Consider the following 288,358-nt stretch of genomic DNA (forward strand, 5'->3'; position numbering starts at 1 on the left):
TGACCTACCTACCTAATCCCATTTACCAGCACTTGGCCCATAACCTTGAATGTTATGATGTGCCAAGTGTTTATCCAGGTACTTTTTAAAGGATGTGAGGCAACCCAGCTCCACCACCCTCCCAGGAAGTGCATTCTAGACTGTCACCACCCTCTGGGTAAAAAAGTTTTTCCTCACATCCCCCCTAAACCTCCTGCCCCTCACCTTGAACTTATGCCCCCTTGTGACTGACCCTTCAACTAAGGGGAACAGCTGCTCCCTATCCACCCTGTCCATGCCCCTCATAATCTTGTACACCTCGATCAGGTTGCCCCTCAGTCTTCTCTGCTCCAATGAAAACAACCCAAGTCTATCCAACCTCTCTTCATAACTTAAATATTTCATCCCAGGCAACATCCTGGTGAATCTCCTCTGCACCCCCTCCAGTGCAATCACATCCTTCCTATAATGTGGCGACCAGAACTGCACACAGTACTCCAGCTGTGGCCTCACCAAGGTTCTATACAAGTCCAACATGACCTCCCTACTTTTGTAATCTATGCCTCGATTGATAAAGGCAAGTGTCCCATATGCCTTTTTCACCACCCCACTAACATGCCCCTCCGCCTTCAGAGATCTATGGACACACACACCAAGGTCCCTTTGTTCCTCAGAACTTCCTAGTGTCATGCCGTTCATTGAATACTTCCTTGTCAAATTACTCCTTCTAAAGTGTATCACCTCACACTTTTCAGGGTTAAATTCCATCTGCCACTTATCAGCCCATTTGACCATCCCGTCTATATCTTCCTGTAGCCTAAGACACTCAACCTCACTGTTAACCACCCGGCCAATATTTGTGTCGTCCGCAAACTTACTAATCCTACCCCCCACATAGTCATCTATGTTGTTTATATAAATGACAAATAATAGGGGACCCAGCACAGATCCCTGTGATACGCCACTGGACACTGGCTTCCAGTCACTTCCTGTCATCACCCTCTGCCTCCTACAACTAAGCCAATTTTGAATCCACCTTATCAAATTACCCTGTATCCCATGTGCCTTTACCTTCTTTATAAGTCTCCCATGTGGGACCTTGTCAAAGGATTTACTGAAATCCATATAAACTCCATCAACTGCACTACCCTCATCTACATACCTGGTCACCTCCTCAAAAAATATGTCTTAAATGTCTTAAATATGTACTTCACACAGCCATCAGGGCCAATAGGTTTACAATGAAATATAAATTTCCTTCAAAGTGAGGCACAAGCTGTTGAAAATGCCTTTTAATAAGGTATATGAGCCAGAAATGTCTCCTGTCACATCAGACATAGGGACATAATAAATAGGAAGTGCATTAGGCCATTTGGCTCTTTGAACCTGCTTCACCATTTTCCCGCTTTATCCCCATATCTCTTGATAACTTTAAGATCAATAGTTTTCTAGATATTAAAAGATATGGGGGATAATGCAGGAAAATGGCATTGAGATAGAAGATCAGCCATGATCTGGCTGAATGGTGGAGCAGGCTCGAGGGGCTGAAAGGTCTCCTCCCGCAGTCCAGACCTTGGCTGAAAATTCGTCCCCAGGTATATTTCATTAACCAAACTTAAACCCTCCAGGTGCCGTATTGGAATTTTAACTCGTGCTTTGCAGCAGTCCGGGTCTCCAGAACGCTAATCCCAGTGTAGCCTAATTGCAGGTTTGGTGGCGCAGTGGGTAGTGTCCCTGAGCTCGGAGCTCTGGGTTTGAATGCCACCCCAGGATTTGATAACCAGGGAAAGGGGCGACCATAGCCTGGCCAAACAGGTTGAGTATCAATCTGCAAATGCTTCCAACACATGCCAGCGGCAGGCGGTAAGAGTGGCTGGTCAGCCCATGTGATGGAAAGAACTTTGACGCCTCTGCCATCACTATCCCTAACTCCCCTTCAAAGCGCATGTGTGGCTGCAGCAGCTCCAACCCCCTTGACTGAGCTCAGCCAAAGGAGATGGCACTAAGTTAAAATGCCCCAGAGAGCCGGTGCGGACACGACGGGCCGAATGGCCTCCCTCTGCACTGTCACTATCCTGGGATGCTGGACCCTGGGTGCTCAGGGATGCGCAGCCGGCCCTCTGCGGGCGACGCCGGCCGGCCGGGTTGCTGTCGGCCTGTGGCGGCGAGGGACCGGAGGTGGCGCTGTGGACGGAGGTCTGCCGGTACTGCAGCTGCAGGGGGCTCTGCCTCGGGAGGTGCAGCAGCCCCCGAGCCGCGGGCGGCCATCCTGCCCCCGGCCTCGTATATCGTTGGCAGCGGAAGTGGAGGAAAGCGGAAGTGTATAAAGAGCCAGGAAGAGGGTGAGGGAGTTTGTGTGGGTGAGAATTTAAAAACAAATCATTATATAAATTGTTGCTTTTACCTGGGGGGGGGGGGGGGGGGGAGAGACACATTGATTAAATAAAATGTTATATTCATTTGTAATTTACAAAATAAAATCAATTCCTTTCCCTCCCCCTGAAGCCAGGCAGATGTTGTCATGATTTCTTCACAAAGCAACTATCGAAATGTTCGAAATCTGGAATTTTCCAAAATAATTCGCTTAACCTGAACCAGAGCCAAATTCAGCTTGTCCCAATCCCGGGGTTCGCTCAGAGGCTGAAACATTTGGGAGCTTCAGGAACCATTTTATTTAAATTCAGATTTCTGTTGTATTGTCATTTCCCCCTCCCCACCACTCCCCCCTTTGGAATTTCCTGCCAATCCCCAGCCGCCCTCCTTATTTTTTTAAAAAAAAGACATTTTTGCAAAAGCGACACGAGGAAAAACTTTTTCACACAGCGAGCGAGCGGTTAGGGTTTGGAATGCGCTGCCTGAGACCGTGGTCGAGGCAGGTTCAACCGGGGCGTTCAAGAGGGAATCGGCTGATAATTTGAAAAGAAACAACGTTCAGGGTTCACGGGGCGAATGGCACCAGGTGAAATGCTCATTCAGAGAGCCGGTGCAAACACATTGGGCCGAATGGCCTCATCCTGCACTGTAACAACTCTGTGATTTTCCTTTTAAAACGTTAAACTGAAAATGACGCATTATATGATTCTGTTTAGAGCTGCTGCCTGTTTAATGTTTTGATTTGGCTGCTTGGAAATTTGAGTTAAAAAGCAGGAACAAAAGCTGTTCTTCAACATTGAGGTTTATTTTTCTTCGCTTGACCTGAGGCAGTAAGATATAAATGTTGGGCTACCAGCATTACCAAGGTGCCAAATCATCAGGTCCTCTTTTTTTTAAACTGAGTGATCTCCAGTTGCGTTACAGTTCTCAAATCCGTCACTGAGTCTTTGTACTGAAAACCTCATGAACATTTCACCATAAGATCAACTCATATTACAGAGCGTGTGCCCACTATATTTCCACCTGAAAACAAAAGAGCTTCTTGCAGGAAAGCAAAATGTGTGACACTATATTCTCTGAGCCAGATTGCTTTGAGTTATGGGCATGAAGAGTAATGTACTCGAAGGATAGGGTGTTGACCTTGCATTGTGCTACAATTGCTGAGGTAATGTTCTCTGATTGTTGCACTACTGCAGTTTGTATTTAATTCTCTGTCCTCATCTTTTAGGAGGAGAGGTGATGGCTGCAGCAATGGAAACTGAGCAACCTAACATTGAGGTCTTTGAAACAGCCTCTGCAAGTGCTGCTGTGGACATTGAAGAGGCAGAAGAACTTGAGCCATACTATGTGGCGAGGTACTCCTGGAGTCGCTTACGGAAGTTAATCACTGACAGCAGGAAGCTGCATGGGCACATGATGGCAAAACCTCCTCATGATTTTTATTTTGTAAAGAAAAATGATCCTGAAGGGCCTCATTCAGATAGGATCTATTATCTAGGTGAGCAGCCTCTGTCTCCCAGCTGTAGCAGGCCTGTAGTTTCATCTGTTACAATTCACACCTTATTCTACACGACTGGTAGTCGCATTAGTATTATGCCGTCCATATCTGTGTTTTATGTCTGGATGTGCCTGCCTCTGTTTGCTTGTTCTTCCAGTGTTATGATTGATGTATGCAACAACCGTAACTTTTATTTTAAGAACAATCAGGTCATCATTATTTCTTTAGTTGTCAAAATGTGACTAATAGGGTATTTCTTTAACAAGCACATCATCCACCATTTTACACGGCTTATGACAATTCATTCTTGTCCAGTTTACATCACTAAACTACATACAGAAAATGCTTGTTCTTTATGAACACACAGGCATTCATTCTGGGGTAATCTATGCTCTATCTCCCACCACCAGTTTTGACCCTAGATAGCAAGTTTCTGACTATGAAGTATGTCACAGTGAGCTGATCTAGCTCCAGCTGCAGTGCAGACAAGTGTAATTCCAGGAAGGGTCACTAGACAGCCATCAGCAAAGGGGACGCTTACTCTCTCTAGCTTAAGACCGCTAAGGTTAATTATAACCCTTCTATCCTGGCTAAGATCACCCAACTCAGACCAAGGAATCAGTTGTTATTTCTCTTTTCTGCTACTCCAAACTGGCCCCTCTAGTATCCAGCATTGCTGCTCTGTAAGTAGTCACTTGGAGACAAGAGCAGATTAATTAATAACACATGTCCCAGACCCTATCCTCTCCCTGACCTGGAGGACGTTGCCTTACCCTCATGTGGTCAGAACTTCCTTTCTCCTAGTGGAGGAGGCTGGAAGAGGAGAATAATGTGTAAAATAACAATGGAACTGTTGCATACCATTAAGTGCCTTCCTTTGCAAAAGACTTGTGACAATGGCTGTTGGGTTACAAGCTTCAGTCTACAGCAAAAACAATGAGCATTTTATTTTAACTCTTCTGTATGTCAGAACTTTGTGAGATTCCACCTATTTGGGATGGATCAAATACATTGGCAAATTTCCTCCTAGTGCAGCCAGCAGTATCAGTATCTAGATTCATATGGTGTGCATACAGGTACTGCATACCTAAACAGTCACACAGGTGATATCTGTAGTGCACAAATATGGATATCATGCATATCATACAAGTTGTCCACACAAATATTCACTGTTAATGTACCTAGACATGTGTATTGTATGTGGACAGTACACTCATGAAAAAATAATGCACTTATGATAAATGCTGCACTCACACATGCACTGAGATGTTATATACATGGACAAAAACACTTCCTTCTTAGAGAGACCACCCTATAATCAGGCCGGCACCTTGCTCACTACAGGGTGTTACTGTTTGGTAAACTTCACAGCATGGGGAGACACTGGCGTCTCCTTAGTTAGCTGGCAGTGTGTTAATAAGACCCAGTATGGGTACAGCCTGAAGCATCAGATCCTGTTTGCCTCACTCCTTCCCTACACTCCTTTCCTTTCCTATCCGTCCCCTTCGCTTAAGTTCTCTTTCACATGCCCTGCCAATACGCTGGTCCCACTATCTTTCCAGCGTGGGAGTTTTTTTCTCAAGCTAACTTGTACATGTTTAATCACTGCTCTTGTGGAGCCTACTTTCTCCTCTGAACCCTTCCACCATGCTAACAAAAAAAGCAATGATGGCAGTGAAATATGTCAAATTAATGTTAAAGAGCAATCTGGGCAGCTTTAAGAAACTAAAACTGAAGTTGTAACAGAGGAAACAAATTCAAAAATTAGATAGAAAAGATTAGTAAGAGCTGAGTTGAGAAATGTGGTGAAACTTCCTTCAGTGTAATGTGCATCAAAATTGTAAACCTATTTATTAAGAACATTAACTATTTTAAAAAATTTGCTTGTGTGATACTGTTAAGTCTTTAAAAAGTAATGTTTCTGTGCGAAAGAAAGGTAACAATCAAAATAAAATTTAAGAAAGTGAAGAAATAAAAAGGATGGTGCATTTGTTTAAAATATAAAAATTATCCAAGAGATATTACTGACAAAAGAGACATGTCTAAACTTTTCATTTTGCACTCGCAAGAATACCAAAAAAAGGGGGAAAACAACAATTTATACTACATGTGAAGAGAGTGCTGATTATTCGGCAAGTGGCATTGCCATGGAGAATGCACCAGTGATGGTGACTGACACTTAAATAAGTGACAGCCATTCGCTGACTCATTCCTCAGGGCAGTGCCTTGACCAATCAGGGTCAAGCTGCCTGGTTTAAATTTGAAACAATGCTTGGCAGTTAACTGTCAGTCACCATCACTGGTGCATTCTCTATGGCAATGCCACTTGCCAACCAATCAGCACTCTCTTCTCATGGTATAAATTGTTGTTTTCCCCTTGTATTGGTATTCTTGCAAGTGCCCTGATGAGTGCAAGACGAAAAGCTTAGATGTCTCTCTTTTTCAGCAATATTCAAGTTCTGTACTATCAAACAACTATCCAAGAGATAATTAAAAAGGACATTAATTGACATATTTATCCACTGAAATTAACATAAATATACAAATAGTGTCTTACGCTTACCGACATATGGTACTCATTGATGCACAGAGGTTTAGCTTTTCTATATTTGTGGTTCTGTTAGCAAAGTAACAATTCAGAGAACATAAGTTCAAGTCCCACCATGTTAGTGTGAGAATTTGAATTCAGTTATAAACAAAATCTTGACATAACCTGGTATCAGTACAGACATGACCATAAAGCCAAAGGATTGTCTTCAAAAACCAACTGGTTCACTAATGTCTTTTAGGGAAGGAAATCTGCCATCCTTACCCATTCTGCCCTCCATGTGACTCCAGTTCGACATTGCTGGAGTTGAATATTAACTGTCCTCTGAAATAGCCTAGCAAGCCACTCAGTTCTGTCAAACTAAAGGCAACTGAGGATGGGCAATAAAATGCTCACCTTTCCAGTAATACCCACATCACGAGAATGAACTGAAAGAAAGGGAGAACATAATTTGTATATTAATTTATGCAGGAATCATGTAATTTAAATATTAATATTGGGAGTGTGTAATTTGTATATTAATGTAGGGAGTGTATTATCTATATTGGGGGGGGTGGTATGTAGTGGATTTATTAATTTGTGGAAGGAGTAATTGGTATATCAACATGTGTTGTGTATATTTTTACCAATCATATATAATCATAGCAGTGAAGGTGCAGAAGGTCACAATTTGATCTACTGTGCCTTTACTTGCACCAGCCTGGTTCCATGTTGAAGCTATCCACTCAGTGTTCTGCTCTTTCCCTAAATCTTTTCATGTTTTTGTTCAATTATTTATCTAATTCCCCCTTAAATCCTATGATTGACTCAGCACTGATAGTCACTCATGACAAACGCATTCCATATGCTGAAAACCCTTAGCATGTACAAACATTCTTCTGATGACCTCCTCTACATTTCTAGCACTAATCCCACATGTATGTCTCCTTGGTACCCATGGGAATATTCTTTCACTATTTACACTCTGAAGCTCTTAAAATTTGAATACTTTCAGAAGAATCCAGCTCCTCTGTTCCAGTGAATACCACCTTAGTTTTTCAATTCTCTCATCATAGCTATATCCTTTCATCCCTGACATTACCCTAGTCAATCTACACTGCACCTTTTCCATGACTTCACTATTTTTCCCAGTAATACAGCTGCAGTATAACTGATGTTTTGCTGTGCATGCTAATACATAATTGTATATATGCTAATGTAATGAGTGTTAAAGTGTTGTATATTTATTGGTAGAAGGTTCATAAATCTGTACATTTACTACTGAGGAGAATATATACAAGATTAGTACCATGGAGCAAGCTGAAAAGGCTGATAATCTCCAGTTTATTGTCCATTAAAGTGTTGATTTCAAGAGTACCGCTTGACAATGTTACTGTGAATTGATCTGGTCTGTAACTGATTTTAATATGTCATTCTGTTCCAGCTATGTCAAATGAAAACCGGGAAAATAGATTGTTCTACTCAGAAATTCCCCATAAGATAAACAAAGATGCTGTCCCGCTGCTCTCATGGAAACCTCTGTTGGACTATTTTCAGGTACAGGAAACTGTGAAACAGTTGTTATTTTACTGATCAATAAATGTGGACACCGAATGATGATTCATGTTTATGTCCCAGTCCGTTCCTGACTATGGAGTTTACTGTCGTGAAGAAGAGCTGTTGCGGGAAAGGAAAAGAATCGGAACGATTGGAATTGCGTCGTATGATTTCCACAAAGAAAGTGGAATGTTTCTGTTCCAGGCGAGCAACAACATCTACTTTACGGTGGACGGTGGTAACACGGGTTTCACTGTGAGTCCCATTGTTTATTTCCATCTCCACAAATTTGATTTACTTTTCTCATCTTTCACACCCCCATGCCAGTGCCGTTCTTTGGATAGGAGATCACAAAGGTTTGTGGACCTTTTTAGTGCCACTCTGAAGGCTGTAAAATAGCTGAAAGTTGATTCACTCTCTGGCGTTACCTTCCTGCAGGAAAGCATGTGATGCTGATAGTCCACCTCCATGGCTCAGAGCCAGAATCACATCGTCTGATAATCTGTGAGCTGTCCACCAAGGATCCATCCTTAACTTCCTCCTATTTCTCATCCACATGTTTCCCCTGGTGACATTCTCCAAAAACACGACGTCGCTTTCCATACGTGTGCTGTCGACCCCCAGCTTTACTTATCTTGACCTCTCCACTGTCTCTAAATTATCAGACTGCATGTCCGACATCCAGTCCTGGATGAGCAGAAATTTCCTCCAGTAAATTCTTAGGAAGACTGAAGCTGTTGTCTTTGGTCCCCACCACAAACTCTGCCCCCTCGTCACTGACTCCGTCCCTCTCCCGGACAACTGTCTGAGGCTGAACCAGGCTCTTTGCCACCTCAGGGTCATATTTGATCCCAAGATGAGCTTTCAACCACATATCAGCACCGCCACTAAGGCCACATATTTCCTACCTCAAATACTGGCTGACCCTTCACCCGTGTCTCAGCTCTTCTGCTGCTGAAATCCTCATCCATGTCTTTGTTACCTCCAGACTTGTCTATTCCACTGCACCCCAGGCCCGCCTCCCACAATCTATCCTCCATAAACTTGAGGTCACTCAAACCTCTGCTGTCTATGTCCTCACTCACACCAAATCCCATTTGTATATCACCCCTGTGCTTGCTGAAACACACTGATTCACAGAATCACGGAATCACACAGTGCAGAAGAGGCCCTTCGGCCCATCGAGTCTGCGCCGACACGTGAGAAACACCTGACCTACCTACCTAATCCCATTTACCAGCACTTGGCCCATAGCCTTGAATGTTATGATGTGCCATGTGTTCATCCAGGTACTTTTTAAAGGATGTGAGGCAACCCACCTCCACCACCCTCCCAGGCAGCGCATTCCAGACCGTCACCACCCTCTGGGTAAAAACGTTTTTTCTCACATCCCCCCTAAACCTCCTGCCCCTCACCTTGAACTTATGTCCCCTTGTGACTGACCCTTCAACTCAGGGGAACAGCTGCTCCCTATCCACCCTGCCCATGCCCCTCATAATCTTGTACACCTCGATCAGCTCACCCTCAGTCTTCTCTGCTCCAACGAAAACAACCCAAGTCAATCCAACCTCTCTTCATAAATTAAATGTTTCATCCCAGGCAACATCCTGGTGAATCTCCTCTGCACCCCCTCCAGTGCAATCACATCCTTCCTATAATGTGGCGACCAGAACTGCACACAGTACTCCAGCTGTAGCCTTATCAAGGTTCTATACAAGTCCAACATGATCTCCCTACTTTTGTAATCTATGCTCCAATTGATAAAGGCAAGTGTCCCATATGCTTTTTTAACCAACCCACTAACATGCCCCTCCGCCTTCAGAGATCTATGGACACACACGCCAAGGTCCCTTTGTTCCTCAGAACTTCCTAGTGTCATGCTGTTCATTGAATACCTTCCAAAGTGTATCACCTCATACTTTTCAGGGTTAAATTCCATCTGCCACTTATCTGCCCATTTAACCATTCCGTCTATATCTTCCTGTAGCCCAAGACACTCAACCTCACTTTTAACCACCTGGCCAATATTTGTGTCATCCGCAAACTTACTAATCGTACCCCCCACATAGTCATCTATGTCATTTATATAAATGACAAATAATAGGGGACCGAGCACAGATCCCTGTGGTACGCCACTGGACACTGGCTTCCAGACACTAAAGCATCCTTCTGTCATCACCCTCTGCCTCCTACAACTAAGCCAATTTTGAATCCACCTTATCAAATTACCCTGTATCCCATGTGCATTTGCCTTCTTTATAAGTCTCCCATGTGGGAGCTTGTCAAAGGCTTTGCTGAAATCCATATAAACTACATCAACTGCACTACCCTCATCTACACACCTGGTCACCTCCTCAAAAAATTCAATCAAATTTGTAAGGCATGACCTCCCTCTGACAAAGCCATGCTGACTATCCCTGATCAAACCTTGCCTCTCCAAGTGGAGATAGATTCTCTCCTTAAGAATTTTCTCCAATAGTTTCCCTACCACTGACGTGAAACTCATTGGCCTGTAGTTCCCTGGATTATCTCTACAACCCTCCTTAAATAGCGGAACCACATTAGCTGTTCCCCAGTCCTCTGGCACCTCCCCTGTGACCAGAGAGGAATTAAAAATTTGGGTCAGAGTCCCTGCGGTCTCCTCCCTTGCCTCCCTCAGCAGTTTGGGATACAAATCATCTGGACCTGGAGGTTTGTCCACTTTTAAGCCTGTGAACACCTCCAATACCTTGTCACTCCCTATATCAATTTGTTTAAGAGCCTCACAGTCTCTCTCCCCGAATTCGATACTTTCATCCTCATTCTCTTGGGTGAAGACGGATGTGAAGTATTCATTCAACACTCTAGCGATGTCCTCTGGCTCCACCCATAGATTGCCCCCTTGGTCCCTAATGGGCCCTACTCTTTCCTTGTTTATCCTCTTCCCATTGATATACTTGTAGAATATCTTGGGATTTTCCCTACTTTTACCAGCCAGGGCTTTCTCATATCCCCTCTTTGCTCTCCTAATTGCTTTCTTAAGCTCCAACCTGCACTTTCTGTACTCCACTAATGCCTCTGCTGATTTGCTTCCCTTGTACCTGCTAAAAGCCTCTCTTTTCCTTCTCATTGTAACCTGAATATCTCTGGTCATCCATGGTTCTCTGGGCTTGTTACTCCTTCCTATCACCCTAGAGGGAACATGTTGAGCCTGTACCCTCCCCATTTCCTTTTTGAAAGCCACCCACTGCTCCTCTGTAGATTTCACCACAAGTAACTGTTCCCACTCTACCTTGGCCAGATCCTGCCTTATTTTACTAAAATCCACTCTCCCCCAATCCAAAACAATTTTTTGCAACTTGTCGATTTCTTTGTCCATAACAAACTTAAACTGTACCATGTTGTGATCGCTATCACTAAAATGCTCCCCCACCACCACCTCAGCCACCTGTCCAGCTTCATTCCCCAGAATTAGGTCCAGCACTGCGCCGTCCCTTGTTGGACCCTCTACATATTGACCTAAAAAGTTCTCCTGTACACATTTCAAGAAATCCACTCCATCCAAGCCCTTAACACTATGTCTATCCCAATTAATGTTGGGAAAGTTGAAATCACCTAATATAATTACCCAGTTAAGCAACACCTCAGTTTTAAAACTCTCGTCCTTGTTTTCTAATTCCTCCACGGTCTGGCCCCTCACTTTATCTGGAATCTCCGCCAGCCCCACAAACGTCCGAGATATCTGTGCTCCTCCAATTCCAGCCTCTTGAGCATACCCAATTTTAATCGTTCCGCCATTGGTGGCTGTGCCTACAGCTGCCTGGGCCCTAAGCTATGGAATTGCCTCCCTAAACCTCTCTGCATCTCCACCTTGCTTCCCTCTTTAAGGTACTTAAACCTTTCTCTTTGCCCAAGTTTTTGGTTGACTGCCTTAATATCTCCTTGTGTGCCTCGGTGTCATATTTTGTTTTATAATGCCTCTGTGAAGCACCCTAAGACATTTTATTAAGTTAAAGGTGCTATATAAATACAAGTTGTTGTTGTGAGTAAATGTTGTGTTAACAAAGTGAGTTTGAGGAGTAGTTGAAGACCAGATCCAGTAGCTCAGCAACATTTATAATGGTGCTGAGACAAAGATATTGATGCCCAAAACCACATAATGGGAGGAAGAAACTTCAATACACTCAGTCTTGATCTGACCTGCCCTTAATGCAGGAATACCAGGTAAAGGATTTGGCATTTTCCATGAGCGGAAGTAAAAGCCAGACCAGGGTTGCTGGGCCAGTGCCTCCTAGCATCAGCCCATAGAGGATGTCAGTGAAGGTCTGCGAGCAAGCCAGCCATATTCTCATTAGCAGAGGTACAGGCCCACGTAATTTAAAGGCTGGGGCATAATAAATTTGATTTTTTTAAAAAGTGAACTTGGCAGCTAAAATTTGGATTGATTTTAAGGGATTCTTTGTGTGAGGAATTGACAGAAGAACAGCCCAAGTGAAATTTGTTACTGTTTAAAGGTTTTTTTATTCATTCTCGGTATAAGTGCCCCAGGCAAGGTCATCATTTTCTGCCCTTCCCTAGTTGCCCTTCAGAAGGTGGTGATGAACCGCCCTCTTGAACCACTGGAGTCCATGTGGTGCAGCTACACCCACAGTTCTTCCTTCTGTAGCTGTTTGACACAACAGACTGGCTTGCGACGCCACTTCAGAGGGCAGTTAATCAACCGCATTGTGTGGGTGAGGAGTCACAAGTAGGCCAGACCGAGTAAAGATGGCAGATTCCCTCCCCTGAAGGACATTAGTGAACTAGATGGGCTTTTATGACAACCCAGTAGTTTCCTGATCATTATTAGTGAAACTAGCACTATATTCCAGATTTATTAGTTGAACTCATCCCTCTGGAGTATCAGGCCAGGTCTCTGGATTACTAGCCCAGTACTACTGGACTAGTACACTTGTGTCCCCATTGAGGTTAGTTGAAAGTTAGATGAGGAACACCTTGCTGATGTCAAAGGAGAAGGTTTTCCATCAGGGAATGGACAAACCTATCCATTGCAGTAAGGAAGAAGGTTTCTATGTTCTACAAGTTGAACAGCCTATCCCACAATAAAGAAGCAAAATCATTGAAGTGGTTTGAGACGACACAACAGTAATGGATATACAGTAAATATCTTGGCTGTTTTATTTTCCAGAAAGAGCCATTAAACCCTTCACCAGTAAAAACCAGCTGTCCCAACATCAGGATGGATCCCAAAATTTGCCCTGCCGATTCATCTTGGATTTCATTCATCCACAGCAATGATTTGTGGATCTCTAACATTGAAACAGGCGAAGAAAAGCGACTAACTTTTGCGCATAAAGGTACTGATGAGTTCCACGAAAATGCTACATTAACCTAAACCTGCATCCACAGTCTTATAAGATCTGTTCCAACAACTCTCTACATACCAGTGATGTATGGGATCTGTTTTGATAGCACTCTATGCACAGAGATATATGGAATTTGGCCCAGTAAAAGAAAAATTTGTGCTTATATGGTGCCTGTCACGTCCCTAGGACATCCCAATGTGCTTTATAGCCAATGTAATCAGCCAATGATAGCCTTCTACCTTCAGTGATAAATGGAATGTGCACTAATGGTATGATGTCAAGAACAATAAAAGGTAAGTGCTCTGTGGGGCCAAACAAGAGGAAGTTTTCTATGATTTTGACTGCAATCCTGGACATCTACCAACAGCTATTATACACATCTACAGCCCTCTTTCCCTGTGAATGAGGTTTGTCAACAATTTACATTTACATCAATGGTTTTCAACATTTTTTGTTTGGAGAATTCCATCCATATACTGATATTTCCTAACTTCCTAACTAAAGAATTGATGCTATTATCTTTTTCTTAGTATCCATTTAATGAAATGATCTGGTACTAAATAAGAAAACAACTGTTGACAGACAGACAAATCTGATGACCTCAAAAGACATCAAGGGTCCAGGGACAGCAGTTTCTACATTCTGATATTTGCTTTCTCCAACTTTTATCATTAAGGTTTGCCCAACTTAGAAGATGACCCTAAATCTGCGGGAATCTCTAGCTTTGTACTCCAGGAAGAGTTTGACCGGTACACAGGGTATTGGTGGTGTCCTTTGGCTGAAGACAGTAAGTATATTCATTAAGTGAACGCATGGGATTGTATTGAATTAAATGATATTAAAGCCAGTAACTTTCCACTAGCCAGTGTGGTGCATAGCCACTCAAGACTAGAAAGATTTTGGGTTAAATTCGCAATCTGTGTTGTTAGCTGATCTCAAGTAGGAAACTGTGATCTAGGATCAATGATCCTGAGCAGGGAGGGGGCAAAGTTAGTCAGGGTTCCCATTTCCGGCTACAATCCAGTGACCCCACTTGAAAATGTGGGGATGTTAGACAAAAACAATGGGCAGAATTTTCTGTGCCCGCTGGCGTCGGGCGTCATGGTGGGCGTGAGTGGACAACATGGCGGGGAGGCCAAAAATCAGTTTCACAACGTTGTGAAACCAGATGCAATCGTCCGCTCTGCCCTTCAATAGCAAATCTCTGGGTTTGACCACATGTCATGATGTTGCGTTTTCAAAACATAAATCTTGTCTTTGGGCTGCTGATATTGAGCTGACGGTGAGCAGGTTTCTAGCTTCTTTGTGTAACAGCATGGCAAGATTCTCGAATTAGCCAGTGACATCCAAGTACCTGAATGAAAATTGAACGTGTGGATGATGATATGTAATTAGTTATGCCTTTGCAGAAGAGGCTGAGAATGGATAGATGTGTGCAGTTTCAAACTAAGAACCAGGATCCAGGCTCACTCTTTGAAATGCACTGTGCGCTATTGGGGTTTTGTGGAACTTAGTTAATCTATTTATGAAGTTGAATAGCCACAGGAAAAATACATCAAAGAAGTTAAAAGTTTAAGTTTTTCACCAAACATTCCTACTAATAATGAAGTACAGACTCTACTTAATCCTAATTAACATTAATGGTTGTTTCATTTGATGCTGATATTCAAATTCTTTCCCAGCTCCAGACGGAGGAAGGATTTTCAGGATACTTTATGAAGAGAATGATGAATCGAATGTTGAAATCATCCATGTGACTTCACCCATGCTTGAAACACGAAGGTGTGATTCATACAGGTACCCACGAACAGGTAAGGGATCTCTTTTGTTATGTATGGTTTACATTGGTTGGGCACTTTGTGATCTCTGTGATGATGTGTCCAAAACTAGGTGTGTGTGCCTGAATAAGTGATGCAGCATCGCAGTCACAATCTTGCAGTTATGCATCAGCCACAGTTAAGTAAAACATGGTCTCAGTAATGGAATGGTTGCACTGATGTAGGACAAAGAGCCATAAGGAGTCTGGGGCTGGTGGCCAAAAGCACTCCAGGTGACAATGAAAAGCACCTATGACAGGTTGGGAGTGTACCCTCTTAGAGAGAAATGACAGCAAGGCATGCCTGAGGAAAGGGTGACTTTCTAGTTGTGGAAACATTACAATTACAAAGGAAGGCATTTCCCAATAAAAAAGTGTTAAAAAAACCACTGTCCTAATGTAAATTGTGTGCTGGATACATTAACACTGGCACTTATCTCTCAGGTAACAATCAGTTATGGGTCCTGCAGTCAAGGCCCAGGTGAGTTCTCACTTGAATGGTGTGTAAAAGGGTTAAAAAAAAGGTTTCTTTGCCTTAAATTTTATAAATTATGTTTCTGTTACATAGACAGGGCACAGCTAGATCAGGGGAAATAATCTTCAACCTGATGAGATCCTATTTTGCACTTCGTGGCGTGTCCTCGTCCAGTTATGTTGGTCAGATGTATTGGTCTCTATATCTCCCACACACCAGCTTGCATTTATATAGCACTTCTAACATAGGAAAATGTCCCAAAGTGATTCACAGAAGCGCAATCAATGCTGAGTCAAAGAAGGAGGTCTTAGGAGTGGTGACCAATACTTGGCCAAAGAGGTGGGTTTTAAGGAGGATCATCAAGAAGGAAAAGGAAGTGGAAAGGCAGCAAGCTTTAGGGAGGCAGTGCTAGGGAATGGGGCCTACACGGCTGAAGACATGGCCGTACTGGTGTGATGAAGAGATTTTGGGATGAACAAGAAGCCAGAGTTGGAGGAATGCAGAGATCTCAAGCTTTAGGGATGGTGAAGATTATAGAGATGAAGAGGAAAAGGTCCATAAACCATGGACTGGTCAGGTGAGCAGAAAAGTGGTAAATGGATTTCAACCCAGAGACATGTGAGGTGACGCATTTGGGGAGGTCAAACAAGGCAAAGGATTACACAGTAGATGGCAGGATACTGAGAGGTGTAGAGGAAGCAAGTGACATTGGAGTGAATGTTTATGGGTCCCTGAAGGTAGTGGGACAGGTTGATAAGGTGGTTAAGAAGGCATATGGAATCTTTATTTATTAGCTGACGCATAGAATCTAAGAGCAGGGAGGTTATGCTGGAACTATATAAAACATTAGTTAGGCCACAACTTGAGTACTCTGTGCAGTTCTGTTCACCTCATTACAGAAAGGATGTAATTATATTAGCGAGGGTACAGAGGAGATTTGTGAGGATGTTGGCAGGACTGTAAAATTGCAGCCATGAGGAAGGATTGAATAAGCTGGGTTTGTTCTCCTTGGAACAGAGGAGCTGAGGGGAGATTTTATTAAGATGTACAAAATTGTGAAGGGCCTGGATAGAGTGGATGGGAAGGGCCTATTTACTTTAGCAGAGAGGTCAGTGACTAAGGGCATAGACTTAAAGCGATTGGTAGAAAGGTTAGAGGGGAGATGAGATCTGGAACTCACTGCATGAAAGGGTAGTAGAGACAGAAACCTCAACTAATTTAAAAGGTGCCTGGACATGCACCTCAAGTGCCATAACCTGCAGGGCTACAGATCAAATGCTGGAAAGTGGGAATAGGCTAGGTGGCTTGTTTTATGGCTGGTGCAGACACGATGGGCCAAGTGGCCTCTTCCTGTGCCATAAACTTTCTACGATTCTAAGATGAGAGTTTTAAGTTTGAGGCATTGGGGGACCAGGAGCCAATGTAGTTTAGTGAGCACAGGGCTCACTCATAGCTGAGTGGGACTTAGTACAAGATAGGATAGGGAAAGTTGAGCATTGGATGAGCTGAAATCTAGGTGGATAGATGGAAGAATGGCAATGTTCCCTCTAAGCTGTGCAGCAACCCTAAAGTTCCCACAGAGGCTGTGCACAAGTTACCGTGCCTGTGCAGCCGCACCAAAATAAATTAAAGGGCCCACACACTTAAACGAGCCGGCTGCACATGACAAAAAAAAAATTAGAGAGTAGGTTGGTGGATGGCCAGGAGAGCATTGTACTATTGAAACCTGGAGGTGACAAAGGGAGGGAGAAGGGTTTCAGCAGCAATTAACTAAGAGAGGGAGAAAGACGGCTGATGTAATGGACATGAAAGTAGGTGGTCTTTTTGATAGAAAAGATAAAGTAGTGGAAATTCCACTCAGAATCAAGTGTCTCAAGATTGTGAACAGTGTTAATATCCTCAATAAATTATTCACCCATATCCCTCCTGGTTTCAACGAATAATCTCCCTGCTATGGATCCTTCAGCTGAACCCTTTCTGCATTCCACCATGGTTGATCTCCCTCCCCATGGCCCCTGTTGATTCTTCAGCTGAATATTTTTCACTTTCCATGCTGGGTAGTGTGTTCTGACATCACATTGAGATGAAGATCAGTTTTCTGTCCTGCAGGAAAGTTCTGTAATGCAGTTGGACTGTACAATTTTGAGTTACAATTGTTCATCAATGTATGGGTCTCCACAGACTTTAAAAATGTGACTATCTCTAACATGAAAAAGGAACAGCACATGACATGTTCTGTTTTTTGGGGATTACCTCTTCTGGGTTTATGCACACTTTTGGCAGGTTGGCAGTGGTATTTGCTGTGGAATGTTCCTGTATTAACTCTGCAGCTATTCCTTTTAAAGTTAAAAGTTCTCTTTGGTTTGAACACTGCTCCACGTCAAAGGATTTGTGGTGGTTTGGTGTGTTTATATAATAGTGTAATATCTAGCTAACTGGGAATGTGGCATGTGTGATAATATCTAATATGCTTTATTAACCCCAGAATGGCCACCTTGGACTCTCTGATGCAAACAACACATAGTCATACATTGACAGGATCATTCAGTACTACTCAATATAGGAGTGGTGTATCCTTTATCAATTCCAGTTTACTCCTTTGCACATAGCGTTGTTTGAGGGCTAGTATTCATTTAAGTTCTTGTTATTCATGAGAGAAATAGGCTCAGACAAAAGCTACATCAGGCCCAGTTTTATCCATGCAAGAGGGTGGGTTTTGACTGAGTTAAAATTTCTCCCATAGTTTATGAAATGGGAATAACTAGAAGGGAAAAATGAGATCAGCCTTCTGTCTGGATTGAAGAGATCAGTGAAACAAGCTTCCCACGGTGAAGGATGGGAACAGTAAGATCAAACACTTTGGAACAGATCTATGAGCCAGCATCCCAAATGTGGGTTAAGTGATTGTGCAAAACAGATGGGGAATGCATGATTAGATTAGCTGCCCAGATGTGAGTAAATCTTGAAGTGTAAACCTTGTCAGCAGAATGCGCAGACACTGTCACTCCAGCTGTGTGGTCCATGACACCAGCATTGTGAATCAGCAAAGTTTGGTTTGGTGCCCAGAACAAAAAACTGTCTTTTAGTAAGAAATAGCCACACTGTCACCATTTCTTAATCTCTGTATCTGTGTGTAAACTCTTCAGCTCCAGGTTTACCCTGTTGAAAGTGCTGTAGGCTTTGGACCTGTTTACTCTTAAAATTTTCCTTATTACCTCCTAACTTGGTTAGTTTCCTTATCCATGTTTTCTTTTTATGGAAGAATGAATGGTCTAACTTGCAAACATCCCTACAGGCACAGTTCATGCTATTTCTTGGTTACTGTCCCAGAAGGTCCACGTCAGTTGTTCAATAAGACACTTTCTGGTCATCCCCAAATAGCCCAGCAAAGGTTTGCAAAATTTACCTTCTAGAGAAACTCAAGCGTAACTGCACTCTTAGCCCGGGTCTCCTAGTCAAAAGGTCAATGGTCTTTTGCTGCTACCCCAACCTTTCTCCAGCCTTGCTGTTTTTGTGCAAACTGGAACTCTTCACATCACAGTGGGCACACTAATCACTCCAGCCATGGCCCTGGTTTCAGTGACTCATGTTACTGCTGCCATAAACACAGACCCTTGCATTTCTCAGAGTGAGCAACTCAAATACAGATGAAGTACATATACAATTCATACTCTCTTTGTTGAAACTCAGAGGGTCAAACAGCAGGAATGCAACTATAAAATGTACTGTCCCATTGTGCTTTAACTTAACATATGCTTCTCATAGGCAGGTCACAGCAATACATTCACTAGCCTCTCTAGATGTGAGTTTCATGACTATTTATTTACAATACTAATATAGTGTAAACACATGCCATCTTGATCCCACTCTTAGTCAACTGCCAATGTTGTGAATATCAGACTTGGAGTAAGGGATACTGGTATTAATCCAAACACAAAATAGACTGAGATAGAGTAATTTCATTAAAGCATTTCCAATATAAATGTAATAAACAAAATTTATTTTGCTTTTTTCTCCCTTTGACAGAAATTGATAAATAAGGTGAAGAAGATGTACTTCTGTACTTTAATTATGATTGAATTCTGAATTTACCCAAACTGCTTATGTTTCATTAAGTTTTTCAATATTTCAGGGACTCTAAATCCAAAGATAACCTTCAAGATGTCCGAAGTAACAATAAATGCTAATGGAAGGGTGAGCACCTATAATAGTCACCAAATTTCAAAAATGCTAAGTTTCTAATGACAATAACAATGATACTGTATTTCTTCTCTCCAGATTGCGAGTGTCATTGACAAGGAGTTGGTCCAGCCATTTGAAGTTATTTTTAATGGAACAGAGTACATTGCACGGGTTGGATGGACCCGAGAAGGAAAATAGTGCGTATGTTACTGGTACCTGGCAGGATTTGTCTGCTTTTCAGTGCACAATTATAAGCACAATGAGAATATTAAGAAGCATAGCCCCATTCAAGCTCAGATTGTCTTAAATTCAATGATTGCAGCTCTGTAAAATCCATGCCCTCAGATATTAGCGGCTGAAATTTTACCCATTACTCATGTAGTACCTGGATATCAAAGTAGTCATTAACTGCAGTAGGCATTCAAGTAGATATGTTTTTGAACATCGTCTCCAGATACTAAGTATATCATTATTGGATGAATAACTTAGGGCAGTAGATCTATATCTGTAAGGCTTTATGTGCAGATAACTAAACCTTAAGGATAAAATTTCACCTGACAATAATTTTAGGTGTGTTAACTTTTTTGCAAGAATTCTGGAATTACAAAAAATTCACCTGAGGTCTCTCCTATTCAGCTTAACATTTTTTTTGCATATCTTACACTTGTATAAATCCCTGTTTTAAAAAAAAGCAAAATAAATATTGCCAACATACCTGAATCTATAAAATATTGATCTTCTCATAGTGCATGGGCCATCCTGTTGGATCGACCCCAGACAAGGCTCCAGATCGTTCTGATTCCTCCTGCTTTGTTTATCCCAGTGGTGGATGATCCAGTGGAACACCAGAAACTCGTGGAATCTGTGCCTGATAGTGTAACACCATTGATCATATATGAGGAAACAACAGACATTTGGATAAATGTATGTAGCATCCACCTCCTTAAGTATATAAACTAGCTGCTATCCTAAGTAGTGTTCTGAGTAATAGATTAATTGTAAGGTTAACTTTCTCACATTGTAGATGCTTAAAAAGTACTTCATTGGCTGTAAAGCGCTTTGAGACATTCAGTGGTCGTGAAAAGCGCTGAATAAATGCAAGTTTTTTTTCTTTTGCAGGTGCATGATATACTTCACATATTTCCTCAGCTGAAGGCGGATGAGATTCAGTTTATTTTTGCCTCTGAATGTAAGACTGGTTTTCGACACCTTTACAAAATTACAACAGTCTTGGAGGAGTGCAAATATAAACGGTCCAGTGGGGGCTACCCCTCTCCAGGTAAAAACATTTAGGAAACATAAGCCTTTCTTAAAGTTGATTGAGTTTCAGTTAAAGAAAATGCAAAAGAATCAGTAAACTGGCAACCGTTAAGGCCTGCGTTGTTATTTGTTTCACCAAAGGTAAAGTACCTGATCAGTTAACATTTCTCTTATTCAGACAAGATTGTAAGTAAGAAAAGCTCTATTTGTAAGTACTCCTGTTTTTTTTTATCACATTCAGGAGTGGAGATTTAGAAAATATATTTCAAATTCAAGAGGGAACTGGATAAATATTTGGTATGTCCAGAGTCGATGTTGAGGACTCCCAGGACAACTCCCTACCGACTGTATACCACTGTGCTGCCACCTCTGCTGAGTCTGTCCTGTCAGTGGGACAGGACATACCCAGGAATGGTGATGGTGGAGTCTGGGAAATTATCTGTAAGGTATGATTCTGTGAGGATGACCCTGTCAGGCTGTAGCGATTGCCATTGTCGTTTCTGGGTCGATGCCCTAGTGGTCCGTCCGGTTTCATTCCTTTTTTGTGACTTTGTAGTAGTTTGTTACAACTGAGTGTTTTGCTAGGCCACCTCAGAGGGCATTTAAGAGTCAACCACATTGCTGTGGGTCTAGAGTCACATGTAGGCCAGGACGACAGATTTCCTTCCCTAAAGGGCATTAGTGAACCAGATGGGTTTTTACAACAATGATAATGGTCATCATTAGACTTTTAATTCCAGATTTTTATTGAATTCAAATTCCATCATCTGCCTTAGTAGGATTTGAACCCAGGTCCCCAGAGCATTACCCTGGGTCTCTGGATTACTAGTCCAGCGACAATACCACTACGCCATCGCCTCCTCAACACTGAAGAAGCTGGACACCATCCAGGACATTGGCACCACATCCACAAACATTCATTCCCTCCACCCCTGACGCACAGTAGCAGCAGTGTGTGCCATCTACAAGATGCACTGCAGGAATTCACAAAGGCTCCTTAGACAGCACCTTCCAAACCCACGACCACTACCAGCTAGAAGAACAAGGGCAGCAGATAGATGGGAACACCACCACCTGGAAGTTCCCTTCCAAGTAACTCACCATCGTGATTTGGAAATATATCGCTGTTCCTTCACTGTTGCTGGGTCAAAATCCTGGAACTCCCTCCCTAACAGCACTGTGGGTGTACCTATATCACATGGACTGCAGTAGTTCAAGAAGGAAGCTCACCACCACCTTCTCAAGGACAATTAGGGATGGGCAATAAACGCTGGCCCAGCCAGCGAAGCCCACATCCCATGAATGAATTAAAAGAAAGAAAGAGATCGAACTATGTGAGAGGCAGAGAGGTTTACGTCATTTTTCAAATTTCGGGATTGGTCAGATGGACTTCAATAGTTTTGACTGGTCTTGTACGTTATTATATTGTTTAACCTGTTGGATAGAAGCTGTTCTTTAAAATGAGTTAATCCTGGACATCCCAGTGAGTTGTTTGATGCCTTCTACATTAAAGTTGCGATATGAATGCTGACAGATTAAACTCTCTCTGGAGGATTGCTATTCCCTCCAGCCATTGTGATCGTGGCACACCCTCCCTCTGTTGATGCTCTCATGTTATTGCATCAACAACAACAACTTAAATTTGTATAGTGCCTTTAACATAGTAAAACATCCCAAGGCACTTTAAAGGAGCATTATCAAAAAAATTAGACAGTGAGCCACCAAGGAAATATTAGGACAGGTGACCAAACCCTTGGTCAAAGAGATATGTTGTAAGGAGTGTCTTAAAGGAGGAGGGGGAAGTAGCAAAGTGGAAATGTTTAGCGAACAAATTCTAGAATTTAGGGCCCAAGCAGCTGAAGGTATGGCATTTTTCTATTCTTCGATGGATGTGGCATCACTGGCAAGACCAGTATTTGCTGCCCATCCCTAATTGCCCTTGAGAAGGTCATGGTGAACTGCCTCCTTGAATGGCTGCAGCCCCTGATGCAGGTACACCTACAGCTGTTAGGATCGGCTGCCATTGGTGGAATGATTAAAATCAGACGTGCAAGAGGCTTGAATTGGCGTATTCTGCACTATCTTGCCGCTAGTATCCTCCCTCCTTGTAGTAGTGTTGTATTCTCTCAGTACTCCTTTGCAGATGATTAGACATCATATTTAATCTCTCAGTAAAGTTGATGCTTAAAATTTACAGCCAAATAGATAATTTCCAGATAATTTTGCCAGATTTAACTCTTCCCACAGGTGATAACTGACTGCCTTGTGATAATTATATAAGAGCTCATTTGTACAATGCACGTAGCCAGTGGATGTCAATAGTCCATGTGAACAAAATAACCTCAGTTGTAACCAAGATGAATTGTGCCTTGTCATGTGGGGTAGACCTTAGCTCCAGTCTTTTTCTTAACTGCCTGATCTACCTTAATCTCTTTTCCCTTTGATTTTGGGATGTGTGTGAGGCTGGAAAGGCCTCATTTCTTGCCCAGCTATGTTTCCATGAGAAGGTGGTGGCCCTGGTGATGGTGTCCCCACAATGGTATTAAGTAGAGAATTTCAGGACTTTGATGATGGAGGAAAATTTTAAAACAAATGTCCAAATCAGGGTGGTATGTTACTTAGAGGCAATAGTGTTTCCCTGGTTTATAAAATAAACTCTTGACCAACTCGAGTAACTGTGCTTTTTCTGCAAGGCATGGTACTTCCTTCAGATAATAGTAACAAAACCAGATCGTAATGTAATTTAAGTTATTGCTCAAACGTTCTGACGTATACTAAGATAACTCAACAGCCATGTCAGGCATGGCTCAGTTGGTAGCACTCTTGCCTCTGAGTCACAAGGTTCTGGGTTCAAGCCCCATTGATCATGGCTGATTTTCTGTCTCAACTCCACTTTTCTGCTTGCTCCCCATTGAATCCCTGAGGGACCAGAAACCGATCTGTTTCAGCCTTATGTTATGCTGAACCTTATAAAACCCAGGTTAGGCCCCAACTAGAGAATTGTGTCCCGTTCTGGTCACTGTACTTTAGGAAAGATGTGAAGGACCTTGAGAGGGAGCAGAGGAGGTTGACCAGAATGATTACAGGGATGGGGAGATTTTACCTACAAGGTTAGGTTGGAGAAGCTGGGATTGTTTCCCTTGGAGCAAAGGAGACTGAGAGGAGTTTTGATGGGGGCGTACAAGATTATAACAGGGTTGGATAAGGTAGACAAGGCAAAACTGTTACCATTAGCTGATGGTACAAGGACTAGTGGACACAGATTTAAGGTTTTGGGCTGGAAATGCACGGGGAATGTGAAGAAGAACTTCTTTACATAGTGAATGGTAATGACCTGAAACTCGCTGCCCACAAGGGTGGTGGTCACGGAAAGAATCAATGTTTCAAAAGGAATTGGATGCGCACTTGAAGGAAATAAACTTGCAGGGCCATGGGGATTGAACGGGGGAGTTGGAGTTACTGGATTTCTCTGCGGGGAGCTGACAGGGACTGGATGGGCTGAATGACTTCTGTGCTGTAAATGACTCTATGACTCCAGGGCTTGAGCACAAAAATCGAGGCTGACACTCCAGTGCACTGTCCTGTCTTTCAGATGAGACATTAAACTGAGAGCTCATCTGCTTACCCCGTGGATATAAAAGATCCCACGACACTATTTCAAAGAAAAATAGGGCAAGTGATCCCCGTTGTCCTGCCCTAACCAACATCAGTAAAACAGATTTTCTAGTTAGTGTTGTAATAGTGTTTGTGGGAGTTTGCTGTGTGCAAATTTGCTGCCAAGTTTCCTGCATTGCAACAGTGATGACACTTGGCTGTAAAGTGCTTTGAGAATTTCGGTGGTCATGAAGAATACTATGTAAATGCAATTCTTTCATTTTTTCCTTTCTGATTAATTCACATGCCATTTTACCAGATGACTTTAAATGCCCAATTAAAGAAGAATTGCCTTTGACCAGTGGAGACTGGGAAGTGCTCGGGAGACATGGTTCTACGGTATGTACAGCTTGTGCCGCAGGAAAATGCAGTCAGTTTGACCGTAGAGAATGGAATGCACTTTCAATCTTGGCAATTTTGATATCACTTTGTGTTTTATCAGCAACAACATCATCTCTCACTGAACTGACTGTGATAAGTGTTATGCATTGGGTAACAATCAACTTTTAACGCTGCTGTGTGGCCAGTTTTGTAGGATGCCACTGAGCAAGCTCTCAATCTCTTAAACATCAGTTTGAGGCAAAAGGCTGCAAAATGATTAGGTGTTTTAGTGTCTCTTAATGGCTGTGAGAAAAGGCTGGGAGTCAGTCCCTGCCTCTCTTTTTGACCAAGGAATAGTGTGAGACACTTGAAGATATAATTGAAACACAAGGGGAGGTAGGGGGAAGTAAGCATAAAGATAAGTGTCATTGCCAGTTGTTTACTGAATATCTTGAGTTTATCTGCACCAGTGCATCAGATGGATAAAAGAGCTACTGATGTCAAACAGTGCTGTCTTTCAGTTAGATTTCAGGCAGGCTGGCAATAAAGCTGGTACACTTAATGTCTTGGGCAAGAGATGGGGAAATTTCAGGGTTTGTGCATTTGATCGTTAGCCAGTGAAAAGTGTGTACCGGGTAAGAAGGAGATCAGCATTCCTCTTATGGCCACCACAATTGAACAACCCACCAACACTTATTGTTTTAACTCACAAATGAAGAACAGGTTAGTGGATGATTGGGCAGCACAGAACCATGTGTTGTAGTAGAGTGAAGCAGACTTCTCTATCGGAATGGATGTCTAATCATTGGCTCTTGCCCACTACTCTTGTTATTTAAACGTCAGGTTGGCGCTGGTAACAAAAAGGTTCCATTTTATATAGGAGCTATGCTAATAATTGTACAACACAATTTATATGGCCTGGATGTCATTTTCTCAAACTGTGCATTTTTGACAGATATGGGTCAATGAAGCCACTCACCTAGTGTATTTTCAAGGTACTAAAGACACACCTTTGGAGCACCACCTCTATGTAGTGAGCTACGAAAGTCCCATGGAGATTGTACGACTGACGCAGTTAGGCTACTCTCATAACTGTTTTGTTAGTCAGGTAAGACTTCCGCTTGTCTGTGGATCTACTTCAGAAAATTAATACTGTAGATCTAACTCCAGAACATTTATTATTGTATCCCTTCTCATTGAGATCTGCTTTTGGAAGATGTTAAATAAAGTCTGACAACATAGTGACTGTTTTAACATATATAGTTTTACACATACTGACGTGAGTCTTGTTTGTTGGTGCAGGGAGATTGCACGTAGGCACATACAAATTAGGAACAGGAGTAGACCATTTGGCCCCTTGAGCCTGCTCCACTATTTGATAAGATCATGGCTGACCTGATTGTGGCCTCAACTCCACTTTCCTGCCTGCTCCCTATACTCTCTGACTCCCTTGTTAGTCAAGAATCTATCTACCTCTGCCTTAAAAATATTCAGTGACCCTGCCTCTATCACTCTCTGCGGAAGAGAATTCCACATAAGCTGCTACACTAATTTAATATACTTGTTAAGAATTTACAGTGGAACAGAGTTACAATTTACATCTCCTGTTTGCTTGTAGAACTTCGATATGTTTGTCAGCAAGTACAGCAACCAGGACCATCCACACTGTGTACACATCTTCCGACTGACTGGATCAGAAGAAGCCCCTCTTCACAAGCAGAGAGAATCCTGGGCCACAATGTTAGAGTCTCCAGGTATTATCACTGTTATTATTTAAAAACTCGTGGGGTAATCCTCCGCTGTGCCATTGCTTCCAGAAAGCTGCCTGTTCTCCCAGAGGCATTCTGAGCCAGAGGCTCTTGGTGATTAATGCCCAGATGCTTAAAGAAAGGCAGAGACGGGAGGAATCCCAGAGATAAATGGCATGCTGATAGGTACTGAGGTGTGCCAAAAGTGATCAGCATACATAAGGCACACTCTCAGGTCTCACTGTTACTTGGAGCTAACTCACCTGATTGTTCTCTAGTCATACAAAATAAGTAGCTCATAGCCTGGCTGTTGAAATGGGTACCATTACGAGCTTATGCAAGCATTTCTTTACCTGAAATGCTACTGGTTATATTGCAGGTTGCCCTCCAGATTACACTCCTCCAGAGATGTTCAGTTTTCACAGCAAGTCTGGCTATATGTTGTATGGAATGATGTTCAAACCACATAATCTACAGCCTAGAAAAAAATACCCCACTCTGCTTTACACGTATGGTGGCCCTCAGGTAGGATTATTTTCCATTTCCCGTAAACTCCATTTTGTGTTTCTTTTTCTCCACTCTTTTAGTGTCTCTTGTACCACACCCACAACATCTGAACCGACAGGCAGGCAGGTGGTCTGCTGCTCTGTCTCTGCTGGGGCAGAACGTGTGTTCAAGGGTAATTCACTGGTTTGTTTCCCTGTTGTTAGATGTCAATGGGATATTCCCTCGCTCTGCTGGGATTATTGGGCTCGGCTGCTGTCTGCTGGGATTGTAAAGCAGTTTCTTCTGAATTCCCTATTTGATTTCTTGGTAATCATTTGTATTGAAACCTAATTTTGCTCTTCTCCACAAGTGTGTCCACTCTTATCCAATTTCAGAATTTTTAAGTTATCTATTAAGTCACCTCTCAGCCTCCTCTTTTCAAGAGGAAAGAGACCCAGTCAGTTTATTCTTTTTTGATAGGCATGAGCTTGCATTTCTGGTACCATTCTTGTAAATCTTTTTTGCACCCTCTCCAGTGCCTCTAGATCCTTTTTATACTTAGGACGGCCAGAATTGTACACAGTGCTCGAAGTGTGGTCTAACCATAGATCGATACAAGTAGCATAACTTCTCTAATGTTCAATTTTATCTGTTAAGCCCTAGTGCTTGGTGTCCTTTTTTTATGGCCTTATTAACTTTCTTCACTACATTAGTGATTTATGTGTTTGTTGCACCACCATGTTCCCTTTTGATTCTTGTTTTCCAAATAATATGTGACCCCTTTATTTTTCTTACCAAAATGTAATTTCCCAGTTCTTATTGAGTTCCCTGCCCAAAGGTAGGTCCTTGCCAACTATCCACCAAACCACAGCAAAGTGCTGTGATTTCTTTTTACTGGGGATGAGGAGGCAGGCACTGAATCTACCTCAGCTGGAACGGGGATTGAACCCTTGCTGTTGACCTTATCTGATCCACATGCCAGTCACCTAGCCAACTGAGTTAATCGGCCCCCCCACTTCACCCTTACCTGTTTTGGAATTCATTTGACAATCCATTAGCTTAGTGCTCCTACCTTTGGATGCTGATAAAGTTAATGAGCTAATCCATTCCCTGTTGAGATTAGCGGGATGGTCCCCTCCCTCATGTGCTACATCTTTCTTTCTTCTCAATTTTTCACTCATTGATTAGTTATCTCCTCTAATGTTGTAAACCTTCATTCCTGTGATTCTTTTCACTAATTTGTAACTAAGTTTTTTTGCCGCTTGCTGTCTCTTTTAATTAATCTAAGTGCAATAGTGCAGTTTTTTATTTTGAGATGAATTAGGAATAAAACATTTTTAAAAGATTTCAGGTGGATATATCTTAGAGATAAAATGTCACTGTTTTAAGTATTTCTGTATCTTCTCTCTTTAATGGCTTTTAATGGTGCCCCCCTTCCCCCACCTCATGCAGCATCCACAACAAGGAGCGTGCACAGATGGACCATCTGCTTCTAGGCCTCAGCTGCACAGCAATTGGCTGCAGGGGCGGAGAGGAGATCAGGAGAAGCCATGAGTGATTCTTTGCTAATTTTTCGCTGTGGGAAAATGATGGTTCCTGCTCAGAACTATGATGATGTTGAGATCATCAGTGCAGTGAATGGAAGATCAGGTGCAAAAGGCATTTAATTACAGCCCTCTAATAATAGTTTCTTTCACAGAACCACAGAATGGTTACAGCACAGAAGGAGGCCATTCAGCCTGTCATGTCTGTGCTGGCTCTCCGAAGAAGCAATTCAACTAGTGCCAATACCACACTTTCTCCCTGCAGCCCAGCACATTCTATCTTTTCAGATAATGACTCAATTCCCTCTTGAATGCCTGATTGAACCTGCCTCCACCACACTCTTAGGCAGTGCATTCACTGCGTGAAAAAGTTTATCCTTATGTCGCCAGTGCTTCTTTTGCCAATGACCTTAAATCTGTGCCCTCTGGTTCTCAATCCTTCCACCAGTGGGAGCAGCTTTTTCCTAACAACTCTGTCCAGACCCCTCATGATTTTGAATATATCTATCAAATCTCCTCTCAACCTTTTCTGCAAGGAAAACAGTCTTAACTTCTCCAAACTTTCCAGTAACTGAAATTCCTCATCCCTGGAACCATCCATCTGAATCTTTTCTGCACTCTCTAATGCCATAACATTGAAGAGAAATATGATTTTGTCTCATTATTTACTCCACAATAAAAGTAATTTGGACTACAAGTTGTTAAACATACAATGCAATAGACAAAACTCCTATTTTTACCCCATAGGTGCAGTTAGTAAACAATCGCTTTAAGGGAGTTAAATACCTGCGCTTGAACACACTGGCAGAGCTTGGTTATGTTGTGGTTGTCATAGATTCCAGGGGATCCTGCCACAGAGGCCTTAAATTTGAAGGTGCCTTGAAATACAAGATGGTAGGTGGAATGCTTTATCCTTTGGGTTCAATCAATGCAATTCTTTTAGAGTGAGACTAGAAGAGCACAGCTTAATAAACAATTCAACGGGTAATACAGGGGCATAACATTTGGGTTGCTAAGAAACGGGTTCAGTTGCCCCTCTCTGCTAAGTTCCTGATCTCAGGTATGGAGCTGTGAGGAGAGGCTGAGCTCCTTTCCACACAGTGGGGTAAAATCAAAGGGAGACCATTAATAGGAAGGTCTTGCACACCTCCTGTTGGCAAGCACAAGTTCAGCATTAACAGAGGCCTAAAACCAGGGGCGCCATTTGCATTGTGAGAGCCATGTGCAATGGTTCGGTTTGGGTCCTAACATTTTAACAGACAATGATACTAAGTAATTAATCGGTGTCGAATTACCTGTACGGTCATAAAGATGCGCATCTGCAATAGGAAATGTAAAAATAATTGGAAATTGGTGAGCAATTGAGAACACAAAAGTAACAGCAACAAAAGATTATAAACATCTAGAAATACCAATCTTATTTCCATTCATGAACCATACACCATTTCAGAAATTAGCTTTGCGTGCTTTATTTGAAGTGAGGTATGCTACAATATTTGAGTAGTCAAGTGGTGCAGTTTGTAAGGGCTGCATTTCATCTTCTCTTACCTGAACCATAACAAGGGGATGATGGGGCAGCTAGGCCGAAGCTGCATCACTGACTGACTCTCCCGGGCACACTCACTGATGCACACTCATTCTAGCACTGTTATTCACTTTAACGATCTCTTACTCAGTCACTCATATATTAACTCCCTCAGTAATTCAACTCCCTCACACTCACTCTTTCACTCTCATACACCTTTTCACTGAATCTCTTATTCAGTTATTCATGCTTACTGATTCACAAGTTCCTTATCTCACACTCAGTAACTCATCTCTTTCATTTGCTCTCTTACACTTATTCACTCTCATTCAATCTCATACTCACTCACACTCAAGCTCACCCACTCACTCATTGTCTTGCACTTTTGTCACTCACTCAGTAACTCACTTCCTTTATCCAAAATTCCCAGTGCCTCTAAAAAAGGTGTTCTCTACACATATACATCAGTTTTCAATCCAAATAAAATTTGGGCTTCCCAAAGTTGTAATTGGAATTCTTAAGTCTGGGGTAACCTGGTGCTTGAAGACTGAAAATCTTTTTGACAAACTGTACCTGTGCTCAGTTTGCTTGGTGTCATTTTATATTAAACATGCGATGCTTTTAATATTCTAATCAGTAGATTTCTCATGCAGGGTCAGGTAGAAATTGAAGACCAGGTGGAAGGGCTACAGTATTTGGCTGCCAAGTACAGCTTTGTTGACATGGAGCGTGTTGCAATTCACGGCTGGTCATACGGAGGTTATCTGTCCCTCATGGGTCTAGTGAGGAGACCGGAAATATTTAAGGTTTGTATGTTAACCCATTCTCATCCGCCCAGTTCAATCATTCGGAATATTAGCAAAGTGGATATGTCCATTAATGATAAGGATGTCCACAGATCAGCTGAGGTAGTAATATGTGAATAGAGTGCCTGTATCTAAATAAGATACAAAAAGTAAAAAAAGATTGTCCTTTTCTCCATTTTGTGTAAGCTCATTGGTGTGTGACATTAACTATTAAATCTGAACCCACTGCTCATGGTTACATTCCTCTGATTGGCTGCCACATGGACCAATCATATGTGACCTATCTGTTGGTTGCTCATTCACCATCAATTTCAAGAAATTCACAGCACAAAAAGAAGACATTCAGCCCATCAAGTCTGTGCCAGCTTTTTGCCAAACTATTCTGTTGTGATCCCCAGCTGAGGTTACCACTGGGAAAGCCTGATCCAAGGTTGGAACCTGGCTTGATAGATCCCAACTTTTAATTTTTTGTTTAGATACGTGGAGAGGGGCTACTAAACAGAGTCACTGGAGCCAGCTAATGCACTTTTAATAAAAGCACAAAACATTTATTAAACAAGAAAAGATGTACTATATTACAATACTCTTTCTCCCATGACTGTACCTTTACAGATATATACAGATTTATAAGGATAACACAAATTACAAAAGCTATCTTATACTCTAATGTTCACAGTAAGTACACAGTCCATGTAAACCAATAGGCACCCTGTGATCAGACACACCACACTCTGAAACCAAGTGACAGATACCACCCCAGACAGATGCTATGGATCTCTCATCAACTCCCCCAGACAGTTGTCACATTGTGAGTCAACCGGTCTCACTGAACTCTATCTTTCACACGAGGGCTTCCAATCTCCACTCACCAAGAATTCACTTTGGAACCTTCTCCCAAACTGACGCTTTCTCAGACTTCTTCTGCAAAAGTTCACCTCCAGGGTTTCAAACTCTCCTTCCGATGTTCCTTTCCCCTAGATCACCACATTCATTCAAGCTGTCTTCTATGCACTCTATCTCACTGACTCAGCCATCAACAGTACACCGCTGCTTCACATGCCCATAACAAAGAGTTACAGACCTTCAGCCGTCTCTTTGGACCTTCTTGCCTCTTGCAAGCTGTTCTCACTTTAAATCTGATTTTTCCAGCTCTTGTCTCTTTTAACCTGAAGCCTAGAGCCTTTCTCTCTGCCCCTCACTCTTAACTTCATCAACAGGACCTTTTCCAGGTTTCTGCCCTTACTTTGACTAGAAGGTCTGCTTGGGACTTTCTCCTATTTCCTTTCTCTTACTCTTTTGGCCTTGGGACTTTTGGTTCCTTTGGGAAATCTGCTCTCACTCTGCAGTTCCGTCTCCCAGTGTCCAGTCTCTCTGGAGTCCTGGCTTCAAACTGAACTCAGTTTCCAAAACAAAACTGATGTTTCTTGTTTTTCCTGTGTGTGTGTGTGTGGGAGGGGCCTGCCTCTCTTGACCCCTGTTGTTAGGCAACAGCCCAGTTTCTCTACTTTTGTTTGTTTAACTTAGCTGCAACAGTCGTAAAACTCTCATTAGAAATGCAGGCACCTCTTAAACTGAAACTAAAACTCAATTTAACCTTTTCTTAACACACAGATACAGAAATACAAATCAAACTTAAACATTAAAGCTAAAACTCATTCCTAACACCCACAAATACAAATATAACTTACTTACTTAAACTGTCTCTATTTCCTAACAATTCCAAAACAAATCCTACTGTCTATTCTCTATTATCATTGCCCTATAACTCCCTCTGCTTCAAAGATTTATCCAATTTTCCTTTAAAAGATGTCATGATCTCAGCCTCAACTATTCGCCGTGGCAAAGCCCGGACAGCTCACCGGATAAAAACATTTCTCCAAACCTCTCTCCTCACTCACAACAAATTAAATTGATCACCCTCATCTCTGCCTATTCTTCCCCTATTCACTTGATCAAAACTCTTCATAATCTGAAGGTAATTTATTCACTTCATGGTGGCATAATAAAAAAGGACACTGATCCAGAGGAGGAGAGATAGGAAGGGTGACCAAAAGCTTGGTCAATGAGGTAGATTTTAAGAACGATTTTAAAGGTGGAGAGGATGGTAGAGAGATAGAGGGGTTTAGCAAGGGAACTGAAGAACCTGGGGCCCAGGCAGCTGAAGGCATGGTCTTCGGACAAGGGCAAACGGAGGAGGGGATGCACAAGACCCCTGAGTTGGAGCTGAGTTCGGAGGTAGAATGGACTTAAAAGCTTTGAGGAGGTTACAGAGATGGGAACGTTGAGGCCATGAAGGGGTTGAATATAAAGGCATGAATTTTAAATTTAACTCTTTGGGCACTGGGAGCCAGCATAGGTCAGCGAAGACATGGGTGAGTCAGTCTTACTGCGGATTTGAATACAGGAAGCAGAGTTGTTGTTGAGCTAACGTTTATGATGGGTAGAAAATTTTAAGTCCAACCAGTCAGAATAGTCAAGTTTGGGGGTGACATTAAAGACATAGATGAAGATTTCAATGGAAGTTGGGCTAAGGTGAGTGCAGAGGAGGGCAATTAGGTAAAAGTAGATTATCTTTGTATTGGAGCTGGAAGCTAAACTTGGGGTCAAATGGGTTGTTGAGATTGCTGAAAAAAGAGAAATACTATTGAAGCTTTTTGTCTTGCACTCATCAGAACAGCTTGCAAGATAAATCAACTAAACAAAAGCTTGGGGGACAGCCATTCCGTGGTTCATTCCCCATGGCACTGCCCTGACCAATCAAAGTCGACCTGCCTGGTTTGAATTTGAAACAAAGGCCTGTCAGTTAACTGTTCTCTGCTGCATTCTCCACAGCAGCTCCTCTATCAATCAGACTCCACTTACCAATCAATCAGCACTCTCTTCTCATGCAGTATAAATTGTTGTTCCCTTTACTGTTGGTCTATCTTGCGAGGTGTCCTGATGAGTGCAAGACAAAAAGCTTCAATAGCATGTCTCATTTTTCAGCAATATTCAAGTTCTGTACTACCAAAAGACTAATTGTTGAGATTACAAAAATAATCTGGTTCAGTCTGAGACAGGGTTGGAATTGGTGACAAGCGTACTGAGGCTGTGGTAAGGACCAAAGATGATGGCATCAGTCTTCTCTATGTTTTTCTGGAGGAATACTAGATATCGGATGAAACATTTTGATTCTTTTTTATGTGCTCTGGGCCTTTGTGACTTTCTTGCCAAGTGTGGGCATTGATGCCTATAAATTGTAACCTTGTTTTGTGCAGGTAGCAATAGCCGGAGCCCCTGTAACACTGTGGATCTTCTATGATACCGGGTACACGGAACGCTACATGGGTCTCCCAGATAAAAATGAGAGTGGCTATGATATTGGATCAGCAGCAATGCAAGTTGACCGATTTCCTCTTGAGTAAGTTCCACCTCTTTGCTATCTCTGTCATGTTTAATGGTTTCCCAGCCTCAATCCAACCCAAAGTCCATTCAAAACTCAAAACATGTTCAATTTGTTTATCTAACGTAAGTGTTAGGCAATCGAATCTTATCTGTGGACACTTGGCATTCAGAGCCTTAAAAATCTTTTGATAACCTTAAACCTTAAAGTTTATAAATTGCATTTTGTGGAAAGAAGTGTCTTATTGTCTTGGCATAAACGTTTAGCTAGAGTTGAGTGGGGTAGTTTCAAGTGAGTTTAGTAACTTTAGGCTAATAAAATTCTGTGATCTGATAACCAGTGAAGTCTGTATGTTAGTCTTTCTCTTCCACATCCTAAAAAACTAATAGTTTTCAGTACTACTGTTACTTGGGTCAGAGAGACAGTGCACTAAATAAAGGTCTAACTTATCAACCAGAATTTTTGATGTTTAATTTGAACAAGATGATTCGAACAGGATGATTAATGTGCTCAACTAAACTTAACCAATTCTGATGAATTGGTGAGCTGTATCTGAAGTATTCCTGTCTGTATCCATGCCTGTACAATATTTCAACTACAATTTAAATTCGACTTCGACATTTTGGTTTATTAAGTCAACAATTAAAAATAACATGCTCATTAATAGAGTTGGTAATTGCCTGCGGACTCGTGTCGCAGGCAGGTTAAAGGAACATTGTTGGCCTTTGCATTAGGAACCATTCCGTGAAGAACATTCTCAAGGACAGTCAGTGAGGACTATCATCAACTGTGGATTGTTGCTATACCTAATGTGAATTTTTTAAAAATTCATTCATGGGATGTGGGTGTCAGTGGCTAAGCCAGCATTTATTACCCATCCCTAATTTTTCCAGATAATAAACTGTGATCACATTTCCTTTTTTTCCCACCTGTAGTCCCAACCGTCTGCTGCTCTTACATGGGTTCCTTGATGAAAATGTTCACTTTTCTCATACTACTGTACTGCTTAGCTTCCTCGTCCGATCAGGGAGGCCGTACGACTTGCAGGTAATCTGTTACACTGCAAATGAATAAATTGCTATGTCAGTTAGGTCTTGTGTTTTCGAAGAACAACAGATTGATCCAACACACACTCATACATGTAGGACCAGTTAGAATATACTCCTTTGCTTGAAGTATCTGAGATTTGACACAGCAATCCCCCAGGATAAGGGATCGATTGTTTAGGACTGAGATGAGGAGAAATATTTTCACTCAGAGGGTTGTGAATCTTTGGAGAAATATTTTCACACAGAGGTTTGTGGGTGCTCCAGCATTGGGTATCTTTGAGGCTGAGATAGGCAGCTTTTTGGTTTCTCAGAGAATGAAGGGATATGAGGAGCAGGCGGGAAAGTGGAATTGAAGATCAGCCATGATTGTATTGAATGGTGGAGCAGGATAAAGGGGGCATCTGATCTATTCCTGCTTCTACTTCTTATGTTCTTAGCTACTTCACTTATTGACTAATAGACCCAATCACTATGGTAAACAGTTTAGTTCCAAGCTGCTGACTTTACTGTTGAAACAACTGCTGACTTTAATATTATAGAAACGTTATGAGTTAAGAAATCTAGTTTAGGCAAAACATGGAAAAACCCAAATTGTTAAACTGGAAAAAAACGTACTCTGGACAAAAACACACATTTAGAATAGAAAAGCATACTGATAGTTGTCTGTGCAATTGTAACATAAGGATACATGTATTTTTTTTAGCTTATAAATTAATGTTTTTCAACTGTTCAAGGTGTATCCCCAGGAGCGTCACAGTATTCGTGTTCCGGAGTCTGGTGAACATTATGAACTGTATCTACTGTACTATCTTCAGGAGAACCTGGCTTCCCAGATTGCTGCCATGAAGTAGAAGATATTGTGTTATTTTAAAGACTTCCCATCTCAGCCAACAAATCAGCGTGATAGATGGCAGATGAGACACACTGCTGCCATACCCTACTAATAGTGACCTGCTCTTCCTCCATAAGTCACTACTAGTAATTATCTTTTCTTCATTAGTAATAACCTCTCTGTTCTTTATCATACAAATAGCAGTGACAGCTCTGACTCAATTTCAGTAATAGCAACAATTGCCCTCATCTTTCTCCATTGCTCACCACCAATACATCTGTATCTCACGGCCAGTACTCCTCAGCACCATTCCCCCAGTGGCAACACACATCTCTTTCCCAACCCGCACCCCCCCAAATTATAATGCACCACCCATAATCTCACTAATAGTGCCTGACAATCATTTTCTGCTGTTTGTACTGAGAATGTAAAATAAGACCCATGATCACGGAAGCTTCACTTTCCAAGAGCATGTTACGGGCATCAAGGATGATTTTTTCTGAAGAATGTGTGTATGTCAGTAAATCTTGAAAAATGTAGCAATTTTCCTCCAATTCTATGTTGCTCGCTCTTTGATTCACCGCAGCTACCGAGAACTCAACATCTTACTGAATCTTTCCCTATGAGTTGATCAGATTAGTGAGATTTACCCATTTGCTTTTGGCTGCCAGCCTTACAGTTCTGCTTTCCATCACCACAGCATCTGCTCCCAGCCTTGCCAGTGCTGTTGTTCATTTGCTTAATTACCATAAAATGGCAATTACTATATTTGCACGGATTGTAGAGTAAGTGGAGATGATTGTGAAACATTTTTGAGCACTTTATGTAACAGTAATGTTTTGATTAATGTCTTAAACGGTATCATTTTTATTACTTAAAAAAACTGCACCTGGTCATGGATTATTTATTTTCATTCAGATACAGATGAAAGGGTTTTACCACTGGCAAGCTTGTTTAGATTAGATTTTTGGACACAATATCTGCAGAGAATTGTATGTATTCTGTGAAGTGAGAATATTGTATAGAAGCGGGGGTGGGTTATATGTTCATGGATTCAACAAAGACATGAAGCAAGGTGGGAGGAGGCCCACGTTTTTGTCCCAAAGTATTTTTGCCTACTTGTTTCCTGACTTGGTACAGGAATCCTGTGCCTCTTTTCTGCTGGTAACTGAGGTATTGCACTGCGGTTGGGGATGGGGGGAGGTGGTGGTTTTAATAGTTTTTGAGAAAGGTTTCTTCATCTCCTCCCCAAAGGGTCTTTTGCTGATGAGTTAAACCTTATTTTCTTGGATTCAGAGATTCAGGCTCTTTCAGCCAGTTAGTGACCTCCCAGGTAAGTTTAAATGTTTCTCCCATGAACATGAGAAAGAATTCAATCTTTAAAAAGACATGTGATTATTCTAGTCAACACACTTAAATCAGTTTGTTAAATGAATAGGGACATTTACAGATAACCACATTTTTATGTTAAAAATGGACTTTAACCTACAAATTCTGCTGATGGCTTTGTCCATTATGAAAATCACAGTTGCATAAATATTGATGTGGCTATACATTCATGGTAAATTAGTTTGAGAAACCATATGTCGCTTTGTCTGGACTGCATTCTTTGGTCCAGAAATGGTTTCACTTTATGTTTAAGTTGACCTTCTACAGCTATCCCAGACTTTGTTTAATCTGTTGGAAGATCTAGCTTTCCCATATATCCTCTGAAGGTGCTGTCGTGCTAGTAAGTTGGCATGATTGGATACATTGCTAGTGTGAGTAGGTGTTACATTCATACTGGAAGATAGGGAGTAAGCATGAATTTGTATTGTCTGAAATGGTTCAGCATGAGGGCATAATCCTGTACTTGCGCAGATTTACCGGCACATAGCATTTACAACACTGAAGCAGGCTGTTCAGCCCAACAGGTTCATGCCAGAGTTTATGCTTCCCATGAGCCTCCTCCCACCTTACCTCATCCAACTTCATCCACATATTATTCTATTCCTTTCTCCCTCATGTGTTTTATCTAGCTTCCCTTAAATGCATCTATGCTAGTCACCTTAACTATTCCTTGCGGTAGTGATTTCCACATTCTCACATTTTCAAGGGAGGATAGGGGTTCAAACTAAGCTGGTGAGATTCAATGTAGACTGAGTGTGAAGTACTATAAACAGGACAGGAGCTCAATCAAAACACTTTGCTTCCATGCTCAATTTTTGTGCATTTAGACTCATGAGTCTAAAGAAATAAATCACTCCCCCATAGAAATTGGGAAAAAAAGCAAAGGGAAATATAAATCAGAATTTATTGGTAGCATGGAGAGTTATTGCTGAAGACATTGAATCCCCTCTGTTAGCGGTCAGTAAATGGTCAGTAGGCAGTCACTGTCTGTACAAATTCAGCGCATTTGTTAAACCAATCTGCATGAAGCTTTCCAACACTGCCACCAACAGCAAGGAGCTCTCTCAACTTTCATCACATTCCTCCAACTTTGTTCCTTTCAAGTTTTTGACTGAGAAATCATTTTGGGACCAAGGACTGATTTGGATGTGCAAAGTCAGAACCCATCCTAGAGTTCCAAAACTACAATCCAGTTAGACATGAATTGTATTCTGCAGATTTATGCAATCAGTCTAAGTGTTATCAATAAACATATATGGCAAATTGATTAAAAATATGCAGTTGCTGAAAATATAACGTGCTATTAAAGGCTTGCACTGAGCTCAGTGATGTTCAGCCGTGTTTAAGCATGATGGGGAAGAGGGTGAATCATTTCACCAGTTTGGCCATTTTCTGACGGAGGCCGCACATTTCTGCTTTCATTGAAAAGGTAGAGATATCTTGCCTGGGGCAAGATGTGTTGCTTCTCTCCTGGTATTGAACAGACACAGTTGTAATGGTAATTCATCATTTTTGTATGAGAATCAAACCAAACTTGAGTAGGGCCTGAGAGGACCAGGGCCTCTGGTGGCCCTTGTCTATATTGCGCTGTTTATAACAATTTCAGGTAACTTGCACCATAAATAAAAGAACTGGTCAGAAAACTCGCCTCTGATAGATCACACTAAGTAAATGATTGTCTTTATTGTGGTACTTCAGTGAGTTGTTGTATATTTAATGTAAAAAGTGTATTTCTGTTCTGGTTGAAGAGTCTAGTGGAGAGGGGGCAGTGAGCAGCAGCTCATGTGACATCACATCAACAACAGTTAATGCTTGACAACTATGTTTTTTTGGAAGTTAGATGAATTGCATCCAGTAGTCATTTGTGCAAAAGGGTGTGTGTATGGAACTGTCACCCTACAAAAGTACTGGCAGTTCTGAGCATGTAAAAGAGACCCACAGGCACAAGTCTCATCACTATACACTATTAATCATCAGGAATGTTTACCGGAATGAAACTAGAATTTGAATGCCGAATTTATATCTTTTAAGTGGTACAATTCATATCAAATGAATACAAGCAGGTATTTTGTGAGTGATGAATATTCTTAAAAGAGGTCAGTTAAAGCTTAATCATAAAACATTGCATCATTCTGACAATTCCTCAAGTAAAAAATGGCAACCTTCATCAATTTTGGTGAAGAAATGCTCCCTATGCTTCTTTTGTCATTAAATACAAAATGACACAACTAATGTGGATGGGGCCCTGCAGCGGAATATGATCATGTGTTGAATCCTTTGTTGGAAAATGGAAAAACTAGTTTGAGATTAGCACTGGTTTGGGAAGTTGGAGGATCAAAATTGACAGAAGACGTCATTCAGAAATGTGAAAGAAATTTGCACCTTAATTGTCACTCGTGTTAACCATATAATTACTCTTAATTTATCAAACTAAACATTTATAATTTAACATTTAGAATATAATAGTTGGAGCCTGTGAAGTGTGTAAAATCACATGACCTTTTTGTCAACAGGAAAGCTTAACCCTCTGATTGCACTACAGGTGAAAATCCCAGTCAAATTGCTTGAAACATTCTCCAGTCAGGGACAGGCCTCAGCATTGGTGAAAGCGAGTGATACTGGATGGAGCTGTTGAAGGTTTGAGGGTTCAAGATTGCATATGTTAACAGAAGAGTTTGCTCTCGCAGCTTCTCAGTGTTCACACAGCATAAAATACAACAATCAACACACAGCAACACATTTGTTTCGTTCACAAGGAACATAAATACTGCAACATCAAAATCTTAATATTTTGTCCAATTCAATGCTTAAGGCAGTATCCATCATTTGGCAGGAAATATAGGCACTTCCATCAAATACATCATCACATTTACCATCATTGGCAGATTAAAATGTACAAGTGTGCACTTGTAAAGTCTACTCATTTGGGAAGAAAAATAAATGTCTTTGGAAAACTACCTGCCCAAACACAAAAGTCCTGAAGGGAAGAGAGAGATAATTACAAAGGTGCCAATAAAGGAGAGTTAACACCAAATTCTTATCGGCCTTCTATGCTATAATCTCCAGCAGGTGAATATTTCTGCTGCCTTAGACCAAGTCCTTCTGTCCCATCTTAACCATTGCTAAAGCATTTCCATTCGAATGGAAGGATTCTACCAGTTGGTACAGCTGAGCATCAGGTAAATGTCCCAGGAAATGGATTGTAATCCAACTACACAGTGATGAGGTTTTCAGAACCTCTCATGAGACTGAATGGCCTCTTGTCCTTGATGCTACAGTTCAAATCCAGTTTACCATGAAGAGAAAATGCCCAGATAATTCACTATATATCAGAAGGTAAATTTTAATGCTTTTCTTCTTAGAGATTGCACCAAGATCTTTCTTTGTTCGCTATTGCAGGTTTTGAATTAAATTGCAACAATGCATTGATGATATTTTGAATATTTGCATTCTGTAAGACAAACCATAAAGAAGGGTTTAGGGCAATTGGTTTAAGCGAAACGTTTCTCTGAAAGACTTTAGCTTCATGTTTTTTAATCAAATTGTGGACTATGTATTGAATTAAAAAGGTAATATTACATTGATGCTCCTTTTTCTTCATAAACTATTGTTTTTCGTACTAAGACAACAATATTGTACTTGAACACTCAATGGAACTGCACTGCTGTGACTCACTCAACCAGGCTGCAGTAAATAAATCACTCAATGAATCCTCATCACACCTCCTTCAGTTCCAATGAGGCTGCAGGGTTCTCTATTCATAAGGTGGTGCTTTAGGAATAAATCATGGAACAAGTAAAGAACATTTAGTTCATGATGCCTCCTGCTTCTTCCACACACCATTAAAGCCTGTCATGGACAGAATGTATGTGCTTTCTTACTGCCCATAATCAGTATGTTTTGTACGGAAAGAGGTGTGCCTTTTCTTACCCTTGGATTTTATATTTCAATTAATTCAGCAGCAAGCTTTTGTGGGTTTAAAAATAAAGAAGGTTATTCTCACACACACCCCTAGTAATGCAATGTCACACACACTGTCTCATGCAGGCACATACACAAAGATTGGATATACAGATTACAGTTAATTCAGCTTCTGATTTATGGTTTTAAGTCTCGCATACGGGAGGCCTGTAGTTTCTTGATTGGATTTCATGATTTCAAGTTGAAGTGAGGGTCTTGTAAAGTGAAGGCTTCACAGCAGGTTGTGAGGTTTCTTGCAGTCAAATATCTAGGAGGTTGGCTTTCAGGTGAACTTTGAAACTGGACTTTAGCTGCTTGATGACTTGCAGCTAGTTTTAGAGTCTGGTTCTCAGACTGGCTGACAACTGATGGATCTACTGGATCCTGGGGTATTGAGGGTACGGTCCTTGAAACCAGCTTTGACCACATGATAACTGGGGTCTAGTTTAGATGGAGAAGGCCATTGTGATACAATGGGAAGTTGACAGCAGTCATTGAGTTTCAATCTTCCCTTTTGTCCAGTATGAAACGAGACAGGCAACCTGGAAAATCCATAGTCCGGAAATTTCTGTCCCCATCGCGGGCGGGAGCCACCATGGGTGAGGCGGCGCCCCAGCCAGAAGTCCATTGACTTGCGGCAGGACCAGAAGATCCTGGAGGTGGATGGGTGCGGAAAATCTCCCCCATAGTCTTTAGGTGTTGGCCCGTCCTTAAACAATGGGATATGTGAATTCCACAGATAGCTGTGAGGTACCCCAGTTACCCAATGTTACATATGTTTCTGAGCATCCTCATTAAAAATGTGTTAATTTATTGAATAGCCAGGGTTGCAAGGCCAATTTCTAGATGACACCCCAGGTTACAGCTGCCCAACTGAAATTAATATAATTTATAACTGCCCTCTGTTACCTTCTAGCTAGCTAATTAATAATCCAATTTAGAATGTCATCTTGGATCCCATGAGCTTTCACTTTAACTGCTGTGTTCAAATAGTAAATTGCAGATAAACGATTTAATCAGCTCACAATCAGTTCCTGCAAAACAGTCCAAAGAAAGCTCCAAAATAATCAAATAAGCATAATGTGGTTGTAAATATAAACAAGTATATTAGTAGAAAGTTCCAGTGCAATTTTGTATGAGGGAAAATGCCTTAAATAAAACACAAATCACTTGAACAGTGATAACTAGTTATCCATTAAATGCTGATTTATTGCTCAATTAAACTTGGTGCTTTATAAGGTTTCTTGCAACACTACTTGTGATCAAATCCTTATTTCAGTTTACTTGTCACTTTTACAGCCACCCATTAGTGCCTTTTAGGACTATTCTTCACTGAGGGAAAACGAACATCATTTTAAGCACTCAAGAGTTGAAGTGTGGTAATTACACATCCTTTAATAATGCTGTTAAGTGTGTGTTTGTCAGCTGCAGTTTGGTATTCTATCATCAAACAAAACCCTTTTGGTCTAAACAGTGAATTAATCCAATGTCACCCTCGCTACAATAACATGACAAATGAAACTTAATGCAGACAAGCTTTTAGCAGCGAATTGCTTAATAAGGAAATAAATAGATAGTTACCTGAGCAGACATTCCTCAAATTATTTATAACAGAGGTGGGCAGAGTGTCTTTACACAAAGGGCCTGATTAAGAACAACATTGCTTTTAGTGAAATTTAAAATTATAATTTTACTTGCTGCGTATTTTCTGGAGAAGTGCCTAACTTTCGTCTAAATTAAAACTGTAATTAATTGGTTATTTTAGCACACGTATCTAATTATTTAAAAACATTCACAGGAGTGCCAATTTGTAGCAATTCTTTACTGTATACCAAAAGGAAAAAGGTTCTAAAACATTCATATAATCTGTAAATTTAGCTTTGCAGGATTTGTCCATTTGCACTTCATATGATCAAAAAACTTAAGGAGATTGGGTGGGGCAGAGTGAACAAGTGCTCTCGCTGCATCTTCAGGATTCAAATGTAACCCCCGAGATGAGATCTTTTTCGTCCAGTGTACTGAGTGGGCAGAATTTTGCTAATCTGAATTGAGAGCATTGTAGACAAGCACTTTGCAAAAGTTGCACTAATTGAGAATAATGTGTTGCTCAGATCATTGGAATGTGCATTGTAAACAAATCAAAATCCTTTGTTGAAGCAGTCAAACATTGTTCTGAGGTTGGTGCTCAGTAGCATTGATGGAAAATGTGGAGGATATTTTTACTTTCCAAACAGTGCCACACCCAACTTGAAAGAAATTGAAGGATATTCTTCCAGGATGCATTTTGAAATAGTTATTTTCCTCAGCACTTACTGTTATTAGTCACGCACATTGCGATCATAAATATGGCTAGGAAGTGCGTGAAGTACTTTTGGGTTGATTAATTTCAGTAAAAATGTGTTCGAGATAATATAACTTTATAAAAGCAAAATAAGAGTCATACAGACTCGAAACGCTAAGTCTGTCTTTCTCTCCACAGATGCTGTTAGACCTGCTGAGTTTTTTCAGCATTTTCTGTTTTTATTATATTAAACCTGTGCCAGTGTTGTTCTCTACATGAGCCACCCAGCCTAATCCTGCTCACTCACTGTACACTTTAGTGTTCCTGTTTTTCAAGCAGCTAATTCCATTTTAGGACAATGTATGGGACTCTATTTCAACAACTAATTGTGGCAGAAAAGAAATCTTTAAAATTATGAAGGACTTTTTTAATTCATGGGATGTGGGAATCACTGGCAAGGCCAGAATTTATTGCTCACCCATTAAATTTCCCATCAGAAGTTGGTGGTGCCTTCTCCAGCCACTGCAGTCCATCTGGTGAATGTACTCCAACACTGCTGTTAGGGAGCCCTAGGATTTTGGCCCAGTGACAATGAAGAAACAGCGATACCTTTCCAAGTTACGATGTATGACTTGGAGGGGAACTTGGAGGTGGCAGTGCTCCTATGCACCTACTGCCCTCCCTTCTGGGTTGTAGAGTCACGGGTTTGGAACCTCTAAACCAGAGCTCCATCAACGGAGCCTTGGCAAGTTGCTGTGCTGCATCTTGCAGATGGTAGACACTGTGCACTAGTGGTGGGGGGAGTGAATGTTTATAGTAATTGCTAGGGTCCTGAGCAAGCGGGCTGCTTTGTCCTGGATGGTGCAGAGCTACCTGAGTGTTGGAGCTGCACTCATCCAGGCAAGTGGAGAGTATTCCATCACACTCCTGACTTGTGCCTTACAGAAAGTGGGCAGGTTTTGGGAAGTTAGGAGGTGAGTTACTCACTGCAGAATTCCCAACCTCTGACCTGCTCTTGTAGTCACAGTATTTAGGTGACTGGTCCAGTTAATGTTTTGGTCAATGGTGACCCCCTGATGGGAGATTAGATGATGGTAATGCCATTGAATGTTAAGGGCAAATAATTAGGCCAGCGCTTCCCAATTTTTTTCCTGGCGTTGCCCCATTCTAATGCCTCAGACTCCAACGGACTCCAAACTAAAATTTGGAGGTTACAAGAGTTCTTGAGTGGGCATGGAGGTCTTCAGCCATCGGGGGCAGAGGGGGTTATTAATAAATTATTAATATATTTAGACTCTCATTAATAATGTAATAGCATCCTGATTATTTATCCTGTAGAATCATGATTATTGCTGCAATTGGTAAATTACTTTAATGTATTAACTTTCTGATTATTGATGCGATAATGTCCTGACTATTGAAGAAATAGGAAGATGAATATTAATGCAATTGTAACTGTGTAATTAATGTAATTAGATCCTGATTATTAATGTAATAGGACACTGATTATTTACACAATAGGATCCTGATTGTTGGTGAAATATGCACCAGACTATCAATGTAATGGTACCATGAATGTTAAAGTAATAGGAACCTGATTATTAATGCACTAGGATTCTGAGCATTGATGTAAGAGGATCCTCATAGGATTCTGATTATTAATGTAATAGAATCATGATTATTAATGCACTATGATCTCAATTATTGATGCAATATGATCTGAATTATTGAAGAAATAGGCCTTCTACAAAAATAATAAACACCTACCTTTTTACAGGCCTTTTTTTGCAGCAGCAATTGGGCCCCAGAGAGCAGTCCATTCGGCCACGCCCACCAACAAAGAAATGTGAGGATTTAAAGGGGACTTGCAGCTGTCAGAAATGAGTCCGAGCTCCATGGCAGCCATTGCTGCCTCAGAGCTCACGACCCCAGAAGTTTGTCTTGTGACCCCACTGGGGGTCGCGACCCACAGCTTGGGATGCCCTGGATAAGGCTCTCTCTTGTTGGTGGAGACAGTCATTATCTGTTACTCGTGAGGTTGAACATTACTTACCACTTATTAGCCCAAACTGAGTGTTGTCCAGGTCTTACTGCTTGTAGGCTCGGACTGCAACCATGAGTGAATATCCTCACATCCAACCTCAAATTATGATAGGGTATGGAGGAGACTAAAAGTAGGGGACATAAATATAAGATTGTCACCGATAAATCTAATAGAAAATTCAGTAGATACTTTACTGAGAGTGGTTAGAATGTGGAATCTGCTACCACAAGGAATAATTGATGTGAATAGCTTAGAGGCATTTAAGGGGAGGCAAGATAAGCACATTAGGGAGAAATGAATAGGATATGCTGATAGGCCAAATGGTCTGATTCTGTGTTGTAATCCTATGCAATATGTAAGCATTCACTGTTTCAAGATAATCTTCTAATCTCCTCTTTTATTCTTTACACTGACTCAGGAAATTGACAGTTTCCACCTCGCTGTTCTATGAGGACAAATCCCTATTGCAAGAATTGTGGAGAAGCACTCCAACTAATATAGACGGTTGTGATTGAAAAAGGCAACTGTGGCCACAGGAGGGCACCACATTACTGAAAATTGTCAAAATAAATGTGAGCTATTGGCTGAATGATTTGAGCCAAGATCGAGAGATTCTTCTATGTGGGTGGAGTTAATACCCCAGTTCGTACTCAGATTGTCTCTTGAGAATCTATTCTTAAGAAAACCCCTTGAACAGGAGTCATTACACCCAGTTTCTTGCAGGATCAGAAAACAATGTGTCCAATAATGTGAAGTGACATTCGGGAAGAGTGTCGATATAACTCCAGTATGTATTTGGGTTTTGCGATGAAAGAGTCGTTTATGGTGTAGAGTTAAAAGAAAACCAATTTCTGCCTTCTTCATAGTTTCCTTGCCAACTGGTATATCTTCTAATTTAAAATGTCATTCTGAGTCAGAGGTTTGTGGGTTCAAACCTCATTGTAAGACTTGAGCACATAATCTGAATTGACAATCCAGCAGGAGTACTGAAGAAGTGCATTTAACAAAGGACTGTCTTTAGAATTAGATGTTAAGTAAAGGTCCTGACTGTTTATTTAGGTGGACATAAAAGATTTCATGGCAACATTTCGAAGAAGAGCAATTGCTACACATGGAAGCTTGCTGTGTGCAAATTGGCTTCTTCATTTTGTCTGCCTAACATTGGCCACACTACCAAAGTAACTTGTGAAGCACATTGTGACATGAAAGTTACTACATAAATGCACATTTTTCTTTCTGTTAGGGGGTGGAGGGCTGATCAGTCTTCACCAGCTTATCAGTCCTTGGCAGATAAATATACATTCCCAAATTGATCCTGAACGTTCTTAACTACTGGGAGTTTAAATGCCTCTGTGTGCTATTTTAACATATTAGATAGCGAGTTTTAAAACAACCAGTTAACCACTGTTAGACAAGCAGCACAGATTGAAATTTCTGTAAGCATATTAATATCAAATTAAACGTTAATGTTTGCACCTAGTAGTTATGATGCTGAGTAAAGCGTCTGATTGAATAGTTTGGGAATATCAGACTTATGCATTGGGGTAATACTAGTTTGATCGCAAAACAATGTAGATATAAGTATGTCTCTGTGACCCTGTTCATTGCCTTGTTGGACCAATTGCTGAGATAGGGGATGGAATTTAGCGACCTTGTATGGTCCCTTCTTTCTGTTAGGAAACAAACTTTTAGTTTAGATGGTGTAAGAGACTTCAGCAATGCAAGGGAGGAAAGAGTTGGGCCTGTGTATCTACGCTTTCAGAATGGAAACATTACTTTCCTTGAACCAGTCCCTCAGGCTTCTGAATCTTATATTGTGGGGCAGGGGGTGCTGTGGGGCAGGGGCTGTTGTGGGGCAGGGGCTGTTGTGGGGCAGGGGGTGCTGTGGGGCAGGGGGTGTTGTGGGGCAGGGGGTGTTGTGGGGCAGGGGGTGTTGTGGGGCAGGGGGTGTTGTGGGGCAGGGGGTGTTGTGGGGCAGGGGGTGCTGTGGGGCAGGGGGTGTTGTGGGGCAGGGGGTGCTGTGGGGCAGGGGGTGCTGTGGGGCAGGGGGTGTTGTGGGGCAGGGGGTGCTGTGGGGCAGGGGCTGTTGTGGGGCAGGGGCTGTTGTGGGGCAGGGGGTGTTATGGGGCAGGGGGTGTTGTGGGGCAGGGGGTGTTGTGGGGCAGGGGGTAGTGGTGTAATTCGACCCAGCTCTTTAAAAATGGAACATCTTATTTCTCTCCTTGACATAAAGATGGCCACATTTTTGTTAAAAGCTTTGAGAGAAAATCTGAAGCTACTGCAAAAATCAGGGTACTGGCACTCTTACCAAATTTCAAAGTTAGAATCCAGTATCCCCATTTCCTGTGTTGTGTAACCCTAATCATGGCCTTAGGACTCATTCTTTACTAACTCTTGCTGTCTAAAACTCAATATCTTCTGGCAGACGGAGTCCTTGGTGGAGAGTGAGGCTTTTCTGAAGACTGCAAGCATCTAGTCAATAATAACATAAGAAATAGAAACAGGAGGAGGCCATTCAGCCCTTTGAACCTGCTCATGGCTGGACATTTACAACTCCACCTTCCTGCACTATTCCCTTATCCCTTAATTTCTCTTAGTACCCAAAATCTAGTGATCACTGTCTTGAATATATCCTTGGGCATCCACAGCCCTCTGGGTTAGAGAATTCTTAAGATTGAGTGAAAAGATTCCTCCTCACCTCAGACTTAAGTGGCCCAAGTAGGAAGTAGATCTTATGGGATTGGAAAAAGTAGTAGCATTTCAGTTCTCTGCTGTGGGATTGGCAAAATTGCCCTGTTGCGTTGAGAAGCAGTTTGCTGAAAAATGAGCAGTTCACCTCCCTACTCTCTGACACTTTAATCAGTTGTGCAGTCTCTCTGTTCAATCTGATGCTCAAAGTGAAAACATTCTTAGCAATATACCATTCTTTTTTCTTCCTTCTTTCAATCCCAGACTGTCTGTGTGAGTGGAACACATGTGCTAGTAAATGCTGAATAACACTGGTCAGCAGTACAAGACACACGCCTGCAATCATCCACAGGTTATAAGAATAATTTGGGTTACTTGTCAAATGGATCATTATAACCAGAATCTATTGTGCCTCTGGATTTGCCTTGTTTCCATTCCTCAACTTTTCAACCTCCAGTCTCTTCTTCTGTTGATGCCCAATGATTTTTTAAAAAGTTGTCAACTGTTCTGTGTTCTCAGGCAACGACTCTAGTCCAGCATCTGACTGTCCGCATCTAAAAATCATCCTTTGCCACCACCAGTAGTGCCAAAGCAGAACAAAATTCCATTTGGAGAAGGAACCATCTAACTGAAGGACCCCTTATATTAAGGAGAATCAAAGTGGAACTTTTCCCAGGAACATCTCATCCTGATGTGTCTCCTCATCTTTAACTACTGAGAGCCTTATCAGTTATTTAATAGACTAACATTTTGATAACCATGTGTTTCAGTTTCATTTTAAAAGAAAGGACTTGCATTTATATAGTGCATTTCACAACCAGCAGAAATCTCAAAGCACTTTACAGTCAATGAAATTCTTTTGAAGTGTAGTCACTGTTGTAATGTAGGAAACGCTGCAGCCAATTTGAACACAGCAAGTTCCCACAAACTGCAATGTCATAATGACCAGATAATCAGTTTTTTTTGTGATGTTGATTGAGGGATAGTTATTGGCCAGGACATCAGTGTTAACTGCCCTGCTCTTCTTCAAAATAGTGCAGTTGAATCTTTCACATCCATCCGGGAAGGCAGATGGGGCCTCGGTTTAATGTCTCATCCGAAATATGACTCCTATGACATTGCAGCACTCACTCCCTCAATGCTGTACTGGAGTCTTAGCCTTGATTTTTGTGCTTGAGCCCTGGAGTGGGACTTTAACCTGGAACTTTGTGACTCAGAGACAAAAGTTCTACTAACTGAGTCATGGCTGATACTCATTGTGCATATTGGAGGAATGTAAATGATTCTCATTATCTAATCTGAATGAACAGTTGGCAACACATGACTATTAGTATTTATGTGCTATTGTTTTTCATTTAACTTGGCTGGGAACATTGCTATTGATGCCTGGATACTGGACTAATGATATTAAGTTGATTGAATTTATTTATCTACTGTATAAATCCCATCTGTAAACCCAGGCCACAGCCTTTCTAGTCTAATGGCCTGAGTGTGGTCTATATTTAATGAAACCATATAAAAAGCTAGTTCCAAAAATTCAATAAATCCTTCATTTTTTTTTATGTGAGACTGAGCAAGGCACTTTCAAAGTGAACTCGCCCTTGGATGTGGAGCTGGTTTTAGCAGTGATGCCATCTGTCTGTCTTTGAAATGTTTATTAAAAGTATGGTTAGTCATATTTTCCAAGGATTCTCGGTACAGCAGCCTTGCTCACTGTTCCAACCGCATAAGTTTATCATCTAGTTTTTTGTGGTGAGGCTAGTTTACTTTATAAATCATCTACATCATTTTTGATTGAGCCATCCTTACAACAAATCGAATATTGCGTCTTTCCAATAGCAGGTCTATCCAATTGAGACTTTTATTTAGTGTCTCTTTTGCTAAGGGCACAGGGGGAAAGTTAAAAGAGCAAAATTAGCCATTTCTGAATCATAGACAGTTATATTCTATTCCATCTATGTGAGGGAGGGTATTGATTGACTTTTTGCTTTGTCTGTAACTTGAGTAATTACTCAAAACACTTTTAGTCAACGTGTGATAGATGTGACTGCTCATAATGTGCCACATTGACCAGTGGATCATATGGACAGAGAGGAGTCAGGAATTAGAGCTGAGCTGCTCTCTCTGTCTCTTTCCAATGGTGTCAATTTAAGATTGAACTGGAGCAATCCTCTGGTTTTGACTGGCCTCTGGATGCTGAGTGTCATGCAAACCTACATATGTTGCTCTGCACAAAAATGCATCCCTCACAGGAGAAGGCAGCATGTGCTTGGAGCAGGATTATGGGCAGGGAGATAGTACTGAAATTTGTCGAGACCGCATGAGTTAACAAGGTGCATCAGTTCACTTTTCTTTAAGATGGGAATAGGCAAACTTGTAACAAAAAAGGAAACTGCTGTTGACTTAGACTCATTACTGCTAAGGAAAGCTTGATGGTTATTAATAACCATGGCACTGATTGTGTTGGCTTTCAAACATATGTCAAATCTCACTTGGTGCTGACTTTAATGATCTCACCAGGGTTTGTAATGTTTGTGCTGCAATTTACTACTGGCCTTAGAACCCTTGGGTGAGGGAGGGGAAGATCAAGCAGGATTTCCAACCCAACTGGTGGCCTCAGAAGTGTGTGCGAGTGGACATGGGGGAAACACAAGTTTCAACTTTAACTATCTAGACTCACGTACACAGAATGGCATCTTGAGAAAAGCAATGGAGGACAGACCTCTGCCCATGACACAGTGCCCCATATGTGACAATTCCATCAGGAGAAACTTGGAAAAGTATATTGTATCTCCTTTTTTACCTTTCAGTCAGAAAAAACTAATCGGGAAAAACAGATTTAAATATTAATCCTGAGAGTACGCTATCTCTCTAAAGCTCATAAATGAATCAGCATATTCTGTATTTAAATTAATTGAGTTCTGGAGAACAGTCATATTGGATTCAACGTTAATTCTGTTTCTCTCTCCACAGATGCCGCCAGACCTGCTGAGTTTTTCCAGCACTTTTTTTTTAGATTTCCCGCATCTGCACTATTTTGTTATTTGAATTAATTTTGTCTGTTTCTCAACTTCTGAACCAAATATTATCTTGCCAGAATTATCTTATTTTAAATATGATCTTAAGAGGAAATGGAAACAAAATCCTTTCTTCCCATACACTCAATTCTGTCAGTTTGAGATATAAAGCAGCATGAAAATGACATAATGTGCTCTTAGGAATAAATAAGATGGGGCAAAGGCAGGTACATGGAGTTGGTCAACCATGATTTAATTGAATGGTGGAACAATTTCAAGGGGGTAAATAGCCTACTCCTGTTCCTTTGTTACTAATATTTGCACATCTAACTGGGTTGTATGAGACATCAGTTGTGAACCATTCTCCGTGGCTTTCAACCCAAGCACTGTGATGAATGTGAATGGTTATCCGTGTGGAATTGCCACCACTGGCTTATAATTGAGTTCCCTTCAGGGGTGGGTAAACACATGGAATATATGGAGGATGATGAGCCTGATATTCTGAGAAGTCTTACACCAGGATTGCATCAAGAATTACTACCTGAATGCTCAAAGTTGATTGAAAACCACAGTACAAATCTGAATGGGGCCAAAGCAGAAAATAAGTCTGAATATTTGACTGCTTTGGAGTATCTAAATCCAAGTCATTTATGAGAATGAGAAACAGCATTGAGCCTGAGTGTACCTCACTCAGAACTTCCCCTCCATCTCGACAATTCCTCTGACAGCACTCATTATTTTCTATCCTTTAGCCAACTTTTTACCTCTGAATTCATGGAATTTTAACGTGAACTAATATTCTTTCATTTCTGCTGTGGTTCAATGGCAGCAGTGAGAAGATTGTAGATTCAAGTCCCACTCCAGAGTCTGAGAACTAAAATCTAAGCTGACACTCCATTGCAGTACTGAGGGAGTGCTGCACAGTTGGAGGTGTTGGGTGGAATTTTATGGCCCCGTTGTGGCTGGGTGGGGCGGGGCTGTAAAATGTAATGTAATAAACTTAGAAGTGCAGGACGGGTTTGTAAGAAACAGTAAACTTTTATTTACAGACTCCAGATGAGGCTACATACATGTTCCAAGACCAAGGCTGAAAAGCTCCACTCTTAAGATTCCCCGTGCTTAAGACTGATTCGTCTATACAGTCACAATTCCCATAACAGTAAGACTGACTTCGATTTCAGGTGGATAAACTGGTTGTTGGAGGGTTTCTCGACTTCTCAGATGATCCATGTGTTTCCTAACAATCCTATTTTCCACTTTGACTTGATAAGACAAAGGTCCTGTTTCAGAGACACTTGTACCAGGGACCCACCTTGGTCCAGTTGCAAAATTTCGTACAAAAACTGTCTCTCCCACACTAAACTCTTGACCTTTACTGTGAACGCCACGATTCACTTTCTGACTTCCCTGGTTCCTCTCCACCTTCCCCTCTAAATTAGGGAATGCTAGACTCAGGGTGGAATTTTCTGAGCCTGCTGATGAAATGATAAGAAATGGTTTAACTTACAATCATTACATTTTCCACCCTTTAGTTTTGGTTTCCCCTCTTATTTACAAAAACATCTTAACCCATATTATATACAATTATACAGTTCATGCCATTAGAAATGTAGTCTTTGAGGAGGTTTTCGGATTTGGGTAGAGCGACGCAACTCTACAACTGGAGGTTCTTCCATTGGATCGACTTGCACAGGAACTGCAGCTTCAGGGACATCCCTAGACAATGGTAGTTCAGAACAATTCCTTTGAACAGAGACATCCAGTATGTCTATTCTTTGTCGATCTGGCACCTCAAGGGTCGAAGTTTTGACTTCGATTTCAGGTGGATAAACTGGTTGTTGGAGGGTTTCTCGACTTCTCAGATGATCCATGTGTTTCCTAACAATCCTATTTTCCACTTTGACTTGATAAGACAAAGGTCCTGTTTCAGAGACACTTGTACCAGGGACCCACCTTGGTCCAGTTGCAAAATTTCGTACAAAAACTGTCTCTCCCACACTAAACTCTTGACCTTTACTGTGAACGCCACGATTCACTTTCTGACTTCCCTGGTTCCTCTCCACCTTCCCCTCTAAATTAGGGAATGCTAGACTCAGGGTGGAATTTTCTGAGCCTGCTGATGACAGGCATGATAGGTGGTGTGCACGGAAAATATGGTGGGAACCACTTCAAGATGGCGTGAAGGCAGGTCGAAATCTTCCGCTCAGCCCGCCAATGGCAGGCCACCTTTCCCACCATCAGTCAGCGGGGAGCTAATTGTAATATATTACCATTTAATTAAAAGGCCATCCCGCCAGGCTCTTGGAACCCCGCCGTATCGTCTGTCCACGTCGGTGGGAAAGCACGTCGACGTGTTTCACAACAGCACTCAGGTGGCGTGCACTTGGCGGCTTCACTTTGGGGGAACTGAGATGAGTGAGCAGCAGCGTTCTCCACAGCTCACCCGCTGTTTACAGGCCTCAGGGCGCCGGGGGGTGGGGGAAGCTGATGTCTGGCCCAGCAGGCGACTGCTGAGGGGTGGGTGTTTGGGGGCAAGTGCTGGCCAGCCTCAGAGGCAACTGCTAAGCAAGGGGGGTGGGGTCAAATGCTGCCCTGGCGCTGCATCCTGTGCACAGGTGGGGGGGGCAAGGTAAGCGAGGGAAGCAGCCATGCATTAGGGCCACCTGTATAACCTGACCATGCCTCTGCAACTAAGACAGATCAGGCGCAGCCACAGTGAAATGATTGAAGTCAGGTTCCTAGCCTGCTCACCCATGCAAGTAATGCAGAGGCACCAAAGGGCCACCAAGTGCTCCATACCTTGCCCACCCCCCCCCCCCACCCCCGCCCCCACCCCACCAGCACAGACTTTGAGTCTGCCACCACCTTATTGGACCGCGGACCAGTTGGACTGCACACGTTGTACAATCTCCTTGCCAATGCTGGCCATGTAGCAGTCACTGCTGAAGGCACTCACAGCCCCTTGTAATCTCAGCATCCTGGTTTGGACCAGTGTCCCCCATGTCGCAGGTTGACAGGGCAGTCATGCAGCGCACTCATCTCTGGCCATCCGAGGGGTGACCAGCTCTCTCCGGGAAGCATTAAGGGGCGGTCACACAGGGCCAGGATAGGTGCTAAGTACAGCCATGATAACCATGTCTCTCTCTCTCTTTCATGCTGCAGGAGGACCAGGGCAGGATAATGGATCCTGGTGGCCTAGCTGTATGCCTGATGGCTTACAGAGACCGGACAAGATGGAGGAGAGAATGACTGAGGCACCTGGCAGCACAAAGGCAGGAGCAGCAACCTCATGAAGAAGGGGCAGCAGGGGCTCCAGCACACACTGCCCAGGAGCGACAGTGAGCTGTGGCTGGTCTGAGCCTAGCGACACCCAGGGTCTATAGACACCACCTGCCATTCCTGCAGATGACTAAGAACCAGTGTTGCCGACAACTGCGCATGTCTAGGGACCTGGTGGCTTACATCTGCCACTTACTGCAGGACTTGGTGCATTTCATTTAACTTGACCTACTGTCTGAATGGCTGTCTTGATCTAGTTTTGCACTGTTTAATAACATGCCCTTTTTTGTGGCAGTAGTGGCATTCTGCCTCGTTAAATCTACAGACCACTGGTGCATGATTCCCCCCACAACGGTAACACTTTAACTTCTGGGTTACTGGTGAGCTGCTTCCAGTATTCTATCTCGTCTTTCTAGTGGTAGGGACCGTGCCCAGCTTCGCGGTAGCCTCCCTGACCTTCGCGCCACACCCGGCAGCTGGTTCCTGCCCTAGCTGCAGAATGGCGCCATGTTGTACACTCCGCAAAGCCTGCAAATCCCTCTCAGCATTCTCCATTACTGGCGCTATCGCCATGGCGCGCATCAGCTCTATCTCAACTTCTGCAAGCAAACGGCCCTGAATGACATCGTCGTTTATGCCACAAACCAAAGGATCTCGCAATATGATGTTTAAAGTATCACCGCAGTCACAGTGCTCCTTTAGCTGTTTTAACTTTGCAATGTACGTTGTGATCGACTCACCAGGGGGCTGTTATTCGAGGGTTAAACTTGAATCTTGCATGACCACCGAGGGTTTAGGCTGAAAATGTCCTTTCACGAGGTCTGCTAGCTCAGTGAAGAATCTGGAATTTGACAGTTCGGAGCTGTCAAGCTACAGATTAGGTTATACGTTTTGCTCCTGTTGACACTTAAAAGAATTGCCTTCTGTTTCTCCTCTGCCCTTTATTTCGTTAGCTACAAAGTAGAACCCTTATCGCTCAATGTATTGACTCTAGTCGTCGATGGATGAGTTGTACGGGTCAATTCTACCAAAGAGAGGCATTGCTGGTGAGCATACTTCTTTTTTTTTCTTTCTTCCCTTAAAATTTTGGAGTACTTACAGTCGCAAGGTGAGGCGCTGCATCGGTGCCATTTATCCTCGTTGCCACTTGCAATAAACTTAGGCGTGCAGGACGAGTTCCTTGTAAGAAACAGTAAACTTTATTTACAAACTCCAGATGAGGCTACATGCTTGTTCCAAGACCAAGGCTAATAAGGCCCTACGATTCCCCGTGCTTAGTGCTGATTCATCTATACAGTCACATGATCCCCATAACAGTGAGAAATGGTTTAACTTACAATTATTACATGCGGCGAGCCGTTCAAAAGCCCATTGGCTTCGGCGGGACCAGAAGATTCCGCCTGCGAGAGGGACCGTAAAATTCCACCCTCAGTCTTTCAAATGAGATATTAAACTGAGGCCATGTCGAACCTTTCAGGTGGACATAAAAGATTCCATGACACTATTTGAAGAAAAACAAGGAAGTTCTCCCTGGTGTCTTGGCCAATATTAATCCCTTAAAGAGCATCACATTGCTGTTTGTGGGATCTTCCTGAGGGCACATTGGCTGCTGCATTTGCTACATTACAACACTCGAAAAAGTGCTTGTTTGGCTGTAAATCGCTTTGGTATACCCTAAGCTTGCACAATATAAATGCAAGTCAGCTGTGCAAAGGCTTGAGCAGGGGGATGGAGACTGGGCCTGGGAGGCAAGTTAAGGGGGAAAGGGAGGGATGTTGTCCAGGTAGCCTTTAAATATGATGCCCGAACCTTTGAGCCCATGAGGTACGATCAGGGAGGGCAGCATCCTAATAAAAAAGGGTGAAAGGTTATCGGGGGTAGACAGGAATGTAGGGTTGAGGTTACAATCAGATTAGCCATGATCTTATTGAATGGCGGAGCAGGCTCAAGGGGCTGAGTGGCCTACTCCTGCTCCTAATTTGTATGTTCGTGTGTAGTCAGTCCTTCCTTTTTCTCTTTGGAGGAGTAGGTGAGTGGGGTGAATTGAATATCTCTACCAAAGAGTTGGCACATGCAAGATGAGATGAAATGCCTCCCTCTGTGCATATTATATATAAACCTTTGTTATATTAATTTACAGAATGTGGGCATTGCTGGCTGGACCAGCATTTATTGCCCATCCCTAATGGCTCTTAAGAGAGTGGTGGTGAGCTGGCTTCTTGAACCATTGCAGGCCATGTGGTGTAGGTACACCCACAGTGCTGTTAGGGAGGGAGTTCCAGGATTTTGACCCAGTGACTGTGAAGGAACGGCGATATATTTCCAAGTCAGGATGGGGAATGGCTTGGAGGGGAACTTCCAGGTGGTGGTGTTCCCACGTATCCATTGTCCTTCTAGATGGTAGCAGTCGTGGGTTTGGAAGGTACTGTCTAAGGAGCCTTGGTGAGTTTCTGCGGCACATCTTGTAGATGGCACACACACTGCTGCCACTGTTTGTTGGTGGTGGATGGAGTGAATGTTTGTGGAAGAGGTGCCAATCAAGCGGGTTGCTTTGTCCTGGATGGTATCCAGCTTCCTGAGTGTTGTTGGAACTGCACTCATCCAGGCAAGAGGAGAGTATTCCATCACACTCCTGACTTGGGCATTGGAGATAGTGGACAGGCTTTGGGGAGTCAGGAGGTGAGTTACTCGCCACAGGATTCCTAGTCTCTGACCTGCTCTTGTAACCACAGTATTTATATGTCTAGTCCAGTTCAGTTTCTGGTCAATAGTAATCCCCAGGATGTTGATAGTGGGTGATTCAGTGATGGTAATGCCATTGAATGTCAAGGGGCGATAGATTTTCTCTTGGTTGGAGATGGTCATTGCCTGGCACTGGCACAAATGTTACTTGCCACTTGTCAGCCCAAGCCTGGATATTGTCCAGGACTTGCTGCATTTGGACTTGGACTGCTTCAGTATCTGAGAAATCGTGAATGGTGCTGAACATTGTGCAATCATCAGCAAACATCCCCACTTCTGACCTTATGATGGAAAGAAGGTCATTCATGAAGCAGCTGAAGATGGTTGGGCTGGAGACACTACTCTGAGGAACTCCTGCAGTGATGTTCTGGAACTGAGATGAGTGGCCTCCAACAACCACAACCATTTTCCTTTTTTCTAGGTATGACTCCAACCAGCGGAGAGCTTTCCCCCTGATTTCCATTGACTGCAGTTTTGCTCGGTCTCCTTGCTGCCACACTCGGTCAAATACTGCCTTGATGTCAAGGACTGTCACTCTCACCTCACCTCTGGAGTTCAGCTCTTTTGTCCATGTTTGAACCAAGGCTGTAATGAGGTCAGAAGCTGAGTGACCCTGGTGGAAACCAAACTGAGCGTCAGTGAGCGGGTTATGCTAAGCAAATGCCGCTTGATAGCACTGTTGATGACCCGTTCCATCTGATGATGGAGAGTAGACCGATGGGTGGTAATTGGTCAGGTTGGATTTGTCCTGCTTTTTATATTAAAGACATACCTGGGCAATTTTCCACATTGCTGGGTAGATGCCAGTGTTATAGTGCACTGGAACAGCTTGGCTAGGAGCACGGCAAGTTCAGCACTATTGCCAAATATTGTCAGGGCCCATAGCCTTTGCAGTATCCAGTGTCTTCAGCTGTTTCTTGATATCACATGGAGTGAATCGAATTGTCTGAATACTGTCATCTGTGATGCTGGGGACCTCTGGGAAAGGCCAAGATGAATCATCCACTCAGCACTTCCGGCTGAAGATTGTTGCGAATGTTTCAGCCAAATATTTTATCTTTGACAGACAATGCACTTTTTGCTTGTGTAAAGCCGCTTATATTTTTTAATTGCTAATTTTTTACCTATCTCTCCAGTTATGATTTGCTGATACCAGTCATTATATAGTGCCCAAGTGGCCATCATTTGTGTATGGACCTTGACATTGAATCCTAGGCAGGGTACTTGACCACAGGGACATCAAAGGCCAAATTCAATTCTGTCCTCAGATACACCGCCTCCTAGATAGTGATCAAGCTAACCCTGCAATCACCGAGGACTGAACTTGACACCTCCCACTGAGCACTTTCACATTGGGGCTGATGATGATGTAGTCCTTGGGGCTTTGACTGCAGTATTAATAAGCCAGGCTCTAAATGTAAGCTCTAGAAAATCCCATTCATTTTGGATTGTTCTCATCACCTTGATCCATACAGTTAGCAAACCATATGGAAGTGATGTTGGCGGGGTGTGGGGGGGGTGGTTAGTGGCGGTGTAGTTGGTCAGGTGGGGTGGCTGGAGGAAGTTTCTGTACAAGTGTTTTACACTGATATTAATCTGACAACCCTAGATTTCTGCAGAGTTCATTCAATGCAACCAACTACCTTTACGCCTACTGAAAGCTGTTTGGATACTGATGGAGGCTCTGACACTAATAAGGTCAAGCACATTCATATAGATAAAAGACCCATCCGCTACTTAATCATATGCCCTAACTTCTGAAATCACTCAGCAAATTAATAGGCTATACAGAACCGTAGGTCCAAGCTGTAGTGCCATTCTAGCTTTTATGTCAGCTCTTGAATGACTGCAGCTGTGAAACAACATTTCGCATCTATGGTGCTTTCTTTTTACACAAAACCTCCTGTCATCGTCAAATGAACTTTCAGAAATGGCATTTGCAGTTGGAATTCAGGGTTAAATTCCCAGCCAAAGAGCTGAGTGTATATTTTCTAGCCAGGATCAGTCCCACGTGTGCAGAATGCACAAATAAGGACCAGGACATTGGACGGAGACACCTTTCATTGGATTGCTGCCCAGTTGCACCATGTACAATCTGCTGCAAAGCATTTCGGGCATCTCATTGGGTGAACATTTCATTTTAATATTGAAATTGAGTTAAATTTATGAAAATATTAGTTAGCACGATTTGGCATCCACTTGGGATGATACTACATGGAGTGCTCTGTTCCTTCTTTTGAAAAGGTGCAAGGTAAATCTCACTGAGATTGTGCTCTTAAAAGGACAGGTACTTTTTTGTGCATTTTTTATCCATGTTTTTCTGATACCTCTTCAAGACCTATTTATTTTTTTCACCTCAAAAATGATTTTGTTCCTTTTTACTATCAGAATACACAGCAAATCTTTACGTTGATACAAGATGTTAAATATTATCTGCAAATTCCATAAATATGACAATAATTGTGGAATTTAGAAATCCCCAGCAGAACAGCAATAGCTTAAAATAGGAAGAGACTTGCAAAGGGCATCTTATGGCAAGTTAGAGTCCCATATAATGTTTGGCAATACAAGTTAAATGAATGACGTGGATTGGTTTTTACTCCAAATACTACACTAAACTTCATGGTTGAAGTAATGCAAAATGTTACAACAAGGAACATCAGAGCTACCTGCACTCATCATTATGCCACTGGCCCAGCACTGCTCTCTGGTAATAACTGAGTGGTGCCAGCTCCACAATCTTCAGGTCAACATGAAGCAGTTGCACAACAGCGCCATCCAATGCCAGGAACAACTTTAAGTGATAAAAACAAAAAGCTAAAAGCTACTGCGGATGCTGGAAATCCAAAACAAAAACAGAATTACCTGGAAAAACTCAGCAGGTCTGGCAGCATCGGTGGAGAAGAAATCAGTCAACGTTTCGAGTCTTCATGACCCTTCGGCAGAACTGAAGCATAGTTAGGAGAAAGATGAAATATAAGCTGGTTTAAGGTGGGGGGGCGGGGGGAGAGAGAGAAGTTGAGGGTGTGGTGATTGTGGAGATAAGCAAGCAGTGATAGGAGCAGATAATCAAAAGATGTTACAGACAAAAGGATCAAAGAGGTGTTGAAGGTGGTGATATTGTCTAAGAAAGGTGCTAATTAAGAATGGAAGGCAGGATACTCAAGGTACAGCTCTAGTGGGGGTGGGGTGGAAAGACTAACAAAGTTTTAGTTTTAGATTTAAAAATAATGGAAATAGGTGGGAAAAGAAGAATCTATATAAATTATTGGAAAAAAAAAGGGAGGGGGGAGAAACGGGGTGGGGATGGGGGGAGGGGGGGGGGGAGTTTCCTGCACCACATGGATGGCAGTGACAATGGTAGTTAAGGTCTCTTTCACTCTCTCTTTTTCTGGCTCTGTCACCTTCCATATTATCATGGGAATCATCTGCAGTGGCAGCTGCACAGGTATCAAGTATAAGCATGGCCAGCACAATTATTTCCTTTCTCACTGAATATTTATGGCATATTGGCAGAACTTGCTAATGTCACTGTACTGTGGCATTCTCCAAATTATAGGCGGTAGCCATCTGGCCATCAAGTTCCTGCGCCTCCTCTGTCACTACCACTTGCTCCTCCTTGTTACAATTTCAGTTTCTCCAGGTATTTTTGTCATGTTCTACAAAACCAACTCCTACAATCAAAGCCTACACGCCCTATGAACTGACAGGGTAGAATTTTTGCAGTGATTGTCACAATTATCTGGCGCAACTTTGACCAAAGATCTGTGGACGTTTATGCCATTTCACTAAGGGTTTTCAGTGATCTGGCAGGTATGGAAAATCTTCATGAAAATACCCCCCCCCCCCCCCCCCCCACCCACCCCCATAGTAATCTGAATAGTGTGCTGTGGTAAACAATAGACCTTTTATCCTGTTTGTGGGTTACATGTATAATTTTCACCGTGTGCCCATGCCCACATCCAAAGATGATTAACATCAATAACTAAACACATTTTTGTCAGACTAAAGTATAAAGAGGGTTGTTAACAGGTAGAATAATTTACAGAAACAGAGTGAGTTACTGAAGTCAGTTCAAATAACACTGTAGTTTTGAACTAGTTTGTCAAAAAGTTAAACAGGCAAACCCATCATCCAAGTGTCTTTGATTGACACTTTGTTCTGGAGGTCTTTCTTACAATACAGCCAAATACCATTTCAGAAGGTTTGCCTTTTTTAAGCTGGTTGTAGCCTTTGTCAGAACTACACAGTCATCCTATCTTCAGAGCCACGCCTCCTCTCCAGCTAGGTTATTTTCACAGAACAGCTGCCCCCATACTCCCTGCTGTTATTAAATATTGTGACTGCACTGGATTACTTTCCAACCCAGACGTTGTATCCCAATAGACAGTGCAAATAGCACTGAGGACTCACCCACAAAGAAAGTTGGGCAGGATCGCAGGTGGGTTACTAGGTCCAACAGAAGCTATTTTGACATTTAACCCGATTCTGAGGAAAATCTAAGCCTTTATTGGTTAAATTCTAAAATGAAAATATGAAAGATCCATCTTTAGGATCCCTGTTAAGCTCTAGGATTTCATAGGAAACCTGCAGGGATGCTGAAAGTCTAAAGTTATTAGTGGAAACAATATTTGCATCCCTTGGGTTTGCATGAGGCTCCTTGAAAATGTAGACAGTTTTTTAGGTGTGCCTTCTGATTATTATTCCCCTCTCCTTTCTCTTGAGCAGTTCTTAGAAGAAGCTTTGCTATACTTGTGCTGAAAGGATCGCACCATATTTCCGATCTCTATTGAAGCCATATGCACAGCCACTGTGATAATTAAAAATCCACAACACCATTTGTAATCTACTCCAATCTCTGTGGCAGAGAAGAGGCTCATTCATCAGTGAAAGACTGAGGCTGGATGTATTGTTCCATTGTATTCGAGTGAGTAGTCAAGCCTGAACAATGGCAATATAGCTGTCAGCTGACACTTTGCATTCTGAGTTTCCGCTGGCCTAGTGTTCCGGGGTCTCGAACATTTCAGAGATTCCTTTATGTATCAAAGTGGAAGAAAAATACCAAACTATTTGGTGTCATCTGTAAAGATGCTTTTAAGTGTTGGAAGTGATACTGATTTTAATACTTGTGTTTTTTAAATAAAACACTAGACCACAGGGAGAAATGATTTGTTCAATGTGAACTGCGCAGTTATTAAAGGGATAGTGTTGTCATTCAAGGTACCTCATAAACCTTTTCTCTCAATGTAAAACTGTGATAATGCACTTAGGGAGAAAAAATGGTTCTTTTGCAAAATCATAAGTGTTACTGGCACATATTTCTATCATGACCTTCCTAATGGCAAGATATCTCTTTCAATGTGGCTGTGTTTGAAAAAGATTGTGTTTGGGATGGAGGGAATTGGGCAAAATAAGTGTGGGAGAGATATATGGTTATGTTTGCTGTGGTTAGGGGGGTGATGTGTGACTGGGTACATTTATAGTGGTGAGCAATGGGATGTATGAATGGGTATGCTTGGAGTAGTAGGCAAAGGATGTTTGTAGGCATGTTTGAGGTGGTGAGGGTGGGGATGGATGAGCAGGTGAGACTGGAGTGGTAATAGACTGGAGTGATAATGGAGGGAGAGCTGTTTCTTACAAAGAACATAGACATTTTTGGCAATGGCTCAGTAAGTAAATCATTTGTGTAACTGAACCATATAGATCAGAAAGGTCCCAGGTTTGAACCCCAGTGAGTGCTGGCTTCACTGATCTCAATCATGGTGATGACAGTGTAATCAAAATTCTTAAGGAATTTTGGATCTCAATAATATCTTTAAGATTTCTACAAATTCTACAGTCAAGCCTAGAAGAGGGAAAGTGCACAGACATTTTAGGTTTATTTCTTTACATAAAGCTGATGAATGTGTGTAACAGAGTGCACAGAGAGGCAGTGGAGACTGGTACTTCACAATGGATTCAACACTTATCCATCCAACCAGGAATGTCACTTCGTGAAAAGGGCAAGTGCTTTCTAACATGGCTGATGACTCCATTTAGCCCACCTAAACTCTGGGGCGGGATCAGCAGCATGGTGGGATAGATAGTGAGTTAGAAAACCTGCACCTGGTGAAACACACAACACCATCAACACCCTGAGGATTACCACTGCCCAGAAACTGGGACCAGTCATATAAATACTGTGGCCAGAAGAGCAAGTCAGAGGCTGGACCTCTGTGGCAAGTAACTCACCTCTTGACTCCCCGAAGCCTGTCCACCATCTACAAGCACAAGTTAGGAGTGTGATGAAATACTCTCTACTTATTTGGATGAGTGTAGCGCCAACAGCACTTAAGAAGCTCGACACTATCCAGGACAAAGCAGCCAGCTGATGGACACCCCATCCGCCATATTAAACATTCACTCTCCACCACCTGAGCACAGTGGCAGCAGTGGGTACCATCTACAAGATGCATTGTAGCAACTTGCCAAGGCTTCTTTTGACATCACCTTCCAAACCCATGACCTCTACCACCTAGAAGAACAGGGCAGCAGATGCATGGGAACAGCACCACCTGCAAGTTCACCTCTAAGTCACACCACCCTGACTTGGAACTATATTGCTGGGTCAAAATCCTGGAATTGCCCTCCCAGCAGTACTGTGGGTATACATACACCAAATGGACTGCAGCGGTTCAAAAAGGTGGCTTACCATCACCTTCTAAAGGATAATTACAGATGGGTGATAAATGCTGGTCTTGCCAGTGACCCCACATCCCATGTACAAATAAAAAAGTCATCAGGAGCACTTGGTGCTGGCAGGAACAACGAAGAGGTAACTTGCAGATAACTGTGTCCTCTTCTAGCTCTGCTGAACAGGTTGATTTCCAGGGCACAGCCATGAAATGAAAAATGTTTGCAGAAAACCAGCAGTGAGATATTGGAAGGCCTACCAAATATTTTGAGCATAATGTCTGAAAGTATACAGAAGTCTACTTCCAACAAGAGTGGAGAACTCTCGCACCCATAATACGATTAAATTGCTTATCCAGCATGAATAAGGAAAATAAATATCAGAAACAAGCACTATCCAATATCAGGAATCAGTATAACTTCAAAAACCTCAATAGAATACACAGCTCAGTTGTCTGAGTGCATGCAGGGGAATATCTCTTCAAATAATGCATTCTGCTGCTTGTGGAACTAATGCTGCTGGGCTTTACGTAGTGGGTTGGAAGATGGGTGGGGCATCTGTTTTTGTTTTATGTTAATATTGCAGTTGGGTCCTAATTGCAATCCATGGCCTTGATTAGAATTTCATTCAAGAATCTCCTGTCTGCTTCTGCCTGTGCTTTTTGTGTGGTGGGTAGGATGTATGTGTATGGTTGGTGGTGTGTCTGTGGCAATTGTGTCACTACTGATGGTAGTGTATGTGGTAAGTGTTTGCCAAGTATTATTGTTTCAGTATTGAAAAACTGGATAGCTTGACTATGGAATTTGCAGTTTGGTCATTTTGCATACCCTGGGGAATTCTTTGCAGAACAGCCAAGTATTGACACAATTCACAAATTGGGCAATTCCCATGAAGTCAGCCACATGCTGACATGGAAACAATATAAACAGAACTGGTCCAACTACTTATTTACTGATCATCGGTCATGCTCTCCATCACTAGAACTGCTCAATATTTAAAGATCATTTAGGAGGGCAAAGATAACACCAAGCTTCTCTTTACCAAAACTATCTTCTTAACCACCCTAACCTGCCCCCTCCACCCTCACGTCCAGTAAGGAGCCCGAGCAGCTCATGAATATTTTTTGTTACAAAGCTCTGGACCATCCATTCAGTGCCTTGGTGCCTCCCTTTCTTCTCCTAGTCCACCGGTCCTAACTTCATTTGTTGTCCCCCGCCCCCGCCCTCCCCACCCCCACCCGCCTTAACTCTGAATTTGCATTTTTCTCTAGTTTCTCTTCTATCTCCCCATGTGGCCTCTCCAAGCTCATCTTGTTGCTGAGACCTATCTCTAGACCTTATTCCAACTTACTGCTGACCATCTAACTTGCCTTCCTGTTCCTAATACTAATGATTCTCTCTTATCAGGTACTGTCCTCCATTCCTTCAAATCTGCACTGCTCTCCTCAAAAAAAAATCCTTGAATCTTTGTCCTTGCAAACTACCACCTCGTCAAAACTCCCAAATCTGAGCCCAGCTCTCTTAGAGCGTCATGTTTGAATCCCTCCAATCAGGTTTCTGCTCATCATTGAATCAAAATGGCTCTTACAAAGACACAAATTACATCCTAGTTGAGAATGACAAAGGCAAACTATCCCTGTGCAATTTGTCTGCAGTCTTTGGTATGGCTGGACATAAAACTTTGCTCTAATGTCTCTCCACTGTCACCCAGCCGGTGCTTTCCTTCTTATCTATTCAATTGCAGCCAGACAATCAGCAATGACTTCTCTTCTTGCTCTTGCACCATCACCTCTGGAGTCCCTCAAGGCTCTACCTCGTTTTTTTGCCTACACTATGCAATTAAATATTTCCTATTTATGCTGAAAGCTGGAAAATGGACTTGAATAATGATGCCAACAGTACTGGATGATGCTGCACAGTCATGGTGATGAATCGTGCATGTGAAGACAAGAACGAATTCTGAGATGTAGATGAGCTGATGAGTATTACTCTCTTACCTTCAATTTTATAAGTTGTGTCCTGATTTTGGAGGTTTTCCTCATCATTAAGCCCCAGCCTCACTTATCCTTACTTAAAGGCTGGGAATCATAATAAACTCCATTGAGGAACTAAAAGGACAACACAAAAGTTGACCATAGATAGCAACAGGAGGGATCAAATATAAAATATATCAAATATAGGTAAATAGTAGTTTCCACCTTAAAGATGACAAAAGCCCCCTTTAATTGGCGAATTGAGTAGAAAAACGATACAGGATTAGCAAAAACAAATAGTTAAATACGACAAATTCTAGATTAAGACAAATCGTTTCAGAAATTTCTAGCAAGCGGAGAGGTCAATGAAGGATAGTGTTATGCAAAAAGTTCAAAAATGTGTGCAAGGCCTTGAAATTTTCATGAAACAGATTTGCCTATTTCTAATTTTGCGTTTGATTCGAATTTTGTACCACTTCAGTTGCATATCATTTGGCTAAAATGTAGATTTTGTACTGATAGCTACTAACAAGCAAGGTTCAATTGAATAACTTTAAAAATAGGTTGGCACCATGAGCTCTGAAGTAAAATATTGCACCTGCTTCATGCAAACACTTAGACGGTTGATTTTACATAACGTTGAAGTGAAATTCATAGCAAAAATCGATGAGGTAACTGGACCTTTCGGCTTGGCCAAGTTCCCCCATGAGGTGGCCTTCAGCTGCCGCCGGGCTGGGCAAAACCAAACCAGGTGGGCGAGGTTTTAACTCGCTCAAAACCCACTCAGTCTCGGAGTTAAAAATCGGGTCCATGTAAACTAACCCCTCCGTGCCCGCTGCCGCCCGAGCCCAACCCTGCCGCCCGCGGGCCAGCGAATGCCCCTCAGCCGCATCGATTTCATTAAAAGTCGCAGCATTTGGGGAGGGGGTAAAATAAAATCGCAGAGGGCTGCACTTCTCGGACTCATATATGCATTTGAAGCCGGCTGCATTGAAGCTTTTGCAATAGAAGGCGTGCGTCGCACCTTTCGTGGGGCTGCAAAAAGAGAGGCGATGTTGGGGATGGGATGGGATTGGGGGGGGGGGGGGTCCATGCGCGCGGGCACACAGGTACCACACGCCCCTAACGGTCCGGGGATGGCGGGGATCGCACTGCGCACGCGTTTCCCAGGGACACGGGGTTCAGCTCTGACCCTGAGCGAGAACCAGCTGCAGCGGTCGGTCGGTTGGTTGGGTGGGTGGGGGCGGGGATAGGGGGCGCGAGGCTCGGTCGCGTGCGCGCGCGCGAGACTCGGGCAGGCGGGCGTGTGCGCGCGGCGCGGCGGGCAAGAGGGGTGGGTAGGGGGGCGCGAGGCCCCGTGCACGCGCAGTGGGCTCCCCCTTGCCCGTGGCGCCGCGCGCGCGCGCGCGCACACACACACAAACACACAAGATGGCGATGGATGATAGAGGGAGGGAGGTCTGGTAGCCCCAGCGGTTTGATTTGAAGGTTTTAAAAAAAGAAATCTCTCGCTCTCTCCAACCTTTCTTCCTCCGTGACCACGACGTGTTTACATGGCGCTCGGACAGCTCTGTTGGCACTGCCTCCTGACTTGGATTCTGACCGTGATACTTTCGGAAGGTGAGAATGAGAGACCCCCCCCCGCCCCAGGGTAGCGGCTTCTCCCCCCCGCCCGGCCGCCCGGGAGTTAGTTGCGGCTGTTGGTGTTGTTTATTTGCGGGTTGTCGGCTCGGTGACCGCAGATGGAGGAGAAGGTGGTAAAGGCTCCATCCCTCAGCTCCAGGCAGAGACCCCCCCACTCCCCCAGTTACTGGAGGCTCTCCCGCCCCATGTGCTAGTGTTTAGGTTCAGGAGGATGGGCTGGGTGTGTTTCTGCTGTTGTGGAAACTGATGATTGTGGGGGGAGAGAAGGGGGGGAGGGAGAGGGTGAGGGGTGGACATTGACAGGGGGAGTGGGGTGTGGGGGGGGAGGGAGTGGGGTGAGGGGTGGACATTGACAGGGGGAGGGAGTGGGGTGTGGGGGGGGAGTGGGGTGGGGTGTGGGGGGGGAGGGAGTGGGGTGGGGGGGGGACATTGACAGGGGGAGTGGGGTGTGGGGGGCGGGGAGGGAGTGGGGTGGGGTTTGGGGGGTGGACATTGACAGGAGGAGGATGATAGCTTAGAGGGGATTTAAATTTTTTTAAAAAAAGACCCGTCCCAACAGCTGAAGTGAGGATAGCTCCCCCATGGGCAGTGGATTTTGATGTGTGCTGAGAAATAAACACATCTCCCATGTGCTTCAGTAGATCTGCACTCGCCCCGATCTCGCGTTTCCTTTCAATATCCTTTATCTAAGTCAAGGAGGCGGACTGTGTGGGGCTGTTTGATGCTGGTAAGAGGAGCAAAATTCAGGGAAGCATTGCGGGACAGACAGACCCGGGCCAGGATGAGGAAAATATGCGAGGAAGGAGAATTGGAGAAAGATTTAGTTGCTGGGAGCGAGGACTAAATGGAGAAAAGGAGTGGGTGGGTGGGTGGGGGGAAGAAGAACTAAGGGGAAAATGTATCGGCAGAAAAAAATACTATTGTTGAGAGTTGGTGTTTGCATTTGTCGTCTTGCAGGAATGTGAGGTTTAATCTGGATTGTAGCACCAGGGTTAATGTAACAAACTTGTGACAAAAAGTTGAGAACAGCCTGTCGAATAATTTCCTTAATATGTTGCACAAATAGTTTAGTTCTTAAATGAGTTGTAAAGGAGGGTATGTGTGTTGGTTTGTGTGGTGGAGGAGAAGGTGGAGCCTATGCATGTATTTTTGTTTATAAGCAGATGGCTACATTAAGGGGGGGAGGGTGGTGTTGGTGGCTTATTTGCATTTTACTGTTGCATTCCTGTGATTTATAACAAACGTGATATTAATATGCTGGGTCAATCATGAACATAAACCTGAGTCCATACCTAGAATCCACAATAGAATGAATCGTAGAATGCTTATAGAACAGAAGGCGGTGGCCATTCGGCCCTTTGAGTCTGTGCTGGCCCCCTGAAGGAGAAATTCACCTTGTGCCGCTCCCCTGTCTTTTTCTTGTACCTCTGCAAAAATTTTCATTTTGAGAGAATGAGCCAATTCCCTTTTGAAAGCCTCAATTGACCCTGTCTCCGTCACACTGCTTGGTAATGCATTTCAGATCCTAACTGCTCACTGCATAAAAAGGTTTTTCCTCAGTCGCTATTGCTTCTTTTTGCCAGTTACTTTAAAATCTGTGGCCTCTGGTTCGCAATCCTTCCACCAGTGGGAACGGTTTCTCCCTTCGTATTCTGTCCAGACCCCTCATAATTTTGAATACCTCTGTAAAATCTCTCCAAGTCCCAACTTCTCCAATCTTTCAAAGTAACTGAAGTTCCTCATCCCTGGAACCTTTCTCATGAATCTTTTCTGCACCCTCTTTAAAACTTCACATCCTTCCTAAAGTGTGGTGCCCAGTACTGGTGCAATGCTGGGTGAGGCTGAACCAGTGGTTTAACAGGCTTAACATAATTTCCTTGTTATTGTACTCAATGCCCCTATTGATAAAGCCCAGGATGACATATGCTTTATTAAACACTCGCTCAACCTGTCCTGCCACCTTTGACATATACACCTAGGTTCCTCTGTTCCTGCACTCCCATTAGAATTGTACCTTTTATATTGTCTGTGTTCTTCCTACCAAAATAAATCACTTCACATTTCTCTGCATTAAATTTCACCTGCCACTTGTCCGCCCATTCCAACAATCAGTCTATGTCCTTTTGGAATTCTATGCTATCCTCCTCATGGTTCAAATACTTCCAAGTTTCGTATCATTTGCAAATTTTGAAATTGTGCCCTATTCACCAATGCCTGGTCATTAATATATATCAGGAAGAGCAAGGGTTCCAACACCGACTCCTGGGAAATTACGCTACAAACTTTCCTCCAGTCTGAAAAACACCCATTAACCACTACATTGACGTCAGCCAATTTAATATCTGTTGCCGCAATCCCTTTTATTCCATAAGCTATAACTTTGTCCACAAGTCTGTTGTATAGCATTTTATCAAATGCCTTAGGGAAGTCCATGTACACCACATCAACAGCATTACTCTCATCAACCTTCTCTATTGTCTCATCAAAAAAAGCACCAGCAAGTTGGTTAAGCATGACTTGCCTTTAGCAAATCCACACTGGCTTTCCTGAAATTTTACAGTGATCCTGCATTTGCCCAAGTGACTATTAATTTTGTCTCAAATTATTGTTTCTAGAAGCTGCCATCACCGACATTAAACTGATCAGCCTGTATTGCTGGGCTTATCTTTACATCCTTTTTTGAAAAAGTGTGTATAATTTGCAATTCTCCAGTCGTGAATCTAAGGAAGATGGAAAATTATGGTCAGTGCCTCTGCAATTTCCATTCACACTTGCTTCAGTATCCTTGGATGCATCTCATCCAGTCCTGGTGCTTTGTCAACCTTCAATTCAGAGCTTATCTAATACTACCTCCTTATCAATTTTAAACCCTTTTAAGTGTCTGAACTACCTCCTCTTTCATCGTGACCTGGGCAACATCTTCCTTGTTAGATTATTTCATATTTTGAGAGGGGAATTTGTGGGTGAGGAAAACAGGCACCAAGGTGGACACAATTCTGGCTTGTGCCCTGTTTCAGATATATTGTATTGCTTTCTTGTTTTTGTACTATATTGTTTTTCTGCTTGAAAAACTAGTTATTTTTTCTTAACTGTTCAATCCCACGCCCAATGTAATAAGCTCCTTAATTGAAAAGACATATTTGGGATAAAAGATCCAATTGTTAATCGACTAAATCCTCAGTCTGTTAAAAATCTGTTTTGATGCTGCTCGATTAGATTGTAGAAAGGGAGTGGTAGCTGACATCTTATGGGGCTCCAAGAGGGGAAACAATTATGAATTCTGAAATAGAATCACTTACTTTGTAGATCAGAATAGGTAACTTCTAATGTATTTTACTTGAAGATTGGATTGGGTGGCCATATGTCAATGAGGTCATTGATATTTTCTTCCTTTGTCTTTCTAGGATAAAGTTCTCACTGTTGTTGTGGATTATAACTTGTACCTATTCCCTTGGGCTTTGTCTGTTGACTGCAGCGTTGCAGTTTGTGACACCCACTGTTCTTGGTTTGTTGTGACATGCCTTAAACCTTTTCCTGTTACTATTTAGTGATAAATATTATGTTGATCTTTCTTGTAGATTCTGAGAGAACAGTGCTGTCAGATATATCTACTCATAAAGTAAAATGCTATGCATACCCCTATGAGACTATGCTGTCCATTGCTCTAAAACTTGCACAAACACACAGAATGGGAAATATGGTGTATTGTAAACAGTGTGAAAAAGTCAGTAAAAAGTGTGATTATTTACATGTACAAAGTCATTCCAGCCAAGAGCAGTATTTGGAGCATGTATGTGCAGGTCTTTTTATTTCAAGATTTTTCAAAACAAATGTCAAGATCGTATCATGCTTTAGATGTATCAGTCTGAAAGGCAAGGAGGATGAATGCAAAATTTTAAAAAAATTGTTGTGGTGGATAAACCTCAATTTATACTGATAGGAACAGATACAAAGCTAACGGTTCCTTAATAAAGGAAAATGTAACTATTATAAAACAAAAGGAGGAGGAGATAAAACAAGAAATTGGTCCATCTATGAATAAACTAACTCAAGCAACTTGGATTTTAGTTTTAAGCAAAAAGCATAATAAAATACAAAGGGGACTTAGCTGAAAGTTAGCACAGTCACAAAAGAAAACGTATGTAGACTAATACTGCAGATGGTGAACTGCATTAACACATGCCAAAAATGAAAAGGTGGGGTTGGGATGAGGGATAGTTGCATCTCGGTCAAAACAGGTTATCGACCCCACATAGTCCTCTTGGTTACAGATTGCATTATAGCTTTGGTCCAAACTTGAATTAAAAGTGATGAATTTCAGAGGTACAGTGAATGTGACTGCTTTTGGGACATCAAGACAGCATTTGGCTGAGTGTGGCATCAAGGAGCCCGAGCAAAACTGAAGTTGGAGAGGGAAACACTCCAGTGGCTTGAGTCATATATGGCTGAAGTGGAAGCTAATTGTGGTTGTTGAAGGCCAATTACCCCATCCCCAGGACATTGCTGTAGGAGTTTCTTAGGGCAGCATCCATGGCCCAACTATCTTTAGATACTGTATCCAATGATCTTGCCTTCATGAAGTCAGATATGCGACTACTTGCTGGTTGCAATGTTCAGCTCCCTTTCCAATTCCTCAGATAATAAAACAGTCCATATACACGTACAGAAAAACCTGGAAAACATTCAGGCTTGGGTTGATCAGTGGCAAGTAACTTTATGCTGCACGAGTCCCAGGCAGTGACCATCCCCAGTAAGCAAAAGCCTGATCATTGCCTATTGATCACCAATGGCGTTGGCATGATTGAGCCCCTCAAAATTTGCCTCCTAGGGATCACCATTGGGAAGAAACTTAACTTTACCAGCCATATAAATGCTAAGACAATTAGAGCAATTCTAGGGCTTGATATCCTGTAATAAGTGCTCACCTCCTGACTCCCCAAACCATCTCTACCACCTACCAGGTGCATCTGGCATGTGATGGAACACTTATCTAGATAGGTACAACTCAACAGGATTGAAGAAGCTTGACACTACCCAGGGCAAAGCTAGCTTCTGATCAGTACCGCATCCAATGGCTTAGATGTTCACTCCCTCCATAGTACACACTGTCGCTTTGGTAAGTTTACAGTCTACAGAATGCATTGCAGATCCCCCTAAACCCACAGCCTCCACCATCTAGTGGTGAATGAGCAGCAGTTGCAGAATGGGAACACTATTCACTTTCAAGTCCCCCTCCAAACCACACACCATTCTGACTAGAACATATATTGTTGTTTCTTCAATGTCGCTGGGTCATAAACTTGAAACTCCTTATGTAACAGCATTGTGGAGGTATTTCCATCACACAGACTGCAGCAGTTTAAGAAGAAGGACCTCTGCCTCCTCCTCAAGGGTAACTTAATGATTAGCAATAAACTGGCCTTGCTAGCAATGCCCATGTCCTGAGAATGCTTTTTCAAAATAATCTCTTGGAACCTGATGGTTTCCACTCCAGAGTTTTTAAAGAAATAGGTGCGATAATTGCAGATTGGCAGCACACTTCAGGAAAGATGTTAAGGCTTTAGAAAAGTTGCAGAAGAGTTTTGCCAGGACGTTACTAGGGATAAAGGATTTCAGTTATGAGTGGTTGGAAAAGTTGAGACTGTTCTCATTGGAACAGCAAAAGGTAAAAGATGACCTAATAGATGTTTACAAGATTACAAAGCAAAGGATAAGAGATGACATAATAGATGTTTACAAGATTAATGAGAGGTTTTGATAGAGAAAGGCTGTTCCTTCTGGCAAGTGGATCAGTATATATACAGGGGTCATGGATTTAAAATCTTTTGCAAAAGATCTGGACAGGAGATGGAGAATTTTTTCCACTCGGAATTGTTAGGATCTGGAATATTCTACCTGCAAAAGTATTGGATCTGATTCCATAAATTATTTTTGAAGGAATTGGACACTTACTTGAGGACAAGGAACTCAAAGGGTTACACACAAAGTGAGGGTGTGAGACAAAGTATGACTGCTCTTTCAAGGAGCCAGAGTAGTCTTGGGTTAAGTGGCCTCCTCCTGGGCTGTAGGTTTTTTTAATTCTCTCAGTAATTTTCTAATGCACCCTAGGATCAGGTTTTGTCCTGTTGGTTGGAAAATTGCAAATACTACTTGATTTTTTTTAAGAAAAGGAGGAGAACCCAAGTAACTACAGAACCATCAGTTGTAGGAAAGTTACTGGAATCTATCATCATGACAGAATGACTGAGCACTTGGACAAGTATTAGCTGATCAGAGAGCCAGCATGGATTTGTAAAGAGTAGGTCATGTCTGACTAATCTAGTTTAATTTTTTGAGGAGGCCTCTAAGCATGGTGGATAGGGGAGTGTCTCTGGATGTGGACTTCCAGAAGACATTTAATAAGGTTGCACACAAGGAATTGTTAGCAAAAATGAAAACACATGTAATAGAAGGTAACCTTGTGAAATGAGTCAGTAATTGGTTGGGAGGTAAGAGAACAGTCAGGATAAAGAATTGTGCCTGATTGTTGAGATGTGACATACTGTGTTCCTCAGGAACCTGTACACAGCGGGGTGGGAGGGGATGGGGTCAGGTGCATGCTTAGCTTTTTACCCTAATATATTAATGACTTGAATAGAGAATTGTATATAAAAGTTTGCAGACAACAGTGAGATAGGAGCGAGAGGTTACAAAGAAACAAGCAGACTAAGTTAATGGGTAAAACGGATTGCTGGAGTTCGATGTCAGAAGTGTGCAGTCGTGCTTTGGATCTGAGAAAGAGAAATTGGAATATTTTCTTAATAGTGAGAGACTGGGTGCTTTGGGGGATCAAAGGGAAATGGATGTTAATGTGTACAGAAGTACTGATTGCTAGTGCGTGAGTGCAAAAAGGCATCAAAAAGGTTATTAGAATGTTAGTCTTTTTCTCAAAGGGGTTAGTCAGCCCCCATCTGGACTATTCTGTTCACCTTTGGGCACCAAATCTTAGAGATGTTCTTGGAGGGAATACAGTGTAGAATTTTCTGAATGACATAGCCTAACCGTTTAAGCTCCTATGAGGATAGGTTGCATCAACTTAGTTTGTATTTTCTTGAGTTTAGATGGATGATCATTGATCTTATTCAAGTGTTTACAATGATAAAGTGAATCCAGAACAAGGTGGGGTGTAATCTTAAAATTAAAGCTAGGCCATTCAGCAAGGAAATCAATGTACTACTTCACATCAAAATTAGTGGAAATTCGAAACTTTCTGCCCCAAAAGGTTGGGTTCATTGAAATGTAAAGACTGACATTGATAGACTTATGTTAAGTAAGGGTATCAAGGGTTATGCACAGTGCTAGGTCAAAGGAGTTGATGTACAGAGCATGATCTATTTGAATGGTGAAACAGATTTGAGGAGCAGAAGGGCCTGTTCCTGTGTAAAGCTATATCTGGTTTTCCACTATCTGCACAACTCGAGGTTCAGTAAGCAAAGGGGGAAGGAGGCAAACAAGGCACATGCCTGGAAAATTTACAACAGATAGAAACTGTATAATTTGTAGTGTCTTTAGATTTAGGTCTAGCACTAGTGTTGCTAAATGCATGCTTTATTTCATCTAATGTTTTGTTATATTCAAGAGATGTTTGTAATTACTAAAGAGATGTAGAAAGTGTGACAAAATTGCCATAATGAATTTTCTAGAATCATAGAATGTTTACAGCACTGAAGGAGGCCATTTGGCCCATTTTGTCTGCGCTAGCCCTCTAAAGGAGCAATTCACTTAGTGCCACTCCCCTGCCTTTTCCCTGAAGACCTGAAAGTTTTTCCTTCTCAGAAAATAATCCAGTTCCCTTTTGAAAGCCTCAATTGACCCTGCCTCCACCACACTCCCAGGCATTGCATTCTAGATCCTAACCACTTGTTGGATAAAAAAGATTTCCTCATGTCACCATTGCTTCTTTTGCCAATTACCTTTAATCTGTGCCCTCTGGTTCTTGATCCTTCCAGCAATGGGAACAGTTTCCCCCTATTTACTTTGTCCGGACCCTTCATGATTTTGAATACCTCTATCAAATCTAATCAGGAAAGTGTTCAGCCTCATGTTCGGCATGTGCTCCAGAATTTTGAAGTTGCAATTGAAAGCGATATTTAGAATGCAATTTCCCTGAGTATAGAATGGTCGAGAGCTTGCAGTGTAGTTCAGTGTAGCTAGCTTGCACTGTTGCCAGTAGATATCAACCTCAAACTGATATTAGCACCATAATCTCAATAACCTATAACTTGCAACTGAAGAAATGGAAAAATAAAGCACAAGTATGAAGTTTAATGCTGAAAGCATAAAAATTAGTTCCATTAATGATGACTGTCACTCAAGCCCAGCTTCTTCATTACGTTTTATTTGCACTTCAGCTTTGTATTGTATATTCTATTCAATGTGAGTATGCTAATTTTATGTTTTAGATGAAATCATTGGACAATAGCTCTTTGTTCTGGCATAAAGGCCTTTTGTGCTCAATCACATGTAGAAACTTCCCAGATTTCCATTAACAGTGATTATAAGACATCACCTTTGTGGGGAAGTGTGATTCAGTACTTAGGTGTTTTGTGTAAGGGTTAAGTGTTCAACTGGACTGAAGCATTTTAAATTCAAAAATGATGTTTTCTGATGCTCAGAGCTATGATACTTTCCACTGTAATAGTGAGTGCTGGTTGGGTCGCAGGGCTCCTGGAATATTGTTCCAGTAGTTCATGGGAAGAATAGTTCTGATTGGTTTTCCATGAAATGGAATAAATTTGATACTACTCAATGTCCTTTGCCCTTTTCAGAACTTCATGTCTCACTTAGCCCCACCTGTGTCTCCCCATGCCTCTTTCTTTCTCTCTGCAAACCTTTCTGCTCTTTTTCTCCTGCCTCTCTGTCCTATGTCTTAGAAGTGTTGCATTTCTGCAGGCCACAACAAAAATTTGCATTTATTTAGTGCCTATAACTTAATAAAAATATCTCAAGGTAAATTTCAGGAACTTTATCAGCCAAAATTTTGGAGCTATTATGACATGTGACTAAGACTTAGGCTTTAACGAATGTCTTGAAACCAAATGGGAAAGTAGAGAGGTACAGAGGGTTAGAGGGGGAATTCGAGAGCTTCAGCCCAGATGGCTGAAAGCATGGCAGCCAATGGTGCAGCAAAGGCAGTTGGGCATGCGCAAGTGGCCAAAATTAGACTAATGTAGAGTTCTTGCAAAGTTGTATAGCTGCTAGAGAGGCTATGATACAGAAACTCTGCTTGGAATCCAATAGGACACTGAGCAGTCTGATGCAGCCAAGATGAGGCCCACGAGTAGTTGGTTAGGATACAGAGTTTGAGTCAAAAATTGTAGAGATTTGTTTTGGTTATTTATCCCAGTGTTCAGCTGGAGAAAATTACAACACATTCAAGACATATTGGACAAGCTGTAGTGTTAACAAAGTGGTCTTATTCTTGATAGTATTATTCTTGCCTCTGTTTACATGAAAATGACTCAAATTGGATTTATAGCGGGAGATACGTGTTACGAGCCTGTAAAGACCGATAACTTTACAAACATAAATTCAAACTTCCAGTTGATGGCTGACAGGATGACACAACAAGATTTTGCGTTTTAAGACTTTCACTGTAACAAACAGACTAAAAGCACTATTAACTAAACACATGAGGCAAGTTATACACATGAGGCAAGTTATACTTTAAACTACAGAACTTTCCTCTTTTAGTTTTAACCCAACCGAAAACCCACTCAGGTATGCTTCACGCTGTCTGTTTAATAGTTATTTGAATTTCTTGGACCCATTACAGAGTGATCCTTAGCTCCCGAGGGTTTACTTCTTTCCTTTTAAGAACATAAGACATAGGAGCAGAAGTAGGCCATTCGGCCTTTTGAGCCTGCTCCGCCATTCAATGAGATCATGGCTGATCTGCGAATTCTCAACTCCACTTTCCTGCCTTCTCCCCATAACCCTTGATTCCCTTACTGATTAAAAATCTGTCTATCTCAGCCTTGAGTATACTTAACAACGCAGCCTCCACAGCCTTCTGTGGTAAAGAATTCCATAGATTAACAACCCTCTGAGAGAAGAAATTCCCCCTCATCTATGTCTTAAATGGGCGACCCCTTACTCTGAGGTTATGCCCTCTGGTCCTAGACTCTCCCACAACGGGAAATAGCCTCTCAGCATCTACCCTGTCAAGACCCCAGAAACCTTATATGTTTCAAATAAGGCTGCCTCTCATTCTTCTAAACTCCAGTGAACACAGGCCCAACCTATTCAACCTCTCCTCATAAGAAAATCCCTCCATACCTGGGATCAACCTAGTGAGCCTTCTCTGGACTGCCTCTAATGCTAGAATATCTTTCCTTAGACAAGGGGACCAAAACTGTTCACAGTATTCTAGCTGTGGTCTAACTAATGCCTTGCATAGTTTTAGTAAGACTTCATTATTTTTATACTCCATTCCCTTTGAAATAAAGACCAGCATCCCATTTGCCGTTCTTTTGAAATTGTATGCTAGTTTTTTGGGATTCATGCATGAGGGCCCCCAAATCCCTCTGTGCTGCAGCTTTCTCCAGTCTTTCTCCATTTAAGTAATATTCAGCTCCTCTGTTCTTCCTGCCAAAGCATAACCTCACATTTTCCCACATTATATTCCATCTGTCAAGTTTTTGCCACTCATTTAACCTGCCTGTATCCCTCTGTAGAACCTTTGTGTCATCCTTACCACTTGCCTTCCCACCTAATTTTGTCATCCGCAAACTGGGCGACAGTACCCAGTATTTCCCTCATCCAAGTCATTAATATATATTGTAAATAATTGTGGTCCCAACGCTGATCCCTGTGGCACTCCACTAGTTACAAGTTGCCATCCTGAAAATGGCCCCCATATCCCAACACTGTCTTCTATTAGTTAGCCAATCCTTTATCCATGCTAATATACTTACTGGCCTATAGTTACCAGTTTTTTGTCTCCCTCCCTTTTTGAGTAAGGGTGTTACATTGGCAGTTTTCCAATCTTCTGGGACTTTTCCAGAATCTAAGGATTCTTGGAAGATTACTACCAGTGCATCCACTATCACTGCAGCTGTTTCGTTTAATATCCTAGGATGTAACCCATCAGGTCCAGGTGACTTATTGGCCTTTAGCCCCATTCGTTTTCTTAGTACTTTTTCTCTAGTGATAGTTATTGTATTTATTTTCTTCCCTCTCTTTTACCCCATGATTATTTAATATTTTCGGTATGCTATTATTTCCCAGCTTGGTAACATTTAGCCCCAGAACTGTCTTTCACAGAGAGGGTTTCTCTTGGTGATTCTTCCTCTAGTATAAGCTAGGCGAATCTTCCAGCCTTGTTTCAAATCTTCATGAATTTGCCTTTTTCAATCTGAGCATGATCTCCCACCTGACTCTTCTGGATCCTGGCAGACTAACTTTGAGAGTTTTCAGGGCTATCTTGGAAACCCTTCCCCTCTCAAAGCCCATCTCCATAGCAAGGGGAATCACATGGACTTGATATCCAGGTAGAAATGCTGATTAGCTATCCTCGAGATCCCAACTCTCTTTTATCTTAGAAATAAATAGACAGTTTAAAACAAACGTTTGCCACCCAACATTTTCAACATCTTCCTGGGGCTTTGGAAACTAGCAGTCTAACTACTGTAAACACAGATGCTGCTGTCATTGTCTACTAGTGTGAACACCTTACATCTTCTTTTCAGCGAACAACCTGGGCCTCCCTTTAATCTTTAACAGCCACATCACCTGGGCCTGTTGTCAGGTAAACTTCAGAACAGGTCGCATGACCCCCTTCATTTCATCCTAAATAAAAGGCACAGTCCTAAACATTACTACCTTATAAACTTCATATTTGTAACAGATGTAATAAGTATTGCATGACTGGTATAAATTTTTGCTGTTCTTGGGTTGTGAGAATTTTATTATCACTAAATATCCTGAGGATGTAGCGAAGAAGTGTCTTGGAGTGTTATATTATGTTAAAGGTACTATATAAATAGAAGTTATGAGTACAAGATGATGGGATGTAATGTGAATAAGTGTGAAGTTACCCACTTCGGTAGAAAAACAGAATATTTCTTAAATGGTGAGAGGTTGGGAAGTGTTGGTGTCCAAACGGACCTGAGTGTCCTTGTCCATGAATCACTAAAAGCAAGCATGTAGGTGCACCAATCAATAAGGAAGGCAAATGGTATGTTGGCCTTCATCGCAAGGGGATTTTGTGTCATCCTGTCGGCCATCCGACATAATTCAAATTTATGTTTGTAAAGTTATCGGTCTCTACAGGCTCATTGCATACATCTCTTCCGCTACCAATCCCATTTGAGTCACTTTCATATTGTCAGGTAATAATTATCAGCAAGAATGAGACCCGCAAGTAACACTTCAGCTTGTCCAATATGTCTTGAATGTGCTGTAACTTTTCTCCAGCTGAAAGTAAAGGTGGCTTACTGCAATTGTATAGAGCCTTGGTGTGACCGCACCTGAAGTTCTGTGTACAGTTTTGGTCTCCTTATCCAAGGAAGGTTATACTTTCCATAAAGGAAGTGCAATGGATGTTCACCAGACTAATCACTGAAATGGCGGGATCCACTTATGAGGAGAGATTGAAGAAACCGGGCCTAAATTCTCTTGAGTTTCAAAGAATGAGAGATGATCTCATTGAACCTTACAAAATTCTTACAGGCGCGATCGGGTGGGTGTAGATAGGATGTTTCCCCTGACTGGTGAGTCTAAAACCAAGGGATATAATCTCAAAAAAGGGGTAGGCCATTTAAGACTCAGATGAGGAATTTCTTCACTCAGAGGGTGGTGAATCTTTGGAATTCTCTACCCTAGAGGGATGTGGAAACAGCCAAGTCAGAAATCGATTGATTTCTGGAGACATCAAGGGATATGGAGATGAGGCCATATGGGTTGAGCTCAGAAATAAAGAAGGGGCAGCCACATTGCTGGGAGTGTACTATAGACCCCCAAATAGCGGAAGGGAGTTAGAAAAGCAAATATGTAGGCAAGTTTATGAGTGCAAAAACCTTAGGGCAGTAATACTTGGGGACTTCAACTACCCTAATATTAGTTGGAATACGGACAGTGTGAAGGGCACAACATTCTTGAACTGCAATCAAGAGAACTTTTTCAGCTAGCATGTAACAAGTCCAACGAGAGAGGGGACAATTCTAGATTTAGTCTTAGGAAATGAAGCTAGGCGAGTGGATGAAGTAGCAGTGGGGGACCATTTTGGAGATAGTGACCATAATACAGTTAGATTTAGCATCATTATGGAAAAGAACAAAGATAGAACAGGAGTAAAAATTCTAAATTGTGGGAAGACAAATTTTACAAAGCTGAGAGGTGAACTGGTGAAAGTGGACTGGATACAGCTACTAGAAGGGAAAACAGTGTCAAATCAGTGGGAGGTATTCAACAGTGAGATTCTACAGGCAGTGTGGACATGTCCCTGCAAAGAAAAAGGGTGGTACTGCCAAATCCAGAGCCCCCTGGTTTTCCAAAAGCCTACAAGGTAAGATAAAGCAGAAAAAGAGAGCTTATGACAGTCATAAAAAGCTTAGAACTGTAAAAATCCTAGAGGATTATAAAAAGTATAGGGGTGAAGTAAAAAAGGAAATTAGGAAAGCAAAGAGAGAATGTGAAAAAATATTGGCAGATAAAATCAAAGAAAACCCAAGTTGTTTTACCAGTACATTTAAGAGCAAGAGGATAACTAGGGAAAGAGTAGGAGCTATCAGAGATGTACATGGTAAATTGTGCGTTGATGCTGAAGATGTGGGCAGGGTTCTCAATGAATACTTTGTCTCTGTCTTCACTAAGGAGAGGGATGATGCAGACATTCTAGTTAAAGAGGAAGAGTGGGAAATATTAGATACAATAGGAAGAGGAAGTACTGGAGGGACTGGCATCCTTGAAGGTGGATAAATCACCAGGGCTGGATGCATTGTACCCCAGGTTGTTAAAGGAAGCCAGGGAGGAAACACTGGATGCTTTGAGGATCATTTCCAATCCTCATTAGATACAGGTGAGGTACCAGAGGATTGGAGGGCTACGAACGTTGGACCAATATTTAAAAAGGGTACAAGGGATAGACCAGAAAATTATAGACCGGTCAGTCTGACTTCAGTAGTGGACAAATTATTTGAATCCATTCTGAGACATAGGTTAAACTGTCACTTAGGCACGGATTGATCAGGAATAGCTGGCATGGTTTTCTTAGGGGATGATCGTGTCTTACTAACTTAATAGAATTTTGAGGAAGCAGCAAGGAGGATTGATGAAGTTAGTGCAGTGGATGTTGTTTACATGGATTTTAATAAGGCATTTGACAAAGTCCCACATGGCCAATTGATCAGGAAAGTGAGGTCCCATGGGATCCAAAATTGGCTGTGACAGGAAACAAAGGGTAATGCTCGATGGATGTTTTTTGAGTGGAAAGCGGTTTCCAGTGGCGTTCCACAGGACTCCGTGTTGGGGCCCTTGCTGTTTGTCATGTATATGATTGATTTGGACTTAAATTTGGGAGGCATGATCGGGGAGTTTGCAGATGACACACATTTGCTGCGTAGCTGATAGTGAAGAGGATAGCTGTTGTCTCCAGAATGATATCAATGGTTTGGTTAAGTGGGCAGAAAAGTGGCAAATGAATTCAATCCAGAGAAGTGTGAGGCAGTGCATTTGGGGAAGGCAAACAAAGCATGGGAATGCTCCATAAAAGGGAGGATGTTGAGAGGGGTTGAGGAAGTGAGAGACCTTGGAGTGCATGTCCACAGGCCCCTGAAGGTGGCAGGACAGGAGGATCAGCTGGTAAAGAAAGCATTTGAAATGCTTTCCTTTTATTGGACAAAGTACTGAATACAAAAGCAGGGATGTAACGCTGGCACTGTATATAATGCTGGCACTGTGTATAATGCTGGATAAGCTATAGCTGGAATTTTGTGTACAGTTCTGGTCACCACATTACAGGAAGGACATAATTGCTCTGGAGAGAGTATAGATGAGATTTACAAGAATGTTACTAAGGCTTGAAAACTGCTGCTATGAAGAAAGGCTGGATAGACTAGGTTTGTTGTCCTTAGAACAGAGGAGGCTGAGGGGTGATCTAATTGAGATGTACAAAATTATGAGGGGCCTAGATAGGGTAGACAGGCAAGACCTGTTTCCCCTAGCTGAGGGATCAATTACCAGGGGGCATAGAGTTAAGGTTAATTGGTAGAAGGATTAGAGGGTACATGAGGAAAAGCTTTTTCACCCAGAGGGTGGTAAATGTCTGGAATTCACTGCCTAAATTGGTGGTTGAGGCCGAAATGCTCAACTCAGTTTAAAGGTACCTGGATGTGCACCTGAAGTGCTGTAACCCGCAAGGCTATGGACCAGGTGCTGGAAAGTGGGATTAAAAATGAGTGGCAAGTTTTTTTTTCTCTTTTTCTGGCTGACAGGATGGGCTGTTTGGCCTCTTTCTGCACCATACCTTTTCTATGGTTATATAGCATAGGAAAGTGGCATTGAGGTAGATCAGCCATGATCTAATTGGTGGAGCAGGCTCGATGGGCTGAACGGCCTCTTCCTATTCCTGTGTTCTTTGTTCCTATTTTGGTGGACCTTCTTGAATCACTTGTGCTTACAGTATTAGCTGTGGCTCAGTTTGTAGCGCTCTTGCCTCTGAGTTAGAAGGTTGTGGGTTGACGTCTTAGCGGAGACAAAGCACAGAAATCTAGGCTGACGCTCCACTGCAGTACTGAGGAAGTTCCGCAGTGATGGACATGATGTCTTTCAGATGAAACGTTAAACCACAGCCTTGCCTGCTCTGTCGGGAGGATGTAAAAGATCCCATGGCACTATTTCAAAGAGCAGCAGTTATTCCTCGTGCCCTAGTCAATTGTTATCCCTGATATCCTGGCTAATAGTTATCCCTTAAACAATATCACTAATAGATTATGTGGTTATTATCACCATTACTGTTTATGTGAGCTTGCTGTGCACAATTGACTGCTGCATTTCCTAAGTTTAAATAGTGACCACACTTAAAGCACTTCTTTGGTTTTCAAGTGCTTTGGGACATTCTTGTGGTTGTGAAAGATGTTATATAAATCAAGTCTTTTTATTTATGGTGATGTGCTTTTCATAGATTTTGGGATTTAATACACTTAATGAACCTCGTGACAACCATGCAAAGCAATTGCCTGGATGGTAGGAAGGTCACCCTGGATTGCTGTAGTAAAATACCTAGTGGTGATCAATTACAGTTTGAGGATCAAGATCAGTTGCATTCCCCCGTGCCAGCTGGTGATTAAATAGATTGAAAGTAAGTTTCTTGGATATATTTTGAGAAATTCTTCGGATCCTTTTAGAGTGAATTATATTTTTAAAGGTTGATTTGATGATAACTGTAGTGCAGGGCATTTATTTAGTTTCATTTGATACTTCCATGCAGAAGGATGGAATTGCAGTCTGAAGTGTTATGTGATCTTATCGCTCTGAAATGTGCCGTTGCTATTTTGGTTAACTGCTGGTGTGTTGCACTTAAGTAATTATCTTGTCTTCTGACCAACCAGGCTTATTGGTGTAGTTGGTCAAGCTTTGTTAAACAAACAATATCGTTGTTCCAAAACAAAATGGACATTGGGCTGATGTACTACTACCTGTTGTCTGGAACAGGTGATCCCAAGCTGCATAGTTATTAAGTTATCTTCAGAGGTGTATTATATAACTCGTTTATCATTTGGGTGCACTTGCAATTTCCAACCCTCCAAATAGGAGTTGCTGAGAAGGAGAATAGACCTAAGTCATACCAGTTTGACTCAGTAACATTCTTGTCTTTGAGTGAGAAGGTTATGGGTTCAAGTCAAGGCCTTTAGCGTATAGTCCAGTTACTGTGACGCAGAGATGTTTAGAATATAGTCTTTTGGATGGGGCATTGAATCAAAGCTATGCCTGCTTGTTCAGGTGGACATAGAAAATGTCATAGCTCTCTTCAAAAAAGAATAGGGCAGTTTTCCTAGTATAATACCCAATAGTCTTTCCACACACACCACCAAAAATATAGTCACATAATTTGTTGCTGTGCACAGATTTACTGTCACTTTTGCCTTAGTGATTAAACTTTAAAAGTAATTGTCTCTGAAATACGAAAGATTTTAAATGCAAATGTGTTTGTTAAATTTTGTTAATGGGCAGAATCTCCTGTTCACACAGATTGAGAAAATATATTTTTAAATTGATTTTGTTGATGTACTTGGATAATGCATTTCTAACTTTTGTGTTTTACCTCCAGCTGTACTTTATTCAAACTCCATAACTTGGCTGAGCGTGATCATTATACCTATTAATTTTCTGTAAGGGGGTTCTTAAGTGGTTTAGTGTTGTTATTCTCTGTTTACACATCTTGTAGAGACCTGGCTCCACAGTGTGACGTAGCTGAAGTTAAGAAAATTGCATTTATACTCGCTGTTCCATCTGGATGTCTATCCATTCCATACAGTTGTGCTACTGCATTATACTCTCAAACTTATTGAATCCCTGCAATTTTCTGAAAAAGAAGATAAACAATTTTTATCCTGTTATTAAAAGGTAGCAGTTTACAAATCAGGTTATGCTGACTTAGAAGATTTTATCCATGGAAAAGGGTCTTTGTTTTGAAATGTATTTTAGGCCTCTGTTTGTAAGTTTGAAATAAGTACTTCCCTTCCATTTGGCTTACCAACACCATGCTCTGCTTGTCCTCAGCCACAAGAGCGGTTGTCGACCTATTTGCTCCCAGATCACTTCCAATGCTGTTCGGAATTGATTACTGAAAAACTATCTGACAGATAAGGAAGATCATTGTGGCTTTGTTTCCTCTTGAGGGAAGGCTGTGATGGTGCATTTGAATTTGGATGAGATCACAATGGTGGTGATGCTGAGCTGAGACTTCTATCCTCTCCAGAGGGGAGGGATGCAGCAGTCTGGGTGGACCCGCATACCATTGGTTGTTGCTTTGGGCATGTTGCTTGGTTAATTTCTTAGCCAAAAAAAGGACCTAAAAACGATAAGATAAAGTTGGTTACATTTTCACAGTCCGTTTCAGTTACTATAATAATATTCTATTTGCTCTGTATAAGACTGATCAAGATTAATGCAGTGTTTCAATATTTTTTCCTAAATAGTTCTAAGAAATTAGTACTTTCAGTAATACATACTACAGATGTGGATTTTTAAATTAATTTAATTAGTAATATTGACTTATTTAAAATAAAAAAATGATTTTTGTAAGTATTATTCTGACAGATTCTCATGTAACTGAAAGCATCTCAAAATGTATGGTTCCCATTCCAGTAATGTTGAAATCAAGTTTCTGTGAATTTGAGGACAAAAAGATGCACTTCCAAAACACAATTTTTATAATTAGACATAGTAATCATCATTATGGACTTGTTTCCCTTTAAGTTTTCCCCTCACACAGGAGTCAAATGGGAATAATTTTTAACTACTTTCTTTCTTTGGCTGGTGTTCAACCTTTGGCTCTGTATCAGACTTTCCTGCACGTTGACAGCTTTGATAACCTTCAGGTGGTAAAAATGACTCTGGACATGGGTGCCATTCAGATCAAGGGTGTGGCTTATTGATTGCCCTTGTGTTGTGTTGCCTGTTGTTTCTACATAGCATTGCAAGATGGATATTCAAACTGGAAACATATCAACCTTAACAAACGGTGATGTAACAATTCACAATGTGCATCATGCCACAAGCTGTGTGACCACACTCTCAAATCTAACTGGTTAAAGACTAGTTTTGTAAAAAATCAACTTTGTAACCTTGCACAGAAGCCAGCCATGTATTATGGTATATGTGGCAGATAACTATACTTTACAAGCACTAAAATAATTGCATTAGTCACTATGAGATGGCTGAATGGCCTCCTTCTGCGCTGTAAGTTCTATGATTGAGATCTTGTCACACAATTGTTTATTTTTTAAATAAAGTAAAATAATCAAAACATGTAACCACTATAAAAAAAATCAATTACATGTTAAAACCCTTTCCATTTTCACTGATCTTTCCTTCCTTTTATTATCTACAATTGGAGCTACAGCCCATGACTTGAATCGCTAATGTAACCCCCCTGTTTAAGAAGGGAGTGAGGCAAAAGACGGGAAATTACAGGCCGATTAGCCTGACCTCGGTCGTTGGTAAGATTTTAGAGTCCATTATTAAGGATGAGATTTCAGAATACTTGGAAGTGCATGGTAAAATCGGGCAAAGTCAGCATGGTTTCATCAAGGGGAGGTCATGCCTGACACATCTGTTAGAATTCTTTGAGGGCGTAACGAGTAGGTTAGACAAAGGAGAGCCAATGGATGTTATCTACTTGGACTTCCAGAAGACCTTTGACAAGGTGCCGCACAGGAGGCTGCTCAGTAAGATAAGAGCCCATGGTGTTAGAGGCAAGGTACTAGCATGGATAGAAGATTGGCTGTCTGGCAGGAGGCAGAGAGTGGGGATAAGGGGGCCCTTCTCAGGATGGCGTCTGGTGACTAGTGGAGTTCCGCAGGGTCAGTGTTGGGACCACAACTTTTCACTTTATACATTGATGATCTAGATGAAGGAACTGAGGGCATTCTGGCTAAGTTTGCAGATGATACAAAGATAGGTGGAGGGACAGGTAGTATTGAGAAGGCGGGGAGGCTGCAGAAGGATTTGGACAGGTTAGGAGAATGGGCAAAGAAGTGGCAGATGGAATACAATGTAGGGAAGTGTGAAGTCATGCACTTTGGTAGGAAGAATAGAGGCATAGATTATTTTCTAAATTGGGAGAGAATTCAGAAATCTGGAGTGCAAAGGGACTTGGGAGTCCAAGTCCAGGATTCTCTTAAGGTTAACTTGCAGGTAGAGTTGGTAGTTAGGAAGGCAAATGCAATGTTGGCATTTATTTAGAGAGGACTAGAATGTAAAAGCAAGGATGTGCTGCTGAGGCTTTATAAGGCTCTGGTCAGACCACATTTAGAATATTGTGAGCAATTTTGGGCCCCGTATCTCAGGAAGGATGTGCTGGCCCTGGAGAGGGTCCAGAGGAGGTTCACTAGAACGATCCCAGGAATGAAAGGCTTAACATATGAGGAACGTTTGAGGACTCTAGGTCTATATTCGATGGAGTTTAGAAGGATGAGGGGGATCTGATTGAAACTTACAGAATACTGAAAGGCCTGGATAGAGTGGACGTTGGGAAGGTGTTTCCATTAGTAGGAGAGACTAGGACCCGAGGGCACAGCCTCAGAGTAAAGGGAAGACCTTTTAGAACAGAGATGAGGAGAAACTTCTTTAGCCAGAGAGTGGTGAATCTATGGAATTCATTGCCACAGAAGGCTGTGGAGGCCAAGTCATTGAGTGTATTTAGGACCGAGATAGATAGGTTCTTGATTGGTATGGGGATCAAAGGTTACAGGGAGAAGGCGGGAGAATGAGGTTGAGAAACTTATCAGCCATGATTGAATGGCAGAGCAGATTCGATGGGCCGAATGGCCTAATTTCTGCTCCTATGTCTTATGGTCTTATGGACTCAGTCAGTATCAAGTCAAAGACCAAAGGAATGTCTTTTTTTTTTCAAAAAGCACTACAAATCCTCATTACCAGGCATTTCCTGAGCTCGTAGCTTATAAAGAAAGTTTCACAAATATGATGTCAGAAAATCAGTAGATATTTGCATACCAGCTTGGTTACTGAGTACTGAAGCGAACCAGTCAAGTAATTGAATGAACAGCCATTGTTAATTTGAATCACCCTTGGGCTTACCATTACATTTCTGTTAAAAATAATTTAAACTGATGCATTTGATTTGTTATTAGTGGTTACTGAGTAAGTTAACTTTAAAAAAAAAATCCATAGATATAGGAGAAAACAAAGTAAGATTTTTAGAAGAGAATTAGATGGCGTGTCTCCTTAAGTTTGCTTAAATTCTTTTCAAACAAAGAAGCAAACAATTCAGAAATTTCACTGAACCCAGCCATAAACTTTCTTGATCATAATCTCTGAGTCAGATCTGGACCTTAAGGTTGAGTATTAAGATCATTTGGGTTTAATGGCACCAACAGGATTACTGTGCAAACAGATGTGAACATTTCCAAAGGAAGGTGACAACTTATTTTTGCAAAATGCGTGGAGCCTATCCCATTACGTTTTTCAACATTCAATGTTTTTGGTCTCCTTAGAGTTGGCTTGTTTTGTGATCTCTGGAAGCTAGCACAAAAATTTGGAAAGTTGTGTAAATACTCAAGCATGAGCTTCTGATTTCAGGCTCTTCAGGCCATGTGTGTGTTTACCTGCCATGCAAGGAGATGGTCCAAATAACATTTTACCCATCCTATTTCCATATTTCTTCAGTCCCTTTTCCTTTATTCGCCTTTCCAATCTAATCTTGAATTTTGACATAGCCTGGATCACTAACCCTGGAAATGTACAGCCACTCAATTCTCTGTGAAGAAGTTTCCTCCTATCCTTAGTTCTAAATCGCTTGTATTCAATCTGTAGCTCATCATTCTTTCATTCTTAGTCCCTCAATTGATGGAAGCAAACTGCTTTTATCTACCCTGTCCAATTCTGTCATAATTTTAAATGCTTCTATTAAATTGCCTCACAATCTGCATTGTTTTTGCCAAAAGACCCAGTTTTTCCAAGTCTTTCTTTGTATTTGTTTTTCTTCATATAAGGAGCATTCCAGTGAACCTGCATGCACTCTCTCTAAAGTCTCAATACTTGACATCCTTCCAATGATGTGGGACCCAGTACTGCGCAGAGTACGCTAATAGATATTAAGTTTTTATATAGACTCATCATTATCTCAGGCTTGTATATTTTGACCGCCTTGAGAGAGAACCTAGAATTCCATTGATTCATTTTTTTCACAGCCTAATTAACGTGAGGCCTTTAATGTTCTGTGAAGTTCCTTCAAGTCCTGCACTTCCACAGCACCAAGCCTACTTCCTTTGAGTATAATTACTGCTTTTATTTTAAACCAAAATGTTTAATTTCACATTGTAAACCTTGAGAGTATCAGTAGACTATCCTATCATAAAGGGCATCACTGTTGATGCTCATGTTTGATGCAGACCTTGCAGCAGGCTCACCTTAGAGTAACCAAGAGAGGAATGGTGGCTGACTTTAATTTCCCTCCCTTAACATCCAAGGCTGCCTCAACTGAGATAGCTAATCCATCCATGAGTTTGGTCAAGACAACACTTTTTAGATTTAATGACTTTGTATCACTCTCTTTGCATTCATCAATTGAATGCAAGGCAGGAGTCTCCTCCCTGATATTTCTTCATTTAGTTTTTAGCTATCACTGTGCAATTCCTTTTTAAATATGCAGCTTGTGATTGAACGGTAGCAATTGCGCAGATAATTTGCCTTTATATTTTACTTACGTTCTCAATTTGTGTGAAGACTATGTACACCTGATTCTTAATACATTTCATGAGTGTGTTTGTCTTAACTTATGGGGCATGTAGATAGCTGGGGGAAAAGATACTTCTTGTGAATGACTTTGATTCTCACATTTATACTGTGGGATTAAGCCTGATGGATACTATGATTATCCTAAGTTTTTCTTTTTTTTATTAAATCATAATTTGATTAGCACCAAGGTATATATCGTATTAGTTTTCGTAGCATAGATGCCACCTTTTTAATTGGGAGTTGCAGTAAATTCAGTTTCAGGTTTTCTTTATTTTTCAATTTGCTACTATCTTGGATTTCAGCCAAATCTCATGGATCATAATTTTTTTAGTTTACAACTCATCAGGTCAATTCATTTTTTGGGAGGATTTCATGTCTCTGTAAAGCTGTTTGTTTGTATATACACTAATATAGAATTTGCTGAATCTTAATTTAGTTGTGCTCTTTAGATCTGCATTCAGCTGCTGGTGGGGGTGGTGCGTGGAGTTAGGCTTTTTGGGAGATGAAATACAGGATACTATCATCGAGAAACGACTCTTGAAATTAGGATAGGGCAGGCTAGAAGAACTAAGTGGATCGCAGGTTGATGAGCCCAGTGATCACCTGAGCTGTAAAAGTCCAAGATCTATCCAAGCTTCATTGAATTTTTTCTAGGCATTCTATACTTTCCTCATCAAAAGTTCCAAATCAGACCATTACCAACTAAGATAAGTTATTAAAATGTTTTAATCGGAATCATAGTCACATGTTTGACTGTAAAATGTTTCTCTGCTAGTGAATAAATCAAATTTTATGTTGTCCTGAAACTTGTGCATTAATTGTTTGCAAAATATTGCAGTGTTTCAAAAGAAGCCCAAAAGTTTAGCTCTCCAGGCACAATTTCCTCATGTTTCGGATCAAATTCATACATTTTTTTTTCATTTTTATGGGATGTGGGTGTCGCCGGCTAGGCCAGCATTTATTGCCCATCCCTAATTGTCCTTGAGAAGTTGATGGTAAGCTGCCTCCTTGAACTGCTGCAGCCCCTGTGGTCTGGGTACACCCAAAGCGTTGTTAGGGAGGGAGTTCCAGGATTTAGACCCAGCGACAGTGAAGGAACGTTGATATATTTCCAAGTCAAGATGGTGAGTGACTTGGAGGGGAGCTTCTAGGTGGTGGTGTTCCCATTCTAGATGGTAGTGATTGTTGGTTTGGAAGGTGCTACCTAAGGAGCCTTGGTGCGTTTCTGCAGTGTATCTTGTAGATGGTTCACTGCTGCCACTGTTTGTCAGTGGTGGAGGGAGTGAATGTTGTGTAAGGGGTGCCAAACAAGCGGGCTGCTTTGTCCTGGATGATGTCCAGCTTCTGGAGTGTTGTTGGAGCTGCACTCACCCAGGCAAGTGGAAAGCATTCCATCACACTCCTGACTTGTGCCTTATAGATGGTGGATAGGCTTTGGGAAGTCAGGTCAGGAAGTGAGTTACTTGCAGCAGGATTCCTAGGCTCTGACCTGTTCTTAAAACCACAGTATTTATATGGCTTGTCCAGTTCAGTTTCTGGTCAGTGGTAACCCCCAGGATGTTGAAAGTGGGGGATTCAGCGATGGTAATGCCATTGAATGTCAAGGGGCGATGGTTAGATTCTCTCTTGTTGGAGCTAGTCATTGCCTGGCAGTTGTGTGGTGCGAGTGTACTTGCCACTTGTCAGCCCAAGCCATGATTATTGCCTGGGTCTTGCTGCATTTGGACATGACTCCTCAGATACTGGAGCAGTCCATGAATGGTGCTGAACATAGTTCAAACATTCCCACTTCTCACCTTATGATGGAAGGAAGTCCATTGATGAAGCAGCTGAAGATGGTTGGGCCTAGGACACTACCCTAAGGAATTCCTGCACTGATGTCTTGGAACTGAGATGATTGACCTCCAACAACCACAACCATCTTCCTTTTTTCTAGGTATGACTCCAGCCAGCGGGGAGTTCCGCCTGATTCTCATTGACTCCAGTTTTGCCAGGCATCTGGCTTGTCCAGTTCAGTTTCTGGTCAGTGGTAACCCCCAGGATGTTGAAAGTGGGAGATTCAGCGATGGTAATGCCATTGAATGTCAAGGGGCGATGGTTAGATTCTCTCTTGTTGGAGATAGTCATCTTGATGCCACACTTGGTCAAATGCTACCTTGATGTCAAGGGCAGTCACTCTCCCCTCACCTTGCATCTGGAGTTCAGTTCTTTTGTCCACTTTTGAACCAAGGCTGTAATGAGGTCAGAAGCTGAATGACCCTGGTGGAAATCAAACTGAGCGTCAGTGAGTATTGCCAAGCTAGCGCAGCTTGATAGCACTGCTGATGACCCCTTCCATCACTTTATTGATGATGGAGAGTAGACTGATGGGGTGGTAATTGGCTGGGTTGGATTTATCCTGCTTTTTGTGTACAGGACGTACCTGGGCAATTTTCCACATCGCTGGGTAGATGCCAGTGTTGTAGCTGTACTGGGACAGCTTGGCAAGGGGCAGGGCAAGTTCTGGAGCACAAGTTTTCAGTACGCTTGCCAGAATATTGTCAGGGCCTTTGTGGTATCCAGTGTCTTCAGCTGTTTCTTGATATCACATGGGGTGAATCAAATTGGTTGAAGACTGGCATCTGTGATGCTGGGGACCCCCAGAAGAGGCCGAGGTGGATTATCTACTTGGCACTTCTGGCTGAAGATTGTTGCAAATACTTCAACCTTATCTTTTGCACTGATATGCTGGACTCCCCATCATTGAAGATGAGGATGAGCCTCCCCCTCCAGTGAGTTGTTTAATTGTCCATCACTGTTCAAGACAGGATGTGGCAGGACTGCAGAGCTTAGATCTGATCCGCTGGTTGTGGAATTGTTGAGCTCTGTCAATCACTTGCTGCTTATGCTGTTTGCCATGCACGTAGTCCTGTGTTGTAGCTTCACCAGGTGATACCTCATTTTTAGGTATGCCAGGTGCTGCTCCTGGCATGCCCTCCAATTGTCAGCACACCACTTTCTCTGTTGGAATGTTATTCGATATATTGCAAAATAATGTTACATTAATGTGATTTACTGAACCACTCAGGAAATGTCACACCAAATTGGTGACAGTGCTATCTTTGAGCACTAGGAATAATGCTGGTGTGTCAGTTCCTAACATACAGATTCGTGCAGCTGACTGCAACCTGGACATAGGAAATTCCTGCAAGTTTACTTTGCATTTGCAGGTGGTCATTTCAGTGCTTAACTGAGGGAGTGCTGTATTGTCAGAGGTGCCATCTTCTGGATGATGTAGTAAACCTGTCTGCCTACTCAGGTGGATGTAAAGATCCAGTAGAACTATTTGAAACTCTTTCGAGTTATCAACAGTCACAGATTGCAACTCTTTCGAGTACAATCACAGTTCTTGGTTTCCGGGAGCGGGACATGAACCCATAACCCTCTGATTCAAAGGCGAGGGTGCTATGAACTGAGCCACAGCTGACACCTCTTAGAACTAAGAAGAGCAGGGGAGTTCTGCCAGTGTATTGATTTACATTTAGCCCTCAATCAACTGAACAACAAGTATCTAACTTGCCAATTATCTCATTATATTGACTGCATTTCATTAGTAATTAATTGGTTGAGAGCACATTAGGATGGTTCTGAAGATACAATGGCATTATGTGAATGCAAGTTTGTTCTCGTGCAGTATCCTGTAGCCCTACATTTTAGAGAAAGACAGATGAAAAATTATTGTTCTTTAAGATTATTAAAGTATTGTTCCTCAGTTTCCCCCCACAAACTACTTTGTAACAAAACTATGATGACTTTTAGTACAATAGTTCCTTGTTTACATAAGTTTGCAATATTTTGCCATTTCTATGTATTATTTAGTGGTTGGAATGTCACACATCTTGTTATACCTGTTTAAAAAGTAAGAATTTGCACAAATCCCGATTTACCAAACACGCTTCTATGTAATACTTGGTGGTGTACCCAGCATCCCAAGCAGTGATGAGTTATGGCATATTCTGTGATACTTTAATAATCTCTTTACCTCAGTGTAATATTTATGGGGTGGGGGGTGGGGTGGGGTGGGGGGGTGGGGGTTTGGGGGGGGGGGCGGATGCGGAGTGATGGGCTATGCAGACAGCATTGTCAGTAAGCAAATGTTAGCATTCTGTCTGTTGAGATCTGGTTTCAGAAGTGATGTATAGACAAAATATGGAAAAAGGATTTTTAATAAAATGAGGAACAGCATTCAGTATATTGCCTTTAAATTGATTCCTTTCTAGTAAACGGAATTTCAAGGCACATTTGATTGTTGCTATGAATTGCTTGGTCATGATTAGTGTTGAGTTCAATGTTTCTGTCAACCTTATCCTTTACCACTTCAGTATTTTTTGACAAGTAGGAACACTGCACTAGGAAGAAAAAATAATCAGTCCTTGCACTTCTCTGCATTGAGTTTCATCTTTCATTGTTCTAGCCACATAATTATTTTGCCCAGCTCATTCCAAGATCTGGGCTGCATCTCGGATTCCACTGCCCTTCCTGATTTGGTATCAGCAAATTTGACCACAGCCTTGATTTTGAATCCAGTTATACACTTATGTGCCTCATAATGTGCAGATATTTATTGCATTTGCGGTCCTTTCATCTGCTTTACTATCACTGTTTATATATGCAAGTTTTTAAGTTTGCACACCTAATATTTAACTTGGGAGAAGTGTGAAGATTGAAATATAATTTGAAGAAAGAGGTGGAACAGTGTTACAGTGCACTTGAACTCTGTACATACATAGTGTTGGCAAGTTTTATGCCCATGTTATGACTTCTGACCTTGGCGGCGAAGGAGGAGCTGAATGGTGACCAGGTGCTTCTGCAAAGCATGTGTGCAAGATCAAATTGAGTGTAACTTTGGGATTATTGTGGATCTTGTAGCATATAGTTGAAAGGTGGTATTGCAGTAATATAACCTGAGATAAAGACAGCGTGAGACATTGGTGGTGACAGGTTGTTTAAAAGAGGAAGCTACATTGCGTGTTCTTCACTCTGACTTTAGTTTTCAAGTTCTACAATGCATAATGCACCATGTCATAGAATTCACAAACACCCAATGTAAACACTCACTGGGGAAGGATGTGTGCGGTCCTGCTATATTTCTGTTTAATGTAGTTTCCTACAGTGTATTGGTTATTCATAGAAACTATCAAATAAGCTCCAAATATTCTGTTTTGATTTTCCTTCAGCTAACCTGCAGGTTAAATAAATGTTTAAATATATGTGACTCACTATACTTCAAATGCACTGCAATTTATAAACTTGCATTTCATATTGTCCTGAAATTTTTTTCTTAAACTTGTCTGAAGGATTATATTGTGAAAAGAGTACCGTATTGAATTGCACTGATGAACATTGTTTGATTTCCAGTAAAACAGCTGATAGAATTGGTTTGAGTTCTTGTGAATATGTCAAGTGTACTCTTTTCAGCTGCTTTCCAGTTCTAATTTGCTACTTTTTTCCTCTCTTTAATCTAGACAAAGTAGATTCTCTGGATTTGAGCTGCAGTGTTGGCCCTGTGCATGTAGTACTGCAGCCTAACCAAGCTGTGGTGTTGGATTGCAACCTACCTGCTGTTGATCAGCCTGCCAACATAACGTGGAAGAAAGAGGGAATTCCTGTTGTGGATCAAGAACAGCACCATGTATTTCCCAATGGATCACTATACATTTCAGATCAACCAAGGGAGTCCATGAATCAAGATGGACGCAACAGTGAAGGCAGTTACACCTGCATGTCCCAGAACTCATTTGGGGCCATAACTAGTAGAACTGCATTGATCAGATTTTCTAGTAAGTGTTTTTATGGTCATTTTTTGATGGCTGTTAAGAGAACATCTTCAAGACATTCACATTTTATATGAATGAAAAATCATCTAATTACATTTGTTTAACCAATAACAAATTGGTTACAGGACTAAAGAAGGGTCATACAGACTTGAGACGTCGGCTCTGTTTTTCTCTCTGTGGATACTGTTGGACCTGCTGAGTTTTTCCAACATTTTCTGTTTTTCTTTTTGGTTACAGGACTACTTTCTGTTTTGCTAATGGAAGAAAAGTTTGTCATATGAATCATACATAATATTGGAGTTATACAGCTGCACACTCAAATCATTTTTCTCACAAAGTTATTCAATTGCTTTGTTGGTTATGGTAACCATTTTGGAAAATCTTGCTGCATTGAGGAAAACAGTCTTCAACGGTGCATGCTTCCATGGATCTACTTAATGCTAGTTATAAGATGCACATATATGCTTCTGCACTGCACATGTAATTAGATTAAAAGTAGGGGGTGGGTGGCAGTTTTGGCTATAGAAACAATTACAGCTGTGAGGAGGGATGACGCGTTAGAAGGCTCATCGAATGAGGCCATACAGATTGAGCTAAGGAGCAAAAACTGAGCGGTCACACTACTGGGAGTGTACTAGAGACCCCCAATCAGTCAGAGGGAGATAGAAGAGCAAATATGTAAGCATAGCTCTGAGAAGTGCAAAAACAATAGAATAGTAATGGTATGGTATTTTAACTACCCTTTAACTGGGATAGTTTTAGAGCCAAAGGAATGGAGGTAAACAGAATTCTTGAGGTGCATTCAGTCGAACTTTTTTTGTAGTAATTCCAATAAGAGAAGGTATGTCCTGGACTTCGTTTTAGGAAATGAAGCTTGGCAGGTGGACAAAGTGGCAGTTGGAGAGTATTTTGGTGGTAGGTTTTTTTTTATTATTCATGGGATGTGGGCGTCGCTGGCTAGGCCAGCATATATTGTCCATCCCTAATTGCCCCCGAGTAGGTGTTGGTAGGCTACGTCCTTGAACCGCTGCAGTCCATGTGGTGTAGGTACATCCACAGTGCTGTTAGGGAGGGTGTTCCAAGATTTTGACACAGCGATAGTGAAGGAACGGCGATACATTCCAAGTCAGGATGGTGAATGGCTTGGGAGGGGGGGCGGGGGGTGCTTCCAGGTGGTGGTGTTCCCGTGTGCCTGCTGCCCTTGCCCTTCTAGATGGTAATGGTTGTGGGTTTGGCAGGTGCTGTCTAAGGAGCCTTGGTAAGTTCTTGCAGTGCATCTTGTAGATGGTGCACTCTTCTGCCACTGTGCGTTGGTGGTACAGGGAGTGAATGTTTGTGGATGGAGTGTCAATCAAGTGGGCTGCTTTGTCCTGGATGGTGTCCAGCTTTTTGAATGCTGTTGGAGCTGCACTCATCCAGGCAAGTGGAGAGTATTCCATCACATTCCTGACTTGTGCCTTGTAGATGGAGGACAAGCTTTGGGGAGTCAGGAGATGAGTTATTCACCACACGATTCCTAGCCTCTGACCTGTTCTTGTAGCCACAGTTTTCATATGGCTAGTCCAGTTCAGTTTCTGGTCAAAGGGAGCCCCCAGGATGTTAGTGGTGGATTTAGCGATGGAAATTCTATTGAATGTCAAGGTGCGATGGTTAGGTTCTCTCTTGTTGGAGATGGTCAATGCCTGGCAGTTGTGTGGCGAATGTTACTTGCCACTTGTCAGCCCAAGCCTGGATGTTGTCCAGGTCTTGGTGCATTTAGACATGGACTGCTTCAGTAACTGAGAAGCTGCAAATGGTGCTGAACATTGTGCAATCATCAGCGAATATACCCACTTCTGATCTTATAATGGAAGGAAGCAGCTGAAGATGGTTGGGCCTAGGACACCACCCTGAGGAACTCCTGCAATGATGTCTTGGAACTGAGATGATTGACCTCTAACAACCACAACTATCTTCCTTTGTGCTAGGCATGAGTCCAAGCAGCAGAGAGTTTTATCCCGATTCCCATTGACTCCAGTTTTGCTAGGCGCCTTGATCCCTTCCAGAAAACAGGAGAGGGGCAAATGCTTGGGGGTAGGGAATGGTACTATAAAGACATGCTGGTCAGGTGGATTGGCTACGGTAAATTGTCCCTGTGTCTGTGTGTATGCGCCCTGTGATGGATTGGCATCCCGTCCTGGATGTACCCTGCCTAGTGCCCATTGACTGTCGGGGATAGGCTCCAACTCCCCGCGACCCTAAATTGGTTGAAGCAGTTCCGGAAGAGTGTGCTTAACAGGTTTTTTCCAGATTGAAACATGTCACGCTGGTAATTATGTTCTGCTTCATTCTCTTTAGGGCAGAACTTTGACTAAATGGATGAAAAACAGACCAGTAATGTTCACATTTCTGGATAGTAAGAATTATGAAAACACTAGATTTGAAATAGTATTCACACACATTGACCATAATATGGTTACAAGTTCAATTTGTTTCCTGCATTTTGCTTTGAAATTATTGTCCATAGAAGATACTAGTATTTAATTTTTCACAGCAAGTATTATGTACAAATGAGGCAATAATGATCTTTGTGATGATACTTGATAATACACAAATGATATGTTTGCCAAACTGATTTTTATAATGACCATGTCCTTCAAATGTAAACTCTTAAAAGAAATTCAGCGGGTGTTGGAAAAAGAGAAAATAGTGTGATCTCTTAAGTTTTAATATTTCATTTGCAAGCAGTTTTACGTTTCTGTCTACAGTATATTTTTAAAAAAGGTTACTGATGCCTTTACAACAGTAGTTATTAAGATTTTTAACTTTATGATTGTAGAACTTGCCTTTGAAGCCCCCTTTAAATTAATCAGTGATGTGGCTTCTCAAATTAAGAGATTTGTTCAGAATTCAGATGGGAATATGTTCAATTTGTTCTTGTGTTCAGAAGATTTAAATATTAATTTCTTGCAAGAAAATGAGAAGACTTAGCAAGAGGTAGTTTAATAACAATTCACTGCACTTTGATCTACTCTAATGTCATCCTGCTGTTTGGAATTTTGAAAACCTTACTGTAATCATACATGCAAGATTTGAAAGACACTCTGATCCTTGGTAGAGATGTACTGGTGATTTAATTATAATTTGAAGTGTTACAAACTTTCATTTCAGTTTCAGACAGGGCTGAAGAATACACAAAGGAGTCTTATAGGTCTCCAGCCTATCTACTGTATTCTTTGTTGGGCAGAAATTTGTCTTGTACTTGCTGTGATGGATTTTGCATGTTTTACTATAATTTTACTCCTTTTTGATGTAATGTTAAAGGTGGCAGCAGAATTGGGAGTGATGTCACTGAGAATAGATGCTGTTGAATTCCAATTTGTTGAATTTTTTGAAAAACACTTCAACTTGTATGATCTGTGAAGGAAGCTAGAGCTATATTTTACCATCTTGTAATTTTCATGAAAATGTAAGATGGCAGTAAGGTGGTACAGTATCTTTGCAAAGCTATTGGTCTATTTGTCTATATACAAATCCATGGTGGCTTCATAAACATATAATGAGAACTGCAATTGATTTAGCACTGTTTTTCATTTACAAATATTGCAGGTAGGACATATCCCTTCATGTTTCAGATGCCATGTTTTGAAGTTTTTCTTTTTAAAATAAAAGGAAAAGGCAAACTGTAGACTTCCTCACAAAAGCAATTTATGTTCAAATTACTTTAGGATTTATCGCAGTTAGACCACAATGTTTTAAATGAACAATCCAGTCAATAACAGATTAGGACGTGCATTGCATAGTATAGCACATCAGCATTGAAAAATATCATCCAGTTTACCATAAACTGTAATGTCTGTGAGTGAACCTTCAAAGCTTCTGCGAATATGGTTCTACAGGACTTTGGACAAATCAGGAGATGAAGATCCAATCTATGGGGATAAATGGTAGCTACCAAAAAAACTGAGCTATCATTGATGTTGCAAGTCCCAGTTTGACAGAGGCTGGGACTTTTGTATTGGATCTTCCATGGCTTCTGCTCATCATGCACCTCATGGGGAAAGGAGTATGTGTTTCATTACATTTTCTATTTGCTGGCCTTCTCAACTTTCAATTTTACTACAAGAAAGGAAAAACTGACCACACTGAGTGAGACAGAGCTTCAAATTTCTTAGCAGCAAGTTCAGTGGGAAAAAACTAGTCAAACTGAGCTGATTTGAGGCTGTGATTTAGATGGCTGAAGCTGGGTTTGAGCATAAGATTTGGGCTGCTGGGGGAGCAAGAAAGGACCCAAACAGTGACTCTGAACTGCTACGTAAGTTTCCCCTTTGTACACCCCCACCACTCCCAACCACAACAGATTATAGGATATGTAAAGCTGCCAGATAAGCCAATTAATGCAGTGTCAGTTAACGTCAAAAGCAAATGGATAAATATTTTTAAACTGCTGATTACACTGCTGTAGATTTGATGTACGTTCTGTTTTTAACAATACTCCATTCAACACATTTCTTAGCCTGAATAAATATCTGGTTATGAATAGGTTTGGAAGTTATAAGGAGTAAGTATGGATTGAATAACCAAATAGGGTTTGGAACGTAATTGTTCCTAAACTTCTAACACCATGGTAGTATTGTGCAAAAAAAAGCTAATATTAGTCGATCATGAATGAAGGATGTAAGGTGAGAGTGATCTAGAGTTTGTTTGATTCGTCTTTGGAGAGACCATGGAAATTTCCCCTCGACATTAATTCTTAATTGGATCTCAAAAATTTGTAACAAACTTTTTCTGCCAGTTTCAACTTGTCATTCTCTAAAGGCCCTTTTGCTAAGATATGGGTTCTCAGGCATGAATACTCCATAGCACCCCCCCCCCCCCCCCCCCCCCTCCACAATGGCCTTACACAAATAAGTCTAATCAGTGACTATAGGCAGTCTATGTAACTTTAGGGGCATCGCAGTCAAGACCAATCTGTTTTCATCTGACATTCACACTTGCATTGTTTCAGCAGAGGTTGTTCAACTGTGATCAAGAAATTTGATCTTTTCCCACCCTGCTGCTGAGGCTGCGTTTGAAATCAGCCAACTAGATACGTTGGGGATTAAATCTAGTACTTTCCTAGGGCCTATAGTTCAGCTGTTCATTGGATACACTCACTGAGCAACTGGAGAACACCTGAAGGAATAAGCAGGAAGGCGTAAATTATCTTTACTCTTTCTATATCTTATAAGTCTTAGATATCACACCAAATTGGTGACACTATAGTATAAGAATTACTTTTGTTTTCTTCTCATCTCTTTTAACCAGTCAGATAAATTTAAATTCTATCAGGAAGCGTGAATGTAATGTCAGATATGATGGGTACAGTTATTTTTCTCAATCCAGCCACACAATGTAATGTAAAGCAGAATAACGAACAAGGATCAGAAATCTAACATTGTCTGGTGGGCTGCCCAAAGTTTTGCAATAGTATTGTAGAATGTAACTTAATGTTTCTCAATGCATTGAGGTCCCTGATCTTAGCTTCTGCAGCTTCTGAACAGCATGTCTATGTACTTCCCCATGTGGAAGCAAAAGCAAAGGAAAAGTTGCCTAGGGCTGCTACTGTGGGGTCAGTTCATGAATGACATTGACTTTGGATTGGGTCAGCAGCTTATGTTGTGTGGCAAATTTCTAAAGGGGGAGTACAAATAAAGTTGTCCTAAAAAATGTGAATGTGTTATAGCTATCAGATCAGAATGCAGTCTCATGTTTTTACAAGAGATACATTGCAGCACAGCTGCCTAAATACTATTGTTGTGGCGATTAATTTAATGTACAGATATTGGTGTAAGAATTGCAGTTTCAGAAAGTATGTGTGTGTGTGTGTGTATATATGTATATGTAAGATAGATAAAATTTAATGATTTTAGAGTTCAAAGATGCTAAGCATAACTTTTAACCTTTTAGATGTGCCTATCTTCTACTGTTCAGATGCAATTTCATGTTTTTCTGAAGCTGATTTGGCACTAACCACACTGTACTTGTGACCTAACTGGCATCTTTGATGTTTGATACACTGTCATATGTTAAAAGCAAAATACTGTGGATGCTGGAAATCTGAAACAAAAACAGCTGGAAAAACTCAGCAGGTCTGACAGCATCTGCGGAGAGGAATACAGTTAACGTTTCGAGTCCGTATGACTCCATCAGAACTGATGAAGAGTCATACAGACTCGAAGCGTTAACTGTATTCCTCTCCACAGATGCTGTCAGACATACTGTCATATGTTAGTTATGTTAAGATATAGTTGTCAGCAATGCAAGATGTTTCTATATAAAATTAACTTTTAAAAATGCCAGTGTGATAAAATGAGCCTATTGTGTTCAATGTAGGTTTACATTCCTTCAGAGAATTTCTTATGCTTTTAAAAAGTGAGCTATGTAATAGCATAAAATGTAACAAAAAAGGAATTATGTATTTAATTTCTTTTAAATCTGAAGGAAAACTGATGTATTTTCTCATTTCCTCAAGCAAGTCATTTGACTGCTTACGTGAAGTCATGTATTTAATGCAAGCATATTATTCGCTTGTGAATGATTTTCTCTGTTGACTAGTGGTAAAGTCAGTACCAATTCTAGTAAAGCCAAGGGGATAATGTGTAATCATTGGAAATGGCCATTGAAAAGCATAAGCTCATAAACTAGTATATGGCAATCTGTTACGTCTGCATGCATGAACCAGCTAGCGTTTGAATTTTTCCATATTTAATGTTTTATGGCTTTAGCACACAGAAAATCCTGTCATAATCAAAAGACTGATTATTTATATGAACATAGAACAACATTGCACCACATAGTTTGGATTGGGTTGAGTTTCCCAATATAATAATTCTTCAGATAGCACAGCCAAGATTGAAAGTAGGTAACTTATAATCAAGGTAGAGGTAAAAATTGGAGGCTTAAGATCAGAAGTCTCTACTGACAATACAAAATGAATAGTTAACACACATTTGTATCCTCTTCTCCAGTCCACTATTTTAATGGATAGCTTATTTGAAATAAACGGTTTATTCTGGTTTATTTTCTGTAAAAGTTGTGAACAGGTGAATGTCATAGAAACATGTTAAGCATTACTCAACAGTAACTTCTGATGTTTTAACATACTTTATTAAAATCTGGCTGCTGTGCTTTTGGAGAAGGAAAGAAGTAACTGAAACCATGATAAAACAAGAACTTTTATTTCCATTTCATTTTTCTTTTCGGTTTTGTATTTTAGTTTCTTAAGTGCAAAACATTTGAACTTTGTTTTATCTGAATGTGCTTGTGACTGGTAGATATTTGTTGTGAATAGTTTGTTAATGGTTAATCGAAAAATTATTCATATTTGAAGTGGCAGAGTTTGTAATAGCATTATCTATGTCTGTTGTTCTGCAATTAGCTTGTCAACTTAGTAACTTTAAAATGTTAAAAATTGTCACTCCACTCATTTCTAATGTGCTGCAGTGAAAAATTGCACTTGAACTTTACACACTGCCAATTTAATAATAGGTTTGTTGCTTGCTGTTAATTTTTCAAAAATTGTTTTCATCATTATCATTGTCAGTGGCAGATTTGTAACCAGCAACACTTCACTCTAATACAAAGGCTTTCTCCAGTCAAAAGAATGCATTTGTATTGGTTGGAAAACACAGAATCAAAAATATGTGCTGTTACATGCACAGCCAGCAACTGTTATAATTTACTGAAATACCAGTGAAACAAGTATGGCCATGTTAAAATTTTAATCCCACCACCATGACTCTTCATTAAAGTTTTGGTGATAGTTAACCTTCATAAATATCTTGTCCTCATCAAACATTGTGGATATCAAACTCAGCAGAGTATATAGTGTGTGTGAAACCAGCCTCCAAAGTAGGATGCCAAATTTGTGTCCGATTAGAAATATGACCCTGGATTTAACTTTTTTTGGTGGAAACTGGATGTTACAAGGTACTATTGGGTTAGTTAATTCACAATGTACCATTTATTCTTTATTTCAAAAAGTGTGAAAATGGGGATCATTTAGTAGCTACAACCAGTTAAATTCCTGATTATGAAGGAGCCTATGATTGTCCTTCGTTATTTAAATGCTCCACTTAATGGGATGGTTATGGGTATTATCGTCTTATCCACAAAGAGGTGGGCATATATGCGGCTTCATCATTCTCTCCTCAACTGAAGCATGGAGCATGGTGTATTAGAGAACTGCAGAAAAAAAAGAGAATTTGAAACAACTGCGTTACTCCAGGGATACAAACCAAAGAAACCGCAAATAAACCACCTTATGCTTAAGTAATTAATCTTTTGAATAATCTGCCTTCTAGTTCAGTGAATGTGGACTTCGGCCTATTCCCAAAGTGCAAAAGTATTGTATGTGTCTGAGGACCTCATTATCAAGTTTTGAGATTACTGTTCGATGGCTTTTAATAATGGCAAGAGATTTTTATTGTTAGAAAATCATTTTTCTTAAAATGTGTTGCCAAAATGATGAACATTTGTTAATGTGACACCGAAACATCCCTGAAAAGATTAAATTTAAATCCAATGCCATAATACCAACTGAAGATTGTAATTATTGTTGATACAGATTCCTGTTTTGAATTTTGTGTAAAACAGCAAGACAGCATTAAAACCAGTCTATTACGATACATTGGCAATTTCAAGGCAACAATATAATTATGATAAATGTTCCCTGGACTTAATTATTTTAATGTCTTGAAGTATATATTCAGCATGTGGTTGTTGCTGTAGCTCAGTTTGATTTATGTTTGGTTACACTTAAAGGAAATTTCTGTTTTGACAGCCTTGTCACGATTTCATCAGCAGCCTGAATCACAGATAGTGGAGGAGAGTGAAATTGCTCGTTTTGAGTGTGGAATTGACGGACTCCCACTTCCAGTTATCACATGGGAGAAGAACCAATCAACTATTCCAAATCACATAAGGTAAGTTCTCAAAGTCAATACTAATGTTCCCAATATAGTAGACTTAAATTTATCTTTGTAAACGAAATAACCCGTATATCCATTTGGTAAGCCTTTGGACTATTGTAGCTTAGTGGCTACTGATTTATTATGTGCTATGCATTTATCAGTGGTCAATCTGCTGCTCATGGCCTTCCCTCTCCCCCTCACTTCCCCCCCCCCCCCCTCTCTCCCCCCCCTCTCTCTCCCCCCCTCTCTCTCCCCCCCTCTCTCTCCCCCCCTCTCTCTCCCCCCCTCTCTCTCCCCCCCTCTCTCTCCCCCCCTCTCTCTCCCCCCCTCTCTCTCCCCCCCTCTCTCTCCCCCCCCTCTCTCCCCCTCCTCTCTCCCCCCCCTCTCTCTCTCTCCCCTCTCCCCCCCTCTCTCTCCCCCCCCCTCTCTCTCCCCCCCCTCTCTCTCCCCCCCCTCTCTCTCCCCCCCCCCTCTCTCTCCCCCCCCTCTCTCTCCCCCCCCCCTCTCTCCCCCCCCTCTCTCTCCCCCCCCTCTCTCTCCCCCCCCTCTCTCTCCCCCCCCCTCTCTCTCCCCCCCCTCTCTCTCTCCCCCCCTCTCTCTCTCCCCCCCTCTCTCTCCCCCCCTCTCTCTCCCCCCCCCTCTCTCTCCCCCCCTCTCTCCCCCCCCCCCTCCCCCCCCTCTCTCTTCCACCCCCCTCTCTCTCTTCCACCCCCCTCTCTCTTCCACCCCCCCTCTCTCTTCCCCCCCCATCTCTCTCCCACACTCTCCCTCTCTCTCCCACACTCTCCCTCTCTCTCCCACACTCTCCCTCTCTCTCCCACACTCTCCCTCTCTCTCCCACACTCTCCCTCTCTCTCCCACACTCTCCCTTTCTCTCCCACACTCTCCCTCTCTCTCCCACCCTCTCCCTCCCGCTCCTCTCCCTCCCGCTCCTCTCCCTCTCCTTTGTCAGAGCATATTTTCCTGCTTCCTCCTGGACATAACCATTTTGCTTACGACTCCCTGAATGCCAGCATTCTTCTGCCCAGGAAAGATCAGCCTGAGACTCTGAGGGTGCTGACAGAATGTGAATACCATTCCTTCTCTTTTCTTCCTTTTATGAATGTGGAGCAAAGCTCCAGTACTGGTACCAACAGCTCTGTGCTCATTTATTGCCTGCTTTGCCAGTGCCACACAATGCGGCTTTCCAGGGCAGAAGTATGGAGAGATAAAGGAGAGAGTGAGAGATCTACTGAGGAAGAGTGAGAAATGTATTGGAAATAGAAAAGAAAGCCATAGTCATAGAGAAGATTAAGAAAATGGGAAACCCATAAAGAAGTCAAAGAGTGAAACAGTTTTCTGAAAAATGTTTCTCCTTGATAAATGCCAAAAGAGATCAATTAGTACACAGGTAAAAATGGAAAAGCGCAAGAAAGCTACCAAGATCATAAAAATAGGGGGGTGTAAATTGAGTTTTAAGTCAAAAAATGGCAGCTTCACTGACTTAAAGTAGTCTTAAAATCAAACTCTTGCAGTTCAACAACTATGTCTGTTGCTCTTATGGGATCCCTACAAACACTCCTTGAGGGGCTCTAAGGCTCTGTGGCTAGATTTCAGGTGTTAACAAACAACAGTGTACGTACCTGGAAGGGGGTGCAGGTGATATGCAGCATAAGATTAATGCTAGCCCCTGTCTGGTCATCTGGCAATTGTGACATTCTTATTGTTTCAACACAGACCTAATTTGGTAACTGCAGCCTCCTTTTTCAAATGTTTGAAAGGAAATGACTGATATCGCAGCAAATTAGCAGTATTTAGCTTCCCAATTTTGACCCTGGGAATAGGAATAGCCTTGATCTATACTTGCATGACAAAGTTAACTACTAGAATCTATCTAACAAGATAACCACTGTAACCGTCAACATTAATTCCATAATTAAGGTACTGTTTAAATATAGTGAGCCTGCAGGAAACAGTACTTCTCGGAACGTAACCCAATTCTGTTTTTGCAACTTGTACTGATCCCCCTTGCCCTCCTTTGTCTGTCTAGCTCAAATAACCTATCCACTTGGACAGAATTTAATCCCTTCATTATTAATTGAAAAAATATTGGCTCTGGTTTCCACCATCCTTTGAGTTCATTTTGATTCTAGAGTATTATCAAAACTTAACTCAGGACTGTTACCATTTGTATTAGAATGGATGGTACAACATTTATTGAATTTGTTTTAAAGATAGATTGTTGGGGAACATCTCTTTTTGTCCTTTTTATGAAAGGAGCTGTGAAATCTAATCCTACACACTTTCATGCAATTTCAATTTTGTACCTAACTTTTCAACCATTGCATTCTTTTAAGCTGAATATTCTTAACCAGCAATTTGCATTCTTAAAAATATAGATTTTTCTTTGGAAAGGTAACGTGTTATACACAACAGTCGGAGGTAATTTAACATAAGAATAAGGCTTTTCATTGCACTTGTACTGTGTTCCTACCTATATTAATGGACTGGAACTTCTGAGCTCCCCAGCCCCCGATTTGTGGGGTACCCCAAAGATGTGCTGGGGAGCCACTCCTTGGAACTTCAAAGGTCAGGGTTTGCATGGCAATTGCCCAGAAGTGCAAACTTTGGGCAACTGCCCTACTCTAGGAACAATCCAAAAATGTGATTTAAATCGCAAACCTCGGATGGTCCTGGCTTTGTAACACACATAGTTCAGAAAAATTTAGAAGAGCTAAAACCTCTTCTAATTTTTGGCTAACTATTGTACAGGCCTAGACTGGACACCACCACTGACTCCCCGTGGGATTCCTGCCAAACCAAATCGATGCCCCAACCCCCTGCAAGCCTGACAGCCCTCCCACTGACCACCCCCCCCTCCTGATCTGACTGAACCTCCCTCCTGACTGCCGACATGCCTCCGCTGATGTGCAACCCCCCTGCCCACAATGCCTAATTCCCTCCCATCCCCCCCCCGCCTCCCAATCCTATCCACTTACCTTAGTGATTTACCTTCCTCCTGGCCTGTCAGTTTCAATTGGACCTTTAAACTTACCTGGTTTATGGCAACTAGTCTGTTAAAAAGGGGGGTGTGTCCTTCTTCAATCCGATGGAGCTGACATGCATCGCAGGACTTCAGAGACAGCTCTGCTGCCTGGACCTTGCCCAGCCTGAGTCAAGAGGTTGGGTGAGGCAGGCATGGAAGAAATTTGGAATAAGTAAGTGGGCATGGAGTGGCAATCCGACACTGATTGCACTCCGAGGAAGCTATGGCCCATTGATTTCAACGTTTGACCAACAACATCCTTTTTTTATCTAACATCTCAAATTGACAGCCAAGTTCAAATTTCAACCTGAGGATCCCATAATCACCTTGTATTTATCACATTAACAAAATTATGTGAAATTATAATATCATACATTATTGCTTTATGACTTCATACTGTAGCTTCTGCTGTCTCCAAGCAAGGTAGAATAGTTAGCATAATTTTTCTATTAACATTTTACAATTTAAAAAAAAGTTTACATCTTCAGATGCTGTTCTTTGCTGTGTCACAGGTCCATTGTTATGTAAATGTTAGTTTCTCTGGCAGCACCTCCAGGGTAGTTTTACAGCAATACACTCACTACTTAAAATACTATTTGTATTTGATATACTGATTGCTGTACAATTTGGTGGGTCTGTTTAAACTCCAGATTGTTCTTCTGTTCTAAGAGACTGTTCCATGGGTGTTCCAGTACTGGCCCTACTGGTCATTATTTGTGTGTAAGCCTTAACATGGAGTGTTGGCAGGTTATTTGACTGCAGGAAGTATCCCAGTCCAGTTTTTATGCTGCTCTCACACACCAAACATACTTGCTCTTCCAGTGGGCTTTGCTGGGTGCTAATTGGAAGTGGAAATCCTGGCTCATTTCCCCTTCCTTAACCCAGAGGCACAGTGACCAGATGTGGCAACCCTATTGTCACCTTGCTGGACATCCGCTAATTTAAGATAGGTAGGGAATTACATTTAGGACATGATGTGTGTGTGCGTGCGTGTGTGTGCCTTTTTCATAAATGACAATGTGCAGTCTGTGCATTTAATAGATATCATTCTGAACACAATTTTAACTCAAATTGACCAATGCGGTTGGTTGCAAAAATGCTGTGTCGAGATATGTCGAGTTAATGACTTAACTGGGTGAAAAGCTGCTGTGCAGAGAAAAAATTGAGCACGATTACTATATTTTAATATAAAAGATCGACAGAATTTTTTTTTACCAGTTGTCCACATTTAACAGATACATTATTCAATATTGATTGCAGTACTTGTAACCTTGCTGCAAGTCTAGAAAATCTGAGCTTTGCCTTTGGCCGCATTTCTCACGTTTTGTGAGACTTGGTTTTGTGAACTCACTATTCAGTTTGGAATGTCTGCTGTGATGCTTGAACAGAGCTATATTTAAAAAAAAATGCTATTTTTGATGTAGTTGGGAAAGGACTGCAACATTTTCAAGGAGATTGTGGATGCTTTTTTAATTAGCCTTTTTTAGTGTACAAATAACATGTCCAGAACTGTTGCCAGAGGTAAAAATCAATATTATATGAAGGTAAAATTCCAGCTTTGAAAGTGCATTATACTTGTGTGTTTATGTGGGAGTGGATTCAGATGATAAGTGACTGTGCCATTTAATTAGTATTGATTATATTCAAAATTTTTTTAGCGCAGTTAAATGCACAATTTTCAATCAGTAAATCTGAAACTTTTAATCTTTGTAATTATCAGTTTCATTATATGTTTGTCACCTGATGCTTCTCTTTTGGAGACTGTCATATATAGCCGCAGGTATTCTGCATTGGATATGAATGAGACATCACCTGCGTAATATAGTGCAAGATCTGAGCATTTTGTTATATTCCCCCCTCTGCTGCCCTTTCTGTAGGAGCGATGTAAATAAAGTTTGTTCAATAATGACTGACCATGTGTTAATTTTTACAGGTGCAACACACAGCAATTCATGCGTGCTTAAACCATTGACGAGATGCCACAATCTGTAATTTGTAGTTATGGCTTGTGATCACGCTTTAGATATGATAACTTGCTCAAATCTGTTTCTGTATGATTCGGCATTTACTAATCTGATCTGTTTTACTTCAGTAGAAACAAATGCAATTCCTTTTGCATGTCTGCAATATTTGCTGTTTTGCAATTTTTGGAACCTTTGCTTTAAAAAGGACACCAGCATTTTGGAGAAATCGAGAACTGAGATTTAAGGATTCAAAGGTTCCAAAAATTGCAACCAGTACTCCAAATGTAACTTAGTTTTTTAGAAAGGTAATATAGCCTGCTTTGACTAATTCGACACCCCTGTGAATAATCCTAGGACTTTAGCGTTTTTGTTGAACACCTTGTATTTTAATGCTTGCCACGAATTAGGAAAATCTTTCAGATTTCCAGCTTTATTAGTGAACTTGCTGGCCCAAGTGCAACAAATCACATTCCAAGACTTGAGTTCTAGTTTATGTTCAGGTGACCTGCGAATGCCAGCCTATATGGTATATGCATCCCTTCTGTGGCTGTTGGCAATCACAAGATAGGTTTTGAATTTTTTACTCTTACTTGCAATTATCATTTAAGTTTCCTTAGCAAATTTGGTGGTATTGCTGAATGTGTACTCCTCTTATTGGGTGGCAATAAACCGAATAAAGTGCAGTATAATTTCCAATTATGTGAGCCCAGCTAAAGTTAACTGTGTGCCCATGTGGACTATTTAATTTGGGGGTTAATGCTTTGATGTTGAGCTGATTAAAATTGCTGCCTGGAGAACATTTTTGCCACCTCTGGCACCACACAGGCACAGAGGCTAGTTTAGACATTTTTCCAACAGTGGAAATTCCTATGGGATATCTATTGCAATTTGAACAAGATAATAGTCAATTATGCATGGGCATGTGAGACAAACAGGGCTAGAGACTGTTTTGAATTCATAGGTTTTGTTACCTTCATTGGCCAGTTAGATTCTTCCACAAAGGTGATAGATAGATACATTAAGCAAAGTGAAAATCTTATTGCACTCCTAGTTCATAGAACTGATTTTTCAAGATTTGCGGAGAACAAAACTCCCAGTTAAGCATTAATCAGTGTTTCCATTAGAGAGACTATTAATTTAGATGTTTAGTCATTTAATTACCTTAGTTGTAGTGTTAACGGTCACACAAGTGTACTATAGTATTCTGAAGTTAGTGGACATGTTATAATCTAGAAGAGACAGTGGAAACCCCATAATACCCAGATAATTTCTAAGTCAATACAGGTAGTGACTTGACTGATGCTTCTTGGACTTTTTTTTTAGAATGAACTTGATTGTGTACCTTAAAGCTGTTCTTTGGCAAAAGTCTTAAACCTTTGCTCCATGTGCACTGATGGAATCCAAATGGATTTTTTTTACCAATGGACTTGAACCTTATGTTGACTTTCTGTGCAGTTTGGACTTCTCTCTAATTGCACCTAACTGCTTTGCTACTTGGCAAAAGAAACAATGGAGAGATGAGGAGAAACTTTTTCACAGCAATTGGTTAAGGTCTGGAATGTGCTGCCTGAGTGCGTGGTGGAGGAAGGTTCAGTTGAAGCATTCAAGAGGGAATTAGATTATCATTTGAAAAGGAGGAATGTACAGGGTTGTGGGGAGAAGGTGGCGGAATGACGTCGTGCTTTTATAAATATATAAGGGCACCAATCACTCAAGGGATTGGGTAAACACGTTGTGAGTGCATTTGTTGAGGCCAGGCACATAAGAACAGCTATACAAAGGTAGAAAAGTTGAAGATATCAGCAGCAGAGCTGTGTGCTGTGTTTAGTTCACAGGCCAAAGTGAAACTGAAACTGAGACTGACTCACAAGACACACTTCCCTTCTAGTGATAGCATGCTGCTATCCCTTAAAGGCATATTACAACATCCCCCTTTTTAAAGATGCTATCCCCCTCCTTCCAAAGAAATATAACTATTTACGATACACGTTCATGTTTTGTTGCCATTACATAAGTGTTTGGGTTGGTGAATCTATGATCCACTGAAGCATAGAGGTAATCTGCTGGTATGCCCAGATCTTGTAACCTTTTCTGGGGGTTTCTTTAATTGCTCTCAGTGATCTGTCAGATTGTCATTCCTGAATGTTGTTCCTGGTTGCATTTGGGACCTTGTCCTCAATGCAATAGGATTGCTTGAGGAGCTGGAATGGATCTGACTTGTCCTTGGTTATGCCTCATTGTTGCCCCTTTGTGTGTAATAACTTCATAGGACCTTTGTTCTGAACAAATCCTTGTCACCGCGGCTGGTAGCCACGTACCTTCTGTGGGATCTTGGATGTGAACTTGTTGTCCCAGAACTTGGCAGTTCTGCACGTGCATTTTTATCGTGCACATTGGCCATCTTCTTTTGCAGTGTTAAAAGCTGCTGTCTAGTGCTTGAGAGAGTAGAATGGCAAAGAGTAGGTTAATTGGTATGCACTGGTTAGCCAAACACGAGCTCTGTTGTTGATGGAATAGTTGCATTTAAAGGTGCCCCTTCTCAGGTGTAACATTGCAATGTGTAGATCTTGCTTGGTCTGCCTACATTTGAGAATGAGATTTCACTGTGCAAATCATTCGTTCAGCTAGGTCGTTAGATCTAGGGTAAGGAGGAGTAGTAGCAGTGTGATCGATATTCCACTTCTCTCTCTCATCCTGACATGGCTCACCAATAAATTGTGGACATTTATCTGTAATAACCTCTCTAGGAGCACCAAATAAACTGAAAATGGCACTTAGAGTGTGTGCGACAGTTGTGCTTGACGTATTGTGCAATTGTCAAGTAATGGGGCACTCGGTAAAGTAGTCGAAGATGATGATGATGAAATGAATGAGGTCGGATGTGATTTTGGGCCAAGGAGAGGTGGGAACTTCATGTGGAATTGGCGGTGCTTTATGCTAACTTGGCATATGCTCTTGACATGCCTCGCTCTACTGACGACTTGAATGTCATTGTTTGTACCTGTTCGTGGCCAATAGACTGTCTCTCTTGCAAGTCTTCTCATCCGATCTGTGCCCATGTGGAGTGATGAAGTTGCTGCAGAATATCAGATCACAAAGATTCCTTTTGATGACCTGCCTGCCTTTAAAAATGACTCTCTGGGACATGCCTAGATCATCCCAGTAAGGCCAGCATGGTCTCGCGTATTCTTGGACATGCTGAATTGAATCAGACCATTCTTCATTGATGGCTTTCCACAGATTCTGTAATGTAAATCTTTCCCCGTTTCTTCTTGTAGCTGCTGGCATTTGTGTTGCATGAAATGTACCAGATCAATTTGGAGAACATCTCCAAATTCAATGTTGATCAAGGCAACTTGTAGACTCAAGGATATATCTTCTGTTTTCACTGGGTTAGACAATCTGCTAAGTGTATCTGATGTGACCACCAAGTTACTTGACTTGTACCTAATCTCACGATCATAACCTTGAACCTTTTATCCAGAGATGTTACAATCTTGATGCATTGGTCAATGGTTTTCGCCAAATCATCTCCAGTGGTTTGTGGTCGGTCTCCTCCACAAATCTTTTGCCAGATAGATAGGTATGAAAACACATGATTCCAAGCGCTAAAGTTAATGTTTTCCCCTTGATGTTGGAGTAGTTTGATTGCATTATGGACCAAGATTTTGAAACAAATCCATTGGGTTGGCCCTTTTTGTAGCATGCATGCCCCCAGGCTTTTCTGTGAGACATCCATCTCCAGGGTAGTTGTCTCCCTAGGGTTGCACAATTGCAATGTCGATGCTTCTGATACTGATTGTTTCAGTGCTTTGAAGAGGTGTTGGTGGTCTTTGTGCTGCAGGAAAGGCACATCCTTTCTCAACAATTCCCTTAACAATGAAGATTTTTGACTGAAACTGGGAATTTATAGAGACTAGAAATTAAAGAGACCTAGACATCTTCAAAGATCATCCTTATCTTGAGGAGTTAGCAAGGCTTTAATGTCGTCTGTTTTACTTGGATCGGGATATATGCCAGCACTGGAATAGATAGAATCAAAGATATCGATCTGCATGTTGATGGCACATTTCAGACTGTTAAACACCAATCCCTCATTACGTGCCACTTGCATTAGTAAGTGCAGATTATGGTCACATTCTTGCTTTTTTCCCCCCACAACAGTAACATCACCGATGATACAGTTACATCATGGCACAGTGCCTGTAATGCAGTCCGTGTGAGCTTGAAAGAGATCCTGCCTAACAGCCCGAAAGGAAGTTGTTGAAAACAGTATCGTCTGAATAGAGTACAAATTGTAGTAAGCTCTTGGGGCTTCTCTACGAGATTTACTGATCAGTAGCCACACTTTACTTCAAGCTTCAAGAAGAATTATTACCTGCAAGCCTGGGATTTAACTCTGCTAATGTAGGTATTTTGTAATGATAATGTTTGAAAACTGCGTTTAAATGTCATTGATCAAGACATTCTCAATGAGCCCGTCCTCCTTTATGACACATGTAGTTGAGCTTCACCATTCTGTGTGCTCTTGTATTCTTCAAATGATTCCATCTTGTTGTGCAGTTGTAGGTTTTGCCATGGCTGCCTATGTCTGTGGATACATGTCTTTTAGAATCCGCGGAAGTAGGATGTTGGAACTTCTTCCTGTGTCAATCTTGGCCAATAACGAATAGGCGGCAACTTTCTTTGGACAGATAATTTGAACCTTGGCAAATGCTTTGGATGGCATCTGTGTTTTCCACGAGATGACGTTGTGGAACATGTTCACTGCTCTTTGTCTCGTTGAGCACATCATCATCGTTATCTCATTTGTAAATCACCTCATGCATTTGTTTCTGATGGGATACTGGATGGTTGTTCTTATTGCTTGAAGGTACCCATTATGTATGGTCTTTTTGGATCAGAGTACAGCTTTGTAGCTGCATCAGCTTTTGCTCTAGTGCATTGCTGCTGCCAATGACCCTTTCTGCCACATGCCTCGCAGAATTGCTGGAAAGCTGGACATTTACTTGGTGAGTGCAGAAGGCCACACCTTCCACATGTTTTGCTAGGTTGAGGTATTCTAGTGAGTGTCAACAATTGAGGTTGTGTGTTAGGACCTGTAAGCCTCGTTAACCTGTGATAATCGCTTTGTGCTTATGTCCATCATTGAGTAGCTCTTAACGCTATACTTTTTGGGCTTGGCTAGTAGATCTTTCGGGAATGCTTCCATGGGAGTGGATGCGATCATCAATTCTGTCTGCTAGCTGTATGTTTGAAAAATCACAGTACGTACTCTTTTCTCTGCACCTGCTGATGAAGTGGTCTATGGATTCTGTAGGCTGTTGTCGAAATGACATGAACTCTAGCAGATGAATGCGGAAGTTTAACCTGGTTCTGAACCAGCCTTCCAATGTAGTTTGTATCTTTTGGGGAGCCTTTAGCTCTTCTGCTGTTAATCCTGACGTGTTCATTCTGTGTAGACTTTCATTTCCAATTGGTAGGCAAATTTTTATGGCTTGCGTATCTGGTTCAGATACACCCAAATCAAGAATCCATAACTCTGTATGCTGTTTAAATATTTTGAATTTGTATAGTGGGTCAGTTGCATCCCAATTCAAACTGGGGAATTTTGTGAATATTCTGACAATATCCCTTTGACCTTTCTCCTTGTTCAATTTATTGTTCAGCAACTCCTGAAGCCACCCATTCTAATTGTAACCTTCTCTGGCCCAATTTTTCTGATGGCTTTGTTTTTTTTTTGTTTGACTCTCCCTCACTTGCTATCAGTCTGGTCCACACCCTGGTTACTTGTCTTTTCCAACTGAGCCAACCCAGTGCTGCTCCTCTCGACGTACTGTCCCACTCACGGAACTGACAGCTTATGCGTTGCGATTTCAACATTGTCTGATGCTGCTAACTTGTTGTGGCCTGACCAAATTGTCGAGGGTAGCACGATAGTATGCCATGTAGCACGATCTAAGTCTGTTCACCATGTTGTACCTGTGCTTAATCATGTTGCCATGCTGTTTGACCATCGCTGAACATCATGTTATATTTTTATAATATTATAAAGGCACCAATCGCTCATAAGGGGTTGGGTAAACGCATCGTGTTAAGACTAGGAACATAACAGCTATACAAAGGTAGAAAGCTTGAAGACATCAACAGCAGAGCTGTGTGTTCTGTTCTGCCCACAGGCCAAAGTGAAATTGAGACTGTATCAGATGACGCACTTCCCTTATAGTGATGTCATGCTGCCTATCCCTCAAAGGCATCTTCCAACATTCGGTGCACTGCTCATTCGGAGAACCGTCACAGAGATGATGGGCGAAATGATTTCCTCCTGTGCTGTAACAATTCTGTGATACCTGTGGTGAAAAACAAAATTTTTAAAAGTATATCTTTTCTGATTTATGTGCATCAGTCACAATGCACAGCAAGGATTGCCGCATTTGCGGTTGAAAAAAAAAGTTTTTAATTTTTCTCCCTCCCTCCCCAAACATCTGTAAGTAGCTACAGTTATGGAAGGCATACTGTTCTAGTAATTTCCTGTGAATGCTATCTTGAGTCTGTGAAGCACACTCATCTCTAAGTCAGATGGCTACTACTATCACCACTACCTGACTTTAGCAGATTACTGTATCTGGCCTAACACTTCGTTGCAGCACAGGAGGTGCAATATTTCAGGTAAGATGTGTTAAATTGAGGCCTGTCCATTCAAGTGTACAACCACCCCTTGTTTAGCATGCCTAATGTGTTTCTTAAAAACGACTTGCTAAATGAAAACATGCTAAATGAAAATCACTTTCCCATAAGCTAATATGTAGTAAGAATGGGTTAAGTTCCTGACCTGTAATTTTTACTTTAAAATCCTATTGACTGCCTTGAACCTAACTGGCTGTTACTAACTCTTGATAACTTAGTAACTCTTTCAACTTTCACTTACCACCTCTCCTGACTCCCGAACCCCTCCTCTCATAGCTTTCCCCTTTGACCCCTCCTGGGAGAGTGTAGGAGGGTCAAGGGGAAGCAGCGATTGGGAGGGTCGGCGAGTGATAGGGCCAATGAGGGAAGCAGTGAGCGGGAGGGTCAGAGTATGAAGGTGGCGAGCTGGGGAGGGAAACGGGGAGGGTTGGTAAGTGGGGGTGAAGTGATGAATGGGAGGGAAGCTGGAGGATTGGGAAGTAGGAGAGGTATCGAAGCGGCAGTTTTTAAAAAAGACTCCACATGCTCAGTAACCACGCTAAAATGAAATGTCCGCAGCGCTATTTGGGGAATGTCCCTAATTTACCAACCGGGCTAAAACAAAAATGTGCTGTTAGCATGTGGTTTAAACAGGGTTACCTTTTATATTGCAGATCCCGTGTCAGTATTTGAAGAATCATGGATGAGTGGTTCCAGTGTTTTTGCTGTGTACAAATTGGCTACTGTGTTTGCTTACATAAGTGACTGCAATCCTAAAGTAATTTATTGGCTGTGAAGCATTTTGCGTTGTCTTGATGATGTGAAAGGCACTATATAAATGCAAGCTCTCTTTCTGGAGCCATTAGTGTGGGAGATGTACAAAGGTTTTGGGCGGGCAACTGAACATGGGCATGTTTTGAATGCCACAAATGTTACCATGATGGGAAAATGAAGTTCAAAATTACACTTCTAACTTGGACCTTTGGAAACCATCAAAATGCATGTTCCCTTAAACTGTTTTCCTTTGGACCTGTATCATTTAATGTAGCAGATGGAATTGAATTGTGCATTATTTTGTTTTTGGTTGCACTCATAAGTGGGAATTCTATTACTATCACAAGAGGAGAAACCATTGTAAATGGTTTTCTTTCTGACTTCGGATTGCAGGCACCGCATTGCTTCTATTAGGATGTTTTTTCACAAAGAACCTGTCAAGTTGCAAGCCACCTCCTCCAAGAATTTCCCGTATAATAAATACTTAACCAACTTTTTTTGGCTTCTTGGTCTGTTGCTCTGTAAAATGTCTTAGCAAATAAGTAATCAGGTTTATTTAGTGTAGTTACTGTGGTGCATTTTTTTTGCAACGTTAAATATTTGTTCAAGTATCTACATTTTAAAATATCTTAACATCTGTTGCATGCATCCCAAACAATCAAAAGTTGTTAGTTCATTAGAATTCAATTATTTTTAAAGTGACCCTGTTGTCAGAATTAAGGGTAGATTTAAATTGTTTAATTTCAAATCACTTGCATCACCTGATAATTTTGGGTCCATTAATAGGGAAAGTACTGTGATTCATTATAAAATCAATTCATTCCTTTCTTGGGTTAAAAGTTATAGCAACTTTGGATTTGTTTTTCAGATTTATAGTCCTCCCAAATGGAATTCTGCAAATTGTAGATGTGCAAGAGGGTGATGCTGGGGTATATCGCTGCGTAGCAACAAATGCAGTTCGGAAGCGTTACAGTCAGGATGCTACTCTCACTGTATTACAAGGTAATGTTTTAACAGCTGCATCACATTACAAGGAAATCCTTGGAATTTGTAGCAAAGCTGGTTAAGAGCAATAGTTTCTCCTGGAGAAGATGAAGATCCATCCATAAATATCAGAATTGAAATCTATTCTAAGGTAGCATAACAAAAATTTTCACTTAAAAGTGCATTTGTTAAACTTTGGATTCAACATTCAGACAGCTATGTTTGGGAAGTCTCATTGTTTGATAGCTATTCTACATTGGGCCCATGGTAAGTACAGAATCAGATGTGTTACAGACATTCATTCTGTACTGTACGTTATAGGAAAAAGACTTTTTTTACTTCACTAAGCTTGATACACAAGTTGAAATGGCAGATAAGCTGTCAAAAACAAAACCGTTGTGGCTGAGCTTTTGTTTGTTATCATCAAAACCTAATATGTACATGGGATTTGACAAAGCTTAGTACTTATTAGTGGTTTATCTTGTCTGACATCCTTGTTGATTTTAACTGGAACTTCAGCTGGAATCAGTGAAAACAAAGTTTTTAGGGAATGTTTGTAATAAATAACATGGTTGATTAAAGAGGTATTCAGTTACATAATGGTAAATGATAAGTATATGGATAGTTAGAAAGGGTTTCTGAAACTGGAAAATGCCATGAAGTGATGGGGGTGGTGGTGGAGTTGTTCTTTGTTACTTTTGTTATGTTAGCGCTTGCATAATATGTGAACTGTTATTCAAATGTCCTGTGGAAGGTCTAATCTCATTATCTGTTGTTAATTCTGAATAATATAACCCAAAATAAGACACAACAAAAGAAAATTGATCAACACTTACAACAAATCTTGTGTAAAAATGTTCACTGGTGAAGCAGCATCACAAAATGGAATTTAGTTGGCTTCCACTAATCAGAATTGCAGTGTTTGATATATATGAATTTTGTGTGCTTTGTAATTCTATACTTATTAGTTTTCTAAAAATTTGCTAATGGAATATAAGTGACAGTGCCATCACCACATTTATTGCAGAGTCTAGTTGCCCTGAGAAAGTGGTAATGGATCATCCCCTTAAACCACTGCATCCCTTTTGCTAATGGTGTTAGGTAGGGAATTCCAGGAATCAGAGAGGCATAAAATCATGGAATGGTTATAGCACAGGAGGAGGCCATTTGGCCCACCATGCTGGCTCTGCAAGAGCAATTTAGCTAGTCCCACACACCTGCCCTTTCTGCATAACCCTGCAAATCTTTTCTGTGCATTCCAGATCCTAACTATAAAAAAGTATTTCCTCATGCCACCTTTGGATCTTATGCCATTCACCTTAAATCTGTGTCCTCTGGTTCTTGACCCTTCTGCCAATGGGAACAGTTTCTCTCTATCTACTTTGTCTAGACCCCACATGATTTTGAACACCTCCATCAGATCTCCTCTCAACCATTTCCTCTCTGAAGAGATGTCAAGGTACCATCATATTTTTCCTGATATCACTGGGCTACTGTAAAGCAGGCTTATGTTGGTGTGTGTGTAGATAAGTGGGAAAGGTGTTTGATTTTCAAAGGGACATGGAAAATGTTTACAACTGGCGGGATAAATAAGACAAAGTTATTACATTGATTTTTCCCAAAAGTGCTGGCCATAATGATAACATGAAGAAAACTAACTTCTAAAGACAAGTTGAAACAATGGGATTTACAGATCAAAAAGAGAGAAATGTATTTAAGGAAGGATGGAAGGCTGTGAGGCGTGTGTGAGATCTTGAAAGGTGCACTGTGGGAAACCGACTTGGGGAGAAAAGCCTCTAGCCACCCTGGATAAGTTTGCTGTTCCAGTAACCAAAGTGATGTTAAAAACCTTTGGAATTCCATTGTCCAGTGGGTGCTTATAATGTTGCTGGATGACTTTATAAATTCGGAATCTATTTGGACTGTTGCCTTCAAGGGGGTGTGTAGTTGGGAGACTTGTTAAGTAGAAATTTTAGGAACTGGGTAATTGTAATCTTCTGTGTTTAAGTTGTTTATGCTTTTGTTAATAAATGTTTTACTTTGATCTTTAAGACCTCTAAAAGTGGTAGTGGACTCATTACATCTGACTTCAGTACACAAACCTCGAAATAAATACAAATTGCAAAATCGTTGTGATAGCGTGGCCAAGTTACCCTTATAGATTTGGTCAACCTGGCAAATATCACCTGCCATATCATAACAGAGGACACCTTCAGCTTCTCCAATCTATCCATATATATGAAGTTCCTCAGCCACTCGTAAAAATTTCTATACCCTCTCTAAAGACTTCACATCCTTCCTAAAGTGTGGTGTCCAGAATTGGACACAGTATTCAGGTTGAGGCCAAACCAGTGTTTTCTAAGGGATCATCATAACTTCCTTGCTTTTCTACACTATGCCTCTGCTTATAAAGCTTAGGACCCCTTATGGCTTTTTAACTACTTTCTCAACCTACCCTGCCACCTTCAATGGTTTGTACCCATAGACCCCCAGGTCTACCTGTTTCTGCTTTAGAATTGTACCCTTTGGAGGGCCAGGAAGTGAGCTACCTGCTGAACAGTCCCCAGCCTCTGTCCTGTTTGTAACCATGTTGTTGATGTGTCTGGTCCAGTTAAACTTCTGGGTAATGGTGGACCTCAGGATATTGAGGATACAGGATTCAGCAATGATAATGATCAATGAGCCTGCCAGTTTGAAACTTGATGGAGATTCATTGGCCAACATTTCTGTGGCATGAATGTTATCTTGTCCATATCCAGTTGCTGACATTGAGAAGTTGTAAGTGGAGCTGAACAACAGAATCAGCAGCAAATTAAGATTTTTATGCTTTAAAGTCTAGTTTACAATGTAAAATTTAAAGGGGTGGAAATTCTAGTGTTTAATGCTATGATTGTAAGGCACTGCTCTTAAATTTGTTGAATATGGCAGTTCTCTTAATATAATGTATGCTGATTTTTTAAAAAATCATATTCGAACTGGTTATTCATAGAAATGAAAAAGCAGTCAAAGGAACATGTTTGGTGATGTCAGCCAAGAGTCTTTATGTGGAACCTATTTAAACCTAGTCAATGTGCTGTGTACACTTTCAGGTCAAATTTTAAATTGTACTATTCTTTGTCCAGTTTTGCAGTTTCTAGGATATGCGATTCTTTTTCATGTTGACTTGCAAGAGTAATTTCTCCACATGAACTGTAGTACAGTGGCCTGCTGTTACAGTAATTTCTTGTGCAGCTTTTTAAAAATCCCAAATTTAAGGTTAAGGTATAGTTAAACAAAAACCTCGTGTTTGTAGAATAGTCAAATACAAATGAAGGTGAATGAATATTGTGCATCTACTTGCTGCCTAATAGATGTTTACAGGATTGCCAGGATGACTATGCCTACTTTTAGCTAATACATTTAACTAGTATTGACTAGAAATTTTTAGGTAATACATATTATCCATTTAATAAAACAAAATTAACTCATAATATCTTGCTGAGCAATAAATAAGTTTCAATTTTTACTGCATGATTTTATTCAAAAATAGCTTATTTAAAACATGTTTCACCAAATCTTTCCTTAAATAGTATACATTCAAAAATCCACTAGGAAAATTAATATTTTATTTATTATAGTTTTTGTTGAAATTTCTCTCATACAACGGTTTCATTGCATGTAAGTATTTAATATCCAGTGACTCCTTTTTTGAGAAAGGACAAAGATATGCAGACTTTTTCCTGTACCATCTAGAACTTCTGCTCTTATTCTATAACACTAATACAACACAACACTGTGTGTCACCCCAAGCATTGTCAATCTCTCCGGTCAGTCTTCCTCTAATAATCTTCCATCAGAATGCTGTCATTGATTTTCCCTTTTCCTTATTTCTGCTGATGGGATTGGTCCCCTCGTATCATGACTTGTTTCTTAATTCATTGCCTGCCAGGTTAGATTTCAAATGCTGTGCTTAATGTCTTACTGACTTTATATCCTAAAAGCAATCGTTGCTAGCTGCACCATATATTTGTTCCAATAAAATTGAAGGAACAATCCTGCGTTATCAATGATGTAAAATGTTTTTTAGCTGCTGAAAACATCAGCAATACTATTCTGCTATTCAGGTGCCAATGTGTAACTGAGTGACTGCCTGCTGAGCAGAGGTGTAACAGGCTGAGAGAGATAATATCTTTACTAGAACGTCTCCTACTAGCTAAACTTTAAAGCTTCAAGATATTACTCGATGGACTACTTTCTTTGTCCAACACCTTTATCCTTTAATAAGATACAGTAAGCTATATAGGCCTTGAATATCTGGAAGGGTTCTGCCAGTTTCCTGTTGTAACTCTGATGAAACCCATCAGAAAATGGCAGAGACCTAGTTGCATTGTAAGGGGTGGGACAGCGGCCCAAATTTTAAAAGATGAATGCCAGAGACTAGAGCCAGGGACACAGACTCCTTATCTGAGTTACCGATAGCCAGGTGCAGATGGAACCCCTATATATTTTTGGAGTTGAGGCATACCAGTCTCCAGATAGGTGGAAATGGGCACAACTGATGTATTTTAAGGTGGGGAAACTACTTTTGGGCATTTGATTCTCTTGCTGTGGGGTGTCAGCAGGTGCTGGCAATGACTGACTGTTTCAGATTATTGCCTGATATCCAAGGTTGAATCAGCTGCAATTTCCTTCAGCTAAACATTGAGAATACCAAAACAATTACCTTTAACCTCCATCACAAGCAACAGCAACCTGTATTTATATTGTGCCCTTAATGTAAAATGTCCCAAGGTACATCAGAGGAGTATTTTAAAAAAAAACTTGATATCCAAAGCCTCATGAGGTATTAGAACGGGAGACCAAATTTGGTCAAAGTAGTAGCCTTTAAGGAGTGTCTTAAAGGATCAGAGAAGTAGAGAAGCAGAGAGGTTTATGGAGGGACTCCCAGAGCATAGAACCCAGTAGCTGAAGGCATAACAGCCAAAACAATGAAGATCAAGAGTGCACAAAAGGCTAGATGGAATTGGAGGAACACCGAGATCTGAGGAGCTAAGGGGTGGGAAGGGTGAGGCCATATAGGGAGCCAAGGACGAGAATTGTAACATTGAAGTGTTGCCAGGCAAGAGCCACGGTAGGTCAGTGTGCACGGGGTGATGGGTGAAAGGGACTTGATATGATTTAGGATACATCCAGCAGAATGTTGAACGAGTTCAAGTTTACAGAGGATGCAAGGTGGGAGGTTGGCCAAGAGAGCATTGGAATAGTCAAGACTAAAAGTAACAAAGGCATTGATAAATATTTCAAGAATAGATGAGCTGAGGTGGGCGGCCCGGTGGCTCAGTGGTTAACACTGCCACCTCACAGCTCCAGGGGTCCGGGTTCAATCTTGACCTCTGGTGTCTGTCTGTGTGGAGTTTGCACTTTCTCCCCGTGTTTCCGTGGGTTTTTGCCAGATGCCCCGGTTTCCTCCCACCGCCCAAAGACGCGATGGTTAGGTGGCTTGCCTACAGTAAATTGTCCCCCTGTGTGTGCGTGCGTGCGTGCGCCTTGTGATGGATTAGCATCCCGTCCTGGGTGTACATTGCCTAGCGCCCATTGCCTGTCAGGATAGGCTCCAACTCCCTGCAACCCTGAATTGGATGAGATGGTTCTGGAAAAATGAGTGAGATGAGCTGAGGCAAGGGTGGAGATGGGTGATGTTATGGAGGTGAGAACAACATAAGAAATAGGAGCAGGAGTAGGCAATTCAGCTCCTCGAGCCTGCCCCGCCATTCATTACGATCATGGCTGATCTCATTTTGGCCTCCACTCCAATTTCCCGTCTTCTCCCATAACCTTTCAACCCAATAAGAACATAAGAAGCAGGCACTCTTGGTGATGGAGAGGATATGGGATCAAATGGGACACTAAGGTTGAAAGCAGTCTGATACAGCCTTTAGTATTCAGGAGAGGAATGGAGTCGGTGGCTAGGGGATAGAGTTTGTGACAGGAATCAAAAACAATGGTCTGCTCAATATTGGACTTAATACCACCTCACTTCCCTGTTACTGTTTCAGGCCAAGTCAGCTCTTCTGCAACCTAGGCGACCCATGAGAGTCCAACTACATATCTTCAAAACAAAGACTATCTCCACCTATATAACATTGCCTACCTCTGCTCCCACCTCAGCCCATTTGTGGCTGAAATTCCAATCCGTGCTATTGTCATGTCCATAACTGATTCATTCCAGTGCTTTCCTGGCTAGCCTCTATGAACTTAGGATTCAACACTCTTGTATCCTAGCCTGTACCATGTCTCACTCGGCCACCAACCTGTCCTGACTGACCTGTCTTGGCCCCTGGTTCAAATTTAAAATACTCATCATTCTGTTTAAATCCCTTTGCAGTTTTATCCCTTTCTCCAGTTCTATAATCCTATCTCACAGTTCTCCAGACCTTTAATTCTGACTTCTGGTGAATTCCCCCTTCCCTTTATACCACCACTGTGATCGATTGCTTAGCCCGCATTGACTGGAATTCCCCTCCTAAACCCTTTTTACCTTCTTTAAGACTTCTTAAAATGTACCATTGTGGGTCATCCCTCCTGATATCATCTTGGTTTAGTGCCTGTTTCAGATTACGCTTTGGGAATTTTTTCTACCTTCGTCTTTATTTGTATGGCTGGGGAAGCAATTTTATAGTTTGATGTCAAGGTTAACTATCAATTCAATGGCTTCAACTGACATGGTATGAATGGTTGTGATGTCACCAGGAATGGATCACTTGGTGCTGAAGTTCAGTATATGGGCGATGGTCTGACTTGGATGGCTGCAGTCACACTGAGCTGTTCCTCATGTTCCACTTGTGGAGAAGATGGCCACATCTTCCCTGGCCCTATCTCAAATGGTTGAGGGTTGTCCAGATTTTCTATGGGTGAAGGTTGAAACCTGGGACTTCAACACCTGGGTCAGTTACCAGGTTGTGGTTGGTGATGGTTGCAGTTAGCCAGGAGGTATGCCATCAAGAAGTAGGGCTGTTGTCAGTTTTAGGGTGCAGAGTGCATTCTAATAAGCATTACAGGATTTCAGACAAGTGTCAATGGGAGTGCTTCATTAGCTGTCAGCCAGTGAATTTGAGGAGGATGTTTTCCCTGCAGACATCAGGTGGTTCAGTATGTGCCAGCACAAGAAGCCACTCAAGCTGTATTGGTTTCAATTTACCAGAAATAATTCTCATGGCTTCCTGGAGGTGGCTCCCTACCATGTTTGTGTGCCGGCTCCTGAGCCAGGTTGAGCAGCAGTATTTGCAGTTAGGTAGACCAGGGCGAGTGAAGCAGTGCATAGTGTTTGGTTTTGCTGCCCCATGTGGTACCCGCCAGTTTCTGTACGAGATTGACTCTTGCCCTGACCTTGCTTCTGGTGCTCTAGAGGTGGTGTTGGTAGGTCAATATATAATCAGGAGTTATGCCAAGATATTTTGGCATTGGGTTGTGGGTGAGTGGTCCACCACAGAACTGGACATGGAAGTTAGGGAAGGTTTTCCACCCACGGAGGTTGACAGGGCCCTCAACCGTGTCCGGCCCATCTCCCGCGCATCCGCCCTCACACCTTCCTCTCCCTCCCAGAACCATGATAGGGTCTCCCTTGTCCTCACTTATCACCCCACCAGCCTCCGCATTCAAAGGATCATCCTCCGCCATTTCCGCCAACTCCAGCATGATGCCACCACCAAACACATCTTCCCTTCACCCACCCGGTGGCATTCCGCAGGGATCGTTCCCTCCGGGACACCCTGGTCCACTCCTCCATCACCCCCTACACCTCAACCCCCTCCCACGGCGCCTACCCATGCAACTGCAGAAGATGCAACACCTGCCCCTTCACTTTCTCTCTCCTCACCGTCCAAGGGCCCAAACACTCCTTTCAAGTGAAGCAGCGTTTCACTTGCACTTCCCTCAATTTAGTCTACTGCATTCGCTGCTCCCAATGCGGTTTCCTCTACATTGGAGAGACCAAACGCAGACTGGGTGACCGCTTTGCGGAACACCTTAGGTCTGTCCACAAGCATGACCCAGACCTCCCTGTCGCTTGCCATTTCAACACTCCACCCTGCTCTCATGCCCACATGTCCATCCTTGGCCTGCTGCATTGTTCCAGTGAAGCTCAACGCAAACTGGAGGAACAGCACCTCATCTTCCGACTAGGCACTTTATAGCCTTCTGGACTGAATATTGAGTTCAACAATTTTAGATCATGAACTCTCTCTCCTCCATCCCCATCCCCTTCCTGATTTCCCCCCCCCCCCCCTTTTTTTCCAATAATTTATATATATTTTTATTTCCCCACCTATTTCCATTATTTTTAAATGTATTTCCATCCTTTGTTTTATCTCTACCTTGTAGCCTATTTCGATCCCTTCCCCCCACCCCACCTCCACTAGGGCTATCTGTACCTTGCTTGTCCTGCTTTCTACCCTTAATGTCACCTATTAACACATTCCTTAGATAATATCACCACCTTCAACACCTCTTTGTCCTTTTGTCTATGACATCTGGCAATCTCCACCGATCACTGGCCCTCTATCCAGCTCTACCTGTTCCACCCCACCTTAAACCAGCTTATATTTCACCTCTTTTCTATTTTTCCTTAGTTCTGTTGAAGAGTCATACGGACTCGAAACGTTAACTGTGTTCCTCTCCGCAGATGCTGTCAGACCTGAGTTTTTCCAGGTATTTTTATTTTTATTTTTGTTTTGGACATGGAAGTTCTTGCCTTCGAGTGTTTGGCTGGAAAGCTGAAACAATAGTCTTGGCAGTGTTTGGTCGAAGTCTCCATTTTCTGAAGTAGGCTTCGAAAGAACATAGATCCTCAGTGAGTGTTTTCTCAATGTCCTGAAGTTCTTTAGCTTGAAAAATCAGTGCCAAGTCGTCAGCATATGCGATGAGCTGTGACTTTGTGGGAGGGAGGTCACTGGTATAGAAGCTGAAGAGAGCCAGTGCAAGGACCTTGTGGGCAGCTGATTTCCAAGGTGCACACTGAACTGTCGGTTGCTGATCATGGAGTTGATTAGTTATAGACTTTTCACACAGTGGATGACTGTTTGGAGAGTTTCAGCAGCATGTGTGCATGGCACACTGTCTTGGGACAGGATAAGTCAACAAAGGTGGTTCCTGACTTCAGGCCCTTCTGGAAGCTGGTCTCAAAATATGAGGTCAGTGCCTGGATTGCTTGGAGCAGTTGTGGCCTCTGAAAAACCCACCTGTTGAGTGGGCATTGCTGTTTCCATGTTTCTATGTTAAAGGTGCTTTATAAATGTAAGATAAGAACATAAGAAATAGGAGTAGGGGTAGGCCATTCAGCCCTTCAATCTTGCTCTGCCATTCAGTGAGATCATGGCTGACCTTGGCTCTGGTGTTGGTTTTGTTGGTAGGTCAGTATATAGATGTAGTAGCAATGTTGCTTGTGCCCACATGTCCCATGTAAAAGTAGGTGACCTTCCACTGACTAAACACTGACTAGACAACCACTGGAAATATTTCTCTTATTCTGCAGATGTGTTCTGCTGTTTTTTGCTATATTTGATCTTTATTTCAATCCATCATATTTTTAAAAAGGCACAAATTTACACTTAATGTCACGGTAGTTCAGCTTTTTAATTCAGTTAGAATAATTAAAGTAATAGAGGAAAAACATAACTTGTATTAACCATCTTTATTTAAATTGAATGCGGTAAATAGAATTTTTTTATCCATCCATTGGATGGATGGCCGGCAATTGTTGCCTATCCCTAATTGCTCTTAATATTAAGAACGATAGTGGTAATGTTAATGATTTGGAAATCCAGATGCTCATGCTAATGCTCCAGAGAGATGAATTCAAATCTTAACATGGCAGCTGGTGGAATTTAAATTGAATTAATTAATCAACCTGGAATAAAAAGCTAGTCTTAATAATGATGATCATGAAACTATTGGACTGTTGTAAAAACCCAACTGGTTCACTCTTCAAGAAGGGAAATCTGCCAACCTTACCAGGTCTGGCTTAGACATGACTCCAGACTGACAGCAATGTGATTAACTCTTAACTCCCTTCGGAAATGGCCTCACAAACCACTCAGTTGTATCAAATGGCTGCAGAAAAGTCAAATAAATAGAATGTTGTAATGGGAACTGTGTGACAGGTTAAAACCATTTATGCGGCTCTGTGTATTCTATTTAAACCAGCTAACTTGTAGAATTATGTTTCATACATGTTGCAGTGTAGAAAATAAGTGGTTTCACTAGAACCACAAACATTCTTCATTTTAGTAGCCATCTTATAAGATAATGAAATTGGGTTTTACTTTTAAATCCCACATAAGTACTTGGAACTACTTGAAAATGCTCTGACCTTGCTGCTGCTTTATCCTCTGCCTTAGACACATAGTAAATTCAATATTTCCTGATTTCATTCACCTCATCCCATTCAGGTAACAGTAGATTGAAACTCCAGAATTCATGTTTTCCACCATCTCCTACATGAGTTAACACACCAGAATCCACCATGCTGAGCTGTTAGGCCCAAATTGATACTTTAGAAGACATATTACATTGCACTTTATCAAACAAGGCTCTTTATTTCTAGGTCTCTTTTTCAAATGATTTTCTGAATAGGCTGATCTTACATGGCCAGCTCAGATCAGAAGTGATGCTCTGTTCAGAATTTTGGAAAAAATCTGTAAACTCCTCAACTGGCTGGCACGAGTCATTGAAGTATATAGTCAACTACTTGGTTGTGACTTTTCAAAAGAAACTTGTAGCATAAAATTTTGGTTCAATAAAAATTGCCAGACACCACCTGTGAGACAATAGGATACGAAGAAATGTGACTAAGTATTTACAAACACACCAAGTATCTATATATAGGTTGATGAAAAAAATGTTTTTCTTTTATTGATTGTGTCACCTCACCATACTTTAAAATATTACAATGGTCCTGGCCAATCTCAAATACTTTGTTACCTTGACTGCCCTGTGCCAGCAGTACAAATCTCCAGTCTATTACTGGAGAGGCTTTTGGATGTTCAGACTGGAAGAGAGGTTGACTGCAAAGCAGTACTATCATCAAGCATATAATAATTCCAGAGTTCTTGTGCTGAAAAATAGAACAATTAAAGTGGTATCATGGATAGGGTAAAAAAAATTCCTGTGGGTTAATAGTTGATCTTTCCTTGTCCTATACCCATCAAACATTTGCTCTACCACAATTTTTATGGCTGGCATTCTTTTTAAATCGCATTATGTTGATTGCTGTTCTAAACTTTTCTTTGATGTTCATCCTGATCTTCAAGTAAACAATACATGCACTTCCTCCTTCATATATTCTCATTGTGTTGAATGAGAATCATTTTGTCTTCTAATTCATTCTTTACCAAGACCTCAAAAATGTGGTACACAATGCTTACTCAAACTCCTCTTTCGCAGCCTTGTCTTTTCCTTACAACCTACAGAAACAGCACTCCTGTTCTTTGGCCCTTTGTGTGCGCACAAATAACGAGTGTTGCTAGGCTGTTTGTGCATAACATGTATTATATAATTATATACAAATATAATTGTGTTACTTAATTTTGACGTGTACCTTCTGGAAGAAGTAACCAGATAATGACTAAGAACAGGGAACCCTGAGCTCAAAGGGTATGAGTACATAATCTAGGCAGTATTGAGGGAGTATTGCATTGTTGGAGGTGCAATCCTTTGGATTGGGTATAACACTGAGCTCCCATCTACCTGTACAGATGGATGTACAACATCCCATGAAGCTTTGTGAAGAAGAGCAGGTAGTTTTACAGAGCCACTAAAAATAAAGTAGATTAACTGATCCATTTATCTCATTAATTGTTTGTGGGAACTTCCTTGCACAATTAGTTAGTGTTTGCTGAAGTAGCAGCAGCAACCAAATTCTAAAGGCTAAAGACTTGGGATCCTTCTTCAATTCTTTGTTGTCAGAGCTTATCAAAACCCTTTGGGAAGGTTGCAAATTATCACTTGTATCAACTGATCATCAATTCCCCAGTTAGGTATCAAAGCAAATAGGTAAACTTTTGAAATTGAATGATTCTCTTGTTAACTGTCAGAAAATGAGAGCAAAGCTCTTTAGGTCAATGAAATGATAGTTTTGCCTGAAATGCATGAATGTTTATGCATTGGTTTGTAACATACTTAACTATGCATAAATACCTGTTGTCAATACTGTAACTATCAATGTCAGGTTAAAGCTCAGATTGGTCATAAGGGGTTTGCCATCCTTTGCTAAATTATTGGTTAATTTTTCAAGCCTTCAATAGGATATGACGACAGCAACAACAATTTGCATTTATATAGGACCTTTAACATGATAAAACATACCTAGCCTCTTCACAAGGTTCATATCAGACAAAATTTGACACTGGCCCACATAAGGGGATATTGGGCCAAAACTTTGAGGAGTGTCAGTCACAGTCAGATTGCCACTCTGCTCTTTTTTACCTACCCAGGTTGGGAGCTGCATGTTTCTTGCTGGCTCTTTTGACCAGGGCCTGGTGAGAAATGTGCAGCGTACCTGCTTCTTGATTCCATCCGGTGCAGGACTGTAGCATCGGGGGAAATGAAGCCACATCCCGTTTTTACGGCACTAGCTGTCATAAGCCAGGGTAAGTTTAAAGGCCCCTGTGTTTAACTGCGGTTTGAGAAGCCAGGGAGTTGGATGGGTGGGGATGTCGGGGTTGGGGTAGTCAAGGGGGTTCTGGAGGTAGTTGGGCTGTTGTGGGGTGGGAAAGTCTGGGGGGCGGTCGGGGAGTTAATTGGAGGGGGATCAGGGGTTCAGTACCATAATTACCTAGGAGTTAGAAGTGGTTCTGATCCTTCTAACTTTTCCTGGGTAACTATTCTGCTAAGAGAGTTGGAACCATCCGAAGTCTCCGATTTAAATCGGAGCTTTGGATGGTTCCCAGTGTAGGGTAATTGCCCATTGGAAGTTTAAACTTCCCAGGCAATTCCCTTGCAGTTGTTGCGTGGGGACTTCCAGCGGGGAAGTCCTTGTGTATATTGATTGCTCTGATCACGGATGTGCCATCAGGTGTATACTTCTGCCTTTTCTGAAGGCAGGCTGTAAATATTCAAGTCAGATGAGGCCAATTGCAAATGAACCACCTGGCTTAGCTTACATGAAGTATTTGAATTAACAGAATACAATTTTCCAGTGAACTGCAGATATTTTCTACCTCTTTTAAAATAAAATGTAATTTTGTTCCTGTTATGGGCTAAACGCACAAATTAATATTCTCTGAACTAACCATCTAATCTTTTCTTTAGTAGGTTATGCACTCATGTCTTAGCTTTTCTGCCTGACTAGAGAGTGAGATTTTGTAATCCATCCCTCACACACTGTCACTGTTCCATACTGCCTTCTCTGGAGATTATGACAAACACAAAGGCCATGTATCACTGCAAACAGAATTTAGTTTCATAGCAATATTATAATGAATGATACCAAAATAGGGTACAAATCTCAAATGTTAGAGTAAAATTACCAAAGCAAACATGTTTTCAGAAACCTATATCCATAGCTTCTAAAGCAGAGTACAATGTGAAGACAATTCCCTTAAACTTCTGCCATGATGGATATCATACTAGCCCACCCTGTCAAATGCCTCTGTCCATTTTCAGATCGATTAGTACCTTTCCATTTGATTAAATTTTCTATAAATTTATATTCGCATTTGGCGTGTGACCTTCGAGCAACATATGAATAATTAAAATATCCTAGCTTTGTGTGTTTTTTTTGAAGCGGAACTGTGGCCTGTAGCTATTGGCCTTTAATTTCCTGAACAAATTTTAGATCCAGCATGTAGTCTAAAGATTGTCATTGATTAATAGACTAGATTATCTGTCTTATTCTATGAACTCTGTTGGGAATTCACCCAAAATGCCTTTGCAGTAGATTTACATGTTTCTGGCAAGAAAAATTAAATTAGATGGGAAGGATATTATCCATTAATGACAGTTATGTGTAACAGTAAAAGACAGATTTGTTGAAGAAATCTATTCCTAAATGTTCATAGCTTCTTTAAATGAGTACTTTATATTTATTTTCCATACAAACCAGTTGACCTCCCAAAGTGTTGCCCATAGTGAGTCAGAGTCTGTTATTTGTATCTGTAATGTTTTTATTGACAGTATTGACTCCTGTCTGTTGTGCCAGCACCCTTGATGCTGTCCTTTTGATGTTTAAGTGCGTGCTGTCATGGGGTAGCTACGTGTTGTAAAGGGGCAACTTGGCAGCATGTTGACTTTTGCCCATGATGTACTTGGCGCTGCCACTTGTAACACATTTTGTGTGAGCCTTGAATGTGCATGCCAATATTCACATGAACCCCACCACTCTCACATCCTGTTCACTGTGAACAGTGATGAATCATGCCCCAGAAACCCAAATAATTCATTAATGCCCATCAGAGAAAGGAACCTGCCACCCCAGCCTGGTCTAGTCTATGCATGGCAACAATCCTTTGCTGCATAATTGACTCTTAACTGCCCTTGGTCCAACTCGGGATAGGTAGCAAATAATGGCTTGCCAGCTTTCCCCAAAACCTAAGAAATAAATAAAATCTTGCAAATGGATGATTAAGTTGCCACTTTAAATAATATTGGCCCTTATCTCTAAGTGCTTCAAGTAATAGCGGTAATTTAGTTACACAGAAATGTAACACATTGATAGCAAAATTCCTCATGCTTGAAAAACAATACATTCTATCTACATTTCTCATTAACTGGCTGAAACCCAGTTGTGAAGTACTCCTATTAAAAATGTGAAATTGGTAGCAAAAGTTAGAGAAAAACTGCACTTGCCTGATATAGAGTTGTTTATTCTTGTGCATTTAATATCTTGTTTTTATGTTTTTAATATTGGCACTGATATTGCGGCTAAGTATGTAAAGTTGTATTTATATCTAGGCTGGTAGCAGGTAACCTTCTTTGAAATAATAGGCTCCAACTGCGGTCCCAGCCTTTTGTGAAAAATAGCAAAGTCATCTACCTCTGTTTATTATGTAACCAGATCAGAACCTAGGTTTAGATCCATCTCACTTTACAATCTCTGCAGTTACAAGATGTGAGCCAGGATGAAGGGGAAAGAATTAAAATAGAAATAACTAAATAGATATTAAGTGAGGGAAAGGTGGGGGAGAAAAGAACCAGAAGAAAGGCAAAATGGAGAGAATGAGGAAGAGATAGCAAAGCAAGATTCTCCACCAATTATCTCAGGCCACACAGTAGATTAGACGAATGTTGTCACAATACAACACAAAAAAAACTCATCTTTGTGTGCAAGGCTGCAAATATAAACCTTGAAGGGAAAAAACATTTTTCTCCTCGGTTAACATATCTCTCATTTTTATTGGAAGAAAGCCATTTTTTACTGGATGCTTCCCATTATTAGAATAATTGGCTGCTGTTATTGGTTGGTAGGTAACATTGTGCTAAATTTGCACTTTATTTATGCCAAACTGTCAACAGTTAATAAACTCTTACTGGGCTACAGTGTTGTTGGCTGCTGAGTATTATCAGCATGTATAAATGTGTATTATTCATAGCCTTTAGAAAAAGGAAAACAGATTATAAAATTGAATAAATTCTTTGTTCCACATGCTTCACAGACAGTAAACTCATTAGCTTCTGGACTAAATCAAGGACTGAGCATGTATAAGAAAATATGATGTTATAGACAGGCAGTTATATAATGCTTTGAAGCTTGTGCTATTGAGTCACTTTATTATTTCCCAGCTAAGGCCAAATATTTGGGACAGAGTCGCCAGCCATGAATGGATTAGTTAAAATGGAGTACTGATCTTTTTGTGAAGTAATTAACCTTTTCTCATGAGCCTAAAGTTAATGGAATTGGTTAGGTCAAGGAGATGAGCCTTGAGAAACATAATTCCAGGATGTTGTTACAGAGCAAGTGTTCAAAAGAAAAGCTATGGCCTTTAGGTTATATACAAATGACTGGTTTGGCATTGCCGAGTTTGCCATATGGGGCAAAAACAGAGGTGCTTTAACCTACAAGAGGCTAATGCATAACTTGAAATTTTATACTTGGCACACTTTACATGGAACTCCGACCCATTATGGGATTAAATGCTTCTCACCTAAGCACACTGTGACCAGTCAAATTTCCCTTGGTTTAACAAAATAGCTCTAATGGAATGGTTACTTTGTGTTTCTTCAATCCCTTAAGTCCAGGGGACACAGATATAAATGCTCATGGTGCACAACTTGTCTAACTATTGATTACCAGATCTGGCTGGACCACATCAAACACCAAAAGGCCCTGCTCTCCTCTACTAAAACTGCTCAATGTACCAGGAGTATCCTGAAATGCAAAGATAACCTCTGGCTTCTTTTATCCACTACCACTCATCCCTTCAAACCCACTGCCCCGTTGCTACAAACCTTTCTTCCAACAGTGCGAGGAACTCATTCTATTCTTTGTCACGAGGATTGAGACCAACTATTCAGTTGCCTCTGTCACATTCCTCCCTCCCCTTTGCCAACCAAGCCAAACAACTCTCAAGTTCCCCCGTCTAGCATTGAACTGTTATATTTCTCTCCTTTTTCCACTCCTGTGTCCTCACCTCCTCTGAGCTCATCTTGTCCATGAGACCCACCACCTAGTTCTTGACCCTAGTTCCACTAAACTGACCAACCAACTTCTTTTATTGGCTCCCATGCTAGCTGATGTTGTAAATAGTTCCCTTTCCTAAGGCACCCTTGCTTTCAAATCTGCCACCACCACCCCCTTGCTCAAAAAAAAACTCAACCTTAACCCCTATCCTTGCACTCATGAATTGTCACTATTGTAATGGGCAAGCTGGCTGGACCTGTAGATATTTTCCTATCTGTAATATTGTTTTATGTTCATATTAATGTAGAGCTGTGTTTATACATTGAAAGGTTGTTTTGTAATGCTTAACCATTTGCACTGAAAACTGTATTTGCCATGTGGTCTGGTATTCATACTGAAAGCTGTGATAACCGTAGTTGATGATCTTTAAGAAATTAAGCTAGTGAATAAAGTCATTTGTTCTGTGTCATGTGTTGTAATTACAAAGTGTATATTTAAGGCTTTTAGAGGGCAATTTACATTTACCTAGTTCATGGGATGTGTTCAATAAATACGGTAATGCATTTCTCAGGAAATATTTGAATGGGTCTTGTAGAAAAATGTTAATTCCATCTGAATGAGAGAGATGCACACACTCTGCCCTCAGTTGAGAATGATACGCTTCACTAATATGTTGTGATAGCTTGAAGAATGTGGGGTATACAATGCTGATGACTTAGGCACAAATGTACACTTCTAAAATTGCAGATGCTTAAAAGAAAGTAGTCTTATAGGAACTATGTTGGGAAGAATAATTACACTGCACAGAAAAAACACCTGCTTAGTCCTTTGCAGAACAAAAAAAAACATTTTTCTGCCTCTTTCCCTAGGAGAGAGGAGACAGGTTTTAAAGGAAGTGGCTGTGAAGATAGCAGAGGCATTGGCCGAAATATTCCAGAACTCTCTGGATTCCAGGAGGGTCCCAGTGGATTGAAAAACTGCTAATGTGAGGCCCCTGCTCAAGAAGGGAGGGAGACAAAAAACAGGAAAATATAGACCAGTCAGCCTAACATCTGTTGTTGGGAAAATGCTAGAGTCCATTATTAAGGAAGAAATAACAGGACATTTAAAAAGCTTAACGCAGTCAGACAGAGTCAACATGGTTTTGTGAAAGAGAAATCAAGTTTGACAAATTTGCTAGAGTTCTTTGAGGATATAACAAACAGAGTTGATAAAGGGGAACCGGTAGATGTAGTGTATTTGGATTTCCAGAAGGCATTCGATAAGGTGCCACATAACAGGTTATTGCACAAGATAGGAGCTCAAGGTTTGGGCGTAATGTATTAGCATGGATTGAGGATTGGTTAACACACAAGAGACAGAGTTGAGATTAATGGGTCTTTTTCAGGTTGGAAAGATGTAACTAGTGGAGTGGCACAAGGATCAGTCCTAGGGCCTCAATTATTTACCATCTATATTAATGACTTGGAGGAGGGGGCAGAGTGTAATGTATCCAAATTTGCTGATGATACAAAAATAGGTGGGAAGGCATGTTGTGATGTGGACATAAGGAATCTGCAAGGGGATATAGATAGGTTGAGTGAGGGGGCAAAAACTTGGCAGATAAAGTTTAGTGTAGGAAAGTGTGAGGTCATGCACTTTAATAGGAAGAATCAAAAGGCAGACTATTATTTAAATAGAGAGAGAGACTCAAAAAAAAGTGCAGCACAGAGGGATCTGGGTGTTCTTGTGCATGAAACACAATAAGTTAGCATGCAGGTGCAGCAAGTAATTAAGAAGGCAAACTTTGGCCTGTAATGCTAGGGGATTAGAGTTTAAAAATAGGGAAGTCTTGTTACAACTGAACAGGGTGTTGGTGAGGCTGCACCTGGAGCACTGTGTACAGTTTTGGTCACTGTATTTGAGGAAGGATATACTGGCATTGGAGGCAGTTCAAATGAGATTCACTAGGCTGATTCCTGTGATGAAGGGGTTGACTTATCAAGAACGGCTAAACAGGTTAGGGCTTTATTCATTGGAGTTTAAAAGAATGAGGGGTGATCTTATTGAAATGTTCTGGTTCTGAGGGAGCTTGACAGGGTAGATGTTGAGATGTTTCCACTAGTGGGGGAACCTCAAACTAGGGGATATAGTTACAGAATAAGGGGACACTAATTTAAAACTGAGATGCGAAGGAATTTCTTCTGAGGGCAGTGACTTTCTGGAATTCTCTACCTCAGAGTTGTGGAGGCTAGATCACAAAGTATTTAAAGAGGAGGTCGATTTTTGAAATGGTGGGGAGTTGAGGGCTATGAGGGGCTGGCATAAAAGAAGAGTTGAGGCCTGTGGCAGATCAGCCATGATCTCATTGAATGGTGGGGCAGGCTTGAGGCGCTGAATGGCCTACTCCAATTTCTTAGGAATTGCTTCAATTTTGCGGTAGTGTTAGGTTCCAGGGAATAGCAGGAGCAAACTAAGAGGTAATGAGTTTCCCCATAAAGCCAAAGTTTATTCCTTCAGAAAGCCATATTTATGCAAAGTGGTGATGGTGATCGAATGCATTTAGCAGCAGAAAATGGCAATTTCCCAGTTTGACAGACAACAGGAATTGCTGCTTAATTTGCTGGTCAAAAACTTAATATTTTTGGAAAAGTTCAGTGGTACCTGCAAAATATTGCAGTTGAGGCTCGCAGGGATGTAGGGTATATTTTAAAAAATCAATGCACGTGGATTTCATAGTGTTAGAGCAGGAACAGGTGTAGGTGTTTGCAAGTGATGCTAGGGAGAACAGAAGTGATACATAATGACACGGGATTAAGTACCTGAGTGTTGCTTGCAAGAATGCTGAACAGGTTTAAAATTTTCTGATGTAATTGATGCCTGCAACGATGCACTTTGTGAGTTTTCGCTGGAAATTATGATGACACAGCCGATGGTAAAGGCTGAGTTGTTCAAATCCCAGAGGGAAACTTGAAAGAATTGTCATAACCCATTTTTGCAATTTGTATGTTTCAAGATGCAGTCTTTGAATTCAGTAGTAATAAGAACACTGAGTCTCGAGGTTTTTCAAAAAACTAAATAAAAAATTTATTAATACAAGAAAGATTGTAAGCACATAGATATGTCTACAAAATTACTACTATAGTAACTAAAAAAATCCCCTAATTTGACCCCTGGCAAAGCATACCCTGGACGGTCGCATTCAAAATGAGTTTCTTTCAGCTCTTAGCCCTTGTAGACAGACCTGAGGCTTACAGGCTGGATGCTTTAGATCTTAGAATACCTCCTTTTTACCAGTCTTCTCTACCTTTATACATATTTTCCTCTTTAAATGCAAATTCTCATTGCCACTAGGTTTTTTTTAACTTTAAATCTTCTAACAAAATCTTTTCATAATACCCACTTTACCAGTAAGCTTTGTAAAAACATAAACACATTTATTTCTGAGCTTCATCTGGTTAGGTGTAATATTTCACCTCTTTTGAATGGTCGATTTAAAAATGCAAATTGCCCCTTTACACATCCCCTTCTATTTCCCCATGTTTATCTAATTACCATTTGAAACCTACTTCTCTATACATCAAAGCCTCTAGACCAGCTGGTGTTAATCCAATTAACACACATACACAGAGACCACTAAACTGTAAACTCTATTTTAAAATAATTTCCAATAACATATCTTGACAAAGTGCTGTTCCTGCATTTTTCCCTACATTTGGAAGAGTTAGGATCATTGCATGTATATCAATTAATTAAGTTCTTAATTTGTTTTACCAACTATCTTTTTCTTTAGGATTTAAATCAATACCTGCAGATGTAGTCATCGTTGCCCACCCAAAGAATGTGACTGTTACAGCTGGTCAGACTGCCATCATGGAGTGCTTAGCATATGCAGATCCAACACCATTTGTTTCTTGGATTCGGCAGGGTGAGTTGAAATTAAAAATTCATCAGAAATAAAGTTATCTCGTGAAGCGAGTTGAAGCTATGTTTTATGACAACTGTGTTTAATATTAGAACTGTACATCTTGGTTGCCACAAAGAAATCGACAGAGACCATTTAAATCTCAACATTTCTGGTTTTTACAGTGCATCATCTTCCTTTAGGCACCATTCCCATTCCAGTTAAAGATTTTTTTCTTCCCTCTTCCTACCCCACTCCCATCAGCCTTGCAAGAATGAAAACTGATGTGCTGACTGATTTGTGGTTGTGCTGTCTGTTTCATTCAGATCATTTTATTATTAAAATTGTTAATAATGAAAATTACTAGCTGAATTTCTATGAACTTTATTTACTGTTTGTGAATACAAAACAGCAATGTACCAACATTCTGCCTCAGAAGTAACGTGAAGAAATATAGTGTACTGTCAGCTTGGCTCTGCTAGCAATCATGTCTCTGAGTCAGAAGGTCATGGATTCAAGCCTCATGGTAAGATTTGAGAACATAATTGAGGTTGATGCTTCAAATACAGCACTAAAGGAGTGCTGCATTGTCAAAGGCAATGCCTCTAGATAGGAGATCAAACTGAAGCCATGTTTGCCTGTAAAGGCGTTTTCTTGGTGCCTTGGTCAATATTTATTCCCCAGATAGCAGAGCAAAATAGATTAATTTGTCGTTTATTTCATTGCTATTTATTGGACATTTCCAGGTGCAAGTAAGTGCTGTGTTTGCCTACATAATAAAAGTGATTTTACTTCCAAAGTAATTCATTGGTTGTGAAGATGTGAAAGATGGTTTATAAGTGCAAATTTGTATTCTTTACTAAGATCTGGATATCTTTTTAAATCTAGCATATCAAAACTGTACAACGTTATGGTCAGACTGCACATGGAGTATTCAGATGTGGTTGCTCTGATAGAATGGTCATTGGGCTCTCGAGATAGTTTAGAGTGGAACAGTGAGGCTGATCCCTGGTGATAGAGGAATGAGCTGCAAAGCATTACTTAATAAATGTTAAACTTCTGACAGTGAGTTATTGAAGTAGGCAGCCAGAAGCAGATATTTATTCAGTTTTAGATTTATTCATAAAGTGAAACATTATATGTGTATAGCTCCTGACTCTTAATTCCACCACACCATCTCCCCCAAGTGTCAATGTATCTCTTTATAGGTTTTCCCTATTTGCAATTCCAGTCAACTTTGAGTCAGGGTGGAGCTGCAATTCACCCAGGTTTGTGCAGAATTGACCATTTTCTTCGCAACTGATGTTGACCTCTTAAATGATGGTGAATATCATGAGTCAGCACCATGTACTAAGACAAGTTTTATGCCACAAGTGTTCTGGAGCTACTTATGTCAAGCAAAGGTTCAAATTCCTCCTCCATCTCCTGCCAAATTTATAGGTGCTCAAGCAATCATCCAAGCAATATCTTCCACTTTGATTTAACCTTAAATTATACAATTAAGTAATAAGGTAGGGCTTTTCAATCAGTGTGTCTCAGTTTGGACCTTGTAAGTGTACATATGATACTTAATGGAATAGAGAAAATAAACCTAAAATCCCTCAAATTCTGGGGCAGCAGGCAACGGGTACAAGGTTATAAAGGGGAAACGTCAGGATGCATTTCTCTACACTGACATGATCTGTAGTTTTGGATGTCAGGAAGGACAGTTGAGGCCAAAGACGATGGATTTAGTTTAGAAGTGGCTGGATCTGTGACGAAAGGATGGTAGGAATGGTATTCTAGAAAGATGAGATCAACAAAACTGAATGTTATTCTTCAACCAAACTTAATGGTGTAATTACCTTTAGTTTTGAGGCGTTTTTTGTGGTAAATGGTAACTGTTTTCTATATTATGCCAAACCCAAGCTAATAATTAACCAAGCCTCCACCATGACTTTGAGTTGATTGTCCAAGAACAAAATACCCTAAACGATTTTCTAGTGCATTAGTTGAACTGGTGTAAAAGGCACACTTGTAACTTTTATACCATTTGAGAAAGATGAGATGAGTGCTTTGTATACCAAAAAACATTGTGACCTTACGTTTGAATTTTTTAGCATGTGGAAAACAGCTTCATTCAGAGATTGACATAGAACCTTCTGTGGACCTTTTCATTAACCTGTTAATTTTTTTGGTGAAGTTGACGTGCCCATCAACCTGACTGCACTGTTGGTTCCATATTCTAAATAGAACTGTAAATTGCTGTGTATAGTTCTCTTAATTCACAATATTACTGTTAACGAGAATTATCTGCATCACTGATTTTCAAACTTTTTAGCTGTTATTGACCTTGCAAATGCTGACACACCCCCAAGAAGCCACTACAATGATGACCATACTTCCAAGGAGTCAAAAATTCATGTCCCAAGTCAACAAATACAGAATACACAAGATAATGGTAGCAAACCTTCTATTGGGGTAGGAACGGTACTTAGAATAAAGGGCAAACAACGCAAGATTAAACAAGATGATCGCTTTTAGCCTCACACATACTCAGCCGAAAACATTTAGTAATTTAAAATGTTACAGTTCTGAAGTTTTGACAGTGTTGGAGGAGTTATAATGCTCACTTGAGACCTCCAGTGGCAGAAATTATGCATTGCTTAATACTGGGTAGATACACCCGTCTAGGGAGAAACATTTTACTAAATTAAGTGTATTTAATTAATATATTTATTTATTCATTTATTTACTAATTCATTTAATTTAAAGGCCAGTTGCAAAGCGTTTCATTAGCCAATCAAAAGTCAAGACACTGAAGGTTAACCTGACTCTTCAAAAGACATTATCAAATAACTTCCTGGCATGCAAAATTATGCACAAATACAAATGATTTTTTGACTTACTGGTGCTCAATAATAAATGAAACAAGAACTCTCTACATTGTATTTTAATGTATTATTTGATTGCACAGACAACATGGACACAAATGCAGCTTTTATGTAGAGGGAATAACTGCCTTTTTGCAATTGGCATGAGTTAAGCTATCTTTTACAAGTAGATCAGTGTAAGTAGAAGTAATTTCCAATTGGATATCTTGAGATTGCAGGCAAGCCTATGGCATTCTGTAATTCCTGGACCAACTATCTTTTCAAACATTTCCTATATGAAGCTTGTATTTTCAAGATTAAATAATATGATGCTGTATTGGTGAATCATAGCAATGTTGCAATAATTTTCACTAATGCTTTTCATTGTCTGGATAACGATTACTGCAGCCCGTAAGTTATCAATTTTATAAAGTATAATGTAACTTTTTGATACGATGAGGCAATGTATAAATTTGAATATAATCACCATAAATGAATCTTTGGGTTTTATCTTTTTTCTTTACATGGGTATGGTGAAAAACATTTTCACAGAATCACAGAATAGTTGCAGAACAGAAGGAGGCCACTTGGCTCATTTTGTCTGTGCCAGTTGTGCCACTGGAGCAATTTACCTAGTGCCACTCCCCTGATTTTCACCATAGCCCTGCATCATTCAGTTATCCTTTCAGTTGACAACCATGAATAGGGGCTTCTGTGGGTCAGCTGGCACTTTTTGTAGTGTTTTTCAATTGAAAATGGCAGAACTGTAAATAAACCAGCTGGTTTTAATGCCTCTATCAGCCTGGCATGAGTCTCAAACATTTTAAGATCGGCACAGTAAGTAGATTGACTCTTTTTGTCTGTTGGTGGAGCTTGTTCTAACAGAAGCTGCTCCTTTTTATGTAACTGATTGTTTTTCACTTTTTTATGTGTAGATGGTAAACCCATTGCTACTGATGTCATCGTAGTTGGAAGGGCAAATCTTATGATTGCTCATACACAGCCGTTTCACTCTGGTGTATATGTCTGCCGTGCCAATAAACCCCGGACCCGACAGTTTGTCACTGCTGCTGCTGAGTTGCGAGTGCTAGGTGCGTGTGTGTTTGCATTTGTATACTAGAGTATTTTATGTGATGTATAATTTCAGCTGTATGAAATGCAAAAGCAAATGCACATGTGTTTAAAAGAAAACTATTATTTTAATTTTCAAAGTAGGCTATATCTAACAAAATGGGAAATTAGAAAATTAATTGTAAACTTTAATTTGTGTTTAAGAACTAGACTGTCATAATAAATATTATGGAAAAATACAATCATGTTTTTAAGTTTCCCATTTTCTTCAATGATTCTGCATATTAATCAAGATTTGATTTAGTTCTTAATTGTTTTGGCATTAGAAACGTTATAAAGATGGATTATTTTGTGAACCTAGGTTGGTACATTGACGGTCATTTCAAACTCAAGCGTTTGAAAGAAGTTTCTGAAATTCCATTTTTCTTTTCCAGCCCCACCAATGATTACACAATTTCCAGAGACAATTTCTAGGATTCGAGCTAGCACTGCCAGATTTGCCTGTAAAGCTGAAGGTGAACCTACCCCTAAAATTCGATGGCTGAAAAATGGAGAGGACATCATGTCCAATGGCCGTGTGAAGATCCAGTACAGTGGCAGTTTAGTGATTAATCAGATTGGATTGGAGGATGCTGCTTACTACCAGTGTATTGCAGAGAACAGACTTGGAATGGCGTGCACTACAGCCAAACTTGCTGTAACAGTTCGAGAGGGTTTGCCCAGTGCTCCCAAAAGTGTGTCTGCCACATCTCTATCAAGTACTGCAGTATTGGTATCCTGGGAACGCCCAGAACACAACAGCGAACAAATTATTGGATTCTCTCTTCACTATCAAAAGGCAGTGGGTAAGGGCTCAAAAATTTGTGTTTTATATCCAGGCATGAAGCAACTCATTATCGAACTAACTTTTCTCAAGCCAGCAAACTAGTGCTTAAATTGTTCTTATGGGTGATTTTAAAGGTTACTAGTACAAAACTGAGGTAGATGGTAAATTTTCATCCAGCTGATCAAACACAAGGTGCTGTGTCTCCAAATAGCCAATTAGCTCTGCAGCTGAATTGTTTCAATTGCCAGTTTGTAGTCTAGTTATGCTGATAGGAAATTCTTGGGTGCCAGAAAGAAATTGAACAAAAATTGTAAAATTTAGGAAGATAACTAACTGAAGAGCTTCAAATAGATCATAGTGTTATGTCCAAATAAACACTCAGCTTGGCATGACTATTTTTACTACACTGTCCAGAATTTGCCTGTCAAACAATGGAAGTGGGCCATCTATTATCCAGTTAATAATAAGCGATACACATCAATATTATTGTAGCAAGTGTGTTTACTTTAGCTGTCGTGGAATTCAGAGCACATAGTGCTATAGGAATTAGGTATTGGCCATACTTACGCAGATTTGAAGCCAAAAACCCTGATCCTGAGAGAGAACTTAATACTATGAAGTGACTGGTTGAAATCTTTAAATGTAAATGGTGCCAATACAATTAAAAGGAAACGTTGAAAGAAAAAACTGTTTTTTGGAATATTAAAAAATCATTTAAGTGACATGCTGTGAAAACTATCATAGAATCCTTTCCCCATCCCATGCTGTTCAGTGTATTTGACACTGAATATATTTCACTTATATTTCACTAGTTCATGCTAAATTAAATTAAATATATTTCACATATATTTCACTAGTTCATGCTAAATTAAATCTCAAACTGACCTTCACGAAGTTCAAATGCAAATCAATAGTGTAGCTTATTTGTGTTATAGTATTTGTCGTTCTTCATCATTGATCAGTTCAGCCGCTGGTTACGTGGTTTTTTTTCCTACAGGTACAAACAATGTTGAATACCAGTTTGCAGTGAATAATGACACTACAGAGCTTCAAGTAAAAGATTTGCAACCAAACACTAACTATACCTTTTACGTTGTTGCTTACTCCCAACTTGGTGCCAGTAGGACCTCACACTCTGTGATTGTGCAAACTATGGAAGATGGTAAGGACTGTGGGTAATGTATTTGTTTTGCTCTTTTGGATATTATAGATGTCGATGATTTTTAATGGTATGATCCTGTCAGGGTGTTGAAAAGTCCCATCAGCTGCTTATAGGTTGTCTGTATTCGATTCACAATGAGGCTCTTTCTTTGATTATGTATGTTTCCACCTTCAGGTAAGTATTACTCTGAGATTATTGAAATGCACCATGGTTAATAAGTACAGAATTATACAAATTACAGGACAGGTGGTATAAATTGGTAACGCCAACAATGCAGCACTCACTCAATATTGCATTTAAGTGTTAGACTAGATTATCGCCTGGACTGGGTGGTTAAAAATAATGAAGAGCACTCGCTGTCATCAAAGAATAAATTGAGCAACTACTTGCAGTGACTGAACATACGCAGTTAAATACAGAAATCAGGTAGTCACCGTCTGAGGTGATTTTCCTTCACTATGCTGGTATCTCAGAGTGACTCGGCATTGCAGCACTTGGAAGGGCGTAAAGTTGCTGTATCTGTGATAACCACAAAACTCTGGAATGTGATTGGAGACCAAAGTGTTACAACTGAACCACAGCTGACACCTATTATGGTATAGTGAATCCTTAAGAGAATGGATACATTTAAATAGGTCATTATATATTTAGGCTAACTTGAATGGTTAACATTTTACGAAAAGATTTCTCTCTACTACAGTAAATCAAAAGAAAAAAATGCGCAATTGTTACTGTTGTTTGCTTATGAGTCCATTTTATATATATTTCAAGGGCTTCAGCGTAAGACTGAGGTCAGGATTGCTATTAATTAACCTATTAAAAAATTATATAAAGGGTATGACGAATCAGTACAACATAATTTCATTTAAATGTTCATGGAGAACTCACTTATTGACCATTGCCGATTAAGACATGGAATAAGGTGAGGGAAAGGGGAGAATTGGCTTTTACGTGGATATGTTTTGACCATTGAAAAATGCTCCCAACTGATAAGCAATCTTCACCAACAAACGAGATCTTTTTTACTAAGTATTAAGAGGTGGAAGGACCAGGCATTATGCCAGGGGATCTTGAAAAGTACACAGTACATGCAAAATTAGGATATTAGCTGAATTCAAATGTCATGAAGAAGATCATGCTAAGGGGTGTGAAGCTTGTAGGATCAATGACATGAAGGCATAGGGGTCTAGTTTTCCTAGTTTTGACTTGGTGACAGTTCCTTTAAATCCACGCTAAATTTAAAAGCCATCTGCACCTTCTTTTGAGCAAGCACGGATAAAGATTTGTTCATGTTACATGTATGGTAGCCTTTATTTTTGAACCTGACAATAGCATTTAAATCCAGGGAGCCCCAAAAATAGCTTTCTGTTTAAGAACTTGTAGCTGATTGAACCTTGTAGCAAAAGAAAAGTTAATAATATAGCATGTGATTCTGACTTACAATGGTTTCCAGGAATTGGATAGGAGTTTGCATGTAAATATCTTAAATTAGTAGTTATTTGCTTGTTTATCTCTTGTAAAATATATTTTCTTAATTTAAAGTTACATTGAGATGTAAGGTGAATGCATATGATAATTCCAGTAGTTAATAATTAATGGATAAGTTGTTCTGTTCATTATCCTAGGCAAATTACTGAAAGCTTATCTAGATCTCCAGTATAGTGTAAATGCTCTTGAAGACTTAGGCATAGGGAGTTAGGACTGGCCTACAATAGGGATCTAAGACAAGGAGACTGAAAATATTGAGTGAAGCATGTAGAAAAGACTCGAAAATTTACCAAGATATGTGATTATGTCTGTGTAAAAGTAAGTCTGGGATAGGACTGGACTAAATGTTTGGAATTGTGGACCATTGTGAGTGCAAGTCTGGAGTGATGGGCTATCTGGAACTTGGCAGTGTGGGGTGAGCATGAACCTAGGAAGTGTGTGTGTATCCTGATGAACTGGGTATGGAGAGAAAATCTTGGGTATAGGTGATAAAATACGATTCCAGGCAAGAAACATGAATTATGAATTAGATGGAGGAGTCACTAAGAGATTGGGGGTTCATCCTCGAAGTAAGTAGGGGAGAATATCAAGGTGGAGGAGTGAATGTATGATCATGTGGTTAGATAGTGTACACAAATGCAGTTGAAGACAAAGAAACTGGGCTCAAAAAGCCTGATCAGTTTTAGTGAATGGAAAATCATGGGTTGTGCACCCCTAATTTCCTCATGCAGGCAAGGCTCCCTGTTGCTAGGGTATATTTGTAAAACGGTCTCTTAATTTCTTGATTGGTTTGTCCTGTTTGAATTCTTTGGGCTGTAGAATCTCAAAAAGGCTGCATTTGGCACTGTTGCCACTGGTAGCTATATCCTGAATCAGACCATGGCTCAATATTCATTCAGGGAACCCACAAGGGCAGGTGCTTGAACACTTCTGGCACAGTTGAAGGGCATCAGGAGTGAATGTGATTGCAGCGCATAGAAGAAGAAAGTGGGCTTTTTGTGGATCTAAAGGGCAAAGATGAATATGAATCTCTGTCATGAATTCAGCTTGAAATGGAGGAGATAATTCACTGTGTGCAGCCAGGGAGTTAGAGAACCAAAATTGAGTGACTTCAAGTGGATTGATCTAAAGGACCCAGAGAAAGTAAAAATTTTGGCTCAGATTTTGAGAGATTATGCGATTGTGTAGAAACTTTAATTTTAAAAATTAAGCAAGCATTTGGGACCCTTTTCTACATTAAAGGCTATATAAGTTGTCTTTGAACATGTTTTGCAGCTTGCTTTCCATTGTTTGCCAATCTTTGCTTTTTCCACAGGGATGGGGAATGAACTTTGCACATTCTGGATCAGATATTAACCTGATAAGATACTAAGCTGCCTCCCTTTTACTATCTGTATTACTACTTCCACAACTTCAGTTTTGTTTTTAGTTTCGGTTTGTTCACAATTTTTTTGATGAAAATGGGAGAAAATGTTTGAGCATATCTGTATTTCAATCTAGATCAATTTATTTAATGGATGCATACCTTTTGAATCAGTCTGGTTTCTTCAAAGGAAACCAAAAACATTTCTCAAGTTAAAACTTGACAATTTGAACAGTTGGTCATAATTTAATAACCTCCAGATATTCTACATATCAGAAGTAAGAACCTTTAAATACCATTCTTTCAATGAACTAAATTCCTGAAAGATTTCAGAATAAAAGAGTTACTTATGAACTATTGACCACATAGTTGTATTAGTGCTCTTTGTGAATGGACAAAAATTCTGTAGACATTTTGCACAAAAAATTCATTGATCTTATCCAAAAAGTACTGATAGTGGAACCTGTATTCTTTTTCATTTCTTAGCTTGCACTCATGTACAGAGAATATCTTGAAAGGTTCTGCTGAGCATCCATAAGAAATATTCTGGTGATGTTGCAAATGCAGGTGCATCATCTAGCCTGTTCCCATATTGTAGAAAACTTAGGACTTGGCCACTCTTAACAGTTCTCATGTCTCAGCTAAACACTCTTGATGCTGATTTTGAACTTCTGGTGATCAAAGTTTGAGGTAAAGTCTTGAGGAATATCCTATATTAGACAGGCATCAGAATATTAACCTCTTTTATTATAAGTGACCTGATCTTGGCTTTCTTTCTTATTCATGTTTCCTATGAACCCAAGTTAGAACTCCAGAAACTATTGTGTAGGGGCTAACCTTTTCAGCTCAAGCCTTCAAAAATAAGAAGCTATTCCTCTTAGGTTGTATGTTGACGCCAATGACCATATCTATAACTGAAGCAAATGGAACTGACAAAGACAAAATGTGACAAATATGGGCCTCCACCTTGCATCATATCATGAAATATTCAGTATTATAAGTTATGAAATTATCACTGGGTCAATGTTCTGTGAATTTAAAGTGGAGAAGTGTGCTTATCTTTGCCTTGAAGTTTTAATTTATGATAATGTGAGTTTATATTTGGGTGGCATGGGCTTCACATCACCCTTCCTGTTTGGGATTATTTTTGGTACTAAGAGTCATTTGGACAAATTTAAATTAGATGTATTCATTTAACAGCCATTTAAGTGTTTTTTTTCTAACCATTTATCATTTTCCAGTGGATACAAAAGAAAGAAAATGTAAATTAAATGAAAGTTAAACCTAGTTGCAGGATATAGGGGAAAGTGGTTACGATGGCCTCCGTAAAGCTTGTCAAAGCTGAGGCATCTCTGCACTGAGATTGCAAGTATGTGATGATCTGTTCAGTTCAGTCATGACATTTAAAACAACACTTAACAAAAGTCGCAGCATGATGGCAAGTGTTATGGTGGGTGCATCCCAGTGATTTTTTTTCCTGCTGTAATTAGCCAAATTTGCTTCTGTTGGAGTGAGATTGGGTAGATATTTTTAGGTCAAGTTTGGAGAGAAAGGTTTTACGAACCTGAAAAAAATCAAGTTTAGGTTGCAGTAATCTAAGTCTGCATCGTCTGCAGTGTATCCCGTCTGGTTGGGATTTGCTATAGGGGGGAAGAAAAATACATTCGTAATATTACAGGTATGGTGTCTCAAATCTGGCTTTCCGAAAACCTTAATTGTCCAAAAACCAGACGTTTTTATAAGCTGCCATGCATGAATTTTAATTCTTACTAAACGAGTAAAACAACTTACCGGCTTGTTTGGCTAGATGCTGCATTGGTGCACCAGACTAGTTAGCGGCTTCGCGCGCCGATCTTTTCCTGCAGTCTGATTGAGTCAGGTGGGGTCAAGGGTCAATCTGCCCGGCCCAAAAACTGGCAGGATCCAAATCCAGCACGGATTCAGACCTGAGGTTGCAGGTTTTCAGAGACTGTTCCTGTACCAGCATATTGTTTATTTTTACCACTACTTTCTGACTGTCACGTTGACCAGCATCAACTTTGTTTCTCACCATCTTTTTCTTCTTTCCTCACTGGTTATTTTCTACCTTTTGTTTATCAGTTGTATTATTCCTCCCCAATTTAAATTTTGCCCACAGTTGTACTGCATCAAAAGAAAATTATTTAGCTGCACTCTAGCAAAACAAAATCTATTCAATCACATTGTAGAAAAAAGATTCTCCAATTCATCTTATTAAAACTTACACTAGATCAGTGAAGCAAACTCAATCAGTGATCACAAGATCTTCTCCTGCCCCAAAATTATTGGACCTGTGGTCAGCATTTTGAAGAAAACTGTCACAGAATCACACAGTGCAGAAGAGGCCCTTCGGCCCATCGAGTCTGCACCGACATGTGAGAAACACCTGACCTCCCTACCTAATCCCATTTACTTGCACTTGGCCCATAGCCTTGAATGTTGTGACGTGCCAAGTGCTCATCCAGGTACTTTTTAAAGGATGTGAGACAACCCGCCTCCACCACCCTCCCAGGCAGCGCATTCCAGACCGTCACCACCCTCTCGGTAAAAAATTTTTCCTCACATCCCCCCTAAACCTCCTGCTCCTCACCTTGAACTTATGTCCCCTTGTGACTGACCCTTCAACTAAGGGGGACAGTTGCTCCCTGTCCACCCTGTCTATGCCCCTCATAATCCTGTACACCTCAATCAGGTTGCCCCTCAGTCTTCTCTGCTCCAAGGAAAACAACCCAAATCTATCCAACCTCTCTTCATAACTTAAATGTTTCATCCCAGGCAACATCCTGGTGAATCTCCTCTGCATCCCCTCCAGTGCAATCACATCCTTCCTATAATGTGGCGACCAGAACTGCACACAGTACTCCAGCTGTGGCCTCACCAAGGTTCTATACAACTCCAACATGACCTCCCTACTTCCGGTTGTTAGCTTCGCCTTCTGCCGTAACTAAGGTTCTTCTTTTCATTCTCTACACCCTTTAGTCGTGTTTAACAGGTTTAAATATTCTGCAGTGCCATCCACTGAGTACTATGGATTTGTGTTAACCTGTGCATCTTCCAAGAGATGATTTTTCTTTCCATGTCTGGAGAGGTTCTGTACTTCTACTTAACTGTGGACTGGCTGAGATATATTCAAGTGCATTGAAAAAAAATGGCAATTGTTTGTGATTAAAAAAGCTTTGACTTTGAATTAATGTTACAAGTGAGCTCTGTTTCATTGTTAAACCTAGTCTGAGGGAATTTTGTGGAATTCTTCCTCCAACCCCTGCCACTTTATTTGTTCTTATGCTTTCTTTGTATTTGTCAACAGTCCCAAGTACTGCTCCTCAGCTGTCCTTGTCGATTCCTACCCTCACTGATATTCGGGTGACATGGCTTCCTCTTTCTCCAGAGCTCAGCCATGGTAAAATAACAAAATACCGCATTGATTACTGCACATTGAAAGAAGGTATGTAGAGCTTGCTTGTTTGATATGTTTGAATTCTGTCACGCGCCTACTGTTTGAAAATAGAAAGTGTTTATTTTGAAGACATTGTTGAGATTTCTATTTTCCTTGTATTTCTCAGAATTGCAAAGCACGATGACTGCAGCTTAGAACATTTGATATGATGGCCAGCTTTAGAACAGCAATCCTTCATTGTTGAAAATTTACAACCTTTTCTGTCAGATGGATGGAACGGTATCTCTCTTAGTAACAGGATTATTTCTGGTCATTTCCCCCATGGCTTTATTCCTTTCATAAAAACAGTATGAAATTAACTAGCTGTGCCATTTGCAGAGCTTGGGTTATGACAGAACTTGTTTTTATTCATTCACAAAATGTGGATGTTGCTGGCAAGGCCAGTGTTTATTGTCCACCCATACTTGCCCTTCAGGAGGTGGTGGTGAGCTACTTCAGAGGGCTGTTAAGAATCACGCTGTGGTTCTAGAGTCACATGTAGGCCAGGCTGGATAAGGCTGGCAGATTTCCTCTCCTAAAGAGCAATTACTGAACTAAATGTGTTTTTACAAGAGTTCAATAGTTTCACGGTCACAATTACAAATACCAGATTTTTAAAATTTCATATTTGCTTAATTAATCGAATTTAAATTCCCCAGCTGCCATGTGGGATTTGAACTCATGTCTCCGGGTTATTAATTCAGACCTCTGGATTATGAGCCTAGTAGCATAACCACTACGCTACCCCAATAGTGTATTTTTTTGTTTAGTTAGCTTTGCTTCTCATCTTTCCAATTCCACACTGCTAAACCAATTATCTTGTTTTGGCTGCTCTGCGCAGGTAGTTTTCTCATGTTTACTCCTCCAGACCGTGCTTGGGATCAGAACGTTAGTCTCATCGACTCAGCCAAAATACTGAATACAATAAGCAGCGGTGAGCATCAACTGGACTTTGAACTGTTCACCATGGTGCTCGCTCTGTTCAGCTACATTCTTAGCTTCAATTACTTTTCTTTTTGCACCGTTGACTAAATTCCTGAGTGTTATGCATTCTGGCTTGTTGGGTTGGTTCCCAGTGAACATTTTGTATGAATAGGCATGACCAGTTTATGTTCTTATAGAGCAAAGACCTGCAATTGTATGTTTGTGCCTCAAATGTCTGTAATATGCTGCTGTATTGAAAATTTGTAGGAAAATCTCAGCACTAATTTGAATTATGTTATACATTTTGGGTTAATTCCCCCTCCAAATCACAAGTATGGTGCACAGATTCATAACATGGTCTCCTGTCTAACACATGATAACTTGGACCAGGGTGCATTAAATTTCTGCTACCTACTGCATGAATAGAACTCCCAGATTCCTTAAGATCATCGTTACTCACTGTAATTAAACTATCAATTGAATTTGAACATATGAAGTAAATGGCCACCCTGTTGAGCAATTTACATGATCTATACATTCTATTACCTTACTGGATGAGTTGGCAAAGTTATTACTCTGTTGGGCAGACAACATGGCAACCATATTTAATTTTAACCAATAGAGGAAACAAAGTGTTTAGAGTTTTCAGAATTGCAATGCAAATACTTCATTGTTCTCTTCAGAAGGTCAACTTTATTAAACCAACACATGACATCTCAGCATGAAACATCACAAATTATTCCAGACATTGAATATCTAGTGATGTTTATTTTGGGATTGACTTGCTAAGTTGTCCATACCATTACACCAAGATGTAGTTGCAGACTTAGCAACTACAATTGTGTGAATTGGTGATTCTTACCCTTATATCCATTATTAGCTCAGGCAAATAAGATTTTTGACTCTCAGTATCTCCTTGTGTGGCAGTTCTGTTAGATGCAGAAGTTCTGAGAGTAGAGATCATATTCAGATCTGAATCCTGTTTCTGACAGCTTAATTGTAACCACTAAAATACCTTGCTCTTTCAGGTTTGGTGATTGCCACACTTGTATTTTTACCGAATAAATCTCTTTATATTGCAAAATACGAAAGCGATTATTTTTCCTAGCTCCAGTCATTCTGTTAACATAATAACATGTCTTACCCGTGTACATGTTGTATCTTTGTGCCCATGGTGTCTGCCTTCCTCCTTCCATGCTGTTAAGGTACATGCATAAAAGAGAAATCGCTTTTGTATTTGTTAGGAAAGGCACCATTCTGCAATGGCTATAAAGTGAACTCTTCCTCCATCATAGATTCTAAATGTCAACACATGAAACAGTGAATAGTTTCTATAATGTACAATAATAACTATTTTAGCCATCAGATGAGCTAAGCTCCTTGAGCTTCAGGCTCTGAATTTCCATTTACACAGACCCTTAAGGAATGAATTGCCATCCATCCTGATCTGAAACTCCTCCTTAAGATAATCTTTGGGTCAGAACTTCTGATTGTCGGATTGCCACTCCGTTCCCTTTTACTTAGCCAGGTTGGGAGCTGCACGTTTCTAGCCTGCTTTTCTGACGCGGTGCCTAATTCCCAAAGCCTGCTCATTGTGTTCATTTGGAGGACACAACCCGAAGGGACTTCTGTTCCTGGAAAGGAGTTCCTTTCACAAATGAACACAACCTTTCCACTATTGTTCCTCTAAATACTTAATTGTTTATAGTTGCAAGTATTTGGACTAATGACATCGTTCACGAGCCAAGCAAACAGTGTGTTCCTAGCTTATAACAGTGTCAGTATATAACTCTGTTAACTGGGAGTGTGGTATATCTTAATTTAACCTGTAAGCCACTTCTTCCCTACCTCTCTGCTTCTGAGGATGTGTTCACCTGTACTAAGTGCCTCTGGTGGCCCTTCTGAAACTGGGAACTCAAATTAGGAAATCACCTTGGAACATTTTACTACTTTAAAAGTGCTATATAAATGCAAGTTGGTATTGTTGTAAAATCTTTACATTTCCTACTGGATGTAAAGGTGTATATTTGATGCATTAAAAGTCTAGTATTTAGAATGTGATCCCAACCTGTTCCTATAACATTTGTTTATTGAGATTACTCATGATGTGAAGTAAACAAATTTTAGGTGCCCTAACCATAGTCTGCTTCACCTCCCTGACTAGCAGGCCGCAGCTGGCTGGGACTCCAGCAACTTGGTTTTAAGTCAATCTCAAAACAGAAAGTAAGGGTGACACTGAGTCACCATTTTGGTGCATGGAACATGTGCAGTCTCATGGACAACACCACAGCCAACAGACCTGAGAAAAAAACTGCTTTTATTAGAGAGCTGGCTAGGTACAATGTCCAGATCGCTACCCTCAGCGAGACTTGTCTACCTGAGAGGGTCAGGTCAAAGAAATTGGTGCTGGTTACACAATCTTTTGGACTGGCCATGGCAAAGAAGAACGGCGTGAACCTGGCATAGGCCTTGCTGTCATGAGCTATCTCATCAGTAAGTTGATTTGCCTTCCCAAGGGTGTAATGATATTGTGATGGTGCTTAAAACTCCCCCTGCATGGCAACAGGCAAGCAACTCTCATGTGTGTACCCTTATCATGACAAACCCTGATGAAGTCAAGGATAAATTCTATGATGATTTCCATTCCTTGATTGCTACTGTGTCAAAATCAAAGGCTAATTGTTCTTGGTGACTTAAATGCAAGAGCTGGTGCAGATTGCCAGACATGGGAAAGATTCATCGGGAAAGAAACAAGATTGGCATTTTTACAGCAACGGTCGCCTTTTGCTGAAGATGTGTGCTGAGCATGAGCTCTTAATCGCAAGCACAGATTTCCGCCCCCCCGAATCGCAATTATATATCTTGGATGCACCCCCATTCTATGCAGTGGCATTTAATCGACTTGTCATCACCAGGCAGAGGGACAGGCAGGATGTATGTGTAAAACCACGTGTGGTGCTGACTGCTGGACTGATGAGCGTTTTATCATTTTGCAGCTAAACATCAAGCTCCATCCCGCTAGATGCCCCCAGGGCATGAAAGTTCAGAAGCGTCTCATTTTCTCAAGGCTCAAAACAGGCAGTCATGAAGGACGTCCCTCAGAGATACTCAAGAGTCACTTGTGTACAGCAAAAACGGACACACTGCCTTGAGGATGACTTGGTGAGACTGGGCAACTGTCACGGATATAGTGCACTCCACTGCTCTAGAGGGAGTTGGTGGCATAGTGGTAATGTCACTCGACTAGTAATCCAGAGTTCCAGGCCAATGGTCTGGGGACATGGGTTCAAAACCCACCACAGCAACTGGTGGAATATAAATTCAGTTAATAAATATGGAATTGAAAGCTAGTCTCAGTAATGGTGACCATGACAGCTATCATCGATTATTGTAAAAACCCATCTGATTCACTAATGCCCTTTTTAAGGAAGGAAATCTGCTGACCTTACCCGGTCTGGCCTGCATGTGATTCCAGAACCACAGCAATGTAGTTGACTCTTAACTGCCCTCTGAAATGGTCTAGCAAACACTCAGTTCAAGGGCAATTATGGATGGGCAACAAATGCTGGCTTTGCCAGCAATGATCACATCCCATGAAAGAATAAAGTAAAAAAAAACCCTTGGCTTTGCCTCTCATAAGCATCAAGACTGGTTCAATGAAGACAGTGACCTAATCTGGAAAGTACTGGAGAAGAAACATCGTCTCTACACTACCTTACTAATAAGTCATCACTATCCAAGCATGATACTTACTGAAACATCTGCAGGACTGTCCATTGTATGCTCAGAGATGCAAGACACATGGCTGAATCAGAAAGGAGACAAACTTCAGTCATTTACAGATCACAAAGACTGGAAGAGATTCTATGGTGCTCTGAAATCTGTCTACAAGCCCCAGTCTACCAGTTCATCACCAATCCTTGGTGCCGGTGGGTCAACACTGCTCACAGAAGAAGCCCAGATTCTAGAAAGATGGGTAGATGACTTCAACCAAATCCTCAATTGGCCTTCATCCATCAATGAAGAAGCAATTAATTGCTCTCTTGATGACCCTCCCATGCTGTTAGAAATGACAAATGCAGTCAAACTCTGGTCTTGCGGCAATCCTGGATAATGGTGAGCCTGCTGACCCATTCCCAGTCACTAATGGAGTTAAACAGGGCTGTCTAGTGGCGTCAACCCTTTTCATGTTTTTCTCCACCATGCTTTCCATTCTCATGACCATGGATCCTATCCCCGAATTGCTTATGAACATACTGATTTTTTAATTAAGGCGCCCTTTTTTAAAAAAGGACATACAAGCAAAAGCTGGCTGAGATGCTAAGGTAACCACTTGCTGGAAAATTCCTATGTGGATTACTTGACCAACTAGTTCAGAGAGAACAGAATGTCGCACCTAAAAGGTGCGACACGGCCTACTTCAGGCAGAGGCTCTTCAAAGGAAAAAATACAATGTAAACTGAACTGTAATCCCCTGTGGTTGCAGAGATAATGGAAAATTATTACCATCTCAGCCAAAACCGCCACCTGTTGAGTTATATCCCAGACTGTGAACATGAACTGAGTTTGAAAAAACCAGATCTGGGCAAAAGACATGTTTGTTTTTTCCCTTTCAGGAATACACAAGGAAAGGGGTTTAAAAGCCAACTGCAACCCTAGTTGTGTGTGCTAGTCTGGTGTTCTGTTCTCGTATGTGTGTGTGTGTACGCATGTGTATGTGCGCGCTGTGAAAGATCACAGCTGAAGAACACCAACTGGGCATCCCTGTGCTTGCAGGTTAAAAAAATATATTCCTCTCAGATTCCTGGGAGCAAGTCACAAGGCAGCAAAGCCACAGTCAAAAAGAAATAGGACAACTCATTTCAGCTAACCTGCAGGACCAAGAATCTCCAAAACCAACTGCTGAACTGTGAAAGTCAGCACTACCGGAATCACCCCAACTTAACAGCCACAACGTTTCACCATCTACTCCTCATGGACAAGCCAAGGGACTGATTTGTATATCTTTTCAACTTTTATTTTTGGACTCAATTTCTCATTTCTAATCTGTGTATATGTGTGTTGTGTTTTAATTATTTTTTCTCGCGTTTAGTAACTAATAAACTCAATCTTTCTTTGACTCAAGACAGCCTGGTTAAATTGGCTCCTTTTTAAAACATAAATGCATTTGGACTGGAAAAGGCACCCGTGGGAAAGAATCCTTTTTAAATTAACCTTGTTGCAACCAACCAAGGGGGTTGAATAAAAAAGTGGAGCCAGTTCATCTCCCCTCACCCCCCTCACCTGGGAGCATAACAATTTGGGGCAACCTCGCCCGAGGAATGGTTGTAACACTATGATGGTGATTCTGGCATCAAAATCAGATATCGCATAGCTGGGTGCTGCTCAATTGAGATGACTCGGGGCAAAGACTAAGCTCTCCAAGGACAAACTTCGTGATTTCCTGTTGGACGATGACTGTGCACTTGCTGCTGGTTCAGAGCTGGGCATGCAATGTAGCATGGACTTGTTCTCTAATTCATGCAACAGTTTGGCCTTAACAATCGGCATGAAGCACACAGAAGTCATGTACCAGTCTGCTCCAGAAAAGCCCTATCTCAAGCCCAAGGTTTCAGTCCATGGCCAGAACTTGTCAGCAGTAGGTTAAGTTCACTTATTTCTACAGCGTATTCTCTTGAGTCATCCTTATTGACGAAACACGTGCAAGTGTTGGTTTTGGCAGACTTCAAACATCAGTTTGGAACAAAGAGGAGTAAATCTACCTACAAAATTGAAAGTACGTAGAGCAACAGTTCTGCCCAATATGCTCTATGCATGTGAGACTTGGACTGTGTACCAGCGTCATACCAAGAATTGCAATCACTTCCGCTTAAACTACGGAAGCTTCTGAATATCAGATGGCTTGACAAAATACCAGACGCTGAGGTACTTACCGGAGCTGGCCTGCCAAGCATCTACACCATATTGAGACATTCACAATTCATTTGGGCTGGTCATGTATTCAGAATGCCTGATACTTGCTTACCAAAGCGCATCTTCTACAGAGTGCTTGAATCTGGAGTGTGCAGCCATGGAAGTGCTACAAGGACACTCCGAAAGCTTCACTCAAGAATTTTGATATTGACTTTGAGTCCTGGGAGAAGCTGCACCTGGTACAACCAAATAAAAAATGGTGCAGCCTCCTTTTAAAACAAGCGCATATCAAAGGCAGAGAGAAATACCAAGGAGAGGAAATCTCGAGCCAGCAACTCCAAAACGCAATCATCTGAAGATCCCTGTCCTATTTGCAGCAGAACCTTCCAGGCGGAGAACGACCTTCGCAGTCACCTGTAGGAGCCCTACCAAAAACCCCAGATGATGGACATGATCATCTTCGCCTTGAAGGACAAACAAGAAAAAACAAACTTGTATGGGATATTTAGTTTCCCATGTAAACACTATCAAAGCTCCTGAACCTGAAGTTCAACTCCTCAGGAACAGAATGCTTAATTTGTGATGCAAATGAATCTATGTTCTTAGTTCATATTTCTGGTTGACAGGTTGCCAGGAATACACACATGCAACATATATGGAAATATAAAGAATTCTAACTTGTAAAACTTGTAAGGCCTTGACTACAAATTCAGGCTCTTGTTTTTATTCATACACAGTTAATAGGTGTTATCTCTGTTTTTGTAACAGATCAGATTTATTCAGTTGAAGTTGACGGAAATGAGACACAAGTCACGCTTCCTACTGTACAATCAAAGAAAATTTACAAAGTTCGGATTGCAGCAAGCACCACTGTGGGATATGGTGCACCATCAGAATGGACCCAGCACCTAATCCCTGAACGAAATAAACTAATAATGGGTAGGCATAGAGTTATAGAATGATCTCTTTTCAGATTAGCAGGTTCATTAAAAGGTGAATTTTCCATGAAATACAGAGTGTACATATTCTCCATTATTTAAAAAACAGGGCATGACTGGTGTAATGTTGTTCTTTATTGTCCACCATAGAATATGTGTAATATCCATTCCTATTTAAGGTACACTGCAGGTAGCATGTTGTCCATTTTAATTTAGTGCATACTGCCTACCAGGCATATTCATTAATCATATTCCATTGGACATATCTTTTTCAGTATTTTTACTTACAAAGAAAAATATGACTTTCATTGAAGCATGTATAGTGATGCATAGGCTCCCCAAATTTATTTACATTAATTAACTTATGTCAGAGTTTGCTGATGTTCGAAATTTCTTTATGTTCTAGACATGTCTACATCGGTGCCTTCTGTGCAGTTTTGCCCTGCTAATTTTCAGGCTTTAATGATGCTCACAATTCCTGGAAAAGTACTGGATATGGAGTAATTCAAGTGCAACTGCTCTGTCTGCTGGGAGAATAGTATATTACAATTGAGATGAGTTTTAATGGTTGCTCAGAACTGAATTGGGGAGCCACACCCATCATTCTTAATTTCGTACTGGCTTTCTTTTGGGTGCAACACCGATCCCAATTCATAGATTGATCGTTGGTGTAAAGAACTATTTTTAAAAATAAACTTGCAGTTTCCACAATACAATTTTGCACTTCTGAGAGAAATTTGGCTGTTGGGTGATAGAGGGCTTGCAATCAGCAAAGCTGCCACTGCTCACACATGATGCTTGATTATAGACTTGCCATAAAACCTCCACTACCATAAATGACTCTCGGTATAAAGCCATATATATCCCTTTGCTTGTAACAATAACATAGTAAAATTCCCCAAGGCACTTCACAAGCATTGTCAAACAAAATTTGGTACTGAGCAACAAGTGATATTAAGGCTGAAGGTCAAAAACTTGGTCCAAGAGGTAGGTTTTAAGGAGAGTATTAAAGGAGTGAAGAGAGGCAGAGGTTTAGGGAGAGAATTCCAGAGCTTAGGGCCTTGGCAGCTAAAGGCATGGCAATCAATGGTGAAGCGATTAAAATCTGAGATGCTCTGGACCAGAACTGGAGGAGCACAGATATCTCAGAGGATTGTAGAATGACAGAGACACGATGGGGTGAGACTGTGGATGGATATGAAAACAATAATGAAAACTTCAGAATCAATGTGTTGTTTAACTGGGGGCCAATGTAGTTCAGTCAGCACTGGGTGATGAACTAATGGAACTTGAGTTAGGGCACTAGTAGCAGGGTTTTGGATGACATGTTTAGAGAGGCTAGAACATTATCAGATAATTACTGTTATCACTTTGACATGATTCAAGTAATAATCATGACCTGTTCTTCTTTGCTCCAGTTCCCTTTGCTCCAGCAGAAATGAAGGTGAAGGCGAAAGTAGACTCATTGCTGGTCACATGGCAACCACCCTCTAACCAAGTCCAGATCCAGGGTTACAAGCTTTATTACAGAGAGGCAGACGTAGATGATTCGAGCAAAGAATTAAGTGAATCTAATAGAGATGAACACTGGGCAAAAGGACCAATACGACTTAGAAGAAAAGTGAAGCAATATGAGATTACTGGATTAGGTTAGTCAAACTAAACTAACCAGAATTTTAATAGCAATATCATGGAGTATATTTTGTTGAGCTGTATAATTTTTGCAGAAATTACAGATTTCAAATGGAAATAATGCTATTGGTTGAAGCATTGGTTATGGCTCCACATCAGTGAGGCAAATTGCATAACTATTGCTTTGCTTGCTTCCAGTGTTTCAGTCAGCAGTGTTTATATCTGCCAGTCAAATCCATTTATCCAACCTACTTCAGACTTCTCATGATTGCCCATTGCATGTCTCCCATTGGTGAATGTGAACTTTAAAGTAAATGAAAACAAGAATGGAACCGTGGTTTTGTTCTCGAGTATGACATAACATTTAGAATGCAATTGTACAATTGTATAATCTCCTCCCCTCGTCAGTCATAAATCATTCCGGTAACCAGTGAGTGGCATGCATTGCTAATGTTCACATTTTATAACAAATAGGCCTTAAATTTTTCAGCCTTTTATTGATGTAAACCTTAAAAAAAAAGGGTGAAAACACAAAACATCAATTCATAGTTTTGATGTACAGTATCTGTTTAAAAAAAAAGCGAGGGCATGGAGCAGAGTTTGAGATGAGTCAGAATTCTGCTTTTATCATTCTGATTTTTATCATTCTGATCTTTCGTTCCAAACTTAAAAGTTATAATTAGATTCATCCATTATTAAATATTACATTCAGATTATTAGTATTTAGGTGTTGATGGGAAAAACTCTGGTCTCAACATTTTTAGTTGCTGAGCATGACCTTGTTCCTTCACTTTAGTAAGAATTTCTCTGACAGTGTGTCTTTGACAGCTTATACTTATTGCAAATAATATTTGTATGCAATATTCACATCTACACTACATGTACATTGATACGCAAGACATTTGGTTTCAAAAGTGTAAAAAGTGAATATTTAAAGATGAACAGAGCATGAAAGCTTTTCTTGGAGACTTTGAGCATGTCCTAAAATTAGCGATATTATGCTCCACATGTGAAGCACAATGGTGAATTTGCGATTGAAGTACTTTTCACAAGGTCACCTACAGCATGATGTTGCACATATGCCATAGTGCCACCAGATGGTGCATCAACATTTCCTTAAGATTTCTTTCACTCTAGTGCATTGTATATTTAACATTGCAACTAAATCCCTGCACTCTTGTTTGGAGCCATCTTATACATTGCATCCAATTTTATCCAACCTCTGATATAATATTCTGCATACTGTGGTAGAGAAATTGAAAATAGTCTCACATATAGACCATAGCATGGGACTCTTATAGCTGTGATGACTTGTAGAGGACACTTTTTTATAAAAAGATTACCTGCTGCCTAATAATTTACTGTGGCGTTTTTTATCGTGAAACTTAGTTGTATGCTTTTACTTCCAAACGTGCCTCAGCTGCACCAGAATCTTTGTGTTAAGAAGAGGCATCTTTCCCCCCCTACAAGCACCTCCATCTCTTCTGAAAGCACAATCACTCATTGCTGTTTCAATGCTGAAGATGAAAACTTTTGCTGGTTCATCTCGTGTTGTAAACATTTTGAATTCCTGATAAAACATGGAGGTGGACATAAAAATCCTAATTACAGTAACTTAGCTCTTTGAAATTAGCACAATTACTGTCAGATTTTTTTTACTGTTATCGTGGATAATCGAGTGAAAAATAATTGGTAGATTTTTTTTCTCAATTGTTTGAAAATCTCCTTGTACAGCCTTTCTATCCAAAATCAGAAAATTCTGCTTGTACTATTAGCTAAAGGTTGTACAAAGCATCTACAGCAAGATCTATTTCAGGATTTTGCAAATTATTGTGTATTGTCCATTACATTGGCAAATAGCCCTATTATCTTTGCAGGTTATCTGCTACTGTTATTGAATCAATAATACTACTTGTCTCTGACATTCTTCGGTCTGGATTCTAGACTTCATATTCGGTTTGCCTTTCATGCTGATATATTGGACATTTGATTTCTCAAGAAAAAGTTTTCTGAGCTGAGACCTGTGGAAAATCACATCATTGCAAATAACTAGGCTTTTAAAAAGTCTCTTTTTTATAGCTATAAAGAACAATTTGCAGGTTTTATTACATCTAGGTAAACACATACTGCCTCAATTTATAATTCATTTGTTTTGGATTTCCCCAGAAGCATTGTTTATCTTACCTACACAGTTCCTCGATCTGTTCTGGAGCATTGCCCATCCTGTTTTGAGTATGTAGAGGAGCGTATCTCTTTACATGGTTTTCCTCCTTTGGATCTGAACAGTGCTGTTATTAAACTTCTGTCTAAATGATTCACTGTAGTTTACCCCCTACTCCACTCAGTAATGGAATAACTTAGCCCTACTTGGAGCAGAGCAAGTAATGTATTTTTTTGTTGTTGTTGGAATCAGCGAAGTTGCTGGAACCATACTGGTTAGTGGATTGACTGGTGGTGTATTCTCTGACGGAGTTTCTTTGATGTTGAAGAAATGTTGTCAGACTGGTTCAGTAGCTTTTAGCTTTTTGTTTTTATCTTTGTGTTTGATTGACTGCCACCTCTCTTCAAAAAATGCCCTCTTTGAAGAAGTATGGTTCTGTCCTCCGACAGGATTTCCGACTGTCTCCCTTCTTCTAACTATGCTCCAGTTCTGCCGAAGGGCCATGAAGGCTCGAAACGTTAACTGATTTCTTCTCCGCCGATGCTGCCAGACTTGCTGAGTTTTTCCAGGTAATTCTGTTTTTGGTTCTCTACAGAATTGTGACCAAAATGTCATCACAAGAGTTGCAAGCCCTAATTTCATGTTCATACCAGAAGCACAAGAGGGAGCACAAGCCCTGTGTCTCAATGTCCTATATCAATCCAGAGTGTGGCTGGCACAGGTTTTGCATAATGCTTTTGCAGGAGACACATTTCTGTTGCAGGGACTTGATTCCTTCTTGCAGAATTTCAAATGTAAAATTATCATGACTCAGTTTTGGGAGGATGCATCAAATTATGGAACTCTGGTGTGCTCAACATAGTTTGCGTTTTCTGTGCTTTAAGCCACAATCGGGGTTAAACTTGAAAAATGCCTGATGTTGTTTCTGTTGCCTCTTATTGGCACCTGATGTTCGATTTATCATATGGAAGAAGCATACAACTCCAAAGTGAAATGGTTGCTTGTTTTTTTTTGGATTTGAAGTTTCCTTTTTGTATTTTTAGTGGCACTTCTACACAAAGAGTGCAATCTCTTGAATTTTAATTTTGGTCTGGAACCCTGAAAAGTGCTAATGTGGGAACAAAAAGTGTTTGATAAACACATTAGCTACTTCTATTGCACTTCAATTTCAAAAATCTAATTTCAAAAAGGACTAGACAATTACAAAGCATATGAGTAAAATTGAACCAGTATTTTATGTTGTCTCTGTTTATCTGTATCAAAACAACTTTATCTGTAATGTGCAATTTTAAACTGAGATGTGATTGGTATATTAGTTGACCTTATAAGAGGTTTTGAACCCTCCAAGACTGTCCTGAAGCATCCAGGATATAATGGTTAATCTCCTAAACATTGCTGTGAACAACCCAGGAGAATAATCACTGGAGATTCTCAAAATGAACACTGAATGGTGAATCAGATTTATCTTGATATTAACCCTGATTAGTTTCATACATTCATGAAAGCTCTGGCCCATCCGGTGTTTGAAATGACAAGGCAACATGCAATTGTCCTGTTTCATTCATTGTTGGTGCCCCAGTCTTGCTTTACAATTGCAATGCCGTGTGATGAAACCACCCACCCCCCTCTCCAGTCTGGCTTTACAATGGCAATGCCATGTGATGAAACCACGCCGCCACGCCCCCCGGCCCCCAACCAAAGTATATTCATTAAGAGTTGACAACCCTACATTATCACAGTATCTTTACAGTGCAGAAAGAGGCCATTCAGCCCATCGAATTTGCACTGGCTCTCTGAAAGAGCATTCCACCTAGTCCCACTCCCTTGTCGTATCCCTGTAACCTTGCACATTCTCTTTTCTGGTAGCAATCCAATTCCCTTTTGAATATCTTGATCAAACTTGCCTTCACCACACTTTTTCAGGAAGTTTGTTCCAGACTCCAACCACCCTCTGGGTGAAATAAATTTTCCTCTCATCACATTTAACCCTTTTGAACCTGCATCCTCTCATTCTTGGTGTTCTCTTGAGTGGGAGCAGTTTCTCACTATTTACCCTGTCCATTCCCCTCAGGATCTTGAATACCTCTATCAAGTCTCCCCTCAGCCATCTTTATTCCAAGGAAAACAACCTCTCCAATCTATTCTCATAGCTACAATTCTTCATCCCGGGAATCATTCTCGTGGATCTACTCTGTGTTCTCTCTTATGCCTTCATATCCTTCCTCAAGTATGGTACTCAGAACTGGAACCAAACTCCAGATAAGGCCTAACTAGTGACCTATACAAGTTTAACATGACTTCCTTGTACTCAATGCCCCTATTAATAAAGCCTAAGATACCATATGCTTTAATAACTGCTCTCTCAACATGCCCTGCCATCTTCAATGGCATATGTATATATACACCGAGGTCCTTCTGTTCCTGGATTTCTTTTAGAGGATCTCCCTTTATTTTATACTGTCTCACCATATCTTTCCTGCCAAAACGAATCGCCTCACAATTCTCTGCATTGAACTTTATCTGCCATTTGTCTGCCCAATCTACCAACATGTCTATGTCATTTGTTATGTTATACTATGTTATTTGACATAGCTGTAATTGTACATGTGATGCATTATTTAATAGCTTTACTGTTATTAAATGTGTGATGAGAGCAGTTTAATTTTTCAACTGTTTTAGAACAATTTTTATAATTTACAACTATTCTTATATTGGTAATTATATACTGTAAAGTAGAATTAAAGGAAACATTGAAGTTGGGTATTTGTGTTTACTGTTTTCCAAGTAAAATTTAAAATCTGAAGCTATCTGCACTTTTGAAAGCTGAAATATTGGCATACTACTCAGGGTTAATGGTGTAAGCAAACTCTCCATAATTAGTATTATTTAAAATGAGATTCTTTCCTTAATTGTAATATGATGCCATTGAACTCGATGCACTGTTCACAGTGTGGCAAAAAGTAATTGTATCACATGTCGCTAAATGTTCTAACAATACACGTTCCCCTGCTTCATTGCACTTGAATAGATCTTTATTGGCTTGGAGAGCACAAATGAAGGTTACACATTCTGCTTTCATCCGACTACAGTATTGCACTTCATACTCCAGATAATTAATTCAGCAATGAAATGCAAAGTGCTGTTTTTCTTTGTTATACAGAGCAAAATTGGTGTAGGCTATGAAGAATTTTCTTAGCTTCCTGTTATTTAATTAGGATCATTAGCAGAATGTCACAAATATAACGTGTACATTGAAGCAACTATAACTGAAGTACAGTTATCTGCACAACAGTATTGGAATAGAGATAATGGAGAGAAATTAGTCAAAGCCCCCTTCTTGGTCCTAGGTTTGGCATTGTGGAGGCAGGAAACCTGAGGACCAATAGAAATTGCTCCTCAGGCATACTCGCCTAGCTGTGTCCACAGGCAGCTCGCCCGAAGGAAGGAACCAATTTTAGGCTTTCTGCCTTGCTAATAGTGACCCACAGGTATGTCCTTGGAGTGGTTTGGCATGGGAGAGAGGGCCGATCGTAATTCAGGGGAGCAATCCTGCACTTTCTAGCTCCATCGGAAAGTGATTTTGTAAAAGAAAAAAACGTAGCATTTGTTGGTGACCACAAAACTGCTGATGAATTCTCAGCATAGCAGGCCTATTGCCCTCCCTGCTTATGAGGTGACCAATTTGTGAAAGGGGTCCTTTCTTAGGTCTCTAATTTCGACATTGAAGGCACCTAACGCCAGTTTTCATCTCTGCCTAGGAAGTCTAAAAGTGGTCTGCATGAATTTAGCAGTTACGCTAATGCCTTCACATATTGGAAAGAGGCGGTCCCATTCCAAAATTGGTGTGCTTTGTATCCTTTTAACCATCGAAACAGGTGTAATGCATACCAATTTATATCCCAATAAATTGCTACCATGAATGAACTTAGTGTATTGATCAGAATTGAGACTGTGAAATGAAGACAACCACAGCAATTCCTAAAGATGCATTGAAACTTCAACTTTGTAGTACTGTGATTATTGTAAACAATGACATTTCAGACAAAGCTAGCGCTTGAAGAATATTCTTAAAATGGATTTTGTTGTAAATAGCCTAACTGGCAAAAACTATTTTGAGCATTGCCTTTCTCGAAACAAAGCATCAGGGAGGACAGCAGCAGCTGGTTACAGATTCTGGTCTAATGTATATATTTGCGTATAAGATGACCTTCCATTCCCCCTTATTTTTCAGTTGCAGAACCTGAAATAAATACATGACCCAAGCATAAGACCATGTGATTTGATAAAGTCAGCATAGGTTTTATGAAAGGAAAATAGTGTTTGACAAACCTACTAGAGCTGTTTGAGGGAGCTCTTAACAAAGTAGATAAGGGGGAGCAGTGAATGTAGCATATTTGGATTTTCAGAAGGCATTTGGTAAAGTGCCCCACAAGTGGTTGTTACTCAAAATTAGGGCTCTTGGAATTGGGGGTAATATGTTAGCATGGATTGGCAAATGGATAGAAAACAGAATAGGAATAAACAGGCCATTTTCACGATGGTAGAGTGTAACTAGTAAAGTGCTGCAATGAGCAGTGCTTGGGCCTCAGCCATTTACAATCCATATCAATAACATTAAGTGGCAGGACCAAATGTCATCTATGAAATTAAGCTGTGAAGAGGATACAAAGAGGCTGCAAAAAAAAAAAAATAGAGACTGGCAAGATGGTGGTAGATGGAGTATGATATTAGGAAATGTGAAATTATCCACTTTGGTAGGAAGATTTTTAAAAAAGATGAAAGACTAGTAAATGTTTTGGGTGTTCTTGTACCAAAATTACACTGCATGCAATTAGGAAGGCAAATTGTATGTTATTGCAGAAGGGTTAGAGTATGAATAAGGAAGTCTTGCTGCAATTAGATATGGCTTTGGTGAGATCACGTAGAGTACTGTGTACAGTTTTGGTCTCTTTACTGAAGAAAGAATGTACTTTCCCTGGAGGGGGTGCAATAAGGTTAACTAGACTTGTTTCCTGGAATGAATGGGCTATCATATGAGGAGTGATTGAGTAGAATTTTGAGTTTAGAAGAATGAGAGGTGATCACTTTGAATTGTATAACATTCTTAGAGAGCTTGACAAGATAGATATTGAGAGGCTGTTTCGCTTAGCTGGAGAGTACAGAAATGGATATTATCATCTCAGGATAAAGGGTCAGCCATTTAAGACTGAGATGAAGAGAAACTTCTTCATTTAGAGGGTTATGAATCTTTGAATCGATAGATTTTTTTTTGGGCACCAAGGGAATCAGGTGATAGGGCTGGAAAGTAGAATTGATGTAGAAGATCAGCATGACCTTTTATTGAGTTGTGGAGCAAACCCTATGAGCTGTATGACCTATTCCTATTTATTATGTTCCTAAGACCCTTCGCCACCTCTTCAGCTACTACCACTGATTTTAATAAGTGTTGGATGCCTCTTTGTGCTGTGCACAGACATATAGTGGGAAACTTAGAGGAGAGATGTGAGGTAGTCCAAAATAGAAGTGTGTGAGCAGCTCAGTAGCAAATGAATATATTCCCTAGACTCAGTTACAAAGCCATTCACCATGTTACTGATGTTTAAATGTCAAGTCCCTACTTGCGACCCAAGGACTGACCTAAATTGTGCTCTTATATTTCTGCATGAGTGTATATATAGCATGTGCTAGCTTCCTTCAGTTGAATGATTACTGCATTAAAAACAGCTGGGAAAATGTATTCATTTATATCGTTTGCAATATCTTAAATTGTTACAGTGGCAAAATGTTCTGGTTGATCTGTTCAGAAAACTCATTGGATTTATCTGCTTCCTCATTTAGTTTCAGACACACTTTATGAAATTAAGTTGATTGCATTCAACAAACAAGATGATGGATATGCAGCGGTGTGGAAAGGGAAAACCGAGAAAGCACCTGCCTTAACCTTGGGTGAGCACCAGTATGAGTGTGCCCATGCTGACTGTTGAGAGCGCATGGTAAACACAATTGATCATAGTGAGCACAGCCAAAAGGGCTTAACAATGGCCCAGGAACTTCCAATTTTCTCACTGTGCAAAATAGATGTTTAAAATGGAGTTTTTATTTCTCCATGTAAGACTTCTGTGGGTGAATCAAAAGTATTTTCTATAATTTTGCAAGTTGTTCAGTTGAATTACTAGCCTCTAGACAATAATCTATAACTATTGAATTAGAAGGTAAATAATATATGTAAAAATGTATTACATCTCTTGTATGTTTCATTTTTCAGATCTCCCAGTGATGCTACCACCTCCAACCCAACTACGGGCAGAATCCAATAGTTCCAGAGCAATTTGGTTACACTGGACTCGGCCACCGTTCACTACAGTTCGAATTGCAAATTATACTGTGCGTTGCAGTCCTTTGGGGCTCAAGAATGCTTCTCTTGTCACTTACTTCACTAGGTGAGTTCGAGCAACTATAAAGCTTTCTTGAATTTGTTGCAATCAATTAAAAGTGAAAAATCAAAGTGTTGGGTCAACATCCTGAACCATGGCTGAAGTTCCATTCTCATCTTATTCCCAAGTTTAGATAAATGACCTTTTGTTTCTCCCCGCTTTCAGATGGTGAATTATAAAGGAACTTGTCAAATTTGTATCATAGAAAGCAATTATTAAGACCATTGGTATAGCTTTGTTGAAACTATTTGTGTTTGGTTGGGTGTGTTTTTTTACTCAGGATGTTTGATTTAGATGCAGCAGAGAATTTTAAAAAATTCATTTGGCTGCTTTTAATGGAATTTCAAAGAAAGCTGTATAAAAGAGAAAAATTCCATCCTGGTAGAACATTTTAACTGCAATTTTGGATGGTGTGTGTGCTTCCTGCTGATTCCTACGGACGTTTAGAACCTATGACCTCGGGTTATTGCTGAGTGTTGTGCAATCCACACAGCTGAAGAGTGTGGTCTGTGTGTGTACTCCAAATATAGTTGTTTGATTTTTTAGATCTCTTTCTTTATTTAAAGACTGCTGATCAGCAGTTCTTGGACAAATAGTTGGTGAGTAGCACATTTTTTAGTTGCGATTGATACTGGGTCATGCAGACCTACATGATATCCTATTCCCAGGTTGTGGAGAGAAAACAAAATGGCCCCGACATGTATACAAGAAATAATGGAGTAGAATCTCGTTTCTCCTTCTTGTGGAACCATGTTGTCTAATCCTGAGCATATCCTGTTTCATGATTGGAGAGTGCTTCTTTTACCTGTTGGGTTAGTTAGGTTTTGCTTTCTGCTACAGTCTTTTTGTAAAGTTTGTTCTACTTGCATCAATTCAAAACAAATAGCGAATTAAGACTGTCACTAGTCGTGAGCTCACCAATAGCTTTGTATAAACCACTGCTACTACATGGAATGGTAAGTTTGTCCAGTGGTGTTCAGCTAAGTTTCTTGGCCCCCTTTCCTGTAGCCATATATCTTCAACATTGACACTGTTTTTGAAACCCTACTCTATTCACATGCATATTCAGTCTGTTATGATCCTCTTGTATCATGGTTGCAAGGAGAACACCATGGTTCATGAAGGACATTTGGAAATGGAAACGTAAAAACGATCACTCTAGTCAAATTGGGATCTTGATGTAGTCCTATACAAGTTGATAAACCTCTTTGCCTGTAATTTTAAATTCCTGTCATCTGTCACAGAACACTGTGCTTTTGGTGGTTCCTGGTTCAACTGAGTTAGTTAGAAATGAGTACTGTCTTCAGTCCTCCTTTTTGTTTTGGCACTCTGATCAATATTTTCTAAATGAAGCTCATCATATTTGTACTAGGGACTGCTCTGTGCTGGTGTGCATCAATCTGCAACAGGATTTGTTTATACAATTGGAATTACCTAAACAGCTTTGGAGGCATTGGAGTTGAGAAAGACTGAACATGAATGAGATGTGTTGTCAGCTGTTGTCCATATATAGTTTTCTTACACTTTTGCTTGGTTGGCTATTTGTCCGGCTTTACGAAGGGTGTGAAGTTTAGCAATGCGCTTTTTTAGTGGTGATTCCTGGTTATTTATATTAAAGAATAACATTTGTGCAATTTATTGTTTGTCTCTGTGACATAGAGAGCTGTTATTAGAAAGCGAGGCATCAAAGCAGTTTAGATAATTATGATATTAAGTGTGCCTTTACCAGATGGCAATAAATATATCATATTCCAACATACAGCCTCCTGACTTTAAGCAGCATCAGTAAATCAAGATACTTTAAACTTTGTTGAAGCTACTTAAACTTATTGTCTCACTAAGTGAAACAGTCAGTTGATCTATGCTAATACATGTAATTTATGCTGATGTGTCTTGTGATGAAAAATAGTTAACAATGGAGACCAAAACAGATTAGGATGGCCTGAACACAATTGTCAAAACAGTATCTCTTCTATTGTTTCTAAGGCAAGAGTATTCATGCCAGACTGAAGTTATTTGGTGCAAGATGCACAACACTTTTTTTTAAACAAAAAGGAAAATTTGCAAATACTGTACATCTGAAATAAAACTGCTGGAAATGTACAGCATCTGTAAAGAGTGAAGACAGGCTAGGAAGTTTTGAGTGCATACATTTTTATTATGCTTTGTTAATATACATCGGTGAAGTTTTTTCCCTTGTGTAAAGTAGTATGATGCAAGAAACTAGTGAAGCTTGTTTAGTCTCAAGAAGATGCAGTTGAGCGATTTCTTCAAACCCCAGCAGGTTTAATATTGTAGGCAATTCATCTAGATTATATATATTTTTGTGATATCCAAGATAATGTTTCCTGTAGGAAATCTATGGTTTGATTTAAGATGGAAACTTTAAAAGATTGAGATAAGACGACCAAGGCTGATAATTGACTTCAGTGCCTTTTTCCCATACTATCCCCCATATCCCTTTATATCATTGGTATTTAGAAATTGTGTCAGCCTCTGCTTTAAACATACTCAATGACTAAACTTTCACAGCCCTCTGGGTAGAGAATTCCAAAGATTCGCAACCCTTGGAGTAAAAAAAATTCACCTCATCTAAGTGGCTTCCCCCTTTAATTGTATCCCCAGTTCTAAACTCATTGACCAGGGGAAACATCTTACCTGCATCAACCCTGTCTATCCCTTTAAGTGTTTTGTAAGTTTCAATGAGATCACCTCTCATTCTTCGAAACTCTAGAGAATACAGGCGCAGTTTTCTCAATCTGTCTTCATAGGACAATCCCGCCATCCCAGGAACAAGTTTGGTGAACCTTCGTTGCACTCCCTCTATGGCAATAATATAAGGGGGTCAAAACCGCACACAATACTTCTGGTGTGGTCTAACAAAGGTTCTATACAATTGAAGCGAGACTTTGCCACTCCTGTATTCAAATCCCCTTGCGATAAAGGTTAACATACCACCAGCCTTCATAATTGCTAGCTGCACCTGTGTGTTAGCTTTCAATGACTTATTAACAAGGGCACCCAGGTCCCTTTGTACAACTACACTGTTTAAGAGAGACTCTGCACATCTCCTCCTACCAAAGTGGATAACCTCACATTTTTCCTTGTTATATTCCATCTGCCACGTTCTTGCCCACTCACTAAGTCTGTCCAAATCCTCTTGAAGCTGCTTTGCATCTTCCTCACAATATATATCCCCACCTGGCTTTGTGTCATCTGTGAACTTGGAAATATTACATTTGGTCCCCACATCAAAATCATTGATATATATTGTGAACAGCTGGGGCCCAAGTACTGATTCTTGCGGTACCCCACTAGCTATAGCCTGTCAATGCGAGAATGACCCATTTATTCCTACTCTCTCTTTTCTGCCTGTTTGCCAATCCCACTGGGTAATATTACCACCAAGAAAGACATGCAATTGTGTAGCATCTTTCATGACCACTGGCTGTCCCAAAGCGCTTTACAGCCAATCAACTGTTTTGAAGTGTTATCACTGTTGTAATGCAAAAATGGCTGCCGCATTTCACATGCACAGCAAGCTCCCACAATCAGCAATGTAATTATAGCCAAATAATCTGTTGTTGTACTCTTGATTGAGGGATTAATACTGGGGCTAACTTTCCTGCTGCTCTTCGAAATATTGCCATGGATCTTTTACGTTCACCTGAGGGCAGATGGGGACTCAATTTAACATTTCTTTCAAAAGAGAGCACCTCCAACAGTGCAACACTCCCTCAGTTCTGCATTGGAGTGTCAGCCTAGCTCTTGTGCTCAAGTCGGAGGGGGCTTGAACCCACAACTTCTGACTTAAGAGGTGAGAGTGCTACCAACTGAGCCACAGCTGATGCAATGTAAAAAACATAAATATAAAAGCACTTTATATTGTGTGTCGATGAACACTTTACATGTTAAAGTTATTTTCCAGTATTCAACTTTTTTTGGCTGATTCTAGCTCTGAAGAAGAGATTTTTATCACTAGCCTGAAGCCATTCACCAGGTATGAATTTGCAGTCCAGTCCCATGGAATTGGTGTTGATGGACCTTTCAGTGGCATTGTGGAGGGGTTCACCTTGTCTGACAGTGAGTACAAGACTTTTACATTGTTAATCAATGATTGTTTCACAGTTATGATTAGTGCCTTTAAGCTTTCTTTGGTAATCCCTAAGATCTGTTGCATACCTCACTGGTTATAACATCAGTAGAGATATTGGGGCTAATTTTCACCTTCAGGTTTAGTTTAGTCCTAAAACGTTAGAAACTGGTGCAAAACCCACCCAATGGCATTCATTCCTCTGTTATAAACTGATTTGCATAACTATTCATAGTCAGATACAAGTCAGATTTAAAACCATGGGGACAATTAAAAGGGTCTCACAATATGGAAGATTCCGAAAAACTTTGGAGAACTTTAAAAGACATCTCAACCAATTAATCCTGCACAAGGTCGATAATTTTTTTTTAAAAGCAAGCAAAAATGAAGAAAAAATAAATCCTAGGCATAAGTATGAGTCTACGGACAAGCGATAGAGCAGCTAGAACCCAATCTTCTCTTTGCCCCATGAAGTTGATTTGGTTCGATAGCAAGAATGGTAGCGCTCTCTGCGACCCCACCATACCAAACCAGCATTGTAGCATGCCTGCACGTAAATGCAGCTAATTTCCAGACCATAGCTGAAGGCATTGGCTGAGCTCAGCATTGATAAAGCAGGCCATAACAATTATTCTCCTATGTGCCTGCTGGTCTTTTCTGTCAGAAATAGAAGGTAAATGTATCAGAGTTTCAGAAATGCTGTCATCTTGTGGATGTAACCAATTAGGGGACATTGATTTGTGGTCACTCTAGCATGCTTTCTTTCATGCAGTGCTATGTAAGTTGTGACCTGCTACGATCAGAGTGCTTCTGAAGAATCTTCGAGCATAAGTTAGTCAGGTAGTCGCATCTCTCAATGGTGTCACTGGGGGTTGTCTAATCAGCTGCCTTTGGAAACAGAAGGTTCCACCACCTTGCTCTTTGCCAGAGTGAAGTAATGCCACCTCTATCTTAAGTTGCACGCATCAATGAGTGCTGACAGGAGGGCACAGAATGCCTCTGGCATCTAGATCTGTCTGATGTCCTTTCACAGGTCACCCTCCTCCCAAAGGTCAGCTCAGAAGTTTCCCATTGAGAATCTGATAGAACAGTACATACAGTGGAAGTGCCAGAAAGAGAGAGAAAACAGAATCACAGAATCAGAATCACAGCGCAGAAGAGGCCCTTCGGCCCATCGAGTCTGCATCGACACACGAGAAACACCTGACCTACCTACTTAATCCCATTTACCAGCACTTGGCCCATAGCCTTGAATGTTATGACGTGCCAAGTGCTCATCCAGGTACTTTTTAAAGGATGTGAGACAACCCGCCTCAACCACCCTCCCAGGCAGTGCATTCCAGAACATTACCACCCTCTGGGTAAAAATGTTTTTCCTCTCATCCCCCACTAAACCTCCTGCCCCTCACCTTGCACTTATGCCCCTTTGTGACTGACCCTTCAACTAAGGGGAACAGCTGCTCCCTATCCACCCTGTCCATGCCCCTCATAATCTTGTACACCTCGATCAGGTCGCCCCTCAGTCTTCTCTGCTCCAACGACAACAACCCAAGTCTATCCAACCGCTCTTCATAACTTAAATGTTTCATCCCAGGCAACGTCCTGGTGAATCTCCTCTGCACCCCCTCCAGTGCAATCACACCCTTCCTATAATGTGGCGACCAGAACTGCACACAGTACTCCAGCTGTGGCCTCACCAAGGTTCTATACAATTCCAACATGACCTCCCTACTTTTGTAATCTATGCCTCGATTGATAAAGGCAAGTGTCCCATATGCCTTTTTCACCATCCTACTAACATGCCCCTTCGCCTTCAGAGATCTATGGACACACACACCAAGTTCCTCAGAACTTCCTAGTGCCATGCCGTTCATTGAATACTTCCTTGTCAAATTACTCCTTCCAAAGTGTATCACCTCACACTTTTCAGAGTTAAATTCCATCTGCCACTTATCAGCCCATTTGACCATCCTGTCTATATCTTCCTATAGCCCAAAACACTCAACCTCACTTTTAACCACCCGGCCAATCTTTGTGTCATCCGCAAACTTGCTAATCCTGCCCCCCCACATAGTCATTTATGTCATTTATATAAATGACAAATAATAGGGGACTGAGCACAGATCCCTGTGGTACGCCACTGGTCACTGGCTTCCAGTCACCAAAGCATCCTTCTGTCATCACCCTCTGCCTCCTACAACTAAGCCAATTTTGAATCCACCTTATCAAATTACTCTGTATCCCATGTGCATTTGCCTTCTTTATAAGTCTCCCATGTGGGACTTTGTCAAAAGCTTTGCTGAAATCCATATAAACTACATCAACTGCACTACCCTCATCTAAACACCTGGTCACCACCTCAAAAATTTCAATCAAATTTATTAGGCATGACCTCCCTCTGACAAAGCCATGCTGACTATCCCTGATCAAACCTTGCCTCTCCAAGTGGAGATAGATACTCTCCTTCAGAACTTTATCCAATAGTTTCCCTACCTCTGACGTGAGACTCACTGGCCTGTAGTTTGCTGGGTTATCTTGACAACCTTTCTTAAATGGCAGAACCACATTAGCTGTTCCCCAGTCCTCTGGCACCTCCCCTGTGGCCAGAGAGGAATTAAAAATCAGAGCCCCTGCGATCTCGTCCCTTGCCTCCCTCAGCAGTCTGGGACACAAATCATCCGGACCTGGAGGTTTGTCCACTTTTAAGCCTGCCAAAACGTCCAATACCTTGTCACTCCCTATATCAATTTGCTTAAGAACCTTGCAGTCTCTCTCCCCGAGCTCGATACCTCCATCCTCATTCTCTTGGGTGAAGACGGACGTGAAATATTCATTCAACACTCTAGCGATGTCCTCTGGCTCCACCCATAGATTGCCCCCTTGGTCCCTTATGGGCCCTACTCTTTCCTTGGTTAACCTCTTCCCTTTGATATACTTATAGAATATCTTGGGATTTTCCCTACTTTTACCAGCCAGAACCTTCTCATATCCCCTCTTTGCTCTCCTAATTGCTTTCTTAAGCTCCACCCTGCACTGTTTGTACTCCACTAATCCCTCTGCTGATTTGCTTCCCTTGTACCTGCTAAAAGCCTCTCTTTTCCTTCTCATCGTAACCTGAATATCTCTGGTCATCCATGGTTCTCTGGGCTTGTTACTCCTTCCTGTCACCCTAGAGGGAACATGTTGAGCCTGTACCCTCCTTATTTCCTTTTTGAACACCCCCCACTGTTCCACTGTAAATTTCCCCACAAGTAACTGTTCCTAGTCTACCTTGGTCAGATCCTGCCTTATTTTACTAAAATCCACTCTTGCCCCAATCCAAAACATTTTTTTGCAACTTGTCTAATTCTTTGTCCATAACAAACTTAAACTGTACCATGTTGTGATCGCTATCGCTAAAATGCTCGCCCACCACCACCTGTCCGGCTCATTCCCCAGAATTAGGTCCTGCAATGCACCGTCCCTTGTTGGACCCTCTACATATTGACCTAAAAAGTTCTGCTGTACACATTTCAAGAAATCCACTCCATCCAAACCCTTAACACTGTCTATCCCAATTAATGTTGGGAAAGTTGAAATCACCTAATATAATTACCCTATTATTGTTTTTACACACCTCCACAAATTGTGCACATATTTGCTCCTCAATTTCCCGCTGACTATCTGGGGGTCTATAATAAACACCTAATAATGTGGTTACCCCATTTTTATTCCTAAGCTCTACCCACAAAGCTTCATTCGATGTCCCTGAAATGGCCAAAAAACCTTTGGAATCTGTGCCCTTTAAACATTTTGGCTTGAAGGTGTACCTCAGCAACCCAGGATGCCAGGTTCTCTGGGCATTTTTTGAACTTGGCATCTAGCATGCTTGCTGGCCAGAGAATGGAAAGGCAACTTGCACATCTTTTTTAATATTGAAATTAAACTCTGGACTGCTTTTGCGACATCCACCCTAAACCCAACAATATATTTGATTGGGGCTGAAATCAGGCAGGACTAATTTCCATCCAATTCACAGTTCAATACATCCTATTTTATACCAGTTGTACCAGAAAATGGTCATTGTCATCAAAATCAGCCACATGGACTTCAGCTTTTGCAGATGACTTCCAGCTTTTTGACCGCTGATTATTGTTTGGCTGGGATCTTGTGTTGTGTTTTAGATGGTCAAGAAAATTAAGATTATCATGTTTCTAAGTATATATGATCATGCCTCTAATAACATATTTGCATTGAATCTAGAGGTTGTATCTCCCACAAGATGTTAGATGCAGATCATAGGGAAAAGTGTAGAATAGTGCTTCAGTATAATGTTTGTTCCACAATTTTTTTTCAGAAAAAAAACATTTTGTGAATCGCTGTGTGGATTTCTGATCGTTCTTCTAGAGGAAATAGACTGGTGCATTGAATTTGTCGATAAAATTACGCATGCAATCCAGTTGCCGTTTATAAGATGCATCTTCCAGTTAAATGAATCCTTAGGAGATTTTTTAATCAGATTATCTCATTTAAAGGTTTATTTTCAGTAATAAGATGATTGACTCTAATGAAAAATGTCCTGTAGTAAGTAATCAAACATCTTGTATCATTTAAACGGTCCCTGGGCCAGAAAAAAAAACCTGTTTAAATGACGAGTTGGGGCTGAAATTTTAATGATGTTGCATGAGTATCAACATCAGGACTGCAAAAAGTGCAAGTCCTGTTCAGGTTATTGACACCTGTTTTCCCTGCTGGTAGATTTGACATGCGATCTCCAGCAAGCTCCTTTTTGACTGGCACAATGGGAAATATCTTCTTGGAGGTAGGAAATTTGAAAGCATTTCTTTTTGAATCTTTAAAAAAGATTTTGTTTTACATCCTATCTTCACTCCAAGCCCCCTTCACAATCTCTATTCTGATAGTTATCATTCTGGTTAGATGACTTATTTCTAAATCTCATGTTTTCACAGCTGGCTGCTGGAAATCACAAGATGAACCAGGATAACTTGCCCTGGTTTCTTTGGTATCCACTGTGTTGGTCACTAATGGCCTTGTTGAAATGAGAAATAATTTTATTGTTCCTTTAATATGTGGGACAGTGTGTTCACATGCCTTTATAATAAAATGGCTGTGCTATCAAACTGCTTTTCACACCGTGAATCTTGATTCCTTATCAGAACACTATGGCATGCACAAGACAGATTGGTGGAAATTCTTGTAATTGTCTTCCATTAAAATATCCAAGTATGGCCATTAGTTTCTTAACAGCTCTTGTTTCTTCTCAGAACCTTCAACTCCTCCATCAGACATGAAGTTGAATCCAATTAATGCTTACTCAGTCAGAGTTCGATGGCTGCCTCCAACCGAACCAAATGGCATTATAGTTGAATACATTATTTTGTATAATGCAAACTACACACAACCTGATGACCTATGGAATTCACTGTCCAAGGAAGGTGAGTATTGGGGAAAACAGTCAAAGAATTTTTGGTGAAAGAAATGCTTTGTACCCCCATTAAATACCAATGTTCTGTTCTCTTGTTATCTGAATGTGCCACCGAGATATCCAGTGTGAAGATTTAGAAGTGCTGGTGATATTTCATCTAGTTACAATAATACAATTGCAAGTTACAGAATCTATGAAAAATGTTAAGGTCGTATTTGATTGAAGAGACCAAGCTCACTGGACGTCAATTCCAATTTGATTAAATATGTGCTTAAAGTTAGTGGTTTTACACACACGTTTCTATTCTTTGCTTGGGAAATATTCCAACTTGATCAAATCAGATATTAAAATGTTTGTATCCATTATTGTTGGGCAGTAATTGCTATATAAAAATATATATATCTTTGTGGATGAAGATAAAGTTCCTCCTGTTGACTGGTAACAAAGTCATTGCTGGTATCAAGGCTTAAAAATTCAAAGTTTCTTTTATTTGGAGAAGAACATGCATTTATATAATACCATTCATGTCTTCAATATTGTAAAGTATTGTATTCATTATTTAGGGAGGACAGACAAATAGGGAAAGGGGGTGGGGTAACATTGTTAGTAAAGGAGGAAATCAATGCACTAGTGAGGAAGGATATTGGTTTCTGTTTGGGTGGAGATAAGAAACACCAAGGGGCAGAAAACATTGGTGGGATTGTCTATAGGCCCCCAAACAGCGATGGAGATGTAAGGGAAGGTATTAAGCAGGAAATTAGAGATGCATGCAATAAGGGTACAATTGTAATCATGGCTTTAATCTACATATAGATTGGACAAATCAAGCTAGCAGTAATACTGTGGAGGAGGATTTCCTGGAGTGTGAACGTGATGGGTTTTTTAGACCAATATGTTGAGGAACCAACTAGAGAGCAGGCTACCCTAGACTGGGTATTGTGCAATGAGAAAGGATTGATTATTGTTGTGCGGGGTCCCTTGGAGAAGAGCGACCATAAAATGATAGAATTGTTCATTAGGATGGAGAGTTAAGAAGGTGAATCCGAATCTAGGGACCTGAATCTAAATAAAGAGAACTACGAGGGTATGAGACGCAAGTTGGCATTGATGGATTGGGGAACCTTACTTAAAGGGTTGACAGTGGATAGGCAGTGTCCAATATTTAAGGAACATATGCATGAATTACAACAATTATTCATTCCTGTAAAAATAAAACAGGAAAGGTGGCTCAACCATGGATTATAAAAGAAATTAGGGATTGTGTTAGATTGAAAGAGGAGGCATATAAAATTGCCAGAAAAAGCAGTGAGCCTGAGGATTGGGAGCAGTTTGGAATTCAACAAAAGTGGACAAAAAGATTGATCAAGAAGGGGAAAATGGAGTATGAGAGTAAACTTGCCAGGAACATAAGAACTGACTCTAAAAGCTTCTATAAATATGTGAAGAGAAGAAGGTTAGTGAAGACAAACGTAGGTCCCTTACAGTAAGAAACGGGGAAAATGATAATAGGGAACATAAAATGGCAGAAGAATTGAGCACATATTTTGGTGTTCTCTTCACAAAAGAGGATGCAAATAATTTCCTAGAAATGTTAGGTCTAAGGGGTCTAGTGAGAGGGAGGAATTGAAGAAAATCAATATTAGTAAAAAAAAACAATGGTGCTAGAGAAATTAATGGGGTTAAAGGCTGAAAAATCCGCGGAGCCTGATAATCTACATCCCAGAGTACTGAAGGAGTTGGCCCTGGAACTATTAAATGCATTGGTGGTCACCTTCCAAAATTCTATAGACTCTGGAACAGTTCCTACAGATTGGAGGGTGGCAGATGTAACCCCACTATTTAAAAAAGGAGGGAGAGAAAAAACAGAGAATTGCAGACCAATTAGCCTAACATCAGTAGTGGGGAAAATGCTAGAGTCTATTATAAAAGACGTGGTAGCAGAGCACTTGGAAAGCATTAGACAAAGACAGCATGGGTTTATGAAAGGGAAGTCATGCTTAACTAATCTGCTGGAATTTTTTGAGGATGTAACTAGTAGAATAGATAAGGGAGAACCAGTGGATGTGGTGTATTTGGATTTCAAGAAGGCTTTTGATAAGGTCTCACGTGAGAGGCTAGTGGGCAAAATTAAAGCACATGGAATTTGGGGTAATATACTAGCTTGGATTGAGAATTGGTTGACAGACGGGAAACAGAGTGGGTCTTTTTCCGGATGGCAGGCGGTGACTAGTGGTGTACCGCAGGGCTCAGTGCTTGGGCCCCAGCTTTTCAAGATATATATAAGTGACTTGGATGAGGAAACCAAATGCAATGTTTCCAAGTTTGTTGACGACACAAAACTGGGCGGGGTTGTGAGGAGGATGCGAGGAGGCTTCCAGGCGATTTAGACAAGTTGTGTGTTTGTGCAAACACATGGCAGATGCAATATAGTGTGGATAAATGTGAAGTTATATGCTTCGGTGTGAAAAACAAAGACAGAGTGTTATTTAAATGGTGATATATTGGGAAATGTGGATGTACAAAGGGATCTGGGTGTCCTTGTACACCAGTCAATGAAAGTAAATAGGCAGGTGCAGCAAGCAATTAGGAAGGCAAATGGTATTGTTGGCCTTCATTGCAAGAGAATTTGAGTTCAGAAGTAGGGGATGTCTTACTGCAGTTATACAGAGCCTTGGTGAGACCACACCTGGAGTATTGCATGCAGTTTTGGTCTCCCTACCTAAGAAAGGATATACTTGCCATAGAGGGATTGCAACAAAGGCTCACTAGGCTGTTACCGGCAATGGCAGGACTGTCATATGAGGAGAGATTGGTTCGACTAGGCCTGTATTCACTAGAGTTTAGAAGAATGAGAGGGGATCTGATTGAAATGTATAAAATTCTAACAGGGCTAGACAGACTTGATGCAGGGAGGATGTTTCCCCTGGCTGGGGAGTCTAGAACCAGGGGCCACAGCCTCAGGAAATGGGCCATTTAGGACTGAGATGAGGAAAAATTTCTTCACTCAGAGGGTGGTCAACCTGTGGAATTCTCTACCACAGAAGGCTGTGGAGGCTGGGTCGCTGAGGATATTCAAGAAAGAAATTGGTAACTTTTTGGACATGAGGGGCATCAAGGGGTATGGTGAGAAAGTGAGAATATGGCATTGAGATAGAGGATCAGCCATGATCATATTGAATGGCAGAGCAGGCTTGAAGGGCCGAATGGCCTACTCCTGCTCCAAGTTTCTATGTTTCAGATATCCGAAAAACATTCTGAACAAATAAATTACTTTTGAAGTATAGCCAAACGTGTCTGCCAAATTGGAGATAGCAGATAAGATAAATAAGATAAGCTGCTTGTGTCCATGACATCTTTGTCAACCTCTCCTTTAGCCCCTCCCCACCCCCACTATCACTGAACTTCTACCCAGATTCAACTGCTCCCAACACCCCCCACCCTCCCAAAACTGTATAAATTTCATCTCATTTCTACTTCTCTTTAGCTCTGAAGAAGAGTCATACGGGCCCGAAACGTTAACTCTGTTTCTCTCTCCACAGATGCTGTCAGACCTGCTGAGTTTTTCCAGCATTTTCTGTTTTTCTTTCAGATAATCTGTTTTCTTGATGTTAGCCGAGGGATGAATGTTGACCAGGGCAGTGGTAGAACCCCACATTCTCCTTTGAATGGTGTTTTGGGATCCTAAAAAGACAACTTGATTTAATATCTCATCAAAAAAAAAATTTGCTCTGTACTGCATCGAAGTGTCGATCTGGATTATGTGTTTTAAGTCTTCCCTCTCAGAGGTGAGAGTGAGCCAAGCTGAAATCCTAGAGTCATCTGCAACTCCATTCCTGTTGGAGAAAAGACTGCTTACCTACAGAGTTTTTGCAAAACTATGTTCTGCATCCAGAATGTACTTATTTGTTCAGTAAACATTTTCCTGTAGAACATTTTCTGTGAGCTAACAGTATCTCCATAGATAGAACCAACCTTATCAAATTCCCTTTTTTTTTATTCGTTCATGGGATGTGGGTGTCGCTGGCTAGGCCAGCATTTATTGTCCATCCCAAATTGCCCTTGTGAAGGTGGTGGGTGAGCTACCACTTGGAACTGCTGCAGTCCATTTAGTGTAGGTGCACCCACAGTGCTGTTAGGAAGGGAGTTCCAGGATGTTGATCCAGCGACAGTGAAGGAACGGTGATATATTTCCAAGTCAGGATGGTGAGTGACTTGGAGGGGATCTTCCAGGTGGTGGTGTTCCCATGTATCTGCTGCCCTTGTCCTCCTAGATGGTAGTGGTCATGGGTTTGGAAGGTGCTGTCTAAGGAGCCTTGATGAGTTCCTGCAATGCATCTCGTAGATGATACACACTGCTGCCTCTGTGCGTCAGTGGTGGAGGGAGTGAATGTTTGTGGAAGGGGTGCCAATCAAGCTGCTTGAGTGTTGGAGCTGTACTCATCCAGGCAAGTGGAGAGTATTCCATCGCACTCCTGACTTGTGCCTTGTAGATGGTGGACAGGCTGTGGGGAGTCAGGAGGTGAGTTACTCGCTGCAGGATTCCTAGCCTCTGACTTGCTCTTGTAGCCGCAGTATTTATATGCTCATCCAGTTCAGTTTCTGGTCAATGGTAACTCTTCCCCCCCCCCCCACCCCCCCACCACCACCACCCCGAGGACATTGATAATTTTGGGGGGGGCGGTGGTTCAGCGATGGTAATGCCATTAAATGTCATGGGGCTAGATTAGATCTCTTGTTGGAGATGGTCATGGCCTGGCACTTGTGTGGCACAAATGTTACTTGCCACTTGTCAGCCCAAGTTGGACATTGCCCAGGTCTTGCCGCATTTGGACATGGACTGCCTCAGTATCTGAGGAGTCACTAATGATGCTGATCACTGTGCTATCATCACTGAACATCCTCACTTCTGACCTCATGGTGGAAGGAAAGTCATTGATGAAGCAGTTGAAGGTGGTTGGGCCTGAGAAACTCCTGCAGTGTTATCCTGGAACTGAGATGGTTGACCTCCAACCATCTTCCTATGTGCTAGGTATGGCTCCAAACAGCAGAGATTTTTCACCCTGATTCCCATTAACTCCAGTTTTGCTAGGTCTCCTTGATGCCACACTCAGTCAAATGCTGCCCCGCAAAAGATTTCAGATGAAACTTCCCTATTCCAATTTTTTCAGCTATCTTGTGATTTGAGAATTATTGTGTCCTTGCATGTTACTTCTCTTCAGAGGTGGAGAATAGAATTAATTTTGCTATCCAAGCCAGAATGGCTTTTAGTCTGCAGCATAGAGCAAAATGCATAAGGGAAATAAAGATGCAGGTGCCTAGCAATGAGTTTATGAAGAGTAGTTTAAAAAAAAATCGTGACTGTGTTTACCTTGACCTTGAAGCCATGGATAATTTACACTTCCTTCTTAATCACAAATTCACGGTATAAGATCTTGATTCATAGTCTGTTATTAAATGAAACTTCTTGTTTCTGTGATAACTCAAAAACAAAATAAAATCTTGTATTCTCAAGTGAGCTCTTAAAGATTTGGTGTAGTTCACTGAATGTAGACCATAGCCCTGTTTTTGCCCATATTATGATGCATTCACAAAGTTAGTGATGGTGCAAAGCTAAACCTATGACTCTTTAATGCTAAACTTGAATATAGATTGGATATAAAAACCCAAACTGACTCTGAACTGCAGCAAGGCTCCCCTTTCAGCGCCTATTCTGCATCATCCTGGTGTCAGGTTGGGTTCTGCATTTCACTATAACTGTAGCATTGCAGAGTAAAGCTGCTTTGCACCAGTCCTGCAGTTATGGTGTAATTGCAGCCCAAGACTCTGGAGCATACTGGCTAAAAGAGTAAAAAATGGGAGCTAGCATCGATGGTTGGGAGAATGTTCATTCAGGTTCAAGGTAAGACCACATGCTGAAGAATGATCAACTTTATATATGCCTGTGTCTGAAGCAAGTGTTCCCTCAATTTCTACCTATAAACTCAGAAATGTCACTAGATATCGATTGAAATTACATTGTTGATAGCAGTTTGTGTTGCAAGTATCTTCAGTAGTCATTTTTATGTTTAGGGCACATTTTCAGCACTGATGTGCAGGGGCTAGAGAGTGATACTCGCTACTTCTTCAAGATGGGTGCAAAGACAGTTGTAGGAACAGGACCATACTCCACAACAAAAGATGTGCAAACCCTGTCTAAACAAATATTAGGTAAACTTTGACAGTTTATATGCTTCTTTGATATTGTATAATTTGGATATGTATTACAAAACACATAACGGAATAGTAAATAAATTGTTAATGTATATTTGCAATATTAATTAACCTTAAGTCAAAAAATCAAATTTAAATACACTCAAATCACAAGTGTAGAATATTAAATTTTATGCAGTATCAAGTGTGCTCTGCTTATGAATCAAGAACAAAGTCAATCTGGCCAGCCCGTTTGAGATGCAGTGCAATTTCTATGTGAGGCACCATAGCGTGCAGTAATTTGATTCTTTAGACTGTTCAACTTGCATGGCTACAAATGATAAAGCACAACTCATAAATTATTCTTTAATACGTCAAACAGAATGCTCAGTGATTCACTATGATCAATCCCCAAGCTTAAAAAAATCTTTTCAGTGCTTTTTTTTTTCTTACCAAAGTTCTCCCTCCTGTTTTCCCAAAAGTGTTGACTCCTTGCTGGGGCACGTTACATAGGCATCTGTCACCTTCCAGTATGTTAACCAAGTGGTCGGTCTTATCCGCCCCTCTTGATCATCGCTCCCAGGATAAGACTGCTATTATTCCTTGGGATAGCAGTAGGGAGGTCCTGAAATTTGTTTCACCCCAGTCTCTCAACTCTTGATGGCTTTAGCCTCAGCTTAGGCCTTCAGTTGAAAAACAGCTTGATCTAGTCTTCACTGTTCTTCTGCCCTTTTTAAATGGGCCTTTGGCTCAATTAGTGCTGGACCAGCAACCTGTTATGTGCTTGCAGTGGTAGACTGGCATGGATGCCACCAGGAGTTGCCCCACATACATAATGTCCTCTGATCCAGGGAAATGTCAGTTTAAGATGGGGTCAGGGCATTGGGCAGAAGTCTGGCCCCAACGCTCAACGGGCAGGAAGAGGAAATCCCAAACCATTATATTCTTTTAACAAATGTTATAAGTGAAATGCCCTGATAAGAAATGTCAGTCTGTATTGTAGTGGTATGAGAACTATGCTGATGAATATTACTAATGCTCACACTGCCCTTTGGCTGCTGAAACATTGTAGAATGACTGCTCAGGGCTCATTTCACTATTTATGTGTTAAGCTGACCTGCCCCGATGATGCAGAACGAATGATGTAACATTCAGCAAATTGAAACTGGAGGTCATTAATCTGCTACCTAAAGTGGTGAAGTGTTTGTGTTTCCACAAAACGTTAAACTGCAATAAAATATGTGAGAATATTAAACCTAACAAAGCCCCTTTCATGGAATTAAATGGAAATATATGTGCTTTGAAATTCTGGTGAGTACTTGAGTCAGGTTTGTGCTAATTATGTTGCTGGGATGGTGACATGCACCTTCAATTTTATAATCACGGATGCACATTGCAAAAGTGATAGGCTACTGACTATTTTCTTTTGCTATCAGGGCTGCATGATCTTCTTGATATACATTCAGTGACGGGCATCATTGTGGGTGTCTGCCTCGGACTGCTTTGCATTCTCTTTTGTATCTGTGCTAGTTTCTGCAACAACAAACGGAGGTAAAGAGCTAAGTCTGCCTAATGTATTTTTGTTACTCATTTTGGATAATTAATCTGCAGTAAGCTGTTCGGGCTGTGTTGACAATTGTTAACAGTGCTATTAGGAAGGGAGTTCTAGGATTTTGACTCAGCGGCAGCGAAGGAACAGTGATATGGTAAACGGGGATGGTAAATGCTGAACTGCTCAAATCCCAGAGGGAAACTTCAAACAGCTGCCATAACTGTTTTGCAATTTGTATTTTTATTTCAAGATGCGTGCCTTGAATTCAGTAGTAATAAGTTCACTGAGTCTTAGAGGTTTTTTAGAAAACTAAATTAAACATTTGTTAATAAAAAATGATTTTAAGCACATAGGTCTACAAATTAATACTATGATAACTCCTAAATAATCTAGCACCCAGTTACACCCCTGTGAAGGCAACAGTAAAACAACACAGATTTCAACAGACCCGGGCAAAGAACACAATACCCTGGACAGTGATATTTAAAATGAATTCTCTTAGCTTCGGTTACTGGAGACAGCAGCTTGGTACATAGAGGCTGGAGGATTTTCACACTTGTTAGATCTTAGAATTCCATCTTTCCTTACACACAACCTCATCTCCTTTATACGTATTTCTGCCTTTTTAATATAAACCCCATTGTTCCAATATGTCTTTGCAACTTTACTTTTTCCATAATATAAATCTTTCATAGCACTCATATTATTGGTAATCTTTGGGAAAAGTAAACACACTGTTTGGCTTAGCCTCTAATGGCTAGGTGTAACACCTAGCCTCCTAGAAATTCACTACTCTAGTTTATCTCAAAATGCAAATGTTCTTCACACCTCACATTCTAAAACTTCAGCCATGTTTACATATTTAGCATTACAAACCTAGTTTCCCTTCTGATGCACCCATATCTGAAGCACCCATTCCCTTCTCAAGCATCCATACCAGCCATCTGTAATTCAATTAAAACCCACACACACACACCTACACACAGAGGTGTGTAATCCAACCCCACTATTAACCTACCTTTACAATAGATTACAATAACATTATAAAAATTATTGTATTTTCATGACAATAGTTCCAAAGCAGGATGATGTGTGACTTGGAGGGGAACTTGTAGGTGGTGGTGTTGTCATGCATCTGCTGCCCTTGTCTTTCTAGGTGGTGGAGGTTATGGGACAATCTCAGCAATCCAAATGAAATTTGTCTCAACAGTCTTAACTCATTGCCAAGTGAGTGTAGCTTCACAGCAAACGACTATTCACAATTAACTTGGTGTTAACAATTCCACTTACAGATTTGTATCATGCTAGTGTGTATCAAGTAACTAATTTGGAATATCGTATGGGCCTCATTTAATGATGGAAAATCTTTGCATTGACTGCCTCCACAATTATGATACTGCAGATCAATTAAGTATTGAAAAATATTAACTGTTTTTGCTTAAATATTATGTAAAATTATTTTTTCCAATTTTTAAGTAAATGTACATGCTCATCAAGATGTATAATGTCAATGCTGGTTGATGTAAATGAATAGTTGACTGCATTTTGCTTGTAAATCAGTATCAAGCATGCAGATCAGGTATGATGAAGCTGATAAACTGTTCCATAATAAAGGTTTCTTTTTCTCTCTTTATAGCACATTATGAACACAAATATAAAGAGCACATTTATGATTTTACTACACATAGTGGATAAAAGAAATAGTCCTACTCCCTTCCCCTTTCTGTTATAGCTTGAGCCCAGTCACGGGGTAGCAAGTCCATTGCCCATCTATTCTTGTGGACTGAATGAAAGCACCAATTTAAATGTGAATAAGTTGTTTGCTGTGAAGCTACACTCACTTGGCACTTGAAACAAATTTAACTTGGATTGCTGAGATTGTCCCGTGACCTCTACTACCTAGAAGGACAAAGGCAGCAGATGTATGGCAATGCCACCACCTGCAATTTCCCCTCCAAGCCACACGCCATCCTGCCTTGGAACTATAATGCTGTTCCTTCACTGTCACAAGGTCAAAATTCTGGAACTCCCTTCCTAATAGCACTGTGTGGACTGCAGAGGTTCAAGGCAGTGGCTCACCACCACCATCTCAAGCGCAATTAGGGATGGGTGATAAATGCTGGCCTAGCCAGCGACTTCCACATCCCATAAAAGAATAGGTAACATAAAAGATGTCAGAGAATTTTAATCCATTAATTTAATTCAAGCTCCAGAGGTGAAAACCATTGTTATAACACACTGCACAGCTCAACCCATGAGCAAAACTTTTAAAAGATTGATTGGAATTTAATTTCCTTTCCTCTGAAGTGTACTCCTAAAAATTATCTTGAATGTAGATTTTTTTTCCACCATGCCCCTCCTTCTGGCTTGCCTAGCTTGTGTGTTGTTGATGATTGAGAAGTGTGGTGGACAGCATGTTCTTTAGTCTCTTCCTATGCTAGTCCAAGAGCAAGCATGAGAAAATTACAAGAGCTGCCTGGTATAAGTCTCTATTTTCTGCCCCCTTAAGTTTACCCCCCACCATACTCTTTTTTTTCTTTTATTTTGCATTTTTCACCTAACCAACATGCAAGAACCTGATCATGGTGTGCTATCCTGTTCGTATGTATAAAATTTAAAAATAAAACATCCTTTTCATAGGTTCTGTTTTGTTGTAATCAAAATCCCATCAGAGAATCAAGGGCAGCTCCAGACACAAAGGCTAATAAGTAGACTTCAGGCAGTTATTTTTTGGTGTTTGTTTGATGCTGAAGTAAAAAAGTAAAATGGCTAATGTTACATATCCTTTCATTGACAGAGAAGGTTCCTCGGGTCCCGATTCCCACCTGACCACTGAGCATGCTCACTACCGCAGGGCAAGGAAAGCTTCTTCAACTCTCAATATTTCCCATCCTCATGCACATGAGCTGGAAACACTAATGTCTGCTCCGGCTGAAGATCTGTCCCTGTCTACCAAGTTAACTGAACTCACTGAGGTGCAAATATTTATGGATACCCGTCTTCCAGATGATGGCATTCAGCTAAAATTAAAGGTATTTTTTGACATGCTAAATCATCTTCTAAATATAGTGGGATATAGAAATATGAGGTTGGTGATTAGGAGTCAGCTGAAATATTGGTAGTCGACAAGATTGCACTATGAGTCTGTTTTCCTATAGAAGGAAGGACATTGGTGTTTTTTTTTCCCTTTTCCTGTGTTTCATTTCTCTCCCAAAAGAACATGAAGGTTGCTGAAAAAAAAGAGACATGCTGGCGAAGCTTTTTGTCTTACACTGATCAGGACAGGCACAAGAATACCAAATTTCAGAGAATAACAACTGCATGTGTAAACTGTGCTGATTGCTTGGCAAGTAGACTCTGGCATTGCCATGGAGAATGCTCCAGGGAACAGTTATCCCCCAAGCTTTTTTTAAAATTCAAAAAAAAGGAAAGTCAACCTTGGTTGAGGCGGTGTCATGGAGAATGCCCAGGAAACAGTTGTCCTCCATGCTTTTGCTTAATCAAAAAATGAGTAATGTGTGGACATGTTTTTTCTATTTGCAGAGGACAAGGCCCTGCGCATGAATATATGTAGCTTCTAGCAAGTATAAGTGAGCCACATTGCAAGCTCAACTGATGCTCTTAAATTGGTGGTTTGTGTAATTCTTAGCACACTTGGGATTGTTGAGTAAGTGCTGTCCAATCACAATCTCAATTTAAGATTATCAGTCAGGCTCGCAATGTGGCTCACTTAGGCTTGCTAGAAGCTGCATATATTCTCACGCAGGCAAAAGGAATATGTCCAGGCATTGCGTCTGTCTTAATCAAACAAAAGCATGGGGGACAACTGTTCACTAATGCTTTCCCCATGGCAATGTCTCAACCAGTCAGAGTCTACTTGCCAACCAAATTATAAATTATTGTTCCCTTTGAAATTTGGTATTCTTTTGTCTGTCCTGATGAGTGCAAGACAAAAAGCTTTTTTCAGCAATACACAAGTTCTGTACAACAAAGAACATGAAGTTCCGGAATCTAAAAAGGAGAATCAATAGAATAACACTTTTTAACATAGTTTTGATACCGTAATATTGTTGATGTAATTCTTCCTTCCCATAAGGCTTTAAATAGCCTCTCAAGCACTGTTTCTCTACTGATAATCTGTCAGCTCTCTGGTAATAAAATTGGCCTGTATTTACCTTCGAACAAAATGTTTTCTTTCATTAGCAAGTTATTTTATGCCCACAGATATGCTGCCCTTAAGCTTCAAGAGTGGCAAAATTAAAATGCCACATATTATTTTTCTTCATGCATCTCAAAATTTGTAATCATCGACACCAACACCCATCCAGGACCCTCCACCCCTGCCTGTCCCTCTGTCCCCATCCCGCCTTCCAATCCCAGCCCCGGCCGTGTATTCACCATACCCCCTGACCTTCCCCTCTCCGATGCTGAACATTCAGTGCTCAGCAAAGGACTTAGTTTCATACCCTTGCGCCCTCATCTCAGTGAATTCTGGGCTCGGCACGATGCTGAACTCTTCTTCCGCCGCCTTCGTCTCCGTGCTCACTTCTTTGGGCAGGAGTCCTCTCCCCATTCAACGGATCCTTTTACCCACCTCCAATATTCTCCCTCCACCTGGACCCCTCCCTCTGGATTCTTACCTTCTCTTGATCTTTTCATTGAGAACTGTCGGCATGACATTAGTTGTCTCAATTTCTCTGCTTCTCTCACCCACTCTATCCTGTCTCTCTCTGAACTTGCTGCACTCCGTTCTCTCAGGTCCAACCCTGACATTGTCATCAAACCTGCTGACAAGGGTGGTGCTGTGGTTGTCTGGCGCACTGACCTCTACCTCACAGAGGCTGAGCGTCAACTCGCAGACACTTCCTCCTACCTCCCCCTGGAGCATGACCCCATCAGTGAGCATCAAGCCATTCTTTCCAGGACTGTTACTGACCTCATCTCCTCTGGAGATCTTCCTTCCACAGCTTCCAACCTGATAGTCTCCCAACCTCGGACGGCCCGCTTCTACCTCCTACCCAAAATCCACAAACAGGATTGTCCCGGCAGACCGATCGTGTCAGCCTGTTCCTGCCCCACAGAACTCATTTCTTGCTATCTTGACTCCATTCTCTCCCCCCTTGTCCAGTCCCTTCCCACCAACATCCGTGATTCCTCTGACACCCTACATCATATCGACAATTTCCAGTTCCCTGGCCCCAACCGCCTCTTCTACACCTCCATCCCCCACTGGGATGGTCTGATGGCTTTCCGCTTCTTCCTTGAACAGAGGCCCGAACAATCCCCATCCACCACTACTCTCCTCTGTCTGGCTGAACTTGTTCTCACACTGAACAATTTCTCCTTAAACTCCTCTCACTTCCTCCAAATAAAAGGTGTGGCTATGGGTACCCGCATGGGCCCCAGCTATGCCTGTCTCTTTATGGGGTATGTGGAACATTCCTTGTTCCAGTCCTACTCTGGCCCCCTCCCACAACTCTTTCTCCGGTACATTGATGATTGCTTCAGTGCTGCTTCATGCTCTCGTCTGGACCTGGAAAAATTTATTAATTTTGCTTCCAATTTCCACCCCTCCATCATTTTCACATGGCCCATCTCTGACACTTCCCTTCCCTTCCTTGACCTCTGTCTCAATTTCTGGTGATGGACTGTCCACCAATATTCAGTACAAGCCTACCGACTCCCACAGCTACCTCGACCACAGCTCCTCACACCCCGCTTCCTGTAAGGACTCCATCCCATTCTCTCAGTTCCTTCGCCTCCGTCGTATCTGTTCTGATGATGCCACTTTCAAAAACAGGTCCTCTGACATGTCTTCCTTCTTCCTTAACCGAGGTTTTCCACCCACGGTCGTTGACAGGGCCCTCAACCGTGTCCGGCCCATCTCCCGCACATCTGCCCTCACACCTTCCTCTCCCTCCCAGAACCATGATAGGGTCCCCCTTGTCGTCACTTATCACCCCACCAGCCTCCGCATTCAAAGGATCATCCTCCGCCATTTCCGCCAACTCCAACATTATGCCACCACCAAACACATCTTCCCTTCACCGCCCCCGGCGGCATTCCGCAGGGATCGTTCCCTCCGGGACACCCTGGTCCACTCCTCCATCACCCCCTACACCTGAACCCCCTCCCACAGCACCTTCCCATGCAACCACAGAAGGTGCAACACCTGCCCTTTTACTTCCCCTCTCACCGTCCAAGGGCCCAAACACTCCTTTCAAGTGAAGCAGCATTTCACTTGCACTTCCCTCAATTTAGCCTACTGCATTCGTTGCTCCCAAAGCAGTTTCCTCTATATTGGAGAGACCAAACGCAGACTGAGTGACCGCTTTGCGGAACACCTTCGGTCTGTCCGCAAGCATGACCCAGACCATAAGACATAGGAGCAGAAATTAGGCCATTCGGCCCATCGAGTCTGCTCTGCCATTCAATCATGGCTGATAAGTTTCTCAACCCCATTCTCCCGCCTTCTCCCCGTAACCTTTGATCCCCTTACCAATCAAGAACCTATCTATCTCGGTCCTAAATACACTCAATGACCTAGGCTCCACAGCCTTCTGTGGCAATGAATTCCATAGATTCACCACTCTCTGGCTAAAGAAGTTTCTCCTCATCTCTGTTCTAAAAGGTCTTCCCTTTACTCTGAGGCTGTGCCCTCGGGTCCTAGTCTCTCCTACTAATGGAAACATCTTCTCCACGTCCACTCTATCCAGGCCTCTCAGTATTCTGTAAGTTTCAATCAGATCCCTCCTCATCCTTCTAAACTCCATCGAGTATAGACCCAGAGTCCTCAAACGTTCCTCATATGTTAAGCCTTTCATTCCTGGGATCATTCTCGTGAACCTCCTCTGGACCCTCTCCAGGGCCAGCACATCCTTCCTGAGATACGGGGCCCAAAATTGCTCACAATATTCTAAATGTGGTCTGACCAGAGCCTTATAAAGCCTCAGCAGCACATCCCTGCTTTTATATTCTAGTTCTCTCGAAATAAATGCCAACATTGCATTTGCCTCCCTAACTACCGACTCAACCTGCAAGTTAACCTTAAGAGAATGCTGCACTAGGACTCCCAAGTCCCTTTGCACTCCAGACTTCTGAATTCTCTCCCCATTTAGAAAATAGTCTATGCCTCTATTCTTCCTACCAAAGTGCATGACCTCACACTTCCCCACGTTGTATTCCATCTGTCACTTCTTTGCCCTTTCTCCTAACCTGTCCAAATCCTTCTGCAGCCTCCCCGCCTCCTCAATTCTACCTGTCCCTCCACCTATCTTTGTATCATCAGCAAACTTAGCCAGGATGCCCTCAGTTCCTTCATCTAGATCATTAATGTATAAAGTGAAAAGTTGTGGTCCCAACACTAACCCCTGCGGAACTCCACTAGTCACCGGCCGCCATCCTGAGAAGGACCTTCTTATCCCCACTCTCTGCCTCCTGCCAGACAACCAATCTTCTATCCATGCTAGTACCTTGCCTCTAACACAATGGGCTCTTATCTTACTGAGCAGCCTCCTGTGCGGCACCTTGTCAAAGGCCTTCTGGAAGTCCAAGTAGATAACATCCATTGGCTCTCCTTCGTCTAACCTACTCGTTACCTCCTCAAAGAATTCTAACAGATTTGTCAGGCATGACCTCCCCTTGATGAAACCATGCACTTCCAAGTATTCTGAAATCTCATCCTTAATAATGGACTCTAAAATCTTACCAACGACCGAGGTCAGGCTAATCGGCCTGTAATTTCCCATCTTTTGCCTCACTCCCTTCTTAAACAGCGGGGTTACATTAGCGATTTTCCAGTCCTCTGGGACCCTCCCTGACTCCATTGATTCCTGAAAGATCGCCACTAACGCCTCCACTATCTCTTCAGCTATCTCCTTCAGAACTCTGGAGTGTAATCCATCTGGTCCAGGTGATTTATCCACCTTCAGACCTTTCAGTTTTCCTAGCACCTTCTCCTTGGTAATGGCCACCATCTCACCTCTGCCCCCCGACTCTCTTGAACTTTGGGGATGTCACTCATGTCTTCCACTGTGAAGACTGACGCAAAGACCTCCCTGTTGCTTGCCATTTCAACACTCCACCCTGCTCTCATGCCCACATGTCTGTCCTTGGCCTGCTGCATTGTTCCAGTGAAGCTCAACTCAAACTGGAGGAACAGCACCTCATCTTCCGACTAGGCACTTTACAGCCTTCCACACTGAATATTGAGTTCAACAATTTTAGATCATGAACACTCTCCTCCATCCCCTTTCCGATCCCCTTTTTTTTCCCAATAATTTATATAGATTTTTCTTTTCCCACCTATTTCCATTATGTTTAAATGTATTTCCATCCATTGTTTTATCTCTACCTTTTAGCCTATTTCGATCCCTTCCCTTCACCCCACCTCACCCCCACTATGGCTATCTGTACCTTGCTTGTCCTGCTTTCCACCCTTAGATAATATCATCACCTTCAACACCTCTTTGTCCTTTTGTCTATGACATCTTTTGGCTATCTCCACCTATCACTGGCCCTCTATTCAGCTCTACCTGTTCCACCCCCCTCTTAAACCAGCTTATATTTCACCTCTTTTCTATTTTTACTTAGTTCTGTTGAAGAGTCATACGGACTCGAAACGTTAACTGTGTTCCTCTCCGCAGATGCTGCCAGACCTGCTGAGTTTTTCCAGGTATTTTTATTTTTGTTTCAAAATTTGTAATGTTCCTCCAAGCATAACTGAAATGCCTACCCCATGTGCTTCAAGTACTTATTGTTTGTTCAAGCACTGCCTATTTCTGGAATGCTTGCAAACACTCGGGCCAATTTGTTAAGAGATTCCCTTCATCTAGTAAGACCCACTTCAGTGAGCAGGCGGATGTTACATTGGCATCCTGTTTACAAAAAAACCACAAACGAAAGCTTTAAACCATTCTAAGTCCAGTATGATAAGATACACTTTACTTGAGTCCGGAGGTTCACTTTACATCCTGAGTCAGTTGACTCAGCAGTCCCTCTCCTTATTTTAAGCTTAGCCCTATCCCCACCAGATAATAACGAAAACGAAACTTTAGAATGTCCTGTTCTAAGGCAAACTCTGGAGAACCACTTAAAGTTCTGGAACAGGAGGACCATCCTGTTAATCTTTGAACCATAGAAATGATCCACTTGGCTGGCCTTTTAGAATGAGGCAGGATTCCTAAACTCAGAATCTTTATCTTGTGAATAATTGTTTCAGAAGAAATAGCTCCATCACAGAGCTGTTACACCGAATGAGCTTTTTTATATAATCATCTGCTAGAAGAGGGACACACCAGTGAATTGTACCTCAAGCAACATAGTCTGCTTACCTACCAGCATTCTAAGAATAGAAGAGATTTTATTTCTAGGATCTTCTGGTACCCTTCTAGTCTCCCTTCAAATTAGCATTGTGCTTTTTGAGCAAATAAATGGAGTAGTTCAGAAGACACTGCATATTGAGGGAACTGGTTTGCTCAATGGACCTTGACATCTAATTGCATGTGTCCAATAATACATAAAATTCCTCATTGAGATCTATGCTCAATGAAACATCTGTCAGGATACTTGCTTTCAAACTTAGATTAATACTTCAACTGTTATAAACAATAACTTAGATTTATGCAGTGCCTTTAACATAGAAAAATATGCCAAGGCATTTCACAGAGACATAGAGGAAACATACTGAGCAAAAAATGAGATATTATCATCCCAATTGTACTCTTTCTTGTGGTGGCAAACGCTTGAAACTTAAACAGTTGTGCATCTCTCCTGTTTGACTTGTCAGAGCCTTCCAGTTAACAGGCTGAAAAATGAACATTTAGTAAATGCTCAGTTTTTTGGAGAATTTTGATTTATTTTTAATGCACCTAAGAGAAATTTCAACTAATATATCTCAGGGTCTCATTTGTAGTTGCTCAGTTTCAGGCAACACTAGATATGATACCCACTGCTGAACTGTGCATTTAAAAGTTTAGGGCGTTTTTCCTTTACTAAAAGTAAAGATTTTTTTTTTTGTTTTGGCAAGAGGCAAATTCCTTGTTAAGGAAAACAGCTAAAATGTCAAATTGTTAACTTAAATTTAATATGAGGAATTTATTGTAGCTTGAGATGTGATTTTTGAGAACCTTTCCTGGATTTCTCCCTTCGGTTTTTTTAATTTTTGGTGAGTTGATGGACTTTTTTTCTTTTTATTTCCACTCTTAAAGAGTGCTTGGAATGGCTCTATTCATCACAAGTGGGCAAATGATGCAATTTGCTATAGCAGTGCAATTCTGCCAGATTCAACCTGCAAGACGAATGAACCACTGAGGCTTAACCCTGGTACCAGTGAAGATGATCTACATGGAAACTTTGTTTTTGACGGTATTCTGGTATGTTATTTATTATCCCTATTTCAGCTCCTTATGGTTTTCTTCAGAGGAGTTAAGTTCAACAAGTAATTTGAAATTAAGAGGTTGTCATGGTAAAAGTGTAGAAATCATTTCAGGGTGGGAAACAGAGCAGGCTTGAGTTTGTGGAGTTGATCGTACACCTCGTTTGGGCTTAATGTTAACAGTAACATGGAGTTAAATGTTCTGCGATTGAATTTCCATAGGTGTTCTTCTAATCATCCTATGTAACTTTGATGGAAATTCCACATATGATTGGGAGAACCTCCATGGAAATATTCTGGTATTAAAACTGTCATGTCCAGGTTATTTTCTCTTTTAGGTTTCTGGAAGTCTCCAGAAAATACTATGTTTGGTTGTCATTTATGAGATAAACAAACAAAAGCATGAAAAGGTGTGTTCTTTAGGTTGTACTGTAACACCAGTGACCAGTAATATGCCTCCTAAACACTAGATTACCACGTAGAGAGTAAATGAAGCAACAACTACAACTTGTATTTATATAGCATCCTTATTATAATAACTCATCCCAGGGTGTTTCACAGGAGCATTATAAAGCAAAATTTGACACCGATCCACATAAAGCGATATTCGGACAGATGACCAAAAGCTTTGTCAAAGAGGTAGTTTAAGGAGTGTCTTAAAGGAAGAAAGAGAGATTTGTAGATGGAATTCTAGAATTTAGGGCTTTGGCAGCTGAAGGCATGGCCACCAAAGATGGGGCAATTAAAATCAAAAATGCTCAAGAGGCCAGAATTAGAGGAGTGCAGATATTTTGGAGGATTGTGGAGCTGGAGGAGATTACAGAGATAGGGAGGGGTGAGGCTATGGAAGGATTTGAAAACAAGGATGAGAAATCAAGGTGTTGCATAACTGGGAACCAATGAAGGCCAGCAAGCACAGGAGTCATTGGTGAATGGAACTTGGTGCGAGTAAAGACACAGTCAACAAGAGATTTGGATGAGCTCAAGTTTATGGAGGGAAGAATTTGGGAGGCTGGAATAGTCAAGCCTGGAGGTGACGATGTCATTGATGAGGGTTTCAGACAGCTGCTAGTGAGAGGGATGGAGTTAGTAGCTAGGGAATGGAGTTTGTAATAGGGAGTGGAGACAATGAATTTTATTTTTCCAGTATTTAATTGGAGGAAATTTCTACATATCCAGTCCTGGGTGTTGGACAAACAGTCTGATAATTTTGAGACAGTGGAGGTGTCAAGAGTTGATGTTGAGGCAGAGTTAGGTGTCATCAGCGTACATGTGGAAACTGATGTGTTTTTGGATGATATCATGGAGAGGCAAAATGTAACTACACAGTACATCAGCATGGCTACATCAGCTGCCAAAGGCTGTAAAATCTATGCAAAATGCAACAATTCATTCATTTCTAATGTACTTGGATGGATTTCTGACATACAAAAATGCCGTACTGTTAATTTATGCTTGGAGTTACTGTAGCCTCTTGCTTCAAATCAGGCATACTTGATTTAACATTCTGACCAAGCTACCCAGAGGACTTGAAGGGTCATTCGGACTCGAAACGTTAACTGTGCTCCTATCCGCAGATGCTGCCAGACCTGCTGAGTTTTTCCAGGTATTTTTGTTTTTTAACCAAAGGACTAACTTGGATACTTATGAAAGATCATTCGCCATTTTTGTTTGGATCTAAAAATGTGACCATTTCTTTCAATTTATCAATCACAAATAAAAATTAGAGCATCAGGGCCCAAAGTTATTGTGTGTCCTGCACAGTACCATTTAGGAAGTCTCCACAATTATTTGCTTCCTATAATGTTAAATCAAAATAGGTAGATGATGGCAACTTATACTGCTGCCATCATGCAGGGATACCCAGAGACAGTTTGAGCTACATTATATCCATGTCATGTCTTGATATCTCATTTGATCGCATGCAAAACTGACATGTGTAGCAGACATTGTGCATTTGCTCAACACTCTTGGCTAGTTCTAATAGTGACACAATACTGACCCAGTTGGTTCAGGCACTTGGTGTTGTGGCACCAGTGAGGGGTCTCCCTCTCCTAAATTTATAATCTTAGTGTCTGGAAGATGCGGAATGAATAAAAATGACAGATTGCCTATCAGTCATAGTTATCTTCATTATTCTCCATATACCATGACCCTACCCATCTATCCCTACAAGCTGTACAGACATGTTTGCTTTGGGGCAGTATTGTTGGGAGTTCTCATTTCATAACCAGTCAAAATGCAGTGATGAGGGCCTATAGGGCTTTGTACAAAGGGAGAGCAGAAAATATGTGGGATTGCCACTTGGCAAGAGCATGACACTTTATGCATGTGAAATAGCATGTGATTTCCTCGGAACAGATTGAACTGTGATATAATCTACCAATAATTCAAAGTTCTTTTTGCACTTTTTTTGAATTATCCAATGATTTGATTAAAACACCATAAATAACAGGGGGGAAGTAGTGACTAAAGAAATTTGAACTCTCAAATAATTTGAATTAAACAACTTTAAGAGGAATAGACTGCGTCTCTGTGGTGTATGGAAGTTGCATATCTTTTGAAGATTGAAAAAGACATACTAGGTAGTCTAATGGTTTTCTCTTGGATTATTGTCAATGCTTTGAGATGCACTTTATTACATGTAGTACTGAAAATGTATTAAACATGAGCTGTAAGATGAAGCCTGTATATATTTAGTCACAACCTCATTGATGAATAGTCTTGGGTTCTTCACATTTCTGGCAACATTGTAAAGTTTATCTTGCATTTTTAGAGGAGATTTGGCTCTCCAGTTTCTCCAGGAAACTCCTGGTTACATAATATTCACAGTGATTAGTAAGTATTTGGGACTTTTGGTGAAAGGGTGAAGATGCATGTAGCAAGAACTTGAAGAATTGGAGACCTTAGATCTATGGTTCCCAAAGATTTCCAACACTGAGTTTTCCTCATCTCATGTCTGGAGTTGTTGTAGAAGAACTGAATCAAGATTGATTGCCATGGCTATTTAACAGCTGTAATTACCAGGATGGTAGAAGGTGAAGTAAGTGGATCTTGGTCTTTTTTTATCTAACAATTCCGATGTTAGTATGAAGCTGCACTCAATTTGGCTTATTGGTCTTATGACTAGGGAAAATTATATATTGTCATGCAGAATTGGCATTTCATTTCTTGCGGGATTTCAGCAATTTTACTATAATGCAGTAAGTGTAGAAATTCAAGAAATTTTGTGATTTGTTGCAGGTTGTCATGTCATGCTGTGCCAAATCACTTATCCAGTTATAAATCATGGTGTTACCTGAATGAGAATCTGAACCTTTCACACAGGGACTAGGTGAATCTAAACCATAAAGTCATTTTTCTTTTTAAAATTTTTTAACAGGGTACAGCAAGGAAGGAACACCTGCCTTCAGGTTTGAATCGTGTTGAAGCTGAGGTTATTGTTCATTCTGAATTATCAGCATCAGAAAGAAACTCCACTTGTGAGGACCAAGATTGGCAGAGTAAGGAAGATCTTCAGATTAAGTCCATTTCTGCTTCATCCACAGAAGATCTTCACAGTGAGTATATTCCTGTGTTATCTGCTGAAGACTGGAAGGGAAAGCAAAACCTTGAGGGTGAGTGTATTGCTGTTGTACCAGCTGAAGATTGGAATGAAGATCTTCAAAGCAAGTGTACGCTTGCTTTGCCTGCTAAAGAGAGTCAGTCTCTTGAGATTTGCAAGAATTCTTTGTCTGCTGTTGCAAACGAAGTGATGGATTGCATTGATGCAGAAAAGCACAGGGATGTCACTGAGCCACAGGACAACTCATTGTTGCATTCTAAAACTAAAAGTAGCAAGATGAAGACATCTGAATCCCATGGGCTCACTAATGGTTTTCAGAGCATTGAGGGTTGGAAAAGCTCAGTTAATGGTTTCACTTTAAAAAACAGAAACTCAGAATCATCATGCCTGAAAAACACAGAAACTCTCCCTGCTAGATGCCAGCCTTTGCTCACAGGTGAGGATGTTGCTGCTCATCATTTCATTGCCTCTAGTATCACTACTACCTCAGCATCTGAGAAAGACTTGTGCCCATAATCATTAACACACTACTGACTTTCACAAGTACTGCGGTTTATCCTGCAACTGCACACTCTACGAGTGCCTATTACCACATCTACCAAGGATCCTTGCACACCTCAATAAAGAGCCTGAGATCAGTTACCAGGCCTCTGTATCTAGTATTTTAGGAACATGCTCCTCTGTGATGGAATGACCTTGTTTTTTTTTTTTGCTGAGAACTCCCTCTTATTTAATGTTATAAAGTGAAACTGTGTGTTTTAGAGTAGCATTTATAATACTCTCACCTTTCTCCAATACAACAGAACTACCTCATATCTGTTAAAATATTGAGTGTATTGTACTCCATTAGTTTTGTAGCTTGTTTTTATAGTTATTTTATTTTTATTACCTTTGCACAGGTTTCAAAATGACCTCTTCCGTATTCCAATTGGAATTACTTAAACAACCAGTGCTTGATGAAACACTGAAACAAAACTAAATTTAAGAAACAGATGCACATGCACCTTTTCAGCCATGCCTCCATGGTATCTGTAAAACCCAAAATGAATCAGATGTCATAGACGTTGGGTAATTCTGAGAAAGATTTTAGATATACACATGATGAATGTGAAATATATTTTTTTTCCCAAGAATAGCGTGCCAAATTGCAATTAATGCTGGTGTTTCATCATTCTGGTGAATTTGGCTTGAAAATGTGTTTGTATCCTGTGGGGTCTACATTGTATCCGACGAGTCTGTGATGCATGCACTGGGAATTTCCTGTGATTTTCTGCCAATCAGCTGCCAAAGGTTCAGCAGAAACTCCAGGAAAAGAGGAGCAAATAGGGTTTCCACTGCAGTGTTCTATTGGGAAAACTCCCAAATTCCTGGCGATATTCTCTATTTAATTTATAAATGGTTTAAAAAAAAAAGTTTCTGCAGGAAGACTGATGGGGGGAAAATACTTTGGATGATACTTGTTTAAATCTGAAGCTTAAGCCTTAATTTGAACCCACCGCCATCCCTTACCTGCAAAATGAAGATTAAGCCTTATCCAGAACCCAATGCCACATCTTAACATGAAATTTAAAGCAATTCTCTACCATTGCAAAACACATTTCATTGTAGAAGAATAAGTAACCTCCATTTGTTTTTGGCAAAATTTTAAGATTCAAGACCAGTAAATTAATGTATATTTAAATAACTTTCAAAAGTGCATCAAATCCTGTTACTTGATTTTAGGAAGATTGTACATACAAACAGTTTTGCTGACTGTACATTTTTACTATCAAACACCTATTCATCTATATATTAAATTTCTTGTGTATAGCACCATCTTCCTTCAATCACATTTTGTTGGTAGAAACCATATTATGGAATATATATTTGGGCTCACTGAAAAAGTTGCTGATGCCTAATTTATTTAAAATCTTTCAGACAGCTTAATATACTTTATTATTAAATGCTAGATTACAATAATTGACACCTTGTCCAGTCATCATCTCCTCCCTTCTATTCTGAAGTATCTAGTGATTTGACATTTGGCACAAACTGCCTATTAAACAGTATCAATAGACTAGTCAGGATGATGCATTCAAGCACAATCCAATCTTCACCCAATGTCCGTGTACGCACATGCCTCAACAGAGGTCAATGGATAGTAATCAGCAGGAAGGACCATAGTATATTTTTAATCCTCCTCCCGAACCCCAAAGGTACTGAGAACCATTGAAGTACCTTCGCCATAATATGGCTAAAATCAGCTAATGTGGCACAGATGAAGGATCAAATAACCATGCTATTTATTGCATTTATCAATAGAGGCAACGGATTGAACTTTTGAGCATAAATATGACCAGTTTATTTAATAGCCTTTGTTTGTAGATACAATAAATTAATAGGCCCACTTCCATATAGCAGTTGTTACAATTCAATTAAAATTAAAGAAACACCAATTTATCAATTTTTAACTCTGAAGGAGCTGAAAATCAAAAATGTGTATTTTAAGATTTTTTTTTTCCCCTTTCCTATCTGTAGTGTCCCCATTACACCCTTGACAGTAGAGTGAAAATTTGTTAGGCCTTTGCCTAATGCTATAGAATGGTAACTGACAAGAAAGCCCAACCTATTTCTATGATTCTGCCTTCATCAACTTGCTGCTGCCACATGATGGTGATTGGACATCACTGTGATTGGTTCTCTACATGGTGGTATATGCATAAACCTGCTTTGTGCAAATTTGCAACGATATTTTGTTCTATCATGCAGAACTTATAGTGGAAATGTACAGTTGGTATGATTGTCCAAGTGGTGTGGAACAAGTTACATTTGTCAGCATGTTTGTAAACAAAAGTTTCAGTTCTGTTTTGGCAGAATCTACTAATACTTCTAACTGCCTCTTAGGATTTCTGCTATACATTTGTGTTAGTGTCAAACTAGTAAGCAACAATTGTTCTAGATAATGTGCAAAATCGGTGAATACAAAATAAACTGTACACCTAGTTACTGTGCTTTAAAGAATGCATATTGGGCATTGAAAATGTTCAAAGTCTGTAGTCATTGCCGAGTAGTTTTGTTTGCAGCTACTGCAACTGTAATCTTACCATTGAAACCATCTTGATCCGCATTTAGATGGAGCATTCTCCATCACAGACTGATTTTACTTAGTTTTTTTGCATGTCACAACTGATTTTTTTTCAGTATCGTATTTCTTTTCCTGCTCGCCCAGCTATAGAGATTAATGGGTACCAATGCTACTTCTTTGATAGTTGAGAATAAATATAGAGAGCCTACTTTTTTGTGTCCTTTGTAAAATGTTACAAGGTTAAGATGGAGTGATGGTTTATAACAATTCAATGAAGATGCTAGCGGTAATAAAAACAAAATGCTGGAAAAACTCGGAAGGTCTGACAACATCTGTGGAGAGAGAAACAGTTAACATTTTGAGTCCGTATGACGTTTCTTCAGAGCTAAAGAGAAGTAGAAATGTGAGAAGAAGCTAGTGCTATCTGCTTCATGCCTCGCTAGTAAGAGTCCTGTGAATCAGTAGGTACTGGACATCTGTAACTATTTCAGGACTGCAGTATTATTTTGACAATTAATTTTTTTTAAATGACAATGGGGGTACAAATTAATCCAGATCCTTTTTGTTTTCAAAAAGGTAGAAATTGGCGAACTGCTCACACTGCTAAGGTAACCATAGGGAGCTCATCCCATGAAAACTAATTTTGGACCACCTGCCTTGACAGTAGTGGCTCTTCGGTAAACTGGGAGGGTGGTTGGTTGAAGTGGTGAACTTCTTGTGACTCCTTTGAGTCGATTGCACAATCTGGTTCTGAAGGAAAAAATTTAAAATAACTTGTATTTGATTGGCGGCCACAGAGACCACTAAAGAATCTTAAATCGGGAAGGCTTGTGCTCATGAAGTGACCAGTTTGTGAAATGGTTCTTTTAACAAGTTTTGGTCTCCTAATTTACATATTCAAGGGGCCTTGTTCCTGTTTTAGGTGTCCGCCCAGAATGGCTAAAAAAAAGTCCCATGAGTTTGACAACTGGACTGGCCCTTGCACTGATTGGGCACAGGCAGCCACACTGCTAAATTGGTATGTTTTGTGCCTGTTTTATGCCTGAGAGAAACACACCAATTTCTAACCATGCACTTTTAGTGGAACTCCAAGGTATACTAGAGCACAGGTAATGGAACCCCTATGTTAAGGCTGTTCCTGTTAGAAATCAATGAAAAAGCTTCAATTTTTGTAATCTGTGCTCACTTACTTTTATGGTGTTTTTTAAAGTCTAATTCAAGGATCCAGGTCACAGACATAGATAAAACAGGATCTAGTAAACTAGATTTAATAACATGGATTCTGAACTTCCAGAACCTTCATTACAAGGCCTTACTGTATATCCTGTGGTAATCGTGTGTATTTGCTAACAAAATTTAATTTAATTGCAATAACTGGAAAGTCTGGCAAAACATTCTTGCAACCATTCTCGGTTCACATTGAATGGACAAACACTCATTCTGCACTGCAAAATTATATTAGGACAGGTTTAGTATTGTTTACATGTTTAACTGACCTGGTTGTATCAGATCTTTCTGGCTGATTTGCTTAGTTTATAAAATGGGCTACCTCAGTCCACAGGGTAAATTGAAGCTGTTTGCTGCATTTTGTTTCACATTTGAGACATTGAACATGATCTTTAGGTATCGTGTAGACATCTAATACAGAGACTGAGTATGAAAACAAAGAACTTATTCTACTTAGTTATCAAAAAACAGTTTTACACAACATTGTTACATGCTTTTAAGTTGCCCTCTAGCTCATTATGTAAGAAAAATGTCCTATTTCCTAGAGTTAACAATATTAAATCAATATTTCCTAACTTATTTTAAATATTTATCTAACCACTTTGATTTAACCTTATTTTAATAATGCAAAAATATAATCAGAGAAAACCTCACTTTTTTTGAGTATTGGTTTTAAGATAGTGTGGCCATAGAAATGTTTGGAAATCATTTTGGTCCAATGATAACTTAGAGTTACAATAATAGAACTCTATGGTTATCACTGGTTCTGTTTTTCTCTTTATACTCCATTTAAGATAAGATTAAAAAATCAGGGGACACTTGTACCTTGAGACTTTTCATACAGTTGTTTCTGAGAAAAAGAAATGTCTAAGATGGTCACTCTACCTGTTACTGTTCAAGATATTACCCTCAAGCAAGGGAAGGCAGTTAATTGTGTACTGTGCCAAGACAATTAAATAAAATGTCAGTTGTAAGCCCAGTGGGTAGTTAAGACATTGCATCTGCTGTACGTGTAGTGTGCGGGCCAGTAAGAAATTCTACAATCAGTCTAGTTGTAATGAGAGGCAATTGCCAAGTTTCTTGGGATTTTGCCTATTGAGGAGTTAGAAATTGTGTTGCTGCAAAGTTTCAAGTTTAGCAGTTTAAAGGACAAGCAATGAGATTGTTAAAGGTGGTTAAGAAGCAAATTTCTGTTGAAAATATTTTCGGAAGGAGGGGAAAGAACTCAGAGTGGCTTGGTTCTCCAGTAAGAAGATAGAAACTCCTAAGGAAGTAAGACAGAGGGATGGGGGGCGCGGTGGGGGTAGGGGGGTAACCCTTCTTTGCAGTGAGCCACACAAGAGGATCATCCCAGAGGAATGGAAGGAGGTTACAACCTGCATTAATGCCTCCTCCCCCTTGCGCATTTGAAAGAGTGCAAGAAAATTTCACTGACCTTACTAAAGTAGCCAGGGTTGGAAAATCTGTCATCTGGTCTTTAATACTGTACAAAGCTGTAAGGCACTTTGAATGATCTTGACACATTTTCCAATCTTACTGTGAATGTCCATGAGACAGAAGGCTGCCTTTTACATTCCAATCCTTCATCTGAAAGTGTTTCTTCAATCATGTCTTTACAGACATTCATCCCAAAAACCGCCTCTTATGTAATGTAACTATTACTATTACCTGTAGATGTCATCACATCTATGGGATGAACTCTGAGAATCCACTCTTACTACATCATCTCAACAATTACAACTTCTCACCTCTTTTACCCTCCTTGCCAAATCAGACAGGCTATGGTAAACATGAAAGATTAATGACATATGATGGAACCCCAAATTTTGGAGCATTAAGCCTGAACGAGGAAGGTGCCCTTGGACTCCTTGGAAGAGAGGTGATGAGTATATTGGAGGTAGTGAGTAGGACAGCACCTGCAAGCTCTTCCTTTTCAACCTATTTTCTAATTAATCTAATGACAGGAAGCACTACTAAATAATGAGAAGCTGCTTAGCAAGGCACTAGTAATCTATTTTGTGTTCTTGATGACCCAGATAAGTTAGCCTCCAGGATCTGGCTATACCACCAATTCACGTCCCATATTACCTCTTTTCCTCCCTCCCAAGCACTAGGAGGGATGCATTCATACTCAGACATAACTAGCTAGGGTGGGGATAACCAGCTAGTGCACTGGGATAAGACATGCAAAGTGAATGATCATGCTAAGCTGATAGTGCCACCATGGGGGAAGGCACATGCTGTCCAGTAGGGCACCTTGTGTTGCATCTCAGGTAATGAGACCAAAGATCTAGATTTTATGAATATGTTTTTAAAAGAAGGATGTTTTAAGAGCATTTAGGAGATATGTGGGAATTGGGTGCTTTGCCAAATGTGCTGCAAATGGCAGCTTGGTTGGAAGAGTTAATGTATACAACATTGTATAAAGATTGTACAATGTGCAATGGCTGCTGCAGGGACATCTGCAATTGTGCCACCCATGCCAGAAACCTAAGGGCAATAAGATGCTCAGACTGTAGTTGGAGAAGCCTGAGGCAGCATATTGGAATTGTTTTATTTCCTCTAGCCTCAACAAAATTGCTTAGAATTTCTAGATTAGAGAGGGCTTCACATATCACTGGGGCCATTCAGTCTATGTTCATGCCTTTTAGTGGTCACAGTGAAGCAGTGGCAATGGCATGCCTGGAATCTATCTCCGTGTAGTCTCTCAGAACTTTGTCACATCTGGATCCTTCTACCAGCCCTCTCTAATGCCTGTATAGCTGACAAAGCATGCAAGTCGGAGTTTACACAGTTCAGAAGTGGTCTATGTCAGGGATCAGCTGCCAGGAGGCAAGCACCATTTCAAAGCCAACAGGTTGCTATTAAAACACAACAACAGTCAACTTACACACTCCTTCAACTGAGGAGGCATCTCAAAGGAAGATCAGACAAAGATTTAGAGCACTTGCAGCATTGCTTCAATGTGCTCCCAGCTTGTTCGATGATCACTCTTGCTGAACACACCTCTTAATACTTCAGGTTCAAGAACTGTCTTGGATACTGCAGAGATATTTGGAGCTATGACACCAGAGGATTCCTTGAAGGCCCAGCAGCTACTTGCTCTAACTTTACTGTGTTAAATATTAGTAATGTGAATGGCCTTGACGTGCATAACGGAGTTCAGGGTCGCAAGTAAGCAGAACATTACGTGGTGCATTCTTGCAGGTTATGCCATTTTTTAAAAAGGATCTTGTAGAGTTATATGTTGCAATATGTAACTTTCAGGGAGCCTGCCACTCTGTAAAATTGCCCTGCCCCCCTCATCCTGATGTCTTTTGCGTTGGGAAGATTATTAACTGGGCAGTTCAAACAAACAGTGCATGTGTGATTTGCTTCAAACATTGTGCACTCCTGATTGGCTGATATTTACGATATTGCCAGAAGCAGCTGGAAATAATCCCAATGAATACAATCTAGTGCTATTGTGACCTTTACAGCCACTGGCATTGCCATTCCTATTGTGAAATTTGGCTGCAGATCGGCTTTCACCATCTGGCATAACTGTCACAGCTTCCCTGGTATGTTGAAGCCTTTTGCAGCTACTGCTTTTTGAACAAGTGTAGACATGGGCACCACTACCTATATATTGGTGCAGGGCACTATCAGATGCAGCCAGACATACCTTTACCCTAACCTTCGATCTATAGGTCTCTATTGAACTCAGAAATCCCAGTAATTCTGAATGCCCGGGTTATGGGACAGGTAAAGGGAATAACAAGTTTATGTAATTTACTGAAAATCATGTGAATGACGTTATTTTGCATTCATCCACCCCACCCCCCCCCCCCCCCCAAATTATGGCATGCTTCAAGGAGTTATTAATAACTCCAATCACAATTACCAGAGCAAAAATGGATAGAAATCGAACATTATTGATCACCCAATTTCACAGTTGATCATGGCTGGTGTAATCCATTAGAAAATCTATCTTTGATTCTCGGTGCTTCAGCATGACACTTTAGGAAGCAGAAGAGATTTTTAGAATGGCACCAGGCATAAGGGACTTCAGTTGAGTGCAGTATCAATTGCTGTAGCACATAACTAGACTAAAATTCATGGTAGTGTGACTGTAATTTAACACTTACCAATTCCAGATACCAAATCAGTTCTTTCAATAAGCCAATAAGCAAGGCTTGCATGGTCTAAAACTTTGTACTTTTGTCATAAAGATAGGGCATTACTACAAAAGGCATAAGGCAATCATTTTTGAGATGATTACCTACTAGTAAACTAGGTAAAGTTCTCAAAAGCAGACATGCGAATGGATTACTCCCAGGAAGGCAGGTTTCAAGCCTTTTGAAAAGGGGTAACTTGGGTAAAGCTACATCAAGTAAGAACCAGCACCTTAATCTATTTGACACCAACACGTGGAATCTAGGTGCTCCAAGGGGAATGCTCCTCCTTGTCCTATCATACAGAAACTCTTTGCCCTGTTGTAACTGGCAAGTGGAAGGATAAATCTCGAGGAAAACACAAAATAGTCTTGTGACCTCAGACCTGGAGGACCAACCTCTCGCCATGTTAAATCAGACAGATTTCTTCTCTGGAAAACGGGATGAATTTTGGAAGCCTTTCTATTGAGAATGTCACAGCAATTTACTAGGGTTTACCCTAGACTCATCCAGATGATGCTGGATTCTCGAACATTGTGTTAAATTGCAGGTAGCAACTTATGAACTGCTACAGATAGAAGAGATAGCTGCCTGTTGTGGCATTTAAAGAAGTTACAGGTGCAGACAGTGATTTTACACGGAAGATGCAGGCCAGAGACCAGTATTTTATGGAAAATAATACACATGGTGTGAGTAATAGCCATTTTTTTCCAGTTGATGACTTGCCTACTTGTATTCTATATTTTCAAAACATGCATATGTAGTAATAGTTGCTTAAGCAGTTGGTGTTTCATGTGCACTTGTAAATCTGACTACAAATTGATTCTGTTGCAAGGTCAGGTGATTTTGTGGAATCCAGCACAACATTTTCATTGACAATCTGAGGCTGGAGACCAGAAATTAATTTTACCCATTTGAATAGTGCACAAGACAAATTAAGATGTTATCATCTAAGATTTGTACGTGGTATTATGGTTCACTGGCTGTGTCTCAACCATATATGTATAGTCATGTTCTTGATGTGGCAACCTGGTGTTGCACATTATGCTCGCTTACAAATTTGTAGAGAAGATTATGCTGAGCCAAATGGCGTGCAACACGTCAGACTTCCATTAAATCTGCTCTTACACCAATTATATAAATAGTTCAATCTGTAATGAAAAGAGCCATTCTTACCAATAGCACCTCTTTTGCAAATTAGTCATTTGTGGGTATCTTCTAACATCCTTTTTGGAGTGTGTTCTCAACATTAACAGGAATATAAAGAGTATTTTTGTTCTAATGATGAGTTGATGGCCTCATTAAGGGTATTAGCTTGGAGTAGTCACTGAGCCTGACAGCATGAGATAGATTGCATTAACATCAGTAGAGACCATTGTTAACCCAAGGGGCACTTCAGTGATCTTGTGAATGTTCAATTCCCTCACAATATTAGACACTGTAATGCTCCAAAATCAGTCCCCTAGTTGCTGACATCAGAATTTGCTGTTTCACAAAGAAAATGTTTTCATAGAGCTAAAATGACAGGGGAGGGGGGAAGCAGGACCAGATAGAGAAACTGATGTAGATCATGCTTATGCAGCTATTTTCTTTTACATTGATTTAAAGTTATTTCTAGCATGCATAAATCCAAAAGTAGTAATATAACAGTATCCGATTCCCGGTGCATTAAACCAGAAGACGGGTATTTTTCATCATCCTTCTATTGCACATTTAGTCCATCTTTAGCTGGATGAGTATAGGTGCAGCCCAGCTCACCGGGATACCTTGTTGCCTGACAGTGTCAAAAGCTCTGAATTTAATGCCAACATTGGAGAAGTGTTTTCGAACTTAGTCAAGTGCTGAATAATATTTGTATGAACAGATTAGCTTCACTTTAACTGCTGCGGTTTACATTTTACCACTTTGCATCGCAGCCCATTAAATATGCTGCACACATGGATGTTCAGGCATGCAAGTGCCACAATGCTATTGCCTCTTATGAGCATGCACACCAAAACCAAAGTAGATGGACAATTTGAGCCTCGGTATATCGGATCACTGCACACTCAAACACATACCAAGCTCAGACTAGCACACGCAGTATAACTACAGCTTTTTTTTGGTGCTGTTAGAATTTGCCTCATAAAGATCTACATATAATAAAATTTTAATCTATAATTACAAACTGTAATGGAACAGTTAACTCCAGCCATTTTAACTGTAAGTTTCCTAATTTTATGAAAGCAGATGTGGGTAAACAACCTTAAAATTACTTGGAATTTCCACTCAACAATATTATAGTATACTGCCTTTCTTGAAGTTGATGTAAGCCAATCCTCTGACTGCAACCTTTATTTAATACTCTGGAGTTTTTGTGGGATTTCGTTGTACTAAAGTGACATTTTATATGCAGACAATACATTTGTAATTGTGGTAACAAAGAAAGTCCTACTTAGTTTTTATTTTGTAGCCAATCATTTACTGCAGTGCTTTCTGGAAATACTGAACTGATTGCACACTGACTGAGGACCTGCATACTATGCCTGTTACTAATTTTAACACCTAAGAAACTTGTGACTTGTGAAATAATGTTAAAATATGCTATGTTTTCTGTGTATAGTGAGGCAAGATGAATGTAAAATGTTCATCATTTACCATTTCCAGAATGTATTGCGCAAATTTCCAGTTAGTGTTTGAAGTGCAGTATTTGGCTTCCCCACACCATAAATATGCATACAAAACTCTCAAATCATTTTAGAATTGTGAATAACACTAAATTGTAAAATTGTGCCCTCATGTATTGTGGTTTTTGCCTTCCTTCCTCTGTCTACTAGTTTCGTGACTTATAGAAAAACTGTTACTGATGTCATACCTGTTTGAGTACTGCTGCATTGTGATAAAAATGGAAATCCTATTACAAGTTTTTTGTAGGATTAGTGTATTGTAAAATTGTTGCTATACAGTTGTACACTCTTCATTGCTGCTGTTGTGATCAAGATCCCAAACATTTCTATTTCTCTCAACTTTAATTTGCAAATTAGTAAAGGCTATTAGTACTAATTTAAAAATTGTAATATTTGGTTTGTTTTAAGTTTTACAAATTTAGGGTAAAAAAGAATTTTTAAAGTTAGTATAATTAACTTTAGAGGGAAACTGGAGTTCCATTTGGATAAATTAGTTTCATTTCTTCAAGGTTAAGAAAAGTGTATTATCTTCCAATACTTTCGCAAATAATGTAATACATTGTATGCTGTAACAGTTATAGCTGTATGTAAACTATTTATCAAGGTTGGAACATTTGAGTTAACTGGTGTCAGCATCTTCAGAGTACCTTACTTTTACAGTGTTAAATTGTGCACTAACATGTTCAAGTTTCTTTGTGTAATAAGCAAACTACAGTTTTAAAGTTCATACTCTTGATTTTGAAGTCTGTCTAGTTCCAAATAGAATATTCCTCTATAGTGACTGTGTGGTGTCAGCAAACTCCCATTCATTATTCACTACTTGCATAAAAACAAATGCACGAGTGTTGCCTATTTACGGGTTCTGAAAGCTGTGTGGAGAAGCTGTTTATCTTTTTCATGCATAACAGATTCAACTAAAGTTGCCAGTGTACTACGTTAAAAATGACCAGATCTTTTGTTGCAAACGATTCCATGCCTTTATGACACCTACAGTGTGATATTTTATTATTCTCTGTTCATCTCGCCATCCTGTTTGTGGAAAAAATGAATAAATCCTTTGTTGTTGAAGGGGTTCCTTTAAAGGTTCACTGGGTGGAAGGTGTATGTGAGTGAACAGAATGCGAATTTGGAGAAAGTAAAGGCAAACCTCAGAACTGAGCATAGATTAAAAAATGTACAATAAAACATGCATTAATAATAAAATCCTCAGTGCAAAAAGAAAACATGAATTTGATCATTATTTCTCTCTCTATTCATTTTTTTTACACTAATACAGTTTCTTGATGCAAACAGCTGAGACCAAGATAAAGTTGCATGGCTGTTTCAGTGGATAGCCAAATGCAGTGATATTTAGGCTAAAGAATGTATTGACTGGTTGAAGCTAGAACCTCGGGAGGATTTTCTCTAGTTCAATCATCTAATACTGTTGGTATGTGGATAATTACTAAGAGATAGTTGACTCTGCATGGAACATGTTAAGCCTTTAAACTAAAAACGTTCTACTAACTAATTGCTTGATTTAAATCTGGGTGCACACAGTTGAAATAAAGAAGAAATACCCAAGATTCATGAGAGTTAATTTCTGTTGATCGAGTGCTCATTTTGAAGGGGAAAACAAATTTCTTCTATCTCTGAACATGAGACAATTGCCATTAATTTCTTTGGGCCTTCTCTTTAACATCATAAATTAGGTGGCAAATCTGCAGAAATGCCGAAGAAATGGGAGTTGAAAGAATCCCTGTGGAAATTCTAACAAATAAAGCAAGAAATCCAATAGTCTATGCCCTCTACTTTGTACCCTGGGGCACTGCAACCCATTCTGGACTTAAGGATTTTGAATTTCTTCATTCTGAAATGAAAGTTTAAGTATGTGAACTTTGTGCATATTACTCAGGTGTTGAGAACGTTTTGGTTCAGGATTCCTGAAGAAAGTACTTCAGATTTACAGGAGACAAAATGCACCATAAATACAGATTATTCTTGTTTGGACTTTGCATCAGTATCAATGTTTACAAAGGGGAGATCTGTAATACAGGCTTAAATGTATGCTCTTATTTGTTAGACTGGGTCACCAAGTTCCCCTCAAGACTGGATACTAGTAACCACACAGCAGCAAGTTAACTTGGGGGATTGATCTTCACAAGTCAAGAAAGTTCCCACATAGAGCTAATGCATAACCTACCCTTCAGGCTCTGGTTTCAGACAATGATGGGTGATGCATGAGGCCAGTACATTGCTCTTTCACCATTTTGGGCATGAACCATATAAATGGGAATAATTTTTATCTCCATTGTTGCTAGGAGCCCTATTTGAAAAGTTTCATTCCATTACCTGGTGGATGAGAGCTCACAGTATAATGCTACCTTTAAATAGCACAAGTTCAATAATCTTTCAGCGAGGCTATAAGGTTTACACTGGTCCATTTACAAATGTTCTAAAATTATGGCTAAACAATATTAAGGAATAGTAAAGGAATAAGTTCTTCTAGCTAACCTGGAAGTGCTTGAAGCTGTCTGTAGTTTACAGTGTTAGAAAAGAACTCTCACCCTCCTGTACTAATGTCTCACCTTGATAAGCACAAAATCCAACAGTTTTTGGGACGATGGGTATTATTTCACCACTACTGGCCTAACTCAGGATAAAGTAGCTTAAATCTTCTGAGTTCCAAGCAAGGGGTAGGATTCAGACTTGTTAAATGTGAGTCCTGATCATGGTACGATCGTGATACTGCTTCAGCTGTGCACACAATGATCGTGGAGGTGTGCATTGTTATCCTATGATGTAAAGATTGACCAGGAGTAAGTTAACATCTTCAAGCTAACATCAGGCTTTAGGGCAAACAGACTAAATTAGCTTGTCCTATTTCTGTTATAGTGGAAATGGGGTACACAAGGGTCATGAACTTTAAATAGTGATATAACTGCATTCTGTAAGGAGTTATGAGGGAAGGATGAGCTTATACCCACTGGAGTTTAGAAGAAAGAGAGGTGATCTTATTGACACATATCCTGAGGGACTTGACAGTATGGATGCTGAGAGGATGTTTCCTCTTGTGGGGTGTCTAGAACTAGGGGACACATTAAAAATTTGGGATCTCCATTTTCAGACTCAGAACTTTTTTTTCTGAGGATCATTGGTCCATGGAATTCTCTTCCCTGGTGAGCAGTGATGGCTGTGTTGTTGATTTTTGATAAGGGAGTCAAGGGTTATAGGGCAGGTAGGAAGTGAAGTTGCGGCCACAATGAGATCAGCCATGATATTATCGAATGGCAGAGCAAACTTGAGGGGCCGAGTGGCCTACTCCTGCTCATACTACTTGTGTTTCTGGCACATGAAGAGACTCTAAAAATGAACAATTTGGAAAATCCTGTTCATCAAGAAATAGGTTTGTGATAAATTAGTGAGGCCAAAGAAGACATTCCCCCCCCACCAGCCCTGCCGGCCAAAGAAATGAGGCATATCAATAATTGATGGGAATACATTCCATGTCCTATGTCTGAATGGCCAGCTCAAAGTTCCTTTTGCACAATGATGCCTAGGTGCAGAATTTGTCACTGGAACCCGCATCTTGAACAAAATTCCGACTCGTAATTCGCTTGCCATTGTAAGGTAGTTGCTGTTATTCAAAAGTAGGTGTTTCAGAGCAAATGATTGCCGTGATTCTGTCTTAGGAGATGGATCGTCAACTAAGAGATACTCATAGCATGATAACTACTCGGAAATGCTGCATTCCAGAAGACCAGTGTAGGATATTGACCCTTAGATCCATTTAATGGCTTGCCTTTTAGGAATTCATAGTCTAGTTTTCTTTCCTCAGTGGCAAAAGACCATTTATTGAATCTTTAAATATTTAGTGTTAACTGAAAAAAAAAGTCTTTGTTAATGCCAGAACTAGGACTGACAAGCCATTAAGGTATGAGATAAAAACAAAAAGCTAAAAGCTACTGCGGATGCTGGAAATCCAAAACAAAACAAAAACAGAATTACCTGGAAAAACTCAGCAAGTCTGGCAGCATCGGCGGAGAAGAAATCAGTCAACGTTTCGAGCCTCCATGGCCCTTCGGCAGAACTGCCAAAGTTCTGCCGAAGGGCCATGGAGGCTCGAAACGTTGACTGATTTCTTCTCCGCCGATGCTGCCAGACTTGCTGAGTTTTTCCAGGTAATTCTGTTTTTGTTTTATTAAGGTATGAGAGCCTCATTATTCCAGTTTTACAGTTACCCAGATGTCAGCATATAAGACGATGTTTAAAGCCTTGAAAAATCCTTCGAAAAACTAGGATTGACTTATATGCCGAGTAAAAAAAGTGAACCACTGATGTGGCCGGCTGCTATTTTGAAATGTGGAATAAGAATAACACCTGTGGTTCATATCAAATTAATGTGACATGGTTTATTGAATAAATTAACTGTACTTCTAACCACAGTCAAAGCGTTTTAAAACTCATCAAATTCATTGCCTTTGACATCTGACAATAAGTTCATCAAATCCATTGAGTCACTTTGGCAAAGGCATCGTTGTAAGGAACCTGCTCTGCATCAGATTTGGCAGTTTCAGTGCCCATCTCTGCTGATGTGACTTGATGGGTCCTCATGTTTTGCCACGCTCTGATGATGAATCACTGGAAACTGATAATTTTGGCATCAAGGCCTCTTAGTCCCTCTGTCGCAACCCTAGACTTTTTTGTTCCATAAAGCAGCTACGCCAACCAGCTGTTGCTCTGAAGTCTTTGATGAACTTAAGAGTTTGATTTGGCTCACATTAGTACATATATACAGTGCATTTCTGGTGATGATGCAACCATTCTGACAATTTCCAAAGACCCATTCCGCTACGTCCTTCTCAAGATCAGGTCTGTGGTTGGTCCCTGTTCCCATGGCACATTTGGTCTCGGGCATCATTTTCAGGACGGGTTCCTGTTTCTCGCAGACCAACACCAAATTCCCTCACTACACAGTTAATTGCTGAGTTAGCAAATGCTATGACTTCTAACTTGAAACCAGCTTCAAACTTCATTTGTTTTGTTGGAATACTCATTTCTCTTTGTTCGTCACACAGGATCTGCTCTGTGTGAGCATGTCTTAAGCTCTCCAGCATTTTTCTAACACAACCCATATCGCCTGCTTGAACCTTTGCGTCCAGTTAGAAGGTACCAGTTCGTAAAACATGCATTTGTGGGGTGAAAAATTGCGGCTGACTACTAATGCGAGTATAGCATGTTGTGGCTGGAAAAACAGGACTGTCTTATAAGCAGGGTCGACTTCTACACTCTAATTTCTAGTTTGCACCCAGCTGAAAGTTAATGTGGTTAGTACTGTAACCTACAGTGGACCTTTTGTAGGAAATTCAATGGGTTAATGTTCAATGGTGCCAGGATTCGAGTTGGGTAAATTTGAAGTGTATAGTGGTTAACGCTCCTCTAGATTCATAACCTTGTATTAAAAAGGATTATATCAGGTTCATTTCCAATTATGAATTTCTGAGATCATGGTGCAATTTCCTTGCGCAACCGCTCGGCAGTCTTTGACGTGGTTTTGATGGCAGAATTTAGAAAGGAGAAAAAAAATTGGATCTAATTGGCAGTCAATTGCTGAAAATGTCTTATTTGTGTGAATGTGTTGTCAACAAGAATAATCAAAGACTTGGCTGGGTTTGATGGACATTTCAATAAATATTAATAAAATTAATTTGGTCTTGTGTAGCTTATTTGTGAAACCATGCTTCTAAAACTGTAGGTAATCATGGACTCTTATCTTGTAATTGACTTTGGTGTATTTAGCATAATTTAGGTCATAAAAATGTGCCGTAACTTCCAGACTCTGGGGCATTGTAACTGGGGGGCTACGCCAAAGATGCGCTGGGGAACCGCCGCCCCTTCTGACCCCTGGAAGCACTGATTTTACCCCCCCATCACCAATTCCCCCAAGGGACTCCCCCCTTTCCCCAACAGGACCCTCCCTGACCACCCCCACCCTACCACTGACCACCTGACCCACCAACCCTACCCCCTTACTGACCACCCAAACCCCCTAACAGACCAGCCTCCAACCCCCTGACTCTGATTGCCACTCTGAGGATGTTCAGGGCCTATTATTGTGATAGGCTTGCAGAGTTGTACATATTAGAGAAAAATAATTGAGAAAGGACATGAGCCAAACTTTTAAAATTTTGAAAGACATTGATAATGGCCCAGATCTTCTGGTCTCCAGATTGTTGGGAACCAGACGTATGGACAAGATAAGCCTTGGGACCCCGCATAAGTCTCAACGCACTGACTCCTTGGGAATTGGCCGGAAAATTTGATCTTCTGATGGGCAATTCCCTGCTCCATTGAACCCTCCAAAAAAGTCTCTGACTCTTGAGTTAGAGTCAGAGACTTTGGACAGTTCCAACTTATTTACCTGAATAGTTACCCAGGAAATGTTAGACAGAAAAATTCTAGTCTAAATTATGAATAACTGTACAATTGACCCAAACGCCTCCCCCCCCCCGCCCCCCCCAACCTCCCTCACCCCGACCCACCTACCCAGCTGCCACCCTATCCACTTACCCCACCCACCTACCCCCTTACACACCTTCACACTCGCCCTCTCATTCACTAACACACTGAGAGGCTTGGGGACCTTTAATACTTACCAGAATATGGCAACTAGTGTCACAAAAAGGGGGTGCAGCTTCTACACAGATTCTCTTTGTTGCTCTCTGTGGATTCCTGCCCTGAGGGAGTTCTGCAAGATCCTCCTGCAGTTTGGACAGAAAAATTGTATGCAGGTAAGTGGGCAGTTTTTCGTCGCATGAACGTGGACATGGATTCTCTGATTGGAAGGTTTAGTCCAATGTAATTGCCATTGCAGGATTAGTGAACGCCTGTACAAAAATAACGAGCCTAAAATGCAATTGCAGATTGGAAATTCACCTTTGTCACCCCCGTCCCCCCATCCCCACCCATGCTAACTGGGAGTAGACACCCATCAAATGAATGTAGTCTATTGGAAAGGACGGGCGTGACATGCGAGATAACCATTTCTTGTTCAGTATTTACCTCTTTTCACTGCTGAAAACTCAACTCCAAATCAAACAAGACAGAAAGTCCCACTCAAACAAGTAGTAGAATGAATGATATTTTTACATGCAACATGGACAGATGGGATAAACGGCTCTCCTCTCTGTAAAGATCCCCACATCAAAATAGTCTTAATCCAAACCCCAATTGGTCCAAATTCATAGTCCAAAATTACCCCAAATAGCACTAAATGTAGTGCATTACCCCAGAGAACTTTAGAGGTCTTTTTTTAATTGCTCGTGGGATGAGTGTATTGCTGGCAAGGCCAGTACTTATTACCCATCCATAACCGCCCTTGAGAAGATGGTGGTGAGCAGCATTCTTGAACCACTGAAATCCTTGTGGTGTAGGTACATCCAGAGTGCTGTAAGAGTGGGAGTTCCCATGATCTTGACCCAACCAAATTGAAGGAATGGCAATATTCCAAGTTAGGATGGTGCACAACTTGGAGAGAAATTCCAGGTAGCGGGGTTCCAATTCACCTACTGCTCCTTTCCTTCTAGGTGGTAGAGTTTGCGGGTTTGAAAGGTGCTGTTGAAGGAGCTTTGGAGAATTATAGTAGTGTACATTGTAGATGGTATACACTGTTGTCACTGTGCACTGGTGGTAGAGGGAGTGAATGTTTAAGGTGATCGGTGGGGCACCAAACAAACCGACTGTTTTGTCTGGGGTGGTGTCAAGCTGCTTGTGTTTTTGGAGCTGCACTAATCCAGGCAAGTATGGAGTATTCCATCACACTCCAGAGTAGTTGTAGCCTTGTAGTTGGTGGACAGGCTTTGGAGATCAATTACGTGCCAAAGAATTCCCTGCCTCTGACCTGCTCTTGTAGCCACAGTATTCATACGGTTGGTTCAATTAACTATGATTACCCTGAAGATACTGATAATGGGGGATTTAGCGATGGTAAATGTCGGTGGGAGATGGATAGATTCTCTCATGTTGGAGTTGGCCATTGTCTGGCACTTGTGTGGTGCAAATGTTTCTCTTGCCACTTGTCAGCCCAAGCCTGACTGACAGACCATAAGGCGGAAGAGCACAAGTAGGCCATTCAGAGTCTGCTCCGTTATTCAATGAGATCATGGCTGATCTGATAATCCTCAACTCCACTTTCCTGCTTTTTCCCCATAACCCTCGATTCCCTTACTGATTAAAAATCTGTCTATCTCAGCCTTGAATATACTTAACGTCCCAGCCTCTATAGCCTTCTGCGGTAAAGAATTCCACAGATTAACTACCCTCTGAGAGAAGAAGTTCCTCCTCATCTCTGTCTTAAATGGGTAACCCCTTACTCTGAGATTATGCCCTCTGGTCCAAGACCCTCCCGCAAGGGGAAACAACTTCACAGCATCTACCCTGTCAAGCCCCCTATGAATCCTATATGTTTCAATAAGGTCGCCTCTCATTCTTCTAAACTCCAATGGGTACAGGCCCAACCTGCCCAACCTCTCCTCATTAAAAAAAATCCCTCCATCCCCGGGATCAACCTAGTGAACCTTCTTTGGACTGCCTCCAATGCCATAATATCTTTCCTTAGATATGGGGACCAAAACTATTCACAGGTGTAGTTTAACTAGTGCCATGTATAGTTTTGGCAAGACTTCCTTATTTTTATACTCCATTCCCTTTGAAATAAAGGCCAACATTCCATTGGCCTTCCCTATTACCTGCTGAACTTGTTAGCTTTTTGGGGTTTATGCACAAGGACTCCCAAATCCCTCTGTGCTGTAGTTTTCTGCAGTCTTTCTCCATGTAAATAATGTTCAGCTCCTCTATTCTTCCTGCCAAAGTGCATAACCTCACATTTTCCCACATTATATTCCATCTGCCAAGTTTTTGCCCACTCACTTAACCTGTCTATATCCCTCTGTAGACTGTGTCATTCCCACCACTTGCCTTCCCACCTATTTTTGTATCATCCGTAAACTTGGCGATAGTACATTCATTTCCCTCATCTAAGTCATTAATATACATTGTAAATAATTGTGGCCCCAGCACTGATCCCTGTGGCACTCCACTAGTTACAGGTTGCCATCCTAAAAATGCTCCACTTGTCCCAACTCTCTGTCTTCTATTAGTTAGTTAATCTTCTATTCATGTTAATATACTACCCCCAACACCATGGGCTCTTATCTTACTAAGTAGCCTTATGTGCGGTACCTTATCGAACGACTTTTGGAAATCCAAAAAATATTACATCTACTGGTTCCCCTTTATCTATCCTGCTTGATACTTCCTCAAAGAATTCTAATAAATTTATCAGGCATGATTTCCTCTTCATGAAGCCATGCTGACTCTGCTTGATTATATTATGCATTTCCAAATGCTCTGCTATTACATCCTTTATAATAGACTCTAACATTTTCCCAATGACAGATGTTAAGCTAACTGGCTTATAGTTAACTGTTTTTTGTCTCCCTCCCTTTTTGAATAAGGGTGTTACATTGGCAGTTTTCCAATCTTCTGGGACTTTTCCATAATCTAAGGATTCTTGGAAGATTACTACCAGCGCATCAACTATCTCTGCAGCTGTTTCCTTTAATATCCTAGGATGAAACCCATCAGGTCCAGGGAATTTATCGGCCTTTAGCCCTATTAGTTTCCCTAGTACTTTTTCTCTATTAATAGTTATTGTATTTATTTCCTCTTCCCCCTTTTGCCCCTTGATTATTTAGTATTTATGGAATGCTATTAGTATTTCCTACAGTGAAGACTGAAGCAAAGTATTTATTCAACTCCTCTGCCATTTCCTGGTTCCCCATAATTATTTCCCCAGCCTCATTCTCCAAGGGGCCTATGTTCACTTTGGCATCTCTATTCCTTTTTATATATTTAATGAGGCTCTTGTGTTACTTGCTAGTTTACCCTTAAAATTTATTTTCTCCCTCATTAATTTTTTGGTCATCTTTTGTTGGTTTTTCAAACTTTCCCTGGCTTACCACTAATTTTTGCCACACTGTATGTTTTTTCTTTCAATTCCATGTCTTGCATGAGACCACAGACTGTTTCAGTATCTGAGGAGTTACGAATGGGACTGAACATTGTGCAATCATCAGTGGTTATCCCCACTTCTGAAATTATGATGGAGGGAAGGTCACTGATTAATCAGCTGAATACAGTGATGCCAAAGGCAGTCACTCTCACCTCAGCTCTGCAATTCAGCTCTTTTATCCATGTTTGGAACCAGAGCTGTAATGATATCTGGAGCTGAGTGGTCCTGGTGGATCCTAAACTGAGCATTGGTGTGCAGCTTATTGCTGAGTAAGTGCCGCTTGATAGCACTGTTGATGAGACCTTCCATCACTTTGCTGATGGTCAATAGTAGACTGATGGGGGAGGTAATTGATCAGATTGGACTTGTCATGCTTTTTACGGACAGGATGTACCTGGACTATTTTCTGCTTTGTTGTGTAGATGCCAGTGTTGTAGTTGTTTTGGAACAGCTTGGCTAGGGGTGCAGCTAGTTCTGGAGCACAAGTCTTCAGCACTATAGCAGAGATGTTATTGAGGCCCTTAGCTTTCACTGTATCCAGTGTGTTCAGCCTTTTCTTGATATCGCATGGAGTGAATTGAATTGGCTGAAGACTGTCATCTGTGATGCTGGGGACCTCAGGAGCAGCCGAGATGGATCATCCAATTGACATTTCTGGCTGAAAATGCTTCAGCCTTTTCTTTTTCACTGATGGGCTGGACTCTGCCATCCTTCAGGATGGGGATATTCGTGGAGCCTCATTCTCTGGTTAGTTGTTTAATTGTCCACCAACATTCATGACTAGATGTGGCAGGACTATAGAGCTTTGATCTGATCCATTGGTTGTGGGATTGCTTAGCTCTGTCCATAGAATGCTGCTTCTGCTCTTTAGCATGTTTGTAGCCCTGTGTTGTAGTTTCACCAGGTTGCTACCTCAATTTTAGGTAAGCTTGATGCTGCTCCTGGCATGCTCTCCTACATTCCTAATTGAACCAGGGTTGGTTGCTTGTCTCCATGGTAATGGCAGATGGAGGGATATGCTGGGCTATGAGGTTACACAATGTGGCAGGGTACAATTCAGCTGCTGCTGATGGCTTGCAGCACCTCTTGGATATCTAAATTTGAGTTGCTAGATCTGATCTGAATCTCTCCCTTCACGATGAAGGGTGTCCTTAGTGTGAAGACAGGACTTTATCTCCACAAGGGCTATGCAAAGATCACTCCTACCAAAACTGTTATGCACAGATGGATCTGTGACAGCTTTGATTGGTGAAGGCATGATCAAGGAAGCTTTTCCCTCTTCTTGGCTCCTTCACCGCCTGCCACAGACGCAATCTGTCAGACTTATCCTTCAGGACTCAGCCAGCTTGGTCAGCAGTAGTGCTACCGAGCCACCCTGGTGATAGACTTTGAAGTCTTCGACTGAGAGGATATGTGCCCTCGCTACCCTCAGTATCTTTTCTAAGAGATGTTTAACATGGAGGAAAACTGAGTTATCAGTTGAGGGAGGGCAGTAGGTGGTAATCAGCAGGTTTCCTTGCTGATATTTGACCTGATGCCATCATGAGGTTTCGTAAGGTCTGGAGTCAATGTTGTGGATTCCCAGGGTCACTGCTTCCCAAATATAAACCACTGTGTCACCACCTCATGTGGTCAGTCCTCCTGGTGCAGCAGGACACACCCAGGGATGATAATAATGGAGGAGTCTGGAACATTGGGCTGTAAGGTATAATTCTTTGAGTATGACTATGTCTGTCTGTTGCCCTGACCTGCCTGTGGGACAGCTCTCCCATTTTTGGCACAGGTCCCCAGATGTTAGTGAGGGGGGCTTTGCAGGGTTAGTTGGGCAGGGTGTGCCTTTGTTGTATCCAATGCCTGGGTTGATGCCAGGTGATCCATCCTGTTTTATTCTGATTTGACTTTTCCATAGCAGTTGGCTACAATTGCATGGCTTGCTGGTCCACTTCAGAGGGCAGCCTAGAGTCAGTCACCGTGCTGTCACATGTGGTCCAGCCAGGTGAGGATGGCAGATTTCCTTCCCTAAAGGATATTAATGAACCAGATGCACTTTTACAAAAATCTCGTCATTTCATGGCCCATGGCTACCATAATGAAGACCAGCTTTTTATTCTGGATTTTGTGAATTAACTGAATTTAAATTCTACCAAATGTCAAGATGGGATTTGAATCCATGAATTTTAGTCCAGACCTCTGGATTATAGTCCAGTAATATTACCACTGCTACCATAAAACTGGAATGAAAGTACATTGCTCAGGCAGAGTCGGAGGAGCTTTACTGGGCCTGAACCTATTGTATATCTGACCTAGGCTGTTTAATATGCAGAGGGGGAGTTACTATATAAATAAAAGCAAAATATTGCTGATGCTGGAGATCTGAAATACAAAGTGATGGAAAAAAAATCTCAGGTCTGGCAGAATCTGAGGAGAGAGAGACCTTCATTCCATCATAAGGTTAGAAATGGGGATGTTCGCTGATGTTCGCACAATGTTCAGCACCATTCGCAACTCCTCAGATACTGAAGTAGTCCATGTCCAAATGCAGCATGACCTGGACAATATCCAGGCTTGGGCTGACAAGTGGCAAGTAACATTTGTGCCACACAGTGTCAGGCAATGACCATCTTCAACAAGATAGAGTCCAACTATCGCCCTTGATGTTCAATGGCATTCCCATCACTGAATCTCCCACTATCCCCATCCTGGGGGTTACCATTGACAAGAAACTGAACTGGCTAGCCATATAAATACTGTGGCTACAAGAGTAGATCAGAGGCTAGGAATCCTGCAGCGAGTAACTCACTTCCGGACTCACCAAAGCCTGTCCACCATCTACAAGGCACAAGTCAGGAGTGTGATGGAATACTCGCCACTTGCCTGGATGAGTGCAGCTCCAACAACACTCAAGAAGCTCAACACCATCCAGGCCAAAGCAGCCCCGCTTGATTGGCACCACATCCACAAACATTCATTCTCTCCACCACCAACGCACAATAGCAGCAGTGTGTACCATCTACAAGATGCACTGCAGGAATTCACCAAGGCTCCTTCGACAGCACCTTCAAAACCCACTACCACTACCATCTAGAAGGACAAGGGCAGCTGAAAGATGGGAATACCACCATCTGGAAGTTCCCTTCCAAGTCACTCACCATCCTGATCTGGAAATATATCACCGTTCCTTCACTGTTGCTGGGTCAAAATCCTGGAACTCCCTTCCTAACAGCACTGAGTGTGTAGCTACGTCACATGGACTGCAGCGGTTCAAGAAGGCAGCTCACCCCCACCTTCTCAAGGGCAACTAGGGATGGGCAATAAATGCTGACCCAACCAGTGAAGCCCACATCCTATGAATGAATATATTAAAAAAAAGAGTTAACGTTTTGAATCCAATATGATTCTTTGGAGAGTTAATCTGGATGTTTGAACTCCTATTTGTTAAGTGAAAAATAAATAACCCCAATGTACTTTGGCGAGATGGTGGTGTAGTGGTAACATCACTGGAGTAGTAATCCAGAGGCTCTGGAGACACTGCAGCTGGTGGAATTTAAATTCAATTAATAAATTAGGAATCTTGGGGAGTTGGTGACATAGTAGTATTGTCACTGGGCTGGAAATCCAGAGACCTAGGGTAATGCTCTGGGGACCCGGGATCAAATCCCACCAAATCAGATAGTGGAATTTGAATTCAATAAATATCTGGAATTAACAGTCTAATGATGACCACGAAACCATTGCCGATTGTGTTAAAACCCATCTGATTCACTAATGTCCTTTAGGGAAGGAAATCTGCTGTCCTCACCTGATCTGATCTACACATGACTCTGACTCTTCAAAAAAATGCCCTCGGAAGAAGGGCAATTAGGCAATTAGCCAGCGACGCCCACATCACACAAATGAATGAAAAAAAAGAAAGCTAGTCTTAGTGATGATGACCATGAAACCAGTGTCAATTGCCGTAAAAACCCATCTGGTTCACTAATGTCCTTACCTGGTCTGGCCTACATGTGACTCCAGATCCACAGCAATGTGGTTGACTCTTAACTGCCCTCTGAAGTGGCCTGGCAAACCATTCAGTTCAAGGGCACTTAGGGATGGGTAATAAATGCTGGACCTTGCCAGCGATACCCACATTCCATGAAAAAATAAAAAACAAACAAACCCTCAGAAAGTTGGTTCATTGTGTAGCTTAATATACTGTAACATTTAAAATATTTTTACAATGATATCACAATTGTTTTACAAAATGAGCATTTTGAGTCCTGGTATAATTTGACTTAATAATGAGTAACTGGTGCCTATAAAATTCTTAGCTCTAGCCACGCTACCTAAAATATTCACACAATTTAAATTTACTATTTGCCATTTCGGGAATAAAATTTGTGCTAATCACTTCAAATCTCTTACCTGTGACGTCTCTATAACGAAACGTGCGGATTTGAAAGTTCACATGTAGCCTAGAGGTGAATTCCACAGCAGAACGAGCAATTTCAGAATGCTGAGAATATAATACAGCTCATTAAAATTCAGTATGTTGCAAGTTTGTTAATTTTAATGGGGTTATTGTGTTCGGCGGTGTTTTAAAATTGTCCATTCCGTTACGTAAATCCCCTCCGTGTGTACAGCGCTTTAACTGTTTTACACTTGTCCCCGCGGTGATGTAGGAACTGCAATAACTGTGACAGATATCTGCCTGGATGAGGCTGACCATAACTCATCCGTGGAGATACCTATAATGATGCTCGTTATGAGGTGCGTTACACTGTGTATAATGTGGGGTCTCTCTCTCTCTCTCTCTCTCACTCACATAAAAACCATTCAAAATAGATCAGCACCGCCTCTCGACTCCTATTCTTTTTTTAAAAAAATGACTTGCGTTTATATAGCGCCTTCTCTTGTTCACTTTCACATTCCAAAGCGCTCCACGCCCACCTTTAGATAAAGAGGCAAGGATAGACCTTGAAAATACATTTTGACAAAGCTCCAACTTTGAGGCTGGGATGAATAAGTTTGGGAGTTTTCAGGGTTGGAGCTGCCCGCCTCCCTTTCCCGGGCACTCGGGGTTGTGGCTGTGACCCCGGTCCCGGTAAAGTTTACTCCCCCTCTCCTCATGGCTGAACTCTGCTGGCGCCTGGGACCTGACTGGAGCTCGGTGACCTGTGGATCAAGGGAACAGCAGTGAGGGCCCCGGCAGGATGTGTGTGTGTGTGTAGCTCTGTGGCCGGAGGCAGCAGCAGCAGCAATAAGGTGGCTGCATCCCCCCCAACCCCCTCTCCCCGATCTTGGCCTCCCGAGAGAGAGAGAGAGAGAGAGGGAGCGCGGGGAGAGAGAGAGAGACGCTGACAGACTCTGATAGATGAGCATTGGACACCATTCGGTGAGCAGGTCCAGCCTCCCCCAGCCCCACACACACAGACACAGACAGTGTGTGTCCTGCACTATGACTGTCGGTCTGCTCCTGGCTGCGGGGCTGAAGTGAGGAGCGGTAATGGCGCTGTGGAGGCTGCCTTTGCCCTGCTGCTGTTTCCTGGGCTCCCTCCTGATCGCGCTCGGGGGTGAGTAGCTTCTCGGCTTTTACAAAGTTGCATTTTCGGCTTTGCATCCTCACCCCCCCCCCCCCGGCCAATGGTCCCCCCCCCCCTCTCACCCCCCCCCCCCGGCCAATGGTCCCCCCCCCCCTCTCACCCCCCCCCCCCCGGCCAATGGTCACCCCCCCCCCTCTCACCCCCCCCCCCCCCCCCCTCTCTCACCCCCCCCCCCCCTCGCCAAATGGCTTTTGTCTGCGCCTGAAATTTCGCCCACTGACCTCGGGGGCAAGTTTGCGGTGGCCGCAAAGCAACCTGAGCAGGAGAGCGGGGTCCGGTAGCGGAGAGTCTCCCAGTGCGGAGTCTCCGCTCGGCCACCGCCGCCCGCCCGGGGCTCAGAATAAGAGAAACCGGGATGTTTATTTCTCTCTGATGTTTGACAGATGGAGGATGCGAGTCGGGAACCATCTGCTGGTTTTCAGATGGAGATTCTCTCCACCTCCCCCCCCACCCTCTCTCTCTCTCTCTCCCCCCTCCCCCCCTCCAACTCCTCTCTCTCTCTCTCTCCCCCTCTCCCCCCTCCCCCTCCTCCTCTCCCCCCTCCCCCTCCTCCTCTCCCCCCTCCCCCTCCTCCTCTCCCCCCTCCCCCTCCTCCTCTCCCCCTCCCCCTCCTCCTCTCCCCCTCCCCCTCCTCCTCTCCCCCCCTCCTCTCTCCCCCTCCTCTCTCCCCCACCCCCACTCCTCTCTCCCTCCCCCTCTCTTTCCCTCCGTCTCCCCTCCCCCACCTCTCTCCCCCTCCTCTCTACCCTCTCCCCCTCTCTCCTCCCGACCCTGGGTCCATTTCCCTAGGTTCACTTTACTCCTTTTCCCTCTCCCCGCGTGTTCCCCCGGGTCTGGGCTAGGATGGGGTAAAGGGGCCAAATGGCCGCAAGCAGCAGCCCCCGCCCCCCCTCCCCCAGTCTCAATAAAAGGGACTTTAACGAGGCTGGGAGTCCGGAGAGGGGCAGAAAACACATGAAATCAGTTCTCGAATCACATCCTGTCAGAGCAGTGAAACCTCCCAGAAAGTCTGTTTATTTGCTGCTGATTTGACCCGCGGATGTTTCCAAAACAAAAACAAAAGTGGATTTGGTGCAAGTTTTTATTTTGGGGGGGGGGGAAGAGACCCAGAAACAAAATAATCGCCAGGTTTGGGAATGGGCGGAAAAGTTGATTGTGTTTACCCCTGGGTTTGGAGGATTTGGCTGCTTTGGGAGGGCCAGGGTGTGTGTTTGAGGGTGTGTGTTTGAGGGGGTGAGTTTGAGGGGGTGTGTTTGAGTTTGAGGGTGTGAGTTTGAGGGTGAGGGTGAGTTTGAAGGTGTGAGTTTGAAGGTGTGAGTTTGTGTGTGTTTGAGGGTGAGTTGGTGTGAGTTTGAGGGGGTGAGTTTGTGTGAGTTTGAGGGTGTGAGTTTGAGGGTGTGAGTTTGAGGGGGTGTGTTTGAGGGGGTGAGTTTGAGGGGGTGTGTTTGAGGGGGTGAGTTTGTGTGTGTTTGAGGGTGTGAGTTGGTGTGAGTTTGAGGGGGTGAGTGTGTGAGTTTGAGGGGGTGTGTTTGAGGGGGTGTGTTTGAGGGGGTGAGTTGGTGTGAGTTTGAGGGTGTGAGTTTGAGGGTGTGAGTTGGTGTGAGTTTGAGGGTGTGTGTTTGAGGGTGTGAGTTTGAGGGTGTGTGTGTGTAAACAAGAGGGAGCTCGGATCCAGCCTCCAGCCCGGGAACATGGGCTGCGGTACAAACTAGGCGCTTATTACCGGGATGAGAATATGCAGCTATAATCTTCCTCCTTTGTCGTCAGCACCATGAAAACTAACCCCCCCTTTAACCCCTTCGGCCTGAAAGGTTTGGACTGGTCTTTACAGAAAATGTTTCAAAAATATAAATAGGTGTAATTGACTCGTGCAGTAACGCCCAATACATTTTCCTAAGTTGCTATGGATACCTGTATAGTTTAAATACTCAGATCATCAGTGTCAGGACTCTTGCCGTTTAACATTCTGGGGAAGTCTGCACCTTCCTGGACTTATTTCATATTTCGATCAACTGCAGTTGCTGTGGGTTGGACTGTGTCAATTTGTTTACAGAATCCTTCTTTGTCCCGGGTTGTTGGTGGATGTGTGGCCGCTTCCAGAACCGACAGTCCCGGAGGATTTAGAAGCAGAGGGAGGGGGGCGGGAGTGATTCAGCACAATGTGAGATTTGCACAAACCCATGGAGAGAGGCGGAGGACCTGAGCCTGCAGCCATCAGAGAGCCTTTTCCCTTTGGAAACAGGCACCCCGAGCTGCTCGGGCTAACGGAAGCGCAGCTGCAGCGCACGATGAGATTTTAATTCACAAGAAAAACTCCGGAGCCCTTGAACCTGCCCGGAGGCGAATAGCCTCCCCCCCAACCTCCCCCCAACAACCTCCCCTCCCCGAGGGAGAGCTGCAGGTTTGGGAGGGAGGGATGCGGATGGCAGGAGGAGTTCCGCTTAGCTTTGCAGCAGGACAGTAAAACGCATGGCCGGTTAACCTCTTTGTTAGACCACATGGTGCCAGTAGCCGCTAAACAGTGTTACTTTCTCCGGCGCATTTCAACACCTACAGCTCCAGACCAAAAAAAAACTGCTCCAACGATAGGACTGCCTTACCCAACAAGTTTTAGCGTGAGCACGTCCAATTCAATATGTCCAACTTTAAGTTACCTAACTCCACGTTGCCAATCAACTCAATTTCGCTCTAGAACCCCGACTAGAATTAGCAATAGCGTCTTCATCCGAACATCTGAACCCTGACAGCAACATATGAGGTGCTTCTGCCGAATGCTTGCTGCACAGCATAAAGGTGACTACACTTCAGAAGTATGCCATTGACAGGAAAGCACTTTGGAACAACCTGAGGTCACGAAAGATGCTATATAAATATATATATACAAGCCTTTTCTTTTGTTAATAAAATTCAATGGGTAATGGTGACACGCTAGGAGCAACCACCTAATATGATCCAAAATCAGAAAATGTTGGAAAAACTCAGCAGGTCTGACAGCATCTGTAGAGAGAAAGACAGAGTTAAAGTTTGGGTCAGTATGACTCTTTTTCAGAGCTCTGAAGAAGAGTCACACCGACTTGAAACGTTAACTCTGTCTTTCTCTCTACAGAGGCTGTCAGACCTGCTGAGTTTTTCCAGCATTTTCTGTTTTTGTTTCAGATTTCCAGCATCCGCAGTATTTTGTTTTCATCTAATGTGGCCCATGGATACTGTTGTTAAATGTAAGTCTGCAGTGAATGTGCATTGCCAATGAATCAAGTTTGTGATTCCAGTTTACAAAGCACTGACTACTGCACATCAGGGGTCCAAGGGAGCACACTGTGTTGAAACCAGCAATAGGAGTGCACCATGTTGATCATCTGATATTACATAAGACAAACAAAGGATATAATAAGCAAAAACAACACCTTCAAATCCTGGCCACACACAGACAGCAACTGTTCTGATTAAGTGTGGAAAAGTTAACTCCACTCTTCTCTCCACGGATGCTGCCTGAGCTGCTGAGTGTTTCCAGCATTTCCTGTTTTTGTTTCAGATTTCCAGCATCCGGAAATTTTTGTTTTTCATTTAAGGAATATAATACCTTTTTGCACAAGCACATCTGAGAGGGACAATGTCCTACAGGAACACATGGATTATACAAAATCATGATCTGTGCATAATCCTAATGTGTAATCTGTCAAAGATAATAATGAGTCCTATTCTACGCTGCTTGTATGAGAGCTCTGCTTGTGAACGTGTAATTCAGACTGAAAAGGAGTTTCGAGATCTTCCCAAAGTGCATGGCCTTGTGGTCTGTGACATTAACAGAATCCCTTAATTGATCTATCACTCTGCACTTTTCTTCCAGGTATCTGTTATTAAAGATACTTTCTGTACATTGTAACTTTCACACTAGCTGTCATCTTTTGCCTTTGGGCAGGAGGAGAGGGAAGGTTTCCTGGGTTTTAGGTGTTGCTCTGGTAAATTGAGCTGTGTTTCATGAAGATTTTACCAGGGAAGTGCAGTATTATAATTTTAGAGCCTTAGCTTAACCTGGAGTCAGAAACAATACCTAAAACATTCATACCGAACGAAAATTGGAGAATGTATCATCAACAGCTACTTGTAAATCTTGGACTTTTTAAATGTACTTTCCTGCTGTAATAAGGGTAAATAATTCTTGCATATCTGACATCTTGATACTTCTTGGCAAGAAAAGTAAAATGGAACATAATTTTAGAAGGGAACAGGGCTCATCTCTGGTACAAACGCTTGATGTGTGCACCTCTACATCTGAATCATGCAGGGCTAATACTGCTGTGCTAATGTGTCATGTGCACATCAGTATGATTGAGGCTGCCTGTGAATGAAGTTGGGCTGGGGCTTGAGGTCTTGTACGGATGTGTTTATCTGTGCATCTGATATGGCTATGAACTATTAATGCATGTGATACAGTGTTTACACAGGCTTTATCTATTCTAAACAGTAACGAGCATCTTTTGAGTGTAAGTAGGTGTTAAAATGTACTCCAAAGGCTTAAAACACAGTTTTAAAGAGAATGTGAAATGATGAATATTGATATTAAAGAGACTATAGAGCAGCTGTTCCTAACACAGTGAATTTGAATGAGACTTGAAAGGGATACATTCTATTGATACCGAATGATGTGACCAGTGGGTTTGTATTACACTTTACTGTCCAATTATTATCAGGCAAAGTATTACACTTTGGGTGTTAAGGGTCCTTGAGTGGTGTTAATACCACTTTGCACATTCTGATACGCATTTAACACAGTGGTGAATAATTACCACCAGTGAACTAAAACACAGATTTAACCGGTTATGAAGGGTCAGATCCAATTAGCTTAAATAATGTTGCACATTCCAACATTTCAAAACCCTTATATCACAGACATCTGAACCAATTTTTATTGTCACTGGCCAGAATAAAACAATGTAGCCCCTGTTCTCAAATGGCATTTCTAGTGTAAAATGAGGGCCAAAAGCTGAGACATTAACATGTGACAACGCAGATTCTTTCAACACTGGTGCTCAGTTGAATGCTTACTTAAGAAAAGATTGCAGTGCAACAATTGGAAAATTATTATACAGAAAATCAAGTTTTCGTTTCCATTGGCATAAACCAAGCAATCTTCTGCACAAATATACTACTTGAAAGCAGACAGCAGATGATACAAACTCAGAACACATGACAGGTTTTAAAAACTGAGACAACACCAATGACAGCAAAGAGGCCACATAATGCAAGTTTCAAAACTCTATATGAAGTGGAAATATAGAACTAGCTTGGAGGATAAAAGAGGACACTGGACCTGGATGTAATAAAATAAGAGTGTGTTTCATTTTGCAGCACTGATATCCCTCAGGTTGCTGAGCAAAGATTCTACCCTGAAGGAAGTTTAAAGAAACATATCCCAGGAGAAGCAGCCACAGACACAAAGAATGTAGTGCTGTTTCCCTCACCTCTGCAGTTAAAATGTTTATCACTCTCACTTTACTGGCCTTGGTAACATAGGCATGGTCAATATCAATATATTCAGTGCTTACTGAATAGTGCAAATTCAAAGAAGCTCTTCTGTATTTTCCACCCTCTATTCGCACCATTGTAGTAAGTCACAATCAGTTAAATAGGTGAGCTGGTTCATCATTGCTTATTGTATTTGAACAATTTTACCTAAAATTGTAGCTGATGGGGATTAGTTCAGATTATGCAGCATTAATACAATCTCCTGATGAACTGACTAAGGCCCTCGAGTCCTTCGAGAAGAGTAAAACTCCTGGAAGCGACGGCTTGCCGGCGGAGTTGTATTCGGCTCTGTGGGACTTGATCGGCCCAGACCTGCTAGGAGTGTACGAGAGTATGCTCCTGGCCGGTAGTATGTCAGAATCCATGAGGAAAGGCATCATCACCCTCATCTACAAGCACAAGGGGGAAAGGAAGGAAATTAGAAATTGGCGACCCATTTCACTGTTGAATGTGGACTATAAGATTCTGTCCAAGGTCATCGCCAACCGGGTCAAATCCGCTCTGGAATTGGTGATTCACCCTGACCAGACCTGCTCTGTGCCAGGCAGGAAGATCTCTGACAGCCTGGCGCTGCTCAGGGATACGATTGCCTATGTACAGGACAGGGGTGTGGATACCTGCCTCATCAGCTTGGATCAGGAGAAGGCCTTTGACAGAATATCGCACACCTACATGGGGGATGTGCTCTCCAAAATGGGGTTTGGGGAGGGAATTCGAAATTGGATCCAACTGCTCTACACTAACATCAGTAGCGCAGTCTCAATCAATGGGTGGGAAACAGATAGCTTTCCGATTAAATCTGGAGTCAGGCAGGGCTGTCCTCTCTCGCCTGCCCTTTTCGTGTGTTGCATAGAACCCTTTGCCGAGTCCATCAGGAAGGATCCGGGCATAAGAGGAGTGACGATCCCAGGCAGTGGAGGCACTCAGGTAAAAGCCTCCCTGTACATGGACGACGTCGCCGTCTTCTGCTCGGATCCGCTGTCGGTGCGCAGACTGATGCACATCTGCGACCAGTTCGAATTGGCCTCGGGAGCCAAGGTAAATCGTGGGAAGAGCGAGGCCATGTTCTTTGGGAAGTGGGCTGACCGATCCTTTGTCCCCTTCACTGTCAGGGCTGACGGCCTGAAGGTGCTGGGGATATGGTTCGGAGGGACCGGGGCATGCGTTAGAAACTGGAAGGAGCGAGTGGCTATGGTGAAAAGGAAACTGGGCATGTGGGAGCGACGCTCCCTCTCCATTGCGGGTAAGAACCTGGTCATCAGGTGTGAGGTACTCTCGCTGTTGCTGTACGTGGCGCAGGTCTGGCCCATTCCAGACTCCTGCGCGATGGCGATCACTCGAGCCATCTTCCGCTTTATCTGGAGGTCGAAAATGGATCGTGTCTGCAGGGACGCGATGTACAAGCCTCTAGATAAAGGGGGAAAAAACGTGCCCAACATCGCCCTCATACTGATGGCCACCTTTGTGTGTGGCTGCATCAAGCGGTGCGTAGACCCTCAGTACGCAAACACCAAGTGTCACTACGTGCTGAGGTTCTACCTGTCCCCGGTGTTGCGAAGGATGGGTCTGGCCACGCTGCCGCGGAACGCTCCAAGTAGTTGGACCGTGCCGTACCACCTGTCCCTGGTGGAAAAATTTATGCAGAAAAACACCTTTGACCACAAGTCCATCAGGCAGTGGTCAGCACGTAACGTCCTAGAGGCCCTGAGGGAAAAGGAGAGGGTGGACCCTGTGGGATGGTTCCCCGAGCAGACTGTCAAAGTCATTTGGCAGAATGCCTCATCGCCAGAACTTTCCAACAAGCACCAAGACGTAGCTTGGCTGGTGGTGAGAAAGGCCCTCCCCGTCAGATCCTTCCTACACGCCAGGAGGCTCACCCCCTCTGCACGTTGCCCTCGAGGTGGCTGTGGTGGGGAAGAGACCGTTGTTCACCTCCTTGTGGATTGTGCCTTTGCAAAGAAAGTCTGGAGAGAGATGCAGTGGTTGCTGTCGAGGTTCATCCCGAGCAGTTCTGTGACACAGGACTCTGTGCTCTACGGGCTGTTCCCAGGGACACACACCAAGACAAACATCAACTGCAGCTGGAGGATCATCAACTCGGTGAAAGACGCGCTTTGGTCTGCCCGAAACTTGTTGGTCTTCCAGCGCAAAGAGTTGTCCCCGACCGATTGTTGCGGACTGGCACAATCCAAAGTCCAGGACTACGTGCTGAGGGACGCACTAAAGCTTGGGGCAGCTGCCGCAAAGGCGCAATGGGGAAGGGTCGCTGTCTAAGACCTTTCTACCACAGCGCACCGAGGGACTGGGAACTGTTTAGAGCCCCTCGGGCTGTACAGATCAAAATGAAAGGCTGTAAATGATTGTAATATTGTTTGTACTGATGCACCTGGTGATACATTTTGTAAAAGTTTAACCTGGATTGTACCCTTGTAATGTGGTTTTTGAAATGGTTTTGAATGTGATTGAAGATATTTTATGAATAAAGTATATTTTTACAAAAAAAAAAGCATTAATACAATCTGCACAATTACCAGCAGAAAACTGTCTCAATTGTCTTTACATGCTGTCTGAAAGTAGGCCCCTGAAGGTCTTACTTGGACCTCACTGTCAGATCCATCAAACTTTAGAGTAGAAACCTTGCTGTTTGATAAAGCAAGATCTTGCCTTTCAGCATTGCAGTGGAATGCCTGATCTTACGTCAAAGGGATTTAAACATCAGGCATGTTGTAAATATTGAAAGCAGTCCCTGAGATTCCAATTTCAACCAGTAGAATGTGGAGCCTGTTTTCTTTCTAAGGAATGTTGAACAGATTAGATTTTGCCTAGTTAATTGGAAGAGGAAGTTCTCCTTGTGCAGGCAGCAAGAATGTACAAAGCCGGTTAAGGCCGGCCCTTAGTTAACTGTATGTTTGTAAGAACTGCTGTCATTGAACAACCTTGGCCACTGCCATCCAGGTATAGAGTGTTTCTTTTCATTGATTGCTTCAGCACTTAATGCGGAGAAAGTTATAGCATAATTGTCTGATTTTACTTCACTCTAGTTGTGATAGTGATGGATGGTCATGAAAGAATGATGATTTTTTGATATTTGTTTTCAAATGTTTCCCTTGAAAATTAATAATCAGATGTTAAGTATGCATGTTAAGTTTTTAAAGAAAGCCGACAGATGTTCATATCCTGACATATATTAGATTGGATTATATGTATGGAGGCTGATAGATAGTATGGATATATGACAGTGGCTGCACAGGTTTGTTTGTGCACCTATGACTCTCCATGTAAGACAATAAGGATACATGCTACAATTTGCATATAGCCTGAGAACACACACTAGTATTAAGTTGTGCCTAATGTATAGATACAGACCTATGGTGACAACTACCTGTACATGTACAGACACCATCACTTAACGTTACCTGTGTAGTCTCCTGTCCTTTTCTGTGCATACAGCGGTGTATACTCAAGTGTGATTACTTGTGCACTGTTGTCAAATTTGTGCTTAAAGCAGACAGTTTAATTCATGCAGGTTTCATCTGATATATAAAGATATAATCACATGTTGTTATTGCATGTGTCGTTGTTAATGTTACAGTATGTGCAGCAAACATACTTATGTTCACTTCCTCATAGTCTAGCCACTGGCTCATGCCCTCTTTGTAGGTGGAATCATCAGAAAAAAAAATGTAAACTGTGAGCAGTTGCTAGTACAAGTAGAATGGCTCAACTGGTAATTGCCCTGGCCAGTGTGAGACTGAGGCGCAGATCTCTGGTTTGCTCTCTATAATGTTCTGAGATAACTGATCTCTATCATAGGGACAGTAGGGCTGCTGCAATTGGCTTCAGCAACTTGAAATGTATGCAATTGATGTGAACATGGATTCAAAGTTCATATACGGGCCACAAGGCTTCAAGAAATGACTATATACACCCCTTAATGGTTACACCATGCTGGATTGTAAATATTATTGTGAACTATTGCTCTAAATCTGAAATGTATGGCTTTAGAAAAGTTCAGTGCATTTATTGTTAATGCGTATTGTAATTGCAGCTAAACATGTCAGGAATGATATAGAAGATGATGCTATTGTGTGTTTTGTTGTTTCCTTTTTTTAGATTTAGGCCATTCCTCAGAACTGACTTTCACCTTGGAACCCAGTGATGTTGTGGCAGTGGAGGCTCATCCTCTGAAGCTGCATTGCCAAGTGGAAGGAATGCAGCCCATCAGCAAGTCATGGAGAAAGAATGGAGTCCTGTTGTCAGATAGTGAACACATCTCTCTGCTGGCCAATGGATCACTCTACATCACAAAATTTCAGAAGCTGAGGGATGACGGGTCCTCTGATGAGGGTGAATATGACTGCACTGCCCAAAACCGCTTAGGGCTACTGGTCAGCCGGAAGGCAAAAGTGCAGGTTGCAAGTAAGTGAATCTGATGTTCCTCTGAGAAAGGAGGGTTACAACAGATCCAGGCAACATTTTGATAAAATAACTATAGAACTATAGAAATGTTGTTACTCAAGGAAGGCATCTGACCTTTTGCCCCTATCTTGGTGCTGACTCCCTCACTAGAGCCATTCACACTCACCCCACTTACTTGCTGTTCCTCTGTGTTTCATTCTTTCTCAAGTGTCCATTTGGGGAAACTTCTATTTTATATCAATAAGTTCTTCACTAACTGAAGCGTGTGCTTTGAATTCAGCTGATTGCCGCAATGACTGGAGCTAAAGTATTAATTCAGTGCAGTGCTGAATATGCCAATCTGTCCGGAAGGATCAGAACACTGCTGTTGGTCAGCAGCGACCTGCTCCAGAGTGCTCTTGCAGTGAGCGGGCACAGACACAAGGGGCCAAATGGCCTCCCTCTTTGCTCACTATTCTGTGACTCTATAAGAATTGGCACCCAATACAAGACATATCAGAAAATGTCAGAATCTGCCTGATGGATTGAAATGTTCTGCGCAAAGAAACAGTAATTCTGAATTGTGTCATGGAAGATTATAGGATTTCATCCCCCGTTCTATAATAGAAACAAAATTTATATAACAGTCTGTGAAGGTCATTGGGGAGGTTTTGCCTCTGATCAATGCAGCTCCAGAAAGTATGGTAGCTTGGCATCATGTGGTGCCATGGATTGGTAGGCACCACTTAAAGTTTGTAATTTGTCCTATGGTAAGCTCTCACCATGCCATGAGAGAAATTAGTGAATGGAGGTCAAGTACTTGTCCACAGGAGGGTAGAACATTGAGTTGGTGGGGGTAGGGTGGGGGGGGGGTGGAGTGGAAAAGGGAAGCCAGACATTATCAGTGTTTACAGACCAACTTTGTAAAACAGGATTTGGAGTGGATGGAGCTCCAGCAGATTCTCAAAGCTGATGAAACTATGTGATCTGAAGAGGAAAAAATAAGTTAAGAAAGTTCAAAGTGAAGCTTACAAGAAATAAATAGTACTGAAGGTTTTCTCATTTACAGAGCAGTTATGGGAAGAAGGTTCCAAGTTGAAGTGTCACAAGCTTCTGATCATTACGGCTTTATTTTTAGATGATGGTCACTTGCCACCGTGGGCACTGGCACTTTGAGGTTCATCTTGAGGAATAGGCAATGAGAATCTGGCACTGTCTGCAGTCTTGTGTGGCCTGCTATTGATTTCATGTGGACTATATTGTTATCATAATAGTACAGGCACTATTCAAAATCACCCTGACCTGATACTAAAGTATGTAATTAATTAACTGAAAGACCTGCTCCCGAATGGAGCAAAACCTGTCAAGGTTACTATTAAGCTCTGATTATTTAAACCTGACCTGAAATGAACAGGTCAGCCATTAGAAGCAGGCCAGTGCTTTGACCATTTTTTGACCATTACTTCACTGACTGGCCAAATTAGACTTCACATGAAGGAGACTTGAAATGTTTGGATAATAGTCATATATTGGCAACCGCCTCTGATTCTAGGGCTACATGATGTGGGCCTTCATTTGGATGCAAGTTATCAATAGGGTGACTACTTTCTGGTTGGCTGAGCTATGTGCTCAAGAATTAGAATTGGATTGAGTTCAGATCCTGTCCTTTATTGGGCTATTGCTCCTTGGCCCTTGTTCTCAAGGCTCTTTCTAGATTGCCAGTGAAATATGTTGTTTAATAGATGCTACTTTTGATCAATCCTCTTCACTGGCCAGTCACATTAAACTGTTAGCTCATATTTTATAAAGTTGTGTCCTAACATTTGCAAGGAGCATACAGATCGACCATGGCCCAGGCTGGGGATAGTACAGCGAAAGCAAGGCCAGGAGCAGGCCAAATGAAACTCATCCATAGCTCAGCATAATGACCACCTCTTCATTTGGTTATCCTCTCATTTTTTTTTTGACCCTGCTGCCATCCGATGCCACAGGTCTTGGCGCTTCATTTGTTTAGTTTAAAAAGAATCTGGGAGAATGCCACTGCAATGCAACAGCAAGCTAGTATAGTCCCAGAGTCCAGCCGGGAAGCAGCCTAGGAACAAGTTAGCTAGCCAGTTCACCGGGGAGCAGATTAGAAAAATACAGCCCAGCTTTGGAACAATACAATTTGATGGACCCTTCAATTTTCCCACGTTCTTGGGAATCCAGGCGGCTGTTCAACAATGCTGCACCCAGCTGCCTAGTTTTGATTGATTATGGGCTACACTAAGAACATCCTTGGGCTTCATGGAGGGATGCATTACCACACAAGCAAGCTTCACTATGAGGCTGCCCCATTCCATTACTTTCTGTTTAATAAATTAAACACGGGGTCACAAGGAACTGTATCATGTTCAGCATTCTGAAGATAACATCTTAAACAATATCCAAAAAAGACCAAAGAGGTCAGCTCTTGCCCTGAGAACCCATGGGGAAAATAAATATGTAATTGAGATGCTGGCCCGCAGAAATATTCAGCACATCACCATAAAGAGAGATGGGCTTTGTGGGTGAATAATCGAGGGATACCTCTGGAAAATCTCTGGGATGGTCAGAGCCAGTTAGTAGACAGAACATAACACAAAATACACAATGAAATCCGGACAGCAAAGTCGAAGCAATGAATCCCTACATTTCTACAAAGAAGAAATTTATTTTAAAAATAATTATTGAACCTTAGAAATCTTTATTAGATCAGGAAGATACTGTGTGCTGATTGAAGGTTTATTATTCTAGGATAGGCTTGACAATGGAATAACAGATTGTGGGCAATTGACAATTGTGATATTGTAGTAGCTCCTGAAACTACACTTTGTGCTTCAAGTTTATAAAGGATGTTCCAAAATGAAATGATGACCTTAACTGAGATGACACATGTTTTCTCACTGGGTCAAAGGCTGACTCCAGACCTGAGGAATCCATATTGTATTTTGTGTTTTGAAATGAAGTAACTATCTTGAAAACCCATCTCCCAATCTGTACAAAGCCTTATGTATTCTGAGCCTATTTGTAATCTAATTCCCTTGGAATTGGTTGGACAATCTGCAACTTGTGTAATTTGATGAAACTGTCGGCTTGGTTCGTAAATCACAACGTGACCCCTGGAACACTCCCCTGATGAAGACCATTGATTGTATCACTCAATAAGGAGGATTTATCACCAGCAGGATGCACTGTCCTTCTGTCTGTCTTCGCACAGGGCTGCATATCCTCTGCCGCCAACCTGTACTGTTTCCTTTGTGTTCCGAGTTGGTGATGGACCACTTTCTGATGGTTTTTGAACACATACTAAGCCCTAGCAACCATCTCTTGCAATCTCTTTCCATCCTTTTAGCACTCCTGTTGATCAGTTCTGCTGGTTCTCATATCACCTGTGTCCTTGTCCTCTGAAGGTACACAGGAAATGGCCACAATGCTGTGGTTTGATTGACTTTCATTGTGTTGTTAACGTTAGTCATGAATTTTGAAGTCACATTACAATTGTTCCTTTTCCACACCATCTCTTTCAGTTGTTGATCTGGTTTCCAGTGGAATTACATAAACTCTTCGATCTTTCGATAAATTCCATACAGTTATGTTACGGCATTTTCACTGCACTCCAAAGTGTGTGCCTTAAGACGTTCTTGTATGGTATAGCCACATATAAATGCAAGTCATATTTTATAATTTATTATACAACAAAACAAACTTATACAATTGCAATATGAAGAACTCAGTGTCCTGGCCAACATTCAGCCCTCACCCAAACATGACAACAACTTGTTATATAACTTATGTAGCACCTTAAATGAAATAAAATATCCCAAGATGCTTCACAGGAGCATTATAAAGGAAAATTTGACACCGAGCCATGTAAGGAGATATTAGGGGCAGATGGCCAAAAGCTTGGTCAAAGAGGTAGGTGTTAAGGAGCATCTGAAAGGAGGACAGAGAAGCAGAGAGGCAGAAAGGTTAAGGGAGGGAATTCCAAAGGTTAGGGTCCAGGCAGCTGAAAGTGGGCCCCCAATGGTGGAGCAATTAAAATCAGGGATGCTCAAGATGCCTGAATTCGATGAATGCAGAGATCTTGAAGGGTTGTTGGGCTAGAGGAGATGACAAAGATAGGGAGGGGTGAGCCATGGAGTGATCTGAAAGTAAGGATGAGAATTTTAAACTTGAAGCATTGCTTGGTCTGGAGTCAGTATGTATCATATATGCCGGTTAGCTCAGTTGGCCGGACAGCTGATTTGTGATGCAGAGTGACACCAACAGTGCGGGTTTAATTCCTGTACCGGCTGAGGTCATCCATGAAGGCCCCGCCTTCTCAACCTCGCCCCTCGCCTGAGGTGTGGTGACCCTCAGGTTAAACTCACCACCAGTCACCTCTCTCTAATGAGAGAGCAGCCTATGGTGACTTTCATTTCATGTATCAGTGAGTACAGGGGTGATTGGTGCAAGGAGACTACCAAAACAGATTAAATAATCATTCATCTCATTTTCAGCTTGTGGGACCTTGTATGTAACTGGTTCCCTCTTTTCTCTATTAAAACTTCAGCCATTACACTTTCAAAGTGTTCTGAGGATGTGAAAAGTGTTACGTAAATGCAAGTTTTTACTTTCTAGTTACTGATTAACTCCAGATTGGGTGCACATTCAGGATTTTAACAAGCCAGAGATTACTTTACCTTGTCTCAAAACAATCTGAGTAAAATCCCAGTACACGCGTGTGCTGCCAACTTTCTGTTGAGTGTTACTATCTGAATCAGTGCTTTGCTGCTGGGTTACTGTCAGGAATGCTGCAACAGAGTGTACCATAGTGAGATGAGACTTGGTTTTCATACCTCACACCGAGCTTCTGCTTTTGAATGCGCTGCCCCAGGCAATTGACAAGGGAGGCCTGGCTTATCCTTAGTGCAAGAGGGAAAACAAAACTGTCGAGCAGATAGCTCTTTTCGAACTACAGGTTCCGCAGGGAGGGAACCATGCTGAATTCCAGCTCTGACAACACGCCATAGCCAGGCAGCCCGTGAACAGAGGCCCCAGAAGCATTCAGAGCAGCAGACCTGCTGAGAGTTGAGCCTGGCTTCCGGGCAGAGTTATGAGGCCTACACTGTTAGCTCCCTCTGCACGCAATCAAACTCCAAGCACTTGAGCCTTTCTGGAACCCCGCATTTTATAATCGTTCTGAAATTAGCTGCAGTAAAGTTGGGGGGCGGGGGGGTGGGGGTGGGATGGGATGGGAGATGAAATTCATTTTTAGCCGATCAAATATAATAACAACTTGTTTAACGTAATGAAACATCCCAAGACACTTCACAGGAAATTATAAAACAATGTATGACAGTGAATCACATAAAGTGATATTAGGTCACATGACCAAAATCTTTTCTTGTTCATGGGATGTGGGCGTCGCTGTTTAGGCCAGCATATATTGTCCATCCCTAATTGCCCTTGTTCAGAGGACGTAAGAGTCAAGCACATTGCTGTGGGTCTGGAGTCACATGTAGACCAGACCAGGTAAGGACGGCAGATTTCCCTCCCTAAAGGACATCAGTGAACCAGATGGGTTTTTACAACAATCGGCAATGGTTTCATGGTCATTATCAGACTTTTCACCATCTGAAAATCCCAGTATTTGGGGCCTAGGCAGCTTAAGGCACAGCTATCAGTGGTGGAGTCATTATAACTGGGGATGTACAAGGGTACAGAATTAGAGAAACACAGGTATCTCAGAGGGTTGTGGGTTGGAGGAGATTCCAACTATAAAGAGGGGGTGCGAAGCTATGGGGATAGTTGAAAACAAGGATGTATAAAGGGCCCCATTCTAAACAAGTGATGGGATTGTCACATATGTGAATACAGATGGCAAAGTTCAGATATACAGCACAGAGGGCAGTGAATTTCAAATGCAGCGGTTGAGATCATCAGGGGCTGAACATTGGATGTGTAAATGCAAATAGCAGAACTCGCACACAGAGGGTGATGAGTGTCAGCCATGTCAACACTAAGGGCAGATAGCATTAGATAAATAAATGCAGAAAGTGTAAACCCCTAAAGTGCTTTTACAATCTATTGCCTAGTAGGTCACTGAGGTGCTCAGTGTAAATGGAAAGCAGTTCTCAAGAATATAAGTTGTTCCTATTGCTTTAATCTCTTGGAAGCCATCAATAATTCAGTGTGGCATGGAACATCCATTTTGTCAGGCGGGGGTTAGAACATGTGCGCTGTGTAATGCACGTATCATGCCACGTGCTTAGTGCACTGATTCTGGTAAGATTTGAGAGTGGTGTAAGTTTATCTGTGCTTACAGTGAAACCTCAGCTGTAAAGAGGGAAATAGCTACCCTCACAGTGAGAGCACAGCACGGGCAGAAAGGCGACCAGAGTTCATTTGGTTTCGTGAATGAGATCACTTCCAAGAAGCAGTTTATCCTTTCCACTGTTATCTCTTTGAAGCCTTTTTTTTCCCATTTAGAGGCCCTCATTACATTTCACTCAGTTTGTCCCTGGGAAGCTATTTATCATCTCAATGTCCTTACAGGAGTAACTGTGGTCCTTGTAGGTCATAAGAGCAGTCTCTGACATTGTTCTCTCACAATCCAGTCACTAAGCAACCATGCTGTAGGGGAATGGGTCTAATTATCACCTCAGAAGAATGTCCTTCTGCTTAAACTGTCATTGGAAAGATCTGAAGTGGTGCAATTTGCAGTTGGGTTTTTAAAGCCATTTGGGTTGAAATCTATCCATCGATTGAAAGTATAATGCAGGCCAATAACTGTGTCTTTTCTCTACAAGTGGACTGAACATCTGGTTTATTTTTAGAAAAACGTTACTTAAAAAGAAGACAAGATGGCAGAAAGCAAAATGTTTGGACCAGCCTCCTAACAAGAGAAAGAGAAATTGTCTGTTTTTAGGGCAGTGACACCAATCTAAAATGCAGGTCTATTCATATTCAAATGTTGCCATTCAGATGCAGAGAATAGACTTCACTTTAAGGAGCGCACAATACACTCTGAGGCCCAAACTGCTGTCTCTCATGTAATCCTCACAGATATGGGTAATCTATTCTCTGGCAGCTAGTCTAGGCCACACTGTTGGAATGCATTCATTCCTGTTGGTTAGTTATTTCACTGTTTTACAGAGTTTGGTTCCGGGGGTGGGGGGGAATGTGGGGTGGGGGGGGGGTTTACTGGCCCACATCGTATTGTAATAGTTCACATTTGGAGAAGTCATAAGAACATAGCCAGGTAGGAGAAAAATGGCTATAAATCTGTCTGAGGCTGAATGAATCTCAACGCTGCATTGTGCTATAAATTAGAATCAGTCACATCCTGCAAGATTACAGCACTTAGCTGTTGAGGAATTACACCATTAGATTTAAGTAGAAAGGGCAATTCTACATCGGGTAGTAGTGACCTCATCATACAGGCCCACAAAGGGTTGAAGAAGGGGTTAGATGCCATCCTTCTCCTGTGATACTTGCAGGATCTGGACTTCATCCTTTAATGTCACACGTAAAATGTCATAAAGATCCTCTCTGATGAACCATTCATCTTGTTAAACTGCATTGCCCGTTCCCAAATTTCTAAGAGGAGTGTGCAGCATTTCCCTGCTGCCAGAACTTGATCACTTTCGGTTTACATTTTGTTAACTATTGTCTTACAATAAAACTACAACCCATTCACTCATTAATGCATCGGATAGATTTGGATAACATGTCTGTTTCCTCACATAAGGAATACATCCAAGAGGTCATGTTGACATATCAGCATCAAAGGGTCGACATTCCTCTGGGAACTGTGGAATTCCTTTCCTGGGGCTGGACAGCTCTTCATGGCAGGCTGTGCTGCTCTTGGTTCTGTGGAGCAGCTCTGGATCACACGCCTGTCAAAGGCTGGCACCTCTTCAAAGTTCATTGATGAATGGGTTTTCTTTGTCAGCCCTAAGAGCCTCCTATTATGCGCCTTTGATGTCACATTTTGCACTTGCTGCTGTCACCGAACTGAATTACTAATTTTCACAGGTCAGGAGAGAGTGACAATAGATCTCAATGTGTGCATAGAAATAGCTGGAATTGTGATGAAAAGTTGGTTGCATTTAATAAATGTGCTATGAGAAGCACACGACTTTTAGACTTGCAGCTTGAACGTTTGCAAAGATTAACATCAAAATATGGGGTTTGAAGCTGACTGCAAGTTGATGAATATTTCAGCTAGGTACGTCTGATTAGAAACAAGTTTTTCTGGAAAATTCGGGGAAGAGATGTGTGGAATGAATTTTTCACATTTTTTTTGGAGTAGGGAGGAGCCTCTCTAGAGGCTGGTTTCTGACATCTACAAAGTAACACTGCAATAAAGACCCAAACCTCCCTGTCGCTTGCCATTTTAACACTCCACCCTGTTCTCTTGCCCACATGTCTGTCCTTGGCTTGCTGCATTGTTCCAGTGAAGCCCAGCGCAAACTGGAGGAACAGCACCTCATCTTCCGACTAGGCACTTTACAGCCTTCCGGGCTGAATATTGAATTCAACGACTTTAGATCTTAAACTCCCTCCCCCCATCCCCACCCCGTTTCTCCCCCCTCCCTTTTTTTTTCAATAATTTATATAGATTCTTCTTTTCCCACCTATTTCCATTATTTTTAAATCTAAAACTAAAACTTTGTTAGTCTTTCCACCCCACCCCCACTAGAGCTGTACCTTGAGTATCCTGTCTTCCATTCTTAATTAGCACTTTTCTTAGACAATATCACCACCTTCAACACCTCTTTGATCCTTTTGTCTGTGACATCTTTTGATTATCTGCTCCTATCACTGCTTGCTTATCTCCACAACTACCCCACCCTCAACTTCTCTCTCCCCCCGCCCCCCCCACCTTAGACCAGCTTATATTTCACCTCTCTCCTAACTATACTCAGTTCTGCCGAAGGGTCATGAGGACTCGAAACGTTAACTGATTTCTTCTCCACCGATGCTGCCAGACCTGTTGAGTTTTTCAAGGTAATTCTGTTTTTGTTCTGAGCAGTGTTGATCTTTTTTCTGTAAGTGGCCTTTGATCAGAGCCCTGATGAAAGGTCATTGACCTGAAACGTTAACTTAGTTTTTCTCTCCACAGAGGCTGCCTGACTTTCTGAGTGTTCCCAGTCGTCTCTATTTTTATTTCAGATTTCCAGCATCCACAGCATAATACTTCGTCTACAAGTGGTAGTGCGTTTATTGGGGAGTAACTCAACATTAGTATGCATTTACCTAGTTGCAAAGCATAGAGAAATATCCCAAAGCATTTTACAGAGGGATACTCAGGAAAAAAAATGGTTGCTGAATCAAAGAAAGCAACATTAGAAAGGCTAATAAAAAGCTAAATGGGTTCCGCGGCATCTCTTGGAGAACAAAGATGTAGAGGAGTTTCTGGAAGGAATTCCAGAGCACAAGGCTAAGACAGCTGAAGGTTCAATGGTGGGTCAAATGGAGGATAAATGGACAGGAGACCAGAGTTAGAAGAACGGAGAGTTCAGGGAGGGGGTTTATAAGGCTGAAGATGGTTACAGAGTTAGGGAGAGGTTAAGTCATGAAGGAAGTGGATGAGAGCTTTAGGTTGTAGATGTTCGGGAACTGTGAACCGATGTAGCTAGCAGGGAGATGGATGAATGGGATAGTGCGGAAAAGGACATGAACGACAGTGCCCTGGATGTTGTGAAATTTATGGAGGGGGAGGATTGAAGGTGGAAAAAGCATGGATGAGGGTTTCAGTAGCAAACCGAGTGAGGCAGAAGCAAAGGTGGTGATGCTACAAAGATGGAATAATGCAGTCTTTGCATTGGGGAGGACATGGGGTTGGAATTAAGGTCAGATATTTGGAGTATTTGTGGCAATGAGCTTTTTAGGTTCTACTTGTGTGGGTGTGAGTTTATTGCTGTTTTGAATGTAGCTCATTTAGGTATTTGTGTATGAGCTGTACATTTATGATGATGTCCATATGTAGCCATGTGTTAATTGATGAATTAATGTGGTGTGTTTATGTGACTGAACTTGTTGGCAAGTCCGGGGTGTTGGTGTGTTGCATGTAGCTGTGATTTGGTTTGGATCTGCATGTGGCCATCATTATATTGAGTATGTGTGGGTAATGTGTTTTATTGGGCTAGCTATCTATCTGTGTTTAGACTGTTCCTTTCTGATTGTATTTTATATTTTACATTCATGAGAAATGAAAATAGTGACTCCCCTCACTGTAAGGCTGTAATATCTTGCCTTTCTTAAAATATTGTAGAGAAAAAATGCATTTAAGCTATGAATTATCTAGACAGTTCAGCACTGCAGAAACTAATGATGTTTAAAAGTCCTATCTCGTCAGGGCTATAATGATGGCTCAGTAATTAAATACTCTACATGGTTGAGTGACTAGCCATACAGAGCAAGAATGAATTAGCTTTGATTGCTGTTCTCTGATGAGTTAGTTAATCTCAGTTGGTGCAACACATTTGGCCTCAGTTTACCTGGGCAAACGAAGAGCAAGGAGTCAGCCATGTTTCGTGCTTTTGATTTTGATGACCTCTTCCTGGGACATGCTAGGCATATGTCTAACAACCACCTTGCGACTATCCTTCTTAGGGGGGAGGAAAGTGGGGCATTGTTGCAGTCAGAATGTCTCCAATGTGGCATGTTGGCAATGATGCTCAGAACTAAGTTGCCACCCCCCCCCCAAACCCCACCCCCCAGCCAACCCCCACCCCCACCCCCCAACCCCCCCCACCACCCCATGACAAACCCAGTCTTCTGATACTTGAACTAGGCTGGCTCACGTTACTTGCAATCTGTCAGTTGTGGCTTGGGTAATAGTACTCTGGCTTCAGAGTCAGAAGGTTGTGGGTTCAAGTCCCACTCCTGAGACTGAGCTTAAAATCTAGACTGACCCTTCACTGCCATGTGGAGATGTTAAAGTGAGGCCCTGCCTACTCTCTCAGGTAAATGTAAAGGATCCCATGGCACTATTTCGAAGAAGAGCAGGGCAGTTGTCCCCAGTGTCATGGTCAGTATTTATCCCTAACTAACATTGCTAAAAACAGATTGTCTGATCATTATCACATTGTGGTTTGTGGGAGCTTGCTGTGCACAAATTAGTTGGCCTGTTTCCTACATTATGATAGTGACTATGATTCAGAAGTACTTAATTGGCTGTAAGCGCTTTGGGATGTTGTGAAAGGTGCTATACGAATGTGAGCCCTCCTTCCTTCTGCCCTCTTTTCCTCCCTCCCTCCCATTGTTGACCATCAACCAACCTGATTACCTAGCCTTGGTCATTACTGGAATTGAAAGCAGTGGACCTGTCACTGGGTTGTGCCTCACTGGTATCCAGTGCATGCCAGTGGCTAACTGAACGCACAGCAGGAACTTACCAGTGCTTTGTACTTGTGAACTGAACAAGTTCCAGCATTTCCCCTGGGCACTCTTGGGGGTGTTTAGATATTCACTCCGCCAGCCGCTCCCTCAGCTGCCTGGCCTTGGCCAATTGGGATGTATCTTGATCGGGATGTTAGGGTAAACATAAATTCCATAATTGCAGACTTCATGGGAGCCTGGCTGGTAGAATCTTTAAACACGTTGATGGTGTTCCACATGTTCCAGATACTCAACTAACCAAAGGAATTGTCACCCTGAGGAGATCAGCTCGGTCAGTCCAGATCAAGGGTCGAAATGTGGTCCATTTGCCACAGTTCTGTGCCAGTCGAGACATTAGGCAGTCCAATGTTTACCATTTTAAGTAAGGTCATCTCCTTTAGCTTGTTCTTTTTGTAGTGACTACGTTTGACTGAGTTTTCAGTGGTGGTTATTCCAGGTTCTCTGTAAATTCCCTGATGTTTGCCGTTACCTTGTAAAATTAACAGTGTGTGTTGTGCTACACAAATTGGGAATAAGGCCAAGCATCTGCAAAGTCAAATAACCACAGAGGGTACAAGAGCAAAATGGAGAAGGATAAACAAGGCCTTCACCAGCTTTTTATTCTGTAGCCTTACAAAGCAACCAAACTCCAGAAATAACGTGAGAACTATTCTGGTGCAAAGCATTTATCCCAGTTCATGAGCACCCCATTATGCTCTCTTTCACTGTCCTTGGGATGGTGTCTGACATTGTGTTACGGACAGTGCCTTTTACTGTGATTTGGCCAATGCCTGGTAATATATGGCACAGTGTTGAGGCTGGTGTCTCTTCTATGATGTATACCGTGATAGCCTTGCTATAGTTTGCATCTGTTATTGTGGTAGGAGCAGTATTTTTTCTTTATTCATTAATGGGATGTGGGCGTTGCTGACAAGGCCAACATTTGTTGCTATCCCCAATTGCCCATGAACTGTGCAGTACTGAGAGTGCATTGCACTGTTGAAGGCTTACCAGGCCATTTCAGTGGGCCATTAAGAGTCAACCACATTGTTGTGGGTCTGGAGTCACATGTAGAACAGACCAAACCAGGTAAGGATGGCAGCTTTCCTTCCCTAAAGGGTATTTGTGAACCAAATGGGTTTTTGCAACAATCAGTGATTGTTCACGGTCACCATTGCTGAGACTAACTTTATATTCCAGATTTATAAATTCAATTTAAGTTCCACCAGCTGCCATTTGAACCCATGTCCCCCGAGTGTTAGCCTGGAGCTTCTGGAGTACTAGTGCAGTGACATTACCACTATGCTACCGGCACTCTGTATCTGTTACTGTGCTGGTGTTGATGTCTCTAAATCTGTTTTGGATTGTATCTGTTATGGTGTTGAGGATTGTATCCATTACTGTGCTGAAGAGTTTGTCATTGACTGTGCTGGGGTTGATATCTCTGCTAGTCTGCAGATGATGTCTTAGTTTGGTCTTGGTCAATGTGCTTGGAGCTGTTAGTAATTTGCTCATTTGCTGCAGTCATATTTTAAAGCACAATAGAACGTGTTGCACCTCAGTGTGCTCAGTAAGTGTTATGACTATCATGTGATAAGATGTCTTATCATGATAAGTACACATTTGGAACATCGGTGGGGGAGGTAGGGGGGTGGAGGGTGGTGGAGTGCATGAGGTCAGTGAAGAAATAAAACAGGACCAGCATTAAAATGCCTCTATTGTCCAAGTGATTTGGGGAAATTGGAACAGAGAGCAGTGCTTTTTGGTAACACGGGTTGACCATTTTCTTCCACAACTTCATTACCACAGAGCCCACTGTAAGAATCGGCAACTTTATTGGACCATTTCATGATGTCTTGAGGAACCCATTGAAGAAAACTGTAGTGATATGGTTTATCTTGGGTATATAATACATATATATATATATTTGTGTGCATATACATGAAATTTCTTGATTTTTGTTTCATATTCTCCAGTACTCTCACTGACAAGAGTTCATTTTTTAATTTCTTCACACTGTTGGAAGCAGCAGGAGAGGGATTTATGTGATAGCCCCGTTCACCTATCTGTCTTGTTGACTGTCCATCAATTCTAGCTTGTCACCTCAATAAAGTACAAATCACTGAATTTCTGCCAAACTTTCCAGGACATGGAAGTGATTATTTAATGAGGTCTGAGACCCAATATAAAGTGTTCATAAATCCCACAGTTCTGTAGCGTGTGACAGAATCCTGTGATTACATTCTGCAGCTGTTAAAAAAAATGTTTAAAATTCAATATAATAAAACTAGTAAATGCAGCAATGAAAACATTTCTCAATTCCAATTTTCAAATACCCTTTCTCAGTGTGACACTTTGCTGTGATGTTCCTTTGTAACCCCTATAGGTGGCGTTCAATAGGATTTGTAATGTTAATCTGATCACTCCCTGTGACACCACCTCATGGCTCTATATTATTATCTCCTCACAAAATCATTCCAAAGTACAGTCTGAAATAAACTTTGTTGCCATTTTTTTCTTCAGTTCAGTAACTGAAATTTCCTATGTGCAAAATAAGACAACTGAGAGAGGAAAGAATGAGCAATTCCACGAGAGATCCACTAGTAATGCGATAAGAGTGCAATATGATACCTTTTACCCAGGGGTGTCAATCCCAATGTTAATGTTATTCGTTGAATGAATGAACTAATTTATATTTCTCCCTTCTTCTAACTATGCTTCAGTTCTGCCGAAGGGCCATGAGGGCTCGAAACGTTAACTGATTTCTTCTCCGCCGATGCTGCCAGACCTGCTGAGTTTTTCCAGGTAATTCTGTTTCTGCTCCTATAGGTGCTGTTAACCCGTGGTGTAGATTTTCAAGTTGCCACCCAGGTGTAGAACTGGCATTGCAGATTGGTCGTACATTAAAGGAAATGCCTGATTTGCATTTACACTGGCTTCAAGCGAAGGTAGACAAGTAGCAATGCCAGGTTTGTGCCCCTGTGGCCAGTTGAAAATCTGCCCCCCGCTTTTAAACCTGCGTTTTTGGGCTCTTTCTATTTTTTTTGTTGGTGATGGTGTCTGTCCAAGTGCTGTGGTCAGTGTCTGTCTCTAAAGAAGGTGCCTGTCACAATGTTGGGAATGGTTGGCTGGAATTTCTGTTCTGGAGGAATGATGTAAAAGGCTATAAACCATCATTAACACAGCTTTTATGAAAAAAAAACACAGCTTTTATGAGGGATCCACTGGTGTTGTGCTGAAATTGCTGCAAGAGTTTGAGAGAGCCCAATGGAAATTCTGATGCTATGTCGAAAACCCTTGTTGTCAGACTGGGACAGTGTCAACTCTGTGTAAGGGGCAGTGCCTCTCATTGTAGGAGACAGATTATGGGATGATGTATATTGGGAGTGAATGGAGGCGATACTGATCCTTGGGATCCTATGTGAAAGAAGCAGATAAGAATGATGCTGTGGGAATCTAGAAAATGTGAATGAATGGGAAAATGCTTGGAATTCTGTGTAAGGGAATAGACAAGGTTGATCCAGCCAAGTTGTTAATCGTAGTGAGCAGTTCATTTACACATACAAATAAGAAGAAAAGTCAGCGAGAATTTATTTCTCTCTGGCTAGGCTGAAGAAGCTAAACCTTACTAGGTAATGACTTCAAATACAAAACCGTATGGTCTACATATCTCTGTGCTGTTACCTGCACAGTCTTATACTAAGTGGCCTCTGACATTACCCAGGGTTAGTTGACAAATATTAATCTTTTATTTTAGGCTAGAGAGCAGAGTCTTAGAGCTCCTTTTATAACAGTTGATAGGAATTATCGGTGAAGCAACGGTAAATCTTAACAAGATAGCCCGGTCAAAAATCATCACAATATAAAGTAAGATTTATGGGCAAGAATTATATATTAATATATTAACCATTATGTAGCATCAGGAATTCTGAAGGTTGAGTAAGTCTATTATTCTTTTATCATGTTGTAAAGTAAGTGTTTATGTTTGAACAATGACTGACTTCTCTTCCCGGTGCTTAACGGCCAGATAGGTAGACCAGTAATGGAGTTGTGGCATAAATGACCAAGGATGAGCATTGAAGTGAGTTCAAGAAACGGATGAGAGAGAAATGATTGAGGGATATGATAAGAAACTGGAATAATGGGGTCAATTTGTAAAAAAGACATGGACTTAGTGTTCTCAGACTTCTTATGTTAAGAAAAACTATTGTTCCTAAAATGATTGGTTACAGCAAAATGACATAAAGCACTTTTCAGTGGGAATGAATTGTTCAGATGTGCAATGGGATTCAATAAAATGGGAATGAATGGGAATGCTACAGTAGGCTTCTATATACATAAGTAGGAATCATACCCTGTGACCATAGGTAATAATAGAGAAAAAAAGAAAGACTTGCATTTATATAGCACTTTTCACGATCACCAGATATCTCAAAGCACTTTACAGCCATTGAAGTGCTTTTGAATTGTAGTCACTGCTGTATGTAGGAAACGTGGCAGTCAATTTGCACACACCAAACTCCCACAAATAGCAATGTGAAAATGACCGGATAATCTGTTTCTCCTTCAGTGATATTGATTGAGAGACAAGTTTTGGCCAGGGCACTGGGGGTAACCTCCGGCCTGCTCTTCTTCAAATTAGTGCCACGAGATATTTTACCACCACCCAAGCAGGCAGATGGTGCCCTTTTCAAAGATGCGCATGCCCCCAGTTTCATTTTATTCTTCGTCTCATCCGACGCCTTAACAAGAAACTTTTTCTCTTTCTCTCAAGTGCTAAGGAACGCAAGCTCCAACAACTCATCGACACCAACACCCATCTAGGACCCTCCACCCCTGCCTGTCCCTCCGTCCCCACCCCATCTTCCAATCCCAGCCCCGGCCGTGTATTCACCATACCCCCTGACCTTCCCCTCTCTGAAGCTGAACGTTCAGTGCTCAGCAAAGGACTTAGTTTCATACCCTTACACCCTCATCTCAATGAATTTCGGGCTCGGCACGATGCTGAACTCTTCTTCCGCCGTCTTCGTCTCCATGCTCACTTCTTTGGGCAGGAGTCCTCTCCCCGTTCAACGGATCCTTTTACCCACCTCCAATATTCTCCCTCCACCTGGACCCCTCCCTCTGGATTCTTACCTTCTCTTGATCTTTTCATTGAGAACTGTCGGTGTGACATTAGTCGTCTCAATTTCTCTGCTCCTCTCACCCATTCTAACCTGTCTCTCTCTGAACTTACTGCACTCCGTTCTCTCAGGTCCAACCCTAACATTGTCATCAAACCCGCTGACAAGGGTGGTGTTGTTGTTGTCTGGCGCACTGACCTCTAACTCGCGGAGGCTGAGCGTCAACTCGCAGACACTTCCTCCTACCTCTCCCTGGACCATGACCCCACCACTGAACATCAAGCCATTGTTTCCAGGGCTGTCACTGACCTCATCTCCTCTGGAGATCTTCCTCCCACAACCTCCAACCTGATAGTCACCCAACCTCGGACGGCCCGCTTCTACCTCCTACCCAAAATCCACAAACAGGACTGTCCCGGCAGACCGATCGTGTCAGCCTGTTCCTGCCCCACAGAACTCATTTCTCGTTATCTTCACTCCCTTCTCTCTCCCCTTGTCCAGTCCCTTCCCACCTACATCCGTGATTCCTCTGACACCTTACGTCACATCAACAATTTCCAGTTCCCTGGCCCCAACCGCCTCCTCTTCACCATGGACGTCCAATCCCTCTACACCTCCATCCCCCACCAGGATGGTCTGAGGGCCCTCAGCTTCTTCCTCGAACAGAGGCCCGAACAATCCCCATCCACCACTATTCTCCTCCGTCTGGCTGAACTTGTTCTCACACTGAACAATTTCTCCTTTAACTCCTCTCACTTCCTCCAAATAAAAGGTGTGGCTGTGGGTACCCGCATGGGCCCCAGCTATGCCTGTATCTTTATGGGGTATGTGGAACATTCCTTGTTCCAGTCCTACTCTGGCCCCCTCCCACAACTCTTTCTCCGGTACATTGATGATTGCTTCGGTGCTGCTTCATGCTCTCGTCGAGACCTGGAAAAATTTATTAATTTTGCTTCCAATCTCCACCCCTCCTCATTTTCACATGGTCCATCTCTGACACTTACCTTCCTTGACCTCTCTGTCTCAATTTCTGGTGATAGACTGTCCACCAATATCCATTACAAGCCTACCGACTCCCACAGCTACCTCAACTACAGCTCCTCACACCCCGCTTCCTGTAAGGATTCCATCCCATTCTCTCAGTTCCTTCGCCTCCGTCGCATCTGTTCTGATGACGCTACCTTCAAAAACAGTTCCTCTGACATGTCTTCCTTCTTCCTTAACCGAGGTTTTCCACCCACGGTGGTTGACAGGGCCCTCAACCGTGTCCGGCCCATCTCCCACGCATCCGCCCTCACACCTTCTCCTCCCTCCCAGAAACATGATAGGGTCCCCCTTGTCCTCACTTATCACCCCACCAGCCTCCGCATTCAAAGGATCATCCTCCGCCATTTCCGCCAAATCCAGCATGATGCCACCACCAAATACATCTTCCCTTCACCACCCCCATGGCGGCATTCCGTAGGGTTCATTCCCTCCGGGACACCTTGGTCCATTCCTCCATCACCCCCTACTCCTCAACCCCCACCTATGGCACCTCCCCATGCATACGCAAAAGATGCAACACCTGCCCCTTCACTTCCTCTCTCCTCACCGTCCAAGGGCCCAAACACTCCTTTCAAGTGAAGCAGCATTTCACTTGCATTTCCCCTAACTTAGTCTACTGCATTCGTTGCTCCCAATGCGGTCTCCTCTACATTGGAGAGACCAAATGCAAACTGGGCGACCGCTTTGCAAAACACCTGTGGTCTATCCGCAAGAAAGACCCAAACCTCCCTGTCGCTTGCCATATATAACACTCCAACCTGCTCTCTTGCCCACATGTCTGTCCTTGGCTTGCTGCATTGTTCCAGTGAAGCTCAATGCAAACTGGAGGAACAGCACCTCATCTTCCGACTAGGCACTTTACAGCCTTCCGGACTGAATATTGAATTCAACAATTTTAGATCTTGAACTCCCTCCTCCATCCCCACCCTCTTTCCGTTTCTTCCCCCTCCCTTTTGTTTTTTCCAATAATTTATATAGATTTTTCTTTTCCCACCTATTTCCATTACTTTTAAATTTATACCTTTTATGCCCTGTTAGTCTTATTTCACCCCACCCCCACTAGAGCTGTACCTTGTGTGTCCTGCCATCCATTCTTAATTAGCACATTCGTTTAGATAATATCACCACCTTCAACACCTCTTTGATCCTTTTGTCTGTGACATCTTTTGATTATCTGCTCCTATTACTGCTTGCTTGTCCCTACAACCACTCCCCCCACCACACTTCTCTCCCCACCCCCCACCTTAAACCAGCTTATATTTCACCCCTCTCCTAATATTACTCAGTTCTGTTGAAAGGTCATGAGGACTCGAAACGTCAACTTTATTCTCCTCCGCCGATGCTGCCAGACCTGCTGAGTTTTTCCAGGTAATTCTGTTTTTGTTGTAGATGGTGCCCTTTGTTTAGCATCTCATCTGAAAGATGGCACCTCCGACAGTGCAGCCTACTCTCTGTACTGCACTGAGTTTCAGCCTTGATGTTTGTGCTTTAGCCCTGGAGTGGAATTTGAACCCTGAATCCTGTGACTCAGTGGTGAGACTGCTCCAACTGAGCCACAGCTGACACCCAATGGACATTTACAATATGGATCTTCTTCTTCAGTTTCTGCCCAAAGCAGGTCCTTGGTCATTATTCACTGAACCACGGCAAAGTGCTGTGTTTTTTTACTATGGGTAGGGCGAGGAGGTAGGTGCCAATTCGACCTCAGCCAGAATGGGAATCAAACCCCCTGCTATTGGCATCAATCCGATCCATACACCAGCCGTCTAGCCAGCCGAGCTAATCGGCCCATAGTGTGGCACTGCAATATGAGAGGTGTATAAACTTAACCTGTATAATGGGAATGAGTGTGTGCTTAATGGACTGGGATGCAGTGGGTGTTGTACTTTGGGTTACTGTTCATTTAATAAAAATATTCTCTTAATTAGTTTTTTTTTGGAGGAGGAAAGCATGAAAATCACGGCCATCACTACCTTATTGCCTTTTTATATTAGGAGGAACATAGGAACAGGACTAGGCCATTTAGCCCCTCGAGCTTGTTCTACCATTCAATGAGATAAGGCCTCAAATGTCACCCATATATCTATTATATTGTATGACCCACAAGGGATAGCTGTCATATGCTCTATCCTAACCTGATATTTCATGGGGATGATGTCACTCTGTGATCCTGTAATAATTGTATTGAAATTGATATTGCCCTAGAGACTCACGCAGGGTGAAGTCATTGTAATGTTGAGCAAACCCCAAATAGACAGATACTGCCCGGATAATTAACCCAGCGCGCTAGGCTTTCATCACCTGAAGCCTTTCTCTATTTGGCAATAATAAACAGGCACCATTTAACACAGTTTTATTCTGAAAAAAGATGATATAAAAGTTAATGTCTAATATACAATGTAATATAACAATAGAGCCAAGATCTTAAAGATAACCACTAACAAATCCAAAAAAAGAATTCAGGCTTGACTAAGAGAATGGTTAAAATGTGAAACTTGTTACCACATGGAATACTTGCGGAGAATAACATAGGGCAGGATTTTACTTTCGTTGGGCGGGTGTGCGGCTAACCTGACCGGATGTAAAATGACGAGCGCATTCTCGCGATTTTTCGGCAGTGCGCCCACTGACAATTAAGAGGCCCATTAAGGCCCTTAAGCAAATAATTAATTTGTATTTTTCGCTGCCTGTCCAACTGTTCGGTTGGCGGACGGGCGAATAGGTCAGGCGGCCTTTGCATTTTTTACGAAACCTCATCCACGGGCGGGATGGGGTTTCCAACGGTAAATTAAAAAAGTGAAAAATAATTTTTCATTTCATTTTAAACATGCCCTTCTTCATTTGGCTGAGTCACGTGTGGGGACATGTTTATATCATCTTTTAAATCTTCATTTTTGTTTCTCCAATTCTTCAGCTCTCTGAGGCAGCTCTATGCCCTCAGGGAGTTTTCAGTGAGCGTGCGTGGACTTCCGCGCTTGCCCTCCTCTTGCCCCCACCCTGGCAGCGCTGAGTGTTTCAGTGTGCGCTTCATGCTGGCTGGATGGCTGGCCGTTAATTGGTCAGCTTGAAGCACACGCTGGCCGTTAATTGGTCAGCTTGAAGCACACGCTGGCCGTTAATTAGTCAGCTTGAAGCACACGCTGGCCGTTAATTGGTCAGCTTGAAGCGCGCGCTGGCCGTTAATTGGTCAGCTTGAAGCGCGCGCTGGCCGTTAATTGGTCAGCTTGAAGCACACGCTGGCCGTTAATTGGTCAGCTTGAAGCGCGCGCTGGCCGTTAATTGGTCAGCTTGAAGCGCGCGCTGGCCGTTAATTGGTCAGCCAACGTGAACTCGCGGTTGGAGGCCGATCGTGGGCAGTGGCCCTTTTCCTCACTGCTCCCAGGCCCGCCCGCCCGACAAACGGAAAATCCTGGCCATAGGTGCATTTAAGGGGAAGCCAGATAAACACAAGAGTGAGAAAGGAATTGAAGGGTACACTGATAGGGCAAAATGAAACAAGGTGGGAGGCTAATGTGTGCCAGCAGGGCAGTTTGGCCGAATGGCCTGTTTCTGTGCTGTAAATTCTATGCAGCTCCATGTAATGCAGAAGTTAAATTAAAGGAAACACCCAAATAGAACAGCAACGCACCTGGCTTTTCAATAGCTGGTTGGTTAATATCTTCTGAAGAATTACCAGACCAATACAATCAGATGAGCTAAAGACTTCTTTTGAAGGATTGGTGAGCCATTTGTTTTTATTGGGGCTAGAGGACTGTTGCTCTTTGAGACACTTGTGGCCATCTGGTGGCATAAGGTGGTTGCCTTTTCTCCTGGGACTGACTTTGCAGGCTGCCTGTTACTGTGGGCCTGATGTGACATCTCCTATCATAAAACTAGTAGGCTGTCCTTGAGTGAGATAGTATGTCAGCTATCTGAATGCTGTAAATGGTGCCATTATAATGATAGAAACATAGAAACCAGGAGCAGGAGTAGGCCATTCGGCCCTTTGAGCCTCTCTGCCATTATTATCATGGCTGATCATCCAACTCAATAGCCTGCTCCCGCTTTCTCCCCATGCCCTTTGATCTCTTTCCCCCCAAGAGCTATATCGAACTCCTTCTAGGTGATCTAGGTGAAAAGTGAATTTGGTGTTCGTACATAGCAGGCTGCTCAATTACAAAGCTGAAGTTTATAAAGGAACAGGTTAGAAACCCAGGTTTGGGCCTTCATTAAGAACAAATGGGGTTGACATTGCCGATGAATTTATGGAGAATTAGTAAAAGTATTGTGCATGCGCATGCTTCTGGTTCAAATTCCTGTTGTCAGAACTTTTCATCACACTTTCTGTCAAAATTTAACATTGAAACTGTTCGTATAATCATTTAGAATGAAACTCCTGTTTTTGAACAGTTGCCTGGTATGATCTAGTCACAGGCTGTGGTGTGTAGATTGTGCAGTTGGAACAAGATGAACTCTGTCTCCCAACTCCATTGCCATTTTGGATGTTAAAAATTATCCATTCATCAATGGGCCATTTTACAAAAGTCTTCAGGGTAAAGCTGTCATTCTTAAGCCTGACCTTGAAAGGTATAAGGACCAACATGAAACTGGAAATCTGTTCTGGATCTTAGACCTTTGCCATGCAGGCATCTTCCAAGGGCGTAAGCTGTAAAATGGTGGCCAATTCAGTTTCCCAACGTTGTATCTATTGAAATCTTTATGAAAATGTGAATACTCGGACCAGTATATCCATCAGGATATGCCTAACCTGCTAAACATGTGCCTTTATAATGTAACTAACCTGCAAGACAGGGCTTTTTTGTTCACTTTGGGTTCAGATACATGGTTCAGAGCTCCATTGCTCAACCCGTGCTTAATGTAACAACCCAGCTTTGGTTGTCAGGAAGTTCTGAAAAGGTAACCCTTGATTCTGTTAGGACAAAGTGGTCACAGTGGTGGGAACGTGCTTCCTTCAGGTTGGAGGGGGGGCCAGTTTTTTTGTTGAGAGGAGGAGACTGGCTTCTTTAGTTCATGGTGAGGCACAGCAGTGGAAGTGTGCTGCATTGGTGGAGTAGTTCCTTGCTAGACCAAGATGGGCCATTATTTATATAAAAGCAAAAAACTGCGGATGCTGGAAATCCAAAACAAAAACAGAAACAGAAATACCTGGAAAAACTCAGCAGGTCTGGCAGCATCGGTGGAGGAGAGCACAGTTGACGTCTTGAGTCCTCATGACCCTTCAACAGAACTAAGTGAAGATGCTAAGATGCTACCATCTGGTTGGCTCCATGCTGAGAGGTGAGAAAAGTAACTTTTCTTAGTTCTGTTGAAGGGTCATGAGGACTCGAGACGTCAACTGGGCCATTATTTGCGAGGCAGTGTGCTTTTGTTAGCATATGGTGGGTCAATTTAATAAGATCGCTCCTTATTCTTGGTTGGCTTAGTTTGGGGGAGGTGTTCTGTTCTGCTTCATTACGCCGGAGTGGGCAGTGTCTGTTCCACTAATTCCAGGGGGCTGTGCTCTATGTGAAGAGCATCAAAGGAAGTGTTGGTATTTGAGACTCAGCAGTCCGTTTGAATGCAGGGTGAAGGTAGGCAGGTCAGGCAGGTCAGGGTCTTTCGGAGAAATTCCTTGTAGGATTTTAAAAGGTTGAACCTTTAAGTTCCAAATAACTTAGGAGCATGGAGAACATTGTCTGTGAACTCCTGGTAAGAAGCCTTGCTTACTGGCTTTGGCTATCAGGAAACTGCATATCTACAGCCTGTGATTTCCCACCTGTCAGTTTTAACACACAGCAGATCATGTGTGGTACATGCAATTTTCTAATGCTACCATCTGGTTGGCTCCATGCTGAGAGGTGAGAAAAGTAACTTTTCTTTAGAAACATTATCTTGGTATTTTTCATCAGGGTTGAATGGCTGCCAATGGAGAGACGGTGGCATAGTGGTAATGTCACTGGACTAGTAATCCCTAGGCTAATGCTCTGGGGACATGGGTTCAAATCCCACCATAACAGCTGGTGGAATTTAAATTCAATTAATTAAATCTGAACCAAAACTAGCCTCAATAATGGTGCTATTTTTATGCATTGGTTGCATAAAAACCCATCTGGCTCACTAATGTCCTTCAGGGAGGGAGATCTGCCATCCTTACCTGGCCTGGCCTGGCCCACAGATCCACAGCAATGTGGTTGACCTTTACCTGCTCCCTGAAATGGCCTAGTAAGCCACTCAGTTCAAGGGCAATTAGGGATGAGCAATAAATAAATGTTGACCTTGCCAGTGATACCCACATAAGAAAAATCCAAATGGCTATGGAAGCTTTTGTCACTCTCCATTTCACTTGTGGGAGCAACAGCCAATCACAAGGCCCCTGAATTAATTCCTTTCCACACTTTGCATGCAGCCATTAAGCCACCTGAGCCCTACAAATGATGGAAAATATATTGGATCCAGCTGTAAAGAGTCAGTGGTGTACCAAACAAATGTTTTAAGTTGTCAAGACAAGACATTTGGCAATTTCAATTTGCTGTCGTGCAAGGAGGTGATAGAGGCTGAAATCACACAGAGGATCGTATGATGAATTTCAACTAGTGACACTTGACTCTACTGTTTACACGTGGAGCTGGAGGACGTATATGGAAGTGCATTTACATGTTTGTTCTTAAAGGATTATTGTCCACTTTGACAATTCATTCTTTTTGAAACTGCAAAGATGGTAATTTTAAAAAAAAAATTTATCTTTACAAATTCCTAGCTTTAGAGTTTACAAATACTTTCTCTGCATTATGAAATGGTGAGAACTGGGTGTGCCTTTTGCTCCTTCTCTTGGTCCAGGAACATTACCATTACCCATGACCCACGACTTGCTCAGAGAATTGACTATCGCCCGGGAAGCACCAAGTTAAAGGGAGCTTGATGGACTAACCAAGTTGATTGTCCTCAGCCCTCAGGGTGGTTTTTAGCTTGAAATACGATCTGAGGCCGACGTGAATGCTGGAAAACTCCTGGCCAATAGCAGGAAGGGCCAGGTGCATTGGTGCTAACAGACAAATAGCAGGTTTTCTCTAAGGAGCATGCTGCAGCGTTCCCTCTTACATCCAGGCAGCTCTTTCATGGAGACATCATTCGATTCTTTATTGTTAGTAACTATCATCTGTTAATTATGAGAATATTTTGAAGGAGAAGTTAGCAAAGTTTTTGTGTTGGCTCTCACTGTGGTCAATACCATAACAGGCTGCAGGCACTGGGTTATTAAAGGTTGAGAATTAGTGATAGGGAATCTGAGTCAGCTATTTTTCTGTCATTCATGTTTGAAACTCTGAGAACATCAGCACATGACTAACAGGTGGATTTCTGACATATATTGACAACTCAGCAGGTTTAGCTGCTTCAGGCAGAATGATGGGAAAAGTGTTAGAATTATGTCCTTTTACAACAGTGAGCACGGAGTTATAACACTGCCTTTGCCTTAAGTCCTTGTTAACTTACATTGGCTTCTCATCCACTAATGCCTCTTTCTCATCTGTAAATCTTGTTAGTGCTTCACCACATTGTATCTCTCACCATCCTCCAGGCCTATGGGCTGAATTTTTACAAAGCAGGAGTAACCTGGGAGCCCTTTAAAAATGCCGGATGCTTCTGGGATCTCTGACCCCATTCCCGGGCTGTCTGATTTTCAGGAGTGTCTTTAAAGGGTGCAGGCTGGTTCCTGTATCTGACACCCCCCTACCCAGCTGACTCCATTGCGGAGGTCGGCGTGTCCCACTGCTCTGCCCTGGAGTCGGGCCAGGCTTTTAAAGAGTCGTGGCTCACAGCACTTTACAGGAATCATGAACCCTAGCATTCATGAGGGGGCCTTTTGAAAGGTAAATTCAAAAGGCCCTCCTTATGCCCCCTATGCCAAGGCACACCCCCACCAACCCTCATGGCCCCTCATGTCCCCAATTCCAAACTCTTCCTTTCCATCCACCCCCATGGCCTCTCATGCCCCCTATACCAAGCTATGACCTTCCACCCACCCCCATGGCCCCTCATACCCCCAATGCCAAACTATGGCACTTCCATGCCCATTGACTCACTATACGCTATAGAACCAATGAACCCTATAGTGATAGTCGGATATGTAAAAAAAAACTTTAAAGAAGTAATTGATTCATAACTTTCTACTATTTTAAAAGTAATTTCACTGGAAGGCAATAGAAGTGTCAATCATCTAGATGCTTTAAAGTATCAATAACAAATGCCACAAGCCCTTGAAACCACTTAACCTTGTGTAAATAAACATTGTGAAATTGACAGCAGAGATCAGAGAGCCTGAGCTGTCAATCAAACACTGATTTCTCTGGGGTGCAGCTGTATCAAGAGGAATAATGTTGTCTGGACTCTCAGCCAAGCATACATAATGAGTCTGCAGATTACACATTGGATTTAGCAGCCATTTCAGAGCCCATTGAACTGGAGTGGAAGCAAATCATCCTCAATCCCAAGAGACAGCCTAAGAAGAAGATGATAACTGCAATTTATTGTCATTATCACTAGAAATAATTACCTTGCTGCCGGAACAGTTTCTTTGGGAAGGGCATTGTCTGATGTAGAATTGAGCCTTACGGTACATTGCGCATTAGTTTTTATCCCTGGGCGACGTGAGTGAGCTGATCTCAGCTGGAGAAGCAGTTGGGTACAACAATTGGCATCAGCGCCTTTGGACTTGAGAAGGGGCAAATACAGAGATTGCTGCTGGAAAGTGGGCATGTGCAGTGCCAAGTTAGGATGGGATTGAACTCAGTTGTCATACCTGGTCCTATTAAATAGTTTTTCAAGACTCACGGAGGGAGATGAAAGTCCATCCATTGAGTGAAATGGGACAGGAGAACCATGAAATGGTGGGATATGACACACTGCCCCATCCCCACTGATGCTATTGCCCAAGAGCCTACTGTTGAAAGGCTGGAATGCCCACCTAATTCAGGAGGTCAACTCCTTTAATGTGGAAATCAGAGTCTTTAATGTAGGACAGAACTGAGTGGGTATGCCCAGTGGACTCTCTGCCCAGTTTTAACTGGTGGTCCAGCCAAAGAGAAGCCCAAAGGCACATATTAATTTATTTTTATGGGGCATGAAGGAGCAAGAATACTCCTCTGCACTTCACAGAAACATTGGGTGGAATCTTACCAGGCCTGTGGAAATGGGATTGAAGGCGGAACTAGAAGTACATTTTGAAAATGGTGCATTAGTTCAGTTCCCCAATGCTTTCCCACCTCTGTGTGATCTTGCAGGAAGCAGGGTCAACACAGCAGTTGCTACCCGCCTGGCAGCAGCAGGCAGCCAATAGACCAATTAAAAGATCACTTGGGGACAGGTAGCTGATGTCGCCGGATCTTCCTGATGTCGGACAGACCGGACTCCTGCGGGAGGCTGTCTCCTGACGGGTGGTCAGGGGGTTCATTGATGACTCTGTTCAATTCCGGAGCAGGTGGAATAAAAAGGCCACAGCTGTAGTTACAAGCAATCCTGTGGGGGCTTACCCCTCCACAATGATACTGTGGCTATTCTTTATTTTTAAAGTTTTAGGAAGGTTACAGAGAGTGCCTCAAAGAGGGTTAGGGTTAGGTACAAAGATGCAGTTCTGTGTTTGATTATGTGAGTCTGTTTACTGTTGATGCTCACTGCACTTGATTGGTTAAGCCTGGATGTAGACTCAGAGCAAAGTGAACAAGCTATAGAAAGAACTGGAAGCCAGACCTTAAGCATGGAGTAGACATTTTAAAGTACTGTGAATAAAACCTGTTACAGACATGGAAAGTAGTATATTTTCTGTATGTCTGCATTGCTCTGAGATATATAAAATATACAACTGCCTCAATTTTGAGGTGCCCTCGCAGTCCGCCACGTGTATCAGCAGCACCCACCTCTCCCAGTGCAGTTGCCAGCTGTCCAGAGCTTCAGCCCCTCTGATTGGACCTATAGCCTCAGGAACCTGCCCACCATCCTTAATTGGATGATGAATGGGGAGGCACCCTCTTAATTGGCCACCTTCAATAAAATTATGAGGCTGTGCAGCCAGCTGACACATACAAACGTATGAATTAGGAGCAGGAGTAGGCCAATCGGCCCCTCGAGCCTGCTCTGTCATTCAATAAGATCATGGCTGATCTGATTGCGTCCTCAACTTCATATTCCTGCTTACCCCTGGTAACCTTTGACTCCTTTCTTAGTCAAGAATCTGTCTACCCTGCCTTAAAAATATTCAATGACCCTGCCTCCACCGCTCTCTGGGGAAGAGAATTCCAAAGATTCACGGGCCTCTGAAAGAGAAAAAACTTCCTCATCTCCGTCTTAAAAGCGAGACCCCTTATTTTTAAACTGTGTCCCCTTGTTCTATTCTCTCCCATAAGGGAAAACATCCTCTCAGCATCCACCCTGTCAAGTCCCCTCAGGACTATGTTTCAATTAAATCACCTCTCATTCTTCTGAACGCCAGTGGATCTATGCTCAACCTGTCCGACCTTTCCTCGTAAGATAACCACCCCCATCCCAGGAATCAGACGAGTGACACTGGCAGGGTTGGGACCTGCTTCTGATCCCGATGGCAGAAAACTTCCAAAGTTTGGAAAACTTGGCAAAGTTCTGACCCTGTCCCGGATCCAACTTTTCCTGGGCCAGAGGCTGCCCAATACCCAGGCTGACCTGGAGTCAGGCAGGCTGACACTTGCTAATGTGGGCCAACCCACCCAAAATGGACGGGGCCGGCACTATCGGACCAGCTGGAAACCACGTGGAGGCGCTGGGGAGGATTTTAATTGATTACCAGTGTCCGTGTCTCAAGTGAAGAGGCCGGAGGGATTTTGAAGCCTGGGCCCCATTTAAATAGACCCCATGAGCTGTCTGCCCCAATCAAGTCACTGAGTTCAACCCATCGAGAGCGAGGTAAGTCCTGGTGAGGGGTGTCTGGGGAGGCACTGCCCTAATTATTTTTGTGGGCTCCAGGCGTGGACCTTCAAGTGGAAGGGCCTAGACTTTTGAGGGCCATCTAAACACACTGTGGAATTACATTGCTTTGACACCAACTTTAGTGAAGTTTGCAACTTCCCCTCTGTAGAAAGGAAGCACGCTTAGGGGAAGGGATTAAAAAAAGGACAAAAAAAAAAGGTCTGCATCAATAAAACAAATGCATTTTTAAAGGTTACTTTGTTGTTGGTGATGCCTGAATTCAATGAAGAATTTGAAGCATTTGTTTGAAACTTAATGCCACTGAGGATCAGGTAGGGGGGCTGTAGAGGGAGTGGGATAGATCAGCGTCACCCTGGCTGATTTTAGACCACCCTGACTAGCACAAACAGATGAATAAAAGAGGCACAAAATTCCAGTTCTGTTTTCAAGGCTCCTCTGGGGAATTCCTGAATAATAGAGGGTAAAGGTCACCAAAGAGTAGGACAGAATAAATCCTCCTGTCGGCTTCATGCAGCCATGTCAGCTTTGGTTTAAGGATCACAGAGGAACGCTGGGCCACAGCCCAGTGTTCTGATGTGGTTGTCAGGGGCACATCTATCCCAAGGGAGATGCACCATCAGCCTCAAGCGACCTGGATTGTTACCAGTAGCAATGTAGGCTATTCAAAATGGTGACAAGCTGCCTTTCAAGAGGCCCTGCTCTTTGAATTGTCTGGCAGTTCCCTTCCTCTGGCTAGAAGGTTCTTGGCCGTAGGTTGAAACAGGTTAAAAATGAAGGCATTAAAGAGATTGTAAGGGTTTCACACTCTGTCAAGGTCTTTGGGAGAGTCCACACAGTCTGTTTGTTTACGCCTCTGAATTTATGGGCAGCAAGCTGCAATTTCCTGTGAACAATATGGCTTTCAGGGCTGTGCAGTTAGTATAGTGCTATAGTAATGAAACCATTGAGTTTAGCACAGGTTGCCCTAAGGAGACAGGAATTCACAGACTATTAATCTGACGTGGGTGTAAAGCCTCTTTGAGTAACATTAGGGAATTCTTTGCATTCATCTCAGGTGTGAATTGCCGGTAATGATTTTTAATCACCTTCAGCTTGTTTGCCATGTGTCTATCATATATTTGCATTTATGTTGTACAGAAGCTATTTTGCTCCACTTGACTGAAAAATATTTTGGAATCTGCCTAATTTATATTGGCAGGCCTGTTTCTTGCGCACAGATAGAGACCCTGTGCCACTATGCAACATGGGGCCTCAAAGGCAGAGACACTTTCCCAAGTGATGCACTGTGCCCAGCTGTACCAAATGGCATGAATCTTGCTTTACTGGCACAACTCTGATGCCTAGTTAGCTACTGGGTATCGTTGTCAGATTGATGGCAATGCCCAACTTCTGAGCTCATATTGCTGTCTCACAACTTCAAAAAGCCTGTGGAAAAAAAAAATGGGTGAGGGGGTGACCTGATAGAGATCTTTAAAATTATGAAAGGTTTTCATTGAGCGGATACAGAGAGAATGTTTCCTCTTGTGGGGAAGAGCATAACTAGAGGCCGTCAATATAAGGTAGTCACCAACAAGTCCAATGGGAAATTCAGAAGAAACTTCTTCACCCAAAGAGTGGGAGGAATGTGGAACGCGCTACCACAGGGAGTGGTGAAGTGAATAGTATGGATGCATTTAAGGGGAAAGTGGACAAGCACATGAGAGAGGAGGGAAAAGATCATGGATTTAGATGAGAAAAGACGGGAGGAGGCTCAAGTGGAGTATAAACACTGGCATGGATTGGTTGGGCCGAATAGCCTGTTTCTGTGCTGCGTATCCTATGTAAACGGGCAGTGCCCAATCTTGGCACTGGCCATGGAGAGTGTGCGATTGCTTAGTGCCAGGCCTGCTGAGGAACCACGGCCAGACGCAGCGGAGAGCTTCCTCTGAAATCCACTTTTTAAAAGAATTTAAAATAGGGAACTTTCCGAAATTGCTGTTGGATAATCCTTCCCTTTCATTCCTTCCCTGTTTCTCATTAACAAACTCAATGTTCTGCTGCATCTGGGAGCCCTTGGAGGCCCCTCTTTATCGCACTTTTCTTTTTAAAAAATCATGGGAGCTAAAAGGCTAAGGAGGCGGGACTGAAAGCGGTGACCTCTATCACAGCAGCAGCAGAGCAGGAGGTCACAACCTTTCCTCAGAGATATTCTCATAGCCTGGGGGGGAAGGGACTTTGACTTCTGCTTAACCAAAAAAGCCAGAACCCTGTAACCATGGTGGTGACCTGGCCTTCAGGGCTTCTCATTGTCACTCTGCAGCAGCTGATAAACAAGTCTCAAACAGAATGAAGTTAAATGAAAGCATTTTGATGCATAACCCAGTCACTTGTGTGTGTGTGTGTGTGTGTGTGTGTGTGTTGAAATGCTTTCCCTTCCTTGTTGTCACAAATATTTTATCAGATGTAATGCACACTGCTTTGGGGGGAAGGAATTATTTTAGACTTAAGGGTGAAGTTTTATTTAGAGACCATTTAATCATTGAAATGCTTCTGTGAATTTCAGGACCCAAAAGCATAAACTATGAACAAGTGTGTTCAATTTTGCCGTGTGTGTTTGTGAGGTCTAAACACCGTTTTAATTCGTGAATCAGTGAAAGGACCATATCTTTACTTATTAATTTTTTTTTGCTTTGATCTTGTGAAATTCGATCCTGCAAGGGTTCTGATCCCCCTTCTTAATTGGTAACCAGTGTGGCGATTTTATTTCCTACGTTGGAACCCTAGTGTTACCCCCAGAGCCTGCTTTCTCCACTCCTCAGGGAACAGCCTGGGTCATCATTACTCTCCCAGCCTGCTTTCTTTCGGGAGCGCAGGGCAGCCTGTGTCACTGCAACTCCCGTTACTGCACATCATCCATCTGGAAGTGCAAGATTGAGTTGATGCACTCACACCATCTGCTTCCTCCTCCCAGTCCCAGCTTGATATCTGAGCCAATACCTGTCCCTGCCTGGTACAGGAACCTTTACCAGTCTGACATGGTTGGTTTATGAATCTCAGACTAATCTGGGAAATGGTACCAGTTGAGTTTAGTATTATAACCTGTGTATCAGTTCAGATCTGCCACTAGATGTGCTCATGAACAGTGCAACTATCTTTATCAATTCCAGTCCAATAAACTCTGTACCAACTTAGTTAACATGGGAGCTTATACTAGTCTCAATTCTGGTCTGCTACAGCAGCCTGTTCCAGCTTGGTATTACAGTTTTGAACAGGAGTAGTTTATTTGGCCCAACTTATTGTTACTCAGGGCATCTTTTTACCTTATTATTTCCAATGCCTGTCTCTGTATCCCTTAATATCTTTAGTCGCTAAGTTGATTTGCTTTGTTAGTTGTAATCAGTCCCACCATGGCACAACTTCTGGTGTGGCGTTCTGCCCATGTGGTCAAACTTGGAGAGCCGGCAGTGCACAGCAAAACAGAACTGGACACCCAGAAAAGGTGCCAGGTGTTTGTGCCACTCAGGAGAATATCCGCCCAAACTAAAGAACAGCTGCTTTGTTGAAAGGAGAATGAAGGCCGGATCTCAAACCCCGCTCACTTTCTTTGTAATGTTTGACTGCATGTGAAAGGTTAGCAAACAAGAACCCCTGTTCAAAAGAAAAATCTAGTAGAAGGTGAGAATTTTTAACAAAGGAACAGCAAAAAAAATGCTGCAATTTATCAAAAAGAAAAGATTTGTTTTCTCCCAGCCATAGTCTCATCTGCTGATTTCTAAACATTTGACTCTGAATAGCAGGAGGACCCCTAAGGTCATGTGAAGAGGCCCAGAGTAGGGATGTTTTCTAGGATATTGTTTTTTGAGTTGCTTAGCTTCGGAGGCACTCATTCAGGGTGGGGGGAGGGAGGGATGTGAAGTGGGCTTCATCTCTAGATTGTTGGCTCGTTGTGCCCATCATCATATGGTGGTGGCTCTGTTTACTTACTTCACATTCGCAGAAAAGGATGGTAAAGAGGATATGACAGAGAATATGTTACTTTAATCTTTCATGGGATGTGAGCATCACTGGCTAGGCCAGTATTTGTTGTCCTTGAGAAGGTGGCAGTGAGCTGCCTTCTTGAACCACTGCAGTCCCTGTGGTGTAGGTACACCCACAGTGCTGTTAGGAAGGACTTTGACCCAGTGACAGTGAGGGAACAGCGATATATTTCCAAGTCAGGATGGGGACTGGCTTGGAGGGGATTTTGCAGCTGGCGGTATTCCCATGATGACCTTGTCCGTCCAGGTGTTAGAGGTTGCGGGTTTGGAAGGTGCTGTCGAAGGAGCCTTGGTGAGATACTGCAGTGCATCTTGTAGATGGTAAACACTGCTGCCACTGTGCATCAGTATTGGAGAGAGTGAATGTTTAAGGTGGTGGATGAGGTGCCAATCAAGCAGACTGCTCTGTCCTGGATGATGTCAAGCCTGTTGAGTGTTGTTGGAGCCACACTCATCCAGACAAGAAGAGAGTATTCCATCACACTCCTGACTTGTGCCTTGTAGATAGTAGACAGGCTTTGGGCAGTCAGGAGATGAGTTATTTGCCATAGGATTCCCAGCCCCTGACCTGCACTTGTAGAGTTTGGTGGGCTGCTGAGTGTGATGTCATATTCCTTCTTTTCATTATTCTCGGGTCATAGTTCCCTAATTCTAATCACGTTGAACAGCGACACTCATCAGAGAGGTACACAAGGAAAAAGATTAGACTTAATTCTGCATGATGATTCAGTAGCTCAGTAGAATAGAATTTGATTATGGCTTGGAAACAGTTATTGATATCAAATACATTAATATTTAAAACGTATATATTCCTGTTATTATCCCACTCATGTGCCTTTCAAATGTTATACTACAGTTACAGTTCCATTATACACCTGTTATCATGTCCTCGTTCACCTGTCATTAATGGTAAATACCTTGTTACATCCACAATATCACAGCAAATTATCCTTCTGTTAGAATCGTGTCCTATCACTTCCATTATAAAGTACCAGTTATAGCCCTTGTATATTGCTGTCATTATGCCCCATTATATTGCTCCCATTATGCTGTCCTTGTTACAATCCTCAGGCAGAGGGTTGTTATTGATGGAAATGACTCTGTGTGGAGATCGGCCGCTTGCTAGTGGAACCCTGCAGAGATTTCTGTTGGAATTATTGCTCTTCACGATCTTTATTAATGATGCAGATGAAGTGTTGTGGGTACTGCTCGCAAGTTCGTGGATGTAAAAGCTTTGGAACAACTTAAGAGAAAGTCGGATGCTGTGTTGGGTTCTCTCGGCTTTTAATCTAAATGGATGAGCTGAGATGGGCCTCACTCAGGAATCTGTTAAACAGATGAGGAAAATCCATATATCGCTCCATACAGGTATGTGAACAGCTAAGTGAATATATATCTATATATACCATAAATTGTTCTCTAGAGCAGAACTTTGCAGCAGAGGTCAAGTTGTGCAGGAGGCAAAGTTCAAACTGATGGTTAGTCCTAAACAGGGCAATATTTCAAACTCTTGCTTTTAAATTGCTGTCAGCTGTGATTATATATCAAGCGTTTCAAAAAAAAAATCACTACTCTGTTCTCGATAAGAGAAAAATAAATTTACATCTTCTGTTTGAGTGGAGTTTTGCGTAATTAGGGGAATACAAATTTTAGTACCTCTGATGGTTTAGTGTGCAACGATATTGTGTGGGGTAACGCTGAACAGTAAAGATTAGAAGGTCTCATATCTCAATCTTGGTCTGTGTGGAATTAGCTGATCTCAGATTAGTTGTTTGTTTGGTACATGGATTTGACCAGCATCCTAGAATAGGGTCTGGAGCAAATCAACAAGTGGCCTCTCCTGACCTTTGTGTGGTGAACACCTCTGGATCCTGCGAAGAGGATTGAATTCAGTTGTGGTGCTTTCTGTGATTGAAGAGCTTCTGGGGATAATTTTAACTTAACTTGCTGGGTGGGAAAAGCATCTGATCGAATGGAATATCTGTTTTACACCCCGTCTAATGTTGCTGACCACTGACTTCAATGGAGGGTAAAATCAAGTAGTTGCAAAACCAGTGTTACATTAAATCTTGTCAGCTTCCAGATGTGGGTGTGAGTTAAAGCCTGGTTCCTGCCCTTATAAAGCAAAAAAAAGCATACTGTTTACCATAAATGGTCATGAGCAAAGAGTGATGTGTAACGTTTTCTGGACTTTGGGGCTGGCCTGATGGAGTGCAGTGGTCTTTCCTGGCTCTGTAAAACTTCTCTATTACAGTGTGAGATAGAAGCCCAGATTTACTCCTTAGGTTCACCCATTTTGGGGTTTTGATGGGAATGGATTTGTGGTTTGGAGCCTTTCCAATGGCTCTCCCACATCTGGCACTATTTCCAAGATTTGACGGTGAATGTGGAATATCCCGACAGATGTAATTCACAGGTTATTGATGGGAAAACATTGTCATCATCCTTCTGGTTATTAATGACAGCACAACATTGAGTGTCAAAAACACAGAGCTATCCATTGCACCAGGCATGATGTGCTTTTTGAAAACTTTTAAATAAAGCCCATTTCTTTTAGTGCAGCACCCAAGACTGCCAGGTGTATCACCCTGGGGCAAGACATCGACGAGTTCCCTCCTCTCAACCGAGGCCAGCAAACTGCTGGCACCAAATATTCCTGTAGAGATGTGCCACCAATATTCAAATGAGCCTGATCCTTCACCCCCCCCCCAACAAGATACACACAGTGGTCAGGATACTGGAGACAGGGGGATGCAGACATTGCAATGCTACCAATCTTACAGGAATGCTGTCAGATCAGCAAATCTAGGCCAGAATGTCCATTGGGGTGATTTTTTTTGCATTGCTGGCAAGGCCAGCGTTTATTGCTCATCGCTAAATGCCCTTGGGAAAGTGGTGGTGAGCCACCTTCTTGAACTGCTGCAGCCCATGTGGTGTAAGTGCACCCACAGGGAGGGAGTTCCAGGATTTAGACCCAGCGATGATGAAGGAACGGCAATATAGTTCCAAGTCAGGATGGTGTGTGGCTTGGGGGGGAACTTGCTGTTAGTTGATGGTGTTCCAATGTGCCTGCTGCCCCTGTCCTTCTAGGTGGTAGAGGTCATGGCTTTGGAAGGTGCTGTTGAAGGAGGCTCGATGAGTTGTTGCAATACATCTTGTAGATGGTGCACATTGTGTGTTAGTTGTGGAGGGTGTGAACGTTGAAGGTGGTAGACGGGGTTCCGATCGAGCAGGCTGCTTTGTCCTAGATGGTGTCGAGCTTCTTGAGTGTTGTTGAAGCTGCACTCATCCGGGCAAGTGGGGAGTATTCCATCACACCCCTGACTTGTGCCTTGTAGATGGTGAACAGGCTTTGGAAATTCATGAGATGAATTACTTGCCTCGGGATTCCTAGCCTCTGTGACCTGCTCTTGTAGCCACAGTATTTATATGGCTAGTCCAGTTAAGTTTCTGGTCAGTGGTAACCCCAGGATGTTGATAGTGGGGGATTCAGTGATGGTAATACCATTGAATGCCAAGGGGAGATGGTTAGGCTCTCGTGTTGGAGGTTGTCATAGCCTGGAACTTGTCTGGTGCAAATGTTACTTGCCACTTATCAGCCCAAGCCTGAATGTTATCCAGGTCTTGCATTTGGGAGTTGTGAATGGGACTGAACACTATGCACTCATCAGCGAATATCCCCACGTCTGACATATTTTAGCACAAAGTAAGAAGAGGCAACATGGAAGCTAAGTTTTGTAGTTTGAGTACATTTCTTTATACTTCATTCACTTAGATAGAATTCCCTCTTCACCCATGAACAGTGAAATTATAAACATGTTCCTTATTAACATGCTTATGATTTGGTTACATGTGGAGTGCACAGAGGAAACCTTTCCCCTTTAGTTTTGCTTCTGTTAGCCACTGGGGAAAGGTTTTAAACATTCCTGAGCAGTAGCAGTTTAAGATGATAAGACAGACCAGAGAAACAGAAGGCCGACTCCATCTACAGTCCAACGTGTGTTTATTTTATTCTGGGCTCCTTTACAAATCATCACCACCCTAACTATTATAAATACCTAATGCCACCAGCACGCTACCCCCACCCCCGAAAAACATCAATCATTTCATGTTTCTATAGTCCTGCATTTCTCTGTCAACAGGTATAGTCCTTCTCTGGATGTCTCTTCCACCTCCACTATCCTGTGTGAAAAGAAGTTTTTACTAATTTTTTACCTTGCCCAGTGCTTGTGAATTTAGGTCTTATGATCTGTTCTAAGTTAAATAATGTACTTACTACAGCCTCATCTTTACCTTTCATTTTGCTAAAGTCCTATGTCAGTATATGGGGCATTACAGAAGACCATCTTAGTTGTGTCTCATCTTCATCTTGCACATAGATTAGGTCGAACTATCCAGTAAGGTTTGGGCAGAATAAATTTAACACGGAACCAATGGGGATGAGGTTTGCTGCATGGAGCAATTCCATGTGGTAAAACCACTCATCATCCATACAAAGGACTTCATATTGGGCAAATGATGTAATTACTGGGATTGCGATGACTGAATAATTGGTTATTTCAAATAATTAGTAAGGGCTTTTTATTTTGTTGCTTTTAGGAAGGTTAGAACTGTTCCTGTTCTGTTTGTGGAGAAAATGCTACAGTTTCTGGAAACCTTTTAAAAGGATCAATTAGTGATATCTGCACCCTACCCTTCACTCTGATTGAAACATGTTATTACAAAGCACCAGGATCTTTTACAGGAGATTGTTAATGTGTGAGATGAGTGATGTGTGCCAGCCTGAACATACACAAGCTGCTGAGCAAAAAAAAACAGCGGTTATGAGGGAGCGCAGTGATTATGCGTTAGGATTATACATTTAAGCTTTTTACCCACGTAAAGAGCATTGTCACTGATAGACAACCTGTCTAAACTAAAAATGCTGTTGGCTTGTAAGAATATATTTAAACACTTGTTAAATTGAACTCAGTAGAACGATTGATGTCATGTAGTGTCCACAGATCCCGAAAGGCTTTAAGACACCTTGTGGCCACCTTTCATGCTGGTGTCCTGGGATCATGTGGCTCTCCAGAATTTAGCTACAGAACAGTGTCTTATATTCCACTGCCCAAACAGTGCAGGATCTTCCCTTTTCAACAGGAAGGTGCCAGTGCACTGTCAGTACATGCTTCTCTACACATATGGCATTGTGATAATGTCACTGGACTAGTAATTCAGAGGCCCAGATGAATGTTCTGGGGACATGGGTTCAAATCTCATCATAAGACCATAAGACATAGGAGCAGAAATTAGGCCATTCGGCCCATCGAGTCTGCTCCGCCATTCAATCATGGCTGATGTTTCTCAACCCCATTCTCCCACCTTTGCCCCGTAACTTTTGATCCCCTTACCAATCAAGAACCTATCTATCTTGGTCTTAAATACATTCAATGACCTGGCCTCCACAGCCTTTTGTGGCAATGAATTCCATAGCTTCACCACTCTCTGGCTAAAGAAGTTTCTCCTCATCTCTGTTCTAAAAGGTCTCCCCTTTACTCTGAGGCTGTGCCCTCGGGTCCTTGTCTCTCCTACTAATGGAAACATCTTCCCCACGTCCACTCTATCCAGGCCTTTCAGTAAGTTTCAATCAAATCCCCCCTCATCCTTCTAAACTCCATCGAGTAGAGACCCAGAGTCCTCAAACGTTCCGTCATTCATTCCTGGGATCGTTCTCGTGAACCTCCTCTGGACCCCTCTCCAGGGCCAGAACATCCTTCCTGAGATACGGGCCCAAAATTGCTCACAATATTCTAAATGTATCATGGCAGCTGGTGGAATTTAAATCCAATTAATAAACTGGAATATAAAGCTAGTCTCAGTAATGGTGACCATGAAACTATTGTCAATAGTTGTAAAAACCCCATTTGGTTCACTAATATCCTTCAGGGAAGGAAATCTTCTGTCCTTACCTGGCCTGGCCTACATGAGACTCTAGCCCCACAGCAATGTGGTTGACTGTTAAGTGTCCTCTAAAATGGCAGCTCAAGGGCAATTAGGGACAGTCAACAAAAGCTGGCATTGCCAGTCCAGTGACGCCCACATGCCATGAAAGAATAAAAAAAAACCCACAAGGACATTAGTGATCTCATAAAATAGTTCAAGCCACCATACAAGCGATGTCAGTTACCCCACTACGCAGACTTCATGATCGAGAGGGGGTTGACTACTATACAGATATAACACTCCAGGCACTACTTGCAGGATAGTCAGTTATCTCATTGCCCTCGGAGCTCAGGCTCCCTCTGCAAAGACAGTCAGTTATTAAGCAACCCTGGTCAGTGTTGGTTTTCTGTATGGGATGGAGTCAGCCATCCCACAGCTCTGTCTCTGTGGACTCACCAGATACTCCACATTTATGAAGGTTTGTAGCTCTGCCACTTGCCTATTGCTGGAGGCTCCACCTGGAGGAGGTGACCTGTTATTGCAGCCTGCACCTCAAAAGGGGGAAAAGCTCTCTTGAACTCATCAGCATGTGGCCCTTGCTCCTTGAACCCTTCGAAAAGTGGTGCCCATCCCCCTTGCCAACTGCGTACATCCCCAAGTTGACTTTGTAGCATGATGTTCAGACTGAGGAGTTCAGTGTTTGAATTTTGCTTCTCTGTGCTTGTTGTTGTTTTATTTATCTGAACTGTATTTGTGTTTATAACTGTATTTCACAGTGGTAATGGCTCCCACTGGTCTGAGCTGTCACTGTGTACAGTGAGTGAAGAACTGGCTCTTTCAAGTCAAGCAAGGCTGTGTGCCAAGAATAGATCTTTGCCTGTGCTGGAGCTGAAATATGATGGATGAATAAAGTTGATTATGAACAAATTATTGGATGTACCATCTACTTAATTAGAAAGGTCTAATTTACTGGGCTAGATTCATTAGTGCACTCTCCCAGGTACAATACAAACCAGAGTCTAGGAGAATTCTCCCAGGAGTGAGAAATTTAAATGAATGTGTGAGTGTGTGTGTATGTGTTTGTGTGAGTGTGTGTATGTGTTTGAGTGTGTGTATGTGTTTGTGTGAGTGTGTGTATGTGTTTGTGTGAGTGTGTATGTGTTTGTGTGTATGTGTTTGTGTGTGTGTGTGTATGTGTTTGTGTGTGTCTGTGTATATGTTTGTGAGTGTGTGTGCATGTGTTTGTGTGTATGTGTTTGTGTGTGTATGTGTTTGTGTGTATGTGTGTATGTGTTTGTGTGAGTGTGTGTGTATGTGTTTGTGTGAGTGTGTGTGTTTGTGTGTGTGAGTGTATGTGTTCGTGTGTGTGAGTGTATGTGTTTGTGTGTGTGTGTGTATGTGTTTGTGTGTGTGTATGTGTTTGTGTGTATGTGTTTGTGTGAGTGTGTGTATGTGTTTGTGTGAGTGTGTGTATGTGTTTGTGAGTGTGTGTGTTTGTGTTTGTGTGAGTGTGTGTGTATGTGATTGCGTGTGTTTGTGTGAGTGTGTGTGTATGTGTTTGTGTGAGTGTGTGTGTATGTGTTTGTGTTTGTGTGTATGTGTTTGTGTTTGTGTGTATGTGTTTGTGTGAGTGTGTGTGTGTATGTGTGAGTGTGTGTGTTTGTGTGTGTGTGTCTGTGCGTGTGTGTGTATGTGTGTGTGTATGTGTTTGTGTGTGTGTGAGTGTGTGTGTGTATGTGTGTGTGTATGTGTTTGTGTGAGTGTGTGTGTGTGTGTATCTGTGCGTGTGTGTGTGTGAGAGAGTGTGTGTGTGCAGATGTGATTCCTTCTCCGTGATTTCCCCTGTGTTCCTCCAGTCAGCTGGTTACTAAGGGGGCCTCTGGTGAGCTGCCGGACCTGGCACCAGATGGCAAGCCAAAGCCTCAAACCCGGGGCCCTGACATTTCCATTGTGCACTGTCACAAAAGAGAGCAGTTTGTCTTCTGTATCCAATTAATTCAATGTTGGGAGAGTAACTGATAATCTCAGCAGTCGTGAGGCTGTTTAATTTGCCATCAACGTGAAGATTTTCAGAGCTGAGTAATGCGCAACTTGCGTAAAAGTATTTTTGGATCCATGTATGGATTTTGACTCAGTTGCAATGTGTTGCCAGATTTAAAATTGCTGTTTTATAGATTAAAATCGGGCAGAAAGCTGGTAGTGGAAACTGGGTAGTGTGGAGTACTATGCGCTATAAACATGAATGTGGTATGTACTGTAGAGGGAGGATTGAGAGATTTAATTTGCACTCTTTACAGAAATTAGGTAGAGGAGTTTGATATGTAATGAGAAGCCATAGGCTTTCAAATTGTGCCCCTCAGACTCTGGGGGCTGGGAGGGAGGGGTAAGGGTCAGTGGCAATAACCCAGGGGGAGTCTACAAGGTCGTGAGATCTCTCTGCTTTGTCCTACAGTCTCTTGATTTGTTTGAGTCTGTTCGTACAGTAATGCCTTATTTCTGTTGCTCTATGCATATATTCATCGAAAGAAATTGTGCAATGATAGTGTGGTTTTATTGTGCGTAGCCAACATTGGGACCATAAATCCATGAGTTAAGGCACGGATCCCAGGAGAAGTTCAATATTTTTAATTAATTCTTTGTCCCCTCTAATAAAGGGTGAGGAAGGGACATGTGTGGATTGCTGTGTATGAAAGGAGCTGCATTGGTAGGAGGGGAGTTCTGTTTACAAATGTGTTTGTTAACCCTTAAATAAAAACATGAATTTTGGAAATGTGCACAGTTGGTCAGCCTGTATCTTTAAAGACTAAAGAAAAGGTATTATCTCTGATTTTTTTGAGGGAGTTTTTACGGTGTGCACAAGCCCCCAGCATAATGAGCGGGCTACATTATCCTAACTTTATCTGAAGTCCCACCCCTACATGGCTGAATGAGAGAATATGAGAACAGAATAGCAGTCAACATAAAAGGGAACCCAAAAACCTTCTATTGGCTTTAAATAGTAAGTCGGTGTTAAGAAGTGGAACGTGTCCTATTAGGGACAAAGGGAGATAGCAAGCTGCAGGACAATGCTAGAGTTTTTAAAAATCATTTACGGGAAGTGGGCGTTGCTGGCTGGGCCAGTATTTATTGCCCATTCCTAATTGCCCTTGAGAAGGTGGTGGTGAGCTGCCTTCTTGAGCTGCTGCAGTCCCTGTGGTGTAGGTACACCCACAGTGCTGTTAGGAAGGGAGTTCCAGGATTTTGACTCAGCGACAGTGAAGGAACACTTTCCAAGTCAGGATGGTGAGTGGCTTGGAGGGGAACTTCCAGGTGGTGGCGTTCCCAAGTATCTGTTGCCCTTGTCTTCTAGATGATAGCGGTCATGGGTTTTGAAGGTGCTGCTTAAGGAGCCTTGGTGAGTTTCTGCAGTGCATTTTGTAGAAGGTACACACTGCTGCCACTGTTCGTTGGTGGTGGAGAATACTTAATGATACTTTGTGTTGGTATTTACTAAGGGAGAGAAAGCTGACAAAATATTGGTTGAAGCAGAGATTGCAGAGGCAATGATTGGAGTGAATATTGAGAGGCTTAAGGTACTTGAAAGGCTGGCTCTACTTAGAGTGGATAAGTCACCTGGTCCGGATGGCTTGCATCCCAGGTTGCTAAAGGAAGTTGGGGTGGAGATAGCGGAAGGGCTTGTCATAATCTTCCAATCTTCCCTAGATATGGGGAAGGCGCCAGAGGTTCAGAGAATGGCAAATGTGACACCTTTATTTAATGAAAGGTGTAAGGGCAGCCCTGGCAATTACCAGGCCAGTTGGTATAACGTCAACGGTGAGCAAGGTTTTAGCAAGAATAAACAGAGAAAAATCAACAAGCACTTGGAGAGGTTTGAGTTAATTAAAGATAGCCAGCACAGGATCACAGAATCACAGAATCTCACAGTGCAGAAGAGGCCCTTTGGCCCATCGAGTCTGCACCGACATGCGAGAAACACCTGACCTACCTACCTAATCCCATTTATTTGCACTTGGCCCATAGCCTTGAATGTTATGACGTACCAAGTGCTCATCCAGGTACTTTTTAAAGGATGTGAGGCAACCCGCCTCCACCACCCTCCCAGGCAGTACATTCCAGACCGTCACCACCCTGTGGGTAAAAAAGATTTTCCTCACATCCCCCCTAAACCTCCTGCCCCTCACCTTGAACTTAAGTCCCCTCGTGACTGACCCTTCAACTAAGGGGAACAGCTGCTCCCTATCCACCCTGTCCATGCCCCTCATAATCTTGTACACCTCGATCAGGTCACCCCTCAGTCTTCTTTGCTCCAACGAAAACAACCCAAGTCTATCCAACCTCTCTTTATAACTTAAATGTTTCATCCCAGGCAACATCCTGGTGAATCTCCTCTGCACCCCCTCCAGTGCAATCACATCCTCCCTATAATGTGGCGACCAGAAATGCACACAGTACTCCAGCTGTGGCCTCACCAAGGTTCTATACAACTCCAACATGACCTCCCTACTTTTATAATCTATGCCTCGATTGATAAAGGCAAGTGTCCCATATGCCTTTTTCACTACCTCACTAACATGCCCCTCCACCTTCAGAGATCTATGGACACACATGCCAAGGTCCCTTTGTTCCTTAGAATTTCCTAGTGCCATGCCGTTCATTGAATACTTCCTTGTCAAATTACTCCTTCCAAAGTGTATCACCTCACAATTTTCAGGGTTAAATTCCATCTGCCACTTATCTGCCCATTTGACCATCCCGTCTATATCTTCCTGTAGCCCAAGACACTCAACCTCACTGTTAACCACCCAGCCAATCTTTGTGTCATCCGCAAACTTACTAATCCTACCCCCCACATAGTCATCTATGTCATTTATATAAATGACGAATAATAGGGGACCCAGCACAGATCCCTGTGGTACGCCACTGGACACTGGCTTCCAGTCACTAAAGCACCCTTCTGTCATCACCCTCTGTCTCCTACAACTAAGCCAATTTTGAATCCACCTTATCAAATTACCCTGTATCCCATGTGCATTTGCCTTCTTTATAAGTCTCCCATGTGGGAGCTTGTCAAAGGCTTTGCTGAAATCCATATAAACTACATCAACTGCACTACCCTCATCTACACACCTGATCACCTCCTCAAAAAATTCAGTCAAATTTGTTAGGCATGACCTCCCTCTGACAAAGCCATGCTGACTATCCCTGATCAAACCTTGTCTCTCCAAGTGGAGGTAGATTCTCTCCTTCAGAAATTTCTCCAATAGTTTCCCTACCATTGATGTGAGACTCACTGGTCTGTAGTTCCCTGGCTTATCTCTACAACCCTTCTTAAATAGCGGAACCACATTAGCTGTTCTCCAGTCCTCTGGCACCTCCCCCGTGGCCATAGAGGAATTAAAAATTTGGGTCAGAGCCCCTGCGATCTCCTCCTTTGCCTCCCTCAGCAGCCTGGGACACAAATCATCTGGACCTGGAGGTTTGTCCACTTTTAAGCCTGCCAACACCTCCAATACCTTGTCACTCCCTATACCAATTTGCTTAAAAACCTTGCAGTCTCTCTCCCCGAGTTTGATACCTTCATCATCATTCTCTTGGGTGAAGCTGGATTAGAAGTATTCATTCAACACTCTAGCGATGTTTTCTGGCTCTTTCCCTGGTAATCCTCCTCCCATTGATATACTTATAGAATATCTACCAGCCAGAGCTTTCTCCTATCCCCTCTTTGCTCTCCTAATTGCTTTCTTAAGCTCCACCCTGCACTTTCTGTACTCCACTAATGCCTCTGCTGATTTGCTCCCCTTGTACCTGCTAAAAGCTTCTCTTTTCTTTCTCATCTTATCCTGAATATCTCTGGTCATCCATGGTTCTCTGGGCTTGTTACTCCTTCCTATCACCCTAGAGGGAACATGTTGAGCCTCTACCCTCTCCATTTTCTTTTTGAACACCCCCCACTGTTCCTCTGTAGATTTCCCCACAAGTAACTGTTCCCAGTCTACCTTGGCCAGATCCTGCCTTATTTTACTAAAATCCACTCTCCCCCAATCCAAAACATTTTTATGCAACTTGTCGATTTCTTTGTCCATAACAAGCTTAAATTGTACCATGTTGTGGTCGCTATCACTAAAATGCTCCCCCACCACCACCTCAGCCACCTGTCCGGCTTCATTCCCCAGAATTAGGTCCAGCAATGCACTGTCCCTTGTTGGACCCTCTACATATTGACCTAAAAGGTTCTCCAGTATACATTTCAAGAAATCCACTCCATCCAAGCCCTTAACACTATGTCTATCCCAATTAATGTTGGGAAAGTTGAAATCACCTAATATAATTACCCTATTGTTATTGTTTTTATACACCTCCGCAAATTGTGCACATATTTGCTCCTCAATTTCCCGCTGACTCTCTGGGGGTCTATAATAAACATCTAACAATATGGTTGCTCCATTTTTATTCCTAAGCTCTACCCACAAAGCTTCATTCAATGCCCCCTCCAAGATATCATCTCTCCTTAATGCAGTAACGGACTCCTTAACTAATAATGCAATAACTCCTCCTCTTTTACCCCCTCCCCTGTCTCGCCTGAAGATTCTATATCCTGGAATGTTGAGCTGCCAATCCTGCCCCTCTCTCAACCACGTCTCTGTGATGGCTACTATATCACAATTCCACATGTCAATCTTCACCCTTAACTCATCCGTTTTACCTGTAATACTCCGGGCATTAAAGTAGAGGCCATCCAGCCTTGCCTTACTCCCTTGAAACTTAATGCAGCTGTACTCCCTCTGTCTTGATTGTTTTACTGTATTATGATGTGTTCCTATTCTGCTAACATTCTGTGTCCCTTCCCCCTGCTGAATTAGTTTAAACTCCTCCCAACAGCACTAGCAAACCCGCCCTCAAGGATGTTAGTCCCGCTCTGGTTCAGATGTCGACCGTCCTGCTTGTACAGGTCCCACCTTCCCCAGAAACGGTCCAAGTGATCTAGGAATCTAAAACCCTCCCTCCTGCACCAACTCTTAAACCACGTATTCATCCGTGCTATTCTCCTATTTCTGAGCATGGATTTGATGTTAATTGAATGTTTTGATTAGGTAACGGAGAAGAGTGATGAAGGGAATGCAATGAATGTTACTTATGTGGATTTTAAGAAGCTTGACAAAACACCACAACAAAGGCTGGTAAAGAGAATTGGGAGAGTCAGTGTCAGCTTGGATAAAAAAATTGTCTCAAGGACAGAAAACAGCAAGTCCTGGTAAATGGTTATTTTCAGTCTGGAGGAATGTAGACAGTGGGGTCCCCCAAGGGTCAGTGCTAGGGCCACTGCTATTTTTGATGTATATAAATGATTTGGATATTGGAATACAGAGTAAAATTTCAAAATGATACCAAATGATGATACCGAATTTGGAGGAGTGGCAAAGAGTGAGGATAATACGAACTGACTGCAACAGGACATAGCGAGCGGAATGGGCAGACAAGTGGCCGGTGAATTTAATACAGAAAAGTGTGAGGCAATGCATTCTGGCAGAAGGGATAGGGAGAGGCAATATAGACTTAATGGCACGTTTCTAAAGAGTGTGCAGGAACAGAGGGTCCTAGGGGGTACATGTGCATCGATCCTTGACTGTGGAAGGACATATTGAGAGAGTGGGTAGCAAAACATATGAGATTTTGAGCTTCATAAATACAGCTATTGAGTACAGAAGCAGGGAACTTATGCTGAGTCTTTATAAAGCTCTGGTTAGGCCGCAACTGGAGTATTGCGCCCAGCTCTGGTCTCCACACTTGAGGGTCCTGGAGAAGGTGCAGAGGAGATTTGCCAGAATGGTTCCAGGGTTGGGGGCTTTTAACTGCAAGGTTGGGTTGGAGAGGCTGTGGTTGCTCTCCTTGGAGCAAAGGAGATTGAGGGGAGATTTGATGGAGGTGTCCAAGGCTATGCCAGGTTTGGATAATGTAGGCGTGGAAAAACTGTTCCGATTGGCTGATAGTACAAGAACTAAGGGACACAAATTTAATGTTTTGGACAAGGAATGCAGGGGGGATGTGAAGAAGAAATTTTACGCAGTGAGTGGGAATGACCTTGAACTCTCTGCCCATGAGGGTGGTTGAAATGGAGACAATTAATGATTTCAAAAGAAAATTGGATGGACACTTGAAGGAAATAAGCTTGCAGGGTTACGTGGTAGAGCGGTTGAATGAGACCGACTGAATTGGTCTACAAAGAGCTGGCATGGACTCGGTGGGCCGAATGGCAGCAAATTACTCTACAACTCTAAATGTGGGCACAGACAATTGCAGGCAGGGGGCCTCATCCTGGGACCCACGGAATTCAGGTAAGAGGGAAGGGTCAGGGGGGGCGGGGAGGGTGGGAACAAAGGTTATTGGGAGGGTTCGGGGTATGGAGAGAGAAGCTGGGGCATGGGAGGCCCAAGGGTTCCTGTGAGTCCTGGTAAAACCATCCTGCTACTCCTGGGTCACTAGGAAACCTAAAATAAAATTAAAAACTTGCCTGACAGGCTTACAATCCCCTTCCTGACCTGACAGCAATGCTGTCATTGCTCTCCCTCTGACCCCCATGATTTTGAAAAAGTAGCAAATCAAATCCCATGGGACCCCAATCTGCATATTTAAACTCTGTCCCACTGCCTCCCTCTGAGTGTCCTGCTCACCTGCTCAAAGTAAGGCAACGGGATGAGAGGAGGTCAGTCATTTCTCTTATTTTAACTGCCCTTCCCGCCTCAAATCCACCAGGTGTTAAAATCAGGCCCATTAACATTTCGGGTCTGTACCAAAGCTGGGTTCTGTTGAAGCATTGTGTTATTGTTTTGCTTAAGTTTTTTTATTTGTTCATGGGATGTGGGTGTCACTGGCTAGGCCAGCATTTATTGCCCATCCCTAATTGCCCTTGGTCAGAGGCCAGACCATGTAAGGACAGCAGATTTCCTTCCCTAAGGGGCATCAGTGAACCAGATGGGTTTTTACGGCAATCTTTGTGGTCATCATCAGACTTTTAATTCCAGATTTTTATCGAATTCAAATTTCACTGTGGTGGATTCGAATCCGGGTCCCCAGTATATTACCCTGGGTCTCTGGAATACTAGTAGAGTGACAGTATCATTATGCCACCGCCTCCCCTTAATTAAATCTTTCGAAATGTTTGAATTATTTTGGGTTGTGTTCCTATGCGTAGGATCTTTGTAAATGATAAAATTTCAGCTGACCATTAGAAATATTTATTTGACATTGTTTGAGTGGCCCTCCTCCGTCATCTGACACACATGGGCCACCAGGGCTGTGTATGACTTAGTCGCACTGCAAACATGATTTTTGTGGTGTGTCAGAGTGGTGTCTTCCCTTGTAGGCTTCACAATCACTTTTTCTCCATGCCATTTGGCCTTGTAGGAAGAAAATGTGAAGAAAAGTCAACAGGGAGTGTTCAGAGTGAAGAGTTATTGATCTGATAATTGTGTTTATTTGCTTGGTGTCTAAATGGTCGTTTGAACACAGGTTGTTTATTATCAGGCTGTAACATCAGCCTTGCCTTTTTGGGATTGGCTCCTGGTCCATTGTGATTTTATAATGTGCTGAAATGATGCAGGAAGAATAATACGTAATGTGAATTACGTTTGTTTCCTAAAGGATTTTTGGTGTTGCTGCTTTCAGAATTTAATTATTTCCTTGTTGAAGATGGATGATAAACTCTTGGGATGTTCAATCCCTTACTGTTTAAACATTGTTCAGTTCATCTGTAGCTGAAACCTCGAGAATACCAGCAGTGTCAAGTGAAGACACTGGTCAATATCAAGCTCCACGGATACTCAAACAGCCTCAAGAATGTGGGGCAATTTCATAGCTCAAAGATCTGTCCACTGTCAAACCCAAGGATAGGAGCCAGTGTCAAAGGTCAGAGGTCAACATCATATTCAAAGCATAGTGGATGATGCCAGGCGTATCAGAGCCCATGGTTCAGGCCAGTGGATATGGGTCAAAGTCAGACCCCAAGGATACTGGTCAATGTTGAAGTGCACAGATGTGGCTGACACCAATGCCCAAGAATCCAATAACATTACAGTATTTTGACATTTTTTTTCTACTTTGGAGGCATGTGGTCTCATTTGATCTGGCAATACAAGTCACTTTTGGTCATGTTTTAACCAGCAGCAACCCGTTCTGGGTAGTGCATTAACCACAAGAATGGAAATACGGACCTGCATTTATATAGCAGCTTTGGGGAGTCCCCGAAGCACTTCACAGCCAGTGGAGTACTTTTTCAAATATAGTCACTCTTGTAATATAGGAAACACAGCAGCCAATTTGCGCACAGCAAACTCCCACAAACAGCAATGGGATAATCTGTATTTGTGATGTTGATTGATAAGAATTGACCAGGGCACTGGGGATAACTCCCCTGCTCTTCTTCACCATAGTGCCGTGGGATCTTCTACATCCACCTGAGAGGGCAGAGAGGGACTCAATTTAATCTCTCATCTGAAAGATGGCACCCCCAACAGTGCAGCGCTCCCTCAGTACTGTTCTGGAGTGTCAGCCTGAATTTTGTGCTCAAATCCCTGGAGTGGGCCTATGAGCCCATAACCTTCCGGCTGAGAGGTGAGAGCATTACCCACTGTGCCAGCGTTACCCACTGTGCCAATCTCCCAGACCAGCAGGATTCAACTCTGGCCGCCTCTTTTTTTTAAACAATAATTACAATGGCAACTACAAAACAAAGGAAATGGCTGCTGTTCGGCTACAGACATCAGGGGTGCTGGTCCTTTCTGTCTCAGATATGTCTTTACGAGTCTGACAGAGCACACGCTCTGTCACAGGAATGTTCAGTTATGCAGTGTGTTGGTTATGGAGAAGGGGAGCTCTGAAATGCCTGGGATTACAGCTGATCTGCTGGAGAATTGAATTTACTCTTTGAACCAGTAATAACTTGGCAAGCTGCCAAGGATAGGAGGGGCAGCAAGTGCAGAGGTGGGGGTTGGGGGGGTGCTTCCCGTGCTCAGCTATTTACACTCTGTGGGCTTCTTTCAGCAGAATGGAACGTGGGCTGTGCAGCACGTCACGTGGCTCCTAAGTTGGCCCAGTTCCTGGAGAAAGGCTGATATGTGACTCAGGTTTCCTTGGACCAGTGCCAGACTTTCATGAGAAGCTGCTGCGGCTGCCAGCAGTGGGTTTGTGGGGAACTGTGTCACGGAGCGTGTTGCTATAGTCAGAGCCAGAAATTGCTTTCCAGGAAAAGGCAGTGTTGAAGAATCAGAGAGACTGTAAACACCGCAGCCTCAGCAAACAGCTGCTAACACAATAACCCCTGTAGGCACCAGCTCACGTCAAACTTCCATAGTCCCAGTGCTGCTGCACTTGCAGCCACCTCCCTCAGGCCCCTCTGGACATCCCCTGAATTACTGCTCACTCTACCTGTTCCCCAATCCTTCCCGTCACCTTCATTTACAACACGGTCACTGTTAACCCTTCAGTGGCCTTGTGTAAATCTGCACCTCAAACCTTGTAAGTTTCTGGTTAATAGAAAGGTTATAACGCTGTTTACTTTTTGGATAATTATTATTCTACAGATTTTAATGATTTACATTAGCGTCAGGAGGTTTTCAGAAAAACCCCCTCCACAATGATAGAACTCTATTAAACAAGAACCTTTGCTGAATTTAGCACTGTTTCTAAGAGTTGTACAGAGAGCCCTACCAGCTGAAGTGCTGTGCAGTACCCCCTGCCTCCCTTCCCCCACCTTCCCAACCTGGGGGTGTCAATGGACAAGAACCATCTGACTGTGGCCTTGTTTCTAGGAATCCAGCAGACAAGCTATCCAACCCCCACTCCGACCTCACACACATATACCTCACGCACATATACCTCACGCACATATACCTCACGCACATATACCTCACATACATATACCTCACACACATATACCTCACACTCACACACATATACCTCAAACACATATACCTCAAACACATATACCTCACACACATATACCTCACGCACATATACCTCACGCACATATACCTCAAACACATATACCTCACGCACATATATCTCACGCACATATACCTCACACACATATACCTCACACACATATACCTCACACTCACACACATATACCTCAAACACATATACCTCACACACATATACCTCACACACATATACCTCACGCACATATACCTCAAACACATATACCTCACATACACAAACCTCACACACACAAACCTCACACACATATACCTCACACACATATACCTCACACACATATACCTCACACACATATACCTCACACTCACACACATATACCTCAAACACATATACCTCACGCACATATACCTCGCACACATATACCTCACACACATATACCTCACACACATAAACCTCGCACACATAAACCTCGCACATATATACCTCACACTCACACACATATACCTCAAACACATATACCTCACACACATATACCTCATACTCACACACATATACCTCAAACACATATACCTCACGCACATGTACCTCACACACATAAACCTCACACACATATACCTCACACACATATACCTCACACACATACTTCACACACATATACCTCACACACATATACCTCACACACATATACCTCAAACACATATACCTCACACACATACCTCACACACATATACCTTACACTCACACACATATACCTTACACTCAC

The 288,358-nt window shown here is 41.7% G+C and overlaps 3 protein-coding genes across 4 annotated transcripts in view; all 3 read left to right on the forward strand.

Annotated features, from left to right (window-relative positions):
• Positions 1–2,231: 2,231 nt before the first annotated feature.
• On the forward strand, positions 2,232–37,252 carry LOC144668203 (dipeptidyl peptidase 8-like). 2 transcript variants are annotated; one of them, XM_078529955.1, is made up of 20 exons: positions 2,232–2,339; positions 3,581–3,850; positions 7,822–7,934; positions 8,016–8,189; positions 13,102–13,270; positions 13,956–14,066; positions 14,962–15,090; positions 19,703–19,764; positions 19,849–19,949; positions 20,499–20,676; positions 20,872–21,031; positions 24,926–25,005; positions 25,943–26,095; positions 26,606–26,741; positions 27,115–27,260; positions 29,513–29,659; positions 30,944–31,096; positions 34,354–34,496; positions 35,414–35,525; positions 36,262–37,252. In XM_078529955.1, exons 2-20 carry the CDS (start codon positions 3,592–3,594, stop codon positions 36,376–36,378), a joined length of 2,643 nt encoding a protein of 880 aa, XP_078386081.1. In that variant the 5' UTR covers positions 2,232–2,339; positions 3,581–3,591; the 3' UTR covers positions 36,379–37,252. The 2 variants fall into 2 exon arrangements, with proteins under 2 accessions (XP_078386081.1, XP_078386082.1); XM_078529956.1 differs by lacking the exon at positions 2,232–2,339 and having other exon boundaries at positions 3,580–3,707.
• Positions 37,253–67,830: 30,578 nt separating this feature from the next.
• igdcc4 (immunoglobulin superfamily, DCC subclass, member 4) lies at positions 67,831–208,657 on the forward strand. Its single transcript, XM_078529957.1, has 20 exons — positions 67,831–68,024; positions 96,014–96,328; positions 105,129–105,270; positions 118,556–118,689; positions 139,035–139,169; positions 142,933–143,088; positions 143,503–143,913; positions 144,892–145,056; positions 151,233–151,370; positions 158,967–159,137; positions 160,555–160,785; positions 168,768–168,875; positions 169,195–169,369; positions 173,319–173,446; positions 178,721–178,891; positions 184,951–185,088; positions 186,507–186,621; positions 189,420–189,654; positions 196,831–196,995; positions 200,380–208,657. Exons 1-20 carry the CDS (start codon positions 67,958–67,960, stop codon positions 201,076–201,078), a joined length of 3,999 nt encoding a protein of 1,332 aa, XP_078386083.1. The 5' UTR covers positions 67,831–67,957; the 3' UTR covers positions 201,079–208,657.
• Positions 208,658–227,137: 18,480 nt separating this feature from the next.
• The window catches only part of igdcc3 (immunoglobulin superfamily, DCC subclass, member 3), a 131,082-nt gene continuing 69,861 nt past the window's right edge, over positions 227,138–288,358 (forward strand). Inside the window, exons 1-2 of the mRNA XM_078529958.1 lie at positions 227,138–227,276; positions 236,946–237,251. Of these exons, the coding sequence (XP_078386084.1) occupies positions 227,210–227,276; positions 236,946–237,251 (373 nt within the window). The 5' untranslated portion in view covers positions 227,138–227,209. The remainder of the gene's footprint in view (positions 227,277–236,945; positions 237,252–288,358) is intronic.

The sequence above is a fragment of the Cetorhinus maximus genome, chromosome 26 (genome assembly GCF_964194155.1).
Source record: "Cetorhinus maximus chromosome 26, sCetMax3.hap1.1, whole genome shotgun sequence".
Lineage (NCBI taxonomy): Eukaryota > Metazoa > Chordata > Chondrichthyes > Lamniformes > Cetorhinidae > Cetorhinus > Cetorhinus maximus.

What these genes read in the sequence shown, in the direction of transcription:
- igdcc4 (XM_078529957.1), top strand. Translation starts at nt 67,958, where the DNA reads ATGGCGCTCGGACAGCTCTGTTGGCACTGCCTCCTGACTTGGATTCTG. An exon ending in ACGAAATAAACTAATAATGG is followed by an intron (nt 159,138 to 160,554) that starts GTAGGCATAGAG and finishes TCTTTGCTCCAG; the next exon opens with TTCCCTTTGCTCCAGCAGAA. An exon ending in CTTGTCACTTACTTCACTAG is followed by an intron (nt 169,370 to 173,318) that starts GTGAGTTCGAGC and finishes GGCTGATTCTAG; the next exon opens with CTCTGAAGAAGAGATTTTTA.
- LOC144668203 (XM_078529955.1), top strand. Translation starts at nt 3,592, where the DNA reads ATGGCTGCAGCAATGGAAACTGAGCAACCTAACATTGAGGTCTTTGAA. An exon ending in TGGACCCGAGAAGGAAAATA is followed by an intron (nt 19,950 to 20,498) that starts GTGCGTATGTTA and finishes ATCTTCTCATAG; the next exon opens with TGCATGGGCCATCCTGTTGG. An exon ending in TGGGGGCTACCCCTCTCCAG is followed by an intron (nt 21,032 to 24,925) that starts GTAAAAACATTT and finishes CCATTTTACCAG; the next exon opens with ATGACTTTAAATGCCCAATT.